Source organism: Esox lucius, chromosome 1 (genome assembly GCF_011004845.1).
Source record: "Esox lucius isolate fEsoLuc1 chromosome 1, fEsoLuc1.pri, whole genome shotgun sequence".
Classification (NCBI taxonomy): Eukaryota; Metazoa; Chordata; class Actinopteri; order Esociformes; family Esocidae; genus Esox; species Esox lucius.
Genome location: NC_047569.1, coordinates 10,872,496 through 11,160,853, shown reverse-complemented (window position 1 = coordinate 11,160,853; position 288,358 = coordinate 10,872,496). Strand labels below are relative to the sequence as shown.

The following is a 288,358-nucleotide window of genomic DNA, read 5'->3' as shown; positions in this document are numbered from 1 at the left end:
TAGCTAAAAGGAAAAGTATGGATAGAGCGTTTGCTGACAGCAATGGTTAATGAGTGGTTCATCTTTGCCTTAAGTCTTTCCCAAACCTTAAAAGAGCAATTAGGGTTATCTGTCTTGCTCAGATGCCTTAACCTCTAAGCCACTTAGCCACCCTTAATGTATAAAGGGCCTTATTGTGGAGATCCTGATATATCACTTCAAACTAAACCCTAAACCAATCGGAAAGAATACCTCAACTAACCATACCTTAACTCTAACATTGAACTCCAACTTTCTACAGACGATCCTCAATTTAAAACCTCTAAGTCTCAACTCAAGCACATCACCAAGAGCCATCTGTCTTCTTTAAAATGTCTGACACAACTGAACCATGAGTGCTGATAATGAAGCGAATTGAAACGGCTGACATTGAAATGAATTCATGATACCTTATTGAGTGCATACACAGTAACCAGCTGGAGCAAAACTCTGCCAAGAATAATAGTACAAATGTAGAGAGAATGACGGCATCCATCAGAAGGCAGTGTTTTGCCTGATAGCTCACACTTAGGTGACGGCAACTAATCTCACCGCATTCCACCCTGAACCAAAACGCATTACTGGCGGCGGAGAAGGCGAGCTTCCCATCTACTGTGTAAATCACTTTAAGTACCTCATTTGGTTAAAGGTATATTTGACATTTTAGTCATTTAGCAGACACTCCCATCCAGAGTGACTGGCAGAAGTGAGGGCACGCATACATTTTCACACTGGCCCCGCTTTGGGAGACAAACCCACAATCATGGCACCGCAATCGCAATCGCAATGCTCTACAGAGCGAGCTGCAAAGCGTAGCCGGTTAAAATACTTGCATTATTATACGTGTCGGAAATTCCGCCTCAGACGTAGCTCTGTGTCACTCCAATTAGAGTTGTATTGAACACTACAGCACGCGTGGTCACGGCTGTGGCAGAAATGTGCCTTGGCTCCTGAACAATGCCATCAGATGAAGTAACTTTGAGGTAAAACGAGAACGTCCACATGATAGCGATTACCAATTTGGACATTACATCAAAACGTTCATTACATCAAAACTTTCATTACATCAAAACCTTCATTGCATCAAAAATACCTAATCAAGTAAACATTCTAAAAATAAAATAGCGTATGTGTGTGTGTGTGTGATTGTCTGTGACCATGGTGAGTCTGTGTAAATTAGCCAGAGTTTGAATGTCTTGAAGCGCACCAACAGGCCTGAGAGGTGCTGATCAGAAGGCAGAGCAGATAAGTAGACTGTTTAACAGCCTGATGGACTGTGGGTAGAAGCTTTTTCTTAGTCTTTCTGTACTGGTCATGATGTTCCTCAACCGTCTCTGTCCACTACATGGTAGCAGCACAAACACATGGCTGAGGTCCATAATGATCTACGTTACCTTGCTGCTGCCCCACCTGGGGCAAACGTCCAGTTTGCCCCAGGTGAAGAAAACGTATTTCTTGTAAAAAGATGTGGATTAGGACCCAGCCGACATCTCTGTTTGTGGTAAGCGGGGAGTGCATGAGGACATTTCTCTCTCTCTTTCTCTTTCACACACTCCCTCACTCACTCACTCTGAAGTAGTTCAGAGGCCTCTTTCCCTCCCTAATAATCACACTTAATGATTCAAATGGGTCTCAGACATGCCTTTGAAATAAAATCTAGTTACAGCATACACATACACATACACATACACATATATATACACACACACACACACACACATACACACACATACACACACATACACACACATATACACACACATACACACACATACACACACATACACACACACATACATACACACACACACACACACTTGCAAGGGAGCACAGCAAGCAATTGTTAGAAGGCAGACGGTGTAGAGGAAAGGAGACGGATGAGGGAAGGAGACGGATGAGGGAAGTCGAGAGACAAGATGAGGAGAAGTATCTGTAGAACTGTGATTCCACTCCGTCAGCAGGCCCCTAACAACACACACACTCACACAGACTCACACTCCACACACACACACACACTCACTGACTCACACTGACTCACACACACACACACACACTCACACCGACTCACACTCCACACACACTCACACACTCACTGACTCACACTCCACACACACACACCCATACACACACACACTCACTGACTCACACTGACTCACACTCCACACACACTCACACTCACTGACTCACACTCCACACACACACACAAACACACTCACTGACTCACACTGACTCACATTCCACACACACACACACACACACCGACTCACACTCCACACACACACATACACACATTTACACACTCACTGACTCACACACACACACACTCACACCGACTCACACTCCACACACACACATACACACATTTACACACTCACTGACTCACACACACACACACTCAGACCGACTCACACATACACACACACACACACACACACATACACACACATACACACACATACACACACATACACACACACATACATACACACACACACACACTTGCAAGGGAGCACAGCAAGCAATTGTTAGAAGGCAGACGGTGTAGAGGAAAGGAGACGGATGAGGGAAGGAGACGGATGAGGGAAGTCGAGAGACAAGATGAGGAGAAGTATCTGTAGAACTGTGATTCCACTCCGTCAGCAGGCCCCTAACAACACACACACTCACACAGACTCACACTCCACACACTCACTGACTCACACTGACTCACACACACACACACTCACACCGACTCACACTCCACACACACTCACACACTCACTGACTCACACTCCACACACACACACCCATACACACACACACTCACTGACTCACACTGACTCACACTCCACACACACTCACACTCACTGACTCACACTCCACACACACACACAAACACACTCACTGACTCACACTGACTCACATTCCACACACACACACACACACACACACCGACTCACACTCCACACACACACATACACACATTTACACACTCACTGACTCACACACACACACACTCACACCGACTCACACTCCACACACACACATACACACATTTACACACTCACTGACTCACACTCCACACACACACTCACACACACTGACTCACACTCCACACACTCACACACACGTACACACACTCACACACCCACACACACACTCACACACTCACACAGACTCACACTCCACACACACATGCACTCACACACACTGACTCACACTCCACACACAAAGCTTACAAGGGCAAAAAAGCATTTATCTGTCAAGTATGTGTGTTTCTGTGTGTGTGTGTGTGTGTTTCTGTGTGTGCGTGTGTGTGTGTGTGTGTGTGTGTGCCTATCTGTGCTTCTGTGTGTGTGTGTTTCTGTGTGTGTGCATATCTGTGTGTGTGTGTTTCTGTGTGTGTGCATATCTGTGTGTGTGTGTTTCTATGTGTGTGCATATCTGTGTGTGTGTGTTTCTGTGTGTGTGCATATCTGTGTGTGTGTGTTTCTGTGTGTTCCTGTCTGTTTGTATGGACAAGGACTGTGGATGAGGGAAATGTGGGCAAACTCTGACACAAAACCATTGACTCCCTGTGGCAGTTCCTGGATCCTGTGAAGTCCCCTTGGGCACCGAATATCCTTACACACACACACACACACACACACACACACACACACGCAAGTCTCTGGAAATCTGAAAGGGTTGGAACACCATTCTTCCCAAATATATCCCCCTTTAACCTTTATATAACAAAGAAAAAAGACTCACTGAGATAAAAAAATCCAAGATGAGCTATCAACAAAACAAATTCTTTAAAACGCACAACACAACATAAGGAAATCAAAATACCGCAACAATACCATCCAGCGCAAATAAAGAACCAAATAAATACAGCTACAAATAAGAAAAGATCCAACATTTCAAAAGCACTGAAAACTAGATAGGCCCTCATCCAATATTTACAAGGTCCAGTATTATCAGATTGAAGACCATTCCATGTTGGAGCAGCAACGCTGAAAGCTTTTCTGCCCATCTCTGTGTGGACAGTGGAAACTGACAGTAGATACAGATCCTGTGATCGTAAGCAATAGCTTTTAGAACTTGTTTTGCAGATAAGTTCAAAAACATAGGATGGTGTCAAACCAAGAACAGTTTTGTAAATTAACAAGTACCAATGAGAGAGCCAACATGTTGATAATGAGTGCCAGATGAGTGTGTGCTCTAAGGTAATGAACCGTACTGTTAATCAGTGTCCAGAGCATGTAAAGACTGACAATAAGCATGCATGTAGATGACATCCCTGTAATCTAAGACAGGCATGAAAGTAGCAAGTACAAGTTTCTTTCTAGCTTCAAAAGAAGAACAAGACTCATTTGGAAAATGACAACACAACTGTAACCTCAGTTTTTTTTTTACCAAGTCTAGCATGTGTTTTAAAGGAGAGAGTGTCATTAATTAAAATCCCAAGATATTTGTACACAGATGCAGGCTCAATTATACTTGCATGCAGTTTAGTAAGTAATGGAAGATCTATTGAGTTTTTGATTGAAAACATTTTGTTTTGTCAACATTTAGGACAAATTTCAGTTCATGAAATCTTTGTTGAAGGGTATTGAAAGCAAGCTGTAACTGATAAAGGGCCTGAATTTAAGAGGGTGCCAAACAATAAATCACAGTATTTCTAAATAGAAATGAAAGTTAGCTTGGGGTGCATCTGTGCCGATGTTGTTTATGTAAATTGTAAAGAAGAGTGGTCCCAGAACCGATCCATGAGTCACACTCTTTACCACATACACAGGCTTAGAAGTGAGACCTTGTACCTGCACACAATGTGATGTATTTGATCAATAGTTTTAACCACAAGACAGTTTCTACTGATGAGCCTATATCCTATATCTATGCTTCATCATTTAAAGATCCACCGTATCAAAAGCCTTTGATAGGTCAATGAAGATGGCTGCACAGTGGTGCCCCTTGTCTAGAGAGAAAATAAAATAATTTATTAAATTAACAACTGCAGTAATTGTGCTGTGTTTTTTTCTAAAACTAGATGGATGAACAGACAAGATCTCATTTGCAAGTAAAAAAAAAAGTTTTTCTCTAAAACACGAGAGTTTGGAAATAGGTCCATAATTATTTAACAATCTTGTCCTTTTAACAAGGGAAACACAAAGGTTGATTTCCAAATTAATGGAATTTAATTTGATCTCAACAAAAGATTAAAAAGGTAAGATAAAGGTGGTGCAATAAAATCAGCAGCTAGCTTTGAAAAGAATGGATCTATATGATCAAGACCAGCTGATTTATTTGTATTGAAACATTTGAGGGATTTATAGACCTCTGAGTTATCTGTTTAATACCATAAAACTGATTGCTGATTTGACAACCATCAGTAACAGCATTTCCAAGTATTGGGCAGGTATGGTTTCGAGACTGAAATAAAATCCAGAACTAACAATATGCTCATTGAAGTAATCAAGCATATGCACTTTGTCATATATCTTAATTGAGTCTTTGTCAATGCATAGAGATTGAATTGTTTTGCAAAACATCCATGGATCATTTAAATTGATTGTGTTTTCATTTTAAAAGTGCAACGCGTTGGCATTTTTAATAGAAACAGTGCCTTTATTCCTAAATTACCTAAAAGACAGCCAGTCTGACTCAAGATTAGAGTGCCTGACCTTGGCCCACGCCAAACCACGTTGGTGAAGAAAACATGACATCTCAGTTGAAAATGATGCATTGTCACAACGTTTAAACCTGTATTTTCTAGATAGAGACAGAAGCTGAGGAGTATTTATTTAGGGCAGTTTTGAGAATTACATTAGTGAAGACTTTTGAGTATACTATAGATTAGGTCTAGTAGGATTAGTACATTTGGATTAGCAAACACAAGTGTAATTTAGATTTAAGAGTAATTAACCTTCTTAAAGTAATCAAAGTAATTAGTATATGCAACCAAGCTACAGAGTTGCAATCCATGAATTACAAGACAAGCTCTGTCTAACAAAATTGCTGTGAATGCTTAATTGCTGACTTTGCACACATTTTCTGGAACATCTATGTTTTTTAAAAGTAAATCCAACAGCTATTCAGTTACAGTGGATGTAAAAAGTTTACACACCCCTGTTAAAATGCCAGGTTCTTGTGATGTAAAAGAATGAGACAAAGATAAATCATGTCAGAAACGTTTTCCACCTTTAATGTGACCTATAACGTGAACAATTCAATTGAAAAACAAACTGAAATCTTTGAGGGGGAAAAAGTCACAATAAACAGGTTGCATAAGTGTGCAGACCCTTAAAATAATATTTAGTTGAAGCACCTTTTGATTTTATTACAGCACTCAGTCTTTTTGGGTAGGAGCAATATTTGCCCACTCTTCTTTGCAAAAGCGCTCCAAATCTGTCAGATTGCGAGGACATCGCCTGTGCACAGCCCTCTTCAGATCAACCCACAGATGTTCAATTGGATTCAGGTCTGAGCTCTGGCTGGGCCATTCCAAAACATTAATCTTCTTCTGGTGAAGCCATGCTTTTGTGGATTTGGATGTGTGCTTTGAGTCGTTGTCATGCTGAAAGGTAAACTTCCTCTTCATCTTCAGCTTTCTAACGGATGCCTGAAGGTTTTGTGCCAAAATTGCCTGGTATTTGGAACTGCTCATAATTCCCTCCACCCTGACTAAGGCCCCGGTTCCAGCTGAAGAAAAACAGCCCCAAAGCATGATGCGGCCACCACCATGCTTTACTGTGGGTATGGTGTTCTTTGGGTGATGTGCAGTTTTGTTTCTGCGACAAACATACCTTTTGGAATTATGGCCAAAAAAATCCACCTTGGTTTAATCAGACCATAACAAATTTTCCAACGTGCTTTTGTGGGGCTTGATTTTGCAAACTTCAGCTGGGCTTGGATGTTTTTCTTTGTAAAAAAAGGCTTCCGTCTTGCCACCCTACCCCATAGCCCATTCATATGAAGAATACGGGAGATTGTTGTCACATGTAGCACACAGCCAGGACTTGCCAGAAATTCCTGTAGTTCCTTTAATGTTGTTGTAGGCCTCTTGGAAGCCTCCATGACCAGTTTTCTTCTCGTCTATTCATCAATTTTGGAGGGGTGTCAAGTTCTTGGTAATGTCTCTATTGTGCCTTATTTTCTACACTTGATGATGACTGTCTTCAATGTGTTCCATGGTATATCTAATGCTTTGGAAATTATTTTGTACCCTTCTCCTGACTAATATCTTTCAATATTAAGATCCTTCATGGCTTTGCTCTGAGATGCAACTAAGAAAATGTCAGGAAAATCCTACTAGGACAGCTGAACTTTATTTGTGATTAATCAGAGTCACTTTTAATGATGGCAGGTGTGTAATGACTTCTATTTAACATGAGTTTGAATGTGTTGGTTAATTCTGAACACAGCCACATCCCCAGTTATGAGAGGGAGTGCGCACACTTATGCAACCAGGTTATTGTAAGGTTTTCATTTTTAATTTTAACAAACTGCATTTCAAGGTTCTTGATCAGGTAACAGTCAAAATAAAAACAGTTAATAAATAATGTGTTGATAAAATGAATGAACTTTAGTAAAAATATAAATTATATGAAATGAAAAGAAAACATCTGTATCTGAAATGAACGTAAACACCTATAGCTGAAGTTAATGTAAACATCTATAGCTGAAGTTAATGTAAACATCTATAGACAAAGTGAAAGTATACATCTATAGGTGAAACATCATATAGTTAAGGGAAGAACTTTACCTGATCCTGTAAGCTGATGGTGGATTCCTGACACAGATTAAAGCATGTCTAGCACTAAAAACATCAACATCATCTCCATGGAGATTGTTTTGCACCAAGAATGACTAATCATATGATGTCTCCCCATTGTCATGACAAGTGATTATGATCCCAGACAGCTGGTCTAGATTATCTACTTGCTACTCCAATTAAATATCAGTCTATCAGAAACAATGGAAACTGTCTGTAAGCATGTAACAATGCATATTAAAGTATAAGAATAAAGAAGTAGGCTTATCATTCATTTAAATGTTTCACAGGGAATGGCAAAACAAAATAGGCTAATATACAGTATTGCATATGAATATTTTGGACATGATATAGTTTCACATTTCAAATATGGAATGTCCAGGGATATTTTAGGCCAAATTGTTATTAGAAATATTCATATATAACAAAGGCATTTTAAAATAATTTGGGTTTAATTGCATACATTAAAAACAAATTAAATGTTGTATTTTTGGGTAAATCGCTGCAGCACATTTGTATGGTAAACAAGAAAATACATTACTCTGGAATTACTTTAAAATAGATAACTCACCATTAGTGTGCTCATAAAGCAAGTTGTTCCAATGATAATACCAACCAGAAAGCAAAAAAGTTTGGTGCAAAAAGTTTGTATATAATCATTGTAGTTCACTGGCCAGCGTTGTTTGTAGTTTAGATCAGCCATTCAGGTGGTTTAGCTCATATAAATGGTTTAACAAGAGATCAGTTGATGTTAATCAAATTACCATTTGTGGTTGGAATAGGCAATAGGTGGGCAATCCTGATCCTGGAGTGACGCATGCACTGAATGTTTTTATTTAACTGAACTGGAAGACCAGATGTATTGAATTTAGGCATTTACTGGACAAACCAATTACTCTAACTAGGAAGCTCAGCAGGGTGCCTAGATGGGAGAAAATCAGTTTCAGCAGCAGTCCAGGAACATGTCCTCGTACCCCTACAATAACTTCACATTTATACACAAAACTTAGACTTTGGTGTACATTTACGTCAAAGATCACAACTGTCCTTTTTCATTTTGAAAGTCAGCTAGTTACAGTCAGTTGGAGTCCAATAGTGATATCAGAAAAAATAACACAGCTCTCGTTTTAATCCAACATACAGCTAGATTGGGGCAAAAATACTTTTTTAACAAACCAATGCTATTCTTTTAGTCAAAACTCTTGGTCAAAACAGTTGTCGTAAAGCATTAGTGCTGCTTGTAAAAGATTTCAGAACAGATGAAATAGTGATAGAGCTTGACCCAAATGTATCACAAAATGTTAATTAATTTCTTATAGCGGATTATTCTGAATATAACATGTCCACTGTGACATTATGTATTTGAGTATATTTGCAGTAATCAATAAATGCATGTATAGCTCTGCAATGAGGTGGGCCTATAACCTTGTGATGTAGCACACACTGTTGCTCTCCCGCGCTGTATGAGAGTGAGAGAAGTGCACACACTGTTGCTCTACCGCGCTCTATGAGTGTGAGAGAAGTGCACACGCTTTTGCTCTACCGCGCTCTATGAGAGTGAGAGAAGTGCACACTCTGTTGCTCTACCGCGCTCTATGAGTGTGAGAGAAGTGCACACGCTTTTGCTCTACCGCGCTCTATGAGAGTGAGAGAAGTGCACACACTATTTCTCTACCGCGCTCTATGAGTGTGAGAGAAGTGCACACGCTGTTGCTCTACCTCGCTCTATGAGTGTGAGAGAAGTGCACACACCGTTTCTCTACCACGCTCTATGAGAGTGAGAGAAGTGCACACACCGTTTCTCTACCACGCTCTATGAGAGTGAGAGAAGTGCACACACTGTTTCTCGACCGCGCTCTATGAGTGTGAGAGAAGTGCACACGCTGTTGCTCTACCACGCTCTATGAGAGTGAGAGAAGTGCACACACTGTTGCTCTACCGCGCTCTATGAGAGTGAGAGAAGTGCACACACTGTTGCTCTACCGCGCTCTATGAGAGTGAGAGAAGTGCACACACTGACAGGCAGTTAACCTCAGGTAGGTTTAGGCACAGAGATACAATGATGTTATTTCCAGTTAACCCTTGATGAAGATTATTCCGATTTTTTCTTTCTGTGTCGTGCACTAGTTAGAGCCCAGCCTGTCTGAGCTGTAAGACGAAGCATAATATCCAGAAAAACATTAAACTTACATTTTACAATATACAAATGAAATGCATGTGAAAAATAAAACGGATAATCAGTAGACATTAAACTTCTCAGCTTTCAAATAAAATGTGTTTAATGTTAAAAAGTCTGAAATCACAGACAAAGCTCATTGGTAGGTGAGCACTATTCCCATAAACTAGCCCCACAGCCTACAGTGCTAAGCACCATTCAAAATATATATTTTCTTTGTTTTTCAAGTATTTTCTTTTATTCTATTATTTAAATTATTTCATTTTGAAAAAAGTAATTGTCCACAAATTGTGTTTGAAAGGATTTTTCTAAAAACTTTCTAGAATTCCACTCTCAACCTTGCAATAGCTGCAAATGCAAGGATCTTGCCAAAAATGTCACCAGATCAGCACACAGCCCTACATGTAAGCCGTCACCAATGCTAGCGAAAAGAAAGCAATTGGACGCAGTGGTTTAGTGAAACAACTGAGCATGTCTGCATGTACCAACAAAGAAATGGACGATGACCTCAACACCCCATATCAACTACCAATCCCCTGAAATCCTAGACGCTACGTACAGTACATGTCCCAGAGTCCCCCACAGCTGTGGAGCATAGCATTGGTTTTTCGGACCAGATTGCTGCTCAAATTCCAACAAGTTTTGGCTTCATGTACTTGTTCTTGAGACACCAAAATGTGAGCTGCATATTGTGATTTTATATATATATATATATATATATATATATATATATATACACTCACCTAAAGGATTATTAGGAACACCTGTTCAATTTCTCATGAATGCAATTATCAACCAATCACATGGCATTTGCTTCAATGCATTTAGGGGTGTGGTCCTGGTCAAGACAACCTCCTGAACTCCAAACTGTAATGTCAGAATGGGAAAGAAAGGTGATTTAAACAATTTTGACCGTGGCATGGTTGTTGGTGCCAGACGGGCCGGCCTGAGTATTTCACAATCTGCTCAGTTACTGGGATTTTCACGCACAACCATTTCTAGGGTTTACAAAGAATGGTGTGAAAAGGGAAAAACATCCAGTATGTGGCAGTCCTGTCGGCGAAAATGCCTTGTTGATGCTAGAGGTCAGAGGAGAAGGGGCCGACTGATTCAAGCTGATAGAAGAGCAACTTTGACTGAAAAAAACACTCGTTACAACCGAGGTATGCAGCAAAGCATTTGTGAAGCCACAACACGCACAACCTTGAGGCGGATGGGCTACAACAGCAGAAGACCCCACCGGGTACCACTCATCTCCACTACAAATAGGAAAAAGAGGCTACAATTTGCACGAGCTCACCAAAATTGGACAGTTGAAGCCTGGAAAAATGTTGCCTGGTCTGATGAGTCTCGATTTCTGTTGAGACATTCAGATGGTAGAGTCAGAATTTGGCATAAACAGAATGAGAACATGCCTTGTTACCACTGTGCAGGCTGGTGGTGGTGGTGTAATGGTGTGGGGGATGTTTTCTTGGCACACTTTAGGCCCCTTAGTGCCAATTGGGCATTGTTTAAATACCACGGCCTACCTGAGCATTGTTTCTGACCTTGTCCATCCCTTTATGACCACCATGTACCCATCCTCTGATGGCTACTTCCAGCAGGATAATGCACCATGTCACAAAGCTTGAATCATTTCCAATTGGTTTCTTGAACATGACAATGAGTTCACTGTACTGAAATTGCCCCCACAGTCACCAGATCTCAACCCAATAGAGCATCTATGGGATGTGGTGGAACGGGAGCTTCGTGCCCTGGATGTGCATCCCACAAATCTCCATCAACTGCAAGATGCTATCCTATCAATATGAGCCAACATTTCTAAAGAATGCTTTCAGCACCTTATTGAATCAATGCCACGTAGAATTAAGGCAGTTCTGAAGGCGAAAGGGGGTCAAACACAGTACTAGTATGGTGTTCCTAATAATCCTTTAGGTGAGTGTATATATATGCTAATACATAATTGTACTTTCAATAAAAAAAGGCCAATTTGCAGCTATTTTAATAATACTAAATCATTTTCTTATTGATTTTAAAGTCCTGTTTACAGACAAATATAAAATTGGTCTCAGCAGAATTGGGACTTTTAGGTATTACTACTGTGGTTAGGTTTATTGTTTAGGTTGAGGTGTTAGGGTTAGGTTAAGGGACACAAAGTTATTGAGGTTATGGATAGGGTAAGGGTTAGGTTTAGGACTACATAATGTGGAACATGGATTTATCGGTCTAGGATAGGTCTCCACAAGGATAGAAAGATAAACACACCAATCAGCAGTAGAGCACTCATCAGTTTCCAGAATGGAAAGAAGAAGAAAAGTGAGGGAAAATAATAGCTTGTGCAAAGTTTACAAAACCAAACTATTCCAATAAATTTGCCCAAATCTTTTTCCCTCCTAGTTTCCTTGTTCTAAACTACTTTTATGAGTGAAATTAGTCCTTTCCAACCCCCCGACAGCACAATAAAATGCTATGCCAGGTACAGCTATACAGGGGGAGAGAGGGGGAGAGAAGGGGAGGGAGAGGCAGTGGAACCGATGAAAGAAAAAGAAAGAGAGAAGGAGAGAGAGAGAGGAAAGAAGGGGGAGAAACTAGGAGAGAAAGGCGCCTGGCAACATAGGAATGACTTTTACATCTGCAGCCAAAATACCCTCTGGACCCTTCTACACACACACACACACACAACACATACACACAAACACACACGAACACACACGCACAACACACACACACGCACAACACACACACAAAAACACACACACACACAACACATACACACACACAACACATACACACAAACACACACACAAACACAAACACGCACAACACACACACACGCACAACACACACACAAACACACACACACACACACACACACACAACACTCACACACACAACACACACGCACACAACACACATCTCCCTTCCAGTCTCTCACCGGCTACCAGAGGCTTTTAACTCACACCGCGATGTCCTGCAACACACACAGAACCAATGTGTTTTCTTCCTGATAAGGAAACAGAGAAGGAATGGAAAGCGATAAATCCAAATGGCGTCCTCTGAGCTGTCCATGACCTCACAGGGGTCAGAGTTCACAGATGCAGGAAAACAACAGCCTGGGCTCCACAGCACAGACAAAAAAGAAGCAGGTAAAAGCAAAGTCTCTCCTGGGATATGAGCTGAGAGTAGGAGAGGGGGAGCAGTGGGCTTGTATAATGAGCAGGAGTGAAGGGGAAGAGGTTCCCAGCTGCAGAGCAAATCTATCCCCTCAACCTCCCTACAGCGCCAACCAGAAGAAAGTTCATGCAAAAGGAAGTGGGTGTATTTGTGTGTGTGTTTGTGTGTGTGAGCATAAGTGACATCCAAGAATGACAGTCTTACAGAGAGATGGAGAGTAAACAACAAATCTTTATGCAAAACACACACACATATTCACACACAAGTGAAGACAGAGGAACATGTAGTTGTAATGTGTGGTCCCACTTTAAAAGAGTTGTGTCTTTGTGTAAGTCTGTCAGCAGCGGATGTTTATTTTTGGTTGTCTCGTGTGTGTGTGTGTGTTTGTTAGTTTGCTGGGTCATATTAAGAAATCACAGGCCTAGTGCTTTTTTATGCAGTTCTGTCATGTACATTACAGAAGACCTCAGCAGCAGAGTTTTCTTCAGGCATACAGTGACATGTTCAGGTACTTGCAGCCCCGGGCCTCTAGGGGCCCCAACACGCCAAAATAAATACAAATTAATAACCTAGTCATGGTCTTTAATGGGCCCCAGTGGGCCCCATTGATTTTTGATTCTCCCACAAATATCATATTTGAAATGCATACATCATTGCCAAAAAAACGGCAGCATTTTCTTTCCACCCCTTGGCAAAGGAGAAACATTTTCTCTGCAGTCAAGAGAGCTGACATCAAACCTCACTTAAATCCCCCAGCAGTCTAGTCGGCCGTAATTAGTAAAATCACTTGAAAACCACACCGATGACTGACAATAACAAATAGATATCAAAGAAAACCACCTGGTCTTGAAGGACAAATCAACAGCCCAGGCAAATGGAAATACAATATTAGGAGTGTACTGCTGTAGGCTACCATTAGGAGACCACCAGGCTAAAAACTTTCCTGTGACCCTGCTGGGGTTGTTACTGATAAATCCACTTGCAGACTGATAAAAGGTTCACACAAAGGCAGGAAACATACATCCTGTGTAGCTCAGTTAGAGCATGGCACTGTTCAAGCCAGAGTTGTGGGTTGGCTCTCCATATGTAAAGTGTAGTCTCGTTTGACTGTCGCCATGGACAAAAGGGTCCGCTGAATGACATATATAATACCATACACACATAAACCTTCTGACAGACGGACACACATATGAAACACAAAGTGGTATGGAGAGAATGTAGGGAGGACGCCCACTGCTGCAATGACATGAATCACCCATTTGTATCAGCAGGCATTCACACACACAGACACACACAGATACACAGACACACAGACAGACACACTCACAGACACACACAGACACACACACAGACAGACAGACAGACACACACAGACAGACACGTACACAGACACAAAGACAGACACACACACACACCAACACATTCACACACACACAGACACACACAGACATACAGACAGACACACACACATACACAGACACACAGACAGACACACACACAAACACACACAGACATACAGACAGACACACACACATACACATACACACAGACAGACACACAAAAAAACACAGACACACAGACACACACAGACACACACACAGACAGGCATACATACACACAGACACACAGACAGACAGACAGACACGTACACAGACACACAGACAGACAGACACAGACACACAGACACACAGATACACATGCACCACATGATAGACATACTCTAAACCACCAAATCAGGCAAGGACAAAAATAACCCCCGCTACACTCGTCTACTGGACATGCTAGCATTACAGTAAGCATGCAGAGACATGAATGAAGAAATCAACATGATGGAACAGAGATGATGGAAACACAGATGATGGAAACACGGAAGTATGCATGAAGAGACTTAATGTTCTAAGACAAGCAACTCTCTGTCAAACACCCACACAATGTTTTATAATCCTTGCGGGGACACTAAACATTGAAAATTATATTTTCTTTAACCCCAAACCTTAAACCACTCCCTAACCTGAACCCTAACATTCAGAATACATAAAAAATGAATAGAGGATATGGGTGAGGGCATTTGGCCTGAGCAATTTAAGGTTTTAAACCCGGATCAAAAATGTAAGCGTTATAACCTTACTTTCAACACTAACTCAATAACTAACCTTGGCCCTGAACCTTACCCTTAACCCCTGAACCTTACCCTTAACCTCTGAACCTTACACTTAACCCCTGAACCTTACCCTTTACCCCTAAACCTCATTCTAACCCCTAAACTCATTCTAACCCCTAAACCTCATTCTAACCCCTAAACTCATTCTAACCCCTAAACCTCATTCTAACCCCTAAACTCATTCTCATTCTAATAATTTTTTTTGTCCCCACCAGGATAGAAAAACCTGTACACACACACACACACACACACACACACACAGTGTAGATTCATAGTTATCCGACATCCTGCCAGAGAAATAAATTCCATTTGACCCTGCCTCTCGTGCCCCCCTCCACCCCCCACACCACAGAAAAAATTATGTTTGGCCAAGTATCCTAGCCTAGTTCTGTTCCCAAATAGATGCTGCACAATGCCAACACTGTGTGTGTGTCTGTCTGTTTAGCCCCCAAAGTCAACCTTGGGAAATTTGGCAAAGTGAAGACGTCTTTCCACACAGAAAGAGGCTATTTTAGGCATAAAGGTTAAGGTTAGGTTTAGGGTCACAGTAAGGGTAATCTCTCGAGGACAGACAGCACAAATGTTACCATAGATAGGTCAAGAAATGATGGCATCCCTGAGATAACAAGAAGCTTTAGTTCCAGTCCATCCATCCATCTTCTTCCGCTTATCCGGGGCTGGGTCGCGGGGGCAGCAGTCTAAGCAGGGATGCCCAGACTTCCCTCTCCCCAGACACTTCCTCCAGCTCTTCCGGGGGGACACCGAGGCGTTCCCAGGCCAGCCGGGAGACATAGTCCCTCCAGCGTGTCCTAGGTCTTCCCCGGGGTCTCCTCCCGGTGGGACGGGACCGGAACACCTTCCCAGGAAGGCATTCCGGAGGCATCCGAAAAAGATGCCCAAGCCACCTCAGCTGACCCCTCTCGATGTGGAGGAGCAGCGGCTCTACTCTGAGCTCCTCCCGGGTGACAGAGCTTCTCACCCTATCTCTAAGGGATCGCCCGGCCACCCTGCGGAGAAAGCTCATTTCGGCCGCCTGTATCCGGGATCTTGTCCTTTCGGTCATGACCCAAAGCTCATGACCATAGGTGAGAGTAGGAACGTAGATTGACTGGTAAATCGAGAGCTTCGCCTTGCGGCTCAGCTCTTTCTTCACCACGACAGACCGATACATCGACTGCATTACTGCAGAAGCTGCACCGATCCGTCTGTCAATCTCCCGTTCCATCCTTCCCTCACTCGTGAACAAGACCCCTAGATACTTAAACTCCTCCACTTAAGGCAGGCACTCTCCACCAACCTGAAGTGGGCAAGCCACCCTTTTCCGACTAAGGACCATGGCCTCGGATTTGGAGGTACTGATTTTCATCCCCACCGCTTTACACTCGGCTGCAAACCGTCCCAGTGCATGCTGAAGGTCCTGGTTAGAAGGGGCCAACACGACATCATCTGCAAAGAGCAGAGACGAAATTGTGTGGTCCCCAAACCTGACACCCTCCGGCCCCTGGCTGCGCCTAGAAATTCTGTCCATAAAAATTACGAACAGAACCGGTGACAAAGGGCAGCCCTGCCGGAGTCCAACATGCACTGGGAACAAGTCTGACTTACTGCCGGCAATGCGGACCAAGCTCCTGCTTCGGTTGTACAGGGACCTGACAGCCCTTAGCAAAGGACCCAGGACCCCATATTCCCCAAGCACCCTCCACAAGATGCCGCGAGGGACACAGTCGAATGCCTTCTCCAAATCCACAAAACACATGTGAATTGGTTGGGCAAACTCCCATGAACCCTCCAACACCCCGTAGAGGGTATAGAGCTGGTCCAGTGTTCCACGGCCCGGACGAAAACCACACTGTTCCTCCTGAATCCGAGGTTCTACTATCGGCCGTATTCTCCTCTCAAGAACCCTGGCATAGACTTTCCCAGGGAGGCTGAGAAGTGTGATCCCCCTATAGTTGGAACACACCCTCCGGTCCCCCTTCTTAAAAAGAGGGACCACCATCCCGGTCTGCCATCCCAGAGGCACTGTCCCCGACCACCACGTGATGTTGCACAGGCGTGTCAACCAAGACAGCCCCACAACATCCAGAGACTTGAGGTACTCAGGGCGGATCTCATCCACCCCCGGTGCCTTGCCACCGAGGAGTTTCTTGACCTCCTCTGTGACTTCGACCCGGGTGATGGATGAGTCCACCTCTGAGCCCTCATCCTCTGCTTCCTCAATGGAAGAAGTGACAGCGGGATTGAGGAGATCCTCGAAGTACTCCTTCCACCGCCCAACGACATCCTCAGTTGAGGTCAACAGCTGCCCACCTCTACTGTAAACAGCGTTGGTAGGGCACTGTTTCCCTCTCCTGAGGCGCCGGATGGTTTGCCAGAATCTCTTCGAGGCCAGCCGATAGTCCTTCTCCATGGCCTCACCGAACTCCTCCCAGGCACGAGTTTTTGCCCCCACAACCACCCGGGCTGCAGCCCTCTTGGCCTGTCGGTACCCGTCAGCTGCGTCAGGAGTCCCACAAGCCAACCAGGCCTGATAGGACTCCTTCTTCAGCTTGACGGCATCCCTTACTTCCGGTGTCCACCACCGGGTTCGGGGATTGCCGCCTCGACAGGCACCGGAGACCTTACGGCCACAGCTCAGAGCGGCCACTTCGACAATGGCGGTGGAGAACATGGTCCGCTCGGACTCAATATCTCCAGCCTCCCTCGGAATCCAGTCGAAGCTCTGCCGGAGGTGGGAGTTAAAGATCTCTCTGACAGGAGACTCGGCCAGACGTTCCCAGCAGACCCTTACAGCACGCTTGGGCCTGCCGAGTCTGTCCAGCTTCCTCCCCCGCCATCGGATCCAACTCACCACCAGGTGGTGATCAGTTGACAGCTCCGCCCCTCTCTTCACCCGAGTGTCCAAGACATACGACCGCAGGTCAGATGAGACGACAACAAAGTCGATCATCGACCTGCGGCCTAGGGTGTCCTGGTGCCACGTGCACTGATGGACACCCTTATGCTTGAACATGGTGTTCGTTATGGACAAACTGTGACTAGCACAGAAGTCCAATAACTGAACACCACTCGGGTTCAGATCAGGGGGGCCGTTCCTCCCAATCACGCCCCTCCAGGTGTCACTGTCGTTGCCCACGTGGGCGTTGAAGTCCCCCAGTAGAACAATAGAGTCCCCAGTCGGAGCACTTTCCAGCACCCCTCCCAGAGACTCCAAGAAGGTCGGGTACTAAGCAAACCCACACCAGCCCGCCGCCTCTCACCATGGGCAACTCCAGAGTGGTGAAGAGTCCATCCTCTCTCAAGGAGTGTGGTTCCAGAGCCCAAGCCGTGCGTAGAGGTGATCCCGACTACCTCTAATCGGAACCTCTCAACCTCACGCACTAACTCAGGCTCCTTCCCCGCCAGCGAGGTGACATTCCACGTCCCTAGAGCCAGTTTCCGTGTCCAGAGATCGGTTTGTCTAGGCCCCTGCCTTCGACTGCCGCCTGATCCTCTTCGCACCGGCCCCTTATGGTCCCTCCTGTGGGTGGTGAGCACACGGGAGGGCGGCCCACGTCGCCTGTTCGGGCTGAGCCCAGCCGGGCCCCATGGGGGAAGGCCCGGCCACCAGGCGCTCGCATACGAGCCCCAACCCCGGGCCTGGCTCCAGGGTGGGGCCCCGGCTGCGCCATACCGGGCGACGTCACGGTACTCATAATTTGATTCATCATTAAGGGGGTTTTGAACCGCTCTTAGTCTGACCCGTCGCCTAAGACCTGTTTGCCTTGGGAGACCCTACCAGGGGCATATAGCCCCAGACAACATAGCTCCTAGGGTCACTCGGGTACTCAAACCCCTCCACCACGTTAAGGTGGCAGTTCTTGGAGGGGTTTTTAGTTCCGGTGCCTTTGACAAAGTGTTTGCATTTCTCACATTTCTGAAGGGGTAAGAAGATTTTGCCCTTTGACTTGCTGGTGACTTTGAAAAGCTTACAATCATCAGTTAATACTGAAACCACAATAACAAATCCCTTCAAACAGTCTACATTTCTAACATGCATATATGCCAAATAGTTAATCTCACCTCCAAAACTCTCTAAAACCACCAAAACACTTAATACATGTCTCAAAACAAGCTTGTTCAACTAAAACAATTCTCACTCAGAACCGCACATTGGCCCTCATTTATCATTCTTGCGTAGAAACAAGTGTATATGTTGGCGTAAGATTTAGCTTACACTCCTCTCACCGCCTGATTTATGAAGCTGTGCGTACCTTTAAAATCCAGGTGTACGCAATACCTGCCCTTGATAAATGCCGCGGCTGAAAACGACCGTCATTAGAATAACACGCCCCTATATATTCAAGTCTCCGCTTCCCCCACGACCTCATTTTACGCCATGGACACACGGAAGACGGCAAAAAAGAGAAACTTCTCTGACGTGGAGATTGAGACGATCACCAGGGAGGTAGAAAGAACTAAAATTGTTTCATTTGGCATTTTAAAAAGCGGAATAAAAGATGATGATGTGATGTGGAGTACCATTCATTCACATTAATAATTACACGACAATTGGTAATATTCGTCTTATTATTTTATGATATTTATTATTAATGACGTTTATTGTTATTTAGAAGAAGAATGTTGTTATGATTATTATTTATATTATTATTATTATTTAAAAGAAGAATGTCATTTTTATTATTTTGTCAGTCTGAATTATATTTTGGTCATTAAAAGCCTTTTATTACTGAACCCTGTCCGTGCGCAACTGCCGGGCCTAACCCTGAAATGTCATGTAAAGCGCACAGGCTCGTATCTGAAGGAATACATATAAATCAAATGCTTTGGTAAAGTCACACAAATTAAACATTGAAGTCCATGTTGCACAAAAATAAACACTGAAGTTTGTAATTATGTTGTTGTTTTCATAATACATCATATCTTTTAGTTTGTCAGTGCATTAGGATTTTTTTTTTCTGCTCGTTTCCGCAATAACTCAAAACGTGCGCACACCACCTCCTGAGCTGGCGTAGGATTTGAGAGTGCTGTACGCCAACGTCCATATTGATAAATCTCAAAGTCACCGCGGTTTTGGGTGTACGCCAGGTGTACGCTGGAAATTTGGTGTATGCACTTTTGATAAATGAGGGCCATTGTGATGTTAGGTCCTCCCTGCCCTGGGACATCTACGGTGGCTTTTTAACCAATCACATTTCTTCCCCTGATTTTTGCCAGGTTGAATCCAGCTTCATCCACAAAAAGGAATTTATGTGCAGTTTGACTGGCTTCCATCTCCATTACAAAAAAAACCCCAGTAAATCCATGGTTTTACAGTACTTTACATTATGCATAGATGTGTATATACCCTGTTTAGTTATTGGACAGACATCTCACCTGGATATATTGATACTAGAGTTCTTTCACACATTCGCCGTTTCTCTCAAAGCATACAGTGTACAACACTTGGGTCGGTTTATGTGTTGAAACTGCAATCAACTGTGTTTGGATTGACCAAATATTCTAACATTATTAACATTTTCTAACAAATATCAAACATTTTCTTTATATTTCAATCTGGTTGCTGCAGAAATGCACAACAGTTGCCATCTTTGTGTTTTGAATGTGTTTTTAAAAGTATTGAGAACAGTGTGTAAGCATTTGAGAAAACATGCTGTGAATATATTGTTTTGGGGGTGGTGGACTATGAATGAGAAAAGAGTTCATGGATTTGGGAGAGTGTTAATTGAATGCATTTTGTGTGAAGGCAATTAGAAATGCTTCACAGTTTGGTTCACATACACTTCCGTTTTGCTGACTGTGTGAAGAGTTTTGTTACTGTAGCTTCAGTATTGATCGATGCTTTTTAGCAATTGGGAAAAACTGTAAATGTGTAGGAGCAAAAAACTTTATTGCCGATAAAAAAGGCTGCCAAATACACAAAGACACACCAACACCACAACGTCAAGAACTACAGGCATTTAGACACTCATCAACTGATCTCATCCCCAAACCAGGCATGATCTGAACGAGAGTAGGCCTACATTTCAACTCACCAGACATGATCTGTACGAGAGTAGGCCTACATTTCAACTCACCAGGCATGATCTGAAAAAGAGTAGGCCTACATTTCAACTCACCAGACATGATCTGAACGAGAGTAGGCCTACATTTCAACTCACCAGACATGATCTGTACGAGAGTAGGCCTACATTTCAACTCATCTGGTAAAACGACGAGCAGTTTGAACACAGGTCAGAGGTGTAGGCTTTGCGGTTGTCCATTGACAGTTGGAAAAAAAACACTTGTAATATGATTACATATGTAATCATACATGTACCTAAAGCCATGGAATCACGCAAAAATGTTATGTAATTACATAACAACAAGGTGCTGATTGTACAGCACTGTTCATTTATTAGCAATGGGTAGAAAAAGAGGATCCCATACATTGTCTCTGCACATTATATGGATTATATTGGATTTGGCAGGTGGTGGGTTTTATTTTGATTCTCTGTTCTCAGCACTCGTTCTTACAAAACACTGTGTATGCATATTTTTGTTCCAGCCAATCATGTGTGTAGCATAGGAGTCCCATACTCTTTTCACTCTCTACATGAACAAATATCCACAATACAAATCGATTCATTACCTCTGCATCGATACAAATGTATAGTTGTATTGGGAGTCGTGTATCAATACACCCGTACTGGTTTACCTACCCAAATTATTTACCAAGGGTTCTGACCTGCTTATCAGTGGCGCCTCAGGATTCTAGGCGGTACATTAAAAGCATGAGAAGCTGTGTTAATACCTTGGCCATTTTCAATAGCATTCAGGGCACCACAAAGCGCCTTTTTGCCTTATCCACCACAATCAGTATTTTATCTGTAAACTCTCACCTGAAAATAAGATCTGTTAAAGTTTCCAACCCTTACTGTTGTCCTTAATTCTATAATAGCCCTAATCGTAACACTGAGGTAGCTACGTTAGCTAACTGGGCAAGCGAGTGTCAAAATTTATCAAATACAAAAAACATGATCAAATACAAAGTGGCAAGATGCCCCCAGGGACATACTAGACTAATACAACTTTACCTAAAAATCTTAAACATATATCTCTTTAAACAAGTTGAAGATTTATGGCTTTATGGTTAAGGCTTCCCTACATTAATGTACAGAAAAAAGATTCTAATCTAAATTGGTTTGATTATATCTACAACCTTTTTGAAATTACAACAATTTTGATTCGCATACCTCAAAATCCATTTGGTGAAATTTCTTTATGAAACTAATTCTCATGAAACTCATGTTTAGTGGCAGCCAGAAAAATATATAAAAAAGAAATGGACTAATTGTGTAAGTTCTTCTGGATAAGAACTTCTGCCAAATGATTCATAACACAAGAATACGACAGTGGTTTTGCTGTGCCCTGTTTTTCTGTCACAAATCCAATTACAGTCAGGGTACCAATACTTGATGTACCAATACTTGATACATCATGTCAAAATCAAACAAAATGTTTTTTTGTTTTTTTTCAAGCTCAATAAAGTCACCAGATATTATTTGAAGTTAATCCTTGTATTTTGCTAATAATGGTACAATTACTGAACTGTGATTTTCCCCATAAATTTTAAAAGAATAGAATTTGGAAACAACAGAGAGAATGAGAGGGAGAGAGAGAGAGAGAGATAGAGAGAGAGAGAGAGAGAGAGAAAGAGAGTATGTTTAGCTGAATCATGATGGTACACTGGAGACTGGAAGAATTCTGGGAAAGTTACAGAAGGGAGATATACTTTACTAAAATCTCCCCTTCACTCACAAACACACACACACACACACACACACACAAAAGATGTGGATGTATGTTTGTGTAGCAGAGAAAGAGAGAGAGAGAGAAGGAGAGAGAGAGAGAAAGAGAGTAGAGCTGTACCTACTAACTTTCCTGTGTTTTGTCATTCCCTGAGCTGGAAATTCTACAGTTTAATTCCTGTTTTCCTTTCCTCTATTCACCGGTCCCACTGCCGAGATCCCAGGAATAACTATTCCTACTCACACACAAAACAGGCATGGACACACACTCATAAGGGGTATTATTATACTTCGCACAACCATTATGGTAACATTTATAACCAAAAAGATAACATCCCTGCTTTTTGCCCAATTTTTCTTCCCTCCCTTGTGTTATGATGTAAATTAAACAGTCAACTAGAAACACTCCTGTTGGTTTGGAAGAGTGGAAGAACAAGTACATTTTCTGCTTCTCATCAAACACTCCCTCAACCACAATGTATTTGGCAGCACCTATGTGCTAGAGGAGAATGCATTCTCAGGCCAACACCAATGGTTCATCTTGCAGTCGCCATACCCACCACAAAGTCATAACAGCACCACAAGATAAGCCAGCCCTGTCCCACGTCATACCCAGCCACACTGGAAAGTTCTGCTCCTCCCTCTACTGGACTCCAATCTCTGCAGGACTCCAGTCTTGGAACTAAAGTCTTGCGTAACTGGTCAGTTGCTTGATTACAGTTTTTCTCAATTGCTAACAAGCATCGATCAATACTGAAGCTACAATAACAAAACTCTAACAAAGTCAGTAAAACAGAAGTGCATGTGGACCAAACTGTGAATAATCTTTCATTGCCTTCACATACAATGCATTCAATGAACACATTCCCCAAAATCCAAAAACTCTTTTCTCATTCATAGTCCACCATCTACAAAACAATAAATTCACAGCACATTTTCTCAAATGCTTACACACTGTTCTCAAAACTGTTAAAAACGTTTAATATGTGTTAGAAAATGTAAAAATTGTGGAATATTTAGTCAATCCAAACACAGTTGATTGCAGTTTCAACTGAAAACCAACCCAAGTGTTATACACTGTACCTTTTGAAAGAAATGGCGAATGTGTGAAAGAACTCTGGTATCAATATATCCAGGTAAGATGTCTGTCCAATAACTAAACAGGGTATATACACATCTATGCATAATGTAAAATACTGTAAAACCATGGATTCACAGTTTTTTTTAGAGAGTAATGGAGATGGAAGCCAGTCAAACTGCACATAAATTCATCTTTGTGGATGAAGCTGGATTCAACCAGGCAAAAACACATACAAGGATATTCCTTCAAATTGTTGCATTTGAGATTCATTCTTCTTCCATATACTTCAGTAAAGTCATTAAAGTGAGGTGTTTTTCTTATTCTATGATCAAATACTGATTTATGTGAAAAATAATTTAAAAAACCTACAAGATAAAACTTCGTCATTTATGTAATGATGCCTGTTGTTAGTTTTTTTTTAGGTCAGTGTGTTATGAGGGACAGTGTTAGTGTCTGAGTGAGAATTTTTGTCAGTGTTTTGTTGGAACAAGCTTGTTTTGAGACATGTATGAAGCGTTTTGGTGGTTTTAGTGAGTTTTGGGGGTGAGATTAACTGTTTTGCAATGATGCATGTTGATAATGCACACTGTGTGAAGAGTTTTGTTATTGTGATTTCAGTATTGACCGATGCTTGTAAGCAATCAAGAAAAACTGTAATGAAATGCATTTTATTGATTGATAGTAAACAAAAAATAGTTGCCAGCCAGCAGGTTAACAAGACTAATCAGTCAAGACAGTACGATAAGCTCATAAGGATGGCTCTAATCGAACGGACAGATAGGCTACTCACTGTGCAGCAGATGTCAAAAGATTCTTAATAATGGTAGGATGTATACAGTACGTATGTAAAATCTATGCAATGTCAAGCAATGTTTTAATAATTGTATTGTTCCATATCGCAGCAACGTCAAGTGTCGAGTGTTTACACACTAGTGAACCATCTTCACTGGTTCCTTTAAATTTGAGTGAAACCCCCATTTTTAAGAGCTCTTTAGGACTCAAATTATTGAAAGTCGGAAAACTTTCCTTTACAGGTCTTCCCAATCGATTTGACAAATTTTTTCAAACTCAGGTTCCAAACTTCCAAACTCTCAAAACAGTTAAGACAGCAAACTAATCACACTCTTATGTTGGCGAAACAGGTCAACATTCACTTTATAATGAAGCAAAGCACTGCATTTTATTCTAGTAATGCATTTATTTAAAATAAATACTTACATCAAAACTATAAGTGTGTTCTCTGTTGAGTTGATAACAAATTCAGCTGTAGATACACAAATAAATGAATGAAAATACATGTTTTTCGTGAGGTTCTTCAATGAGGAGTTCAGTTGTATTACAATGAGTTTTCGCCCTAAAAAATTATAATTATGTAAATAAATACATAAATTAATAAATTAAAAAATGTACTGCAATCATTAACTCAATTAACGTTATTGATCCTGCCTCTCAATTACATCTGGCCAGAGAATGACATCATCATCACAGCATATACTTTCACGAGTCATGCATCGTGGGAACAAATGCTGTGAATGCTGGATCCATCCTCGACATGCTTGTGCCTCAACTTCTTCACAGGCCTTTTTCCATCGCTTGAAGAAAACTTAGTTTGTTGTAAGGGTTGTGATCATATACTTTCCACCTCAGAGTGGAGAAGAACTCCTCAATTGGATTCAGGAAAGGAGAATATGGCGGAAGGAACACTAGTGGAATCAAACCTCTAACACCAGTGCTGAATGGTGGAATTGGACATTGTCCCAAACAACTACATAATTCCGCTCCATTTGCTCCCATCACCCTGCAGAAAGAGGATTTAATTGAGCAAGTTTCAAAAGTAGGAGCCTTTCTGTGTTGTATGGCCCCAAGACAACATTGTTTGCCACAACACCAGTGGTAGAAATCTCGGAACACAGAGGGATGTTGCCTCCTCGTTGTCCAGGGACATTGACTGTGGCACGATGGCCAATCACATTTCTTCCTCTTCTCATTTTATTTTTGGAAGATTGAAGCCAGCTTCATCAATATATAGGTACTCATAATGAGTTGCACTGCTATCCAATTCCAACATTCTCTAGAGTAAAAAGAACACAAGGTACAATACTGTAAGTTCGTTTTTTACCATGATGGCATTGACTGCAAAGAATATACTACTGTAAAAAGTCTGAGCTCCCACTTTGATGCAGCACTATGCAGAAAGATGCTTGAATCTTTTCAATTAGAGTGGAATAGTATATGGACACATGCATAATATCCAGGGCAAAAAAACTTTGTGTTTATAGCAAAAGTGCAGTAATAAGCTCTGACTGAGTTCCTCTCAAAGGGCACTTTGTATACCTGCTTCATTTGGATGGCAATTCTCCTTAGAACACGATCAATTGTGGAGAGACTGCATTGGTGAATATTGTGGAAGATTCTTTGCTGAATTTATTTGAGGCAGAGGGGGTTGTTCTGGACCACCATGTCAACAATGGTGTGCTCTTGTTCAATTGAAAATAGTCTTATTCGTCCACCTGAATGTTGTCGAACTTCAATTCTGAAAAATGTTTGGACAGGCAGGAACATTTACAGAACAAAACTAGAACTACGTAAACAAGGCTACATAGACTCTCACTGTAGAAGTAGAATGGTATAGTTACTTACCGTCTTTCCCTCTGAAATGTGCGGATAATTGAAGCCACCGTGGATCTGTTTATATTGGGCTGAACTCTCTGCCCAGCTTCTCTCAAGGAGAGGCCTTGATTTATGACATGGGCAATAAGGGTGGCTCTGATTTCATTAGAAATATGTCTGTACCCTATACTTCAACCTCTCCTCTCTCCTCTCACACCTTGCCCTCCCCTTCCTCTCTGTCCACGTCTTCTTATATGTGAGTCAAATCGAATGAGACAAACTGTAAGACAGATGTGTAAACCATTAGGAAATTTGCACTTACCAATTTGGGGCTGATTGGAAAGAAACCATTTGCAACTGAGAATTTAACAAATAACAGTTTTGTTTGTTGTGTTTGGAAAAGGGTAGACAAATGTTTGTGATTTTTGTAAAAATCTATAAAAAGATCAGCAATTGTTTTTTCCGTATACATTAACATTTTGGTTGGCTGTATGAACTACTTTGAAAACATTTGAGAATTTTGTGCACAGTGTTTTGAGAAAATTTGTAATTGGTATGAAATGAAGGAAAATGTACAATCTGTTTAGGACAATTACAAAGTGTTCAGATCACTGTGTTAACAGTTTTGAGAGCAGTTACCTGAGTCTGGAGAAATGTGTCAAATCCATTGAGAAAAACTGTAACCTGGTGAAGAGGATGGGAAGTTTAATATAGGTCCCAGTTTGGCAGACATTGACTGTTTTTTAGGTTTTATAAACATCCCCAATAATCCATTCAAATTTCACAAGCAACCAATCCAACTCAAGACAAAACTTGTCTGTCTAAGAATAGTACTTTTTATATTGTACTTTTAGCATGAATACAGGCATAAATGACCAGTAAACATCTGCAGTTAATGTTTTATGCTAATGTTTCCAATATAATTTTTCTATTATTCTTGTCAATCAATATAAAAATATTAAATTCAAAGTAAATATTCCACCTCTTAGGCTGTGACAACAAAGCAAAGAAACTACATGGATAAAGGGAAAAAAGTGAATTTAAAGTTGTGCATATGGGGAGAGGAAAGAGAGCTGAATGTGACCAGGGCACCTGTATGCTGCCACACAGATTCACCCAATCAACATGGATGTTCAACCAAGCCCCACCCATATTCCTGCAAAACGAGATTATACAAACAGTTTTACTGGCAGATGATGTGTGGGGGGGCTGTCACATCATTCACAGCCTTGTTTATGCTGCCTATGCTGTTGATGTTTAGGCCAAGGTAAGTGTAGATGTTTGCTCTAGGGCAACGCTGTTTAGGTTGAATTTATGTTTGTGTTCTTGGCTTCTGGACCTTCTTTGGAAAATCATTAATTTTCTCATCCATGTCTGATTGAATGGGTACTGAAGTTCTGAGTGCCTGCTGTAGGCCCTTCCATGTTGGACAGAAGCACACTCTCTTCCTAGCTCTCCCTCTCTTGCTTCCCCTATCTCCAACTGTTTCTCTTCCTCTTCTCTCTCTCTCTCTCTCTCTCTCTCTCCCTGGTATCAGTGGCCACATACGTGATTTTGGGGAAAGGACACCATGCCCAGATGCCCGCAGTGCTATCAGCAGCACCACTCAGTTGCTGGCTCAGGGCTCTGGCAATCGATCCCTATTTAGTCACCGCTACTGCAAATGTAGCTAAACACACGTACACACACTGGTATTGCTACACTTTTACAATAACCCTAATGCTAGCCCTAAACCATACTAAACCTACCTCAAGACTTTAGGTACTCACAAATATTGTAAAACAAGTACACACAGACACAGGTTAGTGAGGTGTGCAGTATGTAGCTAGCTATGTTTTAGACCTGATGCTAGCTCAGCATTAGCTGCTAGTGGTGTGGTACATTTTTCCCACGGCCGCTTCCCCTCTGGAGACGCAGGGCTATTTCAGGAAGCAGGAGACGCAGGATGGGGAAGAGACAGGTGCCAAGGAAACCAGTGAGGAACACTAATAATAACAAACTGACAGAGAAACAGCAGAGTGACACAGACCACAGGAAACAGACACAAATCACATTACAACAAACACATTACATACTGTACTGATTATACTTCAGGCTACTGTCTGCTCACCTCACATCTGGGTTTCAGATTGGCTTGGAGTTCTCTCCCCTCTCTCGGTCTCTATTTCTCTGAAATACACACACACACCCCCTTCCTCTCTCATACACACAGATTCTCTCTAACTACAGCAGGCTGTTGGCTCTCAGCCCTTCACCTTTTCAACACGGCAGTCAGCAGAAAATGTTCACTTAAGTGCAACCCCCCCACACACCCCTCCACCCTCATACGACACTCTCCACCCTAATGCTACCCCCACCAGCCAATCCCCACACCTCTTCCTCGGCCCCAGAACTGAACCCCTCTGCCCCCCAACGACACGCAGGGGGCCGACGAGTTCCACATTCTTAACTAATGGTGTCACCGTGGTTCGGCAGAGTCCATGTCTCAGGCGCTTTCCCACTGTATAGGGAGGGCACGCAAACACATGCACAAACAGACACACACACGTTCACACGCACACACGCAGAGGAACACACACAGGGAGTTGTTGCGTAAACACCACAGGCACGCGTTCTCGGAGGGAGACAGAGTTGGATCGCAAACCGCATCCACATACTCGCCCACATTGCACACACACGCACACACACACACATCGTTGAAATAGACAGACAGACTCGCAACTACAACTCACGTTCATTCTACATACCGTTAGGTTGACAGTGACATCACAGGATGGCTGACATGCAGACAGTTGTTCGACGAAAACGGACAAACGTAAAAACACATATTTTGTGGAGCCTAGGTCACACACAAATGCTGATTTTCTCCAGCCGATACAGGATCTACTAATATCCTGAAACAAAAGCACACATTGAGATGCACGGACACATAGAGACACACGCACGCGCACACACACTGAGGATAAATCACCATGTGAACAGGCCTGCAGAGATACATATTACGGGGTTACTTAGTTACAGCACATAAAACACGCAACAGTCAGAGGAAGAGAGCCAGCTGTCACTTCAGAAGGTCAGCAGGAGAAGAGGTCGATGTCCCTCTGAATATGAGTGTTTGTTAGAGAGAGAGGTTAAGATAGACAGAGAGAGAGAGACAGAGAGAGGAAGGGAGAAAGGGAGAAAGAGAGAGGGGGAGGGAGAGAGGGAGATATGCCATAAATACATGAGTGGCCTTCGGTAGTGTAGGTCTTTTCAATATATTTTTGTTCCAGGGACAGGAAAAGCATGGCCTTCTTCTTCTGGTGTCCGTTTGACTGCTACATTTTAAAATCTCTTTTTTGTAACATCAATATATCTGTGCAATTTTTGTAAGCCCTGTACATACTAAGTATTATTTTAAGATTGGCATAACATGATCAGTCAAGAATATTTACTCATTCTCTATCTGAGGACACATGGATGTATCAGACATTTGTTACAGGCTACTGGTAAAACCTCAATAAAATACACTGAAATGCAGTTGAGGTAAACCAGATTTCAATCTGAATGATTCAGGTCTGTCGATTGTAGGGACTGATTTGCATCTTATTGGGGAAGTTTATTAACAAAAAGGAAGATCTTTAAGTTTACTTACAGTAAATGTTTCTACAGACGAAAGTATGAATTGCTTTAAATCAGGAGTAAAATCAGTAGTACTTAATCAGTGGTATGCCGGTGTCCGGCAGGCTGTCCTCCAGGAACCAGCTCTGGTTCACAGACCTAAGATGGAGAAAACTGGTCTGGTCTGAGTAGAGCCCCACAGCCGGTCATTAATCAAGGATAAGTAGCCTAGACTGAAAGGCCTGTAAATTAGATAACAGTAAAGTCTAGACCCTAGTATAGTCTTACTCTGTTAGCATACAGTTCAGTCTTCCAGTGAATCACCAGCTCAGGTTTCTGAGGAAACTCCTTTTTTGTCAAAACGGATGATTCCTTAGATAGCAGGTTAGGAGATAACAGCGTATTAGGTTACATAGTTAACATAGCAGGTTAGATCATTGGAGGTATGGCAGATTAGGAGAATAGACTAAGGGTTAGACTTTGTCCCTGATACAACAACTACAGGGTTGTACGCAAACCCCATCGAGCCACAATAATATAAACGTTCCGTCACAAATGGGACACTTGTGCCCCGAGGGAAGGAAGAAGGCAAAGCATAGTAAGGGTTTTACACTCAGTCTGAGCATCCACGGAGGACCTTATACAACCAGCAGTTCTAGGTTGAGGGTCCCATTGCCTGCAAACCCGCCTTTCGCCTTTGGGACGTTGATTTAACGGCGTTCAAATGTTGCTCAGCTGTTATTAAGGGACATGATGTGGGCCGGTACCATTGACACAAGGCAGGATGTGCCTGTGGGCTTGTGTTGCTTATGCCAGATCTTGACTCGTCAGCATCAGCCATCAGCATGACGCAACAGGAAGCAGGAAGCATTGTCAGACGGGATTGTTTTTAACATCTTCAGTTTTTCTTGCTTGCCCACTTAAAATACTTCTTTCTTGATTTTGTCTGATAGGAGTGGAACCTGGTGTTGTCCTTTGCTGCAATAGACCATCTGTGACCAATGAGTTCTGAGATTAAGTTTTTCAGACCCCTTTCTGCACACCACGTTCTCCACACTATGTTCTCTACACCACGTTCTCCACACCACATTCTCCACACCACGTTCTCCACACCATGTTCTCCACACCGCATTCTCCAATGTTCTCCTATGTTCTTCACACCAATCTTGTACTGCAGGGTCACATTCCCCGTTTTTGGCCCACCTGTGAATTTGCGCGATTCTTGTCATTTTCCTTCCAACTCTCTCTACAATGAGCTGAGCACTACAGAACATCTGCTTGTTTGTTTATGGCAACATTAATTGTAAACCATAGATACTGTATTGTGTGAAAAGCCCTGGAGGGGGGTTGTTCCTAAGTTGACTGGAACCATAATGCCTGGCAAATGCAATCATAACACAATCAAGGTTGCTTAGGTCATTTGTTTTGTCCCTTCTAATTTGGAATTGAACAGTAACTGAATGCCTTCATGCCTGTCTGATTGCTTTACACAGCAAACCATGGGCTACTGAGTCCATAATACAATGCAGTGTGTCTTTCTGTAATGAGGAGGTACATAGGACCAGGTGTTCTTCTACAACATTTACCTGACAATAAAACATTAGGCCTTGTGTTGAAGTAAGGAGAGAATTGGCCACCGAGGTTCTGGTTATCTAGACCACCATAGGTGGATCAGCTAGGTCTCCGCCAAGATTTTGGAAAAACCTCAACAGTCATGTCCATGCTAAAACCACTGACATAAACATAGTCTTCTATCCCTCTCTTTTCTCCTACAGTGCATCTACAGTGAGAGAAATGTAGCATTCTGCAACACTGTGCAGCGGTGGAGAGCGTGAGGAGGGGAGTGTGGGAAAGAGAACATGAGAGTGTGACAAACAGAGAGGGATGGGTGAGGGTGGGGAGGATGGACTGTTGACAGCGCCCCAAGCTCCTTCTAGCGCTGCAGCAACGTAATGTGAGCTAGCTGCACCAGAGGGGAAGCATCATGTGGACCCCAAGTCTATCTGAGCAGCCGTTCCGACACACACACGCACACGCACACACACTCACATCCAAACTTGTCATTCCAAGGAGTTCACAGGCCTATTAATACCCCACTTCAAGGACTGAGGGATTGGGCAATGAGCCATGAGATGCTATCGGGTGACTGAAACACACTTGTGTTGCTCCTTCTGTCTGCAGGGTGTACTGCCTTTCACTCTCTGCCTAAAAGCCTAGTAGAATTCCGCTTTATACCACATGCATTGAGGACCTGGTAAATACACTAGTGGTCCCATAGCAGTACAGCAGTACCCTATTACTCTCCACAGTTAAGTAAACATTGGTATTACGTTTAAACTGCTTGTGTTTAATTGGCAACAATAAATACACTGAATAGGTACTCCTGATGGCAGTGGGTAGACTGACAAATTAAGGGTTATTTACGGCTTTGCACTCTGAGTGGCAGCGATAGACCTGTCAATGGAAAGACCTGCTGCTTTCTGATCTTCTACAAGTGGCTGTATAGGCCATATATCAGGACCTCTGAAAAGAAGTATCCGTTCTCCACCAGCCATTATTGTGACACACACACACACACACAGAAATCTCCCTCTCCTCTACCGCGATAGCCATCATCTCCAGCGCGCCCAAGCGCTAATTACTCTAGAGCTGACCTGGCGCGCACTGGAGGGCGGGGGAGCGATAAATCACATATGGCAGCGGGTGGGGGTCGTTTTATTGCAACCAATCAACTGTCACGTTAAATACCCCTCAACGGAATCGGTAAGTGGGGAAACCAAGTGTGTATGTATTGGGGCGTATATACACTTTCAGAGGAAGCGCGCTGGTCATGTTGTTTTTCATTCTGTTCTATTTTCCTTGTTTCGTGAATAAATACAGGACAAGTTACAGAGAAGGCTGGGTCTCTTCGACGCGTGTTTAGGTTTTTGGGGCATGCGTGGAATGCCATTCCTAGCCGATATCGCAACTAGCATCAGGGGTGTCCGCGGGGTCATCACAGCAACGAAAAACACACACACAGAGACTAAGCAATCCATGTGAGAAAAAACAAAAAAATATGTAACAACTTTTCTTTCGGTCAGTCTTGACAACGAGCCTATACTCTGAATGTACAATACGTTAGAGTTCTCGCATTACTATAACCTCCATTAGAATGTCATAAACACTGTAGCTGAAGAGCCGCCGGCGGGTGGGGGGGTTGAGTCTGTATTGGAGATGCAGTCTGTTTTTAAGGCCATTAGGGATTTAAAGTTAAACCAAAACGATCTTGTTTCAGGGGCGAGACTGCATTTTATTTCTAAAAATACGGCCAATAAAAATATGACCCACAGCCGAAATAAATACTAGTTCTGGAGTTTGTCAGGAGGACTGAATTCCGCTCTCTGATTCTGAACATGAAGAGGGCCACAGGCAACTTTCTTCATCTGAAACTCCGCCCTTCTGAGCGCTCTCCCGCCTATTGGCGCATGAGAACTCTCCTGGCAGCTAGTTGGCTGTCCCTCGCAGAGAGAAGGAGAACTCGCCTTTTTACGGAGTGGGGCGGAGGTGCGCGGGGAGAAAACTAACCAGCAGCCTGTTATTACCCACAGCGTATTGAGCGCAATACCTAACGGAGCAACCAGGCAACGGACCGGGCTCTGGGATGTCTCCTACGTTGCGTGCAAGAGAAACCACAGAAAAACCTACGAAAACAGACTACGCGAGCCAGGAGTTTTAATTCCAAGGGGGATCTTGACTTTACAGTTCCCGTTATTATCATTGCATTTGGATATTTTGTTTCCATCTTCGCTCTACGGTCAGGGTAGGCTAACAACTATGGTTCCAGTGGACCGTTTCGTCTTGAACCTGGAGCGGGTATAAACAGCCACTGGCCGCGCGTTGTGAAGTGGACTAAACTTTCCCCCGTGCCCGGCGGACTTGTGTCTATCAAGCTACTCCGGGAAACCTATCAGTTTGGATTCATATCGGAATATCTTAGAAACTTTCCTCACTCATCACTATGCGTCGGGCTGTGAACGCTCTTGCGGTGGTGGCGCTCCTCCTCGCGCTGCTGTGTGGTCCAAGTCTTAATGGCCTGGTGCGTGCATTCGGCGACGAGACAGAGGAGATGACATGCGACCCGATCCGCATCGCAATGTGCCAGGACCTGGGCTACAACGTTACCAAGATGCCCAACCTGGTGGGCAACGTCCTGCAGTCAGACGCGGAGCTCCAGCTTACTACCTTCACACCGCTCATACAGTACGGCTGCTCCAGCCAGTTGAAGGTACGTACACACAACTTCTACCCAGTAGGTGCTTCAGCCAGCCCAATGTGAGCGCCTGCATACAAATAAACACAATAATATTCTATAGCTGCTCAAGTCACAGGTTATGTTCCGGGCTGTGTAAGTGGAGAGGAAGAGAGCACATGTCGGTGTTGGTTGAGTAGCACGGGGCACGGAGATAATACATGGCTGGGGAGAGGAGAGAGATCCACATAGCAACAATGCCGCTCGCAGTACTATCTCTGCAAGTCAGCTTGTCTGCCTGATCCACCTTGAAGTCCTAAAGGAAATATTTTTTATTTCTTCTTCCTCGTAAAGGGATTTATTGCCCTAACTAAAATGACCAATGACTACTTATTTGTTTTGGTTAGCAGTGTTTTCCGTTGATTACTGTAATGAATCAGTGCTCCATAATCGCCTGTGGACACGACAAAACACCCGCAGCTCAGACTAAGGAAATTAAATTTGACATGGGTGCAGTTTTTTATTCCAATTCTAATTGATTTAAGAGGGTTTGTGGTGTTATTTTGGGGGTTGACTTGGTGCTGTGCTGCCTGTTATTGGTGATAGAGGGGAGTTGTGTTGAGGTCCTCTCTAATTGTTTAGTGTGTTTGTGAGTGGAACTTGACATTTCCTGTGAGCTAAGAGAAATCCCACAAATTAGGCTTTTCCTCAGCCACATACAGATAGACAGACACACACACACACACACACACACACACACACACACACACATACACTAGAGAGCACTCAGGTTACCTGTGGTAAAAGCGAACGGCTCCAGTCCAACAGAAACGTCACTGATATGGTGTCCCTCTCTCACTATCCCAGTGCTATCCAATGCATCCCACACAGCAGGGTAACCCTCGCACACATGTATGTGTACAGACACCATTTTTAGATTTGGTGTTTTTAAGGTTAAAGGGTTGGATTTCATCAGACATCCATCCCTCCGGGACTGTTTTGAATACCTGTTCATTTGTTGTATTGGGTTCAATAATCATTTGAAAAGTCACTAAAAGTTTCACAGCAAACTTAGTTATAGTTGCCTGTTTTTCTCAGACATCGAAGTTCAAAACACAATTCATGTTCATTATCAGTCATAGTCTACAACTAGTGTGGAATCCAAGGTGCAGACGCCATGATGCAACACCGTGAAACCAGAAACCAAGCAGTGCAGACTGAACGGTAGTCCAATTTTAGCAATTTATGAAGTGTACATATGCAGAAGTAACACTCTGTCTCTCCTTTTCTACAGTTCTTCTTGTGTGCCGTCTATGTGCCCATGTGTACCGACAAGGTGCCCATTCCCATTGGCCCGTGCGGCAGTATGTGCTTGTCCGTCAAGAGGAAATGCCTGCCCGTTCTCACAGAGTTCGGCTTCGTCTGGCCCGAGCTGCTCAACTGCAGCCTGTTCCCCCCTCAGAACGACCACAACCACATGTGCATGGAGGGTCCCGGGGACGAGGAGGCCCCGTACCACCCCGTCAGGCCCCTGCCCCCCCAGGAGGAGGAGTGTCAGGCCCTGGGGGCGGGGCCAGACCAGTACGCCTGGGTGAGGCGGAGCCACAGCTGCGCACTACAGTGTGGGTATGACGCGGGGCTGTACCGGCGCGGGGCCAAGGTGTTCACGGACGCCTGGATGGCCGTCTGGGCCGTGCTGTGCTTCCTCTCCACCACCCTGACCGTCCTCACCTTCCTCCTGGACTCGACGCGTTTCTCCTATCCTGAGAGACCCATCATCTTCCTCTCCATGTGTTCCAATCTCTACAGCGTAGCCTACCTGGTAAGCCCTGAGAAATTCATTCTCAGTAGTTTTTTGCCAGCCTTCTCTTCTCCGTGATCAATGATTTGGCTGGACAGTCTTGAAGCAGTTGGATGGACATCCTAGCTGTCAGTGTTCATGAAGAAAACTAGACCTGGATAAGAAGCTATGTTATATTATGACCCATAATGATCCACGTCTAACCTGTCTCACTGTCTCTCTTTCTGTAGGTCCGTCTGACTCTGGGTCGGGAGCGCGTGTCCTGCGATCTGGAGGAGGCAGCGGTACCGGTTCTGGTTCAGGAGGGCTTAAAAAGTACTGGCTGTGCCATCGTCTTCCTTCTCCTTTATTTCTTCGGCATGGCCTCCTCTCTGTGGTGAGTAACGGCGAGAACGCCCGGGTGAAAAGTACGGAAGCGAGTGTAACTGCAAGAGCGCTCTCCTAGCCCTCAGACATTCACGGTCTCTTTTTTCTTCTTCTTGTCTTCCCCCAGGTGGGTGATCCTGACCCTGACCTGGTTCCTGGCCGCCGGTCTGAAGTGGGGTCACGAGGCCATTGAGATGCACAGCTCCTACTTCCACATCGCGGCCTGGGCCATCCCGGCCGTCAAGACCATCGTCATCCTCATCATGCGCCTGGTGGACGCCGACGACCTCACGGGCCTGTGTTACGTGGGCAACCTGCAGCAGGAGGCCCTGACAGGCTTCGTGGTTGCTCCGCTTGCCGCCTACTTCGTTGTCGGCACGCTGTTCATCTGCGCCGGCCTGGTGGCCCTCTTCAAGATCCGCTCCAACCTGCAGAAGGACGGGGCCAAGACGGACAAGCTGGAGCGCCTGATGGTGAAGATCGGCGTGTTCTCCGTGCTCTACATGGTGCCGGCCTCCACTGTCATCGGGTGCTACCTCTATCAGCTCTCCCACTGGGGGGACTTCAGGGCCAGCGCCAGGGACTCGTACGTAGCGGCCGAGATGCTGAGGATCTTCATGTCCCTGCTCGTGGGCATCACGTCGGGCATGTGGATCTGGTCGGTCAAGACCCTGCACACCTGGCAACGCTGCTCCGTCCGCCTCTGGAGGGACAGCCGGGTGGGGAGGGGCAAGCGGGCGCCGGGCGAGAACTGGATCAAACCGGCCAAGGGCAACGAGACCGTGGTGTGAATGTCCGGGGGGAGTTACCTCACATCCACTGCCTTGGAGAATGAGAGGTATAGAAAGATGGCAATCCTGAGCCACACAGCGGTCTCCTACGCCTCTGTTATCTCTCTCCTAGCAGTCTAAACCGTGGTCACAGACTGACTGTGTTGCAGCCTGAAGCAGGCTCCGGAACTTGATTGATCTTAAAGACTTCTGTTGTTAAAGACGACCTTTTTAATGGTTGAATTTACACTGGACAGCCATGGTGCAGATGATGTACAGATCTAAACTCTACAGCCACAATGAAATGCCCCGTGACTTGCCGATGTGGACTTATCTTGATTAACGTGCCTTAGTAGAGACAGGAGTCTCTGTGTTGTTTAGCCAGCCGCACTCTGGTAGCTATGAAGCTATACTACTGCAAAGGCACCTGGGATTTGTAGTGACGGAGCTGCAGCTAAGGCACCTGGGAAACATAGGCCAGTGGCCTTCACCTCAGTGCTCAGTGAGCACCATTGCTGACCTCCACTGATGTACATTTTAACTAGGAAACAGACACTTTGCTATGAACTTTAACCTGTGACCCTCAGTCACATATGGTGGTCCGATATTAACTGGTGGAAGTGTTTTCCTTTCCAAATGTGTGATAAGAAGCAGGTATTCTTCTGCTAGACAATCAAGACCCACACCACGCCAATGCAATAACACACCTACAAACACACGGACATGCCCTCATACAGCCTGCACAGTAGCACCCTTATGCAATCCACTCCCAAAAAATGTGCTGCCTCAGCTGAGATATTATTGCATTAAAGTCTGAGCCTGTCTCTCAGCTCTTCTCTGTTCCTGGCCTGTCTCTCAGCTCTTCTCTGTTCCTGGCCTGTCTCTCTGCTGTTTCCGTTCCTGGCCTGTCTCTCAGCTATTCTCTGTTCCTGGCCTGTCTCTCTGCTGTTTCCGTTACTGGCCTGACTCTCTGCTGTTCTCTGTTCCTGGTTTGTCTCTCTGCTCTTTGTTCCAGGCCTGTCTCTCTGCTCTTCTCGGTTAATGTCCTGTCTCTCTGCTCTTCTCTGTTAATGTCCTGTCTCTCTGCTCTTCTCTGTTAATGTCCTGTCTCTATGCTCTTTATTACTGACAGGTCTCACTGCTCTTTTACAGGCCTGTTTTTCAACTTCTGTGTTGCTAGACAATCTAAGCAGAAAGGTCCTCTGTGTTTGCAAGTCTTTGAATGTATGGCACTCTTATTAATGGGTCTCAAATGACACTTCTATTCCCTATATAGTGACCAGGTCAGAATTAGGTGCCTACTTTATAAGGAATTGTATTGGGTTTCATTTAGGAATTGGCCTGTCATTTTAACCTGTTGGCACCTCAGACCCTTGAATATTGCCAACTCTAGCTGGCCCGCAACTCTATGAAGTACTTTAGGAAAAATAACTATTTTGTAAATTGTTTGTTGTCATTAATGTACTATACATAATGCTAATTTATCTTTGTAAGAATGTGTCAAAAACCTAAAAAGAAGTTTGTTATTTAAAAAACACTTTTGTATCAGAAGAAGTAATAAAAACGTTTTGGTTTTAAAATGTACTACAGATTTTTTTCATGGCCTTTTTTGTAATGTTATATATAAAACATAATTTACTGGGACTGCATCAGTGCTACATCATACGGAAAACTGGATTAAAAATAATCTTAACATGTTCAGATTGAAAGGATATAAATGAGCCTGAGTTTATGACGTTTATTCACTAGTTCCAGTAAGGTATTAGTTGTAAAATGCTGCCTTCTAGAGCTTAAATGGTGTAACTACACCAGGTGGTGGGACTGAATAATACATCTGGTACAAACTGCTATTCAGCCTTGAGTTTGAGCTCAGGGAGGTTTATACAAGGCCAACAACAGAAAAAAATACAAGAACAAATAGAGAAAAATATTAAATTAGCATGGAAAACACTGGGAGGCCAATTCGAATCCACTTTTAGGACTTTTAATTATCCTTTCAAAATACCCATTAGTGGATATTGGAGTTAGGATGCCTGCATAAATACACAATATGAAACAAGCCGTTTTTTTTACAAACACATTTACTGTCTGTTTACTGAAACGGGTAACGTTCATCAGCATCAACCAAATGTCAACAAGGTGACTGTTAATCTAATGGAGCAGGTTTTCAAAGTAATTATGATATTAACAAGAAAGAAAATCCAGGGGGAGGTTCTCTTTTGTACTGTTCAACCAAACCAGTAAAATGTAGAGGAGTTACGTGTTCCCTTGTTAAAGATAAATTACTACAATGTGAAAGAAAATGTAAGAGGACGTTAGGATTAAGAATCTTTTTTCCAGAGCATGCTTACACATTTCATATTTTAATTTGAATAATTAGCAGGGTTGCTCAAACCTGTTACTTTGTGGCAGGATGTACCTTATGTGAGCCTTTTTTAATTCACGCTCACCCGTCTCCACCGAGTCAACCAGTCACACAGATGTCTGCCTTCAGGGCAGATCTGCCCACAGTATATGTTTGAGTAAGTAAAACTCCCACATGCGAGATAACTGGCCCATGATCTCTATGAGAAATCCCTGTTAAGCAACAGAAATAAGTGGAAACATCTGTGATGCACACAGTACATAGGTCTACAACTTCCAGTCCAGGTAAATGCAACACTTGTTTGCAAGGTAGACAACAAAAACATTATCTTTTGGCCAAACAATATAAAAAGGTAAAATGAAAAATAAAAAAATAAAAATAGCGTCCCTTATAACAGATGTTTCTTCAGGTTATGACCAAAACATACACTACAATGCCAAGGCCTTTCCTTGAAAAAATAAAGGAAGAAACTGCAAGTGTAGCTAAACATCTCTTATGTCGCCCGTTTCAACACTAACCTCATGATTAATGACTGTGATAAGTGCTCTAGAGGCACAGCCACTCAAACGGAAGAAACAGCCTACACTACGACACACAATTCTAGCTCTCTCGTCCTCTGGATGCAATTTGTTCACAGTAAAATTACCCCCTTATCCTTCAACAGGAAGTCAATTACACCAATAACAACATTTATGTTGTGTGTCCGAAACCATCATCCATCAAATCACTGCCTGATTAAGCTGAGTACGTTTGTGTCTTTCTATGCACGCCCGTGTGTGCACATGGTATGTGTGTCTATGTGTTTGAATGTGTGAACAGGCATGATCTAAGCCCATACATTAGAATACATTCCTGAAATTTAGCATCTGCTGAACTGAGTATTTGTTTAAGAGCTCAGTCAAAGGCCCAGAATGGAAGTGAATGTGACAGCATCTCTCCATTGCTTCCAGATGTGCACATTTACATATTTTTTAAAGGATAGTACAAGTGTGTGTATGTGATCCGTGTCTATGTGATGTCCCCACAAAGATAGTAGAACCAGAGAAAATGGCCGCTTAGGGGAAAACGTATGATTGGTCACAGTGACAGAATTGGGGTAGCTTTTAGGTTTAGACGTTACCAGTAAGTTATATTTTTAGGTGTTAGGGCAAAGTTAAGTTATTGAGATTAAGTTAAGGGTTAGGTTAAGGTTATGGTTTAGGTTAGAGTTAGGATCAGGGATACGTAATAGGGAACATTGATTTCTGGGTCATGGTTCGGTCTCAGGTCCCCACAAGGATAGATGAAAGAGAAATGTGTGTGTGTGGTGGGAGATGTTTACGTGTAGAGGAATATCTACCTTCATCCCATTGGAGGTCATCATCGTTGCCCTCACAACTCATTCCTAACTCACATAGTCTCCTGCACATTTCAGTGAACCTCGTTGTTTTGATTCTGCTGGGAACTTGAAATGTAGAGGACTCTTTTTCACCTCCATTAAAATTCCTGGCTGATGTGTTTGGGAATGCAGAGAGATTGTCGGACCAGCACTCCCATATCCACCTGGAATAGCGCTAAGCCCACAGACCCGTTCTCGGTTTCAGATCCAGGAGACAAGTTGTTAACCACTTGCGTGTGTGTGTGATTCAGTTGCACACTGCCACCTCAGGCAGAACTCCGCAGCTGTTCACGCTCAGCTAGGTGATCTTGAATGTATTTTCCCACAATGCTAAGTCTCTTCCCTGTTATCCCTGTGGATAGGTGGGCTAAATGGCCACAAGGGGCCCCTCGTGGATAACAAAGCATGAGCATCCATCATTTATCATTTTTAGAGCGAGCGGCAGTGCTATTTGGGTGATTTGTAGCTTCAGTTATTCTGTTACGGAGAGCTGTAATCGCTTATCTTAAATGGAAATAGAGATTTATCCACACACACAAGAACCAGAGGAATGGAAATAGAGATTTATCTACACACACAAGAAACCGAGGAATGGAAATAGAGATGTATCTACACACACAGGAACCAGCGGAATTGAAATACAGATTTATTCACACACAGGAACCAGAGAAATTTAAATACAGATTTATTCACACACAAGAACCAGAGGAATTGAAATACAGATTAATTCACAAGCATGAACCAGAGGAATGGAAAAAGAGATTCATCCAAACACAGGAACCCTGTTGCCTGACTCTCCAGTTCTCTTAATCCACCCTCTATATCTTTCGTTCATTATGCCTCTATCACCCTCAGCCTTTCTGTAACTCGTTGTCCTGGAAATGGATTTGGATAAGTGAATCCATATGAATTATAGTGTGGATTTATCAATAGAAGTAAACTCTTCAAGGATCAATTATTTTGAGTGCCAGTATATGGGGTTGGAAAAACAACTCTGGTGTTGCCATTGAGCAAGTTAAATATCAGGGCCACACACACAAACACACATCACTGAAATAGGCCAATAAACATTGCGGTATTTACATGCCTGTGAGTTTTGGCAAGTGCTAATAAGGAGAAAACAGTGAATGTGTTGGATCAGAGGGGGCTAGCGTTCTCATCTCCAATCGAATTGTTGATGAAACATAAACACACACAGACAGCTCAAGCGTAGCAGTGTTTGTTTTTAAAGAGTAAATAGTTCAAGTTGTGGAGGATCCAGTGATATTCAGCCAACGGCTGACACACACAAACGCACACACACACATACACGGATCTAATTAGACACCACAGCTACACACTCCTGTCCCATCCACAATCCGCCTCCCCTTCTCTCCCGTCCCTGTGCCACCACCACACCTCACTACATAATTGTTCTCTGGAGAACGGAAAAAAAACAATGCTATTCCCACAGGTTAGGTTTGTTTATTTCAGTCGTTTTTTTTGAGACCATCACCTGGAAGATGTTCTATTCTCAGTCGGTTTACGCTCCTGACTCTGTGAGCCACACAAGAATACATATCTCCCCTGAGTCAGAAACATGCGCTCACGAAACACACTTTGGATTGAGGCCATTCCTATAGCCACTTATTTTTATCCAACTGCACATTTTCAATATGTTTATTAATGGGGACCAGCCAAGTGTGCCACGAGTCCCACATCTGCACCAGGCCTGAGCTGTGTGGGTAAGTGGATTGGGGAAAAGACAGAGAAAGGGAACATAGAGAGAGGGGAGGCAGAATAGGTGCAGATTGATGATGCCTATCTGTCTCCATCTCCGATCTGGATTAGATATATTAATGAGACACACTCCCGCCCAGACCCCACCTCCACCCAACACAGAACGCATCCTCATGTCTTGGTTGTGTTTGTGTGGGCAAGGCCATTTTCATTTTGGTAATCGCGTCTATCCCTCACGCCCATCTCCTTCAATTATTCTGTGAATAGCTCACAGGCACATATGACGTCTCCGTGATACAAAGCCATCAGATATTAATGTGACGTGTGGGCGTGTGTACAGAAGCATTCATGTGTGTGTGTGTGTGTGTATGCCGCTTTTGTTTTGTTTTTTTCAGTCCATTTCCACTCTTTTATAGTCTGCGTCAGAAGGCCAGCTGGATGATAAGTGTTGGATGATTCATTAGCAATTAAGACGCCTTTCAGACGAGAACAGCCACTTTGACTCTGTGTGTGTATACGTGTGTTTGTGTGAGTGTGTGTGCGAGAGGGTGCATTCCTGCGTGTGTTTCTGAACAGAATTCAATGGTATACGTCAATCTGAAAGCATGTAAACTGTTGACTTGTTATTATCATCTCTGTGAAGACCCGACCACGTGGAGAAAGAAAATAAAGGGAGAGCGAACAGGAACCTGAACAACTGCCCCCACCCCAGTCACCTCCTGTTCCAAAAATGATTCTCCGGAAGGAGGACAGGCTGGCAGTACAGGTTAGTTATGGCCACTCCTCAGCAACCCCCCCAACAATAAAAAAACACCACCTGAACAGTTTCTTTCCCTGTGGGGTGACCCTCATCGAGTGGCCATCTGTCCCAGGGAGACAAACAGGACTGTTATCGACACCAGAAAACCCAGAACCTAAAATTGCTTATACAACAAATAAATGCCTGTAGTAGTGACATGCTGTACATACACGTACAGTGGGGAGAACAAGTATTTGATAACCTGCAAAATCAGCAGTGTTTCCCACTTACAAAGCATGTAGAAGTCTGTAATATTCATCATAGGTACTCGTCAACTGTGAGTGACGGAATCTAAAACAAAAATACAGAAAATCACATTGTATGATTTTTAAGTAATTCATTTGCATTTTATTGCATGACATAAGTATTTGATACATCAGAAAAGTAGAACATAATATTTGGTACAGAAACCTTTATTTGCAATTACAGAGGTCATTCGTTTCCTGTAGTTCTCGACCAGGTTTGCACAAACTACAGCAGGGATTTTGGCCCACTCCTCCATACAGACTTTCTCCAGATCCTTCAGGTTTCAGGGCTGTCGCTGGGCAATACAGACTTTCAGATTTTCTATTGGGTTCAGGTCTGGAGACTGACTAGGCCACTCCAGGATCCTGAGATGCTTCTTACGGAGCCACTCCTTAGTTGCCCTGGCTGTGTGTTTCGGGTCGTTGTCATGCTGGAAGACCCAGCCATGACCCATCTTCAATGCTCATACTGAGGGAAGGAGGTTGTTGGCCAAGATCTCACAATACATGACCCCATCAATCCTCCCCTCAATACAGTGCAGTCATCCTGTCTCCTTTGCAGAAAAGCAACCCCAAAGAATGATGTTTCCACCTCCATGCTTCACGGTTGGGATGGTGTTCTTGGGGTTGTACTCATCCTTCGTCTTCCTCCAAACACGGCGAGTGGAGTTTAGACCAAAAAGCTCTATTTTTTCTCATCAGACCACATGACCTTCTCCCATTCCTCCTCTGGATCACCCACATGGTCATTGGAAAACTTCAGACGGGCCTGGACATGCGCTGGCTTGAGCAGGGAGACCTTGCATGCGCTGCAGGATTTAAATCCATGACGGCGTAGTGTGTTACTAATGGTTTTCTTTGAGACTGTGGTCCCAGCTCTCTTCAGGTCATTGACCAGATCCTCCCGTGTAGTTCTAGGCTGATCCCTCACCTTCCTCATGATCATAGATGCCCCACGAGGTGAGATCTTGCGTGGAGCCACAGACCGAGGGAGATTGACCGTCATCTTGAACTTCTTCCATTTTCTAAAAATTGCGCCAACAGTTGTTGCCTTCTCACCAAGCTGCTTGCCTATTGTCCTGTAGCCCATCCCAGCCTTGTGCAGGTCTACAATTTTATCCCTGATATCCTAACACAACTCTCTGGTCTTGGCCATTGTGGAGAGGTTGGAGTCTGTTTGATTGAGTGTGTGGACAGGTGTCTTTTATACACGTAACAAGTTCAAACAGGTGCAGTTAGTGCAGGTAATGAGTGGAGAACAGGAGGGCTTCTTAAAGAAAAACAAACAGGTCTGTGAGAGCCGGAATTCTTACTGGTTGGTAGGTGATCAAATACTTATGTCATGCAATAAAATGCTAATTAATTATTTAAAAAACATATAATGTGGTTTTCAGCATATTTATTTTTAATTCCGTCTCTCACAGTTGAAGTGTACCTATGATAAAATTACAGACCTCTACATGCTTTGTAAGTAGGAAAACATGCAAAATCGGCAGTGTATCAAATACTTGTTCTCCCCACTGTACGTACATACAAACATATGTAATGCCTGGATTTCTAAAGGTAAACTATTCCGGTCAGTTTTGCCTTTGTATCTGACAGATCTTCAACCTTGTTTAGTACCTGTTTAAAAGTTAATTGTTGATGTTGTCGAGAAGGGTAGTGTCTCGTAAAGTTAAGTGTTCTTTCATATTTCTAGAGACTGTTATAGGTAATACAATCAATATAAAATTGGTACCAACACACTCGTCTTCTGTTTGGTAGTGACAACCAATTTAGTGAGTCATACATTGTATAATGATGTCTCTTAAAGTGCCATCCAAGAATGAAACTGCAAAGATTGCTTTAAATGACATGTCATTTTTGAAACAAGGCCTTGATTGTGTTTGATAGATGATATCACCGCAGTCTAGGATAGGAAGCAACAGTTACTAAGTTGTTTCTAACAGACACAGTAAATTTATTATTAGATCTATATACTAACCCAAGCTTATGGTAAATTGTTTTCCGAATACTAAAAACAGCATTGTGTGATTAAAAATGATTGGAAATAATATTTATTTTGCAAAGCAATCATCTTGATTTCTACCAAGAAATATGGGCAAAGTGCACATAGCATGTCTTCTCTTGACAGCCAGGTGTGTCAAAGGTGGCGTCTCAACATCAGGGGCTCTGGATCAGTACATGGTCAAGTTTATTCAGTCACATCAGTCACACAGGTCAGAAATCATGCACCCTCTGTTTAGAGCAAAATGTTTTTATCCCGGCTGACTCTTTCCAGTTCGTCAAATCATTGTTGACATGTTTTCTTATGATTTAGTTGGGCATGAGTTGCTTATGGAGCCCTTTTCTGAACAGAGTGAGTCTATATCTCTATCTTTCTCTCTCTTAGTCATGGGGGAGGTCAGCTGACACGGCTGATATAATGAATCACATGTGCAAACCAGCATGACTGAGATGCAAAACTAGAGCATGAATTATACATGCTATCAGTGGAGGTTGTCCTGTGTGTATGTGTGTGTGTGTGTGTGTGTGTGTGTGTGTGTGTCTGTATGCCTGAATGATTGTATAGTTGGACTGTGGTAAAAGGATTATGGTTCTGTTTTTTACTTCATCGTAAACATTTTCATTTTGTCAGTGAGTCAGCCAGCCAACCAGACACCAAGCCAGTTCTGGATTATACGCAAAGTTAGTTTGAAGTGGAACCAGAACCAGATCTTAGGTAACCGCCACAGAACAAAAAACACCACTTCACACCAGGTTCTGTATATCCACCACTGTGTTGTTGCACAAGGAGTGAAAGACTATAACTAATTTGCTTGTGTCAGCACTGCAGCTGTACACGTTTAGTAATAATTCCAACCTGACTGGAATTTATTTTTAGAAAAAAAAGATTGGTTTTATCTTTTGAGGACAGTGAGAAAACTATATTCTAATACTTTATTTACATGCCTCAACAATAGGTTACAAATGACTTGTTGTTGAATGCTGACTCGGGAGAAGGTTCAATATTGTTGTTACTAGTGCAGCTTTCAAAATTATAGACCACAACATTTTAACTGACAAACTTAGAAACTGGGTTGAGATCTCAGGGATTGCACTAGATTGGTTCAAGTCGTATCTGTCAAATAGAGCATTTGCATTTTCCATTAACAATTATGTCTTCCTCTGTGCCTGTCATATGTGGTGTTCCGCAGGGTTCCAACCTGGGACCAATCCTGTTTTCTCTGTATATGCTTCCATTCGGTAGTATAATTCGCAGCGCAACATTTATTTTAATTGTATTGTAGATGAGAAGCAATTGTATTTGTTGGTTAAGCCAAATGACTTGAGCAAGTTGTGTGTTCTGCATAATTTGCCTGGAAAATGTTACACACTGGATGTCTTTAGTTGAACCCTGATAAACTGAAGTTTTAATTATTGGCCCCCCATCTATTTCGGATGTTCTTCGGTTGGCTCTAGGATCACTACCAAAAATATTGTGCCTGTGGCCAGAAAAGTGGGAGTTTTCTTTGATCCAAACTTACAGTTTGAATATAACATAAAAAATTGGTGCAGTCATGCTTTTACCAACTTAAAAATATTGCCAAAAAAGATCGGTTTTATCTTTTGAGGACAGTGAAAAAATTATACATGCTTTTATTTCATCTCACCTAGACTACTGTAATGCTTTGTTTACATGCCTCAACAATAAGTCCCTGGGTAAACACCGAGTTGTACAGAATTCAGCTGCCAGACTTGTTACAAGGACTAAATCAAGGTCCCATATAACCCCAGTGTTGGCAGCTCTACAGTGGTTACTGGTGAAGTTTAGAGTAGATTTTTAAATTCTATTTATCACTTTCCAGGCACCACATGGTCTGCGACCTGATTACATTCGTGACATGCTAAACCCATACTGCACTGTTAGGCTTCTCAGATCAGCTGCATAAGGACTTCTGGCTGTCCCAGAGTCTAGACTGAAAACTAGAGGGAACCCGGGCCTTTGCTATACGAGCCCCTAGACTCTGGAACAGCCTACCACAGAATATCAGAGATGCTATGTCAGTGCATTCTTTTAAATCTTACCTAAAAACTAATTTTTATAAGATGGCTTTTACAAATATTATCACTGTGATTTTTTTTTTAACTTCCTTTTGTTTAAATAATATACATTTTCTTTTATTATTATTTTAATGTATTTCTATTTTTATTGTGTGTAAAGCACTGTGTACTTCTACTACAAAAGCGCAATACAAATACAATAATAATAATAATTATTATTATTATTATAGTTATTATCAAGCATACAGGAGTCATGCTAATATAATTGGTATTTTTCTCATTCCGCTATTATTAATTTACTGCTTTTGTGTTAAGATAGGTGAAACAATTGCATATGTCCGGCGTATTTGTTTAGAGTTATTGAAGTGGTCTTTACGATCTGTCCTGACATCAGGGGATGCTTGTGACACCAATGGGGTGTTAGGACAGAGAAGATCTTTGACTTGGTTAGGAGGGAGCCATCCTCCCACTGAATGCTAGGAAGGAGCAGTTCTCCCAGCTGCTGTGTTAACAAGCACCAGGGTCTTCAAGAGGCAACCTTTATCTGGAAGCCTGTGGAGCGTGCGAAGGAGTGGGTGACTGTGGCGTTCTGTAACTCTCATGGTATTGATGGCACAAGCAGGGAAGCAAGACAATAAAGAGTATCAGGAGTCTACCGGGAAATGACAAGTGACTAGATTAGGATCTGCACTACTTCCTGTCTGACAAAAGGTTGTACTCTGCAGATGCTGTAGACTCACTGCTTTGACAAGCTTTCATGAGTGACCTCATGGAGTGGTCAGACTTCCCCAGAAAGATGATTCTAGATTTAATTGAATGTTAAACTTTTTAAAAGACAGGAGGGATTTGAATGTCATGCTCATTTTGTTATTTTGAAAGGTGAAGGCACAAATCCTCTCCACGTTTCCTGGACCTGCCAGGTACAGTAGAAGGTTATCCAGGTGGGTGCAGAACTTGAAACATCCAACCTTGAGCGAGCAGAGAGGAGGATCTGATGGGGATACATTTAGGAGGATACAAACAGACAGTCAGTTTTATTGGTCGAACATATCTGTACAGTTTGTTGCTAAATGAGCTTTTCTCACCTTCCAACAAATAATGTAGTAGGTTTATCAAAGTAATACATTTAAACAAGAATGTGATAGGGCAAAAGTTTGATTACATATTAAAAAATACAATCAAACCAACAAAAGTAAGTAGATAGGATTTAAACAAATGAAAGCGATTATTGACAAGTGTATTAAATACGTAGTTTTTGACAACTAGCAACACAATGAGTGTTGGTTTCTAGAGGAGGGGCGCAACTATTTAGCAGTCAGAGGGGATGGTCAGGAATGAGTTGATTAAGAATGGGAGAAAGACTCCAGTGATGGACTGGAGAAAGGAGGAAGGGATTGGATTGAGTGGCAAGGTTGTCAGGAGGTCAGACATCACTAGTTGCAGCAAGATTTCATCCGGAGAGAGGGGAGAAAGAGGCCCTAAGCATAGTGCGTGGGTGAACTCAGTAGGCAGTAAATGAGGAGTGGACGATGGCAGCCTTTTTCTATGGTTTGAAAAAGTTGTCTGCAGAGAGGGACGAGAGAGGGCAAGGAGGATTAAGGAGGGAATTGAAAAAGAAGTTTCCTAGGGTTAGAGGCAGAAGCTTGAAAAGGATAGTGATATAAAGCAGCTTTAGTGGGGGATAGATGAAGGGACGGTAGAGAGGAAGGAGGAGAAACAGCAAATGGAATGACATTTTTAAAACACTTCCTGAAGAAAAAGTGTAGACTAAGAGTAAAATGCTTACTTACAGGCCCTTTCAAAATTGAATTGAGGTTGATGTGGAGCGCCTGTGGAAGTAAAGCTAATTGGCAACATGATAGTTAAACAGTAGCAGCAGCGCATGTGATTAATGTACGTGTGTGTGTGTATGTACGGCATTAGAGTACAATAATTGGGATCATGTTAATAGACCAGATAGCTACTGTGTAGTTTTTTTGCATTCACGTTTGAGCTGTACAAGGTCTTGTCGGTTCTAGACATGTATGCCATTTTTAAGGCCTACGTCTGACGCCACCTGGTGTAGAGGTCAGGGATGGCGGGAGCTTGGCTGTAGTGATGAACTGTGATAAATTCAGCCATAACAAGTGTTGGCAACTTTCAAGAAGCTTTTGATAACGCAGCTGTAGAAATGTTTGAAGGTCTGAGGGTCTGTACGACCCTGAAGCTTTTGAATCGCTCCGCCCCAGCCTTGTCAAAATCATGTAGTCCATGATTAGCTGTCCATGATTTTGTTTTGCTGAGGTTGCCATGGCACCACCAGGTAACTGGATTCCTCCCCGTTGGCTATCTTGTCGTCACCTACTACCGTTGTGTCAGCAGAACTTAATCATTGCGTTGAAGATGGTGGTGGGTAAACATTCAGTACAGGAGGGGACTATGCATTCACCCCCCGAGGGGCCCCCTGTAGATAGGGTCTGCTCAGGAGGTGCGTTGTTGCCAACCTCCTCCACCTTGTGGCGGTCATGGAAAACCCAGTTTCCCAATTGCACAGGGAGGTGATCAGTCAAATTAGTGATGAGCTTGGAGGTGTTGAACGCTTAGCTGAAGTTGATGACACAGCATTCTCACGTAGATATTGCTGTTGTCCAGTTGGGAGAGGGAGTCTATTAGAGTAGGTACTGTTAAAAAACAGCACATCAATGAGAACACTAAAGCACTGTTTATGATGGCTCATTGTCACCAACCTCACGTGACAACTGTATTTCAACCACTGTTAGTGACTTTCTAAACATGCTCAGTTCTAGAATGTTTCATATTATTGATATCATTGCACCTGCTAAGGTAAAAACAATTACTTGCAAACAAAAAGCACCTTGGAAAAACACTACATCTGCAAAAACACCAAAAGTAATAGACGAAAAGCTGAGTGCAAATGGTGAAAAAGGTTGATTATGACATCTAAATAGAGAGAAACTTAATTCTTAAATACAGAACTGAGAGGCTTTAGGAAATATATATTGTTGCCCGAATATCCTTAAACTAAACTTTAACCATTTACAATTTGCTACTGTTGATATAGGTTGACAAGCACCTCAGCACCAGTAGCCCCTGAGCTGCTTTTCACGGATAAATGCAATGAATTCGCCTCCTTTGTCAAGGACAACATTCAGTGCATTAGACAAGCGATTAAAAACTTCACAAAAATGAAGAGTGCCACCACTACATTCACATAATTCTGTTAGCATGACACAGTTTAATACAATTCATTACACAACACATTGTACATTGTACAACATCTTAAGCTGTCAAGCTGCGTCCTTGCTCTGCTTACAAACTTTTTAAAGATGTTTTTAGCTGCTTGGCGTTGGTTAGGCAATAGTTGGTTCTCTTGTTAGGCAATTTTCCAAAGGCCTTGAACCTGGCAGTCAATAAGACTCTGTTAAAAATGTTGCCAAAAACCCTTGTCTAATCAGCAACTCCAGACCAATTTCAAATACATCTGTAACAGGTAAAATCTATTTTCAAACAAATAAGCAGTTTCTTAAACTCAAATGGTTACTTTCATTTCATTTTTTCATTCACTTTCATGCTTTCCAATCAGGAATTCGGCCCCATCACAGCACAGAGATTGCCCTGATTATTATAGTTTTAAACGACCATGATTTAAACACTGATTCTGGTGAAATGTCAATGCTAGTGTAATTGGAACTAAGTAAGGTGTTTTACACAGTTTATCATACAACTGCTTGACAGACTGGAAAACTGTGTTGGTCTTTGTGACAGAGTCCTAAATTGGTTCAAGTCTTATTTACAAGACAGGAAATAATTTCTCTCCATAGATAACTATGTATCAAAGAAAACTAAGAAAAAGTAAGAAAGCCAAACACATTACACCAACACTTAGGACACAGCACTGGCTTCCTGTATTTCATACAACTTATTTTAAGATATTGCTACTTATCTATAAATCATTCAATGGTCCAGGGCCATCTCAGACCTATTCTTTCAGCATTAACGCTCTAGATCAGGGGTTCTTAAACGTATCCATCCAGGGACCCAAATGAGAAATGCTGTGCTTTCCTGGGACCCATGAAACCACGAGGTTCCCAAAGCCCAATACATGTTAGTGTGCCCCGCTTGACATCTGAGAGTTTTAAAGTTAATTTAAATTCAACAAATTTTACCATGGGGCATTGAAAATAATGTTGCAATTGGGAAACCGAATGGATCATATCATTTCGAACGCCGTTGCCCCGTTCACTATCTTTTTTGCTGGGAGAGGCTTCCTTTAAAAAATCGTAAACTCTCAAAACTGTATTAATTCCAAAAGCCTTGTATTAATTCACCAAAAAATTCCTTTAAGAAACCCTGCTCTAACCGTTCCCAGAGGAAGGACAATGTTTGGCAGCGTTTAATCATTATGGCATGGAGAGCTAGAACAAACTGCCAGAAAATCTTTGACTTGCTCCAAGATTGATCAAATTTAAATCTAGGCTAAAAAACCTTAAATTTTTCTACTACCTTTATTGATCTTTTAATATTCGTTCAGCCCTCTTAAATGTGATTAGCATGCTTTTTTTATGCACAGTTTTGTTTTTATGTTTTGTCTTTTATTCTAAATGTATGCTGGATGTTTGGTGGCCTAATCATTTAAAGCGCTTTGAATTGCCCCAGTGTATGATATGTACTATACAAACAATCTTGCCTTGCTTTATTCATTGATTACAATGCACTTGCTACTAACCTGTGTAATTGTTTTACATAGCTTTTTAAAAATGTATGCGCTCTGGATAAGAACATCTCCTAAATGACCAAAATGTAAAAATATCTATATAAATGTAATTGAAATTGCGTTGTGTGTGGGTCTGTTGAGACTAGTGGGTTCAGTGTGTCCCGATAGGGTTGGTATAAGCCATGACCAGCATTTTCAAAAAATATTATGGCTAAAATTGTACATGCTACTGGACCATATGAATTTAGGCCAGTTGCCTTGGTGTTCTTAGGGACTGGGTCTGTTTTAACACAGTTGTTGTTATGGACCTGGGTCGAGGAGAGGTTAAAGATGTTTGTGAAGACACATGAAGCTGATCTGCACATACTACGAAGATATGTCCTGGTATTCTTCCATCTGTCCCCTGCAGCCAATATTAACCTGTTTAAAACTCACACCGGCTACAGGTCGGCAAGATCACACAGTCGTCTGGAACAGCGTGTTCTCACACATTGTTCTGTGACACCTGCCTGGTAGACAAAATAGAAGGTATTTATTTTGGCTGGTGGCCTCGTATTGCTTGGAAGCTTACATCATCTTCATCTCATCTGAAGATGAGATGAGATGCTTACAGCTGGGTGTCCCTTTGGAATTTATGACAGACCAGCATCACATCCGACCTGCATCAAGCCCTGTCACATCCGAACAGCATCCAGCCTTGAGCCCTGTCACATCCGACCAGCATTAAAATAGTCACATCTGACCAGCATCAAGCCGTCACATCCGATCAGCATCAAACCTTGTCACATCTGATCAGCATCAAGCCATGTCACATCCGACCAGCATCAAACCCAGTCACATCCCACCATCACATGTGAGAACATGTGGAAAATGTCTACTGAGTAGGGTCAAGGTGGTAGCATCAGTTGAGAGGAAATAGAAAGTTTTAGCAGAATGGAGAAATTACAGGATTAAAGAAAAAAAGTGGAAAAGATAGAGAACACTGCAATACTTCAAGCATACTTCCTGCCTTTGGGCCAGGAAAGGGAGAGGCGAAAATAAATAAATATTGGAAATAATTAAATGGAAAGAAATGATTTGAAGTCAGTTGACAATTATCTTAATGTGCCCTGGAGTTTCACTGCCTATAGATGTCTATCGGCTGTGCATGCGTGTGTGCACGTTTTGTGCAAATGTGTGTATGTATCGTGCACAAAACACATCAGAGGTTTAATTATATGCTATTACATAGTGTTTTAATAATCCCACCGGGTAAATGTCTTTGGAGATGTGACTGACCAAATTCTTGGCACAAACAAAAGCACACAAATACACTGTGTATTCTTAACCCTGATAGATCCTTCTACAATCTGCCAGCTAAGCAGTCAGGTGTAATTGCAGGTATTTTTACAGAGAGCAAAATGATTGCAGGGTAAAACGAGTTAAAATAGTCAAATTGGTTCAGAGATAAATGCTGTGACGATATACTTGGCCAGAAAACACAATTTCTGTCTCACACACCCACACCCTCTCAACTCTGTGAGTCTGTGGCTGATAATGAAGGTCCATCCCACAGGAATCAATGACCAGTAAAATGACAGGGAAAAGACAAAAAAGTCAATCCAAAAATCTATTTCATTCTTCTATCAAGCTATTTGCAAAGACATTTATGACATAGGGCTTTATTAGAGGGATGTCACACACACACCGATACATCAAAGAGTTTTCATGTTGATTGACGGCTACGGGTTTTCTCCGATACATCAAAGAGTTTTCATGTTGATTGACGGCTACAGGTTTTCTTAAAGTTGAAGTTCACCAATCTGTTGCTACAGTGAGAGAAACAATTATTTGATCCCCTGCTGATTTTGTATGTTTGCCCACTGACAAAGAAATGATCAGACTTTAATTTTAATGGTGGGTTTTTTTGAACAGTGAGAGACAGAATAAAAACAAAAGAAATCCAGAAAAACGCATGTACAAAATTTTTGAAATTGATTTGCATTTTAATGAGTGAAATAAGTATTCAACTCATCTGCAAAACATGACTCAGTACTTGGTGGCAGAACCCTTGTTGACAATCACAGAGGTCAGACGCTTCTTGTAGTTGGCCACCAGGTTTGCACACATTTCAGGACGGATTTTGTCCCACTCCTCTTTGCAGATCTTCTCCAAGTCATTAAGGTTTCGAGGCTGACGTTTGGCAACTGGAACCTTCAGCTCCCTCCACAGATTTTCTATGGGATTAACATCTGGAGACTGGCTAGGCCACTCCAGGACCTTAATGTGTATCTTTTTGAGCCACTCCTTTGTTGCCTTGGCTGTGTGTTTTGGGTCATTGTCATGTTGGAATACCCATCCACGACCCATTTTCAATGCCCTGGCTGAGGGAAGGAGGTTCTCACCCAAGATTTGACGATACATGGCCCCGTCCATCGTCCCTTTGATGTGGTGTAGTTGTCCTGTCCCCTTAGTAGAAAAACACCCCCAAAGCACAATGTTTTCACCTAAGTTTAATGGTGGGGATGGTGTTCTTGGGGTCATAGGCAGCATTCCACCTCCTCCAAACACGGCGAGTTGAGTTGATACCAAAGAGCTTGATTTTGGTCTCATCTGACAACAACACTTTCCCCCAGTTCTCCTCTGAATCATTCAGATGTTCATTGGCAAACTTCAGACAGGCCTGTACATGTGCTTTCTTGAGCAGGGGGACCTTGCAGGCGCTGCAGGATTTCAGTCCTTCACGGCGTAGTGTGTAACCAATTGTTTTCTTGGTGACTATGGTCACCTTGGGATCATTGACAAGATCCTCCCGTGTAGTCCTGGGCTGATTCCTCACCGTTCTCATGATCATTGCAACTCCACAAGGTGAGATCTTGCATGGAGCCCCAGACCGAGGGACATTTCTTTTGGGTTTCTTCCATTTGGGAACAATCGCACCAATAACATTTCTGACATGCGTTTTTCTGAATGTGTTTGTTGTTATTCTTTCTGTCACTGTTCAAACAAACCTACAAATTAAAATTATAGACTGATCATTTCTTTGTAAGTGGGCAAATGTACAAAATCAGCAGGGGATGACATTTTTTCCCCCCTCACTGTATCTATGGAGCCATGACTAACTGTGCACCCAGTCCTCTCCTATGGCCTCTTCGTGACCTTCTAACCCCAGACTATGGCACATAGCTTTTAAGAACCTGCAACTGCAACCTTTTGAAGTTGGCCTGAAGATTTTGTTATTTCATTTTAGCAAATAACAATACTGTGAAGTGTGTCTCCAAATGGAGGAAGGACTTTGGCAGGAATTTGTGGTGTACTAGAAAAAAAACGTTTCCACTGATTTATAGAAAATATGCCATTCTTTCCAGTGACATTACTTCCTCAGTTAGCCAGCTAAAGGTCTATTCATGAAGAAAGACCACCACCTCATGCTTGTAGATGAAACTGAAGTGAACACTATCTGTTCATTGGCAAGACTTCGGACAGACACAATAATTGTAGCTAATGGGTCTTTGATTTACACTGATCACAATGTTCATCATACCATAATCTGTCAACAAGCATGCAAGCGAGCAGACATCTTCATTCATGGGTTGCATTTTGTCATAATAATGTTTTGATAACACCTCTCTGAAATGAGTTTTTGCAGGTCGGGGTGTCTGACATTAGGACTGTTTTCTTCAAACCATCATGGCTGTGGCATCGGTTGAATGTTAATAACAAAATAAATTACCAATTGATGGAGGGGCAATCCATTAATAGGAGACTAGCATTGTCAAACAAAGCTGCTGTGTATCAGCATTTATTGCAGTTACTGTGTGCATTTCGCTTACTTGTGAATGAACTGCATTAAAAATGTCCTCAAAAATATCCATGTTGTTAAAAAGTAAATCCAGCAAGCATAAGGGGGAATAAACTATAGTGCAAAAGACACATACAGGGGATGGTGTAGTGCTTTTCTTATCGGCTATGAAGGCCATGTTTGATGCATTGTTCCACATGTCCTTCCTGCAAATTTGGTCAGCAGTGTCTTGAGAACGACATTAATCCCCCCCTAATGACCACTACACACTTCATGCGATGCAAACTGATGACTGGGCACTTTTAATACACGGATCTGTTTGGCCCTTTACCCTGTGTAAAGGGCTTTCCTACTCCTATTTGTCCATCAGCATCCCTCGTCGTTCCTCCACCACCCGATCCCATCTGTAACCTACGCGTTCCTCCACCACCCGATCCCATCTGTCACCTATGCGTTCCTCCACCACCCGATCCCATCTGTCACCTATGCGTTCCTCCACCACCCGATTCCATCTGTAACCTATGCGTTCCTCCACCACCCGATCCCATCTGTAACCTATGCGTTCCTCCACCACCCGATCCCATCTGTAACCTATGCGTTCTTCCTCTCTCCCTTCCTCGCAGCAGGTGAAGTGCTGGCTAATGTTGTAATCTGTCTCCCACTGTGAAGGCCCCTCACATCTGATTGGGCCCACTGAGAGAGGGATGCCGAACAGTGAGAGGAAATGACAAAGGAGAAACCGTGTGTGTGTGTGTGTGTATGTCTGTTTGTGTGTACAGCAGACGGCGGGAGAATAAAGATGAGAGGAGAATGGGGAATGGAAATGAAGTGCGAAGTGGAGTGACAAGAGGAGAAAAGTGACACTTCAAGCCCCGTGCCGACAAATAGAGCTTTATCTTTCTCCTCCTAATCCCCCTTCCATGTAACTGCCAATCAGAATAGTGCCAGTACACACACACACACGCACACACACACACACACACGCACGCACACACACAGGCACACACGCACGCACACACGCACACACGCACGCACATACACGCGCGCACACACACGCGCACACACACGCGCACACACACGCGCACACACACACGCGCGCACACACACGCGCGCACACACACACGCACACGCGCTCCTAGTTGCTACAAAGCACGTTTGCTGGGCAGTGTTGTTTGATAGATAGGCTCTGGTCTTCCATCTGAATCCCCTAACAGACAGCTATAGGGCTTATGCAGATCCCTGGGATATGACAGAGGTGACTAAACAAAGCTGTCTGTATATATGTGTGTGTATATGTGTGTCAGTGGGGTCTGTGTGTGTGTGGGTGTATATGTGTGTGTGTGCATTTTATCATAATTGGGCCCATGTCTATTTCACTGGTCAGTCAGAAGAGGGACTCACTGATTGATGTTGTTTGGCGTTCATGTTTTCATTGGGTTTTACTGTGTGTAAAGGTCTGTTTATGTGGTGTGAATGTTTAAAATCTGAAACTAGAAAAATATGACCAAGTAATGGCAATTTTCAAATAGATGCCCTTTCCTGTCTCATGACTTTGAGTACCATCGCTGAATTCTGATATCCCGACATGCCCCAGCAGACATAATTATCACCAACATCTGGTTTGATTAACGTCCCCTCGGACTCTTCCAATTTGAGTCACCCAGCTAATTACAACTGTACTTCACCTGCTGTCACAAATTTACACAGCACTCACTAAAAAGCTGTCCTCTCTCTCCATTCTCACTCCTCATCATCCTCCTCACCCCTCATCGTCCTTTTCCTCACCCCTCATCATCCTTCTCACCCCTCATCATCCTTCTGCAAACAATGCCACTACACCCCTCATCGTCCTTTTCCTCACCCCTCATCATCCTCCACGCATTGCCTCCTCACCCCTCATCGTCCTTTTCCTCACCCCTCCTCATCCTCCACGCATCGCCTCCTCACCCCTCATCCTTCTCTAAGCATCGCCTCCTCACCCCTCATCATCCTTCTCCTTATCCGGTACCCCTCCACTCCACCCCCTTTTTCATTCTCTTCACCCCTTACCCCCTTTCATGACCACCTCCGCCTCTCTTCCCCACAGCCGACATGTAACATATAACTTTTTCAATGGCCTCCAGTTTGTCCTCCAGCCTCTTGCGTTCTCTCACCCTCTCTCAACCCTTTCATCTCCCATTGTTATCGGATGTCTGATGCTTTAAATCTCTCCTCATTAGTTTGTGGTCTGTTTGGCTGGCTAGTCATTTAACATGCTGCCAAGAGGGATTTACTGGGAACCCTGACGCCTGCCTGCCCTCCCCTCACTCCTCTCACTCCCCGCTCTGCTAAACGCCACAGCATAATCAGGCTAGACGCCTAGGCAGCACTGCTTTACCGGGTCATGCTGGGATGAGCCTCCTAATGATCGGCTGGCTCTTCATCACCATTTTCACTGGGATCATCGCAAACAGCTTTCAAAGTAACAACCCAGAAAAATGCCACACTTTAATCAGCTTTAAACAGTTTTTCCCACCCGAGTCCGCAGGCCAGCGATGATTGAAACCGAATTCCTACGGCCGAGTGTCTCCTTATAAGGCCCTGGATGAGGTCACGCAGGACCCAAGAGGGAACGTGGAGAACATCTCTCCTGTGACAGACTGAGGAGGCTGGGGAAGGATGCCCAGGCAGTGCTAAACCCTGGCAATGAATCAAAGCGTTGGGGAGGAAAGAAGACATGAAAGAGAAAGATGAGTGTGATGTTCAGAAGCATATGGACAGAATGAGGGGCACAGCTGCTTTTGGAGAGAGGGAAGTGCAGATGTTTGCCAATGACAGTAGGGGCACGTGATGCAGTAGTCTGCGGTCACTGGTGCTATATTGAATGAAGCAATGTGTAATATGTGATGGTCAGTCTTGTAACAGGGATGGTCTGGTTTATCAGTGACGGTCAGTCTTGTATCAGTGAGACAGTCAGTTTTGTATCAGTGATGGTCAGTCTTGTATCCATGATGGTCTGCTCTATCAGTGATGGTCAGTCTTGTATCCATGATGGCCTGGTCTATCAGTGACGGTCAGTCTTGTATCCATGATGGTCTGCTCTATCAGTGACGGTCAGTCTTGTATCAGTGAGACAGTCAGTCTTGTATCAGTGATGGTCCGGTCTTCAAGTGATGGTCCGGTCTACCAGTGATGGTCAGTCTTGTATCAGTGATGGTCTGGTCTACCAGTGATGGTCAGTCTTGTATCAGTGACGGTCCAGTCTACCAGTGATGGTCCGGTCAACCAGTGATGGTCAGTTTTGTATCAGTGATGGTCCGGTCTACCAGTGATGGTCCGGTCTACCAGTGATGGTCCGGTCTACCAGTGATGGTCAGTTTTGTATCAGTGATGGTCCGGTCTACCAGTGATGGTCAGTTTTGTATCAGTGATGGTCCGGTCTACCAGTGATGGTCAGTTTTGTATCAGTGATGGTCCGGTCTACCAGTGATGGTCCGGTCTACCAATGATGGTCAGTTTTGTATCAGTGATGGTCCGGTCTACCAGTGATGGTCAGTTTTGTATCAGTGATGGTCCGGTCTACCAGTGATGGTCAGTTTTGTATCAGTGATGGTCCGGTCTACCAGTGATGGTCAGTTTTGTATCAGTGATGGTCCAGTCTACCAGTGATGGTCAGTTTTGTATCAGTGATGGTCCGGTCTACCAGTGATGGTCAGTTTTGTATCAGTGATGGTCAGTCTTGTATCAGTGATGTTTGTTTTCGTAGCGTGAACTGATTCTGACCCTGTGGGGTAAACGTTCATAGTACAGATCTGTGCTTAGGCTTTTCGCCGAAGGGTCTGTTTAAAAAAAAAAATATTTACCAAGTTATTGCACTAAAAACCCTGGATAAGGCCAAAAAAAGTCAATTTCCGCCTAAAATGATGTACCCAAATCTAAATGCTTGTAGCTCATGACCTGAATATAGTATAATTATTTTGGGGGTACCATTTGAAAGGAGACACTGTAGTTTGCAGGAATTATAAATAAATGCAGGAAAGTATAACACAATAGATTTGGCAGAAGATAAAACAAACCAAAAACATGCGTTTTTTGTAAACGCATGTTTTTGGTTTGAGTTGCAGTGGGGAAGGCCAAACATGGATTAGTAACCTGGAGGAACTTTCAACTTGATCTACTAGATGTCAGCAGGATCTGGGTAAAGTTTCACGGCCATTTGATATAAAATTCAATGACCTACTTAGTCATTTGTAAAGCAAGCCCAAAGTGTCCTTTCCAGATTGGCCACTTCGTGCCAAATTGGACACTTTGGACACATTATGAATTTTCAAGTTCATACCTACACAGAACATACAACAGTGAAAAAGAGATTAATATAAGGGTTACACACTCCCAAGAATGTTACACATGCTAGAAAATTAGCTTTCCTTCATAAAGGTACCAACAGGAGGTGCCACAAGGAGGCGGGTCCAATGATCTAACATGTGTGGTGTTTGCTTCATGTGGTGATCTAACATATGTGGTTTTTGCATCATATTTGATCTAACATCATATGTGGTGTTTGTATCATATGTTAGATCACCACATATGATGTTAGATCATATCTGGTATCTATGCCTCCTTACACACATCTATAGTAAGCAAACAGTTGGCAGGAGTAGAAAGGAAAATAATAGAAGGGAATAGTAGAAAGAAGGGGGAGACTTATCGACTTCTGGGAAATCTCTGAAATGGCCAGTCAGATGATGGCGTCACAGTGGAGGTCAAGAGCCAGAGGGACCTCCTGAATCCCTGTTGGTTATTCAGGGAGAAATATGGGGATGAATAGGCCATAAGAATCAGCCACAAAATGTCATAGCCAAATCACAGACAATTGATTACATATAAGGACATTATGAACTGAAATCTACTATGATGACGTGACCCAATTGGCAGTAAATGCTCAGAAACTATAGGACATAGCCTAACATAGCCTAACATAGCCTAACATAGCCTAACATAGCCTAACATAGCCTAACATAGCCTAACATAGCCTAACATAGCCTAACATAGCCTAACATAGCCTAACATAGCCTAACATGCTGATGGTAATACACTGTATGTCTTGGGAAATCTATCTTATTGTACTCACCAAGTTGCTTGAGTCACAATCCATGATTTCTTCCAAAAATCTAGTCCAAATTGGTCTCCTCTGTTGCTTTTTTTTAAATGCCGAGTATAGTTTCGTGAGCAGCGACAGAGCTGTGCGTCTTGCGCAATAGTCACGTTTGGTTGAAGATTTGTGGGGGTGGTGCGCACTGGTGGTGTGTCCTGTGTGTGCCTCTGACGGTGATCGTTTGAAATTTGCCGATAAGTGTGGCTCGCGTGCTCCAAACCTAGCGAGTTTCAAATCCATTGGTCGTTGTTTGAGGGAGTTACATGCTACCAAAGACATGCGCATGTCTTTGCTTACGTGGTGCAAAGCATACAGGCAATGCAGAAGGATAAACTATGTCTTGTTAAATGCTTGAGACTGTTCTTTTCAGGAATACCAATTATTTCGGTGTTAAAACCTAGGAAGGTTTGAATATCATTAATAGTTTTGCTCCGAGTTGGATTTTGTTGTACAACGCTGTGGAGAACATGAATTGTTTTGGTTTATAAAAACAGAATTTATCAAACAAAACGACGCATGGTTATATCTCTGGGACCATCAAGATAAGAACTCAGAAGAAGACCGCTCATTGTAAGTACGCAATTTACCATCAGACACCAAACTAGCGACCCTGGTGCCATTTTTGTGAATGTTGACTATACTCAAACACTTGCATAGGAGTTTGTCGCCGTAATAGCTACTTTAAAATCTGTACTGCAGTTAGATTAACGAGATTCTAAGCTTTCTGCACATATATAATATGCCTATAACAAAAAAAAAAATTTACAACACTTTGCAAACTTTGTGGCATAAACGTTTGGTGTCCCGGCGGCGGGACGTCTCAGAAAATGTACAGGCAGCTAGCGCTAAAGTCCCAACAGCTCTTGATACTTCTAAGTACAGTTAGTCTTTTCGGTGAAACTGCAGTTCACTATGTCTCCCTAATCCAGGTGCGGCCCAGGGTTACAGAGGCCAGAGATACCTGATCCAGCACTGATAGACAGCCAATAAAAACTCAAAAAGAGATTTATCCAGAGTTCCCCGGGGCAGGAGACGGACAAGGCATCAATACTCTCCTGATGACACAGCTGAGGAGGTGGGAGGAGGTCGATACTCCATGTTCAATCCTCCTGGTCCACCATCTCTCCTCCACTTAGTTTTTCTGTCTCCTCCCCTGATGGAGGGATCGATGGAAGGATGGCAACCGGAGAGGGGTTTTAGAGTGACACCGTGACTTTGCCCAGACATTAGAAAACACAGCAACGCGGGTAGCAACTTAATGGCACTGCTCTGACTTTGTGTCTCTCATGAGTGTCTGTATTGACTGTATATGCCCGTTAATGTTGTTCTTTGTATGTAAAGCAACGAGCAGAGTGTTGGTAAGCGCAGTCAGAGTTTTTAACTGCTCAGTGAGTAGAAAGCACTTCACACGGCTACTTAAGAGAAAATCTATACCAGCTTCTATACATTAAGTCTTAAGGGACACTGGGAGTGTGTGTGGGCGCGAGAATGTGTACGAATGTATGGACCATGGGCTGTGGTCTCTATAACTTCTGGTCTTTCTAGTTTTCTATCTTCCTCTATCTTTCTCTCTAATCTGATCAGATGAGTGTGGACTGTGGCATCAGGTGTTGTTGTGTGCTGTTGGTAATAATCTGTCAGACACAGACCAGTCTCTAATATTCCAATAAATCACCTTGGGATTTCTCAGAGAAGCGAATGGGATTCTGTCAGGCCGGCTGGAATTCAGAAACACATTTATCTGATTTGTTTCTGTGTTGTGGTTTAGTGAGGCATAAAAAGTACGTCCTGACTGCCGCTCTCTAGCCTATTCATTGCTTTCATATATTATTACTTTGACAAGGGCTGGTAAAACCTTGTGTACTAAGAAGCGAATAGGGTGCCACTTTGGACGCAGACAAAAAGAAGAGGGAGGCATAATGTGGTTACAAGGGTTAGGTGATGGGTGAGGGGGAGGAATTCTAGAGAAAGAATCACGCCACGTCCCGTTGTTTCCAGTACAGTCCATGTTTTTGTGTTGCGGCCTGCTCCTCTACCATGTGATTTTCCTACTAAACACAATTCCATAGGATTAAGGTCAGAACCTCAGACACCTTGACAGGTCAAATCACGCACCAGAGACCAGGCTGATTGGTTGTAGTACATGTTTCTCTGTCTGTTTTTAGGCAGAAGGTGCAATGTTCTCACTGCCATGAGGGAGACTTCCACCACATTCTACCTGGCCTTGAATTAATGAACCCGGGAAGGCCAGAGATGGACTGAAAAGCAGTTTCTCTTCGTAGCGAAAGACATCAGAAGCGGGAATAGAAGGGAACTCGATGGGCTGCACACAGTCTATGGAGAGGTCATTAAGATTTACAGCTCAGCAGATGTAGACTCTGAACAACATCTCCAAACAACAATGTATGCACATCTCCGTGGTCTCCAATTCATACATCAAACAATGCCTATCTGTTACTGTCCAATTTGGGGGAGTCGAAGGGAGGAAGGACGGAGAGAGCGAGGGGGGAGAGAGCGAGAAGGAGGTAGGAGAGAGATTCTGGGGCAGCTAGGATCCTTACGGTATGCTTATCCTTACGGTATGCTCAGTTGCCATGACAACCTCTGCTTCCACATGACCAATCACAAAGTTTTATGCTCGCTTGCATGACTCATGCAAACTCACACACCTGCACGAAAAACTTGCATGTGACAAGGGCGAAACAGTCAGTCACACATTTGCTGGGACCAATTATGTTGCAGTCTGGGATTCCTCCCTCAGAAGCCTAAGAAATAACATTTTACAATCATCCTTCAACTATTTACTAAATTGACAATTACGTTTATCATCTGTATCCCATAAAAACAACAGTTCTCATTAATACTAAAGTTTTCAAATACTATTTCATAGAGTCAATAACTATAAAATTGCACATACATACCCAAATTAAAATGTTTAACGTTACAAAACAAGGAGGTGTCATGGTACTTAAAAAATAATAATAATAATAAATATATATATATATATATATATGGTTTTCCTTCTTTGTAATTCTGTTATGATTTGTCTAATAACCGTTCCCATCACAAACTTCCCATCACTAATGATGATCACAGACGCACAATTGTTATTCAGGTTCAAATAACGCACCTATTATTTTTCGATTGAAGTAATCCAAGAAGTAATTACAAAAATTTGATCCGATTACAATATTTTAGTTGGTAATTTAACAGATTACAGTTCATGTTTTTTGTAATCTGTTACTCCCCAACTCTGACCCTAGGCTGGATACAGTAACACGTTAGCAGCTTGTTGCACTGTGTAAAGTTTGTCTGGTGAAACAAGTTAGAATTTGAATCCAAATGTGAAATTACTGATCTTATTTATTAACTTGTAAAATGGGCCAAAAATTGGAGATTTAACTGACACTGAAAAGTCATATATTGTAAAATGCATTTCAGACGGATGCAACATTCTTGAAATAGCTAAACTATTGAGGCGTGACCACCGGACACTCAAACGTTTCGTTGCGAATAGTCATCTAGGGTGCAAAAAACACATGGAGAAGAAAAGACGCAAATTAACTGCAAAAGAGAAGAATTAAACGTGAAGCTACCAGGAACCCATTATCCTCCAGTGCCACCATATTCCAAAACTGCATCAACCTGGAGTGTCCAGTGCAAGTACAAGGTGTCAAGTGCTCAGAGACATGGCCATGGTCAAGAAGGCTGAAAGAAGACCACCACTGAATAAAATTAACACATTGAAGCATATAGATTGGGCAAAGAAATACCTGAAGACCGATTTTTCAGTTTTTATGGACAGATGAAATGAGAGTGACTTGAAGATGGTCTGAAACTCAACTCCCATACCTACAGATACTTTCGTCAAGCCGTGGTACAGAAAGAAGTCCTCAGCATTCAGGATGGCCATGATCTTTATGCAGGACAATGCTCACATGCATCCAAGTACAAAAGTTGATCGTGAACAGATTAAGAAACTGACAGACTCCATGGATGGAAGGCTCATGGCAGTCATTGACAAGAATGGTGGCCATATCGGTCACTGAATATTTTTGAAAGGTCAGAAATGTTATTACATTTTTATTTTGTGTTACTTATTTTTGCACTTACTCAAAAAATTAAGAATAAACAAGTTAGTTGGAGAAATTATTTTTGTAATTTAGTTTCCTAATAATTGTGCACACGTATTCCCCTATTTGATTTGAGAAAGATCAAATCAAATGTTTCCTTTGTTAAACATTCAGGTTTGAGGTTTAATTATATTTTGGGTTGACTGAGAGAATTGTTTGTTCAACAATAAAATAAATCTTGAGGAATACGATTTGCCTAATAAGTGTGCATGCATTGTATTTGTAAACCCATGCCTTAATATTGAACTAATATCTACCACAGGTCTGGCTGAATCATATGGACCATCTTGAATCCTTACAAACCTCTGTCATTGAACGCTAAAAGTCTAGGAATGGGTTAACTCATCACTAACAGTTATCGTTCTCTATTCAGAGTTTTCCTGGCCCTACACTGGGTGCAAACTCATGGTTACCTGCTTCGCCATGTGACCACTCTTCTAGTCAAGATTCCAACAGTTTCACTTATGAATGGGTGCCAATTGGATAGCCCCAACTGCAACCTTTCAAGCTAGCTGTGGAGAGAGCATACAGTACATTCTTAAAACGGTTACACATACATGCAGCTATCTAAAAAATAAAAGTTTGAACATTTTGTATTACCCATAATCTACTGTATACAGAGTGATTAGGAAAGATAGGAATTGTAAAGAGGATAACCTTCAAAAAAGAAGTCTTACCTACAGTACTGTGTTAATGTTTCGACACACTTAATAATTCAAGGGTATTATGTTAGGTTTTACTATTTTCCACATTGTTGAATAATAGTGTGGACATAACTATGAAATTACACACATGGAATCATGTAGTAATCAAAAAAGTGCTAAACAAATCAAAATACATTAACATACATTTTAGGTTAATCAAAGTTATAATTATAGTAATATAATAATAATAAATAATAATTATACATTAGACTTAAATAGCGCTTTTCTGGTACCCACAGATGCTTAACAACAGGTGAAATCCAACAACATTCAAGGAGAGTGATTGGACAATAAACAAACCAATGTAAAGAAAAGGACTCAGAGATGACTCTGGACAAAGGGCAGGGGCTAGGGGAAGGGCAGGGGCTAGGGCAAGATAACAGGCAGGGGCTAGGGGAAGGGCAGGGGCTAGGGGAAGATAACAGGCAGGGGCTAGGGGAAGGGCAGGGGCTAGGGGAAGATAACAGGCAGGGGCTAGGGGAAGGGCAGGGGCTAGGGGAAGATAACAGGCAGGGCCTAGGGGTAGGGCAGGGGCTAGGGGAAGGGAACGGGCAGGGCCTAGGGGAAGGGCAGGGGCTAGGGGAAGGGAACGGGCAGGGACATGGAGCAACCCTTGAAAGTTCCCTGTCTCAAAAGCTCTGACCAGAGGATGTGACCAGATGTAGCAGAGTGGAGTGACTTAGAGAGTTGGTATTGGGAAATGAGATCCAAGAGGTAGGGTGGAGCAAGCTGATGGAGGGCTTAATAGGTGAGCAGAAGAATTTCATAATCAATGTGTTGTGGGACAGGGAGCCAGTGAAGTTCCTGGAGGATAGGGGTGATGTGCTGCCAGGACTTAGTGTAGGTTAGAAGTCTGGCTGCTGAGTTTTGGTCCATTTGTAGTTTATGGACGCTAACAGAAGCGATTTGCAATAGTCTTTTGAGTTACTCTAAGCTGCCAGTTTCGGTGAGCGTGGATTTAGAGCCTGTGGGTATTAGATCAGTTTTATCACTTTTGAGCTTGAGGAAGTTTTGCTGCATCAATGTTTTTATAGTTGACAGGCAGTATTCAAAGTTGGGCCAGAGGTGGGTTGGTGAGAGGTTTGGTGCTAAGATGAATCTGAGTGTCGTCGGCATGGCAGTGGCAGTCAAGTTTGAAGTGTCGTAGGATCTGACAAAGGGGGAGGAGGAGGAAAGGACCAAGAACAGAGCTCTGGGGGACATCTGTGTAACTGTAGTTGAATCGGAATTATGGCCATTGAGGGAGATGTAGTGGGTACAATTGGTGAGGTATGAATGTCATTGAGGGAGATGTAGTGGGTACGGTTGGTGAGGTATGATTGTCATTGAGGGAGATGTAGTGGGTACGGTTGGTGAGGTATGAGTGTCATTGAGGGTGATGTAGTGGGTACAGTTGGTGAGGCATGAGTGTCATTGAGGGAGATGTAGTGGGTACGGTTGGTGAGGTATGAGTATCATTGAGGGAGATGTAGTGGGTACGGTTGGTGAGGTATGAGTGTCATTGAGGGAGATGTAGTGGGTACGGTTGGTGAGGTATGAGTGTCATTGAGGGAGATGTAGTGGGTACGGTTGGTGAGGTATGAGTGTCATTGAGGGAGATGTAGTGGGTACGGTTGGTGAGGTATGAGTGTCATTGAGGGAGATGTAGTGGGTACGGTTGGTGAGGTATGAGTGTCATTGAGGGAGATGTAGTGGGTACGGTTGGTGAGGTATGAGTGTCATTGAGGGTGATGTAGTGGGTACAGTTGGTGAGGTGTGAGTGTCATTGAGGGAGATGTAGTGGGTACGGTTGGTGAGGTATGAGTTTAACCAGAAGAGTGCTGTTCCCTCAACACCCAGAGCCTCCAACCTGGTGCAACTTACTCAGTGTGAGAGAATAGCTGGGGCCCAGGTGATGACAAACGAGTGGAGAGCGGGTTGAGTTTGAGAATAAAATCAGGTGATGGTTATCCAGTGGGGGATGAAGCATAATAATGGAACATGAACAGTGACTATGGTGCCTAGTTAAGATTCGTATTAACAAGCCGAGGAGTAGAAAGCATGGAACACAAACTGTAAACAAGAAAAGTAGACCAAACAAAAACAAACGAGGCACAGTTCCAGTGAAATGCGACGCCAGCAGATACTCTCACAAGCATGAAATGGACTAGGACATTTGTAAGGAGACAAGTTAAAGTAGCCACCCTTTGCCTTGATGACAGCTTTACAAACTCTTGGCATTCTCTCAACGTGCTTAATGAAGTAATCACCTGAAATTATTTTCCAGCACACTTGGAAGGAGTTCCCACAGATTCTGGGCAGTTGTTGGCAGCTTTTCTTTCACTCTGCGGTACAACTCAGCTGAAATCATCTCAACTGGGTAGAGGTCAGCTTATTGTGGAGGTCAGGTCATCTGATGTAGCACCATCACTCTCCTCGGTCAAATAGCGCTAACACAGCCTGGAGGTGTTTTAGGTCATTGACCTGTTGAAAAACTAATTATAGTCCCACTAAGTTCAAAACAGATGGGATAGTGTTTCACTGCAGAATGCTGTGATTACTTTAATTCTAAATAAATTACAGTGTCACCAGCAAAGCCCCCCACACGTTACACCTCCATTCCTAATAGTGGGAACCATACATGTGGTCCGTTCACCCACTTTGCGTTTCACAAAGACACGGCGGTTGGAGACAAAATAAATCTAATTTGGACTCATCAGACCAAAGGAAAAATGTCCACCAAAGAATAATGTCTATGTTTTTTCATTAGGTAATGACAATTGCAATTTGACCATAAAGCCCTGATTCACCCAGTCTCCTCTGAACTGTTAATGTTGAGACGTTTCTGTGAAACATTTATTTGGGCTGCAGTCTGAAGTGCAGTTATTTACTAATTGCTGAGGCTGGTAACTAATGAACTTGTCATCTGAAGCAGATGTAACTGGGCCTCCTTTTCCTGTAGTGGTCCTCATGTGACACAGTTTCATCATGGCACTTGATGGTTTTTGCATATGCACTTGAAGAAACTTTCAAAGTTCTTGTAGATCTCCGGATTGACTAACATTAATGTATTAAAGTAATAATAGACTCTTGTTTCTCTTTGCTTAGCTTTTTTTTGCCTTCATTTGGACTACTCCTTTACAGGCATAATGATGGTCTTCTGAATACCAACCATACTTTGTCACAACACAACTATTTGTCTCAAACAAATTAAGGAGAGAAATTTCACAAACTAACAAGGCACACCTGTTAATTGAAATGTTTTCCAGGTGACAACTGCGTAAAGATGGTTAAGAGAATGCAAAGATGTCATCAAGACAAAGGATGGCAACTTTAAAGAATTTACAACATGAAATGTATTTGATCTGTTTAACGCCTTTTTGGTTGGTACATTATTCCATAAGCATTATTTCATAATTTGGATATCCCTTTACTATTATTCTATGTGGAAGTAAAACTAATGAAATACTCAACCTATGTAATACCAAAATTGTATTTGATTTTGAAAGTTACCTGATATAGCAAATAAATCCTTCAATTTAATATTGGCCAAATTCAATACTCTCTCATTGACCTCCAAATGAAATGTATCAATTGGTGAGAGAAATTAAACACCACCTGCTGGAGAAGACAGATTTTCTGCTCAGTTGGGCCTCTTGCTTCACTTATTCTTTGCTATTTGAACAAAATGTCCAATAAGATATATCATTTGATTGGCCTTGCCTTCGGTTATCTTTATGGAAGGTACCACAATTCAAGCAAAGTACTGAATTTGATTTATTCTGAAAGAATGTGGTTAAATGAAAGTATAGGTTTGTTACTGTTTTTTATGGATGTAAAATACACCCCATAATTATTTTGTTTACAGTATGGTTATGTGTACAATACCAACGAAATTTGAACTAAATGTCTTTTATCTTAATGAGTTCAAGTGTTCAACTCCTCCAGCATACTCTGTTTATTCTACTCCTTATCATCCCTTAATATATTTACAATATAAACCGTAACCATTTGCTAACATACAATGAAACCGACTATCCCTTTTAAATATACTGATACTCGCTTTAACATGCAATGAAACCCTCTTTTACATTAACTGAAATTCCTTTTTACCTGTACTGAAAGTCTAAAACTGCCTCTTACATGCATTCAAACCCAAATGGAGTTTTCAGGAGACACATAAAAGCACAAAATTCATTTTGAAGGACCTCTTTAGATTTTTTTATAGTGCCTCCATTCTGTTTCAAAACACTTTCTGTGTATCAAAACACTCACATAAACAAACCCCAAGTCTAACATTGGGTGAGTTACGTCTCGTGGTTTCATTAGAAGGTCACAGTGTAGTGAGTCTATTTTTAGTGTTCTTTCCTCTCTTCTACCACCTGCATGTCTCGTAATAATGAGCAAAGCACAAGCTGCAGATGTGATGAACTGGATATGAGCCACCCCTATTATGAGGGTAGCACTTAGCCTTCCATATCAAGATCTCACCTGGTTGGGATCAGGTTAGTAAAGTTGAAAGGGAATGTAATAAGAGCTTTAAACCCAATCTCAAATTGACCACTAAGCCCTAAAGGTGGAAATCAGAGAGGGTTTGACGGATGTAAGTAATCTGATATTGCCTCCTCCTTGCCATCTGTGGCTAGGTGTAAGATACAAATGTATATAACTTCCAATTAAATAGTTAAAGATCAGCACGTGTCTGACTGTAGGGTCAAGGACTGGGTCATAGACAAGCCCTTGGTCTGTCTGACTGTAGGGTCAAGGCCTGGATTATAGACATGCCCTTGGTCTGTTTGTAGGGTTAAGGACTGGGTCATAGACATGCCCTTGGTCTGTTTGTAGGGTCAAGGACTGGGTCATAGACATGCTCTTGGTCTGTTTGTAGGGTTAAGGACTGGGTCATAGACATGCCCTTGGTCTGTCTGACTGTAGGGTTAAGGACTGGGTCATAGACAAGCCCTTGGTCTGTTTGTAGGGTTAAGGACTGGGTCATAGACAAGCCCTTGGTCTGTTTGACTGTAGGGTTAAGGACTGGGTCATAGACATGCCCTTGGTCTGTTTGACTGTAGGGTTAAGGACTGGGTCATAGACAAGCCCTTGGTCTGTTTGTAGGGTTAAGGACTGGGTCATAGACAAGCCCTTGGTCTGTTTGTAGGGTTAAGGACTGGGTCATAGACATGCCCTTGGTCTGTTTGACTGTAGGGTTAAGGGCTGGGTCATAGACAAGCCCTTGGTCTGTTTGACTGAAGGGTTAAGGACTGGGTCATAGACAAGCCCTTGGTCTGTTTGACTGTAGGGTTAAGGGCTGGGTCATAGACATGCCCTTGGTCTGTTTGACTGTAGGGTTAAGGGCTGGGTCATAGACATGCCCTTGGTCTGTTTGACTGTAGGGTTAAGGACTGGGTCATAGACAAGCCCTTGGTCTGTTTGACTGTAGGGTCAAGGACTGGGTCATAGACAAGCCCTTGGTCTGTTTGACTGAAGGGTTTAGGACTGGGTCATAGACAAGCCCTTGGTCTGTTTGACTGTAGGGTTAAGGACTGGGTCATAGACATGCCCTTGGTCTGTTTGACTGTAGGGTTAAGGACTGGGTCATAGACATGCCCTTGGTCTGTTTGACTGTAGGGTTAAGGACTGGGTCATAGACAAGCCCTTGGTCTGTTTGACTGTAGGGTTAAGGGTTGTGTCATAGACATGCCCTTGGTCTGCATTTAAAAGATTATCCTGCTAGATGGCGCTGTGGGGTCCTACAGGTACCAGCTGCTCAACAGAGTTCTCATTCTTGCACACATACACATACTGACACTCAGCCTATTAACAATTAAAAACTAAAGGAATTTGAGACGCACAAGACACAGTGATGTACAACACTGTCAATCACATGCTTTATGTGTGTGTGCAGTGGTCTCTTAATTTTTCCCAGAGCTGTATATTAAATTCTGAAAATTGGCACACACAAGGTAATTTGGCCAGTTCCCCGTATTATTTTTTATTTATTTTGCCTGAGAGGTTAGTTGTAGGGAAAACATCCTATTAAAATTGGGGTTACTTTTAGGTTTAGTCATGGGTTTGTGTGTTCGGCTAGGTTAAGTTTAGGCACAAAAGTTTAGGTTATTAAGGTTAGGTGAGTGTGTGTGTGTGTGTGTAGAAAAATTCCAGAGTTTGATGGCTTAGAATATATAGGATGATTGATACTCTCTGTTCCCACCTCTCAGCCAAGACCATTTGAGACAAAAGATTTCCTAAAACACACTCACACTCTCTCTCTTTCTCTTTCATCTATACGCACACACACACTCACCCACCCACACACCTATAGTACACACACACACTCACCCACCCACACACCTATAGTACACACGCTCACTCACACTCACACTCTGAGAGCTTTACTACAGCTGCATCCTGAGGCAGAACTGTTATACCAAGTGTATTCTGAGGAAGAAGACGGTTTTAACTGTGCCACTTCACCCTGGCCTTTAACCAATTATCCGTTGTACCAACTTGTATTCTCTGGGATCTTAACCCATTCTCCTAGCCCCCCTAGTCCAAACTCCTAGCCCCAATTCTACTTGGCCCTAGTCCAAACACCTAGCCCATGCCCAAGCCCACTAGCCCAAACATCTAGCCCCAGTTCTCCCTGCCCCTAGCCCAAACATTTAGCCCCAATTCTCCCAGCACCTAGCCTAAACAACTAGCCCCAATTATCCTAGCCCCCTAGCCCAACCAAGGCCATGGTTCCTGACCAACAAGCCTAAACACCTAGCCCCGATTCTCTTAGTCCGCTTGGCCATGGCTCCTAGCCCCCTAGCCTAAACACCTAGCCCAAAAACTCTTAGCCCATGCCACCTAGAAGATGATTTGACAGAGCAGGTTGGTAGGGGGTGTGCCCACGGCCTTGGCTCTGCCCTCAGGGACTCATTAATATTCAGAGTACCTCTTCAGTCCTGCTCCAGTCTGAGGAATGACTCACTCACACTACTTTTATATGCCAGGGATGATTTTCTTGGATCTCCTTTGAAAATGTGCTCTGTATTTGAGTTTGTAGCTACATGCACTTATATTGATCACACTACAGGGCACTGGCACTTTTTCATTCATAGACTTCTCCTTGGCCCAGCTATTGATTCCCCATTACTTTGCATTCTATTAACAGTTAGATTATGCCTGTTTGTTTCTGAATCTTTAAAGTGAATATGTTTTATATTATAATAGTGCAGTAATCCGTTTTCTGTGTATTTACATGCGTGAGTTTTACAATTGTATTGGAATTAATTTTAGGTTCAGACATTACCGTTTAGGGTTAGGAACTAGGCCTAGGTAAAATGTAGGCATAAAGGTTAGAGTTAGGTTTGGGTTAGGGTGAGGGTTACGTTTAAAATCAGTATTAGAGGTAGGTTTAGCAGAGGTGGGGGACTCGAGTCACATGACTTGACTCGAGTCACAATTTTAAGGACTTGTGACTTGCTTGATTAAAGTATGAAAATGACTTGACTTGACTTTGACTTGAGAACAAGTTACTTGAGACTTGACTTGACTTGAAGTGGAAGACTCGACAATGACTTGAACTAATAATAAACAAACAGCAATAAAATTATTTTATATGTTGTGACATCAGCACCACTAATCAGCGTATGTGCCTTTAACGCTGCACAATTCAAACCGCGCCAAACATGGCAGACAGTAACGTTAGTCCAGCTCCACAAATAGCATCATTTGGATACAAGGACTTTAAACTGGACCGTGTGAATAAAAAAAGATTTGCCAGATGCTAAATATGCAACAACGTCAAATTTCATTCGTTATTTTAAGAACCACAAGGAAAGGTAAGAAAGTAATCTCTTTATATTCAGTTGAATATGAGCGGGCATGTATATTATTACACGTAGGCTATAATGTCTGTATTAAATGTGGGCATTTTCAAGTGTTTGTGGACTGCGTGTGGAAACTAAAAATTGTGCATTGTGCTTACACCATAACAGTTAACTTTACTGCATGAAAGGCTAACATGGAGGCGCCGATGTGATTACTAGCACCTAAACGAAGAGTTTGTTTTTTTACTCATACAGCGTAATTACATATTAGGCAGTTTTTCAGTCACAATAATTCGTTTATAAGGTTGTTATTATTAGCCCTTATTACATGGATTGGCTGAATTCCAGTGCAGAATGCGTGTTATTTCTTGATAACAGACCGTTGCCATGAAAAACAGCGCGTTACTATGGACGCAGCAGGATTCAAATTATATATTTATTTGGTAGGTAGCCATGTAATGCGCGGGATAAGGTATAGCGAGGCGGTTGTTATAGCGAATACTACCCCTTCAGGTTGATTCAAGATCCCTCCGCTTTGTCCCCCCAAAAAATTGTACCGCGGAGGAGAAAAATATTAGATTTTGAAATCGAGCTTGGCACCGAGCGCATGTCAGAAACAGAAGACAGTATGTGTGTGTGTTCATCTCTTTAGTACTGTGACTTGACTTGAAACTTATAAGGACTCGACTTGACTTGCTTAGTGTGAACCCTTGACTTGACTTGCTTGATTTATCTGAACTGTGACTTGAGACTTGACTCGAGACTTGATGGTTAAGACTTGAGACTTGCTTGGACTTGACCATGTGTGACTTGTCCCCATCTATGAGGTTTAGGGTATAGAGTTAGATTTTCTGATCCCCACAAGAATAGATGCAGGAATGTGTAGGAGCGTACACATGGATGCACAGGAGTGGACAAGGACAAAACGATCAACCTAAAAATGTTGAACACAAAAACTGTGAAGGTTGATCATTTCCTTAGTTACCAATTATTAGCCAGGAGAAAACTCACATTAGAGAGGCACCGCCAGGCAAAACATTTCCCGGTCTGCCCCTGTGCCTGTGTGGTGCATGTGTGGGAAGTTAAGTCAGCTTGAAATCAATTGGACACGATTTACAGAATTTGACCCTGTGAACGTAAGGTCTTCAGGTTTTACTCCACTCATTTTCTTTCTCCCTCCCTCTCCTTCAGTCACGGGAGAGAGGTAGAAATAGTAGGGGGAAAGGCTTAAAAGTAGAAAGTGGAAGGATGTCTCGCATTTCTCCTCTCTTTGAGAATTACTGACAGACCAGTTGTTCTACAAAGGCTGCTTTCACACAGGCAGCCCAATTGCGATTTCCTTTCCAATAATATGTCTTTTGTGCAATCACATCAGGCCTTTTCACATGAAATATTTTTCAGAGCTGATCTATTTGGTCAGTACACCAATTAGTGAGAGAAAAGGATTGGTTTATACTCTAAACTTAGACATGAAAAAGCAATTTGGAATGATTGCTGAAGCAGAGGAGAGCGAGAAAGGGAGTGAGATAGCAGAAGGAGAAAATAATTGACCACTAAGCTCTAGATGTGGAAATCTGAGAGGCTTAACACTTTTTTGGTTACTAAATAATTGCATGTTTTATTCCATGTATTTGTTTGTTTTTCTTCACTATTATTATACAACATGTATAAATAAACTAAGGAAATCCCCTTGAAAGAGTAGGTGTGGCCAAACTTTTGATGGGTAATGTATCCATCTATCTATATACTAATTACATTAATGCATACATAGATATACAGTACATTTAATTCAAGTGTCCATTGTTGGTACAGAAAGAAATGTGTTTACATTGCCATAGCAAGTGGAAAATAAGTCCCTGTTTTAAAGTGAATGTTATTAACTAAAAATACTCCGATGCATGGCTTCTAATGGAGGTGTACTTTTGTAGATCATGCAAATCAAGTCAAGGAACACTTAATATAATATTCATTACATCCAGTAGCCCGAGTACAGAAAGTAAGCTATAGATAAAGACCGACAGATAGACGGAAGCATTGTTGCAGACCATGTGCACCCTTTCATGGCAACAGTGTTCCCTGATGGCAGTGGCCTCTTTCAGCAGGATAATGCACCCTGCCACACTGCCCACATAGTTCAGGAATGGTTTGAGGAACACGACAACTAGTTCAAGGTGTTCACTTAGTCCCCAAATCCCCAGATCTCAACCCAATCGAGCATCTGTGGGATGTGCTGGACAAACAGGTCCGTTCAATGGAGGCCCCAACTCGCAACTTACACAACTTAAAGGATCTGCTGCTAACGTCTTGGTGCCAGATACCACAGCACACCTACAGAGGTCTAGTGGAGCCCATGCCTCGACGGGTCAGGGCTGTCAGGGAACTACACAATATAAGGCAGGTGGTCATAATGCTATGGCTGATGGATACTGTGTACATGTATACTGCTCAATAACATTTTCACACACAGTCCCTTTATTTCAGGGGCTGAAATGTATTTGGACAAATTAACAAAATAATAAATAAAATGTTCATTTTTAATAATGAACCTTTGCAGACAATGACTGCTTGAAGTCTGGAATGCATGGTCATCACCAAAAGTTGGGTTTCCTCCTTTCCTTTGCCAGGCCTTTACTGTAGCTGTCTTCAGTTGTTTGTTTGTTCATGGGTCTTTCTTCCTTACGTTTTTTCTTCAGGGAGTGAAATGCATGCTCGATCACGTTGAGATCAGGTGATTGACTCTGCCATTGTAGAATATTACTCTTCTTTACCTTAAAAACTCCTGGGTGGTTATTTTTTCTCAGAATGTGCCAAACTGTTGATTTGGCCACTTCTAATATTCCTGCTATCTTTCTGATGGATTTTATTTCAGCCTAAGGATGGCCTGTTTCACTTGCATTTAGAGCTCTTTTGACCAGATGATGTGGGTTCACAGCAACAGCTTCGAAATGCCAATTTTCCACATCTTTGACCTGCTTAGTTGATGAAGAAATAATGAAGGAATTGCCCAAACCTGTCCATGAAACAGCTTTTGAGTCAATTGTCCAATTACTTTTGGTCGCTTGAAAAAGAGGGGGCTATTTATATTTAACTGTTACTTGAATGTATATTAGTAAACAGCCAAAATAACAAAACTTGTGTCAGTGTCCAATTATTTCCAGACCCAACTGAGTGTGTGTGTGTGTGTGTATATATAAACACAGTTGTGCTCAAAAGTTTGAAAACCCTTGGAGAATTGTTAATGTACAGTACCATATGTAAAGAAAACATAAGTGAGCAGGCAATGTGTTTTATTTCTTATAGGATTCACATTCAACTGTAGGTTATAACAGAATGGCACACTCATAAAACAAAACATGGCAACAAAGAAAAAAAATGAACTTACCCCTGTTCAAAAGTCTGCATACCCTTAAATTGTCCTCCTTAGTTCTTAATACTGTGTATTGCCCCCTTCAGCATCAATGACAGCGTGAAGTTTTTTGCAATTGTTGTCTATGAGGTCCCAAATTCTTGCAGGTGGTATACTGTAGCTGCCCATTCATTTTGGCAAAATGCCTCCAGGTCATGCAAAGTCTTTGGTCGTCTTGCATGAACCGCACGTTTGAGATTTCCCCAGAGTGGCCCGATGGTATTAAGGTCAGGAGACTGTGATGGCCACTCTAGATCCTTCAACTTTTTCTGCTGTTACCACTGGAGGGTCAACATCTTACTAATACATTTACCAGGGATATTTTAGAGAATTTAAGGTGGATAATAGTTGTTATAAAATAATTCATACTCTGTAATGTGTATGGTCATAATGGGGTAGCCCAGGCAAAAACCATGTTCACTCAAGTTTATTCAAGGATAAAGGATTCTCAAGATAAATATAAAGATGCATATTTGCTTATAGGAGGGAACTTTAATGTTGCCCCAAATGACTGGGAAGATAGAATCCCAGAAAGACTTTCTCCAAACTGGCAATTTAAAGCCACATCTTATCTTAGCGAGAAGCTGTCAGTAACAGATGCATGGCTTTTTTTCAACCCAAGTGGTAAAGAATATAGTTGGTCTAATGCTTGGTGTGCTCAACAGTCTAGGATCGATTTATGGTTAACCTCTATGTCTTGTCTAGAATATACAGCTCTGGAAAAAATTAGGAGAGCACTGCAAAATTATCAGTATATCTTGTTTTACTATTCATAGGTGTGTTTAAGTAAAATGAACAAAATAACCAAAAAAGATGCATTGTTATCAGACATCAAGTAATGCAAAGAAAACAAATTCATATTCATTTTTCAACAACAAAATACTAATGTTTTAACATAGGAAGAGTTCGGAAATCAGTATTTGGTGGAATCACATTGGAATGCATTGGAAAAACGCAATCATAAAATAAATAATATTTCTGCCTTAAAAATTAACAACATTATTAGTACTAATCCCAAAGAAATAGCCAAACATGTAAGATAGTTTTACGAAGAATTGTACACCTCTAAATTTGATCCACAAAACTGTGTAAATTTCTTAAATAACATTTAAGAATATATTCCCACTATTTCAGAGCAGTTTAAAAATGACTGTAAAAAACCTATTTCAGTCTTGGAAATTAAAGATGCCTTGAAACATTTGAACATTGGAAAATCACCTGGGATTGATGATTTGACTACTGAATTATATTTGTACTTTTGGGATGTTCTTGAAACCGCACCTATGGACATGTATAAAGAGTGCATTGATGAGAAAGAAATGCCGACAACAATGAAACAAGGCTTAATAAGTTAGATACCTAAACCAAATAAAGACTCTCTATTGATAGAAAACTGGAGACCCATCACACTTTTAAACGTGGACTATAGATTATTTGCCCATGTATTTGATAAACGTTTGAAAATAAATCTTGTAGAGATTATAAATGAAACCCAAACAGGCTTCATGTGTCACGTCCTGGCTGTGCCCCTAGCCATCTCTGCGCTGGGCTCGGGGCATAGCCAGGACAGGACAGGAGGTGGCCTTTAGCCACCTCTACTCCCTTTTTTGGTTTCCCCAATTGGAGGCAGGTGTTAGTTATTGCCTCCAATTGGGGACCCTATTTAAGTTTAGTTTGTAGGCCCCAAGGCGTGGTTCATTTTGGTTTTGTGTATCCTGTGTAAGGAATATCCACGTCACTGGTTGCTGCCGTTTGGTTTGCTGGAGTCTTTCTTTATTTTGCATTAAACATGGATTATCTTCACCAACTCTACTCTGCGCCTGTGTCCTTCTCACCCCACGACCGTGACATCATGGCTAATCAACATATTAGCAACAATATAAGATTGGTTTTAGATTTACTTGATTATTCAAGATATGTGGAATCGCCAGCTGTTATTGTATTTATCGATTATTATAAAGTGTTTGATACAGTAGAACATATTTAAGGTTTTAGATTTGATTGGGTTTGGGGAAAATGTTATATCAGTTGTGGAAATGCAGTATACAAGAACATTAATAGTTCTATAATGATTTATCCCAATACTTCCCAAAGATTTCCTGTTAATAGTTCAGTGCGCCAAGGCTGTCCAATTGCTCCCTTTTTATTTCTGATTGTCGCAGACTTACTTTCGTTAAATGTGTTGAACAGTCCCAATATTAATGGTCTTTCTATATTTCAGAGAGGAATTCGAACTACACAACTGGCAGGCGACACTGTTTTGTTTCTAAAAGATAAACTCCAAACTGAACCATCTATACTACTGATTGTTGAATTCTCCAAGGCATCGGGTTTACATCTTAATATAGGAACCTGTGAAATTATTAGTTTACGTGATACGGATGAAGAAAGCTCATTCAATATTCCAGTTAAATACAATGAAAAATATTTAGGTATTGATATAATTAAAGATATGCTAAGCAGACAGAAACTTAACTTTGTTACTAGACTCAAGAAGACAAAAATATGTATGATTATGTGGCTTCTACGGGACCTCTCTATCTTTTGTAGAGTTCTCTTAACCAAGAATGAAGGGATTTCAAGACTAGTTTATCCTGCTCTATCATTGTTTGTCCAAAACTCAGCATGTTCGGAAATCAACAGGACACTTACTAATTTTGCTTGGAAAAATAGACACCACCATCTAAAAAAATAAATACTTTCAGGGCCAAAGAAAGAGGGTGGATTTGAATTATTACATTTTATTGATTTGAATAATACATTAACTATGTGATGAAAGTGATTCCTAGTGGTCTTTTCCATCTAATGAAAGGCCATCTTGACATTCAAGTAGCAATGAGAATAGACCCCATCTTGATGATAAATGGTATAGACTTTATGAGTCTTAATTGCAACAATAAACATACGTACCACATTCTATGAAAAAAGGAAAATTAATCCTATAGGAAAAGCTTTTTGGAATGTTTTTTTAATGGCATTGAATGAAAGAGAGTGTGGCTATAACCATATAAGTGTTGTATATCCAATTAGATTAAAGAAGTGCATTTAAAAATGATATAAAATATATCCAACAAACCAGTACATCTCCAAATTCTGTGATATAAATAATAAATGCACTTTCTGCAATAGTGTTTATTTTTCTATTGTTTATATTCATTACCTTTCGGTGTAGACTGAAAACTTATATATTGACTAAAACTAATCGTAATGTGATAATTGAATGTAAAAATGTCATTACATCTTTTGAATATGTTGAGCAGGATATTGAGTTAATTGTAAACCTTTTGATTCTATATGGCAAATTCCTTATACAGTGGGGAGAACAAGTATTTGATACACTGCCAATTTTGCAGGTTTTCCTACTTACAAAGCATATAGATTTTTATTGTAGGTACACTTCAACTGTTAGAGACGGAGTTTAAAGCAAAAATCCAGAAAATCACATTGTATTATTTTTAAATAATTAATTTGCATTGTATTGCATGACATAAGTATTTGATCACCTACCAACCAGTAAGAATTCCGGTTCTCACAGACCTGATCGTTTTTCTTTAAGAAGCCCTCCTGTTCTCCACTCATTACCTGTATTAACTACACCTGTTTGAACTTGTTACCTGTGTAAAATACACCTGTTCACACACTCAATCAAACAGACTCCAACCTCTCCACAATGGCCAAGACCAGAGAGCTGTGTTAGGACATCAGGGATAAAATTGTAGACCTGCACAAGTCTCACAAGTCAACTTGGTGAGAAGGCAACAACTGTTGGGGTAATTGTTAGAAAATGGAAGAAGTTCAAGATGAAGGTCAATCTCCCTCGGTCTGGGGCTCCATGCAAGATCTCACCTTGTGGGGCATCAATGATCATGAGGAAGTTGAGGGATCAGCCCAGAACTACACAGCAGGACCTGGTTAATGACCTGAAGAGAGCTGGGACCACAGTCTCAAAGAAAACCATTTGTAACACACTACGCCATCATGGATTAAAATCCTGCAGTGCATGCAAGGTTCCCCTGCTCAAGCCAGCGCATGTCCAGGCCTGTCTGAAGTTTGCCAATGACCATCTGGAAGATCCAGAGGAAGAATGGGAGAAAGTAATGTGGTCTGATGAGACAAAAATAGAGCTTTTTGGTCTAAACTCCACTCGTCGTGTTTGGAGGAAGAGGAAGGATGAGTACAACCCCAAGAACACCATCCCAACCGTGAAGCATGGAGGTGGAACCATCATTCTTCTGGGATGCTTTTCTGCAAAGGGGACAGGACGCCTGCACCGTATTGAGGGGAGGATGGATGGGGCCATGTATCGCGAGATCTTGGCCAACAACCTCCTTCCCTCAGTAAGAGCATTGAAAATGGGTCGTGGCACGGTCTTCCAGCATGGCAACGACCTGAAACACACAGCCAGGGCAACTATGAAGTGGCTCCGTAAGAAGCATCTCAAGGTCCTGGAGTGGCCTAGCCAGTCTCCAGACCTGAACCCAATAGAAAATCTTTGGAGGTAGCTGAAAGTCCATATTGCCCAGCGACACCCCCGAAACATGAAGGATCTGGAGCAGGTCTGTATGGAGGAGTGGGACAAAATCCCTGCTACAGTGTGTGCAAACCTGGTCAAGAACTACTGGAAACATATGATCTCTGTAATTGCAAACATAGGTTTCTGTACCAAATATTAAGTTCTGCTTTTCTGATGTATCTAATACTTATGTCATCCAATAAAATGCTAATTCATTACTTAAAAATCATACAATGTGATTTTCTGGATTTTTGTTTTAGATTCCGTTGAAGAGTACCTATGATAAATATTACAGACTTCTACATGCTTTGTTAGTGGGAAAACCTGCAAAATCGGCAGTGTATCAAATACTGTACATAAAAGCAGGATAGCAAATGTGATCCCCAATTTCCCTGGATTTTTGTGTAAATTTAGAGGTTTTGTTAAATCTCTCAAACTTGTATGCACTTCAAAAAGTGATAGAATTGTCAAGCTTTTTTGTAATATTTAGAGAGAGGAATATTCTGTATTTGCAACTTTTCGTTTTGTTATTTTTTTCCTTTGTAATCCCACTTTTATTTAGCTATTAGTTTGTTTTTTTCTATGGAAATTGTATTGTCATACATATGTGGTTCTTTTATATATATTGATTTATTACTGTAAAGTATGTATATTCTCCTGGTTCATTTAAGCACGTTTTCAATGTTTGGATATGATTTTGTGCTTGTTTGTCTGTGTAGTTGTTATTCTTGTTAAAAAATTAAAACTTTTGGTAAGTGATTTTGTTTGGATAAATAGGATTTTTAGACTAACTATCCCTTTAATAAGCGATTGAACAGTACTGACTAGAATTTGCAAGGCTTTGGATATCTTTTTATATCCCTTTCCATCTTTATAAAATTCCATTAGCTGGTTACGCAGGCCTTTTGACAGTTCTTTTCTGCACCCCATGGCTCAGTATCTTGCCTGCTTAGTGCTCAGTGAATTTGTTACCTCCATGTGACAGCTAACAAAACTCATTGACTATTTATTCACAGACACTAATTGCAATTTAAAAAGCCACATGTGTGGGAAATTCACTTTTAATTGCCATTTTCACCTTTGTGTGTCACCTTGAGTGTCTGCAACAAGGCCAAACATTCAAGGTTATGTAAACTTTTTATCAGGGTCATTTGGGTGATTTCTGCTATCATTATGATTTAAAAAGGAGCCAAAGAACTATGTGTAATAAATGGCTTCATATGATCACTATCCTTAAATAAAATACTTTTTCTTTGCATGATCAGTCATATTTTCAAAATCAATGCCAAAATGTCACAATTTGTGCCAGGGTATGCAAACTTATGAGCACAAGTGTATATAGGGTGTCATCAGGGCCAGTATCGTGGTGTCTGATGGCGCTATCATCTAGGTCTTCTGGGAGGAGGTGCAGGGAGGGAAACCAGAGAAAGACAGCAGTTTACATCATCACAAACATAGAGACACAGAGGCCTTTGGAGATGGCCATGTCGAAGATAAGAGTTCCACTTTAATTTCCCCCCGGTATAACATATCTGAACTAGTTTGATTTGTCTTCTGTGTACTATCTTGACAAACAGCAGGTTTGGAGTTCGGCAATATCATGTCATTTATCCATAGTTACACCATGTATAGTACTGGGGGCTTAGATTTAAGCAGTTCATTACTTTTTTTTATTTACTAAAGGCATCATGTTAGAGTAGAACAAAACTCTTTCAGTGTCAAGTACATTATCTTAAAAAAAAGTTATTTAAAAATGTATTAGCTTTTCTCCCTCCCCGGTGTCATGTGACTCGTTAGTGTTACAAGGTCTCAGGTGTGAATGGGGAGCAGGTGTGTTAAATTTCATACTCCCGATCATTGCAGCAGAGGTTGAAGGGGTGGGGGGTCACCCTGTCAGTGCTCAGACCATACACTGCACACTGCATCAAATTGGTCTGCATGGCTGTCGTCCCAGAAGGAAGCATCTTCTCAAGATGATGCACAAGAAAGCTAAAGAAGCTGAGGCTAAAGGTGATGGACTGGCCAAGCATGTCTCCAGACCTAAACCCTATTGAGCATCTGTGGGGCATCCTCATATGGAAGGTGGAGAAGCGCAAGGTCTCTAACATCCACCAGCAGGGTGATGTCGTCATGGAGGAGTGGAAGAGAACTCCAGTGGCAACCTGTGAAGCCCTTGTGAACTCCATGCCCAAGAGGGTTAAGGCAGTGCTGCAAAATAATGGTGGCCACACAAAATATTGACAACTTGGGCCCAATTTGGACATTTTCACTTAGGAGTGTACTCACAGTTGTTGCCAGCGGTTTAGACATTAATGGCTGTGTGTTGTGTTATTTTGAGGGAACAGCAAATGTACACTATTATACAAGCTGTACACTCACTACTTTACATTGTAGCAAAGTGTCATTTCTTCAGTGTTGTCACATGAAAAGATATAATCAAATAATTGCCAAGATGTGAGGGGTGTACTCACTTTATTAATATATATATATAACAGACATCTGTGATCTGCTTGTGTATTTTGATAATTGGACAGTTACACTACCCTGTCTCTACACATACACCGATCAGCCATAACATTATGATCACCTGCCTCATATGTACACCGATCAGCCATAACATTATGACCACCTGCCTAATATTGTGAAGGTCCCTTTTTTGCCGCAAAACAGCCCTGACCCTTCCGGGCATGGACTCCACTAGACCTCTGAAGGGGTTCTGTGGCATCTGCTGGTAACAGTAACTTTATATCTAGTAAACTGACTATCTAATATATAATCCTATAAAATACAGCCAGACATTTAACGGTGGCCCAGAGAGCTAACTTACTGTAGATGAAGATGGTCTGTGTCACGGTCAAAGGGATGTCAATCAGAGCCACTTGGGAAAAATTCCAGAAGCTACATTTTTTATCTATTTAATTGGTCAATTTAATAAGTGCAGTGAAATACCAAAAAAACTATACTCAGACCAGTACAATTATTTTAAACTTATCATTATACAGAGTCTGTGAGATAAATGGAGGAGGGACTCAGTGGTGTTGATGCAGGGCACAATGTGTACATGGACAGAAAGAGGTTAGTGATTTGGAAATGAAATTAATATATTTTATTGATAATGAAGGCCTACATATGTTTGCCTAATCCATTGAAGGGGTGAATAAAGAAAGTGTAATCAAATATTTTTATTTTCAAACCTTGCTTTACAGAGAGTAGTGATATTTTGCTTGAATATGGATTGTTATTGGTATCATAGTTGGACAGTTATAGCCTTATATAAATTGTTATTTATTACATACTATTACATACTATATATCTGCTTTGACAGATTACAATACATATATGCTGTGCAGCTGATATGCAATAATACATCAATGTGATTGAAACATTTTAACATGTTAACATTTTCAAAGTATTTTTTATGAAATTGGTGTCTAGTCCAAATGAAATAAACAGGGAAGGCCTTTCTAGTTTATAGAAAGGCCTTCCCTGTTAATAGACCTGCAAGAAAAGCAATCAAATGATAAAGTTTAGAAATGTTATACGTTTTGGTTTCTGTCGATGATTGTTTGTCTTCACACAATCAGTTTATAGTTTACCCACCTTTTTTTTACAACCATAGTCTCAGTCCCCCTTGACAAGTTTGTGAAAGTAATATTTAGCTGTGCTGTAACATTTAGCCCTGTAGTAGCCTCTGCAGCCACATCCACCAGTACGGACAGATGTAACATGCGTCGTCACGGCCGATGGGCGCACATCAAGCCCTGTTCACATTACGATGTACATTGCCCTACATGGGACAGTAAAGTCTAAATCACTATTTTTGCTCTACACTCAAGGCATAGGAAAACACGATTAAAAGATGAATATGAGGCCAAAGTAGAGACTGTCACCTTTGATTTCTGTCTGTTTTAACATATGTATGTTTTACCAAATAAGAATAACAGCACTTTCAGAGAGTTCCATCCCTGTATTCCCTAGATCACCCTAGGCACTAAAATGCCTCATATATTCTTCTAAATAATTGAATGGGGCAATTATGATATTTTTCTCACCTATTATCCCTTTTGCTTTGCTTGTCCAAATCAAAGCAAATGTAATACCTTTCTTTACATTCCCATTTAGTCCGAAAGGGTTTTACATTGTCCAAAATCGAGCATAACAAATTTTGTAAACAAAAACTAGGTGGTCAGCAATGTCTTTCACTCACTGGGCAGATATGTTGCCCAGAAATAGAAACGCAATCCCCTGACAGTAAGAAATCTCATGTCTATGTAATTTAGCCCCCTGACAATACATAGAACCTCAGTAGTATTGGATTTGTGGGCCACCTACTAGCATTGATCTTTTAAGAAAACACTGAGTGTGAAGGCTGTGGCAGTCAATACTGTAAGCCTAGTGATGCACTTCCAGACAGGATTCAGTCAGATATAAATATTACTGGCGATGGCCAACTTTGCTCCGTTCCTACCACAACATTTTCACGTTGGCATTACAAAAGAAGACATTGAGTCTTGAGTAGCCAATTAAATGAGATGATGATTCAGTTTGGAATTTCACAGAAAATCGCAGAAAAATTAACAACAGCCATAATAATTAATTCATGCATGTTGTTTATACATAAGTATTCATTTTGTTGAATAATTACAGTATTCATCATTTCATTATGTTAGAAAAGCGTTTCTCAAACCTGTCCTCAGGGACAAGCAGACATTTCATTTAATTTTTTATGGCCCTGACTAGTTCCTATGATTCACCTAATCATGGGAGTTATAATTAGTTCACAAATTAAATTAGGTGTTCTATCGCTGGAAAAGTAAAAAAATATGGAATGGCTGCTGGTCCCAGAGGAGAAGTTTGAGAATTCCTCCATTAGAATACAATCACACTTTTTGCAAAAAATAAATTAATGTGCCAATCAAATTGGTGCAATGCATCAATGTCACTTTGACATGCCACTGTTCGCAGAAATCTACAGTCCCACAGTTTCTCACTAAAAGGTTTTGAGTTTATTTCAGAGACGTGCTCTTCAGCCCACGTATCGAGTAGGCTGATTTGTGACTTTTCTTATTGTAGCTACCTTGTGGGATGTCGATGATTGCCCTGCTAATCCATAATATACAGATCAGTCAACCTAATAAACACTTTGGTCTAAAAAACCCATCGTTTTTTTCATAGCACTTCTAAAACTGCAGGACTGTGGTCACGCTATAAATGCTGGTGGTTTAGAGTCCTGTCAACTAATGAGAACCACATCTTATGCATCTATTAGTGATCATCTATGCACATGTAGGGCCGCTCCCATTTACTGAAGGAAGGAAACTAAGCCCCTTTGCAAGCAGTCTCATAATGATTTGTCCAGTGTATTAATCGGTAGGTGAATTACAGCTGATATTCTACGTTGCTGTGTTAAAAGAAAAGGCTTTTCAGGTGAGTAGCTACTAAGAAATTCCATAAATGTGAACCGCCTTTGCAGGAGTTCAGACCCAATTGGGTAATGAACTCTATACTCATAATGTCATGAATTCACAGACAAGGGAGTAGATCTGAGCACAGAGCGCAATGATGTTTAGTAACAACGCAACACAGAGCAAGCAAAAGGTCGGTACACAAGAAGATCAGACTAGGCAGAGGAAAAGGTACAAAAGGACTAAGGCAGCTTTGTGGTCAAAACACTAATCAGAAAGCAAAGTTCTGTTACCCTGGTAAACACTAGAATTAACAAGTAAAAGGATCTGTAGATTGGCACATTAACACAATACCTCACGAAGAGCAGAACTGAACTATATAGGAACTGATCGAGAGCAGGTGAACAGAAACAGGTGAAACTCATTAGGAGTAACACAGGGAAGAAGGCTACATTCAATACAACACTGGCTCAATGTTACTAAAACGAAATCAAAAATACAAGAAAAGACATAGGCAAACCCAGCCCTCACACATACAGTGGATATAAAAAGTCTACACACCCGTGTTAAAATGCCATGTTTTTTTAGTTAAAACAATGAGACAAAGATAGATCATGTCAGAAATCTTTCCACATTTAATGTGACCTATAATGTGAACAATTCAATTGAAAAAAATTTAATCTCAGAGGGGGGAAAATGAAAAATAAAAACCTTGTTGCATAAGTGTGCACACCCTCTTATAACTGGGGATGTGGCTGTGTTAAGAATTGACCAATCACATTCAAACTCATGTTAAATAGAAGTCATTACACACATGCCATCATTTAAATTGACTGATTTATCAAAAATAAAGTTCAGCTGTTCTAGTAGGATTTTCCTGACATTTTCTTAGTTGCATCTCAGAGCAAAAGCCATGGACCGCAGAGAGCTTCCAAAGCATCAGAGGGATCTTATTGTTGAAAGATATCAGTCAGGAGAAGTGTACAAATTAATTTCCTAAACATTAGATATACCATGGAACACAGTGAAGACAGTCATCATCAAGTGTAGAAAATATGACACAACAGAGACATTACCAAGAACTGGACATCCCTCCAAAATTGATGAAAAGACAAGAAGAAAACTGGTCATGGAGGCTTCCAAAAGGCCTACAGCAACATTAAAGGAACTACAGGAATTTCTGGCGAGTACTGGCTGTGTGCTACATGTGACAACAATCTCCCTTATTCTTCATATGAATATGATATGAGGTAGGGTGGCAAGGCGGAAGCCTTTTCTTTCAAAGAAAAACATCCAAGCCCAGCTGAAGTTTGCAAAAACAAACATCAAGTCCTCCAAAAGCATGTGGGAAAATGTGTTATGTTCTGATGAAACCAAGGTTGAACTTTTTGGACATAATTCCAAAAGGTATGTTTGATGCAAAATCAACACTGCACATCACCTAAAGAACACCATACCCACAGTGAAGCATGGTGGCGGCAGCATCATGCTTTGGGGCCGTTTTTATTCAGGTGGAACTGGGGCCTTAGTCAGGAAGGAGGGAATTATGAACATTTCAAAATACCAGGCAATTTTGGCACAAAACCTTCACGTGTCTGTTAGAAAGCTGAAGATGAAGAGGAAGTTCACCTTTCAGCATGACAACGACCTAAAGCACACATCCAAATCCACAAAAGCATGGCTTCACCAGAAGAAGATTAACATTTTGGAATGACCCAGCCAGAGCCAAGACCTGAATCCAATTGAACAACTGTGGGGTGATCTCAAGAGGGCTGTGCACAGGAGATATCTTCGCAATCTGACAGATTTGGAGCGCTTTTGCAAGGAAGAGTGGGCAAATATTGCCACATCAAGATGTGGCATGCTAATAGACACCTACCCAAAAAGACTGAATGATGTAATAAAATCAAAAGGTGCTTCATCATAGTATTAGTTTAAGGGTGTGCAAACTTATGCAACCAGGTTATAGTGAGTTTTGTTTTTGTTTTCCTCAAAGATTTCAGTTTGTTTTTCAATTGAATTGCTCATGTTATAGGTCACATTAAAGGTGGAAAACGTGACATGATTTATCGTTGTCTCATTCTTTTACATCACAAGAACCTGGCAGGGGTCTGTACTTCTTATATCCACTGTATGCATCACTGAAGATAGATGTCAAAACCACAACATGATAAAACTATTGATCAAAGGAAGGGCTGAGATTAAAATCACATCCAGATGAGGGATGAACGTTTATAGGCATTCAGTAAAATTTTATGAAGTTATTTTTAAATCAGTAGTGGTCACAAAGTGCTTATGAAGGTACCCAGCCAAGAAACACTGTGGCTGTATCCAAAGGCTAGAGAACAGTCCTCCCATTGAAACCCAAACCCCGGACTACTCTTACTCTACTAAAGAGATGAGACTTTATTGAATGCGTAAAGTTTCAAACTGATTCTGTCTCTAACATGGATCTGTAGATCAGTCCACACAATACCTCATAGCTTTTGTTTTGAGATGCCTGTACAACAAATTCGGTAAATTGTGAGATCTGACAGAAGATCTTGTTGTTCCTTGGGAAAATTGGCATTTTTAGAAGTACAATAAATGTACTTCCATACATCTGAAACACAGGCTTCCAGAGTAAGCAATTTTGAGGTTATCTGTGTTTCATTGAAATGTACAACTGTGTGTCATCTGCAAAGCTGAGAAATTTGTCATTGTGTTTGCCGATGACATAATCGAAAGGCAGCATATATAGTGAGAACAAAAATGATCCCAAAACCGAGCCCTCAGGTTCACCAAAGTGTACCTTTTGATTTGTCAGAGGCTTGGCAATCCACACATACAAAGGGATATATTTCTGATAGAATCTAAACCAGGTAAGAACACATAGACCAATATGGGTTTTCAAACTCTCCAAAAGAAGTGACTAATCAGTGGTGTCAGAGGGAGCACTAAGGTCAAGAAGCACAAGGACAAAGCAGAGCCTTGTCTGATGCCATTAAAAGGTAATTTACCCCCTTCACAAGCAGGGCCAGCTCTAGCATTTTGGGGGCACTGACCAAAATGTCATTTGAGGCCCCCTCCCCTAACGGTTACTAGCGGTTGGGTCACCCTACCAGTTGGGGACCCAAGCGGCAGCTTATGTTGCTTATGCCTAGAACCGGCCCTGTTCACCAGTACAGTCATATTAATATGATGGGGTCTAAAATTGTACCGGAGCATTTCATAAACAGTCTGTAAAAGCAGGCTGTCAGACAAAGGACCAAATAAGCAGCCTGACAAAAGAAAACTTGGCATTGCGCAAGGTATAACAGACAAAAAAACATGTTATATTCTAAAGAGATGTACCTGACTGCCATGTTACTGAATATTACATACTGAGGTGAAATGGTTCACAAAACACATGGTTCGGTATGATACAGTTCAGTGGTGTCACAGTTCGGTATGCTCTTCGACAAATTAAATGCCTGAGAAATACGTAATTTGTATTTAGATGTTCCATTTATTATGATAGTAAACATTGGCAGCTTGAATTTCCAAGTGCATGTGGAAAAGGAACATCAAAAAACAGCATTGTCTTCCATATAACATGCCAGTCACATAGCAGTGCCTTAAACCAAATAGGACCTCTTGAAAAAAAAAAATCGGAAAAAAAGAAATCTCTTCCTGAGAATATGTATTTGCTATTTTCCATGTACAACAATAAATAAATGAGTATGTTAATCGTACTCGTGTATTGCCACTCGAATAGTATATGATAAATTTACAGAGCCTGAGTTTTGTCCCCCTCGTATTTTTCTAACGTTAATTTATACGTCATTGGTTTATGTAATAATATTTTTTTACATTATCATACATATTTTCCTAGCTATAATATATGATTAATATATTGTTTGGTTTGCAGTGCTTACCGCACGGTTCAATTCAAAGACCCGTACCGTTTCACCCCTAATTACATACATTATCTCAATTAACTCCTTGACCAGAGCCTTACATATTCATAGACAATGCTCTAAAAGTTACAGCACTGGTGTACAGCCTCCTCATCTACCTCTTCCTCCTGTTGTACCCCATCTAGGTAAAGTTGGTTTTAAATTCAACAGACATTCAACAGAAATTCAACAGAGATTCAACAGACATTCGAAGCAAACATTAAAACGTTAAAAAACAAATTGCATTCCTCACTGATAAATATGTCTGACTTACTGAAATATTCTATATTAGGTTGGATAACTTTTACAAGCCTTTATTTGATCAAACAATCAAACATAGATTTCTTGCAAATTCTCTAACATTGAAAAACGCTATTATTGTCACGTCCACCCCACCTTGACGTGCCTTGTTTTGGTTTCTCCCGGTTGTCGGGGCAACAAATTAGAGGGCGTGGCGTCACTCCTTGGAGTAGAGCGGGTACCAGCTGTTCCCTATTAACTATCACGCACCTGTTCCCGCTTGGCTCTTCATCGGCTGTATTTCTGAGGAGCCCTGACGACACGTCCCTGCCGGATCGTTGATTCTCATTCGTACGTGTTACGTTGCCCCAGCCAAACGAAATCCGGATATATACTTTACTAGTCTGTACTTACCTTGTCTTCCTGTGACTTTAGGAGTCCACCTGACGACCTCCTGCCTGTCTCCGATTACTCTGACTACTCTGTGCCTCTGCCGCCAGCTCGTGTACCGACCTCATGCTCGTCCACTACTACTCTGTCTACTACCTGCCTGTACCTCTGCCGCCGGCCCATGTACCGACCCCTCTGCTTGCTCACGACAACTCTGCACCTGCTCCCACCCTCGAATCTACCCCTCTCCTTCCCCACTCAGAATAAACTCATTTTGTTGCACTTCACTCATCAGGTCGGCATTTGGGTTCCTTTCAAGTGCTGACAATTTTATTGTAATAACTTTTCGAAATTCCAAGTTCAAAATATTCTACCCTAGGGTGGACAACTTTTACAACCTTTAAATCGAAAAAGTCCACTAAGATTTTCAACACATGGGGAATATTTTGAACTTGGAATGAAGTTTCTATGAAACCTTTTGAGAACAATTTTGCAATAATACTGCGTTTTTCCAAATTTGCTACATTTTGAAGATTCTAGTTTTGATTTTTGGATCGAATCAAAGGTCTGTAGAAGTTGTTCTCCCTATGGTAGAATCTTTGGAACTTGGAATATCCTAGAAACTTGGAAAGTTTCTAGAATATATTTTGAAAAGTTATTGTGATGTAATTGTAATTTGCAAAGTTTGAAAATGTGTATTAAATTTAAGTGTACTATTTTGATCAATTGAAATGTAAAAGTTGTCCAGCTTACTGGAGAATATTTAGAATTTGGAATTAAGTTTCTGTGATCTTTTTTGAAATAGTTATTGCAATAACTGTGTTTTTCCAAATTTGAGAAATGTTGAAGATTGTAGTTGTGGTTTTTTGATCAAATCAAAGGTTGTAAAAATTGTTCCCTCTAACATAGAATATTTAGAACTTGGAATAAAGTTTCTATTATACTTTTTGAAAAAGTTATTGCGATGTAATCGTGATTTTCAAAGTTTGAAAATGTGTTACATTTCAGTGTACTATTTCGATCAGTTTAGAGGTTGTAAAAGTTGTTCAGGTGTCCAGGTTACTGGAGAATATTTTGAACTTGGAATTAAGTTTATATGAAACCTTTTGAAAAGATATTGCAATAAAACTGGGTTTTTACAAATTTGCTGCATTTTGAAGATTCTAGTTGTGATTTCTGGATCAAATCAAAGGTTGTAAAAGATGTCCACCCTAGGGTAGAATATTTTCATCTTGTAATGAAGTTTCTATGATGACATTTTTAAAAGTTATTGCGTTATAACTGTAATTTTTTATTTTATTGATCAATTTAAAAGTTGTAAAAGTTGTCCAGCCTACTGCAGAATATTTTGAACTTGGAATTATGTTTCTGTGATACTTTGTGGAAAAGTTATTGCGATATAAATGCCTTTCATTATTAGAGAATGTGCATAAAAGCTATGCTTGATTGTTTTATCAAATAAAGGCTTGTGAATGTTATCCAACATAACATAGAATAATTTTATAAGTCAGTCATGGTTATCAGTGAAGAATGCAAGTAGTTTTTAACATTTAAATGTTTGCTTCGAATGTCTGTTGAATCTCTGAATATAAAACCGACTTTACCTCAGTTTCTACCCCTGACATTCTATGCCAAAGATCACTTGAAACACAGGGCAGAAAAAGCCACAAATCCTTTCAAAGAATATACAAGCGTCAGTGAAAATGTCTTCATGTGAGAACTATGTGTTGATGAGTAATAACACCCTCGGGTAGTTCAACAGACCTGTGGGGGACATCTTCACTGGCCCATCAATACACCTTTTAATCTTTAAACTTTTGCATGAATATTTTCCCCTGTAATCCCCAGAACCCTTATCACTGAAATTCCTTAAAAAGAAAAGCTGCGCATGGTAAAATGTGACGACGTTTCACATACAGTATTAACCTATATTATCCTGGGAGGGGTCTAAACTATTTCATAATGCAATGTAATGAACGACTCTGGGCCTGCTGTGTGAGCATTTTCTCTAAACTGTTTTCAAACAGGTTTTTCTTCACTTCTGCACATTTTACCATCATGCCGAGTGAACATTTTGTATTAAACATTTCCATGGTGCAAAGAAACAAACTGCAGTTTTATAGTTAAATGTAATTATTGACAATTTGCCATAACTTACGGTGAGGGAAAAAAGTATTTGTTCCCCCGCTGATTTTGTACGTTTGCCCACTGACAAAGAAATGATCAGTCAATAATTTTAAATGTAAGTTTATTTGAACAGTGAGAGACAGAAAAACAACAAAAAAAATCTAGAAAATGTTATAAATTGATTCACATTTTAATGAGTGAAATAATCATTCAACCTCTCTGCAAAACATTACTTAGTACTTGGTGGCAAAATCCTTATTGGCAATCACAGAGGTCAGACATTTCAGGTTTGCACACATCTCAGGAGGGATTTTGTCCCACTCCTCTTTGCAGATCTTCTCCAAGTCATTAAGGTTTTGAGGCCGACGTTTGGCAACTCGAACCTTCAGCTTCCTCCACAGATTTTCTATGGGATTAAGGTCTGGAGACTGGCTAGGCTACTCCAGGACTTTAATGTGCTTCTTCTTGAGCCCCTCCTTTGTTGCCTTGGCCGTGTGTTTTGGGTCATTGTCATGTTGGAATACCCATCCACGGCCAATTTTCAATGCCCTGACTGAGAGAAGGAGGTTCTCACCCTAGATTTGACGGTACATGGCCCCATCCATCGTACCTTTGATGCTGTGAAGTTGTCCTGTCTCCTTAGCAGAAAAACATCCCCAAAGCATAATGTTTCCCCCTCCATGTTTGACGGTGGGGATGGTATTCTTGAGGTCATAGGCAGCATTCCTCTTCCTCCAAACACAGTGAGTTAAGGTGATGCCAAAGAGCTCAGATGTTCATTGGCAAACTTCAGATGGGCCTGTACATGTGCTTTCTTGAGCAGGGGGACCTTGCGGGCGCTGCAGGATTTCAGTCCTTCACAGCGTTGTGTGTTACCAATTGTTTTCTTGGTGACTATGGTTCCAGCTGCATTGAGATCATTGACAAGATCCTCCGTGTAGTCCTGGGCAGATTCTTCACCGTTTTCATGATCACTGCAATGCCACAAGGTGAGATCTTGCATGCGCCAGACTGAGGGACATTGACAGTTCTTTTGTGTTTCTTCCATTTGCGAAAAATCACCAACTGTTGTCACCTTCTCACCAAGCTGCTTAGCGATGGTCTTGTAGCCCATTCCAGCCTTGTGTAGGTCTACAATCTTGTCCCTGACATCCTTGGACAGATCTTTGGTCTTGGCTATGATGGAGAGTTTGGAATCTGATTGATTGATTGTTTCTGTGGACAGGTGTCTTATTTACAGGTAACAAACTGAGATTAGGAGCACTCCCTTTAAGATACTTTTTATATGCACTGTAGATAGGTGGCTAGACTACCATATAAAAAAGTGAAATGGCATGTGTTGGTTTGAGTTGTGGTGGGCCCTAAGGGCTGATGTAACTTTTGCCTGGAACCATGTTTCCTCACTGTCCACCAGCTTGCACTCTTAAATTCCCAGTTACTTGACAGTGGGTAGTGTGCTAGCGTTATTATAGTGCTTTGTTAAAGGAATGGTTTGACCCTAGATTTATATTTGGGTGAAGTAATGTTTACCTTGGGTTGTTCTTGAAGGATTATGGAGCCAGTTTTCACCTCTGTCCCAGTCAGGAATTAGCATTATTAGCATAATTAGCATTCTCTAAATTAAGGAATTGAAACTGTGCGTCCCAAGTAACAAAAGCTGTACTGCAACTATCACTTTAAAGGACGTTGTTATTATGCATGTTATAGCATGTTACAGTGTTTTTATAGCACATTGTTATAGCGCATTGTTATAGTGCTTTATTATAGTGCGTTGTTATAATACTGCATCATGGTGTGCAGAAAACAAAATTGTGATTTATATCTCTTCTCCCTCTCACCAACACGTTCTCACATACCAAAACAATAATTACTTACAATTAGCAGATAGACCTTTGGCATGTGTTTGTGCTCACACGTGTTTTTGTACTTCCACTATCTCCCCCTTATATCTGAGAGTTTCTGTGAAATCAGACAGCAACGCCTTTCTCTTGCGTTACGGAAATCACACAGGTAAATGAAGCGCCAAATCTCTGGAACCAGGCAATTATATGTAGAGGGAAAAATGAAGAGAGAGAAAGAGATTCAGGGGGGAGGGGGGGGGGGTGTCTGTCTTCTTAACGTAATTTATAATTGGAATGAATATAGCAAGCCTGGATGTATCATTAGCTAATTTGGATATCTGTAGGAGAACTGTGTGGGTCAGTCAGGTCACAAAAACCATAGGCCATCAGATGGGTGTGAGACAAGCAAGATAAGAGGAAACTGAACAAGGAAAGAGAATGAGGACGAGGTCCTTGGAATGGGGAAGGGCGAGAACGGTATGCGTTGTCGGGAATGACGATTCCGGCATTGTTTTGAATGTGAGCACACAGAGTCTCATCCAGAGTGCGGTCTTCCTGAGATACAGCGAGGCAAACCAGTTTCCCGAAATTCCATAATAGGCATGTCAGCTGATGAGGGACGCATGGAGCGCTGATTAAACCACTCACACAACAGGGATAACACACACCGCTTTACCCGGCTACCTTTGTCTCTGTCACACACCGTTCAATTAGCATGATTGCAGACTTCATGTATTTATACTAATATATAATATAACACACAGATAAAAAGGAATGCGAGCAATGATCCAATTGTCTGATTAGACTACCCTCTCACATGAAAGGTATGTAGAACCAAAACAAACTAGATGTGTTGATCTAGTAGCAATCTCAAATGCATGGAGTTTTAAATTGACACATCAGCAACATGGCATGAAAAGTTAAGCTACACATTCGTCTCAAAAGTTTATTTAAATAATTTCTAAAGTGAAAATACATCTGTTATTACAGTTTGACTAAACAAACATGTATGTACAGTCCATAATATCTGTATTAATCTTATATTCAAACATTACAAAATGATGAAAGTACAACATTCATTTGAACTTATATAAAAAAGGTTAAGCCGAGGTGGTGACATGATTTAGTGTTGCATTTTATTTAAACACCAAATGTATTATTAAATTAAGATAAAAATACAAAGACATTCTGCATTATAAAAGCAATAGTCCATGGATATATTAATTACATCATCCATAATACATAACATCTTTTACATTACATATGTAACATGAGGAATTAAAAACAGAACAAGAATCTGTTCTGAATGTCTCTGTGATCTACTGTTGTGTGAAATCCACTGGACATGCCAGCGAGTTCACTTGCATAGAAATGCTCTGCTCACAAACTGTGGCAGAACCTTCTAATTGGTAAGATTACAGTCGTTTGAAAATGTGATCGGTTACATTTTTGGAATTGAGTGAGGAAACATGGGAGATGTAGTCAGGGAGGAACAGAAAAACAAAAGAGAATTGTTGGATAGAAAGATAAATAATAAAGGACAGCTAAATGAGGGCGAATCATCTAATAAAGGTCACTGGCTCCTTGCGTTTATAGAAACAAACTCGGGAAAACAGAGCGTGTGGGTGCCCGTGTCTGTTTTCGTTAGCGCTGTCTCCATGGTTACTGAGACGGTGACTAGGTTCTGAGACATCTTGACGGTGACCTTGTCTTGGATAAAAACCCACATGCGCAAATAAACACAGAACTTACTCAAACAAACACAAACAAACCAATGAGTAAACACGGTGCGCACACACAAACAAACTAGACAAAGATGACAGAAACGCGTGGCTCCTGGATTCTTTCCAATGAGAGAAAGACTCCCCAAATAAACAGGCAAGAGGCCAGAAGCAGAGAACGTTGTTTCCTTCTGAGATGAGCGTGCATGGGGCTAGAGAAGATGCTGATGGAGATTCTACGATCTGAAACAAGAGGAGCAGGTCCCACCCCCACCAGAGTTTAATTGGGGGGAGATGGTGTCAGGGACTTCTGATTGGAGGATATCTTTCTCATTGGCGATGATGTGCTTCACCAGGCAGTTAGCTGCTTCGTCTATATTAATGTTATCCTTGATAGAGAATGGGGAAGGAGAAAGAGAGAGAAAAATAAGAGTATGGGATAATTAAGACACTGAATTACTGTCAATGACCAAAACCCTCCTGCTGTCTGTGAGAATCTTGTTCACTTCTATGTGCCTCTTCAGTAATCCCAGTGTGGTGTTTTGATGCAGTGAAATAAAAGCAGGATCAGCACAGTATCTCTCACACTCAGTACATCTCTGCGCGAAATTGACAGACACAAAGGCATGTGCACACATTTATTCTCACACACAGTCAGTCAGTCAATCACATGTAGGCTCATGTGCTGTGAAACAGCTGCATGTCCTTATTGCCACTACTTGATAATGAGACAGGGCATGAGTACTAAAACATTAACCTATAAATATGGGGAGACTATAATCCTACATTAAAGTCTTTCAGGCTGAAGTGAACTATGGGTTTGGGTGAGGAGCGGACAGACTCAGTGACCACTAATGAGAAGTTAATGAGAGGAGGAACATTAAAGACCAGGAGAGAAGTCTCCCGTCTGATTTTAGAAAATGTAATGCCTCCAGCAGCTGTTTTGTCGGTGATGCACGCGCACGCACGCACGCACGCACGCATACAGACACTTCCTCAGACCATATGAGCTGAGCAGCAGAATTAATTAGTTGAATATTGAATATTCATGAAGTCCTTCATCAGCTTGCTCAGCACGATGTGGCAGCGTAGTGTGCGGAAGCCTTCCTCTCTGATAGTACATATCTTACATTACCACACACACATACAGAAGTATCTAATTTCATTAGCTGTCATATCAAGTCTGGGACGTGTGTCACAATAGACCATGCAGCTCTGGGGTTTCACAGCTTTGTAGCACACTTACTACTTCAAAACAAAGGAACACAAACACACACACACACACACAAAACAAACACACACACAAAACAAACACACACACAAAACAAACACACACACAGAGTGAGAAACAAACAGTTAACAGTTCAGTTCAGATTGAGGTTAAATGTACTACCAGACAGGGACTTTAACTAATAGCATGCACATGACTTAGAACCTGAGCCTTTAAGCATGAGTTACACGTAGAGACACAAACACAGACAAAAACACTTGCAGAGAAAATATTATTTGTCATTTTGCCATTTCATGTGAACAGAGAATTGAGTTATGTAACATTATTGAGAACTCACCAACTAAAAGCCTTGAGGACTTATGAAAGGGCATTGTACCTAACTCTCTTACTGAGTTGAAGGCTACATTCCATTCAAGAGTTGTCCCTTTACTTCTGCTCTTTTCCTATGTCTTTCATCAGTCCCTTATAAAATAAGATTTATTCGGCATGGGTTTAAAGTTTGAATTAGGCATTATGATTTAAGGTTAGGAGTAATGATTAGGTTTCGTTTTTAGGTGAGGAAAAAAAAAAATCATGGTAACAGATTTTAGGTCCCCACTGATTGGAATTCATGTACGAGTGTGTGTCTTCTCACCTTGGCAGAGGTCTCGAACCATCCCACAAAGCCATTCTCCTGACAGAACTTCTCCATCTTGATCCCATTACTGTTTGGCATGTCCCGTCCCTGGTCACACTTATTAGCCAATAGCACGGCAGCCACATTTTTCCCATTGGCCAGTGTGAGTTTAGAGTCCAGGTCCTCCTTCCACTTGGTGACAGCCTCAAAGGAGGATGGCCGCGTCACATCAAACACAATAAATGCCCCCATGGCCTCACGATAATACACCCGTGTCATGTTTCCAAACCGCTCCTGACCTAAAATCCACACAAAGTGATAGTTACCAGTACTACTACTAATAATAACATCACTATTATAAGGATTTCTCATTTAACAGGAACTGGCTTAAAGTAGAAACGTAGTTACAATAAAGGTTTTATTACTGACAGGAGAAAACTGCCATGGATGTGCGATGTTATTCAATAGGGCCACCACATGGTGACTTTAGTCTGTAAACAATCTATTGCCTTAGTCCAACAGGTTCAATCCAAACAGTGGGGATGTAGGAGGGTCACTGTTTAAGTAGTCCCAATATAATACCACACTTTCCAAAGGTGATTCACAATCCAGCATATTATCTCTCTCTCTCTCATACAGAACACATCAGCACCAATTAGTCAAAAGAGACTGATGAGAGATTTCACACACAGACAATGAATATTATGGAGATAGAAAGTAAGGAGAGGGGGGAGGAGAGATTGGAGGAAAAAAAGAGTGTTGGAAAGTAAGAAAATCCAGTGAGAGAGAAGTATCCAGAGATCAACAGAGAGATCCCAGTGTGTGTAAATTCCAGTGCTCAGCAGCACGATAGTGAGTACTCCTGGAATGTGCTACTCTGACTCCATCCACTATCACTGACTAGTCATTAGCAAAGCACTTTAACTGTGTGTTCAGACATTACTGGACATGGCCAGAGTCTTTAATAGGTGCGACATTCTACCATGGCATGATGGGGCAAGGCTAGCTCAGCCATGCGGGCCATCTCCTGCATGAGTTAACACCAGCTGACTACCAGCTGACAGCAGAAGCCTACCAAATCATGACAGTCATGTTTTGGAATGTACATTTAATTTGAGCCAATGACTATTCATGGGATACATTAGCTGTCCTGACCATCCCACTGGTTTAGCTATGTTTTGGCACATATACCTGAATAAAAGTTGTGTGTCATAAAGGTTGAGTGTTTATTAGAGGTGGTAGAAGGCCACAAGACTCAAAGGATTTGAAACAACCGTTTAAAATAAAGGATTTGAGAAAACGTTTTTTCACAATCCCACTAAGTTTAAGGAAGCCTAAGCAACACAATAACCTATTTAAATACAATACAGGGCAGAACAGGTGGGGACAGCTTCCCTGAGATCCGGAGGGAGCCTGTCGGCTCTCATTCACAATAAGCTCATTCTGTTACTGGGCCCAAGACCCAAATCTCCCTCACATGAGTGTGAGACACATGACTGTACATGCGGGGGTGCGCACCGGCTGCGCGCAGGAGACAGGTCAGAGCGCGTGGGACTACTGAAGGAGCGCCCAGCTGCCCGTCAGAGGAATTTCTATAACCGAGGCTCACGTGAGATTCGAAGCTGAACTACCCATGGGTTGCCAAAGTTCGCCCACAAAGGTGAACTGTTGAGTTTATAAACACATCGATTTTTAAATTTTTTGTATACCGGTTTTTGGAATGTCTATCCAGAAACAAGTGCAGATGGTGTTTATTGAAGTGGAACTGTACCGACTGAAGTTCACTACGACTCAGCCTGCCACTTTACACTCCAATTTCAATACATTTAATAACGCCTACTATAATGCCCCAGTTTACGTTAACAATTGCCTACCAGAACAAAGTTGGCCTGATTTAAGTCGAAACATTATCCAGATCAAGCGGAATGAATCGCATACCTGCTATGTCCCAGAGCTGTAATCGAACCGTCTCCTGGTCCCAGTTGAGAACCTTCAAGGCAAAGTCCACACCTATCGTTGCACGGTAGTTAGGACTGAAGTTCTGGTGGACATAGCGCTTGATGATGCTCGTCTTCCCCACCCCCAGGTCTCCTATCACCAGGATCTTATAGAGGTGCTCCTTATGGTTATTCTGCATGGCGACCGCGGAGCGCTAGGGTAGAGCATGAATACGTCGAGATGGAAGAGCGAGGTAGAAAATTGAGCGCAGTGTGTTAGAGGGTTACGGAAGGAACGCCCAGAGTAGCCGAGGAAAAGTAAGGAGTGGGACCTTGTGACTTGTACTGCTTAGACGCGAGGGGAACGCTCTGAACTGGGCAGGGCTAGGCTGCACCTAAAGCTTCTCCTTGGTTTGCTCCCACTAGTTCTTGAAACAGTTGAAACGGCTGTAATTCCAAAAAATATTTTTGTAAGACCCAAGTAATTGGTTCTATTGGGAAAATGTGCATGTTGAAGAGTTAACAGAACAGTTGCTTCACATTTAAAAACAACTTTATTTCCTTTTAAACATGTAACATGCCACTGGTGCAAATCTGTGCATACATGTGTTATTGGAAAACTTGTGTAAAAGGCAGCATCTTTGTGATAAAGGCACCATTTCATCCCTTTATAATGGTCAAGAACAATTCAGCATCACTGATTGGAACAGAACAGATAAGTGGAGATGACAGAACATTAAAATTAACCCTGTGCTTCCCTGAGATTACAGATAGGGCAGAGTTTCTGCCCTACTGTCAACCAGCAGATGAACTACAAAACCCAGTTACATTAGTGATAAAAGCAGGTTCCCTTTAAGAATCATTCTCAACAATAAAATGTCCCATACCATTTTGGCAAGGATCAGAGAAATTAAAATTTCAGACTGCAGCCATTTGATGCAAGTCCACTATAATTTTTTTTTAGAAACCTTTAGACTTTGGGCCATAGCATCAGGCTAGGTAACATTTCATGAGGCCTAAATATGACCTGTGATCTAAACCCATTTACTGTCTACAGACTTGGGATAGGCTTCGCAGCCACAGCAATGCTCTCAATGGCACACTCATCTGACCCCCTGCGGATCCTAAAGAATCCCCCCTCCCCCCAACCTTCTCCCCAGCTGTTCTTAACCACCCAGTACTTCTGGCCAGTCTTTGGGCAGGTGCCATAGCCCACCAGCAGAACCGCATGGTTGGTCAGCTCAAACGGGTTGTAGGGGTCATGGAGGCCTGTGTGGTGGTAGATGCCTTTCTGGTAGTGCATGAAGTCCGGGTACACCTGATGGAACAGTCTGGAGTCACTTCAAAACAGTAACTTGACAAACTTAAAATTAACAAACTGGCCCAAAATGTGCACGCGTTACCCACCTCGAAGGCCACTCCCATCGGCCCATTGTTAACCAGTTCCAGCATCATAGCGGACTCGCTGCAGCCACCGTAGAATCCACCCACATAGCCGTAGGCCACAACATAGTGGCGGAGACAGTCTTTGGGAACGCCGCATGGAGAGTCCTTCCCAGTGTACGGAAAACACGACTCTTCCACGATACCGAAGTCCTGGATGTATTTCCCAATGAGGTAGGGGAACCCGCCATCGCAACCTGAGGGCGAGTGAAAAGGACAGGAGATTAGTGACAGCCGTTGGTGATACAGTTACACAGCACGTGCATTACCTTGGGAATATTCCGAGCAGGAGACGACCTGCTGCGGGCTGAAGATCGGAGTCTCCGTGTTGTTGGTTTGGATCCGGATACGAGCTTCCAACATCCCCATAGAGGCAAAGGAATAGCAGCTACCACATGAAGCTGGAACAGAGAATCAAGCCCTGCATTGTTATGGCAACCAATCAAACAAATATCCTTTTAAACAGTTTACAATTGCACTCATTAAGCAGATGCGTTATCAATAGCGACTTCCAGTGGCAAGTGCATACGTTGTCGGAGAATGTGTTAAGTGAGACCTTGGTTGCGAACTGGACTGAGGTAGTTAACGCCATTGACGTTTCTCCAGTCCCAGCTCTCAGGGAGGCCGGCTGCCATCTTGGCTAGTGGTGCTGCCACAGAGACAGGGTGAACCCGTCTGAGAGAAGAGCACAGAGTGTCATATTCAGCGAGGGCACTTGAAACCAATGTCAAAATGCTTCTGCGGAGTTCACCTCCTGCCACTGATAGTCCATCTGCCCCTCACTGGGCACAAACTAGCAGTACTCTGCTACACAATGTGACCACCCTCCTTGATAAATTAATCAATACAAAAGGTACCAAAAGGATAGTTCTGACAGCAAGATAAAGCTAGCTGTGGGGCAAGCTTGCAGTAGGTTAAGCGATTTACAAAAGCTCAAATAAATTCTGTACATTTTCCTATGACACTGATCATGAAACAGTAGTTGCTTAGATTTCCTGCTTCTTACCTATTGAACCAATGATCATTCTTGATTTAAGCAAAATGGCCTATATGTAACAGTTAAGTTATTTTTATGCACAATGCAATGCAGAGCACCTGAAGATAAGATCGGTGGTATTTTTGGTTTTATAATTACTGAATTAATGTTTGACCTGATGTTTCCATATGTTGTTTCATGAGTCAGTACCTGGGGATGTGTGATGCCGGTCCCCCTGCCCTGTGCATAATCTCCTTCAGAGTGTACATCTCATGTTCTTTGTAGGCTGTGGCTTTCCAGGAGCTCTGGGCTTCATTGATGGAGTCAATGAAACCGAGGTTGTTTTTGTAGGGCCTCTGGAGAAGCCTGGGGGGAGAAGAGTGGCATGAATCACAGCCTGAGGGAACAATTCCCACAGTCCGAAGTTTGCAGGACTACCAGTGCTGCCTGAGGGAGGAACAAGAGTGAGGTGCACCTGTGGGCACTGCTCCCAGACTCCAACACACCACATGCATAACGCACAAATAGCCAGCAAAGGTCAAGGGAAGGTGTACCAGCTAACCATCCTGCAGTGCTCATGTCATGAAGTGTTTAAAATTAAATCTGAAGTTCTAGGGCAAATCATTACTATAATGAATTTTATTTTTTTAAAGGAGTTGAATAATTAGTGTTCAAAAAATTTTTTTAACAGTAGACTACAACTGGTTCCCCCTCAACTTCAGGTAACAAATTGCACAGGCAATGGTTACTTCCCATTTAGTTAAGGAGTAAGCGTCGGATTACATGATTCCTGAATTCTTGCAAAATGACATTAGCAGCAATAAATTCAATAGTGAAAATGTTTGGTCAAGTCTTCAGTGAAGGGCCTGTAGAGTAGCTGTGTAATCTCGCTCAGTCCTCCCACTCACAGCATTTCAGCAATTACTTCCTTTTATCCCTTATCGTGCAAAAGATTTGACCCATATCAGCACAAAATAGTCCCACCCCCACCCCTTTAGTATGCGGGTTGACCAAAATTGAGCAAGAAGAGGGGAGTGATGGTTTGAATGTGTTATTGCTGTAATTCAGCCAACATCCACATGGTGGGAGCAAATTACAGATTTCATCTATGAAGCCTCAGTAAACAAAGTAAAATCTTTAGATTTTCACTAAACTGATATTAACTTTAATTTAATATTCAGTGTTCACTAATGCTAGAAATGGAGCCATTTTCACTTCATGTCTGACAACATTTGCAGATGTTAAAATCTGTATGCTAGAAAACATTGTGGCACACTTTAGGTCCAGAAGTAAGAAGTGAAATTCCAATTTACGAAATCATAACGCTACTTGAGCTTGACCAGGTATTTTTGAAGCACCCATCCTGTTGAATGTGCTGAAGACAACACATGGACAGAATCATCGATTGGGAGACAGTAATCCATTTCAGATAAGCGCTGAAAGAGTCTAAAAAGTCAACCTAAACACAAAGCACTATGGCTGGAAAAAAAACAAACAAGGTACCAATCATCACCCAGCTTATGTCATAATTACAGTGAAGCATTGTGGTGGGGGCATCATGCTATGGGGATGCTAATCAGGATTGAGGGAAGGATGAACAAACAATACAGAGGACCATGAAGAAGTCCCCGGAGGTCTGGATCAAGTTCTCAGACTAGGGGCAAGGACGCCTTTTAGCATGACCCAGAGCACACAGCCCAAGTTTTTTTTTGTATAATAAAAATACCCTTGGAAACAAGTCTGAATATCCTCAAGTGGTCCAGCTAAAGCACAGACATGAATTTATCGAACTACTGTGGGTAGACTTGAAGAGCCCAATTCACCAACGCACCCCATCCAAACAGACAGTTCAGAGGAAAACTACACAAATCCAGGTGAGCAAAGCTGCTAGAGGCATACTGTACCCCAGAAGACCCAAAGCAGGGATCGCTGCCTAAGGCGTTTCTACAGACCACTGAAAGGTCAACAGGTCACTGCTTTTTACCCAAGGCTAGAATAACTCAGTCACTACCATCTGAAGTCAATTCCTGGTTGGTGAACTACTGAATTCATTACCATTTACGTCACTTCCTTATAGACTAAAGATGCTAATCAGTCAAGTAGTAAGATGCATCACAACACATTTTTCACTAAAGAAACCATCGATTCTTTCAGCATTGAGTTCACTTTACAATGTTACATAAAAATATAGACCACTTACATGCGGCTATTCTGGTGGTAGCTCTGCATTTTAACAGAGCGGGGGGGTATTGGGATGACCCGTTTGGCAGTAAAGCAAGCCCAGTTGTTACCCAGAGAATCATGGACCCATCCTGGAAGAGTCTGGTCACAATAGCTGATAGCTTCAGGGCCCTGCCCAGAGTACTGGATAAAGAACAGAAACTGTTAAGTCACAGATATTCAACAGCCTCAAAATAAGCTAATCTTAAAGGGCCTTAAAGTGATAGCTTGTCAAAGTCAGTCAAGCAATCACTCTGATAAAGGCATTCAACAGAAGTGGGTAAACAGTTCATGGTTTTTAATAGGAAGAAGTCAGCTTTTCCTGTGGAACATTCTAAGCACAAACTCAGTCAGGTGGTTAAACTACAGAATTAGAGCATCTGTGAATCATCTCTTCCATGCTGAACAGTCTCAGATACAAGTCACAAGGCTTTCATGATAAAACTGAAAGCAAAACTAAAGATAACCCTGAATGAAAGCTGCAACACAGCTCTTAAATTTACTGACTAACAGGCCTGTATGTATATACAAACAAGTTGAGGTGGAATACAGCTTTAATGAACCACCATGCAATTACCAAATCATGACAGTGTGTAAGGGCACATGTACAATACAATAGATGCCCCAAAAAGGTTCAGGCCTCTTCAGTCAGCATATGCTATAACAAAACAGGCTGAAGTGTAGACACTAATGGAACAAGAACACAGCCTACCTTGAAGAAGCCAAACCACTTGTAATCGTTGAGAACCACCTCAAATCCCTGGTTGTAGATAAGGGTGAAGAAGCCCGTGTTTCCCAGTTCGTCCACAGCAACAGACAGTTTTTCCAGCTGAACAGTTATAGACTTCTCAACGGTGTCTATTTTCAGAACCACCACAAACATTTAGGTTAGGACTTTCACACGTAATGTAGTAGTTATATCCTACAGAGTTCGGAGATACATGTTCCAACAAGGGCAGAGGGACAAACTAACGTAATTGCATTACAACAACGCACAAGCAACAGATCCACAAATTACACTTTAACTACCTGACATTAAAACAAAGACGCCTGGGGAAAGTTGAAATTCACATACATGCATTTTAGGTTGCGTTACATAGTGTTCTGGGTTATGTAAAACGTCCACGTCCAAATATCTAGTTTAAAACGTGTATTATTCGCAGACGCAGTTATGATTACGTTATGTATTTAAAGCAACAAAATCAGCCCACACAACTTACCCATCAGAGAGCAGTTGATCCCCTTGTCGTGCCCTCCCTTCGACACCTGGAACACCCAGGAACCTAACAGGTCTTCGTAGGTGCAGTTGGCAGGGGTATCAGCCAAGGAGCCCTCGACCCATAGCAGGAACACAAACAACGCCACACCGCTTACCTTCATCGTGTCGCACCACGCGTCTACCTACGGAACTACAAAGATCCACGATACCAACCACCTAGGAAAAAAGGATTGCACAAATCAACGCACCGCAAACTTTCCCGTTGGTTTTGGTGACTAGCCTTCGACTCCTAACGCAAAAGGAAGTAACTCTTCAGTCATATGACCTGTTGCATCTTTTCACGTGACTCGCTAGTTCTTAAGTAACCGTAGATTAAAGGCGATTATTGGTAAGGCAAACGTTGCAATTGGCTGCAATTAGGTATCTTTGGTGTCTTCCTTGTTAAGGAAAATTGCGTTCAATGGGTTTTCAGCTGGGAAAAACAGCCTAATTTAATCAGTGGACAAATTACAATTTTATTTGATAATTTGAAAACATCAATACATTTTTCATATTTTAAATATAATAGCTTATTTAGTACTTAATACGAATATGTTTGAAGATAACATTACTGTAGTAGGCTATGGGGTTTTCTCATTTTAGAGAAAGTTCAGTCTTTCCCATAGAGAATGATAGAGACCTCCATTGGCCAAAAGGGCTTCCATCGTTCTAAAGTAGCAAACTGGCTAGATTTCCAGCTTAATTTGCAGATCCCTTCAGATTAAGTGACGAAGTCATCTACAACCGGGTCATGGGGAGGAATCTGTCAATTGAGAAGAATACAATTTAGTGCCTATTTTAAAAGGGAGACTGCCTCACTGGTGCTGTCCCTGCGCTCACAGAGTGGAACAATATTTGCATATATTCTCTGTCGTTCTCTATGGTCACTAAACGTCTCTCCTCCGTGAGTTGGTAGTTGATGAATGAAGTGCAGATACTGAAGAGGAGCCTGGCCCAATGCCAAATCGACCCCCTTAACCCTACACCTATGCTTTTGACGAGTTCCGAGATGATTTGATTAGCGAAAAGTAATATGGTGAATTTTACCATCAGAGGGCAAGGTGAAGCTATTACTGGATTTCTCACACCTGTCAAATCATTTCAGATCTTCACAAGTGCATAAACTTGCCCAAGGCTATTCAACTATGGTGCTAGAGGGCCAAAAAAACTTCTGTTTTCTCGTTCTCTTGGCTAATAGGGGAGTACTTCAGACCTGAAACACCATAAGAGGGCAATTTATTAGTTTTTAGAAACAAATACCAGAAGCGTTTTGGCCCTCCAGGACCGGAGTTGAATAGACTTGGGAATAGACTGAAATAGTCTACGCATCACAATCCCCATAAAGCCTAGTGGCCAAACATGATATTGGTTGTTTTTGTATTTCCCCATTAATTTTTCCTATAAGGGATTTTTGGATTACTTATATCCCATAAGTCTGCTTAGTTTTTGCAGCAACTGAAAATGCAATTCTGACTGGACCTCTCTCTGAGGACTGAGTTGAGGCTAGCCTATCCTCTCTGCGTAGCCAGATCTGCCTGTGACGAGCAGTCTCTTTGGTCAGCCTGTTCTCATTGAGTTTTTAAACAGTCAGTGTTTTCCTCAGTTTTCTATCAATCACAGTGGTCAGACTCTACCTCAGGACTAGCTGGCTTAGCGGACCCATCACTATGGTGAAAAACTATTTGGAGTGATTTGTAATAATTGGATGTGGGGGCGGGTACTAGTTTTGAAATGATTCTAACTTTTAGTGGCTTTTTTATTTGATAATAATCAGTAAGGGGAAGATGGACCCTCCCTCTCCACAGACAGTGAGGAGTCTTCGACATGGCTCACATCCTAATTGGGTTGGCTGTTTGTCTTGTCAAATCTGAATCTCACAGGAAATGCCAACCCACGGAATGAGCTCCCGTCACTCATAAGTCGTGTTCTCCTTCTCAGACACATGTCAGATCTTCAGATGCCTGGAAATGTGTTGTTATGGAGAGAGACACATGGAACGGACACATTGTTTAGTGACCTGGTGGGCGTTTTATTAGAAAGAGGAGAAACTGTAGGGGAGGAGGTGAGGGAGTAATCACAAAAAGAAAACCAACTGTATTTGCTGGGGAGATGGTTGTGTCTCTGTGGTGGCCTCCAAGGATTGAATTACGGGGGGTTTGAGGGGGTTTAAGGGGGTTTGACCCCCCCTAATTAAGACTTGGGCCCCCCCAGAAGAGTTAAAAACAACTGGTCGGGGGCATCGAAGCATTTATATATAAAAATAATTATATTACAATATATGTGCCATATATTCATGCCTGGAAGAATCTTGTAATACGATTTCAGAAACCCCTAAAGTGGACCATACCATTTCTTAACCTTGTATTAGTCTCATTGCCTCGGTCTCACTGCCAACGTCGCAGTGGCTTTTTTTAATGAAAGCCCACCCTTCTACAACAGGTCAACCGGAACTAGGAAGATATTTATTCATTCAATATAAGGTTGGTGATAAAAAGAAATTTGGCAGAGATAATTACACACCTATCATACTGCCATAGTCAACATTACTGTGTATTGCCAACCTTATATTGAATAAATGAATGTCGGTAACACTTTACAATAAGGGTACATTAATTGACATTAGTTAATGATTTAGTAAATATTAGTAAACATGTATTATTGTTCTTAATAAACATTTATTCGTCTTTGTTAATATTAACTAAGGCAGTAATACATGTAAGTATTAATGTTAGTAAATGTATTAATGAAAATATATTAACATTTACTGCATTCATTTAATAAGTGATTGTTCATGTTTGTTTCTGTTGTGGTTAACATCTATACATATATTAACTAAATATTGTATTTTACCTAGCTTTTTCCAGACTGCACATTTGACTTACTTGTTCATCTTCCAATTTTTTGAAATAGTCTTAACATTCTCTAAACTGTGAGTACAATCATCACAACTGTTTCATGGGACATCACAACTCTATGGCATGTCTGCAGAATGTAGTAACACATTGAATTCATGCTTCAAAAGCAATTTATAACCTAGTTATGAGTTTTTTCTCATTGTGTGAGATGTTTTTTCACCATGGCATTCAACCCTGGAAATGTTTGTAATATATACATTTCTGTTTTGTTCTACTTTTTTGTGTAGCTGAATGCTGGTGTATATCACACTGAGCTTTTATTTATTTAATTTTTTTTTATTAAGAAAAGCTTCTCAAGCACAGTACAAGTATCAGAATGTTGCATAATGAAATGAAAAAATTATACAAGCATAATAAATACATACAGATAAACATATAATCACAGTAATATATGCATATACATATAAACTAAATAAATCAGAGAGAGAAAAGATAAAAGGGTTTTATCCAGAGTTTGTCTCCGTGAAATAAACCAAAAAAGGGCTCCAAGATTTCAAGAAAAGTTTGGGATTCATTCTAACTCCAAATTTAATCTTTTCAAGTTTGAGGGCAAAAAGTAGGTCAAAAGCCCACTGACGGTAGGTTGGAGGAGATGGCAGCTTCCAATTAATTAGTACAAGTGTTCTAGCCAATAGTGTGCAAAGTGCAATATTATCCCTCTCTAAAGTTGTAAGTTTAACATTTTCCGGAAGGACCCCAAATATAGCTGTCAATGGGTTGGGATCTATAACTGTGGTAAGGATTTCTGAGATAGAACTAAAAATTCCCCCCCAAAACCTCAATAACTTAGGACAGGACCATAAAGAATGAAACAGAGAGGCTGGTTCTGTAGTACAGCGTGGGCAGGTGGGGTCTAAATCAGGAAATATCATGGCAAGTTTCACCCTAGACCAATAAATACGATGCACTACCTTAAACTGAATAAGCCTATGTCTAGAGCTAACTGAAGAAGAATGTATCCTTCTTAAGATAGTGTGCCAGGTTTCATCTTCTAACAAAATACTTAAGTCCTGCTCCCAGAGAGTTTTTAATGACCCGCTAGATGGGGTTTGATTGTCATTTATTGTATTGTAAATCTTTGAAATCGCACCCCCTATACATTTATGCTGGTCTAAAATACACTCCAAGACACCTCTAGGTAGGGGAGAGGGGAACTCCGGAAAATGTTTACGGGCAAAGCTCCAAACTTGAAAATACCAAAATAAATGTGAATTGGACAAAGAAAATGTATTTTTAAGTTGGTCAAATGAAGCAAAGTAATTATCAATAAATAGCTGATCAATTGTAACTAGACCCTGTGACTTCCAAATATTGAAAGCCCCATCAAAAAGAGAGGGTGGAAAGGAAGCGTTACTGGCAATGGGTGCAGCTGAAGAAAGACCTGTAAGCTCTAGAGCTCGGCAGAACTGAGTCCAAATCCTCAGAGACTGTTTAACAATTAGATTATTAAGTGAGACACTATGAGTAGGGGGGATAGAAGAACAGAGCAAAGATGTCAGTGTGACTGGGGAACAACAAACATTCCTTGTTACATGTTCATTGCTGGATTTATGGAAAAATATCAACCAATATTTCCATATCCATAATTATTATAATCGATTTAATTAAAGAATACTTACATATAACATAAATTAGAAGTGTAACGCAAAGAAAAAACAAAATTTTTGAAATTTTGAATTTTACTCGAATACAAATACAAATACTTTTTCCCCCTTAACAAATACAAATACAGATACAAATACTGGCTGCTTTGCACACCCCTACTCTCTAAAAACAACAAAAGCAATACAGGGCATAGTAATTTAGAAAATGCTTTATAAAAATCAGACGGGAAACCATGGGGACCCGGGGCCTTGCCTGTTTTCAAGGAAGCAATCGCTTCAGCTATTTCTTCAATTTGAATATCCTCATCTAAAAAATCACACAAATTCTCCTCTACAGTGGGGAAATTTAATATATCTAAGACAGTTTTCATTAAAGATATATCTTGAGGAGATTCCGAGGTGTACAAATTTCCATAGTATTGTTTAAATTGAGAGTTTATTTCTTTATGGTCAGTGGTTGTAATTCCATAAGGTAACTTAAGTTGGGGTATCAAGTGTGACGTTTGCGATTTACGAATTTGATAAGCTAACAATTCACCCGTCTTATCAACAAACTCATAGACCCTATGTTGAGCTCGTAAAAACGAATTCTCAGCCTCTTCCGTCGATAACAGATCATATCTGATCATATTGTCTGCAAAATCTGACGCTCTTTATAAAGGTTAGGAGACGGTTCAGTGAGTACTGACCATCAATAGCTGATATAGCACTAGATAATTCGACGAATATGAAATTATGCAACCACGCAGATAACATTTTAAGGTCTCCCAAATGGTAGAATAAGCCATACCCTGAGTACTATTGAGTTCAAGAAAAGAAGATATATTTGAGGAGATTTTACAAATTCTTTATCCCTTAATAGACCAGTGTTAAAGGACCATTGATGATGCTTTGGGGGTGCTTTAGGAAAGCTAAGTTCCAGAACAGCCGGTGCATGATCAGATATTACTATGCTTTTATATGAACAATTCTGCAGATACGGAAGAAGTTTGTTATCTAGAAAAAAATTATCAATTTGTGAATAAGAATGATGTACATGTGAAAAAAATTAATATTTCCTTGCAGAAGGACTTATAAAGCGAAATGGATCACGAATACCATAGCTATGCAGAAAAGATTAAATAATCGCTGCACATTTTGAAAGAGATATAACTTTTTTCGAGGACCTATCAAGTCGTGGACACATCACACAATTAAAATCACCACCCAGGACTAATGAATGAGAGTGAAGGTCAGGTAAACATGATAAAGAGGAGGTCATACAGGACACATCATCATAATTTGGGGCATAGACATTAGCAAGAATTAGGGGGGTTGAAAACAATGTTCCTGTTACAATGACATATCTGCCCTTATGATCTGGAATTACTTGTGATACGGCAATTTATGTACCAGAATTGCACAGCCCCTGGACTTAAACTGAAAATGTGAATGATAGACTTGACCCACCCAGTCTTTTTTCAATCTAAAATAGTCAGATGAACAGAGGTGAGTTTCTTGAAGATGAGTCAGAACCTTATTACGTTTTACTGGGTTATTCAAACCTTTACAGTTCCAGCTAAACCATCTCACCAAACTATCTTCATTAGCTCTACTACCTATCATTTAAAATAAAGAAAAAAAGAAAAAAGAGAAAGATAAAAAACAAAGAGAGGAGACCAATAAGATACTTGTAAAACCCAAATAATTATGCAAGGATCAGCAAGTCCAGAGAAGTATGAAATCATATAAAAGAGCAATTGTCCAGTCTTGTGCTTATGAGATGAACAAAGAAACAAGAACATATTAACACACTTCAAGAACCCTAGCGCAAAAAGCTGCCCCCCGCCCTCACAGCCACCCCCCACCTCGCGCCCTTGACCTAAGCTAACACTCGCCCATCTGGAGCGTATGCTACCCTGAGGAAAAACCCCAATGTGCGTGCGAAATATTGTGATTCTTACCTCCTACGCATCTCCGCAAACAAATAACAAACACAGCCAATGTATTCTGATACATATAAAATAAAAATTATAATCCTATACAATTAAATAAAAGATTGCTATAATCAAAGAATAAATCCTAACATATTAAACCACACCTCTGAGTAAAGTGCTTTCAATAGTATCTGACCCAGAGAAAATGAGACATTATAGCTTCAGCACATTCATAGGTGCTCAAGCAGGTAATAGGTGTTGTTTCACAAAAGCTAGTGCCACGGCTGGAGTATCAAACATATGTTCAGCGCCGTTCTTTGTGAGTCTGAAGCCAGTAAGACCCTTTAGACCAGGGGTGGCCACACTGAAAATGCCAGAGAGCATCGTGGGCCAGATTACTTTTTTAGGGTTATTTCTCAACAGAAATGTTGCAACACATATTTGCCTTAAAACTTAACTTTCAACTCAACAGAGTAAGCTACATTACATAAGATATAGTGTATAACAGTTATATAGGTATAATAGTTATTAGGGCAGACATAAGTCTATGAAATCACTGAAAATCACTTACACTGAAGATTTTTGCCGTCATCTAACTTAATACAGTATATTTTTTGTACTACGTGCTTTTAACGACGGCAATTCCAGCAGCCCAGACCCAAGAAATCAACTTTTAGGACTACTCAATCAATATGAACAGGAGAGCCTCATGGGCGTTGACAAGTTAGGTGAAGTAAGGAGTCCTTTCTGTTGAAGGAGTGTGCGGTACTGTTGAAGCAGTGTGCGGAACTGCTGCAAGATGTTCATCAGAGAGGCTGCATCTGTGCTTGGACTTGTTGAATTGTAGCATCAGTTGACAGTTTTTGTATTTTGCTCCCGGCTTGCTCTGGAAGTGCCTCTGCAAATTGTACTCTGTGACGTTAGCTTAACATTTTGAGCAAGTTGCTTTACCTGCGACATCTGCAAATAAATATTTTCGTTATCAACTTTTCTTAGGCTCATTTCCTGATATCGCTAGCCATCAACTGCGTATAGTACGTACAAATGATAACTTCCGCTCGTGGATTGTGGTGCTGGTCCCATACGTATCATAGCAACCCAAATACCTTGTTTCAACTTACAGGTATTTTAAACAGACAGTATGATACTGCTGTACTTGTTACTGGGAGTGCCACAGGACTTCCATCCATCCATCTTCTCCCGCTTATCCGGGGCCGGGTCGCGGGGGCAGCAGTCTAAGCAGGGATGCCCAGACTTCCCTCTCCCCAGACACTTCCTCTAGCTCTTCCGGGGGGACACCGAGGCGTTCCCAGGCCAGCCGGGAGACATAGTCCCTCCAGCGTGTCCTAGGTCTTCCCCGGGGTCTCCTCCCGGTGGGACGGGACCGGAACACCTTCCCAGGAAGGCGTTCCGGAGGCATCCGAAAAAGATGCCCAAGCCACCTCAGCTGACCCCTCTCGATGTGGAGGAGCAGTGGCTCTACTCTGAGCTCCTCCCGGGTGACCGAGCTTCTCACCCTATCTCTAAGGGATCGCCCAGCCACCCTGCGGAGAAAACTCATTTCGGCCGCCTGTATCCGGGATCTTGTCCTTTCGGTCATGACCCAAAGCTCATGACCATAGGTGAGAGTAGGAACGTAGATTGACTGGTAAATCGAGAGCTTCGCCTTGCGGCTCAGCTCTTTCTTCACCACGACAGACCGATACATCGACTGCATTACTGCAGAAGCTGCACCGATCCGTCTGTCAATCTCCCATTCCATCCTTCCCTCACTCGTGAACAAGACCCCTAGATACTTAAACTCCTCCACTTGAGGCAGGCACTCTCCACCAACCTGAAGTGGGCAAGCCACCCTTTTCCGACGCCACAGGACTTTTAATTTGAAAAATAAAAAATACCTGACGAGGTCCGCAGATTACGTTACTTTATTTACTGATGCATATTAATTTTTTATTTATTATTATTTTTTTTTTATTTGAAAATAAATGAATATGCATCAGTAAATAAAGTAACGTAATCTGCGGACCTCGTCAGGTATTTTTTATTTTGTATTATTTTAAAAGTTTTGGATGTATCGCGGGCTGGATAGAATGACTCAACGGGCCGGATCCGGCCCGGGGGCCTTATCTTGCCCAGGTCTGCTTTAGACCATACTTAACATCTGGCATGGACCTCAGTAGACATTTAAGCTCATAGTTTGCGGCCCGCTTCTTGGCAATCTCAGGCGGAAAGTCCAGGAAGACGAACACAGTTTTGTCTCTAAACTTAAGCTGCCCACCACGGCTCGCTTTTTGCCAAATATCCTCCTTGACGACGTATCGATGGAAGCAAATTACGAAGGCTCGCGGTCAGCTACCCTCCGCAGGTTTCGGTCCAAGTGTACGATGTGCGCGAGCAAGGAGTGGAGGTTCAGAAAGATCAAATATCTCCGCAAAGCATCTGCCACGAACTTCGTAGGTTGTGGGCCTTCCAAACCTTCCGGAATTCCCACCAAGCGAAGATTGGATCTGCCGGGAACGACACTCTAAATCGATGCACTTAGCTTACAGTGAGGCGACCTCTATCTGGAGAGAAACGACCGTTGGCTCGAGAGAGTGAAAACTTGTCGTCCATTCTGAGGTCGCTGTCTCCAGGTTAGTTAAGCGCTCACTCTGGGTTTTGAGGTCTTTGAAAGATGAAAATGTGTTATGCATTTCTTCTCATATCAGGGAACTGTAATCTCGAATTTCAGTGGCGTGCGCGTCGAATTTTGCATAAATTCCACTTTCAAGCCTGTTAATGGCACCCATAATTGCAACACCCTCAGGAGTGGAAAGTTCAACCGTTTCCAAAGGCGAGGCTCCGGCCACGTTGCTTAGACGTCGTTGGAACTCAAATGACTGACTACAACAATATTGTTAGAAGTGAAGTAAACGTCAAATACACGAGATGTAAAAGAAGAAAAAAATAATTATAATTATATATAGCGCTGTATCAGATTATAAAACGAAATGTAAAAGCTGGTTTGCGGAGCTCCCGACTTATGCGCCCTCACATGGCAGATGCTAAACCAGAAGTCTCACACTGAGCTTTTTAGATACCAGATTTTTGTCAACATTACATCTGATGTTTTCCCTTGTGATACACCAGGGGAAAAATCTCCTGGCAATTCCTATTTTATTACTATGTCACCTCCGCGTCTCTAAACACTATGCTATTTAACAAGGGTCAGCCAGCCAGTCATTCACTCAAAGAGACATTCACTATTCTTGGCCAGCTCCGCTTAAGCCGTCCGGCAAAAAAACACTCCTCTATATCTTTCTACACTTTCCTGTCAAATTAAGGCATAGAATTCCTGAGAAAAGGGAACAAAGCTTTCTTGGTAGGTAACTGATATATTGGGAGATGGCTAGATACCTTATAAGATATCAGTTACCTTTTGGACAACATATGGACATGTTATTGTATTCATGCTTACATGTATTTGTTATAATATTATATAGAGATTGAAGAACCTACCATAAGTACAACAATCACTGCAGCACTCCATTAATCAGGCCTTAAGGTTTTTACCGTGGCTAGACTGAAACCAGTCTTGAATAAAAGGCATCAGTCTGTGGAGAAAGTTAAGAGGTATAAATATTTACCAAAGGCACTATATATCGAATAACATATCTTTAAGTGGGTGTTTTCTTAAAGAACACTTGAGTACAGCTTATTTAGGTTTTGTTGATTCTAATCATCCCAAATTATTTGGCATGTCTGTGAAATGATTGACTGTGTATTTAAGTGTTATGTTAGCTTTCTGAGTTGAACATTAATGGAATAAAATATATATAGTGCAATAAGCAGGGTGCTCCCAATTTTGAAATAGACCTAATTTTGAAGTAGGCCTTTAACTTATTTAGTCTAGGATATTTATATACTGTTAATAGTATAATATTGTATATTGTAAAATCAACTTGTGCACCCTTTTAATATTTTTGAAAATAAAAATGTTCCTTCAAATAAAGAAGCTGGCAATACTATTATTTTTCAACATTGTGTTCAAGTTTTGCAGAGGCAGATTAAGCTAAATCTAGGACAAAAACAACAATCTCAGAATTTTCTATTGAACTTTATTTATTTTTTCATGGGTCTGATATCGACTGATATAAACGCAATCAACATAGCCATCGTTACAAGTTCAACAGCTTTTACTACATTTACATTTTAAGATTTAGCAGACCCCCTCTCCCCTTTTGTCGAGTACCTGTGTGTGGGTCTGGATTTGTTTCTCTGGATTTGTTTTAGCTGATGTACACTAATAATATGGGGTCACACAATACTGATTCATCTGCTTAACAGACTAAAATAAGCACTAATATGAAAGAGTGCCGTCTACAGAATGTGTGTTATTTTTGCTCTGTCTGTGTAAGTATTTGTGTGTTGTCCTTGTTATACTATATTTGTGAGGACAAAAAAGTCCCACATAGAATGTAAACAAGGAAATATTGATACTGCAGACATTTTGCAGATCCCTTGAGAAACTTAATTTTATTTATTGGTTTATGTAGGTTTTAGATCAAAGGAACAATTGAGATTGGAGTCAGGGTTAGATGCAAATTTGAGGGTTGTGGATTAAAGATTTTTGAAAATGAATGATATTTCTTTTGAAGCCCTATAAATATCGGAAATACAATGTGTATGTGTGGGTGTGTGTGTGTGTGTGTGTGTGTGTGTGTGTGTGTGTGTGTGTGGTAAGAGGACATAGATACTGAAAAGGAAACAGATATGATATAGCAAGAGAAGGAAATGAAATGGGACAGAAAAGCGACACCAGAGAATGGACCAGATTGAGGCTGGTGTTCTGAATGGTAACTAACCTGGCTGCTGATGCCTTTCAGACACTCACTGGAGCTCCATGCTTCAATCTTGACATCTCTTTGTCTGGCACTGTGAGGAAATTAAAACTCTACTCACTTTAGTGTCACTCCTGGTTTAATTAAACCCACAGACCGGCTCACCCTAACACACACACACACACACAGTCTTGACTCTGCATAACCCAGTGCATGTGTTGGTGTGAAAGACACAGGGAGTGTATGTCATTTTCAAAGACAAATGGTCTATATTATTCTGCAAAAGCTCATAGCCTCTTTCTTACCTAAAACTGTATTTCACCGACATCCTTGTTTGTTGGTGGCAGTATCCTGGATTTCTACCTGAAAAAGACATTGTAATCCTGTCTCCTCAAAGCTACCCTACATTTCAGATTGTCTCATTCTTAGTTTAAGTGGAAACCAGTTGGGATTGAACAGATTGCTTCAGCCAACCCAGATTCATGTCCAAAGTAGATATGATCCACACACGCTACGCTCCCTGCATGCACACACCAGAAGTGTGTGGAACTTTCACACACTCACACTTTGATCTCGGTTCAAGTGGCTGTATAGAATGGCTGAGGCCAGTGTGTAGGTGTTATTCAGGTTTAATCCCCCCTCAGTGTGGTGGATTTGTAGTAGCCCAGAGATGAGGTCAGAGCAGCATATCATTAATCTGATTATGTGGGAGGAACCATTGGATCAGGGAACAGGGAACCGCCACCCAGCTGAGGAGGGTGTGAAGTAATATCCTGAACGTGTGGTACCCGGCAGCGCATTTTCACTCAGACGCCTTGCCCACTCACCCACACAGACCCAAACTCAGTCACAGTGTAACTCCCTAGAGGGCTGAGGGAAGATAGTTGGACAAAAAGTCAGTCAAAGTTTGTGACTTTTCCACGTCAACACTTGTACCCAGTTTCCAGGCCCCGTTTAATCTCACGTCAGCATTCACCTGCTCTTCACGTCTCCCACAGGGCTCGACCATGTAGTCTCCGCACACCTGCACACACCTTCACACACCTGCACACACCTGCACACATCTCCATACACCCTTGAGATTTAACACTGGTCTCTGTCCTCTAACATAGGACAAGCATAGGCAGTTTATTGATGGGTCTTTGAAAGTTAAATGAGCAGAGTGGACACAGCATGTCTCTATATTTCCTGTACCAATGTATGTAATCCTGAGACATTTACGAATGTCATGCCACGCATTAAAACACATTTAAAACAATTTAAAAAAGAACATTATTTGGCCAATGAATATTAATGCATTTGAAGATAAATGTTTGTTTCATGTTGTTTTATATTTGTTTTATATATGTGGGGAGAGGTATAGGTTTGTCTTGGTTCCCTACAAACCCCAGTTTTACATTTTCATTCTTTAAGTTTCATTCTCCTTTCTTTTTTTCTGTTAAACTGGCATGTTATTATGCCATCTGCTGCTGATTCCCAATGCAGAATCCATCTGAGACAGAGAGAAAATGCGAGACAGGGAGACTACGTAAGGGAAGACAGCACGGTAACAGCATAGACCTTCATTTGTCGTGGGAATTTAATGAATATATTTACGGATGATTCGGCGGGCCAATAAAGTCCTAAATTAATTGTGGTCATTGTGACTTATCCTGAGGGTTTCTTGATTAGCCTGCAATGTTGGGCCTGATCACTGGCCACAGGTCGCACTCTCTCAGCCAATCAAATAAATGTTTTGGAGAAGCGACAGTGAGTTGAATTACGTAAGGACTTTAGAATGACAGGCGTAGGTGTAAATTCCAGGTTTTTAATAATTCAAAAGATACTTTGCAGTACATTTACACAATGATTCAATGGGGTCAAGGAAACAGTGCAAACATGGTTCGTCTTTGCAAACTGTTTAATACTTTTTGTACCACAGACCAGCAATTCCTGAACTGATGGGTTGTAGTCTGGGGACAAGAAGCCGGCTACAACCCACGCAAAGACCCCCAACGCCCCGTCCAGGAAACGCTTTTCTGTGGACCAGACCACATTCCTACTTCTCCACAAGTAAACAAAATTAAATATATTTCTAAAAACCTGTAAGTATATATTCTCACATTTTACAAAGTTCATTGAAACTACTAAATATATCAAATATCAACAGAAACCATCTCCAATATCACATTGATAGAATCATGTTACATCCTACATTTGTTCACGCCAGAGAAAGCAGCTAAACCCAAAGCCCATTATGTTACATGAGGACAGCATCAGACACGGTTGGTTATCAGATTATGTGTCAGCAGTAAACATGGTCTGGAGAGATTCTAGAAAGTTGGCACTGAGTGAAGAAGGTTGATACAGTATGAAGAAAACCACAATAATCATCTGTGGTCTATGGACAGGGCGGGTGTACATCTGTCATCCTATATCATCGTAACCAAAAGATTTCGAGTGATGTTGATAGGAACAAAATGAGAACATAGTGCTGCATTTCAAATGTGTGCTGTACAATAACGAATAATGCTTTTGGAGATGCCGTATCATAATTCGATCATAAGGTCGCAAGAATTTTCCTACACAGCAGGAAATTTGAGGTAACAACTACTAAAGTTTGTATTTTCTGATTACAAATGCTGATTTGCCCTTACAAATGCTGATTTGCCCAACTCCAACAAGAAAAGTACTGTTTTTTTCAAATCCACATATCAATTTGAATGTTCTGTTGCTGCAGGATTCTTTTTTCTGCTGTGTGAAAATGGCTCAAATTAAGATAGGGCAACTGTAGCAATTCCATTGCATGCATCTCATACACACAGCACAAATTATTGTTGCCTTCTCGCATTGCAGAATATTACTAGTAATACATGTAATACATTTTTGCACATTAGAAATGATAACAGAAAGTATCACTAGATGCGGTCGTATTATTATAATTCTATGGATGGGGTTATGGAGCGTTAAGGTATTGGTGAATAAATGTTGCTTCTGAATTGTCTGGAACACACTGAGTTGTATGCAAATAAGCTGCCATACCAGAGTCTATTGGCATTCTACATAGTTCATCACATTTCCTCATGAAGTCACAAAGCTTGCACAAAATATGCTGTTAAGCCTGTTAAATAATCATCACAACATAATTCAACAACATAAAAATGATTATTTCAAGTGAGCAGTACAAATGTAAACATCACTGTAATTGTAGGCAACATTCATCATCTTATTGACATCTCTACTGAAAATAAAACCTCATCAAGGAACAAATTCCATAATTCCATTAATAGAATCTCATTAGAATCATCTGCTTAAAGTCGATCAGTGGGGATATAACAAAATCTTGTATGTTTAATTTGTTCTTATATTATTGGATTTGTATTCATCAGCAGTCTTCCAAATAACGCAATCTTTTTAACACTTAATAAAATAGAAACCTTGTCATCATCATAAATCATGAAAATGGTGCTCTCAAATGTGAATTTGTATAGTTTATTTTACTACTAAACACTGTAAAACCAGTTCTGAAACCTCTGTGTATACAGGTGCATCTAAAAAAAAAAGTATATAGTGAAAAAGTTTATTTATATAGTTTATTTATTTCCATAATTTAAATAAAAAAGTGACAACTTCTTATATTCTAGATTCATTGCACAAAGTGAAATATTTCAAGACTAATTTGTTTCAATCTTTATGACTACAGCTCATGGAAATCAAAAATCCAGTACCTCAAAATATTAGAACAAAAAATGTATAATATAGAAATGTCAACCTGAATGGAGCTCTAATCAGCTAATTAACGCAAAACACCTGCAAAGGTTTCCTAAGTATGTTAATTTATGCACTCAATACTTGGTCGGGGCTCCTTTTGCACGAATTACTGCATCAATGCAACGTGGCATGGAGGTAATCAGCCTCTAGCACTGCTAAGGTGTTATGGAAACCTAGGTTACTTTGATAGCGGCCTTCAATTCGTCTGTGTTGTTGGGTCTGGTGTATCTCATTTTCCTCTTGACAATACCCCATAGATTCTCTATGGAGTTCAGGTCAGGCGAGATGGCTGGCCAATCAAGTACAGTGATACCATGGGCGGCAATCCAGTTACCAGTCATTTTGGCACTGTGGGCAGGTGCCAAGTCCTGATGGAAAAGGAAATCTACGTATCGGTAAAGCTTGTCAGCAGATTGAAGTATGAAGTGCTCTAAAATCTCCTGGTAGACGGCTGCATTGACTCTGGATCTGATGAAACCCAGTGGACCAGCACCAGCTGATGACTGGGTCCACTCTTCCTCCAGACTCTAGGACCTTAATTTCCAAATGAAATGCAACATTTATTTTATCTGAAGAGAGGACTTAGAACTGAGCAACGGTCCAGTTCTTTTTCTCCTTCGTCCAGGTAAGACACTTCTGATGTTGTCTCTGGTTCAGCAGTGGCTTGACACTAGGAATGCGACACTTGTAGCCCATTTCCTGGACACATCTGTGTATGGTGGCTCTTGATGCACTGACTCCTGCCTCAGTCCACTCCTTGTGAAGCTCCCCCAAATTCTAGAAATCGGCTTTGCTTGACAATCCTCTCAAGGCTGTGGTCATCCCTGTTTCTTGTGCACATATTCCTACCACACTTTTCCCTTCCAGTCAACTTTCCATGAATATGCTTTGAAACAGCACTCTACGAACATTATTCCTTTCAGCAATGACCTTCTGTGGCTTACCCTCCTCATGGAGGGTGTCAATAAGTGTTGTCTGGACAACTGTCCAGTCAGCAGTTTTCCCCATGATTGTGGTTGTGTGTACTGAACCAGACTGAGATATTTCAGGCTTAGGGAGTTAATTAGCTGATTAGAGCTCTTCTCAGGTCGACACTTCTGTATTGTAAATTTTTTTTTTAATATTTTGAGATACTGGATTTTTTATTTCCATTAACTGTAAGTCATAATCATCAAGATTGAAAACAAAAAGGATTGAAATGTTTCACTTTGTGTAAAGAATCTAGAATATATGGTGTCACTTCTCTATTTGTATTACGTTATATCCCTCTTTTACATATGCAATGATTAAGTCTTGTTCTCAAGAATAGCTCAGATTTTACAAGGATTTTGATTGATATTATACTTTTCTTAAATATTTCATCCCATTTAGTGTATTTGAGCTCATATCTGCATGTACAGTTGCAAGAAAAGGTCCTGAACCATTACTAATTACCTGCATGCCTTCCCAAAATGGATGACTGAAGTAACGTGTTACGATCAATGAAATTACATTCAGGTGTGTTAGGGCTGCCTTGTCATATAAGAACCCCACAAAGTATGGTTACCAACAAAATATTTCCGTCAAAATCACTATCTGTGGTTGCAACCGGTGGAATATGGCCCTGTCAGGGAAGTGACAAAGAACCTAAAGTCAACAGCTAAGAATCTGCAGGCATCTTGCACATTCTAGAATCTGTGTCTGTAAATCCACTATAGGGAGACACATTAAATTAGGATTCCTATGAGGATTTCAGGGAGGAAACCATTGCTCTTTCCCCCAAAGATTGCTGCCCCTCTCAGTTTTGCCAAAAACCATGTCCCACAATACTAATGGAACAATGTTCTATGGACAGACATGACAGAAACCACAACTTTTTGGCAAAAGGGCACAGTTCTGTTTTGAGGAAGGAATCACTGCATTCCAAAACACCAATCCCTCTACCCAACCATCAGGTTTGGTGGACGGAACTGGTCTGGGCCTTAATGTCTTGCAAACATTTACGAAATTATTACTTCTGTGTAACATTCAGTCATATGAAGCAAAAAAATAATAATGTTTGGTCATGTCGCGTGCCAATTAACCTAAACACAAAATTAAATCTACAATAGAATGGCTTATATACAAGATTTGCATCTTGGAATGGCCTAGTCAGAGTAATGACCTCAAACTTATTGATATTCTGTGGAATGACCTGAACACATCCCAAGAATATATCAATAGAAGTGAAACAGTTATGCATTGAATTGTCCGACTTATCTCTAAACCACTGTTCAGGTTTCATCATCCACTACAAAAAATCTTTGCTGGAGGTTATTGCTGTGACATTAAGAGGGTTCTATCAGTTACAAGAAATCAGGTTTCACATGCTTTTTCTCAGTTATGCTCTTTGACCAATGTGTTTTATGAAGAAATGTGAAAGTATAATTATTTTGATATATTTGTGAAATCACAATGTGTTTATCTCTTATTAGGACAAAAATCTGACCGTATTTTAGGAGCCATAATGCACGTATCCAGGACATTGTTAAGGTTTCAAAAATGGATTCTCTCAACTGTACATATGAAAACATGGATACTGTGGAAATATAACTAAACAAATGCATTTAATTTGGCAGCTTTGACATACATACAAAAATAGGCTTGACAATATCACGGATAACCATAAACTACAAGAGCTCTCATGTATTTGAATCTCCAGTTTCTATGTTTTACACAGTAAACATTGTTTTGGTTAAATTATTTCAATTTTCAGCTAGAAAAGACTAGCTATAAAAGTGATATTCCAGCCTTTCCAAATGTCAGGCCGAGAACCCAAATGAGTTTTAATAATTTCTCCTCAGAACAATTGAACAATTCTCTGGGTTGTTTACAGGAATTAACCAGTGGACCGAAGCCACTGTGGATCCTGTGTTTCTGCCGAGCCAGCAGAGAAGAACATTCCAGAGGGGCAACATGGAGTCAAAGTGCTGAGGCAAGCTGATGCTTCATACTCTCATAACACATATAAATACACACTGTCACAACCACACAAACAACTTAAAACACAAACAAGAATTCATAAAACACAAACAAAAATTCTCAGCTTTGTTTATATGTCATTATTCAGTAGCACTGCGATGGGAAGAGGCTTCAGTTTATAGGTAAAGGGGTGTGTACACGTTTGATAGAGATGGGCATACTAGATTCTACAGATTAGAACGTTAAACCGGACTGGCACTCCAGATGTACATCATGTACATGTATGAGTAGTATTGCTTTACATTTGAAAATCTGGAATATTTATATAGAAAATATCCAAAACAATAAAAACAGTTCACTTGTAATTTTTACGAAACCACTTACTTCCCTACAAGCTACCCTCCCACCCAAGACCTGACCATTTGGCACGATAATTATATTACTTTATATGTTGTTGTTTTTGTAAATTTTTTCATGTAATTTGTAGACATTTGAATAGGAACCATCACTCTCACATTTAGTGTAACATGTTTTTGTACATATAGGTACTGTATAGGACATAACAATCATCATTTAAAAACATTTCTTGTGAAATATCTTTTTTTTTCTTATTATTTTTTTCTTTTTCTACATTTCTGATATGTAAATTAAATAATTTTCACACCAGTCTTCGCATGCCCTTTTTATGTACAGATTCACTGTGTGAGCGAAGGTGTTCTCTTTACTGGCACCTGGGGAATTGGACAGCAGTACGCACACTCCACTGTCAAAAGTTGATCGGTTTCTTACATACTCCTGTTTCCTTCCTCTCTTGTTCTGGCCCTCTTAACTTCAGGGCCAGAGAAGATGAACAGCACTAGATCAGTGTACTAAAACATCTACAAGCCCTTCTGACAGGAGAAGAAAACGAGATGTCAACAACTGTCTGAGCTTGACATCAATGTATCCATGATATGCAAGTACCACCTCAGGTGCCAAGTTCACCATGGTTGATTTAACTACTTGAACCCGGACAGTTTGCTAGCGCATAACCGACTACTATGTAAGTGGTCAACAATGGTTCTTTTTCTAGAATGCCTCCTCAGAATCACAAGATACAGAGGTACGAAATGTTTGGTCCCAATGCTTTAGGAATCATGTAAAAAAATATACATTCAAACATCTGAAGAAAACAATATTCCAAAAGACCTCAAAGATCAAAGTAACACACATGGATAGAAAGAAAGAAATGAAATGGAGTGTAGTAAAGAGACAATACTATGACTATAGTATTCAGTACTACATCCTACATGGTATGTGCTGTATAAACAATGCACTGCAGAAGCATCAAATAAATTGATGCCACCCAAATTGTTCTATTTACACTCTCCAAAAACCAATATGTGTGTGTGTGTGTGTATGAATGTGCGTGTGTGAGCGTATTTGAGTGTATGTACCAGCGGCCATAGCTGCTCTGCCCAGCCCTTATGTTAATTCCACAGGTATCCATGGCAGCAGCTTGTCAGTGGTGTGAGGTTAGAAGGTCTAGACACTGGTCGATGCCTGTGTGTTTGTGTCTACCTCAATGCGACACGCAGTAGAATCTCTAATTAGTTGACAGCCATTTAAGAAAAAAAAAAGGACAGATTTCTCAGCCATGCGCTAAAGCGCTAGGAGCGCTAGAAGTGGTTTTCCAGTCCTTGTTCTCTGTATGGAGAACTTGAAAAACTACAATCCCCACAGTATACCTCACTCCTCACTGAACACATGTAAACATATCTGGAAGTAAGTCGGCACCTAATGACATCACACTGCTATGTCCGACCTCCTGGGTTCTGACCTCTCTTAGGGACTGGTCAATCTCCTCCGTCATCACAAGGCAGCCATCGCTATCATCTCGACGCTCTCCTTCTCCATCCTTCATCTTCTTCTCCTTCTCAACACTTTCTTACAGCGAGGAAGAGCTCTGGCTGTAGTTCCTCAGGGTCAGGATTTCGTATTTGGGCGGAGGGGACGAGGGCGGTGGCAGAAGCGAGATGGGTTCCAAGACCGGGGAGCCGCTGCCCGACCCCAGCGAATCACGGAAGGGTGAGGGCGGGGTCAGATTCATGAGCTCCTCCTCCAGGTCCACCCTCCTCAGAGGGGACTCCGCCCCCACACTGACGTGTCTCACCGGGGATGGGGAGGCCTGGGGGTTAGGGAGGGGGTGAGGCGGGTGGGGCAGCGGGTGAGCGAGGCAGCCGTGACCCCCGATGTTGGATTCCACAGGGGGGAGGGGCTGGACATCAGCGTAGGTGGTCAGGGTGGGTGGGGGGTGCCCGTCCCGGGGCAGGAGGAAGGGGTCGTCCGTGTGCGAGGGGGCTAGGGTGTGCTTGTGCGCATGTGTGTGCGTCGGGGACGGCAACAGCATCATGCTGTTGAGCTCACTGATGTTGGCCGTGAAACGGTTAACCACGCAGCTAATCTGATCCATCAGGGAGCTGTCACACACTTCGCCTCCTCCCACTGAGCCCCTGGTCAGGTAGGTCGGCACACCCATCACAAGTGGCTCCTCCCCGAGTCCCGCCCCCTGCATGCGCTGGCTGACTGTGCTGATTGGTGAAGGGGTCTGGGGCCGGTAGCTGATTGGGTATCGCTCCTCCGGGTACCTCTCCTCAGTCTCCGTGAGCTCGTACAGGTTCTTGTCCACCTCGTGGTGCGGGTGGGGGTGCGGGAGTGAGGGTAAGGGCATGTGGGGGGGCAGGTCGGCGCCCCCGCAATAGCGCCCCTCGGGGGTCTTGGAGAAGGGCTTAATGACTGCTGTCTGATTGTTCTCCTTCCGTTTGATGTGGAACGACAAGCGCTGCCACAGGTGGTTACCACGGGAACCCCGCTCTGTCTGGGCCCATGATACGGACTTCCCATTGGAGCTACAGGGACAGGAAACAGGAAGTAAAAAGAGGAACTGAGTCTGGTGTGTTTCAGACCGTGCCCTCCAGCATTATCTCCCCCCTCTGAGCTCTATTCTCACTCTCTACCCCATCTTTCTCTCTTCTCCATATCTCTTTCCCCCATCTCTCTCTCTTCCCCATCTCTCTCTCTTCCCCATCTCTCTTTCCCCCATCTCTCTTTCCCCCATCTCTCTCTTCCCCATCTCTCTTTCCCCCATCTCTCTCTCTTCCCCATCTCTCTTTCCCCCATCTCTCTCTCTTCCCCATCTCTCTTTCCCCATCTCTCTCTCTTCCCCATCTCTCTTTCCCCCACCTCTCTCTCTTCCCCATCTCTCTTTCCCCCATCTCTCTCTTCCCCATCTCTCTTCCCCATCTCTCTCTGATGAAAGGTTTATTTGTTTGTTGAATCCATAATTGAGTGTAAGATTACATCATGCTGCTGTGACAAGGTGTGGGCAGACATTAGGGCGACTCGAATGAACTCAGCAAGTGTGCACACACATAACAGCTGGACTTTCCTGTATACCTGTCTGTCAGAGGTTGAGCAGATTTACAGCAGTGTACTGCATCTAAAAGAGCTAGAGTGACAGTCATGCTGTGTGGGAAGATTAAGCAGTAACATGACAGGCCTTAGAGCCAACAGCACAAAGCCCCACAACCCCACAAATAACTATACACACAGAACCACCGCACCCCATACATATACATATATTTTTTAAAGTGCCCGAAAGAGACGAATGGAGCAGGTGATGAAAAAAGGAACATTTGTGACATCTTACGGTGGTCGGACTGATAGCAAACCAATGACTAAGGAGAATGTTCCGTTCCCTTTGGGCTTTTTATTTCTATCCTTTGTCGTTTGATAGCAATGCTCGATCACGTGGTGAATCCATTAAATACTGTGACCTTTAACTGGTCCACTCCAATGTGTTTCGTCATATCTTTTTCATTTTCCCATTATCCCGGAAAGCAGTGTCTGCATAATCAGGTGAGGAGGTCAGACTCAGGTCGAACAGGCACAGACCCGCCTGGAGAAGTGTTCATTCATGATGGCCCTCATTGAAAGCACAGTCCTGTACTAAATCATTCTATTACTGAATTTGTCTTAAAATGGGCTCCTCTTTCCGAGCATTGACCCAGCAGTGACCTCTGTACCCTCCTCAGCTAAACGCTTTCTTTTGTGTGACCCCACACAGGTTCTCTGATAAAACTACACAGAACCTTTTCTATCCACACACACACCTGAGAGTCTCCCCTGCGGAGCCCCGTCGCCTCCAGAGGTTGACAAGGCTAGAGGAGCGGCTGGCGGCTGAGGAGGACTTCCCGTCGCCGACATGCATGCGCACCACTGTGCTCGTAGTGAAGGCACTGCGCACGTTACGCTCCGGCTTGGCCAGAATGATGTACACCTGGGGAGATGGAAAAGGCTGTTACTGCAGTGAACCAAATCAAACAAAGGGTTTTTCCTCTACCCTGTGCTGACTATTCAGAAAGTCTCAGTGGACCAAATCAAACAAAGGGTTTTTCTCTACCCTGTGCTGACTATTCAGAAAGTCTCAGTGGACCAAATCAAACAAAGGGTTTTTCTCTACCCTGTGCTGACTATTCAGAAAGTCTCAGTGGACCAATTCACACCAAGGGTTTTTCCTCTACCCTGTGGTGACTATTCAGAAAGTCTCAGTGGACCGAATCACACCAAGGGTTTTTCTCTACCCTGTGGTGACTATTCAGAAAGTCTCAGTGGACCGAATCACACCAAGGGTTTTTCTCTACCCTGTGGTGACTATTCAGAAAGTCTCAGTGGACCGAATCAAACAGTGTTTTTCTCTACCCTGTGGTGACTATTCAGAAAGTCTCAGTGGACCAATTCACACCAAGGGTTTTTCTCTACCCTGTGGTGACTATTCAGAAAGTCTCAGCAGGTCAATAGTCCCCTCCAGTGATTGCCAAACATCACAATGTAGACAAAACATGGAGCCTATCACACACCAATCCTTTGATAAAAAAAAAACACATGAGGAACAAAACAGTGCCCCCTAGTGGTGTTACATTTTTGGGGTTACTTGTTGAAAGGTTGAGGGAACTATTGACCCACTGAGCATTTCTGAATAGTCAACACAAGGCACAGGAAAATCTTGCCCACTTCGGCCCACTTCAGTAAGCAGGTTTAAGTTTAATGAGCCTTAATGAGGACCCTAGGCACTGTATAACACCTGTTACATTCCCGAAACCCTTTCAACCAAACATGGTGCAGCGTGTTACCTTGGGTACAAACATGCAGCAGAGTGCCACGGTGGCACTGAGGCTGACGCTGAAGCACATGGTGATGATCTTGTAGTTGGAGCCGAAGTAAATGGGCACGAAGGCCAGCCAGATGATGCACGTGGTGTACATGGTGAAGGCGATGTACTTGGCCTCGTTGAAGTTGGCCGGGACGTTGCGTGTCTTGAAGGCGTAGAAGGTGCAGCTCAGGATTAGCAGGCCGTTGTAGCCTAGCGGGGCCACCACACCGACGTTGGTTGTGTAGCAGATGAGGTTGACCTGCCTGATGCTTGGGTAGTCGTGGATTACCTGAAGGTAGACGTAAAGCCATTCATATCATTCATAATGACACATTCAGGCAGAGTTGGAGTAATCACGGTTTTCACCTCAGATTTCTTTACACGGGTTTACACGTGGTTTAGCTCAGGGTTGGCAATTCCCTGCCAACCCTGAGCTAAACCCCAAATCTAAAGTATAACAAGTTAGGCCAAATGTCTCACATGGCAGTTTTTTCCAAGGGTTACAGTACATTTGTCCTTACAGGTGTAATAACACATGTACACAGACCCAGGCATCTGGCCTACCTGTGGAGGCTCCATTAGGAATAGAGCCACTATGATGCCAAGCTGCAGCAAGATGAGCAGTGAGGCGATGATGAGCTGGGCACAGGCTGACATGAACCGAGGCTTCTTAGTGCAGATCTTCTTCTTACTGCCCGCCAGGATACGAGCTATACGGTTAGTCTGCAATGAACAACAACCATGAGGCATAAATAACAACACAGCGTGAAGAACATCAACCCGGCCGAGATGCAAGCTGTATGGTTAGTCTGTAACCATAACCAGGACAAAGAGTAGGTGAATCTGTTTACATGCATTTCCTTGCCTGTTCAGGGACTCAACCCAGCACCCTTTTGATAACCGTTCACAACCAGGGTATCTGCAGCCTCCCAGTCAACAAATAAATCAATGACTCAATCAATGATCAAATGAATGAGTCAATCAATGACTGAATCAATGATTGAATCAATGAATACACTTCACAAGGGGGGTGGGGCTGGAATTTGCACCTTCTAGATAGTCAGTTCATGAGATTCTCATGTCCAGATGTACAATAGTACAGCCGTAGCTGTCAAAGTTACTGTGTCCTATTTTTTAACAAATTTATTTACCCACATTTCTTTCCCTTTCAGTTTAGTGATATCCAAATCACCATCAAGGCCTTGGGGTGTAGTCAAAACGGGTTTCTTCCAAAGCACACCTCACCAAGCCATTCTGCCTCCAGTTCACGTCTGCATGTTGCAGGCCCGTTTACAACCACGGCAGACCAACTAACTAGGTACTGACTGGTGTCCATAGTCATGTGTTCATGACATTCTTCAACAGGTTATATACTTCTTATCCAGAAAAAGTTATTTATTCTACTGGCATTGATTAGCAGTTGTAGGCCTACTTAGACATGGATAAGAGGTTGTAGGCCTACTTAGACATGGATAAGAGGTTGTAAGCCTACATACAGACTATTTACAAACTGTTGTGACAACAATTTAATTGAAATGACATTTACATGATACATAAATATAATTTTCTATTAACACTGGCAACAAAAAACTCTGCGCACGAGACGTTTGTGATAAAAGCTTTGGCCCGACGCCTTACAAGGGAAGTGTATGTGTCTCTGACAGTGTTTGTTACCTGGTAACTGCCTGTACTCTCTATCAAACAGGCGCTGTTGCTGGTATTAGTAGAAATTGTTACTGCTCATTGTATGATTCTTATAGTTGATTAACAACAACAAACAGATTTATTTTTTTCTGTTCATACATGGAGCTGGAAGGCCTTCAGAATCCGACATGTGCTCATTCCATCCCGTCACACATTCAAAGAGAAATTGTCTTTAGACCACAACAAACGCACCGTGTATTAGTACGGAACATGTCCCATAACCTTTCAAGGTAACATGCAATGCCAATCTGGCAACTCAATATACTGATTTGTAAACAAAAAATATATTGCTTAACAGTCAGATTTGACCGTGTTCAAAACTGGAGCAGATGTTGCGATGAACTACAAAATGTTATGTGATTAATCGCAATAAGACTACAGTCTTTTGGCTGCTCTTTTAAATACATGCAAGATAAATATATTGAATTAACATAAGCATGTACCTTAGTGACCAGTGCTGAGTAGGACATGGCGGGGGAAAGTCCTATTCCCAGTCTCTGTAGGTAGCAGTGTACCGCATGAGGCTTAGCGATCAGGCTGAAGGTACACAGATAGCCCAGACAAATCCCAGCCAAGATGATGTAACACAGCTCCCGGCTAGACGACTTCACCACCGGCGTGTCCCGGAACCTATACGCGGTCACGGCACACACATTACAACACAGCAATACGGAGAACAAGTGTTTTCCAGACAACGGATGTAGATTCAGAAGTATGAAATGAGTCGACTTGGATATGAAATCCTGACAACGGATGTAGATTCAGAAGTATGAAATGAGTGTTAACTTGGATATGAAATCCAGACAACGGATGTAGATTCAGAAGTATGAAATGAGTCGACTTGGATATGAAATCCTGACAACGGATGTAGATTCAGAAGTATGAAATGAGTGTTAACTTGGATATGAAATCCAGACAACTGATGTAGATTCAGAAGTATGAAATGAGTGTTAACTTGGATATGAAATCCTGACAACGGATGTAGATTCAGAAGTATGAAATGAGTGTTAACTTGGGTATGAAATCCAGACAACGGATGTAGATTCAGAAGTATGAAATTAGTGTTAACTTGGATATGAAATCCAGACAACGGATGTAGATTCAGAAGTATGAAATGAGTGTTAACTTGGATATGAAATCCAGACAACGGATGTAGAGTCAGAAGTATGAAATGAGATATGAAATACATGTGCTGACCTGATGAAGACACCGGTGACAAAGAAAGTTGCGCAGAGTCCCAGACAAGCGAAGACCACGGCTGCGATGGGCTCGGGGTCCCCCCAACGTAGGTACTCCACCGGAATAGGGTCACACCCTGGGGGGAGGGAGGGGAGGGGGGGTGGGGAGGGGTGGGAGGACGTGGAGAGGAGGCAGAAAGTGAGGGATTCAAAACAAACATAGATATTTTTCACTGTGCATTGAAGGGGGCCACGAGTCCTAGCCTCCACAGGATCGTGTTTAAGACCCTGACTTTGTGAAGCACTTGAAAGCATGGAGCCTAGGCTACGAGATAACGCCGTCTGCTTCACCTTCAACGTTCACTCAAGAAGTCGAATTGGAGCCTAGTGCACTGCATTTGGTTTTATAGGGCCAATATTAGAGGGTCTTAAAACTGTCAGTCCAATTACTACATGAACCACCTCATGATCAATGTAAAACATTTTCTTATAGGTATGAGCTTAATAAAAATCTGAAACCTGTACTTTGTAGCGTTAAAAATTACAGGATTCTATTCCTCTAAATAGATTTCTCTTTTTTCCTCATTCCGTCTCTTATGCCCTCCTCTCCTCCTCCCTCCATCCCTCCTGGGCTGTGAGATAAGTCTCATTAATTAAAGGGACAGTTCTAATTAGGTGCTGGCATAATGCTCGCTGAAAATACCATTGAACCTCCAAGACAGAACACGGGGGACGCCAAACCCGACAAAACACCGCCGTTAAAATGGATGAAGTCATTTAACGGCTCTGCCTTTAACAGTCTAAAGTTGATGTAATCTGTGATGTAGTTAGGTTTAGGAGGTAATAACAGCCTAATTGCTGAATGGGAGTAAAGGGACCATTAAGAGAAGAAACAGGGACACTCTTTAGTGAAGTCCAACTAAACTTTACAGGCCTAGGAACTTTAAATCCAATTCAATTAATTAATTTTTTTTCCTCAGACCGTCTGTTAGTTTCCTCTCCATCCTTCTCTCTTTCTCTGTATTTCAACCCCTCCCTCCCTCTCTCTCTCTCTCTCTCTCTCTCTCTGTGTGTATGTCTTATCGGGTCTGTCTCTCTGTGTCCAGCCCTTCACTAAAGTAGGAGTGAGTTTGAGAGGCACATTAAAACGGTTGCTTGGGGCCGAACATGAGTAATAGTTTGTTTACACGTAGTCATTACAGCTCTTTAAGAGCCGCCGGCACAACGGCACCAAATCTGCTCTTACAGGGCCACCAGGAGCCACAGCCAATCACACGTTCTGCCTCGGGGGAACCAACCGTGCTGCAGAGTCATACGTAACACATTTTCCATAATACGGAGAGAAATGTTTCCCGTTTTAAAGCTCATTTCCTGCAATTCTACACGTTCTGCTATCAAACTCTATCCAGGCCACCCGACATCCTGGGGGACCTTAATGTAGTGACATTTTAAATAATACAGCATATTCATATATATTATGTAAGTTGGCGGCCCTCAGGGGGAGGGGCCATACATGCCTATTCAGTAGTCAGACCCTGAGGCCTTATTGTTTTTTTAGAATTGGTCTTTTATAGCCACTAAATGAGAGCGCTCAACCCTTCCATTTCTCTCTCCTCTTCCTTGTCTCTTGCTCTTTGTCTCTCTCCGTCTCTGTGGTGAAGAGTCTTTGTAATTCACATCTTCCCTAATAAGTTGCAGCAGAATACTCCAGTAAAGTGTGTAATTTGTGTTTGCAGCTGCTTGTAGCTCATGTTTTAAACATTGGCGCTGGCTAGCAACAGTATAATGAACAGTCGAAAGCATTACGGAAAAATATCCACAGCTCCAAACCAACGCTGAAGAAATTGCCATTAAAAACATACATTTGCATATGAAATTGCCCTTGATATAGAATAATTACAACAGTGGTGACCATGGCAGTGTCAAATTAGGAGAGGAGTGGGGTCTAGAGAGTACAAGAGAAGGGAATAATTTGCTGGTTCTGTGAAAATAGTGTAGTTTAGCTATGTGGAAAACATGATTAGTGTACACTGTGAGTGTGTGTGTTTGTGTGTCAAAGTCTGTCTCTTGGGTATAAGTGAGAGAATGGCGAACGTCCATTAGGCTCTAATAGAACAGCACACTGAAGAACATCAGGCAATCATTTATACTACGTGCCATTTACACTATGACTGACCAGACACACACACACACACACACACACACTAACACAAACACACACATAAACACACACACACACACATAAACACACACACACGCATAAACTCCTGTGTACTGTGAAATGCTAGCTCCTCTGATGTGAAAATGTCAATAGGAAAAAACATCATTACGTATGTGTCAGTGTAATAATATTTCATCTTGGTCTTTGTGTGTGTGTGTTTCCAGGCTGAAGGCTCTAAATCTAAGTCAATCAGCGGTGTTAATCTTTGTGTGTGTGTGTTTCCAGGCTGAAGGCTCTAAGTCTAAGTCAATCAGCGGTGTTAATCTTTGTGTGTGTGTGTGTGTTTCCAGGCTGGAGGCTTTAAGTCTAAGTCAACCAGCGGTGTTAATCTTTGTGTGTGTGTGTGTTTCCAGGCTGAAGGCTCTAAGTCTAAGTCAATCAGCGGTGTTAATCTTTGTGTGTGTGTGTGTTTCCAGGCTGAAGGCTCTAAGTCTAAGTCAATCAGCGGTGTTAATCTTTGTGTGTGTGTGTGTGTGTGTGTTTCCAGGCTGAAGGCTCTAAATCTAAGTCAATCAGCGGTGTTAATCTTTGTGTGTGTGTGTGTGTGTTTCCAGGCTGAAGGCTCTAAGTCTAAGTCAATCTGCGGTGTTAATCTTTGTGTGTGTGTGTTTCCAGGCTGAAGGCTCTAAATCTAAGTCAATCAGCTGTGTTAGTCTGTGTGTGTGTGTTTCCAGACTGAAGGCTCTAAATCTAAGTCAATCAGCTGTGTTAGTCTTTGTGTGTGTGTGTGTGTGTTTCCAGGCTGGAGGCTTTAAGTCTAAGTCAATCAGCGGTGTTAATCTTTGTGTGTGTGTGTGTGTGTGTGTGTTTCCAGGCTGGAGGCTTTAAGTCTAAGTCAATCAGCGGTGTTAATCTTTGTGATGACATCTGATCCAGCTCAACCAAGCTGAAGAAACAAATTTAAAGGAGAGCGGTCCAGCCAATCCACGCACCCTGCAAGCATGTGTGTGTATGTGTGTATACATGTGTATATGTGTGACTGCATATTGTGCGTTTGTGTGTGAGTATGTCTCACCTGTGAGGTCAAAAGTGGGCCATGAGCCCAGATCACAGGCCCGGCAGGTGTACTCATCAAAAACAAACTCGTTCTCCTTACAGGGAGTGCAGGTCCAACAACAGCTTACCTCCCCTTTACGAATTACCTAGAGTCCACACACACAAGAAACACACCCTTATTAGCTCAGCAACAACCCACCCATCAGAAATTCAGCACCTTTCAGATGGAAGCATGAACACAAAAGGGTCTTTCAGACTAATTGAGCCTGTGCAGTGTGTGCAAGTCACCTTAATCTGTCCCTTGGCACAAGGTTCGCTGCAGACAGATTTGATGATGGTGTCCTTGCTGGCCCAGATCTCTTCGTCATTGATCTTCAGCCCTCTGTTGTCCCAGCTCCCTACGTTGATGTAGTCATAGGTGTTCTTACCCACCTTCTTGAAGTTCATGATTTCATACCTGACACACACACAGAGGCACACACAGAGGAGTCAGTGCCTTCAAATGTGTTGATTCAGACAGACAAACTGATACATACACACCTTTTTGTTTATGATGGCGCCTTTAGATGCACACATGCATGCTGACAGCCAAACACAAATACACGTACCGGCCAGGTGAGTCTCCGTTCTCGTCGAACAGGATGCCTTCTCCTGACACTCCAGTGAAGTTGGTCTTCATCAGGAAGTCCAGCAGCGTGGCGCCATCAATAGGCCTCATGGCATCACATAGACCCTGGAACATCACCATGGTCATCACCATAATCATACCACCACCATCACAATCATCACCACCATTATCATTCCATCACCACCATCATCAATGTCACCACCATAATCATACCACCATCACAATCATCACCACCATTATCATCCCATCACCACCATCATCAATGTCACCACCATAATCATACCACCATCACAATCATCACCAACATTATTATGCCATCACCACCATCATCAACATCACCAACATAATCATACCACCACCATTACAATCATCACCACCATTATTATCCCATCACCAACGTCATCAGCATCATCACCATAATCATACCACCATCATAATCACCACAACATCATTAACATCACATCATCCCTACCCTCATCATCACACCACCACCATTATCATCACATCACAACTGTCATCAACATTGTCACCATAATTGTACCATCACTATCACCACCCTCATCATCATCAACGCCAAAACCATTATTATCTCATCACCACCATCATCACTATAATCATTACCACCTTTATCCTGATAACCATCACCTCTAGCACCACAATAATCATCGCCCCCATCATCATCATCACAGCCGCCATTATCATCACCCCCGCTATCATAACTACCACAAGCAACATAATTACTGAGACCAACATCAACCGACACCACCCCCGCCATAATCACCACCATAATAACTCTGCCATTATCACTACTGTCATCAACCCCGCACCATCATTTTCACCCCCACCATCATCATCACTCCTGTCTTCATCACCACCCCCACCATCATCATCACCCACACCATCATCACCACCCCCCACCATCATTATCACCCTCAAAATCATCAACCCCGCACTATCATCACCGCCCCTGCCATCATCATCACTCCAGTCTTCATCACCACCCCCACCATCATTATCACCCCCAACATCATCAACCCCGCACTATCATCACCGCCCCTGCCATCATCATCACTCCAGTCTTCATCACCACCCCCACCATCATTATCACCCCCAACATCATTATCACCCCCAATATCATCAACCCCGTACCATCATCATCACTCCTGTCTTCATCACCACCCCCACCATCATAATCACCCCCACCATCATTATCACCCCCAATATCATCAACCCCGTACCATCATCATCACTCCTGTCTTCATCACCACACCCACCATCATCACCACCCTGCACCATCATCATAACCCCCACCATTATCATCACCCCCACCATCATCATCACCACCAGCTCCATCATCACCATGTCATTGTCACCAACATCATCCTCATAATCATGTTATCATCACCATCCCCACCATCATCATAATTTCATCATAGCCACCTTTACCATCATCATCACCAACGTCACCATCATCATCAACGCCACTATCATCCTCACCATCGTGTCATCATCACCACCTCCACCACAATCACCACCCCCAACACCATCATTACCACCATCCTCATTACAAGTACCTCCACTATGAACATAATCATAATGTCAACATCACCATCATCATCACCATTCCCGCCATCATCATTACCACCATCTCTATCATCATCCCAATCATCACCGTCGTCTCAATAATGACATCATCAACTCTAACACTGTCGGTGGGTTGTGTTTAGTATAGTACCTGGTAACCTGGGCAGAGTGAGCGCTGCATATTATGGAGCCCATAAGCCATGGAGTAGATGGCATTAATCACAAAGCCCATCTTAGTGTCCTGGGCATACTGCTGCAACAATGACTCCCGCTCTGGGAAAGAGCCAGAGAGGTGGAAGACAGAGAAAGAGAGGGAGTGATTATCAGGGGATAGTGGAGGAGGAAAGAGGAAGTACAGGGAAAAGGAAAAGGGTGAGAGAAAGAGAGAGACCAATTAGACCAACCGGTATTTAATATCCTGTTTTTTTTTTTCTTGCAACCTGCCTTTTGAATTTTAAACATTCTCTCATTCCTGTTCATTCCTTCCACCCTCTCTTCCCATCTCTTCCCACACCTCTTGTCTTCGCCTCATCCTCATTCAGTTCATATGAGTCCTCCTTTTTCTATTAGAATATAAGAGCCCCTTTGAAGCAGGCACACATTCCCACAGATTTACATATGAATAGTGAGAGAGAGCGAGAGAGAGATGGGTGAGCCTTTCAGACATGAAGGCCTTTCATCCAGGTGTGTAGGAAGGAGGGCGTTTCTGACTACACAGAGGATCCAAAGCAGCCTGGTCACTGGGCGTTATGTCTGGGGAAGCACGGCTCTGTGATGCCTCTTTGATTAGAATAACAATAACCCTGCATGAAAGTATACACACACAGACACACAGAGATGAGTTCTGCCAGCCCAACTGAATATGCAGATATATATGAATGAACTGATAGAGAAGCAAATGAAAAGAATATTCTGGTTCGGCTGGGTTCAATGGACAGGTCGTATCTGAGGGCTCTGCTCCTGTGTAACCTCTTAAAATCACACATCATCAGTGACGTCCTCAAACACAACTGTTTCTGTGAGTGTGTGCGTGTTGGCAACGTGGGTGGAGTGACTTCCTGCCTGTTGGGCCCTGTCCGGGTTACCCTTGGAATGGGCCAAAGTGTCACTGGACCCACCTGTGTCAGCCCCAAGGTTTTACGCTGCTATGTTTTGCTGCAATGTTTTGGGTCAGTTCTCCTTCTCCATTGCAAATCCTTGTTAATCTATGGAATGCGCTCTCAAAATGTTCCTTGTCTCCTGCTCCATTTGAACTTAGGAGGACATGAGGTCTTGGACCACACCCCAGGAGTACCAGGCTCGAATGACTCGTAGCTGTCCCTGTCTGAAGTTCTCCTGGTTGTGTTGCTGATCAAGAACACATCTGTTGATTCCAGCTTTCACTCCGCTGACCATTCCTCCCCCACAGATTGTCCCTGTCCTTGTCCATCTGGTCATTAGGTTTTATAGACTCTGGACACAGCCCACATGCATTTATTAATTACTACAATTTGTACAAATATTCACCCAGCACAGCCAGAAGATGAGTGGTCACCCTTCCAAGCCTGGTTCCCTTCTAGGTTTTTTCCTACGTTTTGTCCCCTTTTAGGGAGTTTTTCCTAGCTACTGTGTTTGCTTGCTCCTTGGGGTTTCAGGCTGGGTGTTTTGTAAAAGCACTTTGGGACAACTGCTGATGTAAAATGAAATGGATAAATGAATTGTGTGTGTGAGTGTGTGTGTGTGTACTCACTGTTGCAGGTGCGGTTGTACTTGGGGCTCTCCTGCGGGTGTCCCTTCAGCCTGCAGTGGAAACGGTGCTGCCAGAACTCGGGGAACCAGGGGTTCCTCAGGTTGTTCTCCGGACGCAGCTTCAGGTAGTACTCGTCGAACCACTTCACTATAGCTGACTGCAGCTTGATAGTGATCCCCCCTGCCGCTTCGCGCACGTATCCGTCGGTCACATCGTACCTGTTCGCCCAGCCGTCGCTGAGAGAGGAGCACAGGGGAAACATTGCAAATGTCAAAGGGGATTGTGAAACATAACGCATGTGACCAGTGCCAGCCCTAGCCGGAGGCCCCGGAGTGAAATTTGATCTAGGGCCCCCTAGCCTTTAGGGGGCCTAAGCGACCGCTTATGTCACTTTTGCCTAGAACTGGTCCTGCATGTGAAGAAATGCCGGGACATCGGCCCTCTGTTTGTAGACATGACGATGAAAATGATGGACTAAGGTGTCAACCAGTCAACGGCTTCAGTTGTCAGCATGTTACGTTGTTCTCTGCTGACATGTCTCTGTGCGTTTGTTTGGGTGTGGGCCCTGAAATTAAAGTAGTAATTGACAACTGACAACTGTTTTTATTTTGGTTGTGTTTGGGAGAATTTGCTCTCCCTCTTTGTTGCGCAGACACCATAATAATAATCAGTCTGACACCTGAAAGCAAGATGGCCCATTCACAAAGCAGAGCTCCGGTTTTCATTGCATTCCAGACTGTAATTATGAAAGAAAAGGCATTACTGGATGCAGTGGGAGCCAGCCGGGGCTAACTGAGGTTAACTGACGGCACTGTCAACCAACAGGAACTGTTTTTGTTCCTCCCGCACCTTCCCTGCACATCACAAACCCGCTCGTCTGCCTCGCACTCAGAACGGAAAAAGAACCCCCATAAACGCACACATGCGCCTCGAAATCTGTCACACATTCCCTCTGCATTAAGCATTTACAGTGTTGGTGGCTGAGTTTGTGCCTACGTGCGAGTGTGTGTGTGTGTGTGTGTGTGTGGGCCAGCTGGAGGGCCTTTATTGTGTTAAATTAATTGTGTCAGTAGAGAGGTGAGGAAGGCTAACACACTCATTCCATAAATAATGAAAACTATTTCTATCAGACTGACTACTCATCCAAACAAACAGAGAGAATAAAGAGACGGAGAGAGACACTGAGTGATGAAGAGAGAGAAACCACAAACGCTATTTTAGTTCCATCATGTATTATTATCATTACTATTGCTATTATTCAAATCCCAATTCATAGTACCCTTGTCATACCTTGTCGCGCACAGACAAAAACACACACACACACACACATACATGCAGAAACGCACACACACACAGACCAAAGCTACTTAGGTAAAATGTTGTTCTAGCTAAGACAACTGCTCCTCATCAACGAACACTCCTGCCAATACCTATCAGTCAGGACCCCTCAAAATGCACCAACACATTCAGAAACACGCGCACACGCAGAGGCAGGCTTCGGAGGTGAGTGGGATGGAGGGTGCCGTGGTGGTATGAGTGCCTATGTGTTGGGCAGTGGGCCTGCAGCTTGGCATGGTGACCAGATGGCATGTGTGGTGGGCCCGCTGACCACAACCCTCTGTGGGGATGACACAGAACACGCCTGGCGCTGCCAGACACTGTGATATAGCTCTGACACAGCGCCGGGAGACAGATGGAGAGAGAGGAGGGAGTGAGAGAGAGAGAAAGTGAGGGGGGAGATAGCGTAGGGCCTTTAGGTACATGCTGAAGCAATAGTGGAGGGGCGTGTATTCTCTTCATTCCATACATTTAATTCCCTCCCTTCATTGCCTGAATTGTTTTCACTGTCCTTGGGAGTGCTATTTGTACCAAGCTGCATCCCCAAGCTGTCAGGATTCAATTATTTTTGTGTGTGTGTGTGTGTGAGAGAGAGTTTTTTTGACAAACAACGTTCTTATAATTAATTGACCTTCAGGCATTGTACTAACCTCCCTTCAAATATGTCTGTCTCTGTCTCTCTCAGTATGTCTGTCTCTGTCTCAGTATGTCTTTCTCAGTCTCTCTCAGTATGTCTGTCTCTGTCTGTCTCTCTCAGTATGTCTGTCTCTGTCTCAGTATGTCTGTCTCAGTCTCTCTCAGTATGTCTGTCTCTGTCAGTCTCTCTCAGTGTCTGTCTCAGTCTCTCTCGGTATGTCTGTCTCTGTCTCAGTATTTCTGTCTCAGTCTCTCTCAGTATGTCTGTCTCTGTCTCAGTATGTCTGTCTCAGTCTCTCTCAGTATGTCTGTCTCTGTCTCAGTATGTCTGTCTCAGTCTCTCTCAGTATGTCTGTCTCTGTCTCAGTCTCAGTCTCTGTCTCAGTATGTCTGTCTCAGTCTCTCTCAGTATGTCTGTCTCTGTCTCAGTCTCTGTCTCAGTATGTCTGTCTCAGTCTCTCTCAGTATGTCTGTCTCTGTCTCAGTATGTCTGTCTCAGTCTCTCTCAGTATGTCTGTCTCTATCTGTCTTTCTCTCTGCCACCCTTCCTTCTCTATCTGTCTCTCTGTCTCTCATTCTTTCTCTCTGGCTCCCTCACCCACTCTCACTTCAATTTCAATTCAGTTTCAATTTACCATGCTTCATTGGCATCATAAAACATTTGTTTACATCGCCAAAGCAAGTGGAAAATTAGAAGAAAATAACAAAAATTACAAAAACTAATGAACTAAAATCTGTATTTGGAAACATGACACACAACCTTCAAAGAGATTCAGGCAATTCCAGTGTTATTTCATAAGCTGTTATGTATAGTTTGGTTAAAACATGCAGTTACATAATATATTGTTATTTTTCTGTGTATGCCTGTCGGTCTCTCTCTGTATATGCCTGTCAGTCTCTCTCTGTGTATGCCTGTCGGTCTCTCTCTGTATATGCCTGTCGGTCTCTCTCTGTATATGCCTGTCGGTCTCTCTCTGTGTATGCCTGTCGGTCTCTCTCTGTATATGCCTGTCGGTCTCTCTCTGTATATGCCTGTCGGTCTCTCTCTGTATATGCCTGTCGGTCTCTCTCTGTGTATGCCTGTCGGTCTCTCTCTGTATATGCCTGTCGGTCTCTCTCTGTATATGCCTGTCGGTCTCTCTCTGTGTATGCCTGTCGGTCTCTCTCTGTGTATGCCTGTCGGTCTCTCTCTGTGTATGCCTGTCGGTCTCTCTCTGTGTATGCCTGTCGGTCTCTCTCTGTGTATGCCTGTCGGTCTCTCTCTGTATATGCCTGTCGGTCTCTCTCTGTGTATGCCTGTCGGTCTCTCTCTGTGTATGCCTGTCGGTCTCTCTCTGTGTATGTGTCTGTTTTACTTTCCTGTCATATTCAATGTCTCAAAGGCGTGATGGCGACAAACAGAGGTATTTTGACAGTCCCTCTTTAGTGAGTTTGCGTTACGTGGCTTGTTACAGAACACTGACACACACACTCCTCAAGTGTCCAAGCGCGTTGCTCCGAGTTACAGGGAAACGCCCACCCATCAAACAAACCGTGTAATGGGCTCATGCATATTCATGTAACACCGTCATTTGCAAATAATGAACAAAAGAGGTCTTCTTTGATAGGTCGGCTGCCCCCCCCCCTTGTTCTCTCTCTCTCACTGTCCTACGCCGTCACGCCATCCTGGCTCTCTGAGCCCCCAGAGAACAGGAATTCATTTTGTCAAACGGCAGAGCTCCAAACTAACCTCAGACTGGAGGTGTGTGTCTCTTTCTCTCTCTGTCAACCATCACTCCATCCGTCTCCCTCTGTAGCTTCATTCTCCTGTCCATCCAATTCTTTCTCTCTTTCTCACCCTGGGCCTCCCTTCCTCTTATGCTAGCTCTTTGTTACTCCCACCCTTTCTTTCTGGTTTTCCTTTCTCTCTTCTCACCCCCCCCACCACCCCCCAGCTCAGGTGACTGATCATCATTCTACCGCTGCCTCTCTCTCAGGCCCGGTGTGCTGCATCGGTGAACGGACACACGGTCTTGTGTGTAACAGGCGTGTGAGAGGCGTGTCGCGTGTGTTGGGAAGCCATGCAAGGGGAAGGAGAAGCTGTTCAGTTATGATTGCTGTGGACTTCATCTTGTCGTCATCTCAAATAAATCCTGTTCCCCTACACGCTTGAATGTGGAGCAGCGGCAAATGAGTGGCTAGGCTAGCCCTTCTTGTTTGTTGTTTTTGTTTGTGTCTTTGAATATCTCATCGTTTTCATGCTCTCTTTCATATAAAGGCTCCAAGGCTACTTTCTGTGTGTGTGCCTGTCTGTCTGTGTGTGTGTCTGTGGTCTTTGAAATGCAGTGGGGACCAATCCTTCATCCTCCTGTCACTAAATCCATTACAGCCAGTCCCACAAAAAGAGACACACATGTACAGTACACACACACACCCACACACACACAGACCCACACAAACACGCACACACACACACACACAGACAGATCCACACACACACACGCATACAGACAGACAGACCCACACACACACACACACACACACACACAGATAGACACACACACATACCCACACACACACACACACACACACACACTGCCTGCAGCCTGGAGTTGTTGATCTCAGGGACTGATTGGTGTCAAAACAAAACTTCACAAGACCTATACAACAATGCCTATTGTCTAAAACTCCCAGTGTCTCTCACTCTCTCTGAGGGAACATAAGATATGTGCAGGTTTGTCGGTCTGTCAGACACTGTCCCTCTTAGCAGCAATGCAGTCTGGTGCCTCAGAGAGGTCTTTAAAATCTGGGAATATTTTGGGGCAAAATTACCCTCTGTTTGAAATCTCCGACACTGTTTAGGAAATGCAGCTCTGACTCAGGCTCAGCTGTAGAACAGAGATAGGGAGACAGGATTTCCTCATACTTGTCTTTCCATGGCAAGGCTGTGCTCACTGAGCCTGTATTGTGGTTTTGATTAGGTTTTGATCAGTTATGTGGTCAAATAGTTTGCTGTGGTGAGCTATCGCTTTAGGGACAAACAGCACCGTATGTTTCTTTCTGCCCTTTCCCCAATAGGTACAGCTGTTCGGTTTTACTGCGTTACAACTTATGATGGGAGGTGAAATGACTCAGGAGACAGGGCTGGAGGGTAGGATAAACACCAATGATAGAAACGACAGGCAGAGAAAGGAGAGAGAATGAGCCTCCAACCAACTCAATCAATCACCTCCCTCCCTCCCTCCCTCTCCTTCTCTCATTCTGTCAGTCGTCCCTCCATCTCTACCTGCTGGCACTCTCTCAACCGTCACTCACCATCGTCTTCACCTTCACCTCTCCCCTTCACGTTCTCTCACTCCTCTTCCAATAGTTCTATCCCCCTGTCTCTCTCGGCCAGCGGTTTCACCTCCTTCTCCCTGTCACTCCACATAATCTCTTTATCTTTCCACCCGTCACCTGCTCCTCCCCTGTCTCTCTCCTCTCTTCTCGCCTCTCTTTCCTTCCCACCATCTGGTTGGCAGTCTTCCCATCAGGTCCTACCTGCAGCTCCTCAGAGGCATGATTTCAGGCTCCATTACCAAGAGAGAGACATACACACTGTTTACATTAAACAGTGTGAAAAATCCTAGCTGCCCAATCACACTGATTGAAAAGGCACCCGATGGCAGTCACTCCGGTTTCGATCGGCAGTGTCTTAAGTCAGACGACGGACTCGAAGGGCCCATCCGGAGGGTGGGCTTTTGTTTTTCTTGCTAAATCCCATTTCTCTTTCTCTCCACCTCCTCCCCACGCGTAAACACGCCCGTGCACACACACGCACACACATACGGCATGCACAACACAGGCGCAAACACAAACGCTGAGTGTTCACACACGAGATGCTTCAGTGTTGCACGTGTTCTGCTGAAGACTCGCTGATGTTAGCAGGAAAGGAGGATTGAAGGAGAAGAAAACAAGTGAGAGGATGGTTTGAAGAAATAGAATATGACGGAATGGTCCTTTATGATCACGCCTACACGCACACACACAGACACACACACACCCGGCATCTAAAGGGCAACCTGCATGTAACAGTACCTGGTTACGCAACCTCCAGCGTAGGCAAAGGTTGTGATGAGCAGAGGGCTTCATAAGAACCCCTCATTAAGTATGTGTGTATTTGTTTTCGTGTCTATTTGTTTTTGTGTGTTTGTTTTTGTGTGTATCCATTGCTTGTCCGTTCCTTGCCCAAACCACCAAATCAATATCTTAATGAGTAACTTAGCAGCTGATCAGTTAAACTGCTGTTAATAAAAATTTAGTTTGCTCAATAGACGTTTGGTCGAAATAAGACTTTTGTGGAGCAAACTCACAGTCCCATTGCAGCTGGTTGGCGTCTCACTCTCTCTCTCTCTTACCATGATTTTCTTTCTTTCTCCCTCTCTTCTCTCATTCCCTTTCATATCGAATGTGTCTGGGACTCCAGGGCCGTTGTCATGGTTCCCAACCCACGCTGAACATTCCGTCTGTCTGCCGTGTATTCCTTTAATATCCAACCAGAAAGATAACCTGATCAATGGTATGGGTTGCTCACAGAACCGTACCACTCAGTCCTCAGTCGCCTGTTTAAACTCCTCACACTCTATTTATACCATCCCAAGCTATCTTTAGTCTGAGAATATAATACTTTGTAATAATCAGATCACTTAGATAAAGTGTATAATCATGAGATGATGTAGCGCTAGCTAGCTCACAGATCCAAACAAAACACATTAATCATGAGATGATGTAGCGCTAGCTAGCTCACAGATCCAAACGAAACACATTAATCATGAGATGATGTAGCGCTAGCTAGCTCACAGATCCAAACAAAACACATTAATCATGAGATGATGTAGCGCTAGCTAGCGCACAGATCCAAACAAAACACATTAATCATGAGATGATGTAGCGCTAGCTAGCGCACAGATCCAAACAAAACACATTAATCATGAGATGATGTAGCGCTAGCTAGCTCACAGATCCAAACAAAACACATTAATCATGAGATGGTGTAGCGCTAGCTAGCTCACAGATCCAAACCAAACACATTAATCATGAGATGATGTAGCGCTAGCTAGCTCACAGATCCAAACAAAAGCGGGCGACAGAACTGTTGCTGTTGTCGGTAGTGTTGCTCAGTGAAGCTAATCTGATTGAACCGAAGCATCCAAAAAGCATCATTCATCACTCAACCATTACTGATTATCCACACGAGGACATGTGATATATTCTGAAATCAATTTGTGATCTGTTCATTTCGCACACCCACACACACACACACACACACACACACACGCACGCACACAGCAACCGGCCCCTCACCAAACCAGAAACTTGGTTGGCAGCTCAGGCTGCTATGGTAACCTGGCAGACATTCCAAAGGCCCATTTGAACATCTGCTGTTCACAGCAACAAACACACACACACATACAGAATATACACAAAGTGCAAAACGTACAATAAACATAGGACTACAGTTGGCTCGTAAAACCCCTCAAACCCACCCAGGAAAAATAGTCCAATCAAGATTTGGCCTCTTTAGCGCAACTTCTCTGAATTGGAAAGGTGAAAGATTTGGGTGGACTGGGTCGCTGAGGAAAATATTTTTTGTTTCCCTCCTCTGGCTCAAGGATTAGATCTAGCAACCTTTGGGTACTGGTCAGATGCTCTAACCGCTAGACCAACAACGCCTATTTAACCTCAGTGGCAAACCAAATTACTCTCTATCTCCCTCCATCAATCACCACTGACTGTCCAGCAGACTCAATTAGGCACATACGTTAGAAGTCATATTTCCAGCTAGCGGTACTCGCAGCATATTACTATGTCTGCTCGATGAGCCAGACTATACAGAGGCCGTAAAAAGACCAATATGACCTCTCACCTTTCAGAATTGACAAAGAAGGGACTTATTTAAACACCATGCCATTTTTTTTAGGGTTAACAAAGGATGGGATGACCTCAACCGCAAAACATATTTTGAAAATGTCATAACTCTAAGGCTCACCAACACACCTGTGTGTGACTGGTTGGAATTCCGAGCGGATAGAACAATTAGCACCTTGCACACACCATCAAGAGCTCCAATGACAATGTGTGTGTGTGTTTGTGTGTGGGTATGCGTGCGCAAGAGCGTGAGTGCATGTATGTGTAATTACCTGAGCTATCACGTCGCTGTACATGCCTGACTGTCCCCCCAAGTCATAAAACACACACACGCTGTACACACATTTGAACACACACTCGGGCAGCCTACCCTTGACAGTGGGTTCACTTTAGTCTTTCATCTATGATACACTCCATTACCCTCTAAATCTCTCACCCTGTCTTTTCCATTCCACCACTTTCTCCGGCTTTTTCTCCCTATAGAACCTTCTCTCTATTTCTTCCTTTGCCTTGACCCTCCAGTCCTCTCTCTCCTTTGCTCTCTCCCTGACTGTCTCTCTCATTCTGTGTCCACCAGTCTTGGGGGATGTTAACAGAGTTGATACAGAGGTCTTCCACAGCTGGCCAAACTGCAGCCGGTACATCAACCATTTCTTGCTACAGACAGTGGCAATTTGCAAACAAATACACCAACTGTATCTTCATCTCCCAACTCCAAAGTGATAAGAGCTATCGGGGAAACTGTCTCAGACAGAGTGAAGACACACACGCACGGAATAAAACCAACACTGAACAGACAAGCTTTGGCCAGGCAGGGTGTATTCTGGATCTCCAACTTCATTGATTTCCCCTGGGCAGTGGGTTGGGGGAACTCACTGGATGCGTGTCAAGGTAGACACGAAAGAAACAGTAGAGAAACGATGTTGTACACAAGGAGGCAGAGTGAAAAGAATCAAACGTGGTAATTAAAAAAGAAAACAGACAATGAGAACGGAGCGGAGAAGAAACAGTAGGACATTAACTAGAAGTCACTCATGCTAAGATGATAACTGGAGTATGTGAATGATGTGACAACACCCCCCCCCCAAAAAAAATCAACTAATCTATAAATGAAAAATCATAAAGATCTAAGGCATTTACTTAATACAATAACACAGTTACACACCATTGAAAACCCCATTCAATTCACCCGTTCACTTTAACATTCATCACCGTACTCTCAATTACTAACTGGGTCTTCAACGCAGACGGGTGGAGAGGGTAAATTAGACACAGGGAGGTGACAGAGATAGAGACTGGAGAAAGGGAAGGGAAAATGAATGATGAGCATGACCACGAAAAGGAGATAAAACTAGTGTCTACGGAGTGAAGGGGCAGGAGGGTGGGAGGATTCTGCAGAAGGGAGGGAGAGATAAAAAGAAAAAAAAAGAAAAAGAGGGATGGGTTGGTGGAGCAAGGAAGGGACAAGAGATGGAGGAGGGGATGGATGGATGTGTGTCGATAACAGCTGGAGGGATTGTCTCAAAGCAGTCAACAGTGGAGGCTACGGACCAGTAAACATCCCTAAACATGCATCAGGGACTCCACAAACTTCAACATAAAACATGTGTCTGCTTCCCACTAACACTGAATAATTACCTATTTTGCACTCCACAACAAAATGAAAAGACTGCATAGCAGTGGGATTGGATGATAAAGCCTAAGGGCTTGAGGCAGTGGTTTACTCCCCTCAGCCATTACCAAATGTAATACAAGATGGTGACCTAAGACCTTTATTTGCTTTAACCCTATCCCAAAACATTGCCCTAACATGAATCAATGTAGTGTTTTGTACAGGACTCTTTGTTAGCAGGGTTTCATACAGGACCCTGTGTTGACAGTGTTTCATACAGGACCCTGTGTTGACAGTGTTTCATACAGTACCCTGTGTTGACAGTGTTTCATACAGGACCCTGTGTTGACAGTGTTTCATACAGGACCCTGTGTTGACAGTGTTTTATACAGGACCCTGTGTTGACAGTGTTTCATACAGGACCCTGTGTTGACAGTGTTTCATACAGTACCCTGTGTTGACAGTGTTTCATACAGTACCCTGTGTTGACAGTGTTTCATACAGGACCCAGTGTTGACAGTGTTTCATACAGGACCCTGTGTTGACAGTGTTTTATACAGGACCCTGTGTTGACAGTGTTTCATACAGGACCCTGTGTTGACAGTGTTTCATACAGGACCCTGTGTTGACAGTGTTTCATACAGTACCCTGTGTTGACAGTGTTTCATACAGGACCCTGTGTTGACAGTGTTTCATACAGGACCCTGTGTTGACAGTGTTTCATACAGGACCCTGTGTTGACAGTGTTTCATACAGGACCCTGTGTTGACAGTGTTTTATACAGGACCCTGTGTTGACAGTGTTTCATACAGGACCCTGTGTTGACAGTGTTTTATACAGGACCCTGTGTTGACAGTGTTTCATACAGGACCCTGTGTTGACAGTGTTTCATACAGGACCCTGTGTTGACAGTGTTTCATACAGTACCCTGTGTTGACAGTGTTTCATACAGGACCCTGTGTTGACAGTGTTTCATACAGGACCCTGTGTTGACAGTGTTTCATACAGGACCCTGTGTTGACAGTGTTTCATACAGGACCCTGTGTTGACAGTGTTTCATACAGGACCCTGTGTTGACAGTGTTTCATACAGGACCCTGTGTTGACAGTGTTTCATACAGGACCCTGTGTTGACAGTGTTTCATACAGGACCCTGTGTTGACAGTGTTTTATACAGGACCCTGTGTTGACAGTGTTTCATACAGGACCCTGTGTTGACAGTGTTTCATACAGGACCCTGTGTTGACAGTGTTTTATACAGGACCCTGTGTTGACAGTGTTTCATACAGGACCCTGTGTTGACAGTGTTTCATACAGGACCCTGTGTTGACAGTGTTTCATACAGGACCCTGTGTTGGCAGTGTTTCATACAGGACCCTGTGTTGGCAGTGTTTCATACAGGACCCTGTGTTGACAGTGTTTCATACAGGACCCTGTGTTGGCTGTGTTTCATACAGGACCCTGTGTTGACAGTGTTTCATACAGGACCCTGTGTTGGCTGTGTTTCATACAGGACCCTGTGTTGACAGTGTTTCATACAGGACCCTGTGTTGACAGTGTTTCATACAGGACCCTGTGTTGACAGTGTTTCATACAGGACCCTGTGTTGACAGTGTTTTATACAGGACCCTGTGTTGACAGTGTTTCATACAGGACCCTGTGTTGACAGTGTTTCATACAGGACCCTGTGTTGACAGTATTTCATACAGGACCCTGTGTTGACAGTATTTCATACAGGACCCTGTGTTGACAGTGTTTCATACAGGACCCTGTGTTGACAGTGTTTCATACAGGACTGACAGCGGGGCATTGAATATCGTTGCGGGTCCTCTGGTGGCGTTATGGAAGCACATGCTTTTTAAGTGTCCATGGACAAGCGATACAATAGGTGTCGTTATAAAAACACACTTTTTTACGTGTGTTTTAAATGAGTAAAATTAAAACTCATTTAAATTCATGTTTTTAATCATTTCCCCACAAATTAGCTTGTTCATTTGAATTGCAGACAATGGTACATTACTTATTGAGGTACTGCATGTATATATAACAGATATTAGATAACAGATATAGTTATTGTATAAGATTATAAAATATATTGTGTGACTGTTTGTTCTATGAAACTCAAAATAAATGAAAATAATATATGTTATTCTCTAAATCTAGAAAGGTCCCTGTAAATCTGGGATGGATCTGTGGATGGTGTTTCTTTTGAAATTGTCCCAACAAACAAATACCTGGGTATTTGGATAGATGATAAACTTTCCTTGTAGATGAACATGTAGATGAACTTGAAAGGAAATTGTGAATAAAAATGTTCTTTTTATACAAAAATAGGTCATGCCTTACTTTAGCTAGCAGAAGACAAATCGTTCAGTCTACTTTCATGTCTGTTGTTGATTATGGTAATATTATTTACAGCACATAAATGCTTCTACCTCAGGTTTAAAACCTCTAAATGTAGTTTATCATAGTGCATTACACTTAATCACAGGTGATAGTTTCAGCACATCATTGCACCCTATATCCTAAATTACATTTGCCCTCTTTGAAGTCCCATGGATTCATGCCTTTCACACATTGTTTACAAGGTTTTCCTACAAAACTACCAGTATCACTTCTCTGCTATCATACAGAAATGTCCGCCACCATCTCAGAAATGGTTAACTATTGAGATCCCTTCAATCTCCAGGAGTTAGGTGAATCAGCTTTTAGTTGGCTGCACCACACATTTGGAATGATCATTTTAGGTAGGATGAATTGGTGCCTAAAGGGCATTTCAAAAGAAAGAGGGAATTTTTCGTGAAGTATGTGTTTTTTATGAATGTTTTAGGAATTGTGTGCTCTGTCCTGTTTTTCCAGTTATTATATGTTATATACATACACACATACATGCATATACATATAGAGAGAGACAGAGAAAAAGAGACTATATATATATATACAGTATCTCACAAAAGTGAGTACTTGCTCACATTTTTGCAAATATTTGATTAAATCTTTCCATGTGACAGCACTGAAGAAATGACACTTTGTTACAATGTAAAGTAGTGAGTGTACAGCTTGTATAACAGTGTAAATTTGCTGTCCCCTCAAAATAACAGGACAGGTTCCCCTCAGAACAGGTTGCTGTATGATACAGCAAACTGTTTGCGGGCTTTCTTGTGCATCATCTTTAGAAGAGGCTTCCTTCTGGGACGATAGCCATGCAGACCAATTTGATGCAGTGTGTGGCGTATGGTCTGACCACTGACAGGCTGACCCCCCACCCCTTCAACCTCTGCAGCAATGCTGGCAGCACTAATATGTCTATTTCCCAAAGACAACCTCTTGATATGACGCTGAGCATGTGCACTCAAATTCTTTGGTCGACCAGGGCGAGGCCTGTTCTGAATTGAACCTGTCCTGTTATTTTGAGGGGACAGCTAATTTACACTGTTATGCAAGCTGTACATTCACTATTTTACATTGTAGCAAAGTGTCATTTCTTTAGTGTTGTAACATCAAATATTAGCAAAAATGTGAGCGGTGTACTCACTTTTATGAGATACTGTATATATATATATACACATTCACCTTCTGATTAGCAATTCGCCTTCTGATTGCTAATGTAAAGCATGAGACATTTCTTTATAAAAAGCCTATTTTTTGTTAATATACATTTTTTTTAAAGGAATGTTTATCATCCAAATAACTAGGTATTTATATGTTGGGACAAGTTCAACAGGAACACCATACAAAGTAATTATGCCCAGATTAACATGGACCTTTCAAGATATAGAAAATAACATAGATTATTTTCATTAATTTCATTCATGTTGAGTTATGTAGAACAAACAATCATTCAATATATATCATAATCGAATTAAATAACAATCTGCTATAAATGAGCAGTAAGCATGAATCAATACCAACAGATATTTGTAAAAAAGCTTGTGTTTTGATAAGGCCACCTGACTTATCTTCTATCCAAGGACAGGTAAAAAGCATTGTAATCCTACGCATTACATCATTTCTGATGTACATTCACACTATTCAGCCATTATATGTTTGTTTTTGCCATGGTGGTATGAATTCAGCAAGTAAAACAATGCAGGAATTATTTAATCAATAACTATCAATAACTGACTGAATGATCTTTGTTAAATAGCGTAGAGGTTAGAGAAGCGGACCTGCAAACTATAGGTCCCGAGTTTGTATCTCCTCACAGGCAAAGGAAAGTATGCATTATGATTTATTCCATACAGACGAAAATTTTGCTAGCTAAAACCTCCAGAGACTACATTATAGTAAGCCTGAAATGAAACAGTATACAGTTATAGTGCAACTGTTTCTGGTGGATTTTCGAAGCACACATCCGTGCATGCATTTTGGGTCAGGATAGACAAACACATTTGCTGGCTGCAACATAGGCTACAGTAGTTACTTACAGTAAGCCTTAACTGAAACTGTATGCGGTTATATTGCGACTGTTTCTGCCACGGAATAATTCATCTTCAGTCTTGCTAGCAATTGCTCAATTCTTATGACTATTCCTAAGAAGTTAGTATTGTAATGGCTGAACCCATGGACCAGTTTCTCTTTGCCTACTGGCTCATTTCAGGTGAAGGAACTATCCAAAATCAAGTTGAAAATAATTCAAATACATCTTTAAGCTAAAGAAGAAGATGATGACGGATGACGAAGTAGAGCTCAATCAATTTCAGTGATGGCGGAGACAGAGTGGGAGAGAGGATACAGTAACACAAAGAGGGATTTGATTGAGATGAAGTGATAGAACAACGATAATGTAAGAATGATAAGCCACAGCATAACAATAGCAATGAATTAAGCATTTTATTTTCAGGCAAAAATCACCAAAAAGCTCTATACAAATAGAGACAGGAAATCCAAGTCTTTATCCTGGTTATATTGAGTTACGAGTGCTGGTTGCCTCACTGGGTTTGTCAGGGTAGCTCATCAGCAAGAAGACCTCTCATTTACTGTCAATACACACAGAATGATTTCACATGTGCAGAGTTTGCATGTACAGTGCAAGTACTTCCCCCAACTGAATTTCTACATATTTTTAACACTGAGCAGATTTTTTTCAGCAAGAAGGCACAAACCAATAGAATTTACCTTTTTGCCATCTTTCTCCTGATAAAACTGTTGTAGTCCAAATGTGATTAGCAAATACATTTGAATGTAAGGTATGTAGGCAAGTTGACAGAGTTAGAAAATCCCAATATCCAGCTACTACCATCTCTCAAATCCATTATTCAGTAACTTTCGCCAGGTGAAATTTGTGTAATTCAATGTCACCATGTAAGATCACTTGATCTATCAGTTGATGATGCCAAGCCATTGTGTTGCTACAGTAGTTGGCTAGCAGTACCCAGCCTACCGGGGTGATGTTTAAGAACAGACTAAACCAGGCAGGAAGTACGCCTCCACACCCAGAGTTGTAGTCTTTTAGACAGTGGAAACATTTTGATGCCTTGTACATTTCTGAACATATCTGCTGATTGGTACATTGCTGAAAGATATCCAGTGGTTATATCAATCAGGAACAGCATTGATTACACATAAACTGACTTGTGGAGTGTTCGATACAACATGGTGGTTTTACAAAATGAAAAAAACCTGTTCTTCTAATAATGTATTGTTAAGCACACAAAGCACATTCCCACATTCCTTCTGGCCAATTATGTATGAAACAAATTTCACTGACCCTCTCAAATGCCATAAAAAACCACTGAGGATCCTGGGTAAAATGCCTCTTTAATAACCTCATACCAATGGTTAAGCATGGTGGTGGCACTCTGTGTATTACTAATCAGTTGATGGACGGGGAGCATGACTAACTCAATCATTATAAACATTTTGTTTGCAAGCAAGTTTCAGAATTATGGAGGTTAAAACGACCTGATCCACTGACACCTAGTTAACATCTTTTGAGAATATCTTCACCTAGGTGAATGCCTTCTTCAACGTCTAATCTCCTTTCTGTGTCTTTCCATCTTTTCTTCTATGCAAAGGCACCTTTGACAGGTGTCAGGTGTGTTCCTTCACATTATTTGTGCAGGTATAAGAGAGCTGTCAATGTCTAGTCTTGATTCTAGACTTGGCCTTTGGAGTGTAGTTTAGTAGACCAATTTAATAGAATGGTTGTAGACCCATTTAATAGAATGGTTGTAGTTTGGTAGACCAATAGCATGGTTGTATTTTGGTAGACCAATAGCATGGTTGTATTTTGTTAGACCAATAGCATGGTTGTAGTTTGGTAGACCAATAGCATGGTTGTATTTTGTTAGACCTATAGCATGGTTGTAGTTAGGTAGATGTTTAGTATGGTTGTATTTTGTTAGCCCTATAGCATGGTTGTAGTTTGATAGACCTTTAGTATGGTTGCATTTTGTAAGACCTAGAGTATAGCATGGCTGTAGTTTTGTAGACCTTTTGCATGGTTGTATTGTGTGAGACCTATAGCATGGTTGTAGTTTGTAAAACCTATAGCATGGTTGTATTGTGTTAGACCTATAGCATGGTTGTAGTTTGGTAGTTCTTTAGTATGGTTGTTTTTTGTTAGACCTATTGCATAGTTGTAGTTTGGTAGACCTTTAGTATGATTGTTTTTTCTTAGACCTATAGCATGGTTGTAGTTTGTAAAACCTATAGTATGGTTGTATGGTGTTAGACCTATTGCATGGTTGTAGTTTGGTAGAATATAATGTCTGTGACAGTATTTTATTTTTGCTCTACACTCAAGCACATGAAAATACAATTAAAATAATATACATGAGGCAGAAGTACGGACTGTCACCTTTTATTTCTGGTTGTTTCAATACATATACACTATATGGCCAGAAGTATGTGGACACCCGACCATCACACCATATTAACTTGTTGGACATCCCATTCCAAAACCACTGGCATTAATATGGAGTTGCCCCCCTTTGCAGCTATAACAGCCACCACTCTTCTGAGATTCTGGAGTGTCTCTGTGGGAATTTGAGACCATTCAGCCATAAGAGCATTTGTGAGGTCAGGAACTGGCTCGCAATCACAATCCCGCTACCAATTCCCCAAACAGTTGCCATAAAGTAGGAAGCACCCAATTGTCTAAAATGTCTTTTTATCCTGTTGTTGCTTCTAGATGCTTCCACTTCACAATTATAGCACTTACAGTTGACCAGGGCAGATCTAGAAGGGCAGACATTTTTACAAACTGACTTGTGGCAAAGGTGCCACATTTAAAATCCCTGAGCTCTTCAGTACAACCTGTTGTACTGCCAATGTTTGTCTATGGAGACTTCATGGCTATGTGATACAATGCACATATGGGTGTGGCTGAAACACCTGAACTCAATGATTTGTAGGGGTGTCCACATACTTTTGGCCATATAGTGTATGTTTTACTAACTAAGAATAATAGCACTTTAAGAGTTATATCCCTTATTTAATGCGAGCAAAAGTATTGTATAGACAATTCAACCTAAAGCAAAGGTAAGTATGAAAAGGGACTAAATCTACTATTTAATCACCAATCCTTTGCATGTATTACATTTCTCTTGTTTGAGATGCTTTGCCAAACCATTACTGCAGCCATTTTGAGCTGTCGCTGGTTTTAAGGAGTATCTGATTTCTGTCTGCTCTTGCGCAAGAGAAATGCATGTTTAATCAGATTTAAATCAAGAGATTGACTTGGCCAGTCTTAAACTTTTCACTCCTCCCTGTTTTGCTCCTTGGTTGCATTGCCAGTGTTTTGGGTCATTCACCTGTCGTTTTCTGAAGTGCCTCCCAATCAGTCTTGGGCCATTTTCTTAAACATTGGGAGCCATGATGCTTCTGTACACTTCTGAACTCATTCTGCTGCTGCCATCATTTGTTACATCGTCAATAAAGAATACTGAGCCTGTTCCAGAGGCAGCCTGCATGCCCATGTCATGACATTACCTCCACCATGCCTCCCCATGTCATGACATTACCTCCACCATGCCTCACCATGTCATGACATTACCTCCACCATGCCTCCCCATGTCATGACATTACCTCCACCATGCCTCACCATGTCATGACATTACCTCCACCATGCCTCACCAGGTCATGACATTACCTCTACCATGCCTCCCCATGTTATGACACTACCTCCACCATGCCTCCCCATGTCATGACACCACCTCCACCATGCCTCCCCATGTCATGACACCACCTCCACCATGCCTCCCCATGTTATGACACTACCTCCACCATGCCTCCCCATGTTATGACATTACCTCCACCATGCCTCCCCATGTCATGACATTACCTCCACCATGCCTCCCCATGTCATGACACTTCCTCCACCATGCCTACCCATGTCATGACACTTCCTCCACCATGCCTCCCCATGTCATGACACCACCTCCACCATGTCTCCCCATGTTATGACACTACCTCCACCATGCCTCCCCATGTCATGACATTACCTCCACCATGCCTCCCCATGTCATGACATTACCTCCACCATGCCTCCCCATGTCATGACACCACCTCCACCATGTCTCCCCATGTTATGACACTACCTCCACCATGCCTCCCCATGTCTTGACATTACCTCCACCATGCCTCCCCATGTCATGACACTACCTACACCATGCCTCCCCATGTCATGACATTACCAACACCATGCCTCCCCATGTCATGATATTACCTCCACCATGCTTCATAGATGAGATAGTATTCCTTTTTTCTCCACACTTTTGCCTTCCCATTACTTTGATAAATGTTCACCTTTGTCTTATTTGTCCATGAAACTCTGTTCCATAACTACTGGCTCATCTCTATACTTTTTTAACAAACTGTAATTCAGGTGTCAAAGTCTTCTGTGAGCAGCAAATTGTGACATTTTCACACCAGTATTCTGGAGGTTGTTGGTGATTTTACTGATATTTTATTTTAGGATTGTTTTTCACAGCTCTAGTCATTTCTTTGTCATCAACTCCTGTTGTTTTCATTAGCCTGCCGTGTCATTGTGAATCTCTAAAGTCATCAGTGGTATGTTTCTTCATCAGGACATTACAAACTGTTTATCTGGCAATGCCCAACTTTTGTGTTAAGGTTCTAATTGAGTTCTTCTTTTCGATGACAAAACCAAAGTCGGGGGAAGGAATAGACAATCATGTTGTTTTTAAATGTATGCAGTAATACACTGAGTCTCTCTCTACTAACAGGGCTCAGTTGGCGACCGAAATTGTACAAACTGAGATGGAAAAGAGCAGAAGAAGGATGACACAAGCCAAAATACTGTGAATCTCATTGCATGACAACTGATATGGTCTGCAATACAAACTAGGCATGGAAGTGACAGCAGTTTAAAGCTAGGAAAACTACACAGTGATTGCTTTCACTTACTATGCTAGGAGGAGATACAGCTAAAAAGGACAATAAAGTTGACACTAAAACTCAAGTAGTGAAAGTGTTTTCCAAGAAAGAAAATCATGTTGTTCATGAACAAAAATGATTAATGTTGTAAGGGCAGAGTTGTGCGTCCGGAAGGTGGGGAGGTCTGTCTTGAAAGGCGCAATTATGCAACACGTTTTTCACGTCGTCGTCCAAGCTCAGCGCTAGCAATTAGCACCTCGTCCTGATTACCAGTTGTCATGTTCCCACTGACTATTTCTTAGCTGGTTTGCGCACGCCCAAGAAATACCCACATCTTCTCGCTTCTAGATTTCAGTAGCGATTTCTTCTCCCGTTTTCTGATTGGTGCTGGCGTCTAGAGACTAGCTATTCGGCAAGATGAGGCGCTAAGAGGGAGCCGCTAGGCGTGGGTGGTCAACAGAGTGTGAAGTAGGGTCTACAATCATTGCAGTGTGCCATGGCCTTCAGAGCACGTAGCACTTACATGTGGTGACAAGTGTTACCCCCTGAAAGGGAACAGATCACTTGCGTCCATGAATGTCCACACAACAAAAGCGGTCTGTTATTGGAGAGGTATATGACATGTGTAGAGATGTATGGGCCTCTACATCATTACATCTCTAATGTTAAATTTGAATCTCTCGCTTTCTGTCTCTCTATTTCTCTGTGTGAGACAGCTTGAATTGGCGGCAGGGGATGTTTAGCAAGTCTTACTGTGGGCAAAGGATCGTGTCCAGAGATATCACTTAAACACACACGCGCACACACACGCACATTCATTACCAATGTGTCGTGTAAACATTAATGAGGGACCAGAGAGGAGCCACAGTGGTCTTAGCTCTTTTCTCCTCTACCTGCAATAATTATACTGGTAGGGTCTGTAACTCACACACACACACCGCGCAGTTTCGGCTGGCATGTCCGGCTGACAGCAGTGATTTGCATGGAGAGGGGCATCTAATGACCAGTAATGAGACCACCAGCGCAATATCTACCACAGACGGCAGTGTGTGTATGTGGGAGTATGTGTTTGTGTGTGAGTGTAATTTGTCTAAATAATCTGTGTTTTTGTGGACATTAATGAGTCTCCTTCACTCCCCTTGTCAGCAGCCTCTCACTGATGCCACCCCGCCTCAACTCTGTCTCTCTCATTCCCTCTCTCTCTATCGGTCTGTCTTTTTCTCCTGTGTTGCCGTGGTAACGGGCTGCGCGGGGGCACTGTCTCACTCGGCCCCCTGCTTAACGTAGAAGAGAGAGAGAGGAGAAGAGGGCAGAGAGGAAGAGGAAGAAAGACGGGAGATTGCGACAATAAGCTGGCTTTTATTGACACTTTTCAGAGAATGTCAACCTCTTTCACCCTGATGACTCTGCTAATAGAAAGCAGAGAGCACCGATAACAACAGAGAGAATACATCCATTCGTTTTCAATCCAATTAGTTCATGGTAGAAGAACCATTTAATTTCAATCAGCCTTTTTTCATCAATCGAATTTCGACTCACTTCCCAAATTGAAATGCAATTGACCCAGGTGAGCACATCAAAACTCAGTCCCAGGAAAGGAGATCTGAAAAAATTGAGAGAGACAAACTGAAAGGGAGAACAAAATAAATACTTTTTGTCTTATTTTAGGGAGACATCCTTACTGATGTGATACATGAGGGAGAACGAAAGAGAGAGAATTACAAAATGGGAGAGAGAATGGAAGAGTGACAATGAGACAATATCAGAGAAACTCCAAACAAAAGGAGAAAACCTGGGGAAATCCTTTCAGTATTCCTGTGAGAGTGAATGAAATAATGAAGCCTTTACGCTGGTACTGTTTACTGAGCCAACACTGACGTAGCTAACAGATTCATCTCACAAAAAGCACAGCCTCATAATGCTCACAGTATAAACAGCAGAATGGGCTTACATACACACACCCACACACCCACACACACACACACACGTTTCCCCTCAGATCCTCTCTAATACTGAGCTCTTTCTCCGTGGGAGTGCTGTTAAGAGGATAAGGCCATTCCCTGGGAGAGCAATAATGGTGTGTGTGTGTGTGTGTGCAGGTGCACGTGTGTGCGTGTGTGCGTGTGTGTGTGTGTGCAGGTGCACACGTGTGTGTGTGTGTGTGTGTGCAGGTGCATGCGTGTGCATGTGTGTGTGCAGGTGGACACGTGTGCGTGTGCGTGTGTGTGTGTGTGTGTGTGCAGGTGCACGCGTGTGCGCGCGTGTGTGTGTGTACTGAGTAATCCCATAGGTCTGCCCTACATATGGAAAAGTGTTAAAATGTCAGGAGAGACTGGAAATACCATAACACTCTAATTCTTTCATTTAGCTTTCTCTTTATCTCCACACTGATCAGCGTTTGCCACTTAGGTCCCACTGACAGAACTAGGTGAGGACACAGTGAGAAAGAAAGGCACAGACAGAGTGACTGACCTTAAAAACGAGTTATGCTAAAGAACGGCAAAGCAAGTCAATGCTGCAGCAAAATAAAGACATCATGTCTGGTGGATGAGAGAGTGGCAAACAATGACTGTGGCTGAGAACGACAGAGCAAAACGTAAGGAACATAATTTTTGACAACAAGGTCTTTTTTTTAAACGGTTCAATGCCGCAACCCAATGATCAGCAGTCCAAACAGAACTTGCAGTAACAACAGAGATCCAGACAGAGTTAGAATGAAAGGAGAGAAAGAGACTGCAAGGAAAATAATAAGGGCTTGACGGAGAGAAATAGTTAAAGGTGGCGAGCAAGAACGGGTGAGAGACAGAGAACGAGAATGTGTGTGTGTGTGTGTGTGTGTGTGAGACAGAGAATACTCCACCGGCCCTGAGGCTACAGTTGGTCTCTGTGTGAATGTGATCAGCGAGGTCTCTGCTAAATCAATAGAGATGAAACACGCTGCTCTCCGACATGATCACGCAGAGAGCATTATGAACCCTGCAGGAAGCCAAACAAACACTAGTTTAAAATAAGATTTACCAGGAAGTAATATTGATGCAAACGTCATACCTGGAGGCTCTGGGAAGTGATTTCCTTGAATGTACCAGTTTTGAAGGGCAATCACATGCATTCATACTGTTTTTTGGCATGCATTTAGTCCTAATTTAGAAGTTAAAATCCCGGTACAAAATGTTTAAACCCAGTCAATCCCTGGCCCTTCAAACTAATGTAAATCTGAAGGTAAACAACTGTCTAATCCATGCAGAACACAGGTGCCAAAGGAGTATGAGTATGATTTACACCATGAGAAAATGTTGTTCTTTCCCTCCTATTTTGTTAAAATCCTCGGAGCATTGGTGGATATTGGCATGTGTTATATTCAGAGGAAAATAAAAACCATCAAACAATATCACTATTCATATTTATTTCTTGCCCTTTAAAAGCCTGAGGAATAAAGAGCTGTGACAGAGAAAGTAGAAGCAGAGAGCAACATGGACATGAAGTCTTTAAATGATTCTCAGTTCCTCCAGTAGAAACACTCACAGAAGGAGGATTATCTTTATCAAAACAAACACATTTGATCATTTGCCACATTAGCTTATTTTATTCAGCTCCCTTCCTTGGTCTTGAGCAGTGGATAAAATTATGTAAAATTGTACAAGCCACTTGGATTTTTTACCCGCCAAAAATGAGGGCAAGGATCACAATAAATGCATGCGTGTGCTTAAGTACTGAAAATTTGATTATTTTCAGTGTAACTTGACACATAATTTCCCTGCCTTACACACCCTCACACACACCTCAGCCCCTCCCTCCCTCCCTCAGCCCCAAGAAATGTACCCTCATTTAGCAAGTTGCTCGATTCTGTTGAATGTTGTGCATGCAAATCAAGCCCGGATTAGGGATGAGACTAGTGTCAAAATACAAGTCCTTCATTTAGGTTGTGGTGTTCATGTATCTTGATAGATCTGGCAGTCATTTTGGCTATGAATAGTAGTTCCCTCTCCTTTCACTGGCTAGTAAGGTTGAGAGATTTAACCGCCTCTTGCTAAATTGACCCACATTTGGCGTGTGGCGGGTGTTGATTTTATTTTGTGGTCTGTTGCCAAGAGTATTCTACAAACCAAGACCAATGAGATCGCTTGCTAACTGTGATAAACAATCAGAAATAACTCAAGGTTTTTGTGGTTTATTAAAAAAGATCAACTTTGAGTTTTCGCATTGCTGTGTCAATTAAACCATGCCCATTTCAAGCTTGTCATTTTAATACAAATAAAAGGTTTTATCAGAATATGTATTTAGGCAAGTGAGCTGGCTAACTCCTAGATCCTAGCTTTGTGCTCAGATTTGAGGATTTATTTTCAAGGATTACTAAAATGAACAATGCAGTATCTAGAGATTACGCATAAACACAAATACAGACACACATGTACACACACACATATACTAATGTGTATCTTAACATGGATACCCCCTTCCTCTCCCTCACAGGGAAACAGCTTCACCCTCTGTCTATGAGAGACTGGATTTGTTTACTGCATTACAAAGTGGGATTGAAATTGATCAAATTTGTGTTTCTGTGGTTGCTCCACACAAAACAATCAAATGAATAGAAAATGAATAACTAAAATATACGGTAGTCAATTCAAGGGATCACTCCTTTGTGAAGCAAGCCTGCTGTAAACGAGTTAATAAGTAAAATGTGGTTCAGGAAATCACACAATACGTTACATGGACTAACTGAAAGTGTCTCAAACCTAAGGAACACTGCACTTTAACATATCTAGTTGTTCTCCCACAATGGTATTATGGATTTTTCTCGTCCATCTGTTACACATGATATTAGGTGATAAAGTTCAACTTCTGAAAAATCTCTGAGTCAATACTCTGAGTCAATACTCTGTAAAGCTATGTATATCTGGATCAATACTCAGTAACGCTGATTACATTGGGATCAATGTTCTGTAAAGCTGTGTATATCTAGATCAATATTCTGTAAAGTTGTGTATATCTGGATCAATATTCTGTAAAGCTGTGTACATCTTGGTCAATACTCAGTAAAGCTGTGTACATCTTGGTCAATACTCAGTAAAGCTGTGTACATCTTGGTCAATACTCAGTAAAGCTGTGTACATCTTGGTCAATACTCAGTAAAGCTGTGTACATCTGGATCAATACTGTGTATAAACTCAAAAATTACCAATGTTTTAGTCAGGGACGCTGACAGGAATCCCAGAGCCCAGGGCATAATTGAACATTTAAGAATGGAATTATATTACTGTCCAAAAAACAGTTCAATGTTTTAATTGATGGCTAGGCCACATTCAAATCACTTTGCTTTCTACACAGGTAATTGAATGTCACTAGAAACGTTGAGTAATACAAAGAAATAATCTAGTGGAATATCTCACAACTAATTAGGTTAATTGGCAACAGGTTAGTAACATGATTGGTATAAGAGGATGAGTCTTTCAGAAGTAAAGATGGGGAGGGGTTCACCAAAAGCCAACATCCTTGATGATATGGGGGTGCATTAGCACACATGGCATGGGTGACTTGCACATCTGTAAAGGCACCATTAATACTGAACAATATATACAGGTTTTGGAGCAACATGTGCTGCCATCCAAACAAGATCTTTTTCAGGGAAGGCCTTGCTTATTTCAACAAGACAATGCCAAACCACATTCTGCACGTATAACAACAGCATGGCTCTGTAATAAAAGAGTCTGGGTGATAAACTGGCCAGCCTGCAGTCCAGACCTGTCACGCTTTGAAAAGATTTGGTGCATTACAAAACAAGAAAATACAACAAAGGAGACCCTGAACTGTTGAGCAGCTGAAATCCTGTATCAAACAGGAATGGGAAAACTTTTCACTTTCAAAGCTACAGCAGTTTGTCTGTTCAGTTACCAAACACTGTGTTTTTTTTCTAAGAGAATTGGAGATGCAACACAGGAAAAAATATGTCACACATTTTTTGAAACATGTTGCTGGTATCAAATTCAATGTGGGCATATATTTTTCAAATAATAATAACATTGCTCTGGTTAAACATTTTATATGTACTATTTTCAATTAAATAAAGGGATAAAATGATTTGCATATCTTTGCATTCTGTTTTTATTAGCATTTTTCCCAGCATCACAACTTTTTTGGAAACAGGGTTGGATTTAATAACTATGCAACTTTCTCAATAGTACTGAATACTAACATTGACTAACTATTAAGTCATTTAATTTGAGCCTGCCAAATGGCCCACCCAGGCCTACGTGCAGTAGGCCCGGAACAATGCTTCCGGTTGTATATTTCTCACATCCATATAGACTCAGGTCAAATACGTTTTTACAATGAAAGGTGTTACTGTAACGTCAACTAACAGTAAATTGGGGATTTGGCTAAATAAAAGCTAGCCGAATATTATCCAATTTCTTATTTTGCTAGGTATGTTAGCAAGCGCATTAAGTTTTTATTCTAGCAAGGCTGGTCGTACTAGCTAGAAGTTGAGCTTACAATAGCCATATCTGTAGTAAATTGGCTAACCTCACCAATGATTCGTATCTACAGACTTTGTGCCTGCTTAATCACTTACATGAATGTGCGTCATCATGGAGCTCGAATGTACCCACTACAGGTATGAAACGTCAGCCAAACCAAATGCGGTTTTAAGAGAGCCCAAGGCACATCATTAATGGAGGAAATACAAGGTTGCCTGGTTCTCAGTAGGAAGCTGTTCTGACGTTATGGCATGGTTCTGTTGAGGTCATATTTACTTCTAATTAATGTCTCTGAGGACGATTTGTAGAACATTCAGGAAGCGTTCAATGGATGCCCTAATAACATTATTTTGCTTGCAGGTTGGTAATGTAAAGTAAAAAGCCTGAAAGCATACTACAGAAATGCCTGGAGCAAGGTTTTTCAGGTTGGCCAATTACATATCATAGTGACTTTTTAAAGGTGTACAGGATATCCAGAGTTTAAAATATGTGATAGCAGTGAATAAATGGTAGCATTCCATGTGGTATCACTCTTTATTCCAATCCTATTAATTTCCCCGTTCAACAAACAATGACCATACATGTATATAATGAGTCATTGCTCGCTAGCAGTATACCTTCAAATCACATTTCATTGGAAAGGTTAACATATTTGATCCAGTTGAGTTGGCCATTGTGAAAAACATTTGAGTAAATGTGGGAATTATGTGATGGCCTAGTGTGTATGTGCGTTTTGGTCCCTCTATTACCAAACTTTAAAATAAAAAAATGTAAAGGTTAAGCTTCCTAACATTTGACTGTAATATCAATGGCATCTTCACAACACTGGGATCTGGTGTTTTTCGAAGTTGGTTACTTAATATTATAAAATTATAAATATTCTTAAAATCCTGATTGCTGATTGGCTGGTCCATAGCCGTTCTGGGGGCACTGTAGCCCCCCCTTGTCTTAGCCTGTACGTGTATTTCGTCTGTGTCACTACTGCCGATGGCCAAGTGCCATCTGTCCATTGTTGCTGTGATGTGCATCAATGCAACTGATAGCCGCACGTCACCTGTCTGATCGTCTGGCTGACGCATGTCACCTGTCTGATCGTCTGGCTGACGCATGTCACCTGTCTGATCGTCTGGCTGACGCACGTCACCTGTCTGATCGTCTGGCTGACGCATGTCACCTGTCTGATCGTCTGGCTGACGCGTGTCACCTGTCTGATCGTCTGGCTGACGCACGTCACCTGTCTGATCGTCTGGCTGACGCACGTCACCTGTCTGATCGTCTGGCTGACGCATGTCACCTGTCTGATCGTCTGGCTGACGCATGTCACCTGTCTGATCGTCTGGCTGACGCACGTCACCTGTCTGATCGTCTGGCTGACGCACGTCACCTGTGTGATCGTCTGGCTGACGCACGTCATCCGACTGAATGTTTAGCTGATGCGCGTCAATACAGCCGACAGAAATGCTTCGTCTTGATTGTTCAGCACCCCCTTGAACAAACCATCTTCCCCGCGGCCATGTTGATAGCTGGGGTATAAATAAGCAATAAGTTACGAGCGCTTTGCTGTAGTATGCTGGCCATATAACACAATCAAGGCTGTATCAAGGCGGTGTCGGGGCGGTGTCAGGGTGGTGTCAAGGCGGTGTCAGGGCTGTATCAAGGCTGTATCAAGGCTGTATCAAGGCGGTGTCGGGGCGGTGTCAGGGTGGTGTCAAGGCGGTGTCAGGGCTGTATCAAGGCTGTATCAAGGCGGTGTCAGGGCTGTATCAAGGCGTTGTCAGGGCTGTGTCAAGGCGGTGTCAGGGTTGTATGAGGGCTGTGTCAAGGCGGTGTCAGGGCTGTGTCAAGGCGGTGTCAGGGCTATATCAAGGCTGTGTCAAGGCGGTGTCAAGGCGGTGTCAAGGCTGTATGAGGGCTGTGTCAAGGCAGTGTCAGGGCTGTATCCTGTCTCCCCATAAGCCCTTGAATGTCCTAGAATCATTGAATCACCCCGGGTAGAACTAACACTGGACCTATAGAAGTGGCTTCTTGAACCCAGAGAACCCAGAGATGTCCAGAGATCATAGGTCATATTTCTGCAGACCTAAAAATTCAGTTAATGGGTAAAAGGGTGCAAAGTTATAGGGTATCGGCAAGCAATATGTTCTGTATTATCCATATTTGAAAAATTTGAGGCGTTGAAAAAACATTGTCCAACTCTAGAGACCTTTAAAAAAATCATTATGAGACATGGTCCAGTCAGGTGAGCCTCAGCTGAAATGAAATTACACTACTGACTAAAAACATGAATCAATAACTTATGAGGAAATTCTTGTTATTGGCAACGTATTACATTATTAGCATTAGACTGTAAATGGGAACGTTAGGACATATCCGTCACTACGGGGACTGAGTTCAGCTCTGTCTGTCCCCAGAGAGGGAATCATAAACAACCTAAGACCCAGACACTATTGATCTAACAACCTTTACAGGTGGGAGAGAGGAGACAGCATCACTGGGGACCAATAACACAGACACACTGTCTAGCTCTATCTCTAACACATACACACAATGTCTAGCTCTATCTCTAACCCACATACACACAATGTCTAGCTTTATCTCTAACACAGAAACACATAATTTCTTGTTTTATCTCTAACACACACACACACACACACACTGTCTAGCTTTATCTCTAAAACACACACACAATTTCTAGCTTTATCTCTAACATACACCCACACACACACTGTCTAGCTCTATCTCAAACACACACACACATTATATCTCTATTGCAAACACACAGACATACTGGCTAGCTATATCTCAAACACACACACACAGACAATATCTAGCTTTATCTCTAACACACGCACACAATGTCTAGCTCTATCTCTAACACACACACACAAGGTCTAGCTCTATCTCAAACACACACACACAGTCTAGCTCTATCTCAAACACACACACACACACATTGTATCTCTATTGCAAACACACAGACATACTGGCTAGCTATATCTCAAACACACACACACACAGACAATATCTAGCTTTATCTCTAACACACACACACACACTGCCTAGCTCTATCTCTATCTCAAACACACACACAATGTCTAGCTCTATCTCTAACACACACACACACTGTCTAGCTCTATCTGAAACACACACACACTGTCTAGCTCTCCCTGAAACACACAAACACACACACTGTCTAACTTTATCTCTAACATACACACACACACACTGTCTTGCTCTATCTCTAACAAACACACACAATCTAGCTCTATCTCAAACATACACAATATCTAGCTTTATTTCTAACATACACACACTGTCTAGCTCCATCTCAAACACACACACACACACACTGTCTAGGTCTATCTCTAACACACACACACACACACACAGTCTAGCTCTATCAATGTACTTTGCCTCCCTCTTCATCTCTGTCTCTCTCTCTCTCTGTCTCCGTCTGTCTGTGTCTGTCGCTCTCTCTCTGTCTCCGTCTTTCTGTCTCTCTCTCTGTCTCCATCTGTCTTCCTCTTTCTCTCTCTCGTTCTCCATCTGTCTTCCTCTTTCTCTCTCTCTCTTTGTCTCCATCTGTCTTCCTCTTTCTCTCTCTCTCTCTGTCTCCATCTGTCTTCCTCTTTCTCTCTCTCTCTTTGTCTCTATCTGTCTTCCTCTTTCTCTCTCTCTCTTTGTCTCCATCTGTCTTCCTCTTTCTCTCTCTGTCTCCATCTGTCTTCCTCTGTCTCTCTTTTATTAGACATGTAGTATAATTTTCCAGATACTGTTTCTCTGTCTCTGTGCCTGTCTGTGTGTGTGTGTGTGTGTGTCTGTGTGGGTGTGTGTGTGTGTGTGTGTGTGTGTGTGCGTCTGTGTGTGCGTCTGTGTCTGTGTGTGTGTCTGCCTCGCTCTCTAAATCTCTCATCTACTATGTCTTTCTGGTATGGCTGTTTCTCTTTGCTATCACATTCATATAGTCCTCCTGTTATCTAGCTCTCTCTGTCTGTCTCTCTTTTATCTTCCCATACTATTCCCAGGTGTTTAATTACATGCAGTGTATATATTCCCATGTTTGGCACAGAACATAATGAATTTCCATTATTTCACAAATTAAAAATTAAATGACATGAAGCGGCGTGACTTTAATCAAAACCAAATTACCATGCAAATGATAATAAACTGAGTGTAGTGGAGTAGAGCTGACAAAAAAGCCCATCACCTTCCAAAGACACTCCTTAGTGGCCAAAGAAGACTGTGCTTGTATGTGTGAGTGCGTAGGTGCGCAATGTACGCCTCCAGCAGTGATAATATGATGAGGAGATAACAGCCTGCTGTATTTACGTCTCATGTCCGACAAGACATTTCACTACCAATATATACACACACACTCAGCAAAGCTGAGGACGTCAATATCTGCTCTCGTCCTCACTGTGTTGAGTTTGGCGAAGTATGTGCCGTTCTTAAGGCTGGTCTGTGCTAAGCTTTTTGCCACGAGTGTCTGGTGTTACAGAAGAAGCAGTCACTTCTACAGCCCAGGGGACAGATACTTCTGGCCTCGGGGAAGGTGAGGGCTTTTAACAAGGTTAAGCATTTCAGATTTGGATCTAGCTGGCTAGCTCCACTCCATCTGTGCCTGGACATTAGCATCTGACCTTGGTAGCATTGCCTTCCCAGTCTGAATATTCAGAAATCACTTGTGCAACAATGGACACATCAACACAGACCGTGTATCACTTCAACAAGAGGTGTCAGCTTCCTACCCAAACACGGAAGGGGACATTTCCATGGCAACAGGAGGCAGAACAGCACAGAGACATCTCGGGGTGCTTGGGAAATTATTTTTATTCTGTCTCATCTAAATAAATGTCTCACACATACAGACACCAATACACTCAAATTCAAACCAGACAAATCTAACATCCCAGTATCATGTCAACGAAACCATCCCCAAATGTCAGTCTGTGCATGTTGTGTGAGTCTGTGCACGTTCCATGTGTGCTTGCACTTTAAATCTTTGCTGTTCTGTGTATATTTGTTTGTAATATGTACATTGATTTTGCTTGTAATTAACTAGAGAAAGCTGTACAGCTCAACGATCCATAAAACCAACTTGTCTGTGATTAGAAACAAAACCATACACACATAATAACACACACACACACATATTCTCACACACACACATTTACAGCTCCGGAGAAAATTAAGCGATCACTGCACCTTTTTCTGTCCTTTTTCAAAAAATTTGAAAAGGAAGGTTTTGAGTGAGGAACAGAAGGGTTAAAATTAAGAGACCACTGCAATTTGAATGATTCTGTTCCTCACTCACAACCTTCCTTTTCGACTTTTTTGGAAAGGAAAGAAAAAGGTGCAGTGGTCTCTTATTTTTTTCCGGAGCTGTATATTTAAACACAGACTAAAGGAGTTAAGCACTTTGAAATGTGTTGGAGTGATCAAGCATATAAGAACATAGCAACAGAGCAGTCAAATACAAGATATAGTATCTGAACATACACTAAGTCCAGTAATATACTACATGTAGTATCTGAACATACACTAAGTCCTGTAATATACTACATGTAGTACCTGAACATACACTAAGTCCTGTAACATACTACATGTAGTATCTGAACATACATTAAGTCCTGTAACATACTACATGTAGTATCTGAACATACACTAAGTCCTGTAACATTCTATATGTAGTATCTGAACATACACTAAGTCCTGTAACATTCTATATGTAGTATCTGAACATACATTAAGTCCTGTAATATACTACATGTAGTACCTGAACATACACTAAGTCCTGTAACATACTACATGTAGTATCTGAACTTACATTAAGTCCTGTAACATACTACATGTAGTATCTGAACATACACTAAGTCCTGTAATATACTATATGCAGTATCTGAACATACACTAAGTCCTGTAATATACTATATGTAGTATCTGAACATACACTAAGTCCTGTAACATACTACATGTAGTATCTGAACATACACTAAGTCCTGTAATATACTACATGTAGTATCTGAACATACACTAAGTCCTGTAATATACTACATGTAGTATCTGAACATACACTAAGTCCTGTAATATACTACATGTAGTACCTGAACATACACTAAGTCCTGTAATATACTACATGTAGTACCTGAACATACACTAAGTCCTGTAATATACTACATGTAGTACCTGAACATACACTAAGTCCTGTAATATACTACATGTAGTACCTGAACATACACTAAGTCCTGTAATATACTACATGTAGTACCTGAACATACACTAAGTCCTGTAATATACTACATGTAGTATCTGAACATACACTAAGTCCTGTAATATACTACATGTAGTACCTGAACATACACTAAGTCCTGTAATATACTACATGTAGTACCTGAACATACACTAAGTCCTGTAATATACTACATGTAGTATCTGAACATACACTACATCCAGTATTAAACTACCTTTATTGTCTGAACATACACTGTGTGTGTGTATGTGGTATTTTCAATCCATATCTCAACAATGCCTTTCATTACTAGCCACCTGGTGCCAAGAGGAATGGGAGTAGGAGAGAGGGAATCAATACTATCAGGCTCCACACACGCACACACGCACACATGCGCATAGGCGCACAGACACACACCACGGTATGTGTTTGTTTGTGTTTGAGTATAAAAATGTGTTTTCACTATTGATTGATTGATTCACTGACTCCCTAGACCAGAATATAGAACTGAAATACGCGAGGTACCTCCATACCATCCCCCACTCGTTTTCCTCCTCTTCATCATTTCTGTGCTAATGTAATTGTCATGGAGTCAAACGGAGTGTGTTTGTATGTGTAACGTGGTAATGTGATTAAGCTGAACGAAGACTTGGATGGTTCCAGGGGGAATCCAAACCTTCCAGCCCAGACCGTTTAGAGCGGCAGTCAGAACCATGTCCACCTGAAACAATCTTTAATTTGGGAATATTGCCAGTTTTCACAGAGCGAGGCCAACAAAGGCTGATATTCAATTAAAAAGCGTAATTATAACTGACCCTGGTGAGTCAGAGAGGACGGACTGGTGGGTCTGTGTTGGAAGTACCTCAGACTGTCTGTTAGGATGACAAGCAAGGAGAGAGACAAGGGGAGAGTGAGGAAGACAACCACAGAAAGAGAAAGCCAGCCATTTAGTTTGTGAATCTTGTAAATCACATTAACAAGATGGATTCTCAGTCTCCTACCCTCTCTGTCTGTCTGTCTGTCTGTCTGTCAATTCAATCCAGTTTAAATTGGCTTTACTGGCATGGGTATTGTTTGTTTACATTCCCAAAGCAAGCAGGAAATAAGAACTGTATAATATATAACAGAAAATAAAAAAGTTAATATTGCACACAAAATGGCTTTCTCCCTTTCTCCCTCTGTCCCCTCTCCCCATCTGCCTTTCCACAATGCAGGGAGACAGACCTACCAACAGGCACATATATACACACACACACAACATGTAGGTTTTAGTTTATTTAAAAATAACTACAGTATTTTACCTAACTAATAACCCTAACCTTAACTCCCTCTCTAATAACTTAAGCTTCATTCCAAAAGGTAACCCTTACCCTAAACGTAACCCCAAGTCAGAAAAAGCATGTTGTCAAAGTGATAACTACACTAATAGTTAACCCCCCCCACACACACACACACACACACACACAAACACACACACAGACACAAACTATCAAACTACATTGAATTCAATGTCTACAATTAACAACCTGTCTGACTGTTGCCACGGCGACTGGAATCAGGAGAACAGTGACAGATGAGATATGAGACGCCGATGAAAGCCTTGGTTAATAAATGTTTGCACGATCGGAGCAACAAGATTGCGCAGCTTCTCCCAACCTTTTGAAGAGGGATGAGAGTTGTCAGCGAGCGTGATGGGTTGTGCGTATACATGACAGAAAACAGGTTTGGGTGGGAATGATTCTGAAAGGTCCATCTGTGACAGTGACTGATCCCAGAGCCGGAACTGTTCGACCCGTTGAGACAAAGGGACAGGGGAAAACTCTTGAACCTTGGGAAAACAGGTATTTCATGCAATACATTTTTCTTCCTGAATAAACATACGTACCTGAATCCTGGTACAAATAAGTGGGGTGAGAGAATAGTTGCAATGACTGATGATGATGATGATTGATGATTGATGATGATCACTGCTACTCAGATGAGGTTACTGAAGGGACAAATAGAATTGAACGAAAATGTGGTGAGATTAACCTGAACTATGATATCGGGACCAACGTGTTGAATCTGTCTGCCCTCGATCCTGGCGATCGTCGGTGATGTAATGACTATTCATACTACGTTCATTAAAACGTTGTCATGGCAACAGAGGCTGAAGAGGCCGCAGTCAGCTTTGGCGCACATGTACAATATCGCTAACGTCATGTCGCTGACACCAGCTCGCTAACACAGAGGTGTTAAAGAACAAAGCAAATGTACTTGGCTGTGTTCCTCATGCGAGGGACGTTCCTAATTGAGACGTAAATGACCAGGTAAAGGGAGTTAATTTAAGTCATGATAAAGGAACCTCCCTCACCTGCTGAACACACTCAAGTACTGTTGAACACTGTCTCTTCAACCCTAACACTTTGGAAGTGTCCTCTCTGTCTCATCAACTCTAACACTGGGGAAGTGTCCTCACTGTCTCATCAACCCTAACACTGGGGAAATGTCCTCTCTGTCTCTTCAACCCTAACACTGGGGAAGTGTCCTCTCTGTCTCATCAACCCTAACACTGGGGAAGTGTCCTCTCTGTCTCATCAACCCTAACACTGGGGAAGTGTCCTCTCTGTCTCTTCAACCCTAACACTGGGGAAGTGTCCTCTCTGTCTCATCAACCCTAACACTGGGGAAGTGTCCTCACTGTCTCTTCAACCCTAACACTGGGGAAGTGTCCTCACTGTCTCTTCAACCCTAACACTGGGGAAGTGTCCTCACTGTCTCTTCAACCCTAACACTGGGGAAGTGTCCTCACTGTCTCTTCAACCCTAACACTGGGGAAATGTCCTCTCTGTCTCTTCAACCCTAACACTGGGGAAGTGTCCTCTCTGTCTCTTCAACCCTAACACTGGGGAAGTGTCCTCTCTGTCTCATCAACCCTAACACTGGGGAAGTGTCCTCACTGTCTCTTCAACCCTAACACTGGGGAAGTGTCCTCACTGTCTCTTCAACCCTAACACTGGGGAAGTGTCCTCTCTGTCTCTTCAACCCTAACACTGGGGAAGTGTCCTCTCTGTCTCTTCAACCCTAACACTGGGGAAGTGTCCTCTCTGTCTCTTCAACCCTAACACTGGGGAAGTGTCCTCTCTGTCTCTTCAACCCTAACACTGGGGAAGTGTCCTCTCTGTCTCTTCAACCCTAACACTGGGGAAGTGTCCTCACTGTCTCATCAACCCTAACACTGGGGAAGTGTCCTCTCTGTCTCATCAACCCTAACACTGGGGAAGTGTCCTCTCTGTCTCTTCAACCCTAACACTGGGGAAATGTCCTCTCTGTCTCATCAACCCTAACACTGGGGAAGTGTCCTCTCTGTCTCTTCAACCCTAACACTGGGGAAGTGTCCTCTCTGTCTCTTCAACCCTAACACTGGGGAAGTGTCCTCTCTGTCTCTTCAACCCTAACACTGGGGAAGTGTCCTCTCTGTCTCTTCAACCCTAACACTGGGGAAGTGTCCTCTCTGTCTCATCAACCCTAACACTGGGGAAGTGTCCTCTCTGTCTCTTCAACCCTAACACTGGGGAAGTGTCCTCTCTGTCTCATCAACCCTAACACTGGGGAAGTGTCCTCACTGTCTCTTCAACCCTAACACTGGGGAAGTGTCCTCTCTGTCTCATCAACCCTAACACTGGGGAAGTGTCCTCTCTGTCTCTTCAACCCTAACACTGGGGAAGTGTCCTCTCTGTCTCATCAACCCTAACACTGGGGAAATGTCCTCTCTGTCTCATCAACCCTAACACTGGGGAAGTGTCCTCTCTGTCTCTTCAACCCTAACACTGGGGAAGTGTCCTCTCTGTCTCTTCAACCCTAACACTGGGGAAGTGTCCTCTCTGTCTCTTCAACCCTAACACTGGGGAAGTGTCCTCTCTGTCTCATCAACCCTAACACTGGGGAAGTGTCCTCTCTGTCTCTTCAACCCTAACACTGGGGAAGTGTCCTCTCTGTCTCATCAACCCTAACACTGGGGAAGTGTCCTCTCTGTCTCTTCAACCCTAACACTGGGGAAGTGTCCTCTCTGTCTCTTCAACCCTAACACTGGGGAAGTGTCCTCTCTGTCTCTTCAACCCTAACACTGGGGAAGTGTCCTCTCTGTCTCTTCAACCCTAACACTGGGGAAGTGTTCAATGCGTACTAGCTAATTGAGAATATAAAACTTTTAAGGGTGTGTTTTCTAATCGCCACATCCATTCATATTTTTAGCTAAATTGCAAACCTACCTGCTTTGTGCTGTAGCCATTTACTTTTAGTTTCATCTTGATCAAATTATTGATAAAGCAGTATCAGTACTGTGAAGAAAAAGTGGCATTGGTGCATTCCTATGTACAATACACACCTGCTCTGTCTGACTGCCTCACACTCACACACACACACACACACACTCACAGTAGAGGAATACATTTTCCCCTTGCGCACAGCATTATGGGGCGGGGTCTCTGAACTCTTTAGAGGGAGATAGTCTGGAGGAGGGGCCACAGGGGAGGAGGAAAACCGTACTGATAAGGGCAGAGATGAAGAGAGAAGACACAGAGACTACAGAGACATGCTGGGGTTACATGATCTAAAGTAAGTCTGGGTCCCAGTTGGAAATGTACTCAGAGGACCTAACCCGAACCTTTAACAACAGTTCATCTCTTTCCCTCTGTCATACATATGTATTCTTTCTATACTTGTAGTTAATACCCCGTATATCTATATTTTATATTCTCTGTCTTTTCTGCCTCTGTAAATATATATTATATATATATATACACTCACCTAAAGAATTATTAGGAACACCATACTAATACTGTGTTTGACCCCCTTTCGCCTTCAGAACTGCCTTAATTCTACGTGGCATTGATTCAACAAGGTGCTGAAAGCATTCTTTAGAAATGTTGGCCCATATTGATAGGATAGCATCTTGCAGTTGATGGAGATTTGTGGGATGCACCTCCAGGGCACGAAGCTCCCGTTCCACCACACCCAAAGATGTTCTATTGGGTTGAGATCTGGTGACTGTGGGGGCCATTTCAGTACAGTGAACTCATTGTCATGTTCAAGAAACCAATTTGAAATGATTCGAGCTTTGTGACATGGTGCATTATCCTGCTGGAAGTAGCCATCAGAGGATGGGTACATGGTGGTCATAAAGGGATGGACATGGTCAGAAACAATGCTCAGGTAGGCCGTGGCATTTAAATTATGCCCAATTGGCACTAAGGGGCCTAAAGTGTGCCAAGAAAACATCCCCCACACCATTAAACCACCACCACCAGCCTGCACAGTGGTAACAAGGCATGATCTCATTCTGTTTATGCCAAATTCTGACTCTACCATCTGAATGTCTCAACAGAAATCGAGACTCATCAGACCAGGCAACATTCTTCCAGTCTTCAACTGTCCAATTTTGGTGAGCTCGTCCAAATTGTAGCCTCTTTTTCCTATTTGTAGTGGAGATGAGTGGTACCCGGTGGGGTCTTCTGCTGTTGTAGCCCATCCGCCTCAAGGTTGTGCCTGTTGTGGCTTCACAAATGCTTTGCTGCATACCTCGGTTGTAACGAGTGATTATTTCAGTCAAAGTTGCTCTTCTATCTGCTTGAATCAGTCGGCCCATTCTCATCTGACCTCACCAACAAGGCATTTTTGCCCACAGGACTGCCGCATACTGGATGTTTTTCCCTTTTCACACCATTCTTTGCATTAATGAGAAATTGAACATGTGTTCCTAATAATCCTTTAGGTGAGTGTATATAGTCTCTTTTTCTTTGTCTCTCTTTATATATATTTTTTCTCGATACTGTATATTATTCTCTCTTTCTCTCCTTACATATTTTTCTCTGCCCCTATAAATATATTTTTCTTCTGTGTTTTCCTGTCTGTCTCTTTCCCCCATTGCCGACAGTTTGTGTGTGTGTGTGTGTGTGTGTACATGTTTATGTGCCTCTGTGTGTTCAGTGTCCACTAACCTGCCGACCAGCAGGAACTCCCCCACTAGTCCCTGTCGTCTCATGGCCATGAGAATGTTCCTGACGGTCATGCCCTCACAGAAGCAGGCCACCACCCTGGCTTTGGGCAGGTGGGCTCGAAGACGCTCCAGCAGCCTATCAAAACTTTGTTCCCCTGCATTACTCCATATCTTACCTGCAACAGAACACACACACGCCAAGAAATGATGTCAGCTGTCAGTAAACCATAAACAATATTTACTTCCTGTCATCTTTTCCATGGGCAGTTCCAGTTATATTCTAATGACAACATTGCTCAATAGATTACCTCATCCAGAAATAGATGTTATTGGAGATATCTAAGGCACTCAATGACCCTTTATCATTTGTCTGTCCTTTCCTCTGTCCTTTCCTCTTTGACTCAGATAACTATTTAAGTGGTTTAGTGGTCAAGGAGATGTCAATTAGTTAGAAGTGGAAGCGTGTCCTTCTCTCCCTGATAGACAACTTTCATCAAGGACATTTATATTTATATATATATATATCCTACCATGGATTAGAGTTCTGAAATCTGATACATACGTTTTGATTGAGCTCTTGTTTTGTTGGAGGAGAAGAACAAAAAAACATAAAATATTAACCAACTTCATTTGGTTTTTTCTCACTGCAAGCTTAATGAGGGATCCACTCCTGTAAATGTAATTTGCCCAAAGACCTGTATCTGGAGGTGTTAAATGCTCATTTCCATCCAGGTGCCTTCTCCTTGCCATCTCACCTGGTTTACATTTAACCTTTGTCAAAAGGGGCCGGGGGAGGACGGAGAAGCAGAGGATGTGAGAATGGAGCCTCCTAATTGAGATGAGGCCGATATGTGAGAATGGAGCCTTATAATTGAGATGAGGCCGATATGTGAGAGTGGAGCCTTATAATTGAGATGAGGCCGATATGCGAGAGTGGAGCCTTCTAATTGAGATGAGGCCGATATGTGAGAGTGGAGCCTTATAATTGAGATGAGGCCGATATGTGAGAGTGGAGCCTTATAATTGAGATGAGGCCGATATGTGAGAGTGGAGCCTTCTAATTGAGATGAGGCCGATATGTGAGAGTGGAGCCATATAATTGAGATGAGGCCGATATGTGAGAGTGGAGCCTAATAATTGAGATGAGGCCGATATGTGAGAGTGGAGCCTTCTAATTGAGATGAGGCCAATGCCTGAGTATTGCCACGTGACACTGACATCCTGATTGATGACATCATTAGAAGTATCTCACCAGAGTGGGCGATGCAGATGCCCTCCTTGGCGGCCATATCCTTGAACGCCTCCATCCCGCTCTCCCCGTAGTTGCCTAGGAAACGGAGGGGGAGGGCGTTAAATGACAGGAAGGGGGGAGACATGTAATGTACAGAACATCTATAGACTACGACACGCACACAGACATACATAAACATCTGTCTATATATCTATATACTCCACAGTAAATACGGAGGGATAACAAGAGAGAGACAAAAAAGAGACAGAGAGTGAGATTAGCACACATTTATCACAAGAGAAAGTGGGTGACCTGGAAATTATGCTAATAAAGGTGTTTACTGCATACCATATAACATATCTGCATGGTGGCAGAGTTGGATAGGATTTTCCCTCTTTTTCTTGCTAACATCCTAACCCTTAACCCCCCTTATTTACCCCCCACCCTCTGGTTGAACCCCGCCCTTCATTCTTCTTCTTTTTTAAACTAGATCATTCGTCTCATATCTCTGATCTCCGCCAAGGCCCAGTGGGTTGCAACCATCAAACAACCTCAGGGGGAATGTCAAATGTATTATTAACAAGTTGGATGTACTTAGCCGGAGTAGAGCCCATGTAGCATTGTCATAAATACAGTGTGTGTGTGTGTGTCACTATGCAAGAGAGATATGAGGCCAATGATCTAGCTCCTGTTTTGGAAACGGCAAACTTTATTGCCTCAAGTGTTAGGTTTAGGGCACAAATTACAATTAGGGTCATGGTTAAAATTGGTTTAGGATTATGGTTAGGTGTGTTAGGCATTAGGTCTAGGTTAAATTTAAGCAAAACAGTTTATATATGGAAGTTAGGGTTGGGTAGGGGTTAGGGTTGCATTAGTAAAAGCATTGTCCCCATTTAGATAGCTAAGTAAACATATGTGTGTGTGCGTGCACATCAAGGTCCCCAATGCGGTGGTCCAGGGTAGCAGAGCAACGTGTAAAGTCCTGTAATTAGTGTCTCAGTGAGAGAAACAGGTGACAGATGGTACAGACAGACCACCCCTTACACACATACACACACACACACACACACAGACATTCACAGAAGGAAAGACACACACAAGCAAACACCCGCCAACACACGTTTGGCCATTCCTGAGCCAAAGCCCACACACAAAGACCCTTCTACACAGCTAAAGTACAGACACGTAGGTGAGAATTCAGGGCTAACAGGGTGTTATGCCTAGAACCGTCTTACCGAGATATGCCGGGATTTCCCCCATAAAACTCCCTGTTTCCCCAGATTACTAATCTCAATATTTTAATACCTTCTCATTAATTATTTATATGAACTGCACAACATGAAACAGACACTTCCTATAGAATGTCACATGATTTTATGGAGGGGTTTGTGCCCAATCGATTAACCGGAGTGCTATCCATGGCGCTGAATCTCAACTAGAGCTTATCTGTTAGATTAGCGGAGGATCTGACTATGTAACCTGTGATCCTCTGACAAAATCACAGCGATTTCAGGGTTATGATAAAGTCAACTTTTAGTTGCTCCAAATTCCAGATATAAGAAATGCTAAGATTTATGTAAATATTTATTCATATACAGAGGTATAATGATGTAATATTTATTGGGGTGGTATAACAGGCTTTTAAATAGAACTTCCAGAAAACGGTGTGGTACCGATCTTCTCTGAAAGGAAAAGTGGTAGATTTAAGAGAAAATAAAGCCTAACGCAAAGCCTCGCTATGTGATGGGACTGATGATGTAAGTTCCTGTGACAGAGAACAGATGCTGCCAACGAGATCAGAGGAGAGGAGATCACAGTCTTTAGAGCTTCAGCCTGACATCAACTCGACACCAGTTACACCACAAACACACACACGAACACACACACAAACACCAATGGACAGCCTGCAATGATACAACATAGTGAAATAGAGGAGTATAAAGATCCTGGAATGTCCAGCCTCTACCTGCTAGCATTTATGATCATAATAGTAATCATTCAGAAGTGTTGGCATTATAATATGGATTCAGACACGCGTCAATATTACCACAGAAAGGAAGTAGAGGCGCTTGCTCTTTTCATTATGGTTTCAACTGAGTCACACAATGGATGCCAATTACCTTCTCCAGACAAACCAATTCTCACTAGGACACTCACTCTGGCAGAAAACCCTTGCACCCCTAACCCCTTACGATCCAATTCTAACTTGTAGAAGTTTCTTTCAGCACAGACGTCAGATTCCCTCCTACATTCCAGCTGTATTGGAGATACAGGGTCGGCTCCAACACATTCATAGTGACCTTTAGGTTCAAAATCTCACCTGTCTGTACCTCTTCCTATATATTTAGTTTTATCCATCTCTATATAGACATACACACAGTATCAGTCAAAAGTTCGGACACTTACCCATTCAGGGTACCTTTTGACTGTATATGAATATATAAAGAGATCAGCCATACCATTGACTACTGACAGGTGAAGTGAATAACATTGTTATCATGGCTCCTGTCATGACATCGAGAATAATCTCGTTATCATGGCACCTGTCAGTGGGTGGGATATATTAAGCAGCATGTGAACATTCTGTCCTCAAAGTTGTGTTAGAAGCAGGGAAAACGGGCAAAGTAAGGATTTGAGCGTCTTTGACAAGGGTCAAATTGTGATGGCTTGACGACTGGGTCGGAGCATCTTCAAAATTGCAGCCCCTGTGGGGTGTTACTGGTCTGGAGTAGTCAGTACCTATCAAACGTGGTCCAAGGAAGGAAAAGCTTTGAACCGGCGACATGGTAATGGGCAGCCTAGGCTCATTGATGCATGTGGGGAGTGAAGGCTAGCCTGTGTGGTCCAATCCAACAGACAAGCTACTGTAGCTCAAATTGCTGAAAAAGTTCATGCTGGTACTGATAGAAAGGTGTCAGAACACACAGTGCATCGCAGTTTGTTGCGTATGGGGCTGCGTAGCTGCAGACCAGTCAGGGTGCACATGCTGACCCCAGTCCTTCAATGGGCATGTGAGCATCAGAGCTGGACCACGGAGCAATGGAAGAAGGTGGCCTGGTCTGATGAATCACTTTTTCTTTTACATCGTGTGTGTGTCGCTGGAGAACACATGGCACCAGCATGCACTCTGGGAAGGAGGCAAGCCAGCGAAGGCAGTGTGATGCTTTGGACAATGTTCTGCTGGGAAACCTTGGGTCCTGCCATTCATGTGGATGTTACTTTGACACGTACCACCTACCTAAACATTTTTGCAGACCATGTGCACCCTCTCATGGTAATTATATTCCCTGATGGCATTGGCTTCTCTCAGCAGGATGATATGCCCTGCCACAAGCCAAAATGCTTCAGGAATGGTTTGAGGAACGCAACAACGAGTTCAAGGTGTTGACTTGGCCTCCAAATTCCCCAGAACTCAATCCAATCGAGCATCTGTGGGATGTGCTGGACAAACAGGTCCGATCCATTTTATAGGACTTAAAGGATCTGCTGCTAACGACTTGGTGCCAGAAACCCCAGCACACCTTCAGAGGTCTAGTGGAGTCCATGCCTTGTGGAGCCCATGCCTTGTGGAGCCCATGCCTTGTGGAGCCCATGGCTTGTGGAGCCCATGCCTTGTGGAGCCCATGGGCTGTTTTGATGGAAAAAGAGGGACCTACACAATATGAGGGAGGTGGTCTAATGTTATGGCTGATCGGTGAATATACAGCTGCTGGTCATACAATTTCAGTAATTCCATTCAAAAAGTGAAACTTGTATATTATATTCATTCATTACACACAGACTGATATATTTCAAATGTTTATTTCTTTTAATTGTGATGATTATAACTGACAACTAATGAAAGTCCCAAATTCAGTATCTCAGAAAATTAAAGGATTTTTTGAAATGTTGGCCAACTGAAAAGTATGAACATGAAAAGTATGAGCATGTAAAGCACTCAATACTTAGATCGGGCTCCTTTTGCCAGAATTACTGCAGCAATGAGACGTGGCATGGAGTCCATCAGTCTGTGGCGCTGCTCAGGTGTTATGAGAGCTCAGGTTGCTCCGATAGTGGCCTTCAGCTCTTCTGCATTGTTGGGTCTGGCGTATCGCATCTTCCTCTACACAATACCTCATAGATTTTTTATAGGGTTAAGGTCAGGCGAGTTTGCTGGCCAATTAAGAACAGGGATACTATGGTCCTTAAACCAGGTACTGGTAGCTTTGGCACTGTGTGCAGGTGCCAAGTCCTGTTGGAAAATGAAATCTGAATCTCCATGAAGTTGGTCAGCAGCAGGAAGCATGAAGTGCTCTAAAACTTCCTGGTAGATGGCTGCGTTGACCTTGGACCTCAGAAAACACAGTGGACCAACACCATCAGATGACATGGCACCCCAAACCATCACTGACTGTGGAAACTTTACACTGGACTTCAAGCAACATGGATTCTGTGCCTCTCCTCTCTTCCTCCAGACTCTGGGACCTTGATTTCCAAAGGAAATGCTAAATTTACTTTCATCAGAGAACATAACTCAGCAGCAGTCCAGTCCTTTTTGTCTTTAGCCCAGGCAAGACGCTTCTGATGCTGTGTCTTGTTCAAGAGTGGCTTGACACAAGGAATGCGACAGCTGAAACCCATGTCTTGCATACGTCTGTGCGTGGTGGTTCTTGAAGCACTGACTCCAGCTGCAGTCCACTCTTTGTGAATGTCCCCCACATTTTTGAATGGGTTTTGTTTCACAATCCTCCCCAGGGTGCGGTTATCCCTATTGCTTGTACACTTTTTTCTACCACGTATTTTCCTTCCCTTTGACTCTCTATTAATGTGCTTGGACACAGAGCTCTGTGAACAGCCAGCCTCTTTAGCAATGACTTTTTGTGTCTTGCCCTCCTTGTGCAAGGTGTCAATGGTCATCTTTTGGACAGCTGTCAAGTCAGCAGTCTTCCCCATGATTGTGTTGCCTACAGAACTAGACTGAGAGACCATTTAAAGGGCTTTTGCAGGTGTTTTGGGTTAATTAGCTGATTAGAGTGAGGCACCAGGTGTCTTCAATACTGAACCTTTTCACAATATTCAAATTTTCTGAGATACTGAATTTGGGGTTTTCATTAGTTGTCAGTTATAAGCATCAAAATTAAAAGAAATAAACACTTGAAATAAATCAGTCTGTGTGGAATGAATGTATACATTATACAAGTTTCACGTTTTGAATGGAATTACTGAAATAAATCAACTTTTTGATGATATTCTAATTTTATGACCAGCACCTGTATATGTACACCCCAGAGGTATTGCCATCTTTGGTCAGCAAAAATGCTTTTAAAAATTATTGTTGTTTATTAAGATAACATTGCACAAAGAAAAAACAAATGTCTTTAAAGATTATTGACCTGCATTTAGTACTTAGAGCACCCATGCCGTGCCTAGTTAAAAGCATTTCGTTGTCTACTATAATGTTTGATGAGGTCAGAAAACTCATAGGAAAGGTTCTGTGACCATTCATCTGCATAGAATCTCTCCAGATCCTTCCTTCATAGTCCTTGGTCCTCAATTGTGGATATTCATTGTCCGCTGTAATCAGAGGTTTTCAGTGGGATTTAGGTCAGGGTACTGGAATGGTCTTGCAGAAGCTTTATTTTGTGGTCAGTGAGAGATTTTTGTTTGGATCCGAAGAAACACTTTGGATCATTGTCCTGCTAGAAGATCCAATGACAACCCAGTTTTAGCTTCCTGGCAGAGCAGTTAGATTTTGGTCTAAAATCTCCAGGTACAAGACAGAGTCTACGATGCCTTGTGTCCTAACAAGGTTCCCAGGGCATTTGGAAGTTAAAAAAAATTCCACCACATCACATATCCACCACCATACGCCACAGTGGGAAGTACAATAGTTGTTTTTCCAGAAGCCATGGTTTTTGTGACCAAAAAGCTCTGTGGTTGTTCAATCTGACTACAGAACCCTGTTCCAATCAAAATTCAAATGACATTTAGCAAATTCCAAGTTCTGACATTTATATCTAGATAATATTAGAGGCTTTCTTCTAGCAAAAATGTTCACATCGATTGATTTCAAGATTTAACCAAATTCTCAATTTCTCCAGCTGAGAATTCTTCCCTTTTCAAAACATCCTCCACACTGTGTAGCAGGTTAATCAATTTTTACGGCTTATGAAAGTTAACTACCTTCTGTCTCATTTCACATGCATTCTTTAACTAATATTTCAGTTCAGGTTAATAAACAACAATACATTCTTTCCATACAGTTTTTTCTGTGTCTCTTCCAAAGTTGTCAATAGTTCTGGAGAGCACTGTATGCCGATCCATCTATATTTTTCTGTCTGTCGGCCCGTCTAAACCCCCAACCCATTCATCTTGCATAATGGGACACGATCGTCGAATTCTGCATTAAGTAGATACAAAATAATGTGACTGTTGATATGACAACAGAAAAAAAGTGCTGACTACTTTCTGCAGACAGTAGCAGTGTGGCAACAGCAGATTTCATGTAAATATGCCAGCAATGTATGTATGTAAATGCAGTTGTATGGATAAATAGTGGGATGAAGTCTGCATGATTAATGAAGAGTCAAACTGGGATTTGTACGTGAATGCAGAACGGATGGCTGATCATCTCGGATCTCCAGGCCTTTAATGTATTGTGATTTGAAATGTATCTTGTCTATAAATAATATATCACACTGTGAAACGCAGTTGTTTCTTTGCGCAGTACTTGTCTGTTGATGTTCTGTGTGGTGTCTACGTTGTGTGGTCTCCGCTTTCATCATGAGGTATCCACGACTTCCAACTAAATGTCAGACAGAAGCGCCCAGGGTGGAATGGCTGAGTGACAGTTAGTCATGTTTCAGACAGACAGCACAACAACTCAATTTGTACAACTAATGAGAGATGACACTTTGGACCCATACTCCATAACACAAACGCAAGTTAGTTAGAGTCGGGTATGAATATGTCTACCATAACTTTAATGAATAGAGGTGCAATGATATGCCTATAACCCACGGTTTGGTACATATTGCGACAGTCACGGTTCGGCATGGTTTCGGTACAAAGCAAAAAATGAATTGTAAACCGTTATTGAAGAGTTTGCGTTTATTTGGCGGTTCCTCCCCGAGTTCGGCCCAAAAAACAAGGGTTGGAGAAGTGGCAACAATTATCAATTACTGTGTGCACATACGCTCTTGTTTAAAAAGAATACCATAATTTTCTTTATTCAAATCCATCAGATTTATTGAAAAGCCAATCAACCAAGCATAGCTAGCTATTATTTAGATTTGGTGTTTAGGTAGACGACCTGGGGAACCACAAAGCGCTTTACGCTGCAGTTACTAATATGTGTACCATTACAGCCCTATAACACACATCTTTTCTTTGTTCCTTCATTTTAACCTTTTGACCCGGTTTAGGATGGCAACAACCCAGACAAATCCCATTTATCTTACTGAACATCTCTTTACTACACCACATGCAAGCACACACATCTAAGCGTATACACACAGTCATTTGCCCTCACACAAAAACGCACACAGACTCTCTCTCTCTCTCTAACACTCCAATCCAACCCTTTTAATCCCCTGAGAGGTATCAACTCCTGCCAAATAAGCACCGTCCATTTAATGTTCCCTCTCAAGAGAGCAGAGAGCCGAAAGACCTCTCTGTCAGTCAGTACCAGAGTAGAGGGAGAGGGGGAGAGAGGAGGAGCAAGGACACAGGGAGGGGGCTGGTTCAGGTAATAAGTGCTATTTGGAGGTGAACATGACACGCAAACGTTCGTCTCCCTCGATTCCATTTGAAAAAATCTTCATTTTCAAAAAAAAAATCTTCATTTTCAAGATCTCATCTGAAAAGCCTAGAGGTTAAACAGAGCACGTGGCGGCAGGTAGCCTAATATATAGACAATTTTGACAGTAACCAAAAGGTTGTTGGTTTGAAACCCGGAGCCATCAATGCAAAGCAATCTGACAATGTGCCCCTAACAAAGTCTTGTAAACATAATGAGTTATTTTGGATAAGAGTGTATGCTAAATTAATTAAATGTCAAATGTGTTAAGCGCAGATGTGGTCTGAGGTTAGTTCATATCCCATGTCACCACCCTGGAAATATGAAATTAACTCCTAAAATACAGATTAGGTTCCTAAATACTGAAGTTCTTCTCTCCGGAGGCCCTCATTCAGTTTCCATGTTTATTACTGTCACTGGCACACCCACACACATACACCCCATCGCTGTAGGACATACAAAGAGCAGAAAATATGATCAAACATCTAATTCGGATGTTTAATTCATCATTCTGCCTCGTCCTCTACATCTCAAAGTTTCCAGTACCATTCACTGAGGGAAGGAAAGAGACAATGGACTACACAACGAAACACACACACACACACAGTTCTTTCCCTTTCAGTGTTTTTATCTTTCTCTCTCTCTGTCTCTGTTTGTGTTTCTCTCTAGCTCTCTTTATATCTCTCAGAACCTACGTCCTTGAGAAGTGTTGTCAAGGTCAGTTCCGTATGTAGTGGAGACATGGCCAGACACAACAATTAAAACATGCTGTTTATTTTCCTCACGTCCTTACTGTGACACAAATAGAAGTAAACAATTGCCGTGAAAATGTATAGCCTGAAATGCTCTAATGCTATATGAATGAATTATAGCTGCTGTAAACTTTGAGAAGATGAACTTCACAGGTGTTTTTTTGCAAAACCCTGTATATTGACACTATATTTCTCAGCTGGGATGAAATGTTGGTATGTTGTATAATAGTCTGTCATATGTAGTCTTTTCACAAATCTATTACAACATGACTTGACTAACTGGAAATCAGTTAAATTTACAGCGTCTTTTAGCATGTCAGCTATAAATATTTGACATGCAGATGTCATATTACTGTGTTTCAATATAAATATATTACTGTCAAACAATGTATCGGTTCTACAGGTCAGTATTACAAACATTGTTATTCATTACATTTGTCTGGATGGTAATACTGTTTATTTATTTAGTGTCAAGCAAATATGCAGGTTTGAGCAAATATACAAATATTAATTGTACCTAAAATGACCTTGCACAATATATATTTTTGTCTTATCATTTGTCATGATAAAATTAATATGATTAATCCCTCTTCCTCACAATAAGTTTTTACATACTGTATGTTTGAGTTGCTGACAGGTTTTTTTCGTACAGAAAAACGTAAGCATGGGCGCATTAATTATTTTCAAGAGTTGAGTAGGCTATGTGTGGACATTTACATTATTGACACAAAATGCATTACTGACATGCTTGTACAGACTTCAGTATTAGAAACATGAGCATGATACAAATAAGCAGTCAGTCTAGCAAGTTCATGTTTTCTTCTGAGTTACATAATACAGCTAATCTCGAGTAGTGGAACTCATCATTAGTACAAACGTTGGCTAAGCAGGAGCAGACAGGCAGTCAAAATAGGACACAGTAACGTTAGTTCATCAGGACATGGCTGCAACCAGTGCTTTCAGAAGCTGTTCAGACCGCATCACAATTTCCACAGTCTGTTATATTACAGTTTTATTCGATTTTGATTAAATATTTCCTGAACACAATGTACATCACACAGGAAAAAAAGGTTTTCTCTAATTTGATGTGCGCTGTATCCTGGACTGTAGGGACTATATCATGCATGGGCAATTGCAATATCTGTCACAACACTTAGACAGAGAGATTTGCAGCCATAATCATTTATACAGTCATGTGAAAAATGCCTGGGAAGTTGTCTTATTTTTACTTATTTGGTCAATTGACGCCGAAACATGATACTTCGCAAAAGATTTTTCATCAAAAATCCAACCCAGCATCACAGGAATAATTAACTTGTAAACCGTGATTTACGTTTAGTATCAACATATCAGAAGTGCTATTAAGTTCAATATCAACATATCCCAGTGCTATTGCCTTCACTGCACGTCTATACATCCCACTTGTAAAGTAATTACACAGTACTCACAGTGAGGGAAAAAAATATTTGATCCCCTGCTGATTTTTATATGTATGCCCACTGACAAAGAAATTATCAGTCTATAATTTTAATGGTAGGTTTATTTGAACAGTGAGAGACAGAATAACAAAAAAAATCCAGAAAAACACATGTTAAATATGTTATAAATTGATTTGCTAGGCCACTCCAGGACCTTAACGTGCTTCTTCTTGAGCCACTCAGTTGTTGCCTTGGCTGTGTGTTTTGGGTCATTGTCATACACATCTACAACCCATTTTCAATGCCCTGACTGAGAGAAGGAGGTTCTCACCCATGATTTGACGGTACATGGCCCCATCCATCATCCCTTTGATGCGGTGAAGTTGTCCTGTCTCCTTAGCAGAAAAACACCCCTAAAGCATAATATTTCCACCTCCATGTTTGATGGTGGGGATGGTGTTCTTGGGGTCATAGGCAGCATTCCACCTCCTCCAAACACGGTGAGTTGAGTTGATGCCAAAGAGTTCGATTTTGGTCTCATCTGACCACAACACTTTCACCCAGTTCTCCTCTGAATCATTCAGATGTTCATTGGCAAACTTCAGATGGGCCTGTACATGAGCTTTCTTGAGCAGAGGGACCTGGCGGGCGCTGCAGGATTTCAGTCCTTCACGGTGTAGTGTGATACCAATTGTTTTCTTGATGACTATGCAAATCAATTCATGCGACATGCGTATTTCTGGATTTTTTTGTTGTTATTCTGTCTCTCACTGTTCAAATAAACCTACAATTAAAATTATAGACTGATCATTTCTTTGTCAGTGGGCAAACATCCAAATCAGCAGGGGATCAAGTAATTGTTTCCCTCACTGTAATAACTTTACATTTTCTCTGACTCTGATGCTGCTTTGCAAAGTCTGATAATGACGTTTTCAGGTGCTACATGTACACATCTACCTCAGGAACCTCATTGCTGCTATCCCTGCATTTCAGTTGCACATGCACCTTCATTTGCCTTCATTGTACATTTAGTATTGCCATTTGTACTTGCATTTGCTTTCATTGCACATCTAAACATCCCACTTGTAACATACTTTATACTTAATACATTTTCTGCCCTGCGAGAAAGCATGTCTTTTCCTGATAATATAGGTGTATTTTAGTTCTATACTTTTGTTAGAGAACACAACACAGAGGAACACAACACACCCTGTCCATACATCCTGTCCACACACCCTGTCCACACATCCTGTCCACACACCCTGTCCACACACCCTGTCCACACACCCTGTCCACACATCCTGTCCACACACCCTGTCCACACACCCTGTTCATACACCCTGTCCATACACCCTGTCCACACATCCTGTCCACACACCCTGTCCATACACCCTGTCCACACATCCTGTCCACACACCCTGTCCATACACCCTGTCCACACACCCTGTCCACACATCCTGTCCACACACCCTGTCCATACACCCTGTCCATACACCCTGTCCACACACCCTGTTCATACACCCTGTCCATACACCCTGTCCATACACCCTGTCCACACACCCTGTTCATACACCCTGTCCACACATCCTGTCCACACACCCTGTCCACACATCCTGTCCACACATCCTGTCCACACACCCTGTTCATACACCCTGTCCACACATCCTGTCCACACATCCTGTCCACACACCCTGTCCATACACCCTGTCCACACATCCTGTCCATACACCCTGTCCACACATCCTGTCCATACACTCTGTCCAAACATCCTGTCCATACACCCTGTCCATACACCCTGTCCACACACCCTGTCCACACATCCTGTCCACACACCCTGTCCACACATCCTGTCCATACACTCTGTCCACACACCCTGTCCACACATCCTGTCCACACACCCTGTCCACACACCCTGTCCATACACCCTGTCCATACACCCTGTCCACACACCCTGTCCACACACCCTGTCCATACACCCTGTCCACACACCCTGTCCATACATCTTGTCCACACATCCTGTCCATACATCTTGTCCATACATCCTGTCCATAGATCACGTGTGTGGATCCAAGAACAATGGACACTGTACAAGAACATAGAGAGGTTGGAACATACATTGCACTTATATGATTGGAAGACAGCCAGATAGTAGAGGGGATGTGTTGAAGGTTTGGTCTAGTATAATTATGCTGTTTAAGACAGAGATACTTGGAGAAGCACAAAGACATTTGGAAAGACCAAAGGCTGAACATCTAGGATAGATGTACTACATTTTGTAAATAAACAACAAGGAACGCTTCTCCCCCTGTCTGTTATTATTCTGCAAAAAAGCCAGAAACAAACAATCCTATTCTATTTGCACTTCTGGTTAGAAGCTAACTGCGTTTCGTTTTACAGTACTCTTACTGTTCAATGACGAAGTTGAATCTAATCTAGTCTATTCATCCTTAATGACTCGCGATTACGTTCAGTGTCAAGATATGACACCTACTACCAGAAAACTGGCCACCAGGGGCAGGTTTGCAAGTTTGACTCCGGCAAGAGGCCATAATTGTGGTTTGAGAGATACAGTTCCAAAAATGAAAGCAAAAATTACATAGCAGTCTGTTCATAACTTACAGTATCCAATTCATGTAACTGTTTATCAGCGTCTCACATTAATTAGGAGGAATTTCTCCCTACTCTTCTTTAAAGCACTGCTCCAACTGTGTCTCCAAAACATTCATGGTGGAGTCACTGATGGCCAGGCCATGAGGAAGCAAAGCAGCCCCAAACCATGAGGAGGCAAAGCAGCCTCAAACTATAATGCCATTACCTCCATGCTTTACAGTTGGTATAAGGTTCTTCTGTTCAAAGGCAGGGTTTTGTTTTAAACAAACATGGCATCTGGCATTACAGCCAAACAACTCCACCTCTGACTCATCTGTTCAGAGCACACTTCCAGTAGTTTTGTTCTTTACCCAGGTATTATCTTGCAAACATCAGTCATGACGTACATTCTTTTTTGAGAGCAGAGGCTTCCTGACCTCCCATGTAGGCCAGGTTTGTGCAGTCTCTTTCTGACAGTTGACTCATGCACTTCATCACTGGTTTTGGCAATAGAGACCTGTAGATCTCACTAATCTTTCTTCAGAGGGCCTCTGAGAGGTCTTTTGATCTTGGCATGTTGTGTTGACGTACAATCTGGCAAAGAAAATGGACAAAATAAGATTGACAATCATCTCACAAAAATTGATTATGGATGGCAGTGTCATGATTTTCTCGTAAATGTGGCTTAACAACAACATACCCAACAGCATAATTAAGCTGGATGGGCGCAATGTCTTCAGAGCAGATCGGACTGAAGAGGACTCTGCTAAGACCAGAGGAGGTGGGCTGTGCATTTATGTAAACTAAACATGGTGTACAGACACTAACGTAAACGGGAGTCACTGCTCAACCAATCTGGAGTACCTGATGATTAGATGCAGGCCTATTTACTTGCCTTGTTTACATCTATTATTGTTATGGCCGTCTACATACCCACGGATGCTAATGCTAAGCTAGCAATGGAGGAACCGCAGGCTGCCATTAGCAAACAGCAGACAGAATACCCGGATGGTGTTTTTGTGATTGCAGGGGATTTCAACCATTCAAATTCCACAAAAATGGCTCCTGCCCCACCAGAGGAGACAATCTACAAGATCATGTGTACACAAACATTCCGGAGGCTTACAAAGCCATTCCACTCCCCCTCCTGGGACAGCCTGACAATCTTTCACTATTCCTACTTCCGAAGTATTTACCCCTCATTTACCCATCAGTGAGGAAAGTCAAAGTGTGGCCAGAAGGGTCACACTCACTTCTACAGCACTAGTTTCAACACACAGACTGGAGTTTGTTTGCCACTCAAGTCACTCAAGCCATTGAAACATATGCTTACTCCGTTCTGGATTACATCAACATCTGCACCAATAATGTCACCACCCATAAACGAATAAAGATCTTCCCCAACAAGATGCTATAGATGAACAGAGAGGTCCGACAACTGCTAAAGGCATGCAACACTGCTTTCAGATCTGGCGATGTGGAGGCCTATAGATCATCCAGGGCCAACCTGAAAAGAGGCATCAAGGTGGTTACAAATGACCACAAACTACGGATTGAGGAGCACTTCAACAACAACTCAGAACCCCAATGCATGTGGCAGGGCATCCAAGCCATTTTTGGGACTACCGGCCCAAAAAACCTACCCCCACAGCCTGCAACGTCTCCTTCACCGATGAGTTAAACAAGTTCTATGCACGCTTCAACAGGGACAACAAATTGCCAGCCATGAAAACTGTACTCCCGCCAGATGTCCCCTCACACTATCTACCGCAAAAGTGTCATCTGCACTGAGCAGGGTGAATGCACGCAAGGCAGCTGGTCCTGATGGCGTCCCTGGGCGTGTGCTCAGACTATGTGCTGGACAGCTGGCCGAGGTCTTTACTCACATTTTCAACCTGTCACTGGCCCAGGTGGTTGTCCTCACGTGCTTCAAGACCATTGCGCCAGTGCCGAAGCAGTCGACTGAATCTAGACTGAAAGACTTTCGACCTGTTGCACTTACCCCCACGATCATGAAGTGCTTCAAAAGACTAGTTCTGGCCCCCCTTAAGTCCTGCCGCCCACAAACACTGGATCCTTACCAGTTTGCCTACTGGTCGAACAGGTCTACAGAAGACCCCATCTCCACAGCTTTACACTCTTTACACTCTTCCCTGATATGTTAGAATGCTATTCATAGATTTCAGCTCAGCATTCAACACGGTCATCCCACCAAGGCTGGTCAACAAACTCCATGACATGGGGATCCGCCCCTCTTCCTGCAACTGGACATTGGACTTCCTAACCAACAGAGCCCAGTCTGGCAGGTTGATCAACTTCACCTGATCCTGAACACAGGTGTTCCACAAGGCTGTGTGCAGAGCACTTTCCTGTACTCCCTCTTCACCCATGACTGCGTTCCTGTACACAGTTCCAACACCATCGTCAAGTTCGCAGATGACACCACAGTGGTGATCAGTGACAACGACGAGTCAGCCTACAGGGAGGAGGTCAAGCGTCTGACAGCATGGTGCGCTGACAACAACCCGGCCCTCAACGCAAAGAAAACCAAAGAGCTCATTTAGGAATATAGGACGTCTAAAGGCCGCAGTCACGCTCAAGTTCTCATCGATGGTGCTGAGGTGGAGCGTGTGTCCAGCTTCAAATTCCTGGGTGTCCACATCTCTGAGGACCTCTCCTGGACCCTCAACACCTCAGCCCTGGTCAAAAAGGCACAGCATCGCCTGTACTTTTTTAAGGAGGCTGAAGAAAGTCCTCCAAGATCCTTGTGAACTTTTACAGCTGTACATTCAAGAGCATTCTGACAAACTGCGCCACAGTGTAGTTTGGTGGTTGCTCCATAGCTGACCGGAAGGCCCTGCAACGGGTGGTGAAAACTGCCCAGCACATCACTGGTGCCCAGCTTCCTGCCATCGCAGACCTCCAGGTGGTGTCTGCGTAGGGTGGGTGGGATCATCAGGGACTCTTCACACCCATGCCATAAATCTGGTTAGATGCTATCTGCATTTCGTTGTACTTGTACTGTTCATTGACAATAAAGTTGAATCTAATCTAATGTGTTACCACTCACCCATGAGGTTGAGACCCAACCAGACCAAGTTTCTAATCTTTATGGAAGGCTGGATCCTCCCAAGTTACTCTCTAATTATTATAGATTAATTTGACTAATGTTTTGGTGCACCTGCACATTTTTGCCATTTTGATGGTAAATGCATGGGTCTACTAACCTTTTATGCCTATGTACATTTCATTTCTGTATACTTTAATTCCATAAATGATTTCAAAGTTATTTTTGTGATGTGTTAAATTAGGTTACCTATATCAATTAATATGGTTGACATTTCCCTGAAATTACCATGTGCCCAATTATGTAAAAAGAAAGACAACTTTTGGGGGTGTATTGTTCACATGGCAGTTTGCAAATGATTCATTGTTTTCTAAACAGCCATGCCAGTTTAGGAGATAAAATACAGGTTTAGGAGACAAAATAAGTGTGACAACTGGTTCAACCTTTTTGAAACAGTCCTAAGTGCAACCCACTCCCCAAACGACCTGCTGTACACCAGAACCTCATTCTGATTAGGACTGTGATTGGATCTTAGACGAAGTGAGATCCCCTTTTTGAGAACAGTGTGCTTTTGAAAGAGCTTGGGTGATCATGTGACCGGAATGCACCTGGTATTGATGGATTGTATTGATCACTTCATTAAAAGATGTGTTCAAGTGGATTCCTATTGTGGAACAGAAAGTCATGGAAATGTTGGCTGCTGGTTGGAATTTAAAATCTTTTATCGCAAATGATTAACAGCTGTTAGGTGTAATGACACAGTGAATAATGATCACATCAAAATATGGTAGAAAATCTGTTTGCCTACTTTGTCAAGGCTATTCGGCTAGATGACATTCACAATAAAGGGCATATCACCTACTTTATAGATTATATGAAAATGTTTTCAATGGCTCTCCTTATAGAATATTCACTATGTAATCAACAATGAGGAGAAAATGTTTTCCATGCTTGTATTTTCCATGTTTGTATTTTCCATGTTTGTATTTTCCATGCTTGTATTTTGCATGCTTGTATTTTCCATGCTTGTATTTTCCATGCTTGTATTGTCCATGCTTGTATTTTCCATGCTTGTATTTTCCATGCTTGTATTTTCCATGCTTGTATTCTCCATGCTTGCCTATACCTACACACAAGTGTAAAGGTTTTACACAAAGAACATGGTTTTGGAGATTTGGATCATTTAAAGAAATACAAAACCAAAGTTAACTTGTGATCATGTGCTCAGTGTTGGAAACAGCAAACTTAGATCTACTAATAGCAAATAACATGGTTCCACCAAGGGACAGTCCCAAACCATTAGACAAATAATAAAAAATCTGTGATTCTAAAGATCAAAACAACTGAACTGAATGATTCTATTCACTTTGTGAACGGAATTCCGAATGCCCGTAACCATAAAGGAGGAGGTGGAGAAATAGTCTTGGACACACTTCTAACAGTTACTTAATAAAAAAACAATGGTTCCCAAAATAACCCACTCCAGAGCTTTGGGTGTGAGATAGTGGTTTACTGAGGGGCAAAAACGTATTCTGGAATAAAACCCTTCAGATACACTCCAATAGTTTAATATTCACAACACACATACATACACACACAGATACACTCGATCAGATATGGAAGCTGTGCTTGAGGGCATTTCGAGGCCAATGCCAGACCCACATTGTCTGTATGCCTGTGCACGTATTTAGGTGTTACTCTAAGGGCTCAGTTAAAGACCTGCTCCCATGTGTAGTGAGGTGAATTAGAGCCAGTCATTATAGCCTAGAGGAAAAAAGAGGGCTAGAGGAGAAATAAATACTGAGAAGAAGACTTATGGGTATGAGGGGGAACAGAGAGGCCTCCTGTACGTACTCAATATCACTAACAGATTCTACCTCACGTTTGTGTGAAGACCACAGAGGGAAATCAGATGGAAAGACAGACAGACGGACACGTGTATACATACATTTACACACGCAGCCACAAACACACACACAGTGCTTTCTTACCCTCAGTGTGTATGGCAGATACGTAACTCCAGTTGTACCTCTTGACGATGTCCACCATGGCTCTGGCTTGCTGAGCATCTGACGGCACCACCCTCATGAAGTACTTATAAAGGCTCTGGAAGAAAGAAATACGCTACTTATACTGGCTCTGTAGTAGAGAAATAAACCACTCATGAAGCAGTTATACAAACTCTGGAGGAGAGAAATACACTGCTCATAAAGTACTTACACTGACTATGGAGTAGAGAAATAAACCACTCATTAAGTACTTATACAAACTCTGGAGGAGAGAAATACACTACTCATAAAGTACTTACACTGACTAGAGCAATACATTACTGGTGGAAATACTTATACAAAACACTAGGAGAGAAATACAGTACTCCATATATTCTATGTAGGTGAGAAATATACTGAAAAAAGAAAAGGTTATCAACTTAGTGGGAGCTTTGACCCAGAAATAAAAACATCTTTGATTTCTTTGGTTGTTTTATGAATTTCATATATCTTTGTATTCATGTGAGATATGTTATTATACTGAGCTATAGGCCTGCTGATATATACACTACCTGTCAAAGGTTTTAGAAATCTTTTCAGTTTTGATTGAAATGTAAGCAGTTCAAGTCCAGTGAATAACCTGAAATGGTACAATGGTAAGCAGTGAACTGCCAGAGGTAAAACAAAAACTGAAAAATAATGTACATTTCAGAGTTATAAGAACAGCCCTTTTTCAGGGAAGAAGTAATGGGTTAACAACTTACAGCTGTTCTGCAGCAATGGAAGTAAATGAATCCTTTATGTTTGCTAACAATTGCTAACAAATGCTAACAGTTCCTACAGAAGTCTCAACTTTGATTGATTACTTACAAACCCTCTGTTTGTATAAAAGCAGTGTTGGAACAGGCTGTGTTATTACACCCTCTTAAGCATTATTTTAACATTATTGTACTCCAGGAAGTAGTATATTTCTATCATAAAGGCAAGAAAAAGAAAATGAACAAAGCGAGACAGATAGACCATAATAACCCTTAAAAGTATAGATCTTTTCTATAGAGGAATTGCAAATAAAGCCAAGGTGTCAGTGAGTATAGTTTCCTACACCATCAAAAGGCACTTGGAAACTTGAGGAAACTCTGACAGGAAGAGGTCTGGCAGACCCAAAGCCACAATAGAATCAGAACACAAGTTTCTGAGAATTAACAGCTTGCATGATAGGCAGCTCACAGGACCAAAGCTTCCAGCACCGCTTAACACTGGTCGAAGTAAGCAAGTCTCAGTTTCAACTGAAGAGAAGACTGATTAATCAAAATTTGATGCAGCATTTTTGAACGCTGTCGAGTAGGCGAAAGGATGGTTCCTCAGTGTGACATCAACTATAAAACTTTGAGGGGGAAGCATGATGGTCTGGTGACTTGCATAGAGTGGCTCCCTGAATCAAAACAGCTTCCATATAATTTTGCAGCGCCATGCAATACCCTCTGGTGTACGCCTAGTTTGCCAGGGGTTCATCCTACATCAAGATAATGACCCAAAACATAACTCCAGGCTATGTCAGATCGACCTTAGAAGAAAAGAACAAGACGGAAGGCTTCAAACCAAGGAATGGCCAGCACAGTTTCCAAACCCGATTGAGCAGGTTTGGGATGAACTGGGCAGAAGGGTGAAAGCAACTTACAAGTTCAAGACATTTATGGGAACATCTGCAACAGTGTTGGGAAGAACTTTTCGAACAATGTTTGATTTTGATTGCTGAAAGAATGCCACAAGTGTGTTTAGCTGTTATGTCTGCAAAAGGAGGCTAGTTTGATGAGTCAAAAAGTTAATTCCCTAATTTATCTTGTCTCCAACTGTTTATTTGTTCTATGCTTTAATTTCAGAGTACATTAAGACAAACTGCGAATTTGAATAAAAACATGGAAACATTTAGGGGTTGTAAAACTTTGGACCAGTAGCTATAACGTGCCAAACGAAGACGCAATTCTGATGCATACGGGAATTGTTTGGTCTGTTTTTATGACACTCAAATGCTACAACCTCTTGTAAAAAACCAAAAAGACTTTCCAAAGGAAGATATTTTCTACATAATGTGACTGTTAATTTCCTCTGATCTAATCATGTTTTGGAGAATAACTATAATTCACTAATGATCTCATCTAATTGCTTTACAGAAAAAATTATATCTATGATTCAATCAAAGTTTAATTATCACGAGAAAGCATTTTCACTAAGGGAATAACATTTCACGTAATCAAAGTTTATTGTTATTAGTAGTCGAAATATTTGTAGTCTCAAATATTATTATTATTATTTTAGTAAACCCCTTATTGTTCCAGCTGTCTCATTTACATTAAAGATCTATTATTCATGAGAAATCTGTCAAGAAGTAGTTGAAGTAGTACCTTGTCGCTGAGGTCCATGCTGGTGGCAGAGTAGGCGATCTGAGGTATGTTGAACAGCTGTAGAAGGTTCTGGACCTGGATGGCCACCGAGCTGGACCCGGGTCCGATAAGCCCGACGATGGGCTTCTTCCCCCGCATGGGGGTGGCAGCGGGGTCTGCGCACCTCGGCCCTCCTCTCCCGTCGGCTCCTCCACCGCCCCCCCCCCAGACACCGCCCCCTCCTAAGTCGGCCTCGTCGGAGGACACCAGGGAGTCCCTTATGAACTCAATGCTCTGCTCCAGGGCCACGGCGGAGTGCCAGCAGGAGTCCCTGATCTCGCAGCCAAGGCTGATGTTGGGGAGTATCCGGGGGTCGGCGTTGATGCGGTCCAGGGTGTGCATCATGGCCTCCACGCGCTGAATGCCGTACTGCTCGCGCACCGAACCACACTTCCGCTCGTGAACCTGCGGGGCGTTAACACACACACTTACGGTCACCCACATGATTACAAGGCCACAAAAAAAAGTATTTGAAAAAATATCTGTTTGTTTTTCTGATTTAACCAGTTTGAGGACATTTTTGTTCCTGTTATAAGGTTATGTAAGTCAGAAACACATAAAGCCTAACTGTAAATCCCATTCGTAATGGATACCGTCCTCCTCACACAACGCCTGTGCACCCAGGGGCGGATAACAGACACAAAGACACACACAGCATCACACCCAGTCTTACTCTGAGGGTATTACCTTGTTATACTACAGTATCAGTATGTCTTAGTCTGAGGGTTTTACCTTGTTATACTACAGTATCAGTATGTCTTAGTCTGAGGGTTTTACCTTGTTATACTACAGTATCAGTATGTCTTACTCTGAGGGTTTTACCATGTTAAACTACAGTATCAGTATGTCTTACTCTGAGGGTTTTACCTTTATATACTACAATATCAGTATGTCTTACTCTGAGGGTTTTACCTGGTTATACTACAGTATCAGTATGTCTTACTCTGAGGGTTTTACCTTGTTATACTACAGTATCAGTATGTCTTACTCTGAGGGTTTTACCTGGTTATACTACAGTATCAGTATGTCTAACTCTGAGGGTTTTACCTTGTTATACTACAGTATCAGTATGTCTTACTCTGAGGGTTTTACCTGGTTATACTACAGTATCAGTATGACTTAGTCTGAGGGTTTTACCTTGTTATACTACAGTATCAGTATGTCTTAGTCTGAGGGTTTTACCTTGTTATACTACAGTATCAGTATGTCTTAGTCTGAGAGTTTTACCTTGTTATACTACAGTATCAGTATGTCTTAGTCTGAGGGTTTACCTTGTTATACTACAGTATCAGTATGTCTTAGTCTGAGGGTTTACCTTGTTATACTACAGTATCAGTATGTCTTAGTCTGAGGGTTTACCTTGTTATACTACAGTATGAGTATGTCTTAGTCTGAGGGTTTTACCTTGTTATACTACAGTATCAGTATGTCTTACTCTGAGGGTTTTACCTTGTTATACTACAGTATCAGTATGTCTTAGTCTGAGGGTTTTACCTTGTTATACTACAGTATCAGTATGTCTTACTCTGAGGGTTTTACCTTGTTATACTACAGTATCAGTATGTCTTACTCTGAGGGTTTTACCTTGTTATACTACAGTATCAGTATGTCTTACTCTGAGGGTTTTACCATGTTAAACTACAGTATCAGTATGTCTTACTCTGAGGGTTTTACCTTTATATACTACAATATCAGTATGTCTTACTCTGAGGGTTTTACCTGGTTATACTACAGTATCAGTATGTCTTACTCTGAGGGTTTTACCTTGTTATACTACAGTATCAGTATGTCTTACTCTGAGGGTTTTACCTGGTTATACTACAGTATCAGTATGTCTAACTCTGAGGGTTTTACCTTGTTATACTACAGTATCAGTATGACTTAGTCTGAGGGTTTTACCTTGTTATACTACAGTATCAGTATGTCTTAGTCTGAGGGTTTTACCTTGTTATACTACAGTATCAGTATGTCTTAGTCTGAGAGTTTTACCTTGTTATACTACAGTATCAGTATGTCTTAGTCTGAGGGTTTACCTTGTTATACTACAATATCAGTATGTCTTAGTCTGAGGGTTTTACCTTGTTATACTACAGTATCAGTATGTCTTAGTCTGAGAGTTTTACCTTGTTATACTACAGTATCAGTATGTCTTAGTCTGAGGGTTTACCTTGTTATACTACAGTATCAGTATGTCTTAGTCTGAGGGTTTACCTTGTTATACTACAGTATCAGTATGTCTTAGTCTGAGGGTTTACCTTGTTATACTACAGTATGAGTATGTCTTAGTCTGAGGGTTTTACCTTGTTATACTACAGTATCAGTATGTCTTACTCTGAGGGTTTTACCTTGTTATACTACAGTATCAGTATGTCTTAGTCTGAGGGTTTTACCTTGTTATACTACAGTATCAGTATGTCTTAGTCTGAGAGTTTTACCTGGTTATACTACAGTATCAGTATGTCTAGGTCTCTGAGGGTTTTACCTTGTTAAACTACAGTATCAGTATGTCTTAGTCTGAGGGTTTTAAATTGTTATATTACAGTATCAGTATGTCTTAGTCTGAGGATTTTACATTGTTAAACTACAGTATCAGTATGTCTTAGTCTCTGAGGGTTTTACCTTGTTATACTACAGTATCAGTATGTCTAGGTCTCTGAGGGTTTACCTTGTTATACTACAGTATCAGTATGTCTTAGTCTGAGGGTTTTACCTTGTTATACTACAGTATCAGTATGTCTTAGTCTGAGAGTTTTACCTTGTTATACTACAGTATCAGTATGTCTTAGTCTGAGGGTTTACCTTGTTATACTACAGTATCAGTATGTCTTAGTCTGAGGGTTTACCTTGTTATACTACAGTATCAGTATGTCTTAGTCTGAGGGTTTTACCTTGTTATACTACAGTATCAGTATGTCTTACTCTGAGGGTTTTACCTTATTATACTACAGTATCAGTATGTCTTAGTCTGAGGGTTTTACCTTGTTATACTACAGTATCAGTATGTCTTAGTCTGAGAGTTTTACCTGGTTATACTACAGTATCAGTATGTCTAGGTCTCTGAGGGTTTTACCTTGTTAAACTACAGTATCAGTATGTCTTAGTCTGAGGGTTTTAAATTGTTATATTACAGTATCAGTATGTCTTAGTCTGAGGATTTTACATTGTTAAACTACAGTATCAGTATGTCTTAGTCTCTGAGGGTTTTACCTTGTTATACTACAGTATCAGTATGTCTAGGTCTCTGAGGGTTTACCTTGTTATACTACAGTATCAGTATGTCTTAGTCTCTGAGGGTTTTACCTTGTTAAACTACAGTATCAGTATGTCTTAGTCTGAGGGTTTTACCTTGTTATACTACAGTATCAGTATGTCTTAGTCTGAGGGTTTCCCTTGTTATACTACAGTATCAGTATGTCTTAGTCTGAGGGTTTACCTTGTTATACTACAGTATCAGTATGTCTTAGTCTGAGGGTTTTACATTGTTAAACTACAGTATGAGTATGTCTTAGTCTGAGGGTTTTACCTGGTTATACTACAGTATCAGTATGTCTTAGTCTGAGGGTTTTACATTGTTAAACTACAGTATCAGAATGTCTTAGTCTGAGGGTTTTACCTTGTTATACTACAGTATCAGTATGTCTTAGTCTGAGGGTTTTACATTGTTAAACTACAGTATCAGTATGTCTAGGTCTCTGAGGGTTTTAACTTGTTATACTACAGTATCAGAATGTCTTATTCTGAGGGTTTTACCTTGTTATACTACAGTATCAGTATGTCTTAGTCTGAGGGTTTTACCTTGTTAAACTACAGTATCAGTATGTCTTAGTCTGAGGGTTTTACCTTGTTATACTACAGTATCAGTATGTCTTAGTCTCTGAAGGTTCATAATGTCATTCTGATACTCTAGTACGTCAACATTTATGATAAATTCAAATCAGAAACTACTTGATTGCATAATTATTCATACCCTTCAGTCACTATTTGGTAGAAGCACTTTTGACAGCAATTACAGTCTATGTGGATAGGTCTTCACCAGCTTTGCACATTTGGACACAACTTTTTTGTTCAAGCTCCATCAAATTGGATGGGAACCTTTGTTGAACACCAATTCTCAACTCTTTCCACAAATTCTCATCTGGATTGAAGTCCCAAGCTTTGACTGGGTAACTACAGGACATTGACCTTTTAGTTTTTAGGTCACTCTACTGGGGTTTTGGTGGTGTGTTTGGTGTAATTGTCCTACTGGAAGATGAATCTTCTTCCAAGTCACATGACTCTGGTAGACTTCAGCAGGTTTTCTTACATGGTTGCTTTGTACTTTAGTATAGACATTTTGCAGTCAATCTTCACAAGCTGTCCGGCCCTTATGCAAAGAAGCATCCCCTTAGCATGATGCTGCTTTAAAATAGGGATGGGGTGCGGTGTTAGACTTGTGCCAAACATAGTACTTGTTTTGGTTTGACCAGACCATGGAATCTTCCACTTGGTCTCAGCCTCTCATACGCTTTCTGGCAAACGAGCTTTAGACGAGTTTTGACGTTTGTATTGTTTTCTTTACTTTCCCATAAAGGCCAGTGTTGTGAAGTACATAGATTCTTGTGACAGTATATAGTGTCTCCCAGCTCAGCTGTAGAAGACTTAGCCCTTTAGAGTTGCCATAGAGCTATCGATGGCCTCCTAGACTAAAACCCTTCTGCCTGGATTCTCGATTTTTGAGCATGGCCTGTTCTACACAGATTAAAAATTGTACCATTATCACTCAAATTCTTAATAATGAAGTGTGCTGAATATCTCCAAAGGACATTCAATACCTTGAAAATGTTATTTTGTCTTACCCCTGATTGGTGCATTTTAAGAACATTCCAGATTTTTTTTCAATGTTCCTTTGTCTTCATCATCTAGTTTTTGTCAGTCATTGTACTAACCAACATCGGGACCCCCTTCAGAGACAGGTGTATTAAACTTGAAGTCATGTGAAACCCATTAATTGCCCACAGGTGGACTCCATTCAACTAATCACATGACTTCTAAAGACAAATGGGTTGCACCACAGTGTGGTCATAGTGAGGGAGGTGAATAATTACGTAATTAATAACTTTCTTTTATATTTGAAATTAATTTAGAACAATTTGCTGATTTTATATTTCTTTAAAATTACGGATATTATTTGTGTTGATCCGTGGCAACACTCCTGATTAAATCAATTTTTATTTAATGTTGTATCACAATCAATTGTGGGAAAGTTGAAAGTGGTGAATACTTTTCAGAGACACTTCTTGTCACTGAGGGATTTACCTTTTCATACTATTGTATCAGTATGTCTTATTCTGTGAGGGTTTTACCTTGTAATACTACAGTTTCAGTATGTCTTAGTCTCTGAGGGTTTTATTGTGTCATACTACAGTATCAGTATGTTTTATTCTCTGAGGGTTTTACCTTGTAATACTACAGTTTCAGTATGTCTTAGTCTCTGAGGGTTTTACTGTGTCATACTACAGTAACAGTATGTCTTATTCTCTGTGGGTTTTACCTTGTCATACTACAGTATCATTATGTCTTGTTCTCTGAGAGTTTTACCTTGTTGTACTACAGTTTCAGTATGTCTAGGTCTCTGAGGGTTTTACCCGGTTATACTACAGTATCAGTATGTCTTAGTCTCTGAGGGTTTTACCTGGTTATACATCAGTATCAGTATGTCTTAGTCTCTGAGGGTTTTACCTGGTTATACTACAGTATCAGTATGTCTAGGTCTCTGAGGGTTTTGCCTGGTTATACTACAGTATCAGTATGTCTAGGTCTCTGAGGGTTTTACCTGGTTATACTACAGTATCAGTATGTCTAGGTCTCTGAGGGTTTTACCTGGTTATACTACAGTATCAGTATGTCTTAGTCTCTGAGGGTTTTACCTGGTTATACTACAGTATCAGTATGTCTTAGTCTCTGAGGGTTTTACCTGGTTGTACTACAGTATCAGTATGTCTTAGTCTCTGAGGGTTTTACCTGGTTATACTACAGTATCAGTATGTCTAGGTCTCTGAGGGTTTTACCTTGTTATACTACAGTATCAGTATGTCTTAGTCTCTGAGGGTTTTACCTGGTTATACTACAGTATCAGTATGTCTTAGTCTCTGAGGGTTTTACCTGGTTATACTACAGTATCAGTATGTCTAGGTCTCTGAGGGTTTTACCTTGTTATACTACAGTATCAGTATGTCTAGGTCTCTGAGGGTTTTACCTTGTCAGCAGTCGGCTGGTGATGGACAGAGAACAGGGCTCCTATGATGATGTCACCCGGTATATGTGCCACGACTCGCCGCTCATTAGACTGGGCATCGCCAACAGTCCCACACCATGCCCACAAGGGCAGCACCAGGATGACCCAGATCATCATATTGGTCAGTTCGTTAGCAAAGAAAAATGTCTTGATGATCGGTCTTGATGTCCAGTTAGGTCAAGGACTATTGCACTTCATATGAGTTAAGTTCCTCTCCATTGTGGAGAGCGGCGGCGAGGCAAAATACACAAAACCAGGAATGAGACGTCCCTACACTCCATCTGCAGCAGAGGTCAAGGACACGGGTACAACAGGTGTGCTGGAGTGCCATAAAAAACCTTCTGATCAAATCCGGAAATTAACTCTTATTAGTTGAGGAATCCCCTCCTCCATCCTATGAGGAATCAGTGGTCAGTACCTGTGAACAGAGAAAGTTGGTGGGTTTAGGTTAAGAATCAATCCATTTTAGTGGCTCACCTCGCTGCCAATCTGTTCTCTGAGACACATCAGGGAGAAGAGAAAGCTACCAGATGAGGGGGAAATCATTAAATGGAGAGAAAGAGAACACTGCAAGCCTCAGAGCACAGGAACCATATCCAATGGAAGCCCGTCTTAGCAGCTTTATCCTATCATATAAACCCTATCACGGTTTCACGCCATTGCCTCATTTGTACAGCAAAATGTGAGCGCTTCAGGCCTTGTGTGCTGAAGCCTTTAAGCATTCAGAGGCAATTTCGCCAAAATGAAAAAGACGACCAGATGCCTAATTATGAGCATTGTAGACTCTCCTCTGGTTTAACTGAAGCAAATATATTTAACCTCAACTGCGCTTAACCGCACTCTGAATTAGGGAGAACATATTTCAGAAGATTTAAGCGGCAGGAATCACAGTACTCAGATTAGTTTGCAGGGGGACGGCTCCAGCCGTTAGCGCTCGACATTTCTGACGATTATGCAAATAGACTCGAATGATCAAGGTCATTGGAATGTTGGCAGCGGCGGGCCCAACAACTCGAGCCAGGTCGCCCCCCCCCCTCTCCAGGCGGGGCGACGAGGGTTCAAAGGATGTAATTAATATGACATGAGTCGTTACGGCGCCGTTAACGGGAGGGCGTATCGTGCTGGGTCTGTTCCGCTGCCCTCACCTCATCCCTCAGAATCATCCATCCGGCAGCCCTCAAGTCCAATTTATCACGAAGACTTCTGTACCACCACCCTCCCACCACCCCATTAGCTCTTTATCTTTCGGGTTTTGGACACCTGTAGATCGAGTCCTAATTTTTTATTATTCATCTGCACAAAATAATTTATTTCTAATGATTTCTTAGAAATTCATAGTCACTAAAATTTAGTGACAGCACGCACCCATTGTCTAACTGAAATCGATCAAGGACCAGCTTAACATGAGGCCATGATAAAGTTGCATGTTGTCGTCTTTATATTTCTAGGTTTTTCGTCATAGAGGTTTTATGATAGAACTACTATCGCTTTGGTGTCTCTCTAGCATTCCATGTGAATTTATTTGTAAAATTAGCCCTGTATATATCTCCTGGTCTGATCCGCTCTTTAATTAATTTGATTTTTCAATCATGATTTTAATTTCATAATTTATTTTTGCAGGTCTGCTAGCCATTTAAATCATTTGATAAACCTGGCTGCATTAAATTCTGGTCTGACACACTTCTGTTTTTCATCCACTCCTAATCTGGGGCATGGACACCAGGTGAGTTCAATTAACAGTTAGGCATTCAGGACCTGAGTTGAAGAACTTGCTAGCCTGTGGGTTTTTTCAGTATCTTAATAGTTTCAGATAGCCAACAGCACAGGATTTTAAGTTTGGGTGAGACTAGGTTTTTTACAGCTACATGACATTTGCTTTTGTTTCTGAAAATGGATGGGCATTTATGATTGAGGCCTTGATAATGTCCATTAAGATCGTTTCCTAAAGTACTTAATCAGATAGAAGGAAAGATAGATTTAAATGAAATTATTACAGGCCTAACAAAAATGTCTAATGAACAACAAAGGTTTACGAATAATCATTAATTTTGCGTCTCCTACAATGTAAAGGTACCTCTTGTCGTGTTTAAGTAATCGTAGATTTCAAATTGAAGACATTACTTCTCTTTCATTTTGACATTGCTTCTTCACGAAAATAATTGAAAAATTGCAAATATTTCGGAAAAGAGAATCGGGCTTGGTGTGGATGGATTTGTGCGTCAGAATCGGATTCCGTATATATTCGAAATTCGGACGATAACGCAAAGGACATGATGAAAATGATCTGCATGTGTGTCTATAAGCTCATAGAGGACACTGCGTTTCTTTCACACAGTAGTTTATGCATAGCCTATATATGAATATACATACCTACATACATACATACATACATATAGGGCCTATAAATACACACACACACACACACACACACACACACATACTATTCTATCCTGTTACACTACAGTTATCAAACCGGACAATTACAAATTGCTCCTGTGGTACGTCTTCAATGATTGGTTGTGTCAACAGTGCGGGAGATGCTAGCAGATGTGCCTGGTGTGCCTGTACCCATAGATTTACATAGGTCTCTGCCAGTGGAGGGATGTTCGTTATAGGTTACCACTATTTAGTCTACCAACCGTATGTGCTCCATGACTAAATAATGTAAAATAACTAGACTTGGCTATGTTCTGTCGAGTCTGTCTCTCAATTAAAATGTCTGATCGTCTCGTCTCACATAATCTTAATGAACCGGACGGATTTATTGTAGCCACATACGCGAGCGTTCCCTTTGGGAGCTGTCCGTGGTGCTGGAACAGATACAATCACAACAGTCCCCCAGCGCGCCACCGTTCACATTGGTCACCATTTCAAAGAAGAGTTCTAGAACTTTTATCTTTCTCTGGACAATGTCAACGTCAAAAACCTAACTCCGCAGACAAGACTCCCCACCGAATTAAATTACTGACAGAGAAAAGCCGTTCTGTAGGCTACCCTGTGGGGTAGCTTAGAGGTAGCTTAACAGGACAACCACGATATTGTCCGAGTGTAAGCACTGAGCGAATGAGCGTTTAACGGATGATTAATATAAGAACATGCAAAACATGACAGAGACATAATCTCAAATGGGCATTCGAATCATTTGACGTCTACCTAAACGCAATGTATTTTTATTCCATGGGAATTTAATAGAGCGCATCTGCTGTATATCGCACTACAGGCTAAACGCGCCGTTACGTTAAATTCTTATCAATACACAGGGTCTTACCGTGTCAAATCTGACCCTCCCACGGTTGAGGGACGTGTCTTCACGTGTATGACCTCCTAAACCTTGTTCATTTTAATTGGATAACTGCAGAATCAGAACCCGCTGCTCTCAGATGGCACTGCTCGAGCTCGTCTCGTCTTCACGTCACGCGCCAACTCTGCCAGTGCGAATCCTGCTCACGCATCGCGCACCAAATCCAATCTCCTTTCCTCTGCACCCCTCTATCGATCCACCTCTCTCTTTCTCTTTCTCCTTCTCCTTTTAACCAACCTGTCTCGCAACGTGGCAGCGTTATTTGACCGCAGTATTGGTCTTCACACTGTCTCTGACACAACTCCACTCATGGAGAACTGCGGTTGGTAAGCTCGTGTTCTTTGTATGGGTGCGTGCTGTTTCCGACCGCAAGGTGACTGCCTTGTGTCCTTCGAAGCCCGTTCAGCGCACGCCCTCCCCTCCAGTAAAAGTCAGGTTTGGCGCCTTTTAGTTCCTCAGTTCAACAGTCACCACCCGAAGGTGTTTGTGAATGAATCTCCGCATTGATAAGCTCTTCTGATCTAATTTGCTCAGGTGTGTGCACGCACTTCGCTCCTTTGCTAGTGTGGAATCCGGCACGTTATGTAGACTGAACATACTGATCACAACATACATGCACACAGACAACATATTGTGACTCTTCAAACAGAAAATGTTAGGTGAATACAGGGAAGTGATTTCAAACGTTTGATTCTGAGTTAAACTGGTGATACCTTGTTGAAGTCTACCACCCTGTGGTCATCCTGAGACATATTGATGGAATTAATCAGTGTCAGTTATTTATGTGTCTCTGGGATCCGCGGCTGGGTGCGTTTATCGATCTGACACAGGTCCTTAATCTCTTATCTCTCTTGATATCTCCCTCTCTTTCTCTTTCAAGCACATAAACACACACACGTAACACTTGCGAATAAAGCTGGTGTCAGTAATTGTTTAAAATGTTATTACTGTCATCATGAGGGGCGAGGGGGGTGATATTATACAACATAGTTAGTTATATCCTACAAGCCAAACCTATATCGCTCTAATAGTATATGCACCACCATTTATTTGTTTTTTTAGCACTAAATAGCACATAGCCTACTATATGGTGCTAAAACATCGAGGATATCATTGTGGACTAATTAGTATTACATTAACATCAAACATGTTTGTATTATTATAAATAGGCCTTCTATTACAGGGTATTGACCACACAATTGCGCGGGATTTGATCAACCGGTTTGATCAACCGGCGTTCGACGCATTTACCGTTAATGCACGGTGGTCTAGACTGCTTTTCACCGTGAAAGCACACATCTCACATGTTGATAATTCGTAAAACAAAACATCACATCTCAACAGAGAGCCTATAGCTAAGCCATTAACAAAAAGCCTAAAATGTATGGAAAAAATGCTTGGTCTGCTTTGCATTTTTGTCGCCTAGGCCTATAGAAAAACAAATAGGCCCAATATACTGTTCTTTTAAAAAAAAAAAAGTAAGACTTAACCAGAAAGTTATCTGGGAAAAGTTAATTGCCTACCTCAGCTGATGATGCATTTTTTGGCGAAAACCCCATTCTTCATGCTGGTCCGAGGTTCATGATCGTGATTAATCCACTTTTTCACCATAGCAACGAGTGTACCCCTAGTCTCCACCACGCGCTCCTCGCTGGCTCTCTATTGCGCTCGAACTGTGTGGCTCGAAAATGGGGGGCTTCATGATGGCCCCACTTCAAGCGCGTCACAGGTCAGCCACCGATCTGACACAGTCTGGCCTTTATCTCTTGCTCCGTCTCTCTGTCCGCATGTCTCTCTGTCTGTCGCTCCGTTTCTCTGTCTCGTTGTCCCCGTTTCCCTCTGTACTCTCTCTTCATTCTGAATGAATATACTGTTTTCTCCCTCCCTGTCCCTTCCTCTCTTGGGCTGCCTTGTGCAGGTATAGCTAGGTGTGTTAATGGATGGATGAATCAAAGACAGGATGGATGCATGCGCAGGTCCAGATTGTGTGTATGTTAGCGAAATATAGTAGTGCATTCAGGGGCTTGGCAATAAACGAGGCCAGGATTAAATCGCCAGCCAAATGCATGAGGGATTAGAAGACCATTAAAAACGTGAATCACACACAGTCCTCAGAGCTTTAAATAGTGTTGTGAATTTTAGGTTCTCAAATTTCTTTCAGTCTGATATGCACCATCATTTACTTTTTATTTTCTATTGCAGTCAGACTCAAACATATACACGACCAGAGCTAAACATTGAAGGCTGTCCTTTCATAGCAAGATCAGAATAAACTATTTCACCAGCCACTGCTACCCAGTTCAGTTGGGTCAAACTAAATGACCTGTTCTAAGTGATAGAGATGATGCCTGCAGCTTTATCGACACATCCTGGGTTTGTGTGTGTGTTTTCCGTGCAGGCTTTTTAAAACTCAAAGGAACTGAGCTGAAACTCACACTCCAACCACCAACACAGTGGTGAATGAAATATAATTCAGCAGGACAGTCCTGGGGCGGGCGGGTTTGCACACACGCAAACATACACACGGGACCGGGACAGAAATAGTGGTCACTTTATTTAATTGACTATGTGGTAAACCCTGAATAGAACTGCAAATCAAAGATGAATCAGAGCATGTTTCAGTGTCATGTCACCATGGCAACAGCTCACAGCTGTTGCTAAAGAGATGTAATGACAAGTTGACAATGGACAACTGCTAGCTATAATTGCCTTGACAACCGCTAGAGTCAAGCTCACACACACACACACACACACACACACACACACACACACAGCAGTTTATGTTTTCTACCACTGCAAAACGTACATAGCCCAAGACAACAGTAACTGACATTATTTCAGTTATATGGTTTTAGCCATGAGTCTGCATCCAGGAATTTGCACAGCTATCTTGGGAGGTCAGAATAGAATGTTTGGCTCAAGGTCTGAACATTCTGTCAGTAATTTTGTGACCATTGGTGTTTAAACAACATAATATTGATTTGAATGTCATCCACATTTAGAAGGGATTTAAATTGATTTGAAGTGAATCAATTCTGTGAAGGTGGAAAGGGAAATGTATTGGATAGTTTTATCCCTCAAATAGCTAATAAAATATAATCCTGACTGCTTAATTAGTGACACTGACAAAGTAATGATTTCTGAATTGGTATCATATGCACACCATGTTCTACTCCCACACATAAGAAAACACAACAAAACAATATTTTCTCTGTTTCTCTCTCTCTCTGTGTTACACTCACACAAATACATGCAGAACAAGAGAGAATGTTATAGAAACTAAATCAATTATTCAAAGGCATTTCAAAATAACATGGGTACTCTGTTTCCATAGATACACCATTGATTTAATGTAAAAAAAAATTGAGTAGGACAAATATCATAATCATACACAAACATATGGGAGTTGGAATTATGAAACGTGAACTCTCTAGTACATTGCTAATCTTTTTCTACTCCTACAAACCAGGACTGGGGAGGCCATTTTAGAAGCATCATACAGTCAGCCAAAGCTCCCCACTTAGTCTTGTACTAAGCTCTCACTACGCGATCAAAATGAAATGATTTGCCCCTACCATGTTTTGAGGTCATTTTAGTGTCACCCCATTTGGTTAAGGTTAGAATGTAGGGAGTGTATGCTAATCCTAAATCGGTGTCCAGAGCAACTGCTCCCTTTATCACAGCCATGATCTTGAATCACTCAGGTTGTAGTCCTGTGGTTTATGGTCATGTCATACTGCCACCTAGTGTGGAATACATGTCTTGTTTGAGATTGACTTATTCTTAGATTTTTCCTTAAAATAAAAATAGCATATGGTTCAAGAGAAACTGCAATCTATGGCTCAGTTTCATTTAAACAGCCTTCACAAATGTCAACTAATTTTACCCATTGCTAGGTCAGAATTAATGGAAGTAATGGGGGGGGGGTGAGCAATTTTTTACAAAAACTCCCATAAACACGTGCTTTATGCAGATACCCAGCCTGAATCCCCAAAAAGTAAGCAACAACAGAGTTGATGCACAGCGGCTGGAAAAAAAAACATAAATATAGTAGGGTTGAAACTTAGGAAGAAACCTAGAAAGGAGCCAGACTCTGAAGGGTGGCCAGTCCTCTTTTGGCTGGTCCGGTTGAAGATAATAAAAGTACATGACCTTTTGTGCCGCATCAATATATTTTGCATTTTCAGATCACCAGCAGGTCAACCAATACCGGTGGGCTGTGTCCAGGGAGTTTAGGTAGAATTCAGGTCAGCTGCACAACCTGCACAACAAGGACAGGAACAACCAGGTGGGCTGTGGGGAGTGACAACAGGAAAAATCAGAGTGCAAATCGATCTGCAATACAACCAAGGAGATTTTGGACGGAGACAGTTGAGTCATCTGGCCTGGTAGTCCTGAGGTGCGGTCCAAGGGCTTGTTGAGTCATCTGGCCTGGTAGTCCTGAGGCGCGGTCCAAGGGCTTGTTGAGTCATCTGGCCTGGTAGTCCTGAGGTGCGGTCCAAGGGCTTGTTGAGTCATCTGGCCTGGTAGTCCTGAGGCGCGGTCCAAGGGCTTGTTGAGTCATCTGGCCTGGTAGTCCTGAGGCGCGGTCCAAGGGCTTGTTGAGTCATCTGGCCTGGTAGTCCTGAGGCGCGGTCCAAGGGCTTGTTGAGTCATCTGGCCTGGTAGTCCTGAGGGCTTGTGTCCTCCTAAGGTTCAACAGGAAATTAAATAATAGTCATACAGCAGCGTAAAACTGCACGTTTGCTATCGTGAACACCTGCATAGAAATAAGATTTACCCGCACGAACTGAACCGGCAATTATTATGGCCACCAGTGATGGATTTTCTAAATGCAAATGAAAGAAATAAACTGTGATTATAAACCTGCACTCTTAATTTTAAGTAAATGACGTCAGCAGCCATTGATAACCAATTAACACAATTTTCAGAGCAAGCAGAATCACATGGCCTACCTGTATGGACGCAGTTGATGTGGTCAAATAGTTGCCTAATCTACACTGAACAAAATTATAAACCCAACACTTTTGTTTTTGCCCCCATTTATCATGAGCTGAACTCAAAGATCTAAGACTTTCTCTATGTACCCCAAAAGGCTTATTTCTCTCAAATACTGTTCACAAATCTGTCTAAATTTGTTTTTGTGAGCACTTCTCCTTTGCTGAGATAATCCAGCCACCTCACAGGTGTGGCATATCAAGATGCCATAATATTTGAGAGAAATAGGCCTTTTGTGTACATAGAGAAAGTCTTAGATCTTTGAGTTCAGCTCATTATAAATGGGGGCAAAAACAAAGTGTTGCATTTATAATTTTGTTCAGTAAATTAAACAATTCCCGTAAAAGTTATTTGGTGCAACTCGTCCTGGCTGGTTCGGTGCATTTGACAAATAAACTTGAAAAAGATATAACACCAGGTAAGCATATTGCCTATAATTGTTCTGAGAATTATGCATAGAGTAGATAACAAAATAAAAAAAATTATGAGCCAAATGTATTGTGATCCTAGCGATGCCTCTAGGAACAAGTCCATGTACTACTTTGTAGGTTAACAGTAGAATATTAAAATCAGCCCTGGCCTCAACAGGCTGCCAGTGTAAAGAAACTAATATGACAGTAATGTGATCACAGTTTTTTGTTCTAGTGATTCTAGAAGCCATATTTAGCACTAACTGAAGTTTATTTATTGTCTTATTAGGATGAAAAAAGCATGGATTGGCATTTCTGCATATTTTGGTGGCTAAAAAGCCTGTGATCTGAGGATACAAGGATATCAAAAAGCTGCCCTTTAAATACATTTTCTATTTTCATCATGAGATCAGGGTCTCTCACAGTTGGGATATGACTTTACAACGGTAAGGTCTGACCATACAACTGGTTCATTGTGAGATCTGACAGCAAATCTCTTTGTTTCTTGGGACCTAAAATGAGCATTTGAGTTCAAAAGAAAATGTTCTGTCATCCACATCCTTATATCTGCAACACAATCTTCCAGGTTGGACAATTTTGGGGCTTCATCATGTTTCATAGATATGTACAACTGTGTGTCATATGCATAGCGGTGAAAATGGACCTTGTGTTTCAGGATGACATCACTAAGACACAGCATATAAAACAATAGTGGCCTTTTTCAAAAAAACTTTAAAGGAATGGAAGATTCAATATTTTCTTTTTTTTCTCGATAGTTGATTGTTTGATCTGAATAAAGCAAGTAAGGATAATTAGTTTTTTACCTTTTAAAAAAGACCTATCATGTCAAAAAAAGTTCACCTGCAAAAAAAAATCCCCCTCTGTGTCACAAATCGTTGATGTACTAGAGGTCCCACCAGAGGTCCCACCAGAGGTCCCACCAGAGGTCCCACCAGAGGTCCCACCAGAGGACCCACCAGAGGTCCCACCAGAGGTCCCACCAGAGGTCCCAGCAGAGGGCATTGCAATTGGCTAGCACTCTCCGGGTTTGGGGGGTTAGTAACTGAATATAGTGTCCTTGCCTCGTCACACTACAGCAAATTCTTGAGGCAGCTTGGGCGACTTTTGAGCTTAAGTAAGGTAGAAAAATAGGTTCCCTCCAGTCTAGACCAAATGTTGAAGCAACTTAAACAACTTTGGATATTACATTATATCTCAATATTGATGTTCCCAAGTCATCTGGAGGTTGCTGTGGTAAAACAGGGCCTTAATTACAAAGTGGATACCACAAAAAAAAATCTTAAACTGTGTATTTAAAACAGGGACATTTCAGCAATATATTTTACAGATGATACAGTAAGGGGTTACATTTGAAGGTACTATATATTCATCCATAAAAAATTTACAGTTTAGAAACTTTGTACATTGTCCCCTGATATTAAGGTACTTTAAATGAAAATAACCTTAAATTAAAGCTGACAGTCTGCACTTTAATTAACCACAAAGTGATTGTATCATTATACACTTTTGGAGTAATACAGTCAGAAACTAGGTTTAATTGTTTTAATTTTTAGTAATTCAGCTGACGCCCAAATACAGAGCAGCTGTGACTTGGAAACTACAGGCCAAAAGAAGAAAATGGTGCTTACTGTCCTCATAGCTATGGAAGGCACTGAATCTGTCAGGAGGGACGGGAGTGGGCATGGAAAGGTCAGGTCAGACTAGTTGCAAGATTCAAGGAAGAGTGAAAATGTAGGTCATGAATCAAGGTGTGAAGAAAATTGCATGGACATGCCAGAATAGTAGTTTACTCCGTATATGTACATTTATGTGAAATTATTGATTATAGGCTAAATACATTATTAGGGCTTCAAGGGTTTTACAGTAATTATTTCCTTCTTAACCGACTCGAAATAAATCCTATGAGGATGAGACAAAATCGAATGGCAAGTCTAACGGCTATAACTGCACTCAATTTGCAACTCATTCTATTTCTCCCGGTGTGTGTGGGGTGGGGGGCGGGGTGAAAGAAAGAGAGAGACGTTGGCGGGGAACAAGGGAGTCCCACCATCACCATAATCCTGTGATGTGCATTCCAACACGCTCGAGTGCATTTTCACCGGAATAAACCGCACCTCGTGCCTCGCTACGTGAGCATGTGACCGGCTTATGATCTCGAGGTCTGCTCAAGCCCCCTTAAAAACCCTGAGGCAGAACTTACCCTTTCAGCTGAACTTGATAAATGACCAAATTCACTTATCAATGGTTGTTTTCTGTACCGCCTAAGCGTGGACTCTGTATCACACCACAAGCTATAATGGAAAGGAATTAATTACAAACTATAATGGGAGGGTAGGGCTTTTCTCCGTTAAACAAATGCTCAATGCTTTTCTTTGAAAAAAACAATACTACATTTCATTGTTTCATTCAGGCGTATTAGCAGTCATTAGCTTTTTTGCCTTTGCCGCTGTCTTTTACAAGACTGGTTCTAAGAGATAAATCCATTCAAGCCTACCTGAAGGTCTACAGCAGGCCTAACATATTCCCGTTTTACGTAAATCACTGGAATGTATAAAATGTAATGTGCTGTTTAACTATCGAGATATAATTTAAAAACAGCAGAAATAACAATTACATTATTGTACAATAGCGAATTTATTCCATATTCAGTGTTGCGCTATTATACGAGAGTTCCTCGGAAGTTCAAACTAACTGCACTCATTCACGCCTGATCATAATCGTGCATGCCAGCTAGGCTTGCCTTGGGGGAAAAGTGTAACGGGTCAGCTGGTCGGCAGTCAGAATGAGGCAGGATTCAGGAATATTATCCCAAACATGTGATGGTATTGGGAGGTAGGCAAAGAGGGGAGAGAGGGTGTGAGCAAGTTTTTCCAAGGCCTGTTATGAACTATTGCTAGCAGCCGTAGATTGGTCTGGCTCTGAGAGCTATTGAGCGCAGTAGTTGGTCAGTTATGGTTCTTCTGGTTGTATTGGGTAGTCTGCTCCAGCTGCTGCTGTTGCGGCCGAGTGTGGGCCAGTTCCCCCGACCGTGCGCCAATAGCGTATCTCTGCGGACAAAGCAGTGCTGTCCGGTGTGGGAGGGGGACGGGTCGGCATGCGGTGCCACGTCGGGACGGGGGTTCTGTGAAGACGTGACAGTATCGGAGGAGCCCAACGGGCCGCAGTTCCCACACAGCGGAATTGATGACCGGGAACGGTGGCCGCTGGCCTTCTTCAACCGCACATGCAGGTGCGCGGGGAACTACGGGGGTTTCGACTGTGGAGAGTGCGTGTTCGGGTACTTCGGCTCCAGGTGCGCCGAGCAAAGGCAGTACTTGAGGAAAAACATATTCTCCCTCTCGGTGGCGGAGCAACAGCGGTTCATCTCCTACTTGAACCTGGCAAAGACCACCGTCGCGGCCGATTACGTTATTGTCACTGGAACTCGCGCTGAGATGGGTGAAAACGGGGAGAACCCGATGTTCTTCAACGTAAGTGTGTATGACCTGTTTGTGTGGATGCATTACTACGTGTCCAGGGACGCGCTTCTCGGTGGACCGGGGAATGTGTGGCAAGACATCGACTTTGCACACGAGTCTTCAGCGTTTCTTCCGTGGCACCGGGTGTTCCTGCTGAACTGGGAGCACGAGATCAGAAAGATTACCGGGGATTTTAACTTCACTATCCCATACTGGGATTGGCGGGACGAAACGGAATGTACGGTGTGCACTGACAACCTGATGGGTGGGCGGAATCCACTGAATCCAGAACTTATCAGCCCCGCCTCTATATTCTCTTCATGGAAGGTAAACACATCGTGTGTGTGTGTGTGTGTTTGTTTAACATATCGATTTAGTCCTCACAAGGATAGTAAAACCTCCTTTGCTGGTCCCAAAGATTACCATTTCAATTTCGGCTTTGGGGTTGGGGTCAAACATACAATTAGGACTAATGGTACTATTTAGATTACTTCATAGTGTAGGTATTACAATTAGGTTTTGGGTTAGGCATTAGGGCTAGGTTAAGTTTAGACATAAATGTTTTTGTGGTTGTGTGTGTGTGTGTGTGTGTGTGGTGTGTGTGTGTGTGTGTGTGTGTGTGTGTGTGTGTGTGTGTGTGTGAACCAAGGTCAGTAATATGCACAGATACACTACTTATGACAAACCTGACAAGCCTACCATAACTACAAAATTAACTTCCCTTGTACATCTGATCTAAACAAGTGCTGTATTGCAAAACTCAAATTATACCTACTTCCTCTCATCTAAAACCTAATTTCTGTGATTTCATTGAAGACTCTTAAGCTGATCTGAATGCTGAGGAATGGTACTGGAAGCAGAGGCCAGAGAGGGGATTATCTGTAGCCGTCTGTGGGTAGCTGGTGATCTCAGACACGGCTGTTTGTGTCTGGTTTGGAGATACGGATCATTAAACATTACAGGTTGTGGTGTGGGTTCCATTAGCAGAACCAGAAACAGAGAAGACAGACAGACCTTAGTGGTCATTGTTGACCCTAGTACTTTAGTGTCCCACTTAAAGATGCAGTCTGTGATTTCTGGCCAGTGGTTGAAAAGGAGCGCTGTCAAGCCCAAAAATGTCATGTTATGTTATTGCCAGTTTGGGCCCCATATCATAAAATGTGTAATTTCATAGCTAACTGCAGTATGATCATAATTGTACTTGTAGATTGTACACCTAAACAACATATTACACATCCAGACCCAGAAAAAAAAAATTCTTTGATGGCAAAAGTCCCAGACAGCATCCAGAAACGTAATTGTAAATGGAATAGGATGGTCTGTACCTCTTCAAATGAGTATGCACTGAGAGAGCAGTGTGTGTGTGTGTGTGTGTGTGTGTGTGTGTATAGGTGATCTGTACCATGCCACAGGAGTACAACAGGAGAGCAACCCTTTGTCCAGGGACGAGCGAGGGGCCTCTGCTCCGTAACCCTGGTAACCACAACCCCAACCGCACCAGGCGTCTCCCCACCTCGGCAGACGTGGACTCAGTAATCAGCATAGAGACGTACGAGACGGGACCCATGGACCGCCGGGCCAACATGAGCTTCAGGAATGCCCTGGAGGGTAGGAACGCACACATACACACGCACAAAGTCAGAAACAGGAACACACACGCACAAAGTCAGAAACAGGAACACACGCACAAAGTCAGAAACAGGAACACACGCACAAAGTCAGAAACAGGAACACACACACACGCACAAAGTCAGAAACAGGAACACACACGCACAAAGTCAGAAACAGGAACACACGCACAAAGTCAGAAACAGGAACACACACACACGCACAAAGTCAGAAACAGGAACACACGCACAAAGTCAGAAACAGGAACACACACGCACAAAGTCAGAAACAGGAACACACACACACGCACAAAGTCAGAAACAGGAACACACACACACGCACAAAGTCAGAAACAGGAACACACGCACAAAGTCAGAAACAGGAACACACGCACAAAGTCAGAAACAGGAACACACACACACGCACAAAGTCAGAAACAGGAACACACACGCACAAAGTCAGAAACAGGAACACACACACACGCACAAAGTCAGAAACAGGAACACACACACAAAGTCAGAAACAGGAACACACACACACGCACAAAGTCAGAAACAGGAACACACACACACGCACAAAGTCAGAAACAGGAACACACGCACAAAGTCAGAAACAGCTCTTGCCTTTAGTGCCGCTTTAAAGCAAACTGTGTACTGGGCCGGTTCTAGGCATAAGTGACATAAGTGGTCATTTAGGGCCCTTGACTACAAGGCTAGAGCCGTTACTGACTGTGTGTGTGTGTGTGTGTGTGTGTGTGTGTGTAGGTTTTGCCAGTCCTGAAACAGGGATGGCTGTAACCGGACAGAGTACCATGCACAACGCCCTCCATGTCTTCATGAACGGAACCATGAGCTCAGTACAGGGCTCGGCCAACGACCCCATCTTCCTCCTGCACCACGCATTCATAGACAGGTGAGAACACGTTAGCAACCACTAACCTGCTACGCTGCATTCTGGTGTGAGTGGGCTAACAGTTGTTTTATTTCTAAGGGGCTAATGACACTGGCAGTCCTCAACACAAGATTTGAAAGAAATATACACCAAAGGAGTGAGAGCAGCGGGTGAGATGGAAAGAGAAGGGAGAGGAGAAAAGGAGCAAGGAGAGAGGGGGAGAAGAGAGAGACATTTGTAAGAGAGGGAGCAGAGTGAATGGAAGAGAGACGGAGAGAGAGAAAGATGACTGCTTATAATGGCGGGTCTGTTCCCCATCCTGGGACATAACTGTGTAAATGTCAAAGCCATTCATCAATTTTATCACTCCATTTTATCTTTATTTTTTATCTCTCCATCCGTGAGCGAATGTCCTCTTTACCCAAGAGTGGAGAAGATATACTGTAAATCAACTATTAACAAGGCCAGACACCCGATCAATGGAAATAGAAATTAAATAAATAAAGCTCCAAGACACTATAAAACAAAGATTTCTCTCCTCTCCTCCACACCTCTCCCCTTCTCCCATGTCTGCTCTCCTCCCTCATCATCCCTCTCCTTCTCCCTCTCCGTTCCCTCCATCCTCCTTTTACCTCCTCCACCTGCAGTATTTTCGAGCAGTGGTTGAGGAAGCACACGCCTCCCCGCTCCCATTACCCAACCGCCGACGCTCCTATTGGTCACAATGGTGGTCACTACATGGTTCCCTTCCTGCCTCTCTACCGCAACGCTGACTATTTCCTGGGGAACCAGGCGCTGGGCTACGAGTACTCCTACCTGCAGGACCCAGGTGGGTTACCCCAACACACATAAACACCGCCACATAATGAAAGTATTTCCTGGGGAACCAGGCGCTGGGCTACGAGTACTCCTACCTGCAGGACCCAGGTGGGTTACCCCAACACACATAAACACCGCCACATAATGAAAGTATTTCCTGGGGAACCAGGCGCTGGGCTACGAGTACTCCTACCTGCAGGACCCAGGTGGGTTACCCCAACACACATAAACACCGCCACATAATGAAAGTATTTCCTGGGGAACCAGGCGCTGGGCTACGAGTACTCCTACCTGCAGGACCCAGGTGGGTTACCCCAACACACATAAACACCGCCACATAATGAAAGTATTTCCTGGGGAACCAGGCGCTGGGCTACGAGTACTCCTACCTGCAGGACCCAGGTGGGTTACCCCAACACACATAAACACCGCCACATAATGAAAGTATTTCCTGGGGAACCAGGCGCTGGGCTACGAGTACTCCTACCTGCAGGACCCAGGTGGGTTACCCCAACACACATAAACACCGCCACATAATGAAAGTATTTCCTGGGGAATCAGGCGCTGGGCTACGAGTACTCCTACCTGCAGGACCCAGGTGGGTTACCCCAACACACATAAACACCGCCACATAATGAAAGTATTTCCTGGGGAATCAGGCGCTGGGCTACGAGTACTCCTACCTGCAGGACCCAGGTGGGTTACCCCAACACACATAAACACCGCCACATAATGAAAGTATTTCCTGGGGAATCAGGCGCTGGGCTACGAGTACTCCTACCTGCAGGACCCAGGTGGGTTACCCCAACACACATAAACACCGCCACATAATGAAAGTATTGTTCACCCGCCCCCTGGTTGTTTGCAAGCAGCCACTATGTCTGGTGCTTGAGACCATTGTGCACGCTTCACACACTGGTCTCCCTCTCTATCTCCCTCTACCTATCTCTCTCTCTCTCTCTCTCTCTCTCTCTCAGGAACAAGGTTTGTCCAGGAGTTCCTGACTCCCTATTTGCAGGAGGCTCAGCTGTTATGGCAGTGGCTCCTGGGAGCGGGACTCATCGGAGCCACTCTGGCAGGAGTCGTCATGACCGGGGTGTACCTGTTGTTGAGGAAGCAGAGTGAGAACAGCAAGAGGAAGCTGACATCATCCTTCGGGGAGAGACAGCCCCTCCTACACAGCAGTTCAGAGGAAGGCTCAGGGACCTCCTACCAGACCACACTGTAACACACACACACACTGTAACACACACACACACTGTAAGACACACGCACTGTAACACACACGCAATCCTAGAGAGACATTTGACTCCAATATCCTTCATTCTACTGCTCTTTCAAACAACATGGCACAGTGGTAACACTTCCTGGAATAAGTCGCATATGCGTCTCCCCACAAAAGACCAGGGTTCAATCCCAGCATCCTCCCATCCCACTGTTATCTCGCCTGTCACTCCCCCTCCGTTTTCAACTCTCAAAAAATAAATATAAATGATGAATACAATAAGATATACATTTATATATAGACAGAACAGGTGTTTTTGGTATGTTTCTGACACGCAGTACTGTATAAACCCCACCCCAGTTGCCACGGAGATGATGGTGCTCAGGAAGGGTTTTACTGCGCCTTAACACTCATCGTCATAACAACAATGGTAGCCCTACAGTTTGTATGTGGTGTATTAAATCGCTGTTGATTGAAACTTTGTCTGGGGTATTTGTGGCTCAACTGCCTGTGTGAAGACAACTGGAGAGTAAACACGACCACATCAGCAACAATTGATATGTAGCAAACATGCACGGGTTACATCGGTAGAAAAACTCTTTTAATCAGGGTTGTGCTTGGCTAACATCAGGGCGATCCAACATCCAAAAGACAATTATTTGGAAACAAATATGTACAGTACCAGTCAAAAGTTTGGACACACCCAGTGAATTAAATGAGTGAAGTGTGTCCAAACCTTTGACTGGTACTGTACATTTACAGTACATCTCTTAATTATTTGATCATTGTTTGGTATGCATGTAGGGCTTGGTAAGTGTACAGCCCTTTTGTTGACATAAGTAATGTGCAGGCATGGTGAAACCTCTGCAGAATGACTCTCATGAAACAATCAGCAAAATAACTTTAAACAATATAAATATGGAAGACATTAGAAGATCACTAAAACTGGCACTAGGTGTGACTGAGTTGGGTTTGAAGCTTTCACGCCTTTAGAACCCAATAATGTTTCTGAAGATGAAATGGTTCCACAGGAAGAAAGTCAGAACCAAAGTCATGTTTTTGTAGAGAATTTCTGTATAGTCCAGAGTCATGTGTGACTTCCTGTAGAATATATTATGGAATCCATCTGCCTTCAAGGCACTTAGGCTTTAAAACCTTCACAGAGTCTTGCCCCATCCCAAAGTAACCCCTCAACACTAGCCCACGGCAATTCTCCAACCTCTGACTGGAAAGATGTAAGGAATGAAATTACGTCTCTCCAAAATGGCGGCCTGGAGCCACATTTTTAACAGGTTCCACTTCCCCACCGATGACCTCACTGAACACCATGTGACAGTGAGGTTACTCTGGTGGAAAGAGCACATTTCGGTGTCTGGGTTTATCTGATCAGCCAAGGTTAGGGTCAGGGGTCAGGCTGATGGGGAGCAGGTCTCAGCTGAACGACTCTTTGTTGAACTCAAACGTAGTTCCTGAGTAGCGGTCGGAGTTACACAATCTGTGCAAAGTTCTGGAGATGCCTTTAGGTCCACAGCAGAACACCCCCACTCGCTTACTGGTGATCAAACACAAAAGTGATACAGTGTCAACACCACATGAACACAACGCAGCCATGACCTCCCACAGGGATCCAATTGGAAAATGTCTTCGAACGCTGCAAACATTTCACTCACTGCTTATTAGTCTTTCCTATCTCCTCAAAGAGCAACTTCCACCTTGGTCGGCCAATCAGCAGCCGGGAACTTAGGGGCTGGTACCTCTCCTCTGGGATATTCTGGAAAGGGAATAAAGTACAAAAAATATCTAATTAACTTCCTAGTATCATTAACTAGTTACCATTAACCACAGACTAGAGTCAGATTAGCCAAGCCGCAAAACTATTTGTTTTAGGGCGGATGAAAATGCATCTGATCCTGTAACAGGAGTTAAGTTGTACTGGAACTAGAATAACATCAACTGTAGAACATGAACTGCTTTGTTGGATATTAAATGGTCCATTTCTCCTCTGAATCACGAGTCACGAAGAAGAGAAAAAAAAACGTGTCCAATGTACCTTCTTCGCCATGCCGTGTGCTAGCTGGAGGCAGAGTGAAATTGAAAAGTACTACAGTAATAGAACTCCTTCTGGAGGACTCACTTGCTTTGCCAAGTACGAAAGTTTCAAGGGCAGACTGAATTAATAGAAAAGGCTGTCTACAGAACAGTGAACACACACACACACATAATGCACACCCAACTGAAAGCACAACACACAAATGCACACCTGACATTCACACACACGCACACACATACTGTAGCTTCCTTTCAGCCTCGCCAGAGAAAAATGGCATTTAGGGAAAGAAAGAGTGAAAGGGAGACAGTTACATAGAGTGGAGAGAGAGTGTTCTCTGACAGCGCTATAAAAAGGAAGAATAGAAAAACTGAAAGAATACATTCTCCTGCTCCAAACACAAATAAGGTAAAAATGCATGCATATTTGACAGTGGAGGCTTAGACACTTCTATTTCTCCTTCCATGCTTTTCTCCTCCCCCAATTTTCAGTGTACCCTGCCCTCTACTGACTGGATGGAGGAATGAGTGAAGGAAGGAAGGAAGGAAAGAAAGAAAGGAGAAAAGGAAAGAGGGAGTGCATGACTGATGATCCCAAACCACCACCCACTACTACCAATCTGCTCAAAGGACCCTCCATGATCACACGTGGCTGAAACTCAGAGGGTGACTTCCAGAGTGGCGAGGGGATCAATAAAGCCATTAACCACAGGACACATTTGTGACTTGAATGATGCGATAAATGTTCCACTTCTAGAAAATAAAACATGAAAAAAATCCTGCTCCTGTTGTTTCCCAAAATCTTAACCTCAGTAAAAAGGTTACACATTTGATATTGGACTGTATTTATTCTTTTGCTTGTGAAGTTTTAAAAACAAACACAAATCAAAATGCATGTAATGTCATAAGGCACACCTCTGGAATCGTGAAAGTGCCAAAGTAATGCAGCGCTTCTTAAGATTCCAACTGAAAAGTACTGTTGGCTCACAAAGTGACTGCCAGAGGGTCTAATCATATTGACTTCCTCACCTTCAGAAACTTGTGCAAAGGCCAGAGATCTGAGTGAACTAAAATTGACGGCAGAAGAGCAAGAGAACTGAACACTGACAGAGAGGACTGGCATACTGATTAACTGATTGGCTGATTAACCTACCGACTGCTCAATTAAATGTAATTTTATAAAACCCTTTTACATCGGCAGTTGTCACAAAGTGCTTCTACTGATACCCAGCCGGAGACCCCAAAAGGCAAGCAAAAATAGAGTTGATGCACGTTGGCTAGCATAAAGTCTCTAGTAGGGTTGAAACTTAGAAAGAAACCAAAAGAGGAACCAGACTCTGAGGGGTTGCCAATCCTCTGGGTTTGCCAAGAGTACGCCAGCAACTCCACCCCTAAATGGCATTGGAGAGAGAAAATAGCTCCTTAAAAATAGGGGAGAGGGTGTAGCTCCTTAAGTAGTTTAGTTGGTATAGGGTCCAGGTTACAGCTTATGGGTAAAAATAATAAGATGGTGGACCAACTGACTGGCTGACATGCTAACTAACTGACTGACTGACATACCGGCTAACTGACTGGTTAAATGACTGACTGACTGACATACTGGCTAACTGACTGGTTAAATGACTGACTGACTGACATACCGGCTAACTGACTGGTTAACTAACTGACTGACTGACATACCGGCTAACTGACTGGTTAAATGACTGACTGACTGACATACTGGCTAACTGACTGGTTAAATGACTGACTGACTGACATACTGGCTAACTGACTGGTTAAATGACTGACTGACTGACTGACATACTGGCTAACTGAGTGGTTAAATTACTGACTGACTGATCGACCGGTTGAGTCGGCTGACACACTGACAGACAAACATTCAGTTGTTCGGGTGTCCCACCTGAAGTCCGTCAGTCTGGCTAACATACAGTTGAAGGTTCAGATAATCAGGTATGTTCTCCTGCCACAGCTATGGAGAGAGAGACAGAGAGCGGGAGAAACATTAGAGACACAGTCTGTTGTACATTAATGGCAAGCGCTGCTGGGGAAAAACATTTGTACACAAAAAACAAATGTGCACAAAAAATTGGCAACAAACAATTCAGATTTCCTCCCTCTGGGCCGTGGGGTGAGACAGGGATTCAACATGAGTCCCACTCTTTTCAACATTTACACAAATTAACCTGCAAGACCACTGGAAAGGTCTGCAGCTCCCAGCTTCACCCTACTGGACCTACATGGTAATAATATGTTTACTGTTAGCTGATGATCTGAGGCTTCTGTCTCCAACCAGGGAGGGCCAACAGGAGCACCAGATCTTCTACACAAACTCTGTCAGACCTGATACCAAACAGTGAATTTCAGACAGCGAACAAAAATAACCCAAAATTGGCTGAGAGGTCTAGGATCCACCTACCAAGCAGGAATACAAAACGGGATAAACCCCCAGGTCAGACCCAAGTTCAGGCAGCGCTGGCTATCAAACAAGACATACTATGTTGTACGCTGCTCACAAAATGAGGTATGATGCATGATAACAGGAGACATACAGTGAGGGACGAATGTATTTAATCCCCTGCTGATTTTGTACGTTTGCCCACTGACAAAGAAATGATCAGAAATGATTATTTGAACAGTGAGAGACAGAATAACAAACAATAAAATCCAGATGTCCGGATGTGCAGTGAATCTCAATGCCTACCACTAACCCCTACACACGTGCTTGGAGTGCAACCCATGGTCACGTGTTGCTGACAAGTGTCTTCAACATAGTGGCTAAGGGTTTAATAGTCGCAACTATTTTGGGACACACTCTAACTTGAATGATTAAATGAATGGTCCATTATCGCTTATTTAAAAAAGCATGAAATTCTAATTTACAAATCCCTCCTATCATTGAAGATATAAACATAATTGACAATGTACCTTTTAATTTAGGATATATTTTTTTTAATACACAGTATGTGTTACATCTCAAAATCAGATGTAAACAAATTAACGTCATTTCAATAGACCTGCTTATCCATTATTTTGTGTGAAACTGCTCAAAAACAATGCAGTGCCTTATGGGATTCCACTCGGCTAGCTACATGCTAGTGTAGTCTGCATCGCTGTGGACTTGCTCAAAGAGGCCATAGGAGGCTCTAACTAGCCCCTACACCCTACTCCTTTTCACTCCCTCTGCTTTGGGACATTTGTGCAAACGGCGGAGACGCGGGTTGAGGGAGGTGTGGAGGATGAGGACGGAGGAGTTCATATGGGATCTACAGAAAAAGTCAGAGGAGGGATTATGTGAACATGGCTGATAAAGACCACAGGGAAAAACCCTACTAAGTGTAGTCACTAGATGGTGCAATAACCCCAAATGTCAGCCCGTTTAATACAGGCATATAAGAGGCTTTGTGAAAACACCAGCCAGTACACACACCACCACATACATAGAAGGTAGCAAAAAAAAGAAACATCTTATGAAGTCAAGGCGGTAGGTGTCAAATAACGTCTCCGCCTCTGACCTCTGAACCCCCGGGCTGACCTTGCGATGTAAGGCACACAGCAGCTCGGCGAACCAGTAGAAGGACTGCAACTCCCTGCACACCCAAACAAAGTACAGCCTCCTCAGACGGAAACGCCTCCAGCCGTCCCTGAGAGATGCAGACAACACGCGCACACACACACGAACGGGCGCAGTTAGGATTGGAACGTTGGCACACTGGAGTGACAGGTGATCCCTAGTCCGACAGCCACTCACAGCAAGGTGTGCAGCACACAGGCGAACGGTGTGACTCCGATCCCACCCGCCACACACAGACTGACCTCGTAGTTAAACACCTCCTCTGACGGACTGCCAAACGGACCATCCACGTGCAGCCTAAGACACAGTGGGAGGGACCACAATCATCAGACGGACAGACCGGCACACACACACACACACACGTTGTGATATGAAGGCATAAGTGGATTTTAAATGTTCATTAATTGAGGTGACCCCATTGAATGACTTAAAACCAGGATGCACACACACCAACAAGACAAAGAACATGCACTTGGACACACAGTGGCTTCCTATGAGGTCACGCATATAAAAGCAAACAGTCAACATCCTGCATGTTAGTCCCACAGTCAACGAGAAGGAACGATTATGACATAATTATGACAAATAAAACAAACACATAATGGAGGGGAATTCTCATGGCTGAGAGGAATAGAGATCAACCACAGAGATCAAAACCGAGAGAAAGATGGAGACATTAAACAGAAGAAAGGGAAAGATGGAGAAATGAAACAGAAGAAAGAGAAAGATGGAAAGACAGCTAGATGGGAGGGGAAACCGATAGTTAATAGAAAGCTGGAGAGAAAGAGGGAAAGAGTTTTAAAAAGAGAAAAACAGATACGGTGAAAAAGCTAGACAAAATAAGAGACAGAAAAAAAAGACAGACAAGGACAGACAAAAGGAAAGTGGAAGTTAAGATGAAATAGATAGGAAACCAGGAGGCATTAGAGTACAGCCTAGAGACTAGCTCACTTCCCTCTCCATTATCTCTGCACCAGCTGCTCAAACACTTCACCGTACTCTGGAACACACACTGACACACACACTCCCAAAGCTGACGCACACACACACACAACCACACACAATCAGACACCGGCACGACACATACTTCCAGACAGTCATGCGCCATTCCATCAGTTAATCCTAAATAAACAATGATAAACGCTTGATTGTTCTGACCAAAAAAGAAGTGGGGGGTTTTCCTTGATGACAAAACAGTCTTAGTTAGGACTATGTCCTGTCAGACCTAACTAGAAAGAGGGCAATGTAATTGCCAGCTGGTCCGAGCGCAAAACATACACGCTAGTAGATGTGTGCTCTCACACACGCACACACACCTGCGACTATGAACATGTAGACCAGATGGTTTGGTTCAGGTCGGGGGTACTGTCCCAGATCCCTGGCACCAGCAGAATCCACTGACAAAGAAGCAATTAATCACATGCGCACACACGTGCAAAACAGGACTTAAACAAACACACACAGAAACACACACACTAACACACACATAACTCAGGAACGACATGAGGGGGTGGGGTCTTTAGGTGATGATCTTTGCCCTCTGGGTAATTCAGGACCATCGTGGGAAATCCTGTCCGATGCAGAGAGACGACCCGACACACTAACACAAACAAACAAACATTGGGGCGTGTGTGCGTTAGTGTGTTTATTCCTAGATAGCGTGTCTATCCCCTCCCCCCGCTTACCCTCTGAGTTCGGCCTCTCTCAACGAAAACATTAAAGCGGACGCCCCCTCAGTTCGCACTGACTTTCCAAGGACTACCAGCACGTTACTACCGCTACTTCTCCTTACACAAGCACCCACACTGACACACACACGGTCGGACCTACTTTGGATATCTCCTCTGCTGCACCATGGGTAGGATCTCTGACTCGGCTCTCGGATCAGGAAGCAACAGCTCAGCAAAACGTTCTGAAGGAGAGATAATAGGAACGGCAAAGGAGGGATGAGACTGGAGGTTGGAGATGAACACAGAGACAAGGGGATGATAAGAACACAAACCACATGGTTGTGGCTGACTGACTGGTGAGGAGAGTGGATTAATTTGTTTGGCCCCTGAATGGTGCAGCTGTAAAGCCACTGCCTAACAGTTGCCTGTGTCATTGTGAGACCAGGGAGCAGCACTGTTGGAGTTGCGCGGTTATCCCATGGAGTGTAATGCGTTTGGCCAGCAACTTCCTGGTTGGAAGGGTTAGCCATCAAATATGGTCACCTTGCCTAGTAGCGCTTTGTACGCCTGTGAGATCAATCAAGGTAGAAGGGCAGAGAAATTGTTCCCTCACGCGTTTAAGGATTCTGGTGAATTTCCTGGTTGTGCAAGCAGAATGGCATCGGATGTGATTCAGAGGAAACATCTCTACAGCAACTGTTCAGAGTCTGCACTGAAGTTGGACCTTAATAACAAATTGGAGTTTGGGAGAAAAACTGGGTAGAAGTAAAGTTTTTTTTTTTTAAACATTGGGAAAATAATGCACATCACCCACCCTCCCAAAGCTGTCACAGAAAGGGCCTCACTCTGGGCTAGGATATGACTCATATCACACCAGATCAACAACTGTCCACTAGGGTTTGCAAGATATTTAAAAGACCTGCCCAGTGTTTACAGATTTCTATGAAACATCACCACTAGTGACTAGCTTTTTCTTCCAAAAATGTAAAGGTACACCTCTAGACATTATTTGGAATATTTTTGTAGTCTCCCTAAGTAAGTATAAGCAATTGGAGGTGTTTCAGTGATAATTATTCACCAAGGTAGCATTTTGGAAATTTCAAAAATGCTAACTTATTAATGGATTGAGCCTTCTATCTGATATAAAAAATGAATGGAGTCATGTTTTGTAGCATTGACTGTGGCCTTTGTGTTTTACAGATTGCTCGATCACACTGGTGGGTAGACACAGTTGTCCTTGTTTAAGAGACTTTGTAAAGACTACATCCTTTCCAAAACAGAGAATTTTCCGTAGCTAGCTAGCAAGCTTGTCTTCTTGAGATTATAAAACAATGCTTCTGATGATTCTTCATTACAGGAAGAGCTGGACATTACTAGAAATTCAGGATATTGTGGATTGCTTACAACCAGCAAATGTAGATGGCCCAGTTTCAGCACCATGCTGTGAATTGCCTCATTATTTCTGATAATATAGTCAGAAATTGTTTTAAGTGCATGTTTTAAGCAGACCGAACCGGCTTCTGTTTTCAGATGGATAAGTCTCTCTCACTTCCATCAGCATGAATAAGTGGCGTGGCCCTCTACTCAATGGCATCGACAAACAACGGCGAAATCCCTGCAGTATCCTGGTGGTTTGAATTCTATACTTCTCACTATTTCCGGTCAGGTGAGAAAACAAGTGGTGAATAGCCTGGTGAATAGCGTTGTGCCATCTAACTTGTTGTAAAATGTCTAGAGAATATTTGAGCCAATAAGACCAACACCTGAACCTCATTTGTGCCTCCTGAACCTCATCCTTGAGATAACAACCTTCAGAATGTAGAATGTCACCATTGTGGACCAAAAATAGCTTTATTTAAAACTAAAAGATCCAAATATCTGCCTTTTTTAATCAACTGTCATAATACCACTGGTCATTTGCAGCATTTTTACAGTATGACATAATGAAAACAAAGATGTTTTAACTAACAAGGGAGGGGGTGTGAGATTGTATAACACAAAGATTAGTAACCTATCAGAAGGGAGATCACAGAGGTTTGGTTTCCTTGAATGTGAAAGCGTCTGTAAAACATAAGATATATATTATTTAGTATGTATGTGTGTGTGTGTGTGTGAGAGAGAGAGAGTTTGTGTATGCCTGCGTCATGGAAAAAATGACTTCTCAGTTGCTGACTAGAGAGAGAAGAGAAAAGCAGCCGGCAGAGTAACAATGGTGGAGCAATGTTATTAAATCTCAGGCCACGGAAGCCTCCGGAAATGGATTCTACCAAGGTACAGTGAGACGGGAAGATAAAACCAATCCCCCCCCACTCAATTTTGTCATGGAACAGGCTGTCCCAGGTCCATAGGATGGATGTGAGGACATTCAGTGTGTGTGTGTATGTGTGTGTTGAGCATGTTTTCTCACCAGTCCAGTCTCCAACCACCCTGAGATGTATACCAAATGTTTCTTTCTTCTCTGTGGGACACTGTAAACACAATCACAGACAATGAGTCATACACACACACACACCCTGCCTCAGCCTGCTGTGGGGGGGGGGGGGGGGGGGGGGTAGAGAAGAGACACCCCTGAGGGCAATGTGTGTGTTGAGGAGGGAAGAGGTTAATCTCCTATTCCACAACAAGAATGTAACTCCTGGATAATAGGTAAAGAACTGTAAATGATGTGCGAGGACTTTGAAGTGTCAAGTGTCAATCTATCCACCCCCCGGCCCTCACATCAACAGAGAACAGTACAGAGAGTGGCAGAAAGAGAGGGAGAGAGAGAGAGACAAGAGGAAGGGAGGGAGGCCTCAAAATTAGAACTTCACGTTTTTTAAGGAGTACAAAGTTAGGCTACATGTGAGATGAGTAGTGTCATGTTTTAAGTATGTAAAAAGAAAGCATGGTGCTCTGATGTGACAAAACCCTGCGTGCCATAAAGCAAGCCTTACCTTAGTGGTTCACCCCCAAAAACACAGTCTTTCAACTTTCTCTTGAAAGTTATTTGATTATTTTTCACAAATCCTCCCAATGTTTGCCCAATTTTCTTCTATCCCTAGTTTCCTGAAGTCCAATTTGTGCTTACCTTGTCACAGCAATTCAAGGCAGGTTTGGGAGAGTCAAAGGACATTCACTGGCTGAGAAGCACGATTGAGCTTGCAGGTGCTCTGTCTAAAACTAGAGCGAAGTGAGCCACTCAGACAAGCCACCCTTGTCTGACAACAACAGTACAGCCAGGGGGATGGTGCTGAACACCCCTGAATTGTCAGTATCCCACAACCAGGATTGGAACACCTGGTCGTAAAGACACAGCTGTGCTGTTCCACTAAGGAGACCCATTTGAAACTTGTCAGAAGTGTCCCGCTAAACTAGCTACATGAGCAAAGAACTTATAGTTAGGTTTTTCAGCTCAGTGATATTGCTGTGGTTTTTGAGTTGCTCTGATATCACATGAATGCGGTATCTTACACAAACAACTATTTTACCCAAAATACAGACTCAAAAACAATTAACAGGAGTGTTATTTAATTTGGGAAAGAGAAACATAAAGCAACTTACCGCAGTCAAAGTGAAAGGATGATTTTCAAACGATGACACACTTGGACAGTTCAGAACTATGTACTGAAAAAAGAAGACAGCAATTGATGAACAGAGAAAAAGAGAAGGAAATTAATTTCTACAATGTGAAGAGCTAGTCTATTCATGACTGGTGCTAGATTCCAAACCATTTCATTACAGCAATAAATATTACAGTTATATAAGTAATACAGTGAGAATGTATATACACTACCAGTCAAAGTTGTTAGAACACATCCAGTTTTTACTGAATTCACACAATTGAATGTCTAAATGTACTCTGAAATTAAAGCACAGGAAAACAATCAACTAGAGACAACATAGAAATCATAACATAGTTTTAACAAAATGTTATCTACATTTAGGACTCAAAGTAGCAAAGTAGCCTTTTTTCAGGGTTTGTAAGTAATCACCAAAGTTGGGACACCTGTAAGAATTGTTAGCATCAACTTTGAAGGCTTATTTTACTTCCACTGGTGCTGACCAGCAGCACGTTGGAACCCCATTGCTTGTTCCCTGAAAGAGGCCTTTTTTTATAACTCTGAAATGAACATTATGTAAACCCAAACTTTATTTTTCAACCTTTGACATTATCCCACTTACCTTAGTACAATTTCTAATTCAGTTCTAACTTGAACTGCTTACATTTCTATAAAAACTGGAAAAATGGGGTCATTCTAAAACTTTTGACCAGTAGTGCATATTATTGTGTTTATTATAAATAATACAGTAACATAAGTAAAAAGGCAAACATGGAAAGTTTAAATGTGATTGTATCATTCTGAATTACTGTATATTAACCCAATCATAACTGTCGTTCCATCAGTATAACTACAAAATCTATATTATTTATACTTTCACACACACACACACACACACACAATATATAATCTGTCCAATCTACAGACTCGACCTGAAAACTTTTTGTGATTAGTACTTACCTGTCCTGGGTGGGCCTTAAAGTCCTTCTTCAACATGCGCAGCTCAATGACATCACATGGATGCCTGACGACTGTAACTATGGTGACTGGGGAGTTGCTCCGAATGTAGCGATACAGCCTTTCAGCGCAGTATAGACACAGAGGACCAGACACCCATAGCCAGGTCTACACACACACACACAATTAACCTAATTACATCTCTAACCTTTACCCCAGCTATATTCTATTGGTACAAGTGAGGAACAATACATTTAAACTGACTTGCGTGTATTCACACACAGTCCAGGTGAGGTTAAGTTTTATGAAATAACACTAGCACTTAACAAGATATTCCACAGAGGTCTTCATCAGCACTACCCTGCCTCCAACATCCAAATTAAAATTCAATCTCTCTCTATAACTGTTAACACTCTGACTTCTACTTCTGTCCCCTCTCTAGCCACCATCAAAGACAAGAAATCCTGACCGACAGACACACACACGGATACTGTATACAAAGACACACGCAGACACACACACCTCAGGTGAGTTGGGCTGGAATCGAGCCTCCTCCTTGCAACTCCTCCCATCTCCAAGAGCCTGTCCTGACTCCTCCCTTGTCGGGTCAGGGCTCGACTGATTGGCTCTGAGGCAGCCAGGGGGGTGGGCTTCAATGTTGGTCTGATACTTTAGAGCCCCCCTTTTGGACAAGAAAAAGGTTGAAGATGAAGAAGACGAAGTCAATAACGACGATGATAAAGACTGGGATAGAAAGTTCGGCCTCTGACCACTGCGATGGTTCTTCACTCGAATGCAGGAGTTGTTTTGTGCATGGTTAACCTGGGGCAGTAGAGTGGACTGACAGTGTTACTATGTGTGTTATCCCAAGACAGGAGCTGAGGTGGACAGTCCAACACCACACTCAGTCCAGACTAACGCGACAGCAACAGATTTCACCCCATACATTCCCATACTCAACCCTGGGAAAACACAGCCAATGGGGACCTTCCGTTACGACCAACCGGACAGACTGTTGGAAACACTGTCATGCCCAAAGGCCCGAGGGAACTCACCCGAGCACATGCAGCATCAGAATGACGTAGAAGACTACGAAAAGGTTGTGGGTGTGCCAGAATATCTCATAGTTGGACACCCTGAAACACAGAGCACATTCCACAAACACACAATGATGTCTCCATGTATGAGTTGACCACAGGGTCTTGTCAGCAGCAGCAATCGACTGAAACAGTCAACCTGTCATAAATCCTGTAAAACCTAGCGGCAAAATGTGACATTCATTAAGGTTTCCATTCATTTATTATAGTGGGCCCACAGCATTTCCTGACCAAATGTATGTCCTGTATACAGTGTACATAAAGAGTGTACACAGGACATTGGACACATATTTCACATTTTCACATCAGTGTTTTTCCTTATACAGGAACGCAATCACTTCCCCCTAGAACGGTTTGAATACACTTTTAACATCAGGTTCTCCCTACAATACTTCACCCTCTAAACACACACACACCATGAACTACGGCCTGAGCGGGTATCCCTCTGATCCTACGTTGAATTACAACAGGCAGGGCAGAGGAGGCCACAACCAGGAGACCCTCTAAATCAAAGGCCTAAACTCCTCCCTGCCACCTCCTGTGACCTCAGTAATGACAGGGGTCTGCCCCTGGGGTCACGCTGTTAATGGGCCCCTTTATCTTGGCCATCTATGACAGAGGCCTACAAACAGGGCTATCAGATGCTATGTCCTGGGAACTAGAAGTCTGAATCTGAACACACACGTGATCCTATTTTAGACAAGCCGGGCGACTGATAATGATGATGATCATTAAAATCCTTACAGAGGCCCCCATCATTTCTGTGTTGTGGAGAACTTGGATGGAATCAGGTAATCACAGGATTCAGCAGAAGAAAAAAAATATATATATAATTCTAATATAGTCCCGTTATATGACCACCGCATTTTGCCTAACTCCAAAAGTGTTGCCAATCTGGAATAATACTGAGCTCTGCGTGCAGTACATGTGTTTTAGCTCAGTGGTTGTTTCGAAGTGCGGACTTAATTGAAACTCACTGCTTGACATTAGGCCTACTGTTGTGAAAAATTTCGATACGCCCTTCCATTAAATCTATTTAAGAATGAACATGAAACGCATACTTTATGTTTGCGAACTGTAGCACGGGAGCGCGCTGCCAGATACCGCGAGCTCCTTCCAACAAGTCTACCTCGGTCTACCCGCGTGTTGACTCGTTCCGTAACCCGCAGTTGCTAAAGTTACATCCACCGGGCAGACGGGTTCACAGTAATACAATATTGCTTAGATTAAGGGAGTGTGGGTTGCGGGCGCGTTGAATTACATTGATAGTTTTTTTCCCAATACCCCTAATCTATGAGAACTAAATCTCTCAAAGTAAACTACATTCCAGGTGCCAAGCCTGTGCATCTGTCATTTGCTGGTTTAGGGTCGGGTGCAGCCTTAAGAATGTCACTTTATCCATAGTTTTGTGGTTGCGAATGGATTATTTTGAATTACATGCCTTTGTGGGTTTAAGAAAAACAGCTGACCTGCGTACAACTACTGCCTTGGGTGTTTATATGCAGGTGTGATATTAAAATCATTATTGGACTAAAAAATACTACTGATTTCATAGGTCCCTACTTACCTTATACAGTAGGAAGAGGCAGTAAACATCAGGAAGAGGATGAGGACCAATAGGACTCCAGTGATTCCTGGGACTACCGACCACCCACCAATCAGTCGTCACGTCATTAATCAACCAGAGAACAGAGTCGTCACGTTATAAATCAGATACCAGAGACAAACGGCATCTATCCATCAATGAAATGTTCAAAATCTCAAAATGTGTCTTCCTTGCGAAAGCGCAAGCAAACGTTTTTGTAAAAGAAAATACAGAATAACTCTCATTACTACACAACATTGCATCAGTGGTTTTGAGCAGACTTCACTGTGGGTTTTAAACGTGACACCTGGCTCAGCCTGGTTTAAAACAAATTCAATCAACATCCATACAGAACATGCCTACTGGGGTCTGACAGTGAAATTGAACCTTGACTGATGGTAGTTTTAGCTCTCTGGATTCCCAGGAAGTGAACAAGACAATGTGTTATGTTTCAAAGGATGGTTGGAAGGGGAGAAGAATGTGTTTGGAGTGGGTGTGTTTGTGCATATGTTTGTTGGATTGTATTTTAATTGTTATGAGGAACGGTTGATTTAGACTATTTCAGTAAGGACATTTTGGGAATGTGAGGACCTTTTAGGCTTGGGTTTATGGGTTTCAATGGGGTTTAGGGTTAGAATGAAGGTTAGGCAGTAATGTTTTAGGGGTTAGGGTTAGGTTATTTATGTTTAGGCATGAAAGGTAGCTTCTTGAGGTTAGGGTTAGATAAAGTTTTACATTTGGGGTCGGTTTTGCGGATACAGATTGAACCTAGGACTATCAATCCAGCCCTAAGGGTTATGGGCTGGGATTCAGATTTTTTTATTATTAAGCATGCTAAATCTCCGGTCTCCACTTCAAATGCAATTCTGTCATGCGTGTGTATGGTGTCTATTACTGGCAGACGGACAGAACTCCTGTCCTGTTGGCAAAACGCCACCTTAATCACAAACACATTAATCAGTTTACGGTTTCCCTGGTAATACATATGGAACCCTGATCAACAATCTCAATGTGGCCCTAGGCTAGGAAACCCACATGAGAACCAGGCTAGTTAATATCAGAGGACACACAGACTCACCTGTAGTCAGAATGATGAGCCTAGGATCCTGGTGAAACACAACGGGAGGTTAGCGTGTGTGTACGCGTGTGTTTGTGTGTAACTGTGTGCTAGGTCTGCACTAGAATTCCTATAAAAGTCAGTTTTCATCTATTTAAGTGAGGACCATTTGGTATATGATTTTTTTAAGGCTTGTGATCAAGTTCAGAGTTAAAATTATGGGTTAGGTATAGGGATTGGATTTAGGGTAATGTTTAGTTTAAGATGAGGTTAATGTTGAGTTTAGTTTTAGCTTTACATGTTAGGGAAAATATATTATATATTGTAGACATTTGTTGTTGTAAGTGTCGGCCCTCCCTTTGAGCATGAGAGTAGTGGCTCACATGATTTACACAGCACTATCAGACATAAGTCCAATTCTCAAAAACACTGAATAGTGACTTTTTTCCACAAACCATAACAAATAAAAGACGTATAAAACATTTGGTCTGACAAGCTACGAAGCAAAATGCATAATTTTAACCCCAACCAATAGTTCTTATTAATCCAATGCAAGACGGTAGCAGTACAGATGTAAAATAGAACTTTACAGTTATTGAAATTAGACATTTCCCAAAATACAGCTGAAACAATAATAAGGTAACGCTTAAATAATTAAGCATCACGGTATCTATTGCAAAACCTGTAATCACACAGAAGAATGCAGTCCAAAATTGGTGAGAAACACACGTTAGCTTATAATACTGCACATACAGTACCCATAAGAAACTGAGATCTGGTTTGTGTGTGTGTGTGTGTGTTACCTCTCCCTTGTAGCGAGCAACATTGAGAGAAGGGAAGTCTTCGGAGTATCGGACACTGAAGTTGACTATGTTAGCCAGATGAGCCGACACGTGAACAGCTAGACAACATAACACAACACAGCGTCACAACACAAATCATTTTTGCACACATCTCCTTGTCTATTTAGTCTACATCCTCCTGAGTCACTGAGCGACACAAACACACACACAAACACACTCTGACATCATGGCTTAAACATGCAGCTCTCCAACAGCTGATAATGGCAGGGGGTAATTATGAGACACAGGGGCCGTTTGTGCTATCTCTCTCCTCTATTTTCAGCCTCTCCTTTCTTCCTCCCCTTTCTCTCTCTCTCTATTCCTCCCATTTCCCTCCATTCTCTCTCTCTCTGTCTCTCATTTTTCTTCATTGTTCTCTGAGTGTAATTGGTTGGGTCAGGAGTCTGGAACTCTGCAATAAGAACATTACATCTCCACAGCCAGGAAACAGCCTGGGGAGAGGGGAGGAGTGGTGGTGGGGGGGACATGGAGTGGAGAGGGAGAGAAAAGAAGATGAGGGTGAGGGAGGAGAGGAGAGGGAGAGCAGGGGTTAAGAGAGGAAGGAGACCTGGGAGAGACCAGCTCCCATGACGTCAGTGAAGCAGCTGTGTCTCTCTCTCTCACACACTCACACACACACACACACACAAATGCAAAGAAACACCCACAGCCCTGTCCTGGGAAAGCTGAGAACTCTGAGAAGCAGACTCCGAATCACCATCATGTCTCAAACCCACACAAACAGACAGACACACAGACAGAGAAACAGACACAGACAGACAGACCTCTATCACATACAGCCACTCCATCAGATGCACGGCTGCCCTGGAATGCATTACCAACCTGGTCAATTTACCAGACCATCCACTGCCCCTGGGTAACACGCGGATCAGTTAAAAGACACACACAATACCTCGACCTGCACATACACATAACTGAATATACGCACCCAAAAAAGAAATACGGAGAGTATCTCGAGACAGGCAAACATTTTTATTCCCTGGATAAAGCTTGGATACACACTCACCAGAAAACACACAAATAGCTACTCCGCAGGCTACGTGGAAGGTCTTGCTCTTGTCCAGGAGCCGCCGGGCCTTTCTGCTTGTCACCTGGTGGGTGTGTGAAGGGGGAGGGGCATAAATCATTCAGACATATCAAACTGTATATTTATATAGCGCGTTGATTACATTAAAACAGCAGAAAGCTGCGGTACAAAATCTAAATATAGCATGACGAAAAAAATACAGTGCTCTCAGTCAAAATATTTTGTTATTTTTAATCTTTTGGATCTATACTCCAAACGATTGAGATTAAAGTTCAGATTCTCAGCTTTAATTAGAGAGAATTTCTGTACATACTGGTTCAGATCACAGTTTTATAACTATTTCAGGGAACCAAAAGTATTGGGACAATTGGCTTGACACGTGTTTTGTAGGTTATGTGTGTTTCGGCACATCATTTGTGAAAGCAGAAGACAGTTGTCAATGTACTGGTAGTTAACTAATCAATAGTTAGCATTAAAGGATGGATAATAAAAGGTTCTCATTCACAATACAACCTCATCTGTGAAATATGGCAGAAGTGATGTTATTAACGGGTATGAATGGCTGCCAATTGAACCGGCTCACGTCTTTCATCAATGATGCAACTGCTGATGAAAAATGGCAGAATGAATTCTGAAGTGTACAGGAAACTGTCACATGCTGAAGTACAAGTGAATGATTCAAACTCATTGGAGGGGCTCCATCATACAGCAGGACAATGACAGCAGAGATACTGCTATAACAACAAAGCAGTTTTTCAGAATTAAAAAGTGGAAGGTTCTGAAACAACTGATGATTGCATCAGTACGGACCTGGTAGAACATTACCAGAGAAGATACCCAGTGTCTGGTGGGGTCAATGAGTCGCAGAGCTCAGGATGTTATTGCATACCAAGGATATATGCAGCGAAATACTAAACATTACTTAATTTGGCCTTTTGGTGCACTGAAATAATGTATAAAATCGGGGACAAGGTACAACCCCATTTCCAAAAAAGTTGGGTTGCTGCATAAAATGTAAAAAAAATAACAGAATGCAATGATGTGCAAAAAAAGTATCCAAGTATTTAATTGAAAATAGTACAAAGACAACGTATCAAAAGTTGAAACTCAGAAATGTCATTGATTTTAGATGGAACCAACACATTTCACAAAAGTTGGGACAGGGGCATGTTTACCACTATGTTGCATATATTGATCAGCATTAATGGTGCCTTCACAGATGTGCAAGTCACCCATGCTATGTGCACCAATTTTGATTAATCAGACCACAGGACAGTTTTCCACTTTGCCTCAGTCCATCTAAAATGAGCTCGGGCCCAGAGAAAGTGTTGGCGTTTATAAATAGCTTCTTCTTTACATGGTAGAGTTTTTATTTGCATTTTTGGATGCAGTGACGTACTGGGTTCACAGACAATGGTTTTCGGAACTGTTCCTGAGCACATGCAGTGATGTCCACTACAGAATCGTATATGTTTTTAATGCAGTGCTGCCTGAGGGCCCGAAGATCACAGCCATGCAATATTGGTTGTCGACCTTGTCCCTTGTGTACAGAGATTTCTCTCTCTTTTAATAATAATATGTACTGTAGATGATGAGATCCCCAAACTCTTTGCAAAATTGTTGTGAAGTTTCTCACACAGTGGTAAACCCCTCCCCATCTTTATTTCTGAAAGACTCATCCTCTCTGGGATGCCTCTTTTTATAAGCAACCATGTTACTGACCTGATGCCAATTTACCTAATTAGTTTTGAGATGTTCCACCAGTTTTTTTTTAGCATTACACAACTTTTCCAGTCTTTTGTCGCCCCAGTCCCAGCTTTGTTGTCTTAATATGTTGTCTTTATACTATTTTCTATTGAATACAGGGTTTAAATGATTTGCACATCATTGCATTCGGTTTTTCTTTACATTTTACACAGCATCCCAATGTTTTTGGAAACGGGATTGTATCTAAATAATGAAACCAATATGTACACAAATAACCTCATAATATTTGTCAGATTTCAAAAATGTTTGGCGTACAGAGGTAAAAGAAGAAACAAACATTTGCTGTCCCAATACTTTTCAAATAACATTAATCAAACTACCGAATGAACACACACACACACACACACCCACACATACACACACATACACACATACATACACACACTCACACACACACACATACACACACCCGCATTCACACACACATACACACGCATTCACACACACACACACACATACACACGCATTCACACACACACACATACACACGCATTCACACACACACACCTACACACGCATTCACACACACACACACACAATGAAGTCACGTGTATTTCCCTCCGTACCCTGTGGGATCCTCTGAGGCAGGTGAGGAGAGTGCGGCACATGGGCAGCAGCACCAGACAGCAGTTGAGGTTCAGCACAGACGCAGATGCTCTGCTAATACACAGCCCCAGCTGGAGAACACACACATGCACACAACCGAACACAGTTACAACTCAGGTGCTGTTAACTAGAAAAAATGAACATCATTCTAATACTGACTCTTTCCTCCCCCCTCCCCCCACTAAACACACACAAACACACACACACACACACACACACACACACACACATACACAAAGACATCTCTCTATCAACACTCAAGGCCTCCAGGATTAACACTGCACCTCGACATTCTTCATTCCCACACACACACACAAACTCAGACAGGAGCTGTGTGTCATACAAAAAACAGCTGACAGCAAACCAGAGAAGGGAGTGATCCGATATCCTCAATTGTGTACACTCACAGTTGTATGGCTGAATGAGATAAGGACTCTTTTGTAGGGGGTTTGTATTAAATCTCACCATCAGCGAGCTAAGAACCAAGTCCCCCTCAATACAAAGGCTATTCCACACACCTCTATCTCTTTGCACCATCTCTCTCAGAGCATGGCTCTCTCGCACGCGTGCGTGAGTGTGTGTATGTGAGTGTGTGTGTGTGTGTGTAAATCTGCTACCAGCTTCGCATTCATTCAGAGGCCTGTGACATGCCCACACTTGTCCCTTCTAAAAGTATGAAGGGCTCCCACACTTTAAAGACATAGCCTGTGTGTGTGTGTGTGTGTGTAGGGTTAGGGTATAACCGCCCCTCAGATAGATGTGCCAGACTTATTTGGCACCAGAGTCTTTCCTGGTGAGGTGGTGGGGTCTGGACAACTCTTGGTCCTGGTTATGAACACTACCAACGATATCACTGAGTTAAACTAAAGAAAGGTGACCAGATTCCCATTCCCTTGGTCCTGGTTATAAACACAACCAGCAATACCACTGAGTTCAACTAAAGTAAGGTGACCAGATTCCCATTCCCTTGGTCCTGGTTATGAACACAACCAGTGATACCACTGAGTTAAACTAAAGTAAGGTGACCAGATTCCCATTCCCTTGGTCCTGGTTATGAACACAACCAGCGATACCACTGAGTTAAACTAAAGAATGGTGACCAGATTCCCATTCCCTTGGTCCTGGTTATGAACACAACCAGCAATACCACTGAGTTAAACTAAAGTAAGGTGACCAGATTCCCAAAACATCCATCCAGTCATCTGCAGTCCAGTTAGGAGCCGTTGTTTCTGCTGAAACAGTGAGGTTGTTTGTGCCATGATTACAATGCATCACTAATCGAAATTGCTTATAAAAGTTCTGCGGAAGCAGAAGAGTTTGGCATAGGGATGTGTGAATATTATTACAGGCAATTCAGTTGAAACTAAAGCGTCTGATAATTGAAATGCCAGCTAGAGAGACTTCCGGGTGAGACCACAGCCACAGACCGGCTGCGGAAAACTGAGATATCTGGTCACCCAGAGGTCAAGCACAGATTTGTGTTAGTGTGATGGTAAATAGCAAAATAAAAGAAGAACATCACAGTTGTAATTATTTAAAAGCAGTTACATTGGTGTGCCCAACATTTGTCCCAACATTTCAATTGCATTAGTTTCATTGCTGAGGGCAAGGAACATCAGTAACCCAAAGTGGTGACCCCGAACACCTTGTGACAACAATTACGCCAAGCTCACATGAGTGTGCATGTCACATTCCAGAGCCTCAACTGGACATCACAAAGTCACTTGGCTCCATTCAGTGTCTTTATAGAAACATCAGCTCCTGAATAGGATACATTGCCTTTGAAAATGATGTTCTGTGATCATGTTATAGAGGAGTATAGGATAGATGTCTTACCCCAAGCATCTTGTGAAGGTAGTGGTACTGCTGGCCATAGTAATAACACAGAAACGTCCTCATGAACAACCAGGTGTTCCCTCCCAGCCATAGCAACTAACACACACAAACACACACACGAATGTCAGAGATGAAGATGATAATAAAGTATAAATAATTACAATGATTTATATAAAGAGGATTTATTATCATTCATAATGACAACATCAAACCACGACCGCATCACTATGTTCAAGGGTTCCTTTCAGTAGGCAAATAGATTGTTAATTTCAAAAGCTCCGCTTTTCTTCAAAATAGTTTAAACGTGTAATAACAGCGTAATGCTATTATAACAGGCTCGTCTCGGGATTACGTTCTTAATCTTACGAGAACAAAGTGCTTTCCTCCCTCGTTCGCCACCCAACTCCGCACTGACAAAGCCATGTTTCAGCTGCTCCAACTGCAGCCAACTTGTCCAGTTTGGAAGTTAACGCGAAATCCTTTTTATTTGACTCCGAATCTCCTACCACCGAGTGACAAACCCTTGTCTTCGCGGATTACTCCTGATAACATAGCATTGTAATCTTATGCATATTTATGGGAGGCATTTTAGTCCTTGTGTCCTTGTGCACAGCGTGGAGTATTTTGTCACCGGTGAACTAGTCGGTCAATTTCTCTTCCTCTCTCTCTCCCACTCTCTCTCTCTCTCTCCCTCTCTCTGTCCGATTAGGGCGCCACTACACACTGCAGGCTCGTGGGGGTACTTTTGCATGAATTTTAAAACTGTCCTGTATGGTTCTGCGGTTAAATCGTGATGCCGATGGTATGGGTAAAGGAAGTCTTAATAACATAACTCAATGGGAGGGAGTCGGGGCCCGGAAATTGGCACCCCTGAGTGAGCCTATCAATGTTAAGCACTCAACAGACCTCAACAAATGGACTTTAAATTATGTCCAGACTATTTGCTGAAGTGTACAAAAAGTAAGCAATTACCATGATTGTTTACTTTTGTGGTTTTTTTTCTCTTTCATTCACCAACACAATCAATTTTGGCCAATTATTTTCACACAGGTATATGATTATAGTCATAAAATTAAACATATATTTTGCCTCAGACTCAACCTCCCGTCTCTGACCTGGGCTATAGAGACTTTCACTAACGTCTCAGGCTATATTTTCTGATTGTCTTGTCTGTTCATTAAAAAATAATATTGTTTTCATTATATTTTTTGACTGTATTTCTCTAGAATTATTTTGTTTTAGGCGACAATGTTCACAATGGCTAGTTATTGGGCATCATATAGAACATGAAATCACTACATACATTCAGACACATATTTTAGAAAAATAATAGAAATGTAAAAGTTCAAGTAATTGACTTGTAGTGTACTGTTTGTGCTCATAGTACAGAAAATAAGGTAGCCAGCAATGTAGTCATATGAGGTTACAGTACGTGAACTATTTTAATTTCTAAACATCTGAACAATTGATATACAGTGGGGAGAACAAGTATTTGATACACTGCTGATTTTTCAGGTTTTCCTACTTACAAAGCATGTAGAGGTCTGTCATTTTTATCATAGGTACACTTCAACTGTGAGAGAAGGAATCTAAAACAAAAATCCAGAAAATAACATTGTATGATTTTTAAAGAATTAATTAGCATTTTATTGCATGACATAAGTATTTGATACATCAGAAAAGCAGAACAAAATATTTGGTACAGAAACCTTTGTTTGCAATTACAGAGATCATACGTTTCCTGTAAATCTTGACCAGGTTTGCACACACTGCAGCAGGGATTTTGGCCCACTCCTCCATACAGACCTTCTCCAGATCTTTCAGGGTTTGGGCTATCACTAGGCAATACGGACTTTCAGCTCCCTCCAAAGATTTTCTATTGGGTTCAGGTCTGGAGACTGGCTAGGCCACTCCAGGACTTTGAGATGCTTCTTACGGAGCCACTCCTTAGTTGCCCTGACTGTAAGTTTCGGGTCGTTGTCATGCTGGAAGACCCAGCCACGACCCATCTTCAGTGCTCTTACCGAGGGAAGGAGGTTGTTGGCCAAGATCTCGTGATACATGGCCCCATCCATCCTCCCCTCAATACGGTGCAGTCGTCCTGTCCCCTTTGCAGAAAAGCATCACCAAAGAATGATGTTTCCACCTTACTTCACAGTTGGAATGGTGTTCTTGGGGTTTTACTCCTCCTTCTTTTTCCTCCAAACACGGCGATTGGAGTTTAGACCGAAAAGCTCTATTTTTGTCTCATCAGACCACATTACCTTCTCCCATTCCTCCTCTGGATCATCCAGATGGTCATTGGCAAACTTCAGATGGGCCTGGACATGCGTTGGCTTGAGCAGTGGGACCTTGCGATTTAAATCCATGACGGCGTAGTGTGTTACTAATGGTTTTCTTTGAGACTGTGGTCCCAGCTCTCTTCAGGTCATTGACCAGGTCCTGCAGTGTAGTTCTGGGCTGATCCCTCACCTTCCTCATGATCATTGATGCCCCACAAGGTGAGATCTTGCATGGAGCCACAGGCCAAGGGAGATTGACTGTCATCTTCAACTTCTTCCATTTTCTAATAATTTCGCCAACAGTTGTTGCCTTTTTTAGATTCTGTCTCTCACAGTTAAAGTGTACCTATGATAAAAATGACAAACCTCTACATGCTTTGTTAGTAGGAAAACCTGAAAAATCTGCTGTGTATCAAATACTTGTTCTCCCCACTGTAGGCCTAGCCTGCAGTAGGTTTAGGTTTGGCTGTAGGTTACTTTAAGGCCAACGTCCCTTACGACCAAGTACAAGAACGGTCAAGTACAGAATCGCATCTCAATACACATCATTTTATTCATCCCTCATCTACCTCCTCTCATTCTTACTCTTTCTACTGTATAGCCTACCTCTCCCCGATATTGTCCTCCATTGTTCAAAAACAAGAACCAACTGTAAGCTTAATTTTGGCTTGTTGACCGCTCTGCCTAAGCCCATTACCTGCATTTTATAGTATAGAATTGTTAAAGACCCTAATAAAATGTAGTCTTCATAGAAGATCTAAATAGGAAAACCGGCTAATAGAAGTCTGGTGCCTCAGTGTGGCGATTACTACCTACTGCAGCTCCTTTACAAAAAAATGCAAAAGCTGTGGGATTGGCTTGGACCAGCAACTGTGTAAAACACAAAGGATTGCACTACTTTGGCATGCCTGTGCCATTATGGTTTAGACCGCCCTGCAGAGACATTTGTGCGCACATAGACTTCTATAAACAGGCAGTGGATGAATTCTGAAACGGATCTTGCTGTCACCGTTGGAACGTTGCCCCACCACACATTCCACAGCCCCGCGAGCCACCCGCTTGGCCGCTTCACGCTCTAGACCACCGCTTGAAAGAGGCAGGATCCAAGAGCCGCCAGCAGCTGTGTTGGAGATGCACCAGGGGGGCGCGAGTGGTCATGCGCGACCGCAGGAAGGCCAAGTGTGTGGCAAACTATCAAGGAACTATTTTTAGCCTACTACAAAGTCAAACGAGCAATTGACCCGTTCACTTAGGAATGGTATTTTACTGTAGCCACGAGTATAGTCTATAGACAATGTATTTGAGCTGTTTTTTTCCATGCGAAACTGAACTTTGCGGTTAAGTTCGGCAGACCCGTGTCAACGGTATCGATCCACCTAGCTCTATAATCGAAAGGCCTACGTGTTTTATAATTATTATCATTGACTGTTTGCATCGAATCCCGAGTGCTGATTGGCTGTTAGCTGTTGTATGAGTAAGCAATGAGGCACGCGCATTGCTTACTCATTTATACCGCAAATATAGAACGGCTAAGAGCTGTAGGCTCCACATGTATGAGGCATCACTGGGTGCATGGACACAGCAGTAAGCCGTGGTATATAGGCAACAACAAAACCCAATGTGATGTGACCATTGTCATACCTTTGGTATATGGTCTCAAATACCTCATATCAGCCGATCAGTATTCATGATTCAAACCACCCGGTTAACAGCCTTACACCACTGGTATGACATCACCTTTTACTGTAGCATTGTACAAAGGCATTTGCGGCGCGAGTAATCGGCGCTGCTAGTGCTGCTCTAGTTTCTTTGGTAACCCGTTTTTATAATTGAAATTAGGCATATTGGGCGTTTGTGGTATAGGGCCTATTGTCGATATACCACAGTAAAGCGCTGTGTACAGGCCGGTCCTGTCAATGCGTCGTGCATAAAAACAGCTCATAGCCGTGGTGTATTGGCCAAATAACACACTCCATTGTGCCTTGTTGTTTGATTATAGTATGTCAAAGGTTGTGACTGTTTTAGTGTTGCGTCTGTCAGCACAGCTATAGGCCACGGTCAATGTGCACTACCGCGCTCGGCCTTTATAAGCTTCCCTTGAAAATTCCCACATTCTTTCTACTTCTCACACACACTCTATCCAGCTGAATGTGGTTGACGTCTCGGTCTGTTACTAAACTGGACAATGGGAACCGAAAGCAGGCTCGTACGTTGGATATGCTGGCTCACCGTTATAACAGCGTTTTTCATGACTGGGTTTTTAATAGGTAAGTTTTAAATCCATTTCAGTTATGAAAGTCAGAAAGTTTACCTTTAGCCTAGCATGATGATAAAGTGGAAGGTGGGGTTATGTATAACATGTGCATATTGTAGAGTTGATTATCCGCATCAGAACAGGATATGCAAAATGTTCAACGGCTGCTCAAGTGTTTATTGTCTTGACCAATAATACTACGGAGTACTGAGGGAACAGCATACGTACGTTGGAGTTCTGCGAAAAACTAAACTTATCTGACTGAATTATTGGTTATTTGTCAACTCAGATCTAAAACGTGTATTGTATTTTTTTGTTTGAAACAGAAAGGAAGGTAACATTTGCTATCTGCAATTACCCACTTGGTGAATGTATGTGTGAGTCACAGACTGTCACAGTTACGCCAGATCCCATACTTTACTGGACAGAGCACCTCATGTTGTCCCTTTACTTTCTTTAAACCAGCGTCATCGTTCACACCATAGGCGCGGATTCCGTGGGTGCTATTTTCCGTGGGTGCTCGAGCCCCGGAGCACCCACGGAAAATAGCGAGCACCCACGAAAATATATATATATATAAATGGCGTGCGCCTATGAGCACACACGGAGGAAAACATAAATCGGCGCCTATGGTTCACACCAGTAACACACAAACATAAAACGTTCGCATATTAAACTGACTGTCAGCTGCCCTGAATCCTGATCTGCACATTCAGACTTTCATCATCAGTCCGCGCTGTTGTACAATAGTATAACGTACACTGCGAACATAAGCTGGTAATTTTCAATTCATTTTTGTATATTCTTTTTTACTTGATTTTGTATGTGCAAATGTATTTTGAATTTTTACATGTATTAGGTAGTTGTGTGGACCTTTTCTTGTTGATATTTGAATTGCTTTTTCAACCAACTGCATTGTTTAAGTGCAGAAAAAGATGCATTGCACTGCAACCACAACAACAGCTGCTATATAATATGTACAACAACTTTGAAACTTTGAAACGCACTAAAATCGAATTGGTGACTGTAAGCTGTTATGCAATGACAATATTTCCTTGGCATTCTACAGGGGACAGTAAAAGTAGCTGATAGCAGAATGACACTGAGTGGTCGGTCAGTGATAGCTGATTGAGTTGTTTGATTATAAAATGTGTGTGTGTGTGTGTGTGTACCAGGCTGGTTTGCAAGGCCCACTAGCACAGACACAAGCAACGATGAAGATTCCAGTCGTTCCATGCGAGACTTTCTGGATGAGATGCGAGCGGAGAACATTCGAGAACACCTCAGGTACGCAACACTATATTCCCCTACTACAGTGGACAATTGAAACCCCAAAATGCCTTGGAGTCACAATGCCAGAAATGTCTTCTCTTCTGAGTATACGCGAACGAATCTTGACTACACAACACTAACACACAATCAAATTTATAAACGTCTTCATAGGAAGTTCACTCGGTTACCCCACTTGGCTGGTACAAAGCAGAACCTGCGATTGGCTGAGGAGATAAAAGAGGAGTGGCTAGAGTATGGCCTGGACTCGGTGGAGATGGTGCCTTATGATGTGCTGCTATCATACCCCAACACAACACAACCAAACTACATCTCCATTGTAGATCATCTGGGCAACCAGGTACACTATGTGACACACACATTTTCATAAGCTCACACTCATACTCAAGGTCTCTTATGATAATTGATGAAGAGATAAGACCTTAGCCACTACTGCAATGTATATGTATGTGTTCAAGTTTTACTAACCCGATGGGGACCCCACATTTTTTTCGGGGATGGTACCCACAAGTTATGTACAAGGTTGGGTAAAAAGTTATACAACTTTGAATAGGGTGTGTGTGTGTGTGTTTGTGTGTGTGAAAGACGCTGAGAAAGAAGAGACCGTGAGATAAAGTTGTAATAACATCTGTCACAGATTGACTTTGGAATCCAGCATTTGTCTCTTGTGGATAAAAGCCTATGGCAGTTTTATGAAGAAGGCTTGCCAAGAACAACTGCCAAAAATAAGTAATTTCAGGAAAAGAGTAGTTGGAGCACTTAACAGAAAAGGGAGAATGATTTATTTTGACTGTCTTTAGTCCATTGTAACAGATGTGCACCAGTGACTGACGTCTTTAGTCCTTGTTCTGAGTTTTTCTTGGAAGCCTTCTTCATGATTTCTGGCAGTGTTCTTGAGCACACCTCCTTTGCTTTGTTGTCTGAAGAGCAAAGGCCCACCTGAACGTTTGTGACAGTTTGTTGATATTGCAAACACCTGTCACAGCCATTTGTAACTCAGCATTGCTCTCTGCTAAGATCATAACTGTTTTCAACGGAACATTGCACTTGCTGAACGATCGTTTTAGGGTATTATTCCTACTGGTTTAGTTAAGGTACTCTGGAGTATTGGCATCATTTCAGCCATTAGAATGATGTTATGCCCTGCCAGTATTTTCTGAAAACACATTATTGTTAGTCTTATTGAACCTGGGAAGTTGCGTGGGAATACATTGTTCTATTCAGCAACCTGAGAGCCATTATGGGTGACTGAACCCATCAAGTGTGTTATGTTGTTGTCTTGACTACAGCTGTCTGCTGTCCTGTCTGTCTGCCTGTCTGTCTGTCTACCAGGTTTTCAACACATCTCTAGCAGAGCCGGTTCCTGAGGGATATGAGAATATCTCCGACATCGTCCCTCCCTACAATGCCTTCTCAGCACAGGGGCAGCCGGTGGTAGGCAACACATACACACACACACACACACACTCTTCCAAAAGCACACACATTTACACACACATATATCCACACACACGTATAAAAGCACACAAACGCAGAGAGCCACTGACTGATTGTTTGTCCCCTCAGGGTGACCTTGTGTATGTGAACTATGGGCGTACGGAGGACTTCTCCCAGCTGGAGAGAGAGATGAAGATCAACGTGACGGGAAAGATTGTCATCGTCAGATACGGAAAGATCTTTAGAGGAAACAAGGTCTCTTTCTCTCTCTATTTCTGTCTCTTTCCCTCACTCATTCTCTCTGTCTATCTCTCTGATCTTCTCTCCCTCTCAATCGTGCTCTCTCTCTCTCCAGGTGAAGAATGCAGCTTTTCATGGGGCGAGTGGTGTAGTCATGTTCTCGGACCCAGCAGATTACTGCGCCACTGGAGTTCAGGTGCATAGGATTCCAATGATTAGAACAGACACTCCCTTTTAAAACAGCAGAGACCTGTGGACTAAGAAATAAGGTCCACTCTAATATTTTTGATTCTATGTGCAGCCATACCCTGATGGGTGGAACCTTCCTGGGGGAGGGGCTCAGAGGGGGAATGTCCTCAACCTGAACGGGGCGGGAGATCCTCTAACACCAGGGTACCCCGCTAAAGGTAGGCCTTTTCTTACAGAGACATAAAGAGTTTTCGGTGATGAAGTGTAACAACTTCTTCCTCTCTTCCAGAATACACTTTCAGGTACAGACTGGAGGAGGGGGTGGGGCTTCCTAAGATTCCAGTGCACCCCATTGGCTATCATGATGCCATCCACCTACTAAAGTGAGACAATCCAAGTTCTGCCTGTTTCTCACTCTGTCTTTCTCTCTCTCACACACACATACATATCTTGGGAATGTAAACTCTAAATCTAACCCCAATGTTAACTTTTTGCCTAAACCTAATTCCTAAGTCAGAAAATTAAAAAAAATTATCACGGGGGGACTGGCAAAAGACACATTTATCTTGTTTTTTTTATTCTTGTTGGTATTTTCATCCCTAGCAGGTTAGTAAAACCTTAACCTTCACAAACAGACAGAAACATTTCCTGTGTGATCTGCAGGAATATGGGAGGACCAATCCCACCCAATAACTGGAAAGGAGCACTGAATGTGTCTTATCGAATTGGGCCGGGCTTCACTGACACTTTCCAAACACAGTAAGAAACCCTGCACCTCTCTCACTTCCTCTCTTCCTTCCCTGCTCCTGTCATTCTCCCCATCACCCTTCCATAATCACCACTTAGCTTTGTCCTCTTTCTCACCTTCAAATGATCTCCCTTCATCCTGACTACTCCTCTCGCTCCTCCCTCTTTAGTTCATTAATAATTGCCTTGAGCAGTAGAAAAGGGGCGCCTTGTGTGTCCTTCGTTAGAGAAATAGTCCCACGCTCACTCATATTCACAGAATGTGTACGGCTAAGCAGGGGCGGGGATGCATCATCCTCTTGTTCCCATTAACCACAACCACAGGTTACCAAAACAACAATGACTAGTGTCTGTCCCATGTGTGGTTTGCAGGAAAGTCCGTATGAACATCCAAACCAACAATCAGGTGACCCGGATACACAACGTTATCGGGAGAGTACGAGGGGCAGTAGAGCCAGGTAACGCTACTCACAGCAACCTCCACCAAACGTTACAGTAACGACCTGTTACGTTTATGGACATTTCGAGTGAGCATTTGGCCCACGGCCTGTGTTATAGGAGCCCAATTTACTACCAATGTTTTGGCTAAATAGTCCAGATTTTGGCCAGTGACGGGATCAAAATGAAATGAAGGAATGTGCAGAACGGGTATTCAGATTCTAGTAAACCTTTTGTCTGTTCTATGCATTTAATCGTTCAGACCGATGGTTTCTGACAAAGTGGGCCCAGGTGACATGAGGTTGGGAGAGACATTAGTTTAGAGCCGTGACCCAGATGACTCTGGTCCAAAACAAAGCCCCTCACCCCTGCCTCATTTCAAAGACCTGAACATGTTTAGGAAGTGTTTCAGACAGTGCATGTGTGCCCCCCCACTTTTACCAGACCGCTACGTGATCCTGGGGGGCCACCGGGATGCCTGGGTTTTTGGAGGGATCGACCCAGTATCTGGAGCGGCCGTGGTTCACGAGATCGTAAGGAGCACCGGGAGACTTCTACGCAGAGGTGGGTGTGGCTTCATGACCATGAATGTGTTATGAAAACCTACACCAGCATACACCAGTCTGAGCCGCATGGCTGTTCACACCGAGACGTGGTGTTTGTTCTAGTGTATTCCGGCAGGAGGGGTGCATATTTAAGAGGTCCAACACGGCTCATTTCATGTTTTTTTTAGCAATCGACAGTTACTGTTTATAGAAGTAAATCTGTCAATTTACATAAATTAGGCCATAATTTATGGCTTTTACATGACTGGGAATACACTGTAGTTATGCTTCCCAAACACCCATAAGAGAGTAGCAACATGTCTGTTGAATTTGCAGGCCAGGGAAGAACTGAGACATTTTTAGTTTCCAGGAATTATGTCCAGATCCTTGAGATATTTGGCCAGGTCTTATCATCTGAAACATGAGGATGGAAGCCAGAGAACCTGGATGTGGAGGTCATGGGCTGGCGTGGTTACACCTGGTCTGTTGTGTGGCAGCTTATGGGAGAGAATTGAAAATTCAACTCTCTGACAACAGCTGTTGTCTGGTGTTCCTCTAGTCAGCATGCCAGATGGACGCTCTCATAACACCAGATCTGTGGAGTTGTGTTGAAATCCCCACAAGGATAGTAAAACATGACCTCTTGGGTACACGTAAGGTAACTGGTACACGTAAGGTAACTGGTACACGTAAGGTAACTGGTACATGTAAGGTAACTGGTACACGTAAGGTAACTGGTACACGTAAGGTAACTGGTACACGTAAGGAAAAATGTACATTTTAGGTTGGATTTAGACGTTAGGTTTAGTGTAAACTTTACGATCGATGTTAGAGTTACAAGTCAGGATTAAGTTGGTTTTTTGGGGATTACGATTAGGGTTATGTTTAGCAATGGTAAAATTGGATTATTAATATTTTGAGTTTTTCCAAGCTCAGTAAAACGTGTGCATGTGTGTTTGGTAGGCTGGAGGCCGAGGAGGACCATAGTATTTGCTAGTTGGGATGCAGAGGAGTTCGGTCTGCTGGGATCAACAGAGTGGGCTGAGGTACACACACACACACACACACACACACACAACCCTATTACATAAGCAAGTTTGTGGCAAGGGGAGATCTTGGTAGTCTGGTGCTCTGTTCAGGAAGAGGACTAAACTCTTAAAGTGGGCTCAAAAGTTTGCATACCCTTGGAGGATTGGTAATATACAGTGGGGATTTTGCAGGTTTTCCTACTTATAAAGCATGTAAAGGTCTGTGATTTTTATCATAGGTAGACTGAGAGACGGAATCTAAAACAAAAATCATTTTATTGCATGACATAATTATTTGATCACCTACCAACCAGTAAGAACTCACAGACCTGTTAGTTTTTCATTAAGAAGCCCTCCTGTTCTCCACTCATTACCTGTATTAACTGCACCTGTTTGAACTCGTTACCTGTATAAAAGACACCTGTCCACACACTCAATCAAACAGACTCCAACCTCTCCACAATGGCCAAGACCAGAGAGCTGTGTAAGGACATCAGGGATAAATTTGTAGACCTGCACAAGGCTGGGATGGGCTACAGGACAATAGGCAAGCAGCTTGGTGAGAAGGCAACAACTGTTATTAGAATATGGAAGAAGTTTCCCACTCCCTCGGTCTGGGGCTCCATGCAAGATCTCACCTTGTGGGGCATCAATGATCATGAGGAAGGTGAGGGATCAGCCCAGAACTACACGACAGGACCTGGTCAATGACCTGAAGAGAGCTGGGACCACAGTCTCAAAGAAAACCATTAGTAACACATTACGCCGTCATGGATTAAAATCCTGCAGCGCACACAAGGTCCTTCTGCTCAAGCCAGCGCATGTCCAGGCCCGTCTGAAGTTTGCCAATGACCATCTGGATGATCCAGAGGAGGAATGGGAGAAGGTCATGTGGTCTGATGAGACAAAAATAGAGCTTTTTGGTCTAAACTCCACTCGCCGTGTTTGGAGGAAAAAGAAGGAGGAGTAAAACCCCAAGAACACCATCCCAACCGTGAAGCATGGAGGTGGAAACATCATTGCATTGTACACTGTACACTGCATGCACAATTATTAGGCAAGTGAGTATTCTGATCGTATCATTATTTCTATGCACTTTTTCCCACTCCAAACCATTTAAACTTCAATGCTCACTGGATTGAATCATTTTCAGGTGATACATATTTGTGTAATGAGGGAGGGTGTGGTGAAAGTGAATTACACTGTATATCAAGTTGTGGATAATAATTAGGCACCTTCATGACCTCAGTCAAAATGGGCCAAAAAAGAGATTTTACTGACACTGAAATACCCTTCAGACGGATGCAACACTCTTGAAATAGCTAAACTATTGATGCGTGGCCACCAGACAATCTAATGTTTTGTTGCGAATAATCAACTGGGTTGCAAAAAATGCATGGAGATGAAAAGATGCAAAAGACTTGAGAAAATTAAAGGTGAAGCTATCAGGAACCCATTATCCTCCAGCGCCATCATATTCCAGAACTGCAACCTACCTGGAATGTCCAGAAGTACGAGGTGTCAAGTGCTCAGAGACATGGCCAAGGTCAAGAATGCTTAATCACAACCACCACTGAATAAGATTCACAATTTGAAGCTAATAGATTGGGCAAAGAAATACCTGAAGACAGATTTTTATGGACAGATGAAATGAGAGTGACTCTTGATGGACCAGTTGGATGGGCCTGTGGCTGGCAGCACCACTTCAGTCAGGCGCCAGCAAGGTGGAAGAGGGATACTGGTATGGGCTGCTATCATTAAGAATGAGGTAGTTGGACCTTTTCGGGTTGAAGATGGACTGAAACTTAACTCCCATACCTACTGCCAGTTTCTGGAAGAAACTTTCTTCAAGCAGTGGTACAGGAAGAAGTCCTCAGCATTCAAGAAGGCCATGATCATCATGCAGGACAATGCTCCATCACATGCATCCAAGTACTCCACTATTGGCTAGCCAGCAAGGGCCACAAAGATGCCCGAATAATGACCTGGCCCCCTTCCTCACCGGACATAAATTCTGATGAGAACTTGTGGACCCTTCTCAAACGTGAGATTTACAGTCAGGGAAGACAATGCACCTCTTTGAACAGCATTTGGGAGGCTGTGGTTGCTGCTTCTGCGAAAGTTGATCGTGAACAGATAGAGAAACTGACATACTCCATGGATGGAAGGCTCGTGGAAGTTATTGAAAAGAAGGGTGGCTATATTGGTCACTGAATATTTTTGAAAAGACACAAATTTAAATGTATTGTCATTTTGTGTTACTTATTTGTTACACTTACTTGTTTATTCAACATTTTAAAGTGAGTTGGGAGAAATAATCTTTCTAATTTAGTGGCCTAATAATTCTGCACATCAATTGTTGCCTAATAATTGTGCACACTTATATATTCTTATATATCTTATATATTCCCTGAGAAAGATCAAAACTCACTTTTCTTTTGTTTAACATTAAGGACTGAGGTTCAATGATATTTTGGATTGACATAAAGCATTGGGATTGTTCAACAATAAAATAAATCTTGAGAAATACGATGTGCCTAATAATTGTGCATGCAGTGTATGTACCATTTGTAAAGAAAACATGAGTGAGCAGGCAAAACATTTTTATTTCTTATGGGATTCACATTCAACTGTAGGTTATAACAGAATGGCACATTTATAAAACAAAACATTTACTGACCCTGTTCAAAAGTCTGCACACCCTTAGTTCTTAATACTGTGTATTGCCCCCTTTAGCATCAATGTGCAGTGTTTTATAATAGGTGTCTATGAGGCCCCGAATTCTTGCAGGTGGTATAGCTGCCCATTCATCTTGGTAAAATGCCTCCAGGTCATGCAGTCTTTGGTTGTCTTGCATAAACCACATGTTTGAGATCTCCCCAGAGTGGCCCGATGGTATTAAGGTCAGGAGACTGTGGTTGTGATCATAAAGCTCTATTTTGGTCTCGTCACTCCAAATTACAGTGTGCCAGAAGTTGTGAGGCGTGTTAAGGTGTTTTAGGGCATATTGTAACCAGGCTTTTTTGTTGCATTGGCACAGTAAAGGCTTCTTTCTGGCAACTCGACCATGCAGCTCATTTTTGTTGTATTGTGCTCCTTAAAACAACCAAACCGTCTTTTTCCAGAGCAGCCTGTATTTCTCCTGAGGTTACCTGTGGGTTTTTCTTTGTATCCCAAACAAATCTTCTGGCAGTTTTGGCTGAAATCTTTCTTGGTCTATCTGACCTTGGCTTGGTATCAAGAGATCCCCATATTTTCCACTTCCTAATAAGTGATTGAACAGTGCTGACTGGCATTTGCAAGGCTTTGGATATCTTTTTATATCCTTTTCCATCTTTATAAAGTTCCATTACCTTGTTACTCAGGTCTTTTGACAGTTCTTTTCTGCTAGCCATGGCTCAGGATCTAGCCTGCTCAGTGCATCTACGTGAGAGCTAACAAACTCATTGACTATTTATACACAGACACAAATTGCAATTTATAAAGCCACAGGTGTGGGAAATTCACCTTTAATTGCCATTTTAACCTGTGTGTGTCACCTTGTGTGGCCACACAGGTTAAAACATTCAAGGGTATGTCAACTTTTGATCAGGGCCATTTGTGTGATTTTTGTTATCATTATTATTTATTATTATTATTATTATTATCTCCTCCATGAACTGCCACCTTAACGTGGTGGAGGGGTTTGAGTACCCGAGTGACCCTAGGAGCTATGTTGTCTGGGGCTATATGCCCCTGGTAGGGTCTCCCAAGGCAAACAGGTCCTAGGCGACGGGTCAGACTAAGAGCGGTTCAAAACATCCCTTAATGATGAAAAATTATTTGAGTTCCGTGACGTCGCCCGGTATGGCGCAGCCGGGGCCCCACCCTGGAGCCAGGCCCGGGGTTGGGGCTCGCACGCGAGCGCCTGGTGGCCGGGCCTTTCCCCATGGGGCCCGGCCGGGCATAGCCCGAAGGAGCGACGTGGGGCCGCCTTCCCGTGGGCTCACCACCCACAGGAGGGACCATAAGGGGTCGGTGCGTAGAGGATCGGGCGGCAGTCGAAGGCAGGGGCCTAGGCAACCCGATCCCTGGACACGGAAACTAGCTCTAGGGACGTGGAACGTCACCTCGCTGGCGGGGAAGGAGCCTGAGATAGTGCGTGAGGTCGAGAGGTTCCGACTGGAGGTAGTTGGAATCACCTCTACGCACGGCTTGGGCTCTGGAACCACACTCCTTGAGAGAGGATGGACTCTTCACCACTCTGGAGTTGCCCATGGTGAGAGGCGGCGGGCTGGTGTGGGTTTGCTTATAGCTCCCCAGCTCTGCCGCCATGTGTTGGAGTTTACCCCGGTGAACGAGAGGGTCGTTTCCCTGCGCCTTCGGGTCGGGGATAGGTCTCTCACTGTTGTTTGTGCCTATGGGCCGAACGGCAGTGCAGAGTACCCGACCTTCTTGGAGTCTCTGGGAGGGGTGCTGGAAAGTGCTCCAACTGGGGACTCTATCGTTCTACTGGGGGACTTCAACGCCCACGTGGTCAACGACAGTGACACCTGGAGGGGTGTGATTGGGAGGATCGGCCCCCCTGATCTGAACCCGAGTGGTGTTCAGTTATTGGACTTCTGTGCTAGTCACAGTTTGTCCATAACGAACACCATGTTCAAGCATAAGGGTGTCCATCAGTGCACATGGCACCAGGACACCCTAGGCCGCAGGTCGATGATCGACTTTGTTGTCGTTTCATCTGACCTGCGGCCGTATGTCTTGGACACTCGGGTGTAGAGAGGGGCGGAGCTGTCAACTGATCACCACCTGGTGGTGAGTTGGATCCGATGGCGGGGGAGGAAGCTGGACAGACTCGGCAGGCCCAAGCGTACTGTAAGGGTCTGCTGGGAACGTCTGGCCGAGTCTCCTGTCAGAGAGATCTTTAACTCCCACCTCCGACAGAGCTTCGACTGGATCCCGAGGGAGGCTGGAGATATTGAGTCCGAGTGGACCATGTTCTCCACCGCCATTGTCGAAGCGGCCGTTCGGAGCTGTGGACGTAAGGTCTCCGGTGCCTGTCGAGGCGGCAATCCCCGAACCCGGTGGTGGACACCGGAAGTAAGGGATGCCGTCAAGCTGAAGAAGGAGTCCTATCAGGCCTGGTTGGCTTGTGGGACTCCTGAGGCAGCTGACGGGTACCGACAGGCCAAGCGGACTGCAGCCCGGGTGGTTGTGGAGGCAAAAACTCTGGCCTGGGAGGAGTTCGGTGAGTCCATGGAGAAGGACTATCGGCTGGCCTCGAAGAGATTCTGGCAAACCGTCCGGCGCCTCAGGAGAGGGAAACAGTGCCCTACCAACGCTGTTTACAGTAGAGGTGGCCAGCTGTTGACCTCAACTGGGGATGTCGTCGGGCGGTGGAAGGAGTACTTCGAGGATCTCCTCAATCCCGCCGTCACATCTTCCATTGAGGAAGCAGAGGATGAGGGCTCAGAGGTGGACTCGTCCATCACCCGGGCTGAAGTCACTGAGGTGGTCAAGAAACTCCTCCGCCCTGAGTACCTCAAGTTTCTGGATGTTGTGGGGCTGTCTTGGTTGACACGCCTGTGCAACATCGCGTGGCGGTCGGGGACAGTGCCTTTGGGATGGCAGACCGGGGTGGTGGTCCCTCTTTTTAAGAAGGGGGACCGGAGGGTGTGTTCCAACTACAGGGGGATCACACTTCTCAGCCTCCCCGGGAAAGTCTATGCCAGGGTTCTGGAGAGGAGAATACGGCCGATAGTAGAACCTCGGATTCAGGAGGAACAGTCTGGTTTTCGTCCGGGCCGTGGAACACTGGACCAGCTCTATACCCTCTACGGGGTGTTGGAGGGTTCATGGGAGTTTGCCCAACCAATCCACATGTGTTTTGTGGATTTGGAGAAGGCATTCGACTGTGTCCCTCGCGGCATCCTGTGGAGAGTGCTTCGGGAATATGGGGTCCTGGGTCCTTTGCTAAGGGCTGTCAGGTCCCTGTACGACCGAAGCAGGAGCTTGGTCCGCATTGCCGGCAGTAAGTCAGACTTGTTCCCAGTGCATGTTGGACTCCGGCAGGGCTGCCCTTTGTCACCGGTTCTGTTCATAATTTTTATGGACAGAATTTCTAGGCGCAGCCAGGGGCCGGAGGGGGTCAGGTTCGGGGACCACACGATTTCGTCTCTGCTCTTTGCGGATGATGTTGTCGTGTTGGCTTCTTCAAACCAGGACCTTCAGCATGCGCTGGGACGGTTTGCAGCCGAGTGTGAAGCGGTGGGGATGAGAATCAGTACCTCCAAATCCGAGGCCATGGTCCTCAGTCGGAAAAGGGTGGCCTGCTCACTTCAGGTTGGTGGAGAGTGCCTGCCTCAAGTGGAGGAGTTGAAGTATCTAGGGGTCTTGTTCACGAGTGAGGGAAGGATGGAACGGAGATTGACAGACGGATCGGTGCAGCTTCTGCAGTAATGTGGTCGATGTATCGGTCTGTCGTGGTGAAGAAAGAGCTGAGCCGCAAGGCGAAGCTCTCGATTTACCGGTCAATCTACGTTCCTACTCTCACCTATGGTCATGAGCTTTGGGTCATGACCGAAAGGACAAGATCCCGGATACAGGCGGCCGAAATGAGCTTTCTCCGCAGGGTGGCTGGGCGTTCCCTTAGAGATAGGGTGAGAAGCTCGGTCACCCGGGAGGAGCTCAGAGTAGAGCCGCTGCTCCTCCACATCGAGAGGGGTCAGCTGAGGTGGCTTGGGCATCTGTTTCGGATGCCTCCGGAACGCCTTCCTGGGAAGGTGTTCCGGTCCCGTCCCACCGGGAGGAGACCCCGGGGAAGACCTAGGACACGCTGGAGGGACTATGTCTCCCGGCTGGCCTGGGAACGCCTCGGTGTCCCCCCGGAAGAGCTGGAGGAAGTGTCTGGGGAGAGGGAAGTCTGGGCATCCCTGCTTAGACTGCTGCCCCCGCGACCCGGCCCCGGATGAAGCGGAAGAAGATGCCATTATTATTTATAAAGCAGCCAAACAACTATGTGATAATAAATGGCTTCATATGATCACTATCCTTAAATAAAAGACAGATAAGTCATATTTTCAAAATCAATGCCAAAATTTCACAATGTCTGCCAGGGTATGCAAACTCATTAGCACAACTGTGTTGAAGGCCTGTAGTTTCTTTTTCCTTGTTGACAGGAAAACGCCAAAGTGCTGCAGGACAGAGCAGTGGTGTACATTAACGCAGATTCAGCGATAGAGGGTGAGTCTTGTGCGTTTGGGGAGTCATGTGGGCTGTCACTTGTGACGGTACTGACACTCTGTTGTGTGTGTGTGTGCTTCAGGTATGTACACCTTGAGGGTAGACTGCACTCCCTCGCTTCACACCTTGGTGTACAAGGTCACCAAACAGGTAAACTCGAATTAACAATTGATTTCCAGATCACAGAAGCCATTCAAGACCGCTCGAAAGATTAAAACATTAATTTACCAGACGCTCTTATCAAGAGCTACATACAGTCAGCCAATTCATCTTGGGATCACCGGGGACAACCACATCGCCGTTATTCCAAATCGAGGGAAGCGTGCTCTGCCTGTACACCTTTTTCCACTCAAGTCCACATTGTGTTTTCTGCCCCTACAGATTCAGACTGGTCAAAGCAACTTTAATCACAATATTAAATTCATCCCCTCTACATTACATTAACATTTGATGTTATTTACTGGCCACGGTTATCCAGAGACCTACAGTCTCCTGGTCTCTCTCTTCCTCCCTCAGTCTGTCTTTCCATCTGTCTGTAGGTGTCCAGTCCAGAGGTGGGAGAGGAGGGGATGTCTCTGTATGAGAGTTGGCACAAAAGGGACAACTGGACCGATGACCGTGACGCACCCAGGTCCGGACCCGTCAAAAACGACTTATCCCGCAATCCCTTTTACAATGTACAGTGCATTTCTATCGATTAGATGACTGGACCCATTTGGAGTCTCAGGAAGTCCAACCAAGCTTCTGGGGGTTTCTCTCCATTTAGGATCAGTAAGCTGGGATCAGGAAGTGACTTTGAGGCGTATTTCATACGACTGGGCATCGCAGCAGGCCGGGCCCGATACACCAAGGACAAGGTGAGAGAGATTTTTAAGAATTGCTAAAAATAAAAGTGTAAATAGATAGACAAACGGAAAAAAGTTTATTCTGCAACTCGGATCAGCCCCCCACGATTTCTATATCCTGAGTGAAAACTGATGTCTATAACCGTGGCATATTCTCATGGTGAATTTATTCGGACTCACAAAGTCGTGGTGATAGTTTCGGCACCTAACTGTTCAATGCAACAGAACAGCCCAATCGTTATTCAGCATTCAGAATGAAAATAACCACTAGTGATTTACCATGCCCAACAAACCTGACTGTTCGTCTATTTCCATTGATCTGTGCAGAAGACGGAGCGTTACAGCAGCTATCCGGTCTATCACAGTGTCTACGAGACCTTTGAGGTTGTGGACAGGTTCTACGACCCTTCCTTCCAGAGGCTCCGAGCCGTAGCTCAGGTCAGGGGAGGCCTCATCTTCCAGCTGGCTGATTCCCAGCTCCTCCCCCTAGATGCCAGCCAATACGCTGACTCGCTGACAAAGTATGCCCACTCCATCGCTCAGCTGGGACAGAAACACCAAGATGCTCTCATTACATATGGGGTGTCATTTGGTAAGAAAAAACATTTCCACTTCAAAAATATATTTTCTCTAACCCCAATCCTGAAAACCTTCCATTAAACCATAACCACTTATTGTAAGCCCAATTGCAACTTTTATTCTGAAACTAAATCCCTAAACTGAAAATCTACTTTGGTGACAAGTAAATATCCCAACAAGGTCACATTTTCCTTGTTTTAATGTAATAGTGTAATAGTTCATTTTCTAGGATGGTAAAACGAACGCACAAACACCTACACATACAGTACACACACTCACATTGTTTTTCTGTCTAGATTCTCTGTTCTCTGCTGTGGAGAACTTCACAACAGCTGCCAGCAGTTTCCATGAGCGTCTCAAGACCCTGGACAGAACCGAGTGAGTGTGGCTGGGCAGGTGTGATTCTTAGCGTGTCTTCACTGGAATGTGTCTTATCGTGGAAGTACGTTAACAGCAATGTGTCGCCCTTTTCCTCAGCCCCTTACAGGTACGTATGGCCAACGACCAGCTGATGTATCTGGAGAGAGCATTCGTCGACCCACTGGGCTTACCCGGCCGACCGTTCTACAGGTGACAAACGCCCTCAGCACGCGGGTTACCCTGCACGGTGTAATAAAATCAGTCCCATAACACACGTTTTATTTCCTCACCACCTCTCCAGGCATGTGATCTTCGCTCCCAGCATTCATAATAAATACGCTGGCGAGTCTTTCCCGGGCATCTACGACGCACTGTTCGACATCGAGCACGCCGCCAATCCCAGACGGGCTTGGGAAGAAGTGAGACGCCAGATCAGCATCGCCACGTTCACCGTCCACGCCGCCGCCATGACGCTAACACCCCCGGCTTAACATGGAATAACACACACACACTGCCATCCCCCCTGTACAGAAGCCTGATATCTCATCTATATATATAGTTTGTGTTTTTATTGGAACTGTTTCATCCAGAAAAATACAAAATAAATAGACATTGAATCACTTAATAGTCGGTGAGCTTCATCCCTTTGGAGTAATGATTGGTGGCATATCTCACCATGCTACTGAGTGTAATTATAATGCACCATGCTACTGAGTGTAATTATAATGCACCATGCTACTGAGTGTAATTATAATGCACCATGCTACTGAGTGTAATTATAATGCACCATGCTACTGAGTGTAATTATAATGCACCATGCTACTGAGTGTAATTATAATGCACCATGCTACTGAGTGTAATTATAATGCACCATGCTACTGAGTGTAATTATAATGCACCATGCTACTGAGTGTAATTATAATGCACCATACTACTGAGTGTAATTATAATGCACCCACAGAGTTTTATTAAGTTTACGCAATTGCAAATTGTTTCACACAAAGCAAGGCAAAAGAGGTTCACTTCAGAAAGTGGGAAACAATATTACACGCATTTCAGACTTTCGACGTAACACAATTAATCCTCGAAACATGCAACAAAGATTGTGCTAAGGCAAATATAACATTATTTGGCAGATTTGTTGAAAAGGCAGGTTCAAAGGAAGACTGTCTTCGTACAATATTTCAGTGCTGTTGAGATATTGCCTTCAGACGGTGTTTCAGTGCAGGCAGCGCCCTGTGGAATTCTACATTCAAAAGACAATCGGTGGGTACTGCTGGTACCTTTCTGGTTCTACACAGATCCCTTTCCCTCTGGCTTCTCCTCAGTGGGCATGTCTGTGGGGGGGGGCAGGTCCAGACGGGCCCATGTGTTCGACTCCTCCTTTCTCAAAGAGATCTCCATCTTAGCAGCCATCATATTCACTCGGCTGCTACTCGCGTTGATCACCTGGAAGGCATGCGTCAGGAGATCAAGGATACGGCCAGCCCGTAAATACAGTGTAGTCAGACAACTTCTTGTCTTCATCGTTATTGTCACTCACCCCCCATAAGTGAATCTTCTGCTCAAACTCCTTCTCTCCATCAAAGACCACACGGATGTTGACCTTGAACACAGCACACATTTATATGCTAACCACTTCCACTAAATGGGAGCGTGTTTAAAGATTGGAGGTGTGTAGTGTGGGGTGTGTAGTGTGGTGTTTGTGTTTAGTGTGGTGGGATGGTGTGTATGTACGGCGTGTGTTTATAAGAGGGTGTGTGTCTTTGTAGGAGTGTGTGTGAGTGGGTACCATGGTGCTGTTGGCCTCCACATAGCTGAGCTCTGGTACAGCGTTCTTGGCGTAGATGGAGATGATGACCTGGCTGCCAGTCTGGTGCCAATCAAAACGACACGGTGCCACCTTCCTCCCCTGCAGACAGCGAGAGAGAGAGAGAAGGAGAGGACCACTGAGTCAACCAACGGCTGTCCAAGTCTGTGCCTGAGCTAAGCTCAAAAACAAAAAACTTTTGAATTGAATAATAATAAAGCTTTTAAAGCTTTCATACGAGGGGTAATGATACAGAGATCAGCCACTATTAAGAAATTAGATGAAAACTTGATATGCTGGAAACAGAGCTCAAAAGCGTAGAGAAGAAATACTGGACCAATGTCCCAGGAACACCTCTCTGGCAAATCTCACAAAAGCAAAATACGAGCTGAGCATCCCGTTTAGTGAAAAGGCAGAATATTCCCTTTACAGGTTGAAGCAGAGATGGTATGAATCTGATGAAAAGGCTGGATAGTTACTGGCCAGTCAATTGAAATCTAGAGACACAGCTCGTCAAATAAGTGCATCAAAAAATAAGGCGAGGGGACACTGATTACCAATTATAAAGAAAATTAACAAAATATTTAAAGACTTCTTTGAAGAACTTTACACAAAGAAAGTGGAGGAATTTGTTCCCGAATGTGAACCCGCCTACCCTTGGTGAGGAGGAGGGAACGGGCTCCAGCGCCCAACTACCCTGGGAGAAGTCACTGAAACCAGAAGACAAACACCAAGTGGAAAAAGCTCCAGGGCCAGACAGGTTTGATGAACAGCTCAGTCCTGTGATACTGAGAACACTGAATACATCTATTGACCCAGCTGAGGTCCCACCCTTTGAGTGAGGCAATAATCACCCTCATCCTTAAAAGATCCTCTAGAATGTGGCCAGTGACCAGTTTGATTCACTTTGATGGAAAGTTGTTTACTAAACTCCCAGGTAAATCCTATCATTAAGAAAATAATAAAACCGAATCAAGTGGGATTTGTGAAAGGTAAAACCTCAACTGATAGTATGAGACACCTATTAGGACTCATCTGGAAGGCAAAGGATTTGGGTACCTCAGTGGCAGCCCTATCCCCGGATGCAGAGAAAGCCTTTGATAGAGTGGAGAGGGGCTACTTACATTACACACTAATTATTACTAATTCAATATAATTACATGTTTGGTTTCAGGCAGGGCTTTCAGAACATTATGAAACTCCTATACAAGGACCCAAAATCTGTTGGTGTCACTAATGGACTGTGGTCATCTGCATTTGTAGTACAGCAAGGCACAAAACAAGGCGACTGTCTCTCACCCCTCTTGGATGTTATAGCTCTTGAAGCCATCAGGCTACATCAATCAGTTAAAGGAATCACTATGGAGGTAGAGAGAATGAACTCCCACTTTACACAGATGACATATTATTACTAATATCAGACCCTCTAAACTACACACCTCCTTTAATGGAGCTAGTAGAAGCATTCTCAAATATATCGGGCTATAGAGTCAGCTGGACCAAGTCTGAAATAAAACTCCCTAATATGCGAATGTACCAAGAAGCATTCATAACAGCCCAGATAGGCTCCCACTTTTACTGGAACCTCCATGAGGCCATTGTGGGTAGACAGAGAAGCAGAGCTTAATGCATCTTTTGGGGCATAATTCCAATAATTTCTCATACTAAAACCATATGGAAACAAATTCATAGCAGAGAAAAAACATCACTACCTGATAAGCACTGCCTCTCTATAGAATAACCCAAAATTGAAAATTGATGAACACCCTTCTTTTTTTTTTTTTGGAAAGATTGGTACAGAAATGGGAGGAAGAATATTGGTTTCCTATGTAATGCACAAATATTCACCTCTATTAAGGAACTCAGACTAAAGTATGACTGGCAGCAACACGACTTTTGGAGGTACTTCGGTTAGGACAAAGGGACCTCAAACTTCCCATGCATTCTGATGTTAGTGTAAAGACAGAAACATTCTACAAGTTACCCCCCATGGTGGGGCTTATATATAACCACCTCATAGATGGACTGAATGGGACCTGTAAGGGCCTGAGGGCTGAGTGGGGAAAAGTCCTTGGGTTAACTTTCAGAGAGGACGAGTGGAACGATATAGTACAACAAATGCTCCTCCCAATGAGAGATGCCCTCTCCAAGTTGGTTCAGTGTTGTTCAATAGGATTTACTGGACCGCTCCGCGTCTGAATAGAATAGGAGTGGTAGACTGTGCCCTTTGCTGGAGATGTCGGAAAGCTACAGGTGACATGGTACATACATTCTGGAACTGCCCAGACCCAAGTATCTTCTGTAATCTTCTGACATGTAATCGTTAATTGCATGGTATAGTGGTGACTGGTAAGGGTGGGTGTTACTGGTATTCTCTCTTTTTGTCGTGTTTTTGTGTTGGTTGCAATTGTTCTTGGCCGGGTAAATGTGTTTCCTATTCGCTTTCTGTGCATTGCATGCAACTAAAATGTCTCTTATGTACTGCTAGGAACAATAAATAAAAAAATAATAATTTTTAAAAAACAACAACAAAAGACTGACAGGGCCCTAACCTGGTCTGGTTTCCTCCAGAGGTGGCTTCCTGTGGTGCAGCCTTCCTGGGCCACGAAGCAGTTAAAGTCGGACGTCTTCCTACTACAGCAGCTCCAGGACTTCATCCTGGAAACCAGGCCCAACAACAGTCAATGATGGCACATGACAAAATGCACACCGACATACAGAGGATGTATTGGCAACTGACATATAAATTGGCAAGTGTTTCAGTGCCTCACCCCTGCTGGAAAACAGGGACTCCAGGGTGGTGTTGACAGTTGGTCTTATTACTTTCTGGACCAGAGAAAGACTGCAGAGAAACCAGGAAACATCAGACACAACCTATGTTCCACAGGTATTCTTCAACATCTGGACAATCCCTCTGTTTTCCCTTACAAATGCTTTTACTTCATGTTTGGAACTTATGCAACAAACAAAACATTATTTTAGAACTCAGATGTGTTTGTGTGTTCTATATAGTACAGTCACTGCCAAAGGTTTTGAGACCTTTGCCAAAGTCATTTTCACAAAGTCTGCTGCTTCAGTGTCTTTAGATAATTTTGTCAGATGTTACTATTGTATACTGAAGTATAATTACAAGCATTTCACAAGTGTCAAAGGCTTTTATTGACAATTACATTAAGTTTATACAAAGAGTCAATATTTGCGGTGTTGACCTTTCTTTTCAAGACCTCTGCAATCCGCCCTGGGATGCTGTCATTTAACTTCTGGGCCACATCATGACGGATGACAGCCCAGTTTGTAAGAATTTGTGGGTTTTTGTTTGTCCACCCGCATTGAGGATTGACCACAAGTTCTCAATGGGATAAAGGTCTGGGGAGTTTCCTGGCCATGGACCCAAAATGTTGATGTTTTCTTCCCCCGAGCCACTTATGGCAAGGTGCTCCATCATGCTGGAAAAGGCATTGTTCATCACCAAACCGATCTTGAATGGTTGGGAGAAGTTGCTCTCGGAGGATGTTTTGGTACCACTCTTTATTCACAGCTGTGTTCTCAGGTAAAATTGTGAGTGAGCCCACTCCCTTGGCTGAGGAGTGACCCCACACATAAATGGTCTCAGGATGCTTTACTGTTGGCATGACACAGGACTGATGGTAACACTCACCTTGTCTTCCCCAGACAAGCTTTTTTTCTGGATGCTCCAAACAATCAGAAAGGAGATTCATCAGAGAAAATGACTTTACCTCAGTCCTCAGCAGTCCAATCCTTGTACAGTCTGTCCCTGATGTTTATCCTGGATAGTAGTGGCTTCTTTGCTGCCCCTCTTGACACCAGGCCATCCTCAAAAGGTATTCGCCTCACTGTGCGAGCAGATGCACTCCCACCTGCCTGCTGCCATTCCTGAGCACGCTCTGCACTGGTGGTGCCCCGATCCCACAGCTGAATCAACTTTAGGAGACGGTCCTGGTGGTGCCCCGATCCCACAGCTGAATCAACTTTAGGAGACGGTCCTGGTGGTGCCCCGATCCCACAGCTGAATCAACTTTAGGACACAGTCCTGGCGCTTGCTAGATTTTCTTGGGCGCCCTGAAGCCTTATTTTTGGGGATTATGTTCATTTTCATGGCAAAGAGGGACTTTGCAATTAATTGCAATTCATCTGATCCCTCTTCATAACATTCTGGAGTATATGCAAATTGACATATATATCCTTTTTAAGCTTAATTATTACAACAAAACAAATTCAATTAAACTTATCTCTGATAATATACAGACACAGAAATTCTGAGAAACTGAACTAGAAGATAAAATTTGAACACTACCTTTGAGCAGCTTCCATTTTTACAAGAAGTACCCATCTTCACCTCATCATCTTCTTCCTCTGAAAAGAATGAGAAAAAGACGAATGAAGCTAAAGCCTCTGAGCCCCCCACCTCTCAGTGCAATCAGAGCTAAGTTAAAGATCCACTATTGGACAGGAGTATACCTGTGTTGTCAGACTGACTGGTCACAGTCTGCTGGAGTTTCTCCAAAACCTGTCTTAGAGAGGCAGACACCTTCTGGTCCAGTTTGACCAGGGGATCATCACCACTGAAACACAAACACACCTACGCATACAATATAAGATAAATACAACCTCCTGTTGGTGTGTGTGCCGAGTCATGTGTGGTACCTGGGTCTCTGAATCAGCTCCAGTGGTCTGGGGGCCTGGATGACATAGGGGTCACCGCGGGGCTTCAGCTCCTCTCCTTTCTCTCTCCTCCCCTGGGAGCTCTTCACCTCAGGCATGACAGCCTCTGCCGGCTTGTCTTTGTTATGGCAAGCTTTGCTGCAGCCCTGAGGGGAGGAACACCCTTCTAATTTAGCATATTCATAATATATATATATATTAGGATTTTAATTTGTAGAAATACTATGTATAAAATGGACAAATCATTGTCTTAAATGGTGAGTAGAGTTCTAGTCATTCCATTTCTATGCTTGTGATTCTATCAGGTGGGCGAAATCCAGAGAAGCTGGGGGGCATTGGGTGTGTTAATCTCACCTCAATGCTGAGGAAGTCCGAGAAGTCTGTGGTGCGTCGCTTGCAGCAGGACCAGCCCTATAGGGACAAAACCAGGAGTGTTTTATCACAGATGGTAGGCTAACACCCATACCTAGAGGTTTTGTCAGGGAAAGAGCAGTCATACCTTAAGAGCATCGTGAAAAACAGGAACCCCAGGGTGAAAGGTACAGGCATCTGTGGAGGGGAAGAGTCATGAACATTACACAGCAAATAATGGATATTCCCAATGGTCAAATTATGCCCGATTTGAAAAGTGAACCTCTACACCTTTTGTCTTCAGATTTTGTTGCCCTAACATGACACATTAAAAGGGACTCTAAATTCATACACCACATTTTAAGTGAATTAATTTATCAGTACGTTTTCCTATAAGAAATTAAAAAGCAAAAACGTTAGTGGGGCTTGGTGGAAGCAGCTTTGGTAGCCATTACAACTGTATATCCCTTTTTAAAAATATTGTAACAACATAGCAGAAAGACCCAGTCCATGATTTTCGGTCCAGATATATTTGGACACTGACATCATTTTCATAATTTTGGCTCTGTACGCCACCACAATGGGGTTAAAAAGAAACCACCAAGATGCAATTGAAGTGCAGACTTTCAGATTTAATTTGAGGGGTTGAACAAAAATGATGTATGAAACGTTTAGGAATTGCAACCATTTTCATACACAGTCCACTTATTTCAGGGGCTCAAATGTAATTGGACAAATTAACACAATCATGAATAAAATGTTATTTAATACTTTTTCGAGACAATGACTGCTTGAAGTCTGGAATGCATGGACATCTCCAAATGCTGGGTTTCTTCCTTTGTAATGCTTTGCCAGGCCTGTAAAGCAGCTGTCTTCAGTTGTTGTTTGCTCGTTGGTCTTTCTGCCTTAAGTTTTATTTTCAGCAAGTGAAATGCATGCTAGATCGGGTTGAGTTCAGCTGATTGACTCGGTCATTGCAGAATATTCCACTTTTTGCCTTAAAAAACTCCTGTGTTGCTTTCATAGTATGTTTTTGGTCATTGTCCATCTGTGAAGTGAATCAACTGCACTGAATTTGGCTGAATCTGACCAGATAATATATCCCAATACACTTCAGAACTCATCTGGCTGCTTCTTGTCACATCATCAATAAACACTAGTGACCCTGGGCCATTGGAAGCCATGCATGCCCATGCCATCACATCGCCTCCACCTTATTTTAGATTACATGGTATGCTTCAGCCGTTCCAAGCCTTACCCATACTTTATTTTTAATCATTCTGGTACAGGTTGATCTTAGTTTCATCTGTCCAAAGAATGCTGTTCCAGAAAGTTTTCATCAAGCTGTTCAAGGAGGAGGTAAAGTCTAATCTGGCCTTTCTATTCTTGAGGCTTATGAGTGGTTTGCACCTTGTGGTAAACTCTGTATTTGCTCTCGTGAAGTCTTCTCTTTATGGTAGACTTGGATAATTATATGCTGGATGTTGTGAAGGGGATTTTCTTTACAATCAAAGGATCCTACAATCATCCACCAGTATTGTCTTCTGTGGACTTCCAGGCCTTTTTGTGTTGCAGAGCTCACCAGTGCATAATTGTTTCCTCAGAATGTACTTTTGTTAATTGCAAAAGTTCAGGACTGCATCTTTAAGGCAACATATTTTTGGTCAAAATACCCAGTGTTAAGTAGCTTTGTTTAAAAATGATTTGTGAAAAGCTACTGTTAAATCTTGCCTCTGGTTTTAAAGCAATTTTAGGGACCCCTCACGGTCACTAAACACTGATTTCAAACCAATTCTGGTGTGTCTTTAACAATTCTCCTAAATAGTCCAGTAACAGTAGACTGCTTAAAAACTTGATACACCGTTTGAATATTGCTACTCACAGACAAATTGGAGCTCAACTGCTTCTGAAATAAACAATGGATAAATGCAGCCCTGAGAGTTAATTATTACTTGAATTAATTAAAAATTTTACGTTTGTCAAACATGCTTCTTTCGTTAATAATACTTTTGGGGTGTTTATAATACTTTTGGGGTGTAAATAATACTTGAAGTACATCAAATAATAAAACCTAAAACAGTAATTTCTGAAGGTTATTGTGAACTGTATAAAAGTAGGCTGATTATATTTCGAATACATTTTAAGAGAGCATAATATGAAGGCTCCGGAGACAACAGTACAAATGACCCAACTGTCTTTCTACTAAGATCTGCCACTGATGTAAAAAGAAACATAATTCTATAAACTTATATCAAATCTTATTTTGTGAACTGCCTCGTTCCACGCGATACCGCACCGTGACTAGTGGCGCACGTACGTTCCGATAGACAACTGTCCTCAAAGCGACGTTTACGGCTGTCAATCGCTAACAACAAAACGTGTAGGCAACCGAACAATATCAGTATCTTGGATTCAAGGTTGACATTTAAAATGTAACCTGTTAGCGGAAATAATTTAAAGCTGTACTTACCATTTGGGTTGTTGTCTGGGTCAAATCGTTGTCCGCAACCTTTGTTGTAACACAGCAGAGACATTGGTGAATGAACAGAGTCTAGTTATCAAATATACAATATTAAATTATTATTCAAGGGACGATGGGACGATATTTAATAAAATATATTGTTGATCAGCGAACAGACCACGTGCCGGCTTTCTAGTTCTCGCAGTCGCACATACTTTCATCTGCCTCACGCAATTCCGAGAAAAACCGGTGATGTTCGGGAACTTTCGCCAACTAGCCGGACTGTTGAACTTGCCGCATACTGTAAGAGAAAGTTAATCAATCCAGATCTGCATACATATGACGTCAAATGTAATCCGATCTTCACATTACGATCTTCGTAATAACTGATCAAATGATACCCATTACACAAATAAGACAAAGCAAATTGTTCTTTTTCATTTATTTATTGAAAGTTCACATACACCACCACCAACCGACCGTCCCTCTGATTAGTAGATCACAGTACACCTAGCGAAGTAGTTATATGATGTACACACTACTGTCACTACCACGTCATTCCTCTATCACGTGTTTTGTTGTTATTCATGCGGACCTTCATTTAATTATCGATATTATTTAACATAATGTGAACATATTTGTTGATAACGACAGTCAACTTTATTTTGGCAAACTTATTTCCAATAAAAACACATGTGATAATGATAGGATAATCTTAGATTGTGTCTCAGCTTCTGAATGTCATAAACATTTGTATTTTAGCCACTTATCAGGCACTCTAATACGAAGTTACTTACAGTTTAGTGTAATCCTAGATAGACATACTACAACTACACTCATCAATATTAACTGCAACTCAATAGTTACCAGCAAATTCAATGATATAAGAAAAAAGTGCTTTAGTTCAACAAAGGCACACCTACACACCCCCCCCCCCACACACACACACCCCCCACACACACACCCCACACACACACACACACCCCACACACATACACACACACACACACACACACACAGGTTTTTGTGAAATGTGGGGACCAGAAAAAAAAAATTCCATGCTCCCTTGCCCTAACCTTAACCCTAACCTTAACCCTAACCCTAACCTTAACCTAACCTTACCTAACCCTAACCTTAACCTCAATAAAGTAACATTTATGGCTAAACTTTACCTAGATATAATGCCTAACCTTAACCCTAAACTTAACCAACAACACCTGGACCTTAAAGAAACCCCAATTCTAAGTCTAAAGTTAATTGTAAGTTTGACCCTAAAACTTAACCCTGAGCCAGAAAATGACTTTTGAAATGTGGGGACATGAAAAATGTCCCCACAAGTCACCTTGTTCAGGTTTTAGTATAGTTATGGGGACAAAATGTCCTGACAAGTCACAAAAACAAACACACACACACACAGCTATCATGGACAGTGCTGACCACAACACCACAAGCCGCAGTAGGCACCAAAACCCGGGACAGATATATTAGGCTGCAAATATGTGGTATGTCACACTTAAGGGGGATGATAAGTCTGCATAAATAAGCATGTACCTTAGGTACTCTGCTGTCTTAGCTTTGACAAGCAAATCAAACATGGTCATGCACATACCCCTATCCATGAACCCTTAGAACCTCTCTAGTTTAGAAGCCCTTGCTGTAAAGGACAGACCATGTTTTTGTCAGTTCTATTGAGCTGTATTATAACGCAATTTTCCTTAGGGCCTCCAAAAAGGCTAGGGCTGGCACTGAGTGGTTACATACGCAGTATTTTAAATGTGACTAAAAGGTGAGCAACGACAAAAGTAGAATTTATCATTGCGGAAAGGCAGGATCGAGGTGCAGAGGTGGTGGAACAAGGACTTTTAATAAACAGGCTTAAATACCATCAGGCTCAAAAACTAAAGGCTGGAACAATGACCAACACAAAACACAGGGAACCGGGAATATTAAATAGAGGTAACCAGGGGCAAACGAGACGCAGGTGAAATCAATTAAGACAGGGTTGAAACAGAACATAGAAACACACAAAGAAGAACTAAAACACAGTCAAAATAGAAGTGCAAAGCCAGCAAGTAACGGCAAGAATTGTTGAAGCTAACAGCCGAGTCACAGACGGGATATAACAGTGCAGACCAAGACTTTTGTTCAGAATGGCTTCTTGGACCGCATGATTTATCAGGACAGGCTATCCCAGCAGAAAACCACACAGGGTTCAACTCCCCTCAGACAAAAAAAAGAAGGGCCTCCATGGGGGCCTGGAAATCCCCAACACCGTCCCCAGACCTCAACCCGGTAGTTCATCTTTGGGTTTGGACCAAGAAGTAGTGGAAGTGCTAACAAACAAGTAGCTGTGTAAATATATTTCTTGCTCATTGTTCCATTCACTGGTTGGTTGCATGGGTTCAATGTTCTGCTCTTCAGCCATACTTTTGAGGGGATAATCCATCAGCATAAAACATTTACCGCGTTCAATGCTTCAGAAAAACATTATCAGGCGTGTTTTCTGACAGTACTAGACTTTTTAGTCCTCAGATTCTTCTAGCTCTCTGAGGCATTCGTTGAGGTTGGCCTCCTTCTCTGGAAGTGCGTTCTCCTTCCTCTTCGTTAGTAGCCTGGCCACTTCGTCTAGACCTTTCAGTGAAGGGGCGTTGTGAGGGAACAGAAGTCCCCGGAGCAGACTGTCATTTTGCTTCATGGACAGGCCGCACAAGAAACGCAAGAACAAATCATACTGTCCCAAGGGAGAATTCAGGTAACGGTCAACGGCTTTGCGGTATATTTCCACCAAGGAGTGCTCCTTGAACAGCTTGGTGATGCTTTTGGACTGGTCCAAAACATTCTGACCATCCAGGCGGAAAGAGAGCCAGACGTAGTGGGCGGCCATGAACTCCTGGTGACAAGAAAAACGCTTGAATTAGTGACGACTACAACAGGTTTTTCAATCCTATTAATTAATGGATGTGGGTGAATGTAGAAGTCACGTGACAGGAAATGGCACGCACCAGGATGCTGAGGTGTGTGAAGCAGAAGACCCGCCGGTCCTTGGGATTGGGCCTGGGCAGCTCAGTACACAGGCCTGACCAAGAGGCCACCTCTATCACAGGAAAGGTGAAATCCACCAAGTCGTCTTCGTAGAAGTTGGCACAGTTCTTTTCCAGCAGCTTCAGAGCCAGACGACCCAGCGCCAGCATGAACTTCCGGTCCATTTCAGTCCATTTCTGATGGTAGGAGTAACAGCTCATTTTACCAAATGATACACAGCAAAGGCAAAGTTACTCGCACAACCTACATAAACAGTACATCCTACGTCACAAGATGGCAAAGATTTGTGATGTAACAAAATCAAGCTCCTGAGACTAGTGAGACTTTCTAGAGACATTTGCAGTTGAGAAAAACAGAAAACGCTTGACTCAGATTACATGCTTTATTTAAAAGCCCCATACTAGCATACAATTTAGGTCTGATTCCTACCACTGACTGTGACGTTATGTCATGACCATAGTCAAATATGACTGTACCGCTCACCAGAGTACAAGCCCAATAGCTCATCTTTAAAATGATAGTTATTCATTAAGTTGCACCCTTGGCAGTTCGCTGGCTGTCAATGAAAACAAAAGGCTGCATCAGACTCTAAACCTCCCTATAACGTCAGGTCCCGACAGGCTTGGGGGTTAGGCCGCAGAACACTACACAGCTATCAGCTGAGAGGAGCCCAACAACATTAGGGAGAGGCAAACCTGTGTGTTGGGGTTTTGGCCGTAGTACTTCTCCAGCTTGCGGTTGTTCTGGATGATCATGTAGTGGATGAAAAAGGACGTGATCTTTGGTGGGTGTCTTCCGTAGTCGTCGTCGTGCCGGAATCCCCGCTCGTACACCATGGCGACCATCCAGCAGCAGAAGGGAATGTGACACAGGTTGTAGATGGTGGGCGAGTTCTTGGTGTGTCGGATGATCTTCTCAGCCAGGGACTTGTCCGAGTAGCGGATGGTCAAATACTCATCCTTCTGCTCATCACTGTAACAGGACCGAAACACAAATAAAGCAAAGGGTGCAATGGTGTCAGGTTTCATAAAGTGTTTCCCTTATGTTTGGTGCTTCACATTGTTTGGGGACACCTCATACCCCACTCCAAACAACACACACACACACACACACAGAAAACACACACCTGTAGCCCTGTATTTCATAGATGCTATCGATGTACTCCGGAGGTATCTGTGTTGTGGCTGCACGTCTTCCGGTCAGCCACAGGAGAGCATGAGGCAACAGAGAGCCTCGGATCAGATTCACCAACAGGGAGTCCAGAGGAAGGGGGGTGGTAATGTCAGTCACAACCGGAGTGTTCTGGACAAGAGGAGGAAAGACGAGAGGCACACCTTTATAGGCATTCGCAGGGCAGGTCAATGGTCATAGATCCAGCGGCCTATAAAATGTGGGGCGGAAAACGTGGTTGGAATCTACGAGATATAGACAAAATGCTCTCGTAATAACTGGGAATCTGAAGTGCCAAACAAGAATGTCAGTCTATGGGTGTGTGTGTGATGTGCGCATCCACCAATTTGTGCAGCTTTTAGCGATTAGGCTAATGAAAACTAACATGGCAAAATGATTATCATGATTGTTTTTCATCAATCCAGTGGGTATTTGCTTGATAAACCCCATCATTAAAGTGTAGTAATGAACGCAGCCTGCTGAACTTTAGTTAAACTACACACAAACAGTGAAAACCAGAACTGATTTTATAGGGTCTTGCAAACCCAAATCTCAGTAGTGTGTGTACCGTGAAGTCAAGGTTTCCTTTGTAGATGTCGATCCCGTCCATGATGAACAGCACCTTACAGTTGGCCTCCTCTAGGAAATCCATGGAGCGCGTCTCGCTGTGATAGGTCTGCAGCATCTCCAACATGCTGATGTCCGTCTTCTCCTTGATGTTGCGCTCCCTCAGCGACTGCAACTCCCGGAAGGGAAATGGGAACACGAACTGGAGGTCAAAATTAGCCCGTTCCTCGGCCCAATCCAACATAAACTTCTGGACTGCCACTGAGTTGCCGATCCCTGGCACTCCCGTGGTCAGTACGCAACGAACTGGATTCCCGTCAGCCGAGTGTAAACGGAATATGTTATTCCCCTCCACCATGCTGTCGGGAGGGGCCACTTTGGGGGGGTCGGGGGGGTGGGGCCTGACCGGGTGATGGGGGCAGACCCCGCCGTAGCCCTGAGTGGAGATCCGGGGTTGGACGTAGACATACTTCAAGTACAGCTGCTGGCCCGCCCGGGGAACCCCCTCGTAGATACAGTTGTGTCTCCGGATCAGACCACACTTCAGCTCATACTGGATCACCGCTGGTAGGGGGGGAGAGATGGGGGGGGGCGTTATTACACCGACGGGATGAAGTAGCTCTGGATGACAGTTTTAACAAAATTACTATGATAGAGATGCTGAAGATGACAGGATAGGGAAGGTTTCTTCAGTCTCTGTTCAGGTCACGTCTGGTGCGGTCAATTGTGGTAATAAGTGGTCGGGTTAGATGCTGTCAGGTCTGGAGTGGTCAGGTGTGGTAATAAGTGATCAGGTTAGATGCGGTCAGGTCTGGAGTGGTCAGTTGTGGTAATAAGTGGTCAGGTTAGATGCTGTCAGGTCTGGAGTGGTCAGTTGTGGTAATAAGTGGTCAGGTCTGGAGCTGTCAGGCCAGTGGAAGTCTGTACTGATTGTCACCTCTCTTGCACTTGGTCTGCAACTCCTTGGCCTGCTGCGGTTTATTCATAGCCTCCAGCATGCGGATGGCCACCTGCAGACCGTACAGTTTACCTGACGAAAAAACAATCATCATAAAGCAAAAGGACTTTTAAAAAACGCTATACATCATCGCCATGGCAGCGACTGGAACAGGTTAAGGATGAACTGATCACGAAAAATGGAATACTGGAGAAAACATGCAGGTTTGGTAACAGAGTTGCACATGCTAGCAATTTGCGGTGGTAAATTAACTGTAAATAAGTGAACTGTCTGACATCTTCGTTAACCCAAAACATTTCCACATTTGTCTACACCATTTTGCTAGGTACAGTGGTGCCCTCTATCAATAATAACATGTTAACTGTAGAGTTTCCTAACACTCTATGAACCCCTGTCATCTAAAATGCAGTGAGGATGTGACTGCAGATTTGGTAGCATTTACCGAATCGCTCAAGCATCTTATCCACCAGGTCCAACGTGTCACTCTCCGCTAAGTCGGCCATGTTGAAGGTTGAGTTGTGGCGCCCGCATAGGTAGCTCTTAAACAGATGGATTTCAGGAGGCTCCAGGAGGGTCAGAGCACTCTGCATGGACTACAGAGGAAATGGAGAGTTGACAGAAAACCACTCAAAGCATGGCAATCACAGACTAAGTCTACAGGCGCATCTCAAAAAATGTGAATATTATGGAAAAGTAATTTTTTCAAATTAAAAAGTGACACCTTCATATATTCTAGATTCATTACACATAAAATAAAACATTTCAAGCCTTTATTGTTTCAATCTTGATGATTACGGCTTACAGCTCATGGAAATCAAAAATCCAGTATCTCAAAATATTAGTATAAAATGTACAATACAGAAATGTCGACATGAAAGAGCTCTAATCAGCTAATTAACTCCCTGAGCCTTCAGTACACACAACCATAATCATGGGGAAGACTTGACAGTCTCATTGCTGACTTGACAGTTGTCCAGAAGACATTCATTGACACCCTCCATGAGGAGGGTAAGCCACAGAAGGTCATTGCTGAAAAGGCTGGCTGTTCGCAGAGCGCTGTATCAAAGCATATTCATGGAAAGTTGACTGGAAGGGAGAAGTGTGGCAGGAATGACCTCAGACTTGAGAGGATTGTCAAGTAAAGCCAATTCAAGAACTTGGGGGAGCTTCACAATGAGTGGACTGAGGCAGGAGTCAGTGCATCAAGAGTCACCATGCACAGATGTGTCCAGGAAATGGACTACAAGTGTCTCATTCCTAGTGTCAAGCCACTCCTGAACCAGAGACAAAATCAGAAGCTTCAAGGTCCCAGAGTCTGGAGGAAGAGAGGAGAGGCACAGAATCCAAGTTGCTTGAAGTCCAGTGTGAAGTTTCCACAGTCAGTGATGGTTTGGGGTGCCATGTCATCTGCTGGTGTTGGTCCAGAGTCAATGCAGCCGTCTACCAGGAGATTTTAGAGCACTTCATGCTTCCTAGGAGTGTCCCAGGCTGAGTGCCTCCATGCCACGCCACACTGATGCAGTAACTTATGCAAAACGAGCCCCAACTTAGTACTGAGTGCACAAATTAACATCCTTAGGAAAACTTTGCGGCCGTTTTGAGTTAATTAGCTGATTATCAGCTCTTATCAGGTCGACATTTCTGTATTGGAATTTTTTTGATAATAATATTTTGAGATACTGGATCTTTTTATTTCCATGAGCTTTTCCACGATATTCAAATTTCTTGAGATGCACCTGTACACACATCCATATGGGGAACAACAGACAGAGACACACACACCTTGAATATAAAAGGGAGATCAACTTCAGGGTGAAGCCTGCCAGGCTGTTGCTGATCATCCACGTCCATCCATGTGTCCTCAGGCTCAATGGGGGGCGGGGGCACGGGGGAGTTCACTCGAGCGCCATCATTCTGGTCTTCCACCTCTTCCTCTTCATCTTCCTCTTCCACAGGTCTACAGGCAGACAGAAATAGAATCGACCTGTTCAGCGACACAAGCCACAGGAAACTGCACCAGTTAAAAAGGCCTGCCCAGTGCCGCATGCGCATGTTTTACCTCTGTTCGATGAAGGCCCCCTCCGCGGGCTGCCTGGGATGGGGCAGACGGGTGTTGTCTGTGAAGACGGTCTCTGGAGATGCGTCGCGGTGAAGCCGGATCCTGGAGGAACAACGGTACAAAGGCAACGTTAAGGCGATGTCAACAGAACAACAGGACCGGAGATAGGCTGTCGAATGGCTGGAAAAACTTCAATGGCCATAACAATTGTCAATCAGGGTTCCAATGCATCAAAATGGGCATAATGACACAGCCTCATGCTCCAGAAGCATGATGATTCAGCAAGCGTGACAATGCTTTCACTTCCTGGAGGTTCTGAATGTCAGTAAGACAAAGCAGAGATATTCCCATGAGTATCCAAGTCGCATCTGGCGTGTTTCAGCTTGTTTGTAGTCTAAAAAAAAAATACATCTCAAAAGAACAGAACAGCACTTTTAGACCATAAATGTTCCAAATACACCTTGTCACACATGCTTAAAGATGTACACTGATGAGCCAAAACATTATGTCCACCAGCCTAATATGCTGTTGGTCCTCTGCATGCCACCAAAATAGCAACGACACGCCGAGCCATGGACTCTACAACATCCCTGAAAGTGGAATCTGGTACCTAGACATTAGCATCAGATCCTTTAAGTCCTGTAAGTTGCGTGGTGGGGTTACTGTGGATCACTGTGGATTGGACTTGTTCGTCCTGCACATCCCACAGATGCTCAATCGGATTGAGATCTGGGGAATTTGGAGACAGGGCTACACCTTGAACTATTCATCATGTTCCTCAAACCTTACCCAGTGCATCATCCTGATAAAAGAGGCCGCTACCATCAGGGAATACCGTTGTCGTGAAAGGGTGTAACTGGTCTGTAAAGAAGGTAGGTGACACGTGTTAAAGTAAGATCCACATGAATGCCCGGACCCAGGGTTTCCCAGCAGAACATTGCCCAGAGCATCACACTCCCTCAACCAGCTGGTCATGTTTCCACAGTGCATCCTGGTGCCATCACTTCCCCAGATAAATGGCACAAATGTACATGTCCACGTGATAAAAAAGGGCTCTCATTGGACCGGGTGACCTTCTTCCAGTGCTCCACCCTTGGTGCCCATTGCAGGCGTTTCGACACTGGACAGGGTTCCTCATGGCTACGCAGTGCCAAGATGCAGCAGGGTGCCACGCACTGTGTGTTGTAACACATTCCTCCCATAACCATCATTACAATTCTTTGTGACTTATGCCACAGACCTTCGGCACGTTCGGACCAGACAGTATAGCTTTCGTTGCCCTCGCACATTGATGAGCCTTGGGTGCCCAACACCATATCGCAGGTTTGTGGTTTATTCCTCTTTGGACCACTGTCAGTAGGTTTTCACAACCGCTGACCGGTAGCACCCCACATGCCTTGCCGTTTCAGAGATGCTCTGACCCATTTGTCTGGCCATAATAATTTGGCCCTTGTCACAGTTGCACAAGGTTTTACTCCTGCATCCAACATGTTGACTACCAGAACTGATAGTTTGCGTACCATCTAATCTACCCAGACCTTGGTATGTACCATTGTTAAGCGATGTACAACGTTATTCGCTTCACCTGTGAGTGGTCATAATGTTTCAGCTCATCTGTGTTTATGACAGTGCTTATGGATAGATTGTTGAGAAGTGCATTCTGATTGAGTTTCTGGTTGTTCAGTTGATAACCTACTCCTTAACTGTCAGTTCGATGCTATTCTGGCCCTGGGACACACCTTTTAATCGCAGAGGAAATCGAAATCTATATTTATATCTATAAAACCCTTAAAATAAAGATAGCTGTCTACATCCACACAGAGAAAATGATAAAATTAAGGTGTGATTTGGACACAGTTGCATCACGTTATCCCATATGGTTAATGGTATTTAAGTATGTCACTACAATGTAATAACTGAGTAAATGAGTAAATGTGAAAGTACATTTAATAAGAGTGAACTCTAGGTTTTGGGTGGTGTGCTGAATGGCTCAGGAACAATTTCTAGATCAAGAGCCACACCCAGAGGAATCTTAACGCTGGAACAGTCCCTGCTATCTCATCTTGGTCAGAACACATTCAGGCGCTGCTAAATTACTGGCCACTAATTTTTTTCAATACTGTGTAAATGAATCACATCATAAAAGTTGCCACATCCGGCAGAACTACAAGCCACAGAATATTCTGTAAAGACCAGTTAAGTTAAGGAACTGCGGTACAACATAGCAGTGGTTCCAATCCAGTGGTACCAGGACCCCTGGGGGTACTCGGCTTCTCCACAGGGGGTACTTGAAAACACTCATGACACCATAGGCTTACTAGTGAAATTAACATGAGGGGGTACTTCAGGGATACTTCAAACAGAGCACATTTCTATCAGTGGTACAGTAACTGAAAAGGGTTGGGAAACACTCATAGCATAGTTGGTCTGTAAGTTTTGACAGGCAAGATTTGTGTGTGTGTGTGTGTGTGGGGGGGTGTGTGTGTGTGTGTGGGGTGGGTGGGGGGTGTACCCTGTAGCATCAAAGGATCGTGGTTCCAGTTTGGCAGGCAAGTTCTGAGCTGGGGTGATGTCTTCTTCTTCCTCCTCATCATCACTTCTCATGGAGCCATAGCTCGAAGGAGGTCTCTCCTGCAGGATCCTGACAACAAAATATCAGAAAATAAAACCTAGTGGCTTTTTCTTATACCTGCATTATTATTTACTTAGTGACGGCTTTGTAATGGCCAAATGCAGTATTTTGCATTCATTAGATTCAACTTTTACATCCATTGAGATAATACAGCTCCAATTCCTCATTTTAGTGGACGCCACCAACGCTACCAAACCACTAAATCATACTAAAATATGTTTAACCATACTCAATATTACAAGGCAGGTCCACTCACCTCTCCACTTCCGAATCAGAATCCATTTCGGTTACACCGAGAGGCCAAGAGACGAGTCTTCTGTAATTGGGATATATTATTCTTGTCAACTGACAAAGTACAGTAGGTATTACGATTTAAGAATTCTCGTGGCACGAGGCTGAACTACTTGAACTGTCCCAGTTGACAAGATCAGTACATAGCAAGCTATTTGGCACCGGCCTCAATACTTTCCCAGAAAGAATAATGTAAACAAGGCCTTTTTTACGCGTATGCGGGTGCGCATTCTCTTAATCTCAGTAAATCTAGAAAGTAAATCTAGAAAGTTAGAATACTAATGATAATTAATTCAAAACACTACCAACTTACGGTTCTCGTACTTCCCACCTTCGCTGAAAGCCTTATTTCCGTGTTAACTCCTCAAAATGTCGGACCAGAACAGAAAATCTTTAGTTGTGCTACCGCCATTTCGCCGCAAGGCGTCGACCTAACACAATAAATGAATACCTCCTCTTACATCTAGTTATTTGTGTGTGTGTGTGTGTGTGTGTGTGTGTGTGTGTGTGTGTGTGTGTGTGTGTGTGTGTGTGTGTGTGTGTGTGTGTGTGTGTGTGTGTGTGTGTGTGTGTGTGTGTGTGTAAGCAATAAGGCACGAAAGATTCTGGTAATGCACGCATCGCGGAGTATTGCGCTTATACTCTTCACTGCTAATTACATTGGTAATCGGTAGCTGTCCCTGCTAAACTCCTACTGGTTGTGTTGCAGATCAAGTTGCTGCCTGACGATTCCTGGTGCCTCTGTTTATAGAGTCTGGAAACGGCCCACATGCTTTTATTAATTATTATAATCTTGTACTCTTATTATCTTTACCCGGCGCAGCCAGAAGTGGACTGGCAACGCCCCATAGTCTGGCTCCTCTCTAGGTTTCTTCCTCAGCTTCGACCCAACTAGGGGGTTTTTCATAGCCACTGTATATCAACTCTGTTGTTGCTTGCTCTTTGGGGTTTCAGGCTGGGTATCTATATAAGCACTTTGTGACAACTTCTAATGTAAAAAGGGCTTTATAAAATAAATATCAATATGATAGATTTATTTATTTATAAGAACAATAAGGCATGTCGTGTGTTTGTGATAATTTGCCAATGTATTACACTGCCTCATGACCTATTGCTTACTTACAAACCATAAATGCTGATTGGCTGACAACCAGGGTATATAAGACCACATACCGGTTTTTAATAAGTTTGTAATAAGGCATCTCAGGGTTTCTGATATATTGCCAATATACCAGAGCTAAACCCTGTGTCCAGGCCCTCCGCATTGTGTCGTGCATAAGAACTGCTGTTAGACATGGTAAATTGGCCATATGCTACTTCCCCTAAAGCCTTATTATTTACATATACCACAGCTCTAGCCAATCAGCATTAATTTAATTTTATATAGTTAAAGGTAAGCCTCCCTTTTGTAACTTAATAAACTTCCATTTGTGGGATTGAAGTTATCGTGGAAGAAATTGTTTCAAAACCGCGTGTCTGATGTATGTAATCCTCCAGAGAGATACGTCCGACATGCTCTGATTGTACATTACTTAGGTATTGTATGTAAAGCTCGAGAGTAATACATGACATGTATTTTCAGAGGTGTTCCAAGTATTTGTGAGAGAAGTGTGCTCCGTGTACAGTTTTCCTCTGTGTGAGGACAAGTGCACTGCATTTGTTTCAAAAATCCGGTCCTATTATTGGTTTCAGCAAAGTCTCCGTCCCTGGGTTACACCTAAGGGACCCTTGGCCCAGGCCCAATGTCTACTAAAACCCGAGGCCTCTAAGGGAATAACACCTGTGTTTTGTCTTCTGCTATCTGTGATCATCTTGTTTTGTCTGTTCTGTGTTTTTTTCTGTTTGTTTTTAATCCCAGCTGTAAAAGTGAACTTGGTCTCAGTCTGTGTTCCTTGTTAAAATAAAGGTATTATGATAATAATAATAATGTTTTGTGCTAAATACTGCTGCTACAATCAAAAAATGTATCGTATTTCTACAGGACTTGCCTCTCTACACTGTTAAAGATGCATTTCACAATATCCAGCGACTGGTTGTAAAAGTGGCGCTGTTGAGCAAAAACGGTCCGGAAAATGGTGTACGAAGTCATCTGTGCCAAGTTGTGCCCCAAGTTATCCAAACCACTTTCAAACTTTGAATACCACAAATAACTGAGTTATGATAACAATTCTACACATTTATTATGCACATATAAACAACATATTACACATACAGCTCAAAATGAGAGGTTGATATAACATTTTTGAATTGCAAAAGACACAGATTGCTTCTTTAAAGATAAGGGGTGATTTTAAGATGTTACTTTTAATCTACAAAGCATTACAAAGACTTGCTCCTACTTATACAGCTAATTAAGAGACCACTGCACTTTTTTCTTTATGCAACTGAAGTGCAGACATTCAGCTTGAATTCAAGGTGTTTAACAAAAATATTGAATGAAACGTTTAAGAATCACAAAAAATGTCATGCACAGTCCCCTTATTTCAGGGGCTCAAATGCCACTATGTATAAAAACCACTGCTGTGGTCGTCACTATCCTCTTGCAAAAGGACCAGCTGGATGGCAAAAACAGTGCAAGTTGTACCTCAAAGATCATTTTAATAAAAAAATTACTATTCAGCATGACAAAAGAGTTAAAAAGAAAAGCTTTGAGTGAAGAAAAGAAGGGTTCAATTCTGGCTTTACTGGCAGAGGGATACAGTGAGCGTCAGGTTGCTTCCATCCTGAAAATTTCAAAGATGGCGGTTAATAAGAACAAGGTCAAGCAACAGATGTTGGAGACAACAAAGCTACAGACGGGCAGAGTGTGAAAACGACTGTCCACTGACCGAGATGACCGTCGACTCATTCAAATGTCACTCAACAACCGTAGTTTGACATCAAGTGACCTATAAAAAGAATGTCAAACAGCAGCTGGGGTGAAGAGCATGGTGAGGACGGTTCGAAAAAGGCTCCCAGGGGCAGGGCTGAAGTCATGCAAAGCTAGAAAAAAGCCCTTCATCAATGACAAGCAATGAAGAGCCAGGCTGAAGTTAGTAAAAGACCACAAGGATTGGACCATAGATTAATGGAATAAGGTAATCTTATTTGACAAGTAAAATGTTCAGCTTTGCCCAACACCTGGGCATCTAATGGTTAGACAGAGACCTGGAAAGGCCTATAAGCCACAGTGTCTCACCCCCAATGTGAAATTTGGTGGAGGATCAGTGATGATCTGGCGATGCTTCAGCAATGCTGGAATCAGGCAGATTTGTCTTTGTGAAGGACGCATGAATCAAGCCAAGATTATTCTGGAAGAAAACCAGCTTCCTTCTGCTCTGCCAATGTTCCCCAACTCTGAAAATAGTTTTTTTTCCAGCAGGACAATTCTCCATGACACACAACCAAGTCAATCAAGGTGTGGATGGAGGACCACCATCAAGACCCTGTCATGGCCAGCCCAATCTCCAGACCTGAACCCCATTGAAAACCTCTGGAATTTGATCAAGAGGAAGATGGATGGTCACAAGCCATCAAACAAAGCCAAGCAACTTGAATGTTTGTGCCAGGAGTGGCAAAAAGTCACCCAACAGCAATGTGACAGACTGGTGGAGAGCATGCCAAGACGCATGAAACCAGTGATTAAAATATAGATTTCTGAACTCTAGTATTTTGTTGTTGAAAAATTAATATGAATTTGTTTTCTGTGCATTATTTGAGGTCTGAAAACAATGCATATTTTTGGGGTTATTTTGACCAGTTGTTGTTTTCTACAAATTAATACTCTAAATGACAATATTTTTATTTGGAATTTGGAAGTAATGTTGTCAGTAGTTTATAGAATAAAACCAAACTGTTCATTTTACTCAAACACATACCTATGAATAGTAAAACCAGAGAAACTGATAGTTTTGCAGTGGATAGTTTTTTCCAGAGCTGTAGTTCAAGCAAAGGATATGTCAGACATTTATTTACTTCTACCACTCAATACAATAAAACACATTTCAAACCATCACCTGCCTTCATTTTTGCTGCATCGAATTACAGGTCACTCATTATGTTAGCTAGCAGTTAGCTAATGTTTGCTAACAAGCTACAGTAACGTCAACCAGCTTTTGCAGCTGTTTGAATTTGAGTCAGAGAAGATTGCAGTGCAGTGTATGTAGTGTTCTTTAGCTGGCAAGGTGATCGTGTTCGTGTCTACCGTCTGAAAGACACTCAATGTGACTGGTCATTAGGGGCACCTGTTGTCAACAGAAAGAACTACAACAAAATGAAGATGAATTCCGATAATTTATTAACTATGAATATAGCATCTACCAAAATTGCATATAATTTGTGTAAGGATTTTATTTCATGTTCATTGGTCCCTGTCTTGCTGCTTCAGACTGCATTCTGACAATTTGAGTTTGCAGTAGTAGGCCTTAGGCTAAGCGTGAATGTGGGGCTAGCCCACACATTCACGTAGAATGGGAAAATCCTACTTTTGCAAAAAAGAGTGGGCAAATATTGCCACATCAAGATGTGCCATGCTAATAGACTCCTACCCTAAAAGACTGAGTGCTGTAATAAAATCAAAAGGTGCTTCAACAAAGTATTAATTTAAGGGTGTGCACACCTATGCAACCAGGTTATTGTGAGTTTTTGATTGACTTTTTATATCTACTGTATTTACAAATATTGAGACACATCTAACTCCATAGTCACATTTCTCTACTGTAAACATTTCAAATGAAGTGTAGTAAAATGAAATCGTTTTTAAATTCTT

At 42.5% G+C, this 288,358-nt stretch overlaps 9 protein-coding genes and 5 long non-coding RNA genes across 19 annotated transcripts; 6 read left to right on the top strand and 8 right to left on the bottom strand.

Moving 5' to 3' along the window:
* Nucleotides 1-25,448: 25,448 nt before the first annotated feature.
* On the bottom strand, nucleotides 25,449-27,018 carry LOC117594847. The gene is made up of 3 exons (XR_004576108.1): nucleotides 26,779-27,018; nucleotides 26,473-26,671; nucleotides 25,449-26,209 (listed from the first exon to the last, which is right to left on the bottom strand). It is a non-coding gene; the product is annotated as an uncharacterized LOC117594847 (long non-coding RNA).
* Nucleotides 27,019-33,831: 6,813 nt separating this feature from the next.
* Nucleotides 33,832-39,065, top strand: fzd4 (frizzled class receptor 4). Its single transcript, XM_010893725.3, has 4 exons — nucleotides 33,832-34,615; nucleotides 35,874-36,401; nucleotides 36,611-36,756; nucleotides 36,874-39,065. The coding sequence occupies exons 1-4, from the start codon at nucleotides 34,349-34,351 to the stop codon at nucleotides 37,535-37,537; spliced, it is 1,605 nt and encodes a 534-aa protein (XP_010892027.1). The 5' UTR covers nucleotides 33,832-34,348; the 3' UTR covers nucleotides 37,538-39,065.
* A 9,742-nt stretch (nucleotides 39,066-48,807) lies between these two features.
* Nucleotides 48,808-60,819, bottom strand: LOC117594925. Its single transcript, XR_004576197.1, has 3 exons — nucleotides 60,781-60,819; nucleotides 59,077-59,240; nucleotides 48,808-49,057 (listed from the first exon to the last, which is right to left on the bottom strand). It is a non-coding gene; the product is annotated as an uncharacterized LOC117594925 (long non-coding RNA).
* A 1,348-nt stretch (nucleotides 60,820-62,167) lies between these two features.
* On the top strand, nucleotides 62,168-63,492 carry LOC109615775. The gene is made up of 2 exons (XR_002196769.2): nucleotides 62,168-62,265; nucleotides 62,625-63,492. It is a non-coding gene; the product is annotated as an uncharacterized LOC109615775 (long non-coding RNA).
* A 33,686-nt stretch (nucleotides 63,493-97,178) lies between these two features.
* rab38a (RAB38a, member RAS oncogene family) lies at nucleotides 97,179-102,135 on the bottom strand. Its single transcript, XM_010893724.3, has 3 exons — nucleotides 101,674-102,135; nucleotides 99,754-100,034; nucleotides 97,179-98,277 (listed from the first exon to the last, which is right to left on the bottom strand). The coding sequence occupies exons 1-3, from the start codon at nucleotides 101,870-101,872 to the stop codon at nucleotides 98,125-98,127; spliced, it is 633 nt and encodes a 210-aa protein (XP_010892026.1). The 5' UTR covers nucleotides 101,873-102,135; the 3' UTR covers nucleotides 97,179-98,124.
* A 72-nt stretch (nucleotides 102,136-102,207) lies between these two features.
* ctsc (cathepsin C) lies at nucleotides 102,208-107,873 on the bottom strand. Its single transcript, XM_010893723.4, has 8 exons — nucleotides 107,532-107,873; nucleotides 107,024-107,169; nucleotides 106,292-106,455; nucleotides 104,302-104,457; nucleotides 103,672-103,790; nucleotides 103,385-103,516; nucleotides 103,080-103,312; nucleotides 102,208-102,990 (listed from the first exon to the last, which is right to left on the bottom strand). Exons 1-8 carry the CDS (start codon nucleotides 107,689-107,691, stop codon nucleotides 102,724-102,726), a joined length of 1,377 nt encoding a protein of 458 aa, XP_010892025.1. The 5' UTR covers nucleotides 107,692-107,873; the 3' UTR covers nucleotides 102,208-102,723.
* Nucleotides 107,874-120,306: 12,433 nt separating this feature from the next.
* On the top strand, nucleotides 120,307-125,512 carry LOC117594826. Its single transcript, XR_004576083.1, has 3 exons — nucleotides 120,307-120,370; nucleotides 120,746-120,876; nucleotides 125,429-125,512. It is a non-coding gene; the product is annotated as an uncharacterized LOC117594826 (long non-coding RNA).
* Nucleotides 123,742-206,196, bottom strand: grm5b (glutamate receptor, metabotropic 5b). The gene is made up of 16 exons (XM_034293950.1): nucleotides 205,739-206,196; nucleotides 199,465-199,908; nucleotides 197,066-197,180; nucleotides 179,493-179,567; nucleotides 178,242-178,416; nucleotides 140,746-140,981; nucleotides 139,168-139,289; nucleotides 137,413-137,537; nucleotides 137,093-137,261; nucleotides 136,824-136,950; nucleotides 133,607-133,724; nucleotides 132,853-133,039; nucleotides 131,270-131,428; nucleotides 130,686-130,994; nucleotides 129,666-129,832; nucleotides 123,742-128,402 (listed from the first exon to the last, which is right to left on the bottom strand). Exons 1-16 carry the CDS (start codon nucleotides 205,892-205,894, stop codon nucleotides 127,442-127,444), a joined length of 3,645 nt encoding a protein of 1,214 aa, XP_034149841.1. The 5' UTR covers nucleotides 205,895-206,196; the 3' UTR covers nucleotides 123,742-127,441.
* Nucleotides 206,197-217,262: 11,066 nt separating this feature from the next.
* Nucleotides 217,263-222,911, top strand: tyr (tyrosinase). The gene is made up of 5 exons (XM_013131294.3): nucleotides 217,263-218,292; nucleotides 219,357-219,573; nucleotides 220,338-220,485; nucleotides 221,112-221,293; nucleotides 222,261-222,911. Exons 1-5 carry the CDS (start codon nucleotides 217,459-217,461, stop codon nucleotides 222,509-222,511), a joined length of 1,632 nt encoding a protein of 543 aa, XP_012986748.2. The 5' UTR covers nucleotides 217,263-217,458; the 3' UTR covers nucleotides 222,512-222,911.
* Nucleotides 222,912-223,098: 187 nt separating this feature from the next.
* Nucleotides 223,099-244,765, bottom strand: LOC105024065 (NADPH oxidase 4). 6 transcript variants are annotated; one of them, XM_010893721.3, is made up of 18 exons: nucleotides 244,496-244,765; nucleotides 244,130-244,225; nucleotides 242,254-242,364; nucleotides 239,900-239,984; nucleotides 238,834-238,931; nucleotides 238,052-238,079; nucleotides 236,956-237,028; nucleotides 235,347-235,427; nucleotides 234,814-234,973; nucleotides 234,295-234,459; nucleotides 233,336-233,398; nucleotides 232,203-232,263; nucleotides 229,956-230,037; nucleotides 228,303-228,422; nucleotides 228,087-228,195; nucleotides 226,455-226,523; nucleotides 224,179-224,279; nucleotides 223,099-224,060 (listed from the first exon to the last, which is right to left on the bottom strand). In XM_010893721.3, exons 1-18 carry the CDS (start codon nucleotides 244,550-244,552, stop codon nucleotides 223,940-223,942), a joined length of 1,680 nt encoding a protein of 559 aa, XP_010892023.2. In that variant the 5' UTR covers nucleotides 244,553-244,765; the 3' UTR covers nucleotides 223,099-223,939. The 6 variants fall into 6 exon arrangements, with proteins under 6 accessions (XP_010892023.2, XP_019906144.2, XP_019906171.2 ...); XM_020050585.2 differs by having other exon boundaries at nucleotides 236,956-237,022; XM_020050612.2 differs by lacking the exon at nucleotides 235,347-235,427.
* LOC105024064 lies at nucleotides 229,637-237,409 on the top strand. Its single transcript, XR_829017.3, has 3 exons — nucleotides 229,637-232,066; nucleotides 234,734-234,818; nucleotides 236,944-237,409. It is a non-coding gene; the product is annotated as an uncharacterized LOC105024064 (long non-coding RNA).
* A 3,753-nt stretch (nucleotides 244,766-248,518) lies between the features above and the next one.
* Nucleotides 248,519-264,207, top strand: naalad2 (N-acetylated alpha-linked acidic dipeptidase 2). The gene is made up of 20 exons (XM_010893717.4): nucleotides 248,519-248,678; nucleotides 249,841-249,952; nucleotides 250,109-250,295; nucleotides 251,288-251,389; nucleotides 251,522-251,647; nucleotides 251,748-251,828; nucleotides 251,934-252,039; nucleotides 252,111-252,204; nucleotides 252,485-252,580; nucleotides 252,941-253,026; nucleotides 253,451-253,570; nucleotides 254,515-254,597; nucleotides 261,740-261,803; nucleotides 261,886-261,953; nucleotides 262,343-262,434; nucleotides 262,570-262,660; nucleotides 262,976-263,240; nucleotides 263,524-263,605; nucleotides 263,705-263,797; nucleotides 263,889-264,207. The coding sequence occupies exons 1-20, from the start codon at nucleotides 248,597-248,599 to the stop codon at nucleotides 264,076-264,078; spliced, it is 2,220 nt and encodes a 739-aa protein (XP_010892019.2). The 5' UTR covers nucleotides 248,519-248,596; the 3' UTR covers nucleotides 264,079-264,207.
* Nucleotides 264,208-264,866: 659 nt separating this feature from the next.
* chordc1a (cysteine and histidine-rich domain (CHORD) containing 1a) lies at nucleotides 264,867-273,149 on the bottom strand. The gene is made up of 11 exons (XM_010893718.5): nucleotides 272,902-273,149; nucleotides 270,580-270,629; nucleotides 270,435-270,491; nucleotides 270,063-270,226; nucleotides 269,877-269,980; nucleotides 269,713-269,771; nucleotides 268,169-268,239; nucleotides 267,950-268,055; nucleotides 265,380-265,499; nucleotides 265,131-265,193; nucleotides 264,867-265,036 (listed from the first exon to the last, which is right to left on the bottom strand). Exons 1-11 carry the CDS (start codon nucleotides 272,963-272,965, stop codon nucleotides 264,881-264,883), a joined length of 1,014 nt encoding a protein of 337 aa, XP_010892020.2. The 5' UTR covers nucleotides 272,966-273,149; the 3' UTR covers nucleotides 264,867-264,880.
* A 1,588-nt stretch (nucleotides 273,150-274,737) lies between these two features.
* Nucleotides 274,738-284,014, bottom strand: nlrc3l (NLR family, CARD domain containing 3-like). Its single transcript, XM_010893716.3, has 12 exons — nucleotides 283,925-284,014; nucleotides 283,577-283,636; nucleotides 283,201-283,329; nucleotides 280,689-280,790; nucleotides 280,412-280,586; nucleotides 279,072-279,222; nucleotides 278,609-278,701; nucleotides 277,673-278,235; nucleotides 277,061-277,236; nucleotides 276,630-276,906; nucleotides 275,895-276,110; nucleotides 274,738-275,782 (listed from the first exon to the last, which is right to left on the bottom strand). The coding sequence occupies exons 2-12, from the start codon at nucleotides 283,600-283,602 to the stop codon at nucleotides 275,414-275,416; spliced, it is 2,277 nt and encodes a 758-aa protein (XP_010892018.3). The 5' UTR covers nucleotides 283,603-283,636; nucleotides 283,925-284,014; the 3' UTR covers nucleotides 274,738-275,413.
* Nucleotides 284,015-288,358: the final 4,344 nt, after the last annotated feature.

Coding starts and splice junctions, on each gene's coding strand:
- fzd4 (XM_010893725.3), top strand. CDS start 34,349: ATGCGTCGGGCTGTGAACGCTCTTGCGGTGGTGGCGCTCCTCCTCGCG. Junction 34,616..35,873: donor GCTGCTCCAGCCAGTTGAAG/GTACGTACACAC, acceptor CCTTTTCTACAG/TTCTTCTTGTGTGCCGTCTA. Junction 36,757..36,873: donor GGCATGGCCTCCTCTCTGTG/GTGAGTAACGGC, acceptor GTCTTCCCCCAG/GTGGGTGATCCTGACCCTGA.
- rab38a (XM_010893724.3), bottom strand. CDS start 101,872: ATGCAGAATAACCATAAGGAGCACCTCTATAAGATCCTGGTGATAGGA. Junction 100,035..101,673: donor ACAGCTCTGGGACATAGCAG/GTATGCGATTCA, acceptor TGTGGATTTTAG/GTCAGGAGCGGTTTGGAAAC. Junction 98,278..99,753: donor GGTTCGAGACCTCTGCCAAG/GTGAGAAGACAC, acceptor TTCTCTATCAAG/GATAACATTAATATAGACGA.
- ctsc (XM_010893723.4), bottom strand. CDS start 107,691: ATGAAGGTAAGCGGTGTGGCGTTGTTTGTGTTCCTGCTATGGGTCGAG. Junction 106,456..107,023: donor AGTGGTTTGGCTTCTTCAAG/GTAGGCTGTGTT, acceptor TTCTTTATCCAG/TACTCTGGGCAGGGCCCTGA. Junction 104,458..106,291: donor TACCACCAGAATAGCCGCAT/GTAAGTGGTCTA, acceptor TTCTCCCCCCAG/GCTTCTCCAGAGGCCCTACA.
- grm5b (XM_034293950.1), bottom strand. CDS start 205,894: ATGATGATCTGGGTCATCCTGGTGCTGCCCTTGTGGGCATGGTGTGGG. Junction 140,982..178,241: donor GAGTTCCTGCTGGTCGGCAG/GTTAGTGGACAC, acceptor CTCCTCTCTCAG/CGACGGCTGGGCGAACAGGT. Junction 133,725..136,823: donor GCCCACTTTTGACCTCACAG/GTGAGACATACT, acceptor CCCTCCCCCCAG/GGTGTGACCCTATTCCGGTG.
- tyr (XM_013131294.3), top strand. CDS start 217,459: ATGGTTCTTCTGGTTGTATTGGGTAGTCTGCTCCAGCTGCTGCTGTTG. Junction 218,293..219,356: donor CTATATTCTCTTCATGGAAG/GTAAACACATCG, acceptor GTGTGTGTATAG/GTGATCTGTACCATGCCACA. Junction 219,574..220,337: donor CTTCAGGAATGCCCTGGAGG/GTAGGAACGCAC, acceptor GTGTGTGTGTAG/GTTTTGCCAGTCCTGAAACA.
- LOC105024065 (XM_010893721.3), bottom strand. CDS start 244,552: ATGGCTTTGTCAGTGCGGAGTTGGGTGGCGAACGAGGGAGGAAAGCAC. Junction 228,196..228,302: donor TGTGTGCTGCACACCTTGCT/GTGAGTGGCTGT, acceptor TGCATCTCTCAG/GGACGGCTGGAGGCGTTTCC. Junction 224,280..226,454: donor GCCAGACTGACGGACTTCAG/GTGGGACACCCG, acceptor TTCCCTTTCCAG/AATATCCCAGAGGAGAGGTA.
- naalad2 (XM_010893717.4), top strand. CDS start 248,597: ATGGGAACCGAAAGCAGGCTCGTACGTTGGATATGCTGGCTCACCGTT. Junction 254,598..261,739: donor GATCAACAGAGTGGGCTGAG/GTACACACACAC, acceptor CCTTGTTGACAG/GAAAACGCCAAAGTGCTGCA. Junction 263,798..263,888: donor CCCGGCCGACCGTTCTACAG/GTGACAAACGCC, acceptor CCACCTCTCCAG/GCATGTGATCTTCGCTCCCA.
- chordc1a (XM_010893718.5), bottom strand. CDS start 272,965: ATGTCTCTGCTGTGTTACAACAAAGGTTGCGGACAACGATTTGACCCA. Junction 268,056..268,168: donor GTCCCTGTTTTCCAGCAGGG/GTGAGGCACTGA, acceptor CCTGGTTTCCAG/GATGAAGTCCTGGAGCTGCT. Junction 265,037..265,130: donor AGAAGATTCACTTATGGGGG/GTGAGTGACAAT, acceptor CATGCCTTCCAG/GTGATCAACGCGAGTAGCAG.
- nlrc3l (XM_010893716.3), bottom strand. CDS start 283,602: ATGGATTCTGATTCGGAAGTGGAGAG. Junction 279,223..280,411: donor ATCTCCCTTTTATATTCAAG/GTGTGTGTGTCT, acceptor TTTCCTCTGTAG/TCCATGCAGAGTGCTCTGAC. Junction 278,702..279,071: donor TAAGATGCTTGAGCGATTCG/GTAAATGCTACC, acceptor TTTTTTCGTCAG/GTAAACTGTACGGTCTGCAG.